At 39.8% G+C, this 263,884-nt stretch overlaps 27 protein-coding genes and 8 long non-coding RNA genes across 46 annotated transcripts; 12 read left to right on the forward strand and 23 right to left on the reverse strand.

Moving 5' to 3' along the window:
• Positions 1–812: 812 nt before the first annotated feature.
• Positions 813–1,303, reverse strand: LOC124191119. Its single transcript, XM_046584132.1, has 2 exons — positions 942–1,303; positions 813–841 (listed from the first exon to the last, which is right to left on the reverse strand). The coding sequence occupies exons 1-2, from the start codon at positions 1,272–1,274 to the stop codon at positions 827–829; spliced, it is 348 nt and encodes a 115-aa protein (XP_046440088.1). The 5' UTR covers positions 1,275–1,303; the 3' UTR covers positions 813–826.
• A 12,298-nt stretch (positions 1,304–13,601) lies between these two features.
• On the reverse strand, positions 13,602–14,390 carry LOC124189853 (serine/arginine-rich splicing factor 4-like). The gene has a single exon (XM_046582331.1). The coding sequence runs from the start codon at positions 14,388–14,390 to the stop codon at positions 13,602–13,604; it is 789 nt and encodes a 262-aa protein (XP_046438287.1).
• A 1,486-nt stretch (positions 14,391–15,876) lies between these two features.
• On the forward strand, positions 15,877–18,769 carry LOC124191358 (trypsin beta-like). Of its 2 annotated transcripts, XM_046584540.1 has the most exons (9): positions 15,877–16,062; positions 16,131–16,293; positions 16,356–16,506; positions 16,571–16,678; positions 16,771–17,458; positions 17,548–17,683; positions 17,914–18,166; positions 18,235–18,352; positions 18,415–18,769. In XM_046584540.1, the coding sequence occupies exons 1-5, from the start codon at positions 16,002–16,004 to the stop codon at positions 17,074–17,076; spliced, it is 789 nt and encodes a 262-aa protein (XP_046440496.1). In that variant the 5' UTR covers positions 15,877–16,001; the 3' UTR covers positions 17,077–17,458; positions 17,548–17,683; positions 17,914–18,166; positions 18,235–18,352; positions 18,415–18,769. The 2 variants fall into 2 exon arrangements, with proteins under 2 accessions (XP_046440496.1, XP_046440497.1); XM_046584541.1 differs by lacking the exons at positions 15,877–16,062; positions 16,131–16,293; positions 16,356–16,506; positions 16,571–16,678 and having other exon boundaries at positions 17,191–17,458; positions 18,409–18,769.
• On the reverse strand, positions 16,768–19,820 carry LOC124191366. Its single transcript, XR_006873390.1, has 3 exons — positions 19,626–19,820; positions 17,900–18,172; positions 16,768–17,072 (listed from the first exon to the last, which is right to left on the reverse strand). It is a non-coding gene; the product is annotated as an uncharacterized LOC124191366 (long non-coding RNA).
• LOC124191357 (trypsin-1-like) lies at positions 18,928–20,311 on the forward strand. The gene is made up of 6 exons (XM_046584539.1): positions 18,928–19,115; positions 19,194–19,347; positions 19,415–19,562; positions 19,646–19,753; positions 19,814–19,928; positions 19,998–20,311. Exons 1-6 carry the CDS (start codon positions 19,064–19,066, stop codon positions 20,207–20,209), a joined length of 789 nt encoding a protein of 262 aa, XP_046440495.1. The 5' UTR covers positions 18,928–19,063; the 3' UTR covers positions 20,210–20,311.
• Positions 20,312–20,761: 450 nt separating this feature from the next.
• On the forward strand, positions 20,762–22,036 carry LOC124191359 (trypsin-1-like). The gene is made up of 6 exons (XM_046584542.1): positions 20,762–20,919; positions 20,982–21,132; positions 21,202–21,349; positions 21,417–21,524; positions 21,588–21,702; positions 21,786–22,036. The coding sequence occupies exons 1-6, from the start codon at positions 20,868–20,870 to the stop codon at positions 21,983–21,985; spliced, it is 774 nt and encodes a 257-aa protein (XP_046440498.1). The 5' UTR covers positions 20,762–20,867; the 3' UTR covers positions 21,986–22,036.
• A 665-nt stretch (positions 22,037–22,701) lies between these two features.
• Positions 22,702–23,971, forward strand: LOC124191361 (trypsin-1-like). The gene is made up of 6 exons (XM_046584543.1): positions 22,702–22,844; positions 22,912–23,062; positions 23,138–23,285; positions 23,351–23,458; positions 23,524–23,644; positions 23,721–23,971. Exons 1-6 carry the CDS (start codon positions 22,793–22,795, stop codon positions 23,909–23,911), a joined length of 771 nt encoding a protein of 256 aa, XP_046440499.1. The 5' UTR covers positions 22,702–22,792; the 3' UTR covers positions 23,912–23,971.
• An 828-nt stretch (positions 23,972–24,799) lies between these two features.
• On the reverse strand, positions 24,800–26,982 carry LOC124191356 (xylose isomerase-like). Its single transcript, XM_046584538.1, has 10 exons — positions 26,832–26,982; positions 26,616–26,765; positions 26,429–26,542; positions 26,204–26,369; positions 26,004–26,141; positions 25,867–25,934; positions 25,592–25,802; positions 25,395–25,515; positions 25,150–25,317; positions 24,800–25,045 (listed from the first exon to the last, which is right to left on the reverse strand). The coding sequence occupies exons 1-10, from the start codon at positions 26,845–26,847 to the stop codon at positions 24,887–24,889; spliced, it is 1,311 nt and encodes a 436-aa protein (XP_046440494.1). The 5' UTR covers positions 26,848–26,982; the 3' UTR covers positions 24,800–24,886.
• A 282-nt stretch (positions 26,983–27,264) lies between these two features.
• LOC124191363 lies at positions 27,265–28,378 on the reverse strand. The gene is made up of 4 exons (XM_046584545.1): positions 27,985–28,378; positions 27,814–27,916; positions 27,607–27,753; positions 27,265–27,545 (listed from the first exon to the last, which is right to left on the reverse strand). The coding sequence occupies exons 1-4, from the start codon at positions 28,291–28,293 to the stop codon at positions 27,412–27,414; spliced, it is 693 nt and encodes a 230-aa protein (XP_046440501.1). The 5' UTR covers positions 28,294–28,378; the 3' UTR covers positions 27,265–27,411.
• A 248-nt stretch (positions 28,379–28,626) lies between these two features.
• On the reverse strand, positions 28,627–29,814 carry LOC124191362. The gene is made up of 4 exons (XM_046584544.1): positions 29,448–29,814; positions 29,276–29,375; positions 29,055–29,201; positions 28,627–28,986 (listed from the first exon to the last, which is right to left on the reverse strand). Exons 1-4 carry the CDS (start codon positions 29,733–29,735, stop codon positions 28,826–28,828), a joined length of 696 nt encoding a protein of 231 aa, XP_046440500.1. The 5' UTR covers positions 29,736–29,814; the 3' UTR covers positions 28,627–28,825.
• A 284-nt stretch (positions 29,815–30,098) lies between these two features.
• Positions 30,099–31,163, forward strand: LOC124191365. The gene is made up of 3 exons (XM_046584548.1): positions 30,099–30,437; positions 30,495–30,628; positions 30,706–31,163. The coding sequence occupies exons 1-3, from the start codon at positions 30,294–30,296 to the stop codon at positions 30,932–30,934; spliced, it is 507 nt and encodes a 168-aa protein (XP_046440504.1). The 5' UTR covers positions 30,099–30,293; the 3' UTR covers positions 30,935–31,163.
• A 641-nt stretch (positions 31,164–31,804) lies between these two features.
• LOC124191364 lies at positions 31,805–32,837 on the forward strand. The gene is made up of 3 exons (XM_046584547.1): positions 31,805–31,988; positions 32,070–32,194; positions 32,270–32,837. The coding sequence occupies exons 1-3, from the start codon at positions 31,836–31,838 to the stop codon at positions 32,613–32,615; spliced, it is 624 nt and encodes a 207-aa protein (XP_046440503.1). The 5' UTR covers positions 31,805–31,835; the 3' UTR covers positions 32,616–32,837.
• Positions 32,838–34,569: 1,732 nt separating this feature from the next.
• LOC124191355 lies at positions 34,570–39,103 on the reverse strand. Its single transcript, XM_046584537.1, has 4 exons — positions 38,664–39,103; positions 37,686–37,882; positions 37,040–37,582; positions 34,570–36,942 (listed from the first exon to the last, which is right to left on the reverse strand). The coding sequence occupies exons 1-4, from the start codon at positions 38,728–38,730 to the stop codon at positions 35,113–35,115; spliced, it is 2,637 nt and encodes an 878-aa protein (XP_046440493.1). The 5' UTR covers positions 38,731–39,103; the 3' UTR covers positions 34,570–35,112.
• Positions 39,104–39,235: 132 nt separating this feature from the next.
• On the reverse strand, positions 39,236–114,415 carry LOC124191354 (Down syndrome cell adhesion molecule-like protein Dscam2). 3 transcript variants are annotated; one of them, XM_046584535.1, is made up of 22 exons: positions 114,243–114,415; positions 54,084–54,171; positions 50,420–50,798; positions 50,211–50,272; positions 50,056–50,136; positions 49,774–49,956; positions 49,090–49,414; positions 46,029–46,248; positions 45,034–45,500; positions 44,650–44,968; positions 44,424–44,580; positions 44,075–44,356; positions 43,897–44,016; positions 43,671–43,835; positions 43,300–43,599; positions 42,860–43,221; positions 42,183–42,780; positions 41,977–42,116; positions 41,749–41,902; positions 40,746–41,675; positions 40,308–40,679; positions 39,236–40,223 (listed from the first exon to the last, which is right to left on the reverse strand). In XM_046584535.1, the coding sequence occupies exons 2-22, from the start codon at positions 54,106–54,108 to the stop codon at positions 39,733–39,735; spliced, it is 6,132 nt and encodes a 2,043-aa protein (XP_046440491.1). In that variant the 5' UTR covers positions 54,109–54,171; positions 114,243–114,415; the 3' UTR covers positions 39,236–39,732. The 3 variants fall into 3 exon arrangements, with proteins under 3 accessions (XP_046440491.1, XP_046440492.1, XP_046440489.1); XM_046584536.1 differs by lacking the exon at positions 114,243–114,415 and adding an exon at positions 55,805–55,977 and having other exon boundaries at positions 44,650–44,965; XM_046584533.1 differs by lacking the exon at positions 114,243–114,415 and adding an exon at positions 55,805–55,963.
• On the forward strand, positions 97,767–98,930 carry LOC124189857. The gene has a single exon (XM_046582336.1). It carries the CDS (start codon positions 97,767–97,769, stop codon positions 98,916–98,918), a length of 1,152 nt encoding a protein of 383 aa, XP_046438292.1. The 3' UTR covers positions 98,919–98,930.
• A 2,965-nt stretch (positions 114,416–117,380) lies between the features above and the next one.
• LOC124190273 lies at positions 117,381–118,213 on the reverse strand. The gene is made up of 2 exons (XR_006872937.1): positions 117,533–118,213; positions 117,381–117,463 (listed from the first exon to the last, which is right to left on the reverse strand). It is a non-coding gene; the product is annotated as an uncharacterized LOC124190273 (long non-coding RNA).
• A 31,852-nt stretch (positions 118,214–150,065) lies between these two features.
• Positions 150,066–151,551, reverse strand: LOC124190011 (myosin-9-like). Of its 2 annotated transcripts, XM_046582524.1 has the most exons (3): positions 151,453–151,551; positions 151,005–151,378; positions 150,066–150,502 (listed from the first exon to the last, which is right to left on the reverse strand). In XM_046582524.1, exons 2-3 carry the CDS (start codon positions 151,371–151,373, stop codon positions 150,131–150,133), a joined length of 741 nt encoding a protein of 246 aa, XP_046438480.1. In that variant the 5' UTR covers positions 151,374–151,378; positions 151,453–151,551; the 3' UTR covers positions 150,066–150,130. The 2 variants fall into 2 exon arrangements, with proteins under 2 accessions (XP_046438480.1, XP_046438481.1); XM_046582525.1 differs by having other exon boundaries at positions 151,005–151,551.
• Positions 151,552–166,598: 15,047 nt separating this feature from the next.
• Positions 166,599–168,299, forward strand: LOC124189722. Its single transcript, XR_006872636.1, has 2 exons — positions 166,599–167,681; positions 167,750–168,299. It is a non-coding gene; the product is annotated as an uncharacterized LOC124189722 (long non-coding RNA).
• A 3,076-nt stretch (positions 168,300–171,375) lies between these two features.
• Positions 171,376–175,993, reverse strand: LOC124190013 (peroxidase-like). The gene is made up of 16 exons (XM_046582526.1): positions 175,854–175,993; positions 175,301–175,775; positions 174,818–175,231; positions 174,448–174,757; positions 174,159–174,379; positions 174,046–174,091; positions 173,839–173,966; positions 173,578–173,771; positions 173,300–173,519; positions 172,883–173,231; positions 172,660–172,816; positions 172,510–172,594; positions 172,361–172,449; positions 172,099–172,297; positions 171,936–172,038; positions 171,376–171,850 (listed from the first exon to the last, which is right to left on the reverse strand). The coding sequence occupies exons 1-16, from the start codon at positions 175,863–175,865 to the stop codon at positions 171,529–171,531; spliced, it is 3,324 nt and encodes a 1,107-aa protein (XP_046438482.1). The 5' UTR covers positions 175,866–175,993; the 3' UTR covers positions 171,376–171,528.
• A 2,296-nt stretch (positions 175,994–178,289) lies between these two features.
• On the reverse strand, positions 178,290–182,631 carry LOC124190014 (peroxidase-like). The gene is made up of 15 exons (XM_046582527.1): positions 182,160–182,631; positions 181,653–182,090; positions 181,280–181,592; positions 180,987–181,207; positions 180,883–180,928; positions 180,670–180,797; positions 180,418–180,611; positions 180,142–180,361; positions 179,725–180,073; positions 179,505–179,661; positions 179,351–179,435; positions 179,199–179,287; positions 178,937–179,135; positions 178,770–178,872; positions 178,290–178,694 (listed from the first exon to the last, which is right to left on the reverse strand). Exons 2-15 carry the CDS (start codon positions 181,864–181,866, stop codon positions 178,373–178,375), a joined length of 2,640 nt encoding a protein of 879 aa, XP_046438483.1. The 5' UTR covers positions 181,867–182,090; positions 182,160–182,631; the 3' UTR covers positions 178,290–178,372.
• Positions 182,632–183,490: 859 nt separating this feature from the next.
• LOC124189827 lies at positions 183,491–184,783 on the forward strand. Its single transcript, XM_046582304.1, has 2 exons — positions 183,491–183,597; positions 183,713–184,783. Exon 2 carries the CDS (start codon positions 183,822–183,824, stop codon positions 184,722–184,724), a length of 903 nt encoding a protein of 300 aa, XP_046438260.1. The 5' UTR covers positions 183,491–183,597; positions 183,713–183,821; the 3' UTR covers positions 184,725–184,783.
• A 2,016-nt stretch (positions 184,784–186,799) lies between these two features.
• Positions 186,800–189,362, reverse strand: LOC124189868. 2 transcript variants are annotated; one of them, XM_046582350.1, is made up of 5 exons: positions 188,360–189,362; positions 187,713–187,846; positions 187,244–187,315; positions 187,082–187,172; positions 186,800–187,022 (listed from the first exon to the last, which is right to left on the reverse strand). In XM_046582350.1, exons 2-5 carry the CDS (start codon positions 187,831–187,833, stop codon positions 186,887–186,889), a joined length of 420 nt encoding a protein of 139 aa, XP_046438306.1. In that variant the 5' UTR covers positions 187,834–187,846; positions 188,360–189,362; the 3' UTR covers positions 186,800–186,886. The 2 variants fall into 2 exon arrangements, with proteins under 2 accessions (XP_046438306.1, XP_046438305.1); XM_046582349.1 differs by having other exon boundaries at positions 187,713–189,362.
• A 1,291-nt stretch (positions 189,363–190,653) lies between these two features.
• Positions 190,654–192,840, reverse strand: LOC124189861 (basement membrane-specific heparan sulfate proteoglycan core protein-like). The gene is made up of 7 exons (XM_046582343.1): positions 192,820–192,840; positions 192,570–192,741; positions 191,718–192,080; positions 191,481–191,643; positions 191,243–191,409; positions 190,999–191,157; positions 190,654–190,787 (listed from the first exon to the last, which is right to left on the reverse strand). Exons 1-7 carry the CDS (start codon positions 192,838–192,840, stop codon positions 190,654–190,656), a joined length of 1,179 nt encoding a protein of 392 aa, XP_046438299.1.
• Positions 192,841–194,146: 1,306 nt separating this feature from the next.
• LOC124190019 lies at positions 194,147–195,571 on the reverse strand. 2 transcript variants are annotated; one of them, XR_006872787.1, is made up of 8 exons: positions 195,501–195,561; positions 195,356–195,419; positions 195,173–195,289; positions 195,046–195,111; positions 194,936–194,983; positions 194,730–194,882; positions 194,512–194,659; positions 194,147–194,452 (listed from the first exon to the last, which is right to left on the reverse strand). It is a non-coding gene; the product is annotated as an uncharacterized LOC124190019 (long non-coding RNA). The 2 variants fall into 2 exon arrangements; XR_006872786.1 differs by having other exon boundaries at positions 195,356–195,571.
• A 4,251-nt stretch (positions 195,572–199,822) lies between these two features.
• Positions 199,823–213,063, reverse strand: LOC124190020. Of its 2 annotated transcripts, XR_006872788.1 has the most exons (6): positions 212,766–213,063; positions 212,276–212,425; positions 211,999–212,207; positions 211,536–211,621; positions 205,094–205,209; positions 199,823–201,527 (listed from the first exon to the last, which is right to left on the reverse strand). It is a non-coding gene; the product is annotated as an uncharacterized LOC124190020 (long non-coding RNA). The 2 variants fall into 2 exon arrangements; XR_006872789.1 differs by lacking the exon at positions 205,094–205,209 and having other exon boundaries at positions 212,766–213,061.
• Positions 213,064–213,210: 147 nt separating this feature from the next.
• LOC124190614 lies at positions 213,211–217,521 on the forward strand. Of its 2 annotated transcripts, none has more exons than XM_046583401.1 (2): positions 213,211–216,057; positions 217,221–217,521. In XM_046583401.1, the coding sequence occupies exons 1-2, from the start codon at positions 213,272–213,274 to the stop codon at positions 217,312–217,314; spliced, it is 2,880 nt and encodes a 959-aa protein (XP_046439357.1). In that variant the 5' UTR covers positions 213,211–213,271; the 3' UTR covers positions 217,315–217,521. The 2 variants fall into 2 exon arrangements, with proteins under 2 accessions (XP_046439357.1, XP_046439358.1); XM_046583402.1 differs by having other exon boundaries at positions 213,239–214,005.
• Positions 217,522–218,152: 631 nt separating this feature from the next.
• LOC124189932 lies at positions 218,153–221,175 on the reverse strand. Its single transcript, XR_006872716.1, has 3 exons — positions 221,040–221,175; positions 218,300–220,662; positions 218,153–218,188 (listed from the first exon to the last, which is right to left on the reverse strand). It is a non-coding gene; the product is annotated as an uncharacterized LOC124189932 (long non-coding RNA).
• A 3,809-nt stretch (positions 221,176–224,984) lies between these two features.
• LOC124189669 lies at positions 224,985–227,941 on the forward strand. 3 transcript variants are annotated; one of them, XM_046582092.1, is made up of 4 exons: positions 224,985–225,760; positions 225,900–225,972; positions 226,643–226,726; positions 226,842–227,941. In XM_046582092.1, the coding sequence occupies exon 4, from the start codon at positions 226,951–226,953 to the stop codon at positions 227,842–227,844; it is 894 nt and encodes a 297-aa protein (XP_046438048.1). In that variant the 5' UTR covers positions 224,985–225,760; positions 225,900–225,972; positions 226,643–226,726; positions 226,842–226,950; the 3' UTR covers positions 227,845–227,941. The 3 variants fall into 3 exon arrangements, with proteins under 3 accessions (XP_046438048.1, XP_046438046.1, XP_046438047.1); XM_046582090.1 differs by having other exon boundaries at positions 226,643–227,941; XM_046582091.1 differs by having other exon boundaries at positions 224,985–225,750; positions 226,643–227,941.
• A 98-nt stretch (positions 227,942–228,039) lies between these two features.
• LOC124189679 lies at positions 228,040–230,810 on the reverse strand. 2 transcript variants are annotated; one of them, XR_006872623.1, is made up of 6 exons: positions 230,656–230,810; positions 229,213–229,325; positions 228,962–229,145; positions 228,689–228,870; positions 228,491–228,613; positions 228,040–228,427 (listed from the first exon to the last, which is right to left on the reverse strand). It is a non-coding gene; the product is annotated as an uncharacterized LOC124189679 (long non-coding RNA). The 2 variants fall into 2 exon arrangements; XR_006872622.1 differs by having other exon boundaries at positions 228,689–228,874.
• LOC124189680 lies at positions 229,764–230,649 on the reverse strand. Its single transcript, XR_006872624.1, has 2 exons — positions 229,915–230,649; positions 229,764–229,846 (listed from the first exon to the last, which is right to left on the reverse strand). It is a non-coding gene; the product is annotated as an uncharacterized LOC124189680 (long non-coding RNA).
• A 251-nt stretch (positions 230,811–231,061) lies between the features above and the next one.
• LOC124189865 (E-selectin-like) lies at positions 231,062–232,261 on the reverse strand. The gene is made up of 3 exons (XM_046582344.1): positions 232,196–232,261; positions 231,715–232,138; positions 231,062–231,666 (listed from the first exon to the last, which is right to left on the reverse strand). The coding sequence occupies exons 1-3, from the start codon at positions 232,259–232,261 to the stop codon at positions 231,062–231,064; spliced, it is 1,095 nt and encodes a 364-aa protein (XP_046438300.1).
• On the reverse strand, positions 231,426–233,365 carry LOC124189675 (sushi, von Willebrand factor type A, EGF and pentraxin domain-containing protein 1-like; the record flags this gene model as incomplete). The annotated part of the gene is made up of 1 exon (XM_046582101.1): positions 231,426–233,365. A coding segment is annotated over one exon (1,047 nt), but the record flags the coding sequence as incomplete, so codon positions are not given.
• On the reverse strand, positions 233,365–233,990 carry LOC124189674 (complement receptor type 2-like). Its single transcript, XM_046582100.1, has 2 exons — positions 233,582–233,990; positions 233,365–233,469 (listed from the first exon to the last, which is right to left on the reverse strand). The coding sequence occupies exons 1-2, from the start codon at positions 233,988–233,990 to the stop codon at positions 233,366–233,368; spliced, it is 513 nt and encodes a 170-aa protein (XP_046438056.1). The 3' UTR covers position 233,365.
• Positions 233,991–250,357: 16,367 nt separating this feature from the next.
• Positions 250,358–251,050, forward strand: LOC124189678. The gene is made up of 3 exons (XM_046582105.1): positions 250,358–250,596; positions 250,696–250,758; positions 250,828–251,050. Exons 1-3 carry the CDS (start codon positions 250,486–250,488, stop codon positions 250,984–250,986), a joined length of 333 nt encoding a protein of 110 aa, XP_046438061.1. The 5' UTR covers positions 250,358–250,485; the 3' UTR covers positions 250,987–251,050.
• Positions 251,051–259,600: 8,550 nt separating this feature from the next.
• Positions 259,601–260,457, reverse strand: LOC124189677. The gene is made up of 3 exons (XM_046582104.1): positions 260,270–260,457; positions 260,113–260,175; positions 259,601–260,049 (listed from the first exon to the last, which is right to left on the reverse strand). Exons 1-3 carry the CDS (start codon positions 260,378–260,380, stop codon positions 259,870–259,872), a joined length of 354 nt encoding a protein of 117 aa, XP_046438060.1. The 5' UTR covers positions 260,381–260,457; the 3' UTR covers positions 259,601–259,869.
• Positions 260,458–263,884: the final 3,427 nt, after the last annotated feature.

The following is a 263,884-nucleotide window of genomic DNA, read 5'->3' on the forward strand; positions in this document are numbered from 1 at the left end:
CGTCCACCAAGTAGATAACCTAAACTCAATCAACTTTAATCTCGCCGCCAAGCCACTCATCCGAAGCCCTTAAGGATTGTCAAACTCTGGCTTCTTGCTCTTCAACACGCTTTACAAAGCCATCACCTATGCTGAAGATGTTTCACTAGTTGGATCCAGCCCACGTAAAATTCAGCCCACTCTGGATGCATTGCTGATAGTGGCCTCAAAACTTGGCATCCGTTTCATCGGAACCAAGTAGGCCTATTCTTTTCTATCTCTTATCAGCGCTGAACCTCTCTTCACACAGTGGCGCTATCCTACTTATGTGTAACTGCTACTCGGGGACAGCTTACTAACCAATTGAATGAAACTACTTTGATATTCTTCTACCTTTTTTTTTACTCGCCTTTCTAATTATATTAGACACCCCTATCCAGTGAATAGCTTACTTAAAATAAACTGAACCACTAACAATTCTTTTCTGCTTTTATTACCCCCACCCCACCCCCTACTAAAAATTTTTGACCCCTTAAAATACGGCATTCATTTCAGGAGTTTCTCTATACTAACCGTAAGGGAGTGAATCCTACTGAAATGGTTCGGCACCTTCGTAGCAGTGGCTACTAGCTGATTACCAACCTACTAAAACATTTTCAACCCACTAAATATCATAAACTTGCTGCTTTTAATTATTTATTTAGGTTGTCACGTATACAAGATAACATTTCAAAGTGCAAGTTTAAAACCAATAGTAAACTGAATATGTGGATAATATCGAAGTATTCAAAAGTTACTTTGCGGATTAGACGACATTGCCATGGTAAAGGGCCATAACTTGGGATGGTTAGTGGAGGATTGTCTGAAAAAAAAATCAATATAAATTGCATTTCTAGATTAGTAATTTATGTATCAATTATGATTGAAAATTAAAGAAATATTACTTAGGCGTTCACCATCACCTTTCGAGTTTTGGCCTGAAGCTTCATCATGTTCGGTTGATGTTGTGATCCCTGATTTATCAACATCCTTTTCTTGGTCAGAGCTTTCTTCTCCTGAAGAATCACAGATTCGTTTTTGGCTGCCTGAGCCTGATGGTGATGCCTCACAAGTGCTGGGCTTGCTTTGTTGTTCAAATGGTACACCAGTTGTAAACAATTTCGCTGTGAAGTGAAAAGTGTGAAAAGGTTGAGAGACACTCGGGTTGGTCTGAGTACTTGTAGCAAATCCTCCTCGTAATGGAATGCTTTCAGTGTCATCCAGAATACTAGAATTGGGTGACATATGACTGTCATCGTAAAGTGGTTGTGAATGCAATTGCTGCGAATCCATACTGGGATAATTCATATCCTGACCTATATTATAGATAATGAAAATTTAGTATGAAATTACTGACAATAGCAATTAAAACTACTTACTTACTAAATATTAGGTGAGCTGGTTTGGAATTGGTCTTCATGTCGTGGCACATGTCGGTGTAAGAGTGACTCTTTCACAGTCATATTCTGATGTTCGGTTTGGGGTCTTATACCAAACTTTGTTCTGTACCTACTAGTGATTCAGTATATTGAGATTGGCCTGAAATGTAAAAAAGCTTTATTAGCTACAATGGAAAATGATTAGTTTTTAACAACTTACTGTCATACATTTACTGCGTCCCATCATCAGCTTCAACTAACTTCAACACCAATTTTGCAATTAAATTTTTGGCCCTGTCTGGAATTACATAGGTTTCTGTCATAAGAAACTCGTCACCGAATCTTCATCGAATATACAGTCATGCGTGAAAGTTTCTTGAACAGGCAAATGGCTCTCTATGTTTTAAGTTTAATTTGACGGAAGGGATACTACGGTGCCTACCGTACCCCCGATATTTTACGCCCTTTTCTCTTTTTCTTTATATTCTTCTCTTCCTTTACCTACGAAAGAAAAAGAGAAAAAGGCGCAAAATACTGGGGGTACGGTAGGCACCGTAGTATCCCTTCCGTCAAATTAAACTTAAAACATAGAGAGCCATTTGCCTGTTCAAGAAACTTTCACGCATGACTGTATATATTTCTACTTGATCAACTCGCAAAACCTCCAGTCCCAGTAAATGAATTTTACTCTCTGACTCAACTTTTTGAAGAAACATATGTTTAACCACCCACAAATCAGGCTCTGTCAATGAGTCTCTACTTGGAATATCTACGATTGCTTTCATTCTCGCACCATTTTCAACATTGTATGAAACATCCATCATGCAAAATTTTACGTATTAGAAACGACAGAGCTGTAGACTTTACATTTTTTTCAAGCATGACAAAATTAAAAAATTAAACAAATTTCAGGCACGGAATTGCGAAGTCACAGCAAATTTTTCGGTCATTCCCTAAACACATTGCAATACATTCAATATAATTATTGCTTATTTTTCATAAAAATTCACTTAATTCATTCAAAACAGAAATTTATGCATATATTTAAATTATTTAAAATGTAATATCAAATTAAACTTCTTATTTATATTTTAAAATAATTGTGTTAAATTGAACTAGGCCTACTTAATGGTAACTCATCCCAGAGATTCTCAGCGTAGACGCCAATGTTTTGTTAAGGACTATGAAAACACTCATCTCCTTTATTTATTGGATTTGTCAAATCGATTAACTGGGGACACATTTGACACTTAACTTCGGTATACATTTAGCAGCCATTTTCGTCTAAACAATAAATCACTAATTGATAGTAGATGAGGTTGCACTATAGCTCACTAATAAAACAAATCAGCGGGTAGCTCGGAGCAAAGTCATGCCATTATGCTAACGAATGCTACTTATTCCTTGTACCCTACTTAAACTGCAATGATGTGAAAACATACTTACAATTTTGTATATGACTAACCCTACAACTGATGACTTTTTTCCGTCAAACTGCTAACCCTTCCTACTGAACTTTCTGAACTAGTGATCAAAGGTACTGAATTTTTCACAGTACTTATAACAAAAGTACTAAATTTTTGTAAACTACTAGCTATAACCTACAGTGATTTTATTATTGATTAGTTTTTAAAATCAAACTACTAACCCTACCTGAACATACTGAATTTTTCAGACTACTAACTAAATCTTTATAAACTGCTGGACCGACCTACTGAACAGAACTATGCCTGCTAACAGTTTCACTATGAATAAAGTAAAAAGTAGGCAAATGAATGGTTAGTTGAGAAATTGTACTTAAGCAAGTACAGTAAAATACTGAATTGCGTTTCAGTACCATAATCGACCATATTGAAGGGTACTGAAACTGTTAGGGGTGTGTAGGTACTGGAAATCGGTAAAATAAGCAGTTTAACGCGGCTGTGCAGTCATAGTGTCTCTTTACGATGCATCGAAGCACGATAGAGCGAGTGCTACCTTAGTGTCCCGATGGGCACCCGACTAATTTTCTGTCCTGATACGATGGTCGCGGACTCAGATATTTCCCAATGGCAGAAGCATGAAGTTTTCCGCGCGCATTTTCTGCCTTCACTTTCGCACCACTTGGCAACTGGACGTGTGCTTCGTGGTTTCGTTAAGGAACTTGAAACCCGATGTGCTTAATTCCTTCTACAAACCTCCCACACAAGGCTCAGACCGCCTTCCTTTTTCATGAGCACACAGCGTGCAAATTTGGAGCGTCTCAGTTAAAGGATGCCGACATTTGGATCGTTTTCAGAGTTATCCAACTTCTTGATAGCCCCAATCTGGTTTTCTAACTTGGCTTGTTCCCGTTGCCGGCAAGCCACTTCAACCACTTACTAGCTCCCGACTACCTTTCTGGGTCCACTCAGAAAAGAAGCCACCTCCAGAGTGGTCACCACGACGCGCTTCTACAAGGTTGGCATCAACACTTTATCGCGAGCAAGAAAAGTAACACGCCAACTGGAAGCCAGGATCGATGTATCCAGCGATGAATCTCAACCTAAAATGACAGACGACGTCTCCTGTGTTTCTGCAAAAGCTGTCAGGGGTCTCCGAACTGTCATCAGGAAGCGCTAGACCATTTCTCTCACCAATGCCCAGAATTAGGGCCGATTGGCAAGAGGACTTATGCTGGACAACTCGAACGACATTGCTAGGCTTACTTCTTGTCACAGCAGCCTCTCCTTTGACGATTGGATCCTTATCCACAAGAGCCGTCTCGGCATTCTACCTCTCTTTGGCACTCCTGGCCTGGCCAATCAAATGCCACAGATACAAAGAGGATGTGGAGACTTCCTCTTACGTCACCAGCCATTATTGCAACAACCTTCCGGCCATCGGCTGCCGGCATGAGTTGGTGCTGGGTGAAATAGTCAAAACCATCACACTATTCGGTCATGAGGCTCGAGTCAACAGAGTTTACGAGAATTCCATCCTCAGGCCGGACATAAGTACCTCTTCTACACCGAATATCATCAATCTCAACATTAACTTCGATGCTCATGAATCACTCCACGCTGGATATGCCAGGAAGATAGAAAAATAAAACTGCCTAGGTGTCTCGCTTATTTTTGTCATCAGAGCACTTGGATTCTGGTTGTCGTCTAACGACGAAGTATGCGTCGCATATGCAGAAGCATACGAGTTCTCTGCACCTCGTGCTTCATATTGCTGGCCACTAGACTATATGAAAAGGCCAGTATGTCCCCCGTTCTAAAGTGAAGGCCAGGAAAGCGTAGCTTTGGCTGTCATCCACCAGGAACGCGAGGGAGAGTAATAAAAAATGGCAACTAGGCAGGGTGGGAAACTGGTCAAAATTACACTTTACTAGATTAGGAATAACTCGGCCAATCTAATCCGGAATGTAAATTCCTTTTGGATTGGTATTGAGGGATGGCCGAGCAAACTTTTGGGAGAATTTTTTTAGTTTTTTTTAAGGTTAGCATTTTTCCAAAAAGCGATACCAAAGACCCCCCAAAATTGTTAAAATTTGAAAAAAACCCAAATTTTAACATTAAATATCTCCCGAAAGGAAAGGAATATTTAAATTCCGCAAAAACAGGTGAATCTGGAGTAGAAATCTGGATATGCCTGAATTATTTCTGATTTTTGGGTCCTATAGCGGAATGGGAAAAAAAGTGGGGCATGGATTTGGTGCGCTTGAGTGGTGGATTGCTTGTTAAATTTATTGGCAAAAGGATTTTTTTTGCGCAACCAGGGAAAAAGTTATAGCGAAATGAAAATCAGATTTTTCATTTTGCCATATTTTAGGATTTTTTCGCGTTTTCATTTTTTTTAAAGATTTTAAAGACTAGTGCTTATTTCTCTATTTATTTTTGAAAAAGGACGTCTTATTCAGTTTTAAACGATCTTTTTAATTTTTTTTGTTTTTTTTTTACAAAATTTTACAAAATTATTTAGTTATTTAATTTTTTAATGTTCAGAGTGTGTCTTACAAAAGTAGACCTGAACAGATTCGCTTCTGGATTTTATTTATTTTTGCACTAAAAAAAGAGGACATTCCATTTGGCGAGAGTTAAATTCTCCATAATGCCGATTTAATTGTTTGAAATCTCCCTATTTTGATGTAAAATATTGGCTACTGCGGCAATTTTCTCTCACCCCTTTACCATGTTTCCCCTTTTTGACCAATGAATCAAGAACGCCTGGGGTAGTCAAAGCCAAAAAGGGGAGACTGTGTAATTGATTTATTATTTACTTACCAAACTTGAACGAAATCCGAGTTTTGGTCGCGCATCGGATTTGTCAAATCCGCGCGGATTTACCCTTTGGGGGAAATAAACTCAAATACGTACCTAAAAAGGTACTTTTTTAAGCCAGCACTTTCGCCAACTTAGAGGGAAGACTTTGCTTAAATTTTAAGGATTTTCAGGTTGGAATTGGACTTTGATGAAAGTTTAAGAAATTTCCTAAGTTTAGTTCAAAAATAGCCTAAGTTTAGTCTAAGTCTAAAACGAAGGAATTCGAACCCCGCTTTGCCTTTTTGCCGAAATGTCATCTTTTGTTACCTGTAAGTGGCTGATGTACGTCTCATTCAAACAAAAACACTTCAAGGTAATAGGTGGAAGCAGTTATGTTGATAGATTTTTTTTCAATGAGCCCATGGAATTAGTTATAGTTGATACGTGATAGTGGATAATCAGAGAGTAGACATCACCTTGCTTTGTCATTGACCTTATAATTCCATTGACAGTCTTTCCAATGCCATTGATAGTATAATTTCATTGGTTTGAATTCTATATTTCTATTCTTTAAATAGTAGTAGGTGGTTGTAGGTAGATAAACAGAGAAAATGGTGTCAAGATTCCAACGTAGACGTAAAAAACAAAATAAAAAGGGGAATAAGACGTGGCTAGACGCAAGCCGTGTAAATTTTTGCAGCTATAATTGCCTTAATAAACAATCTGAATTAAAACAAATTTAATTTTGAACTTACAGGTGTTTATGTCTGAAATAAGCGTTTATAATGCAGCGTTTTAAAGAGTCTGTACGCTGATTGGCCCTTTTGGACACAAAATTGATTTTCAGACCTGGCAACGCAGGATGTTGAACTGCTCCATATGTTGCAATACTGTTTCCCCTCATTTTGCTCTTCCTTTTCTGCCCCCCGCCCTTTCTAATGCCCCCTCTTTGTTCTAGAAATCTCAAGAATCGATCTTGGCTCCGCCGAGGTAGGTCAAATATTTTTGCTCTCTCGCCCTCTCTTGTCAGAAGTCGCCTCGCCCGCATCACGGCAGGTTGCACTGCTCTTTCTCTCAGTTTCTCTATCCCTCTTAATTATTTACTCCTGTTACTACTTATTCAAACTGTATTCTCTCTTCATGACAAGATAGAAACGGAGTCGTTATTTCTCGACATTTTGGTTAACAAATATTTTGATTAACAAATATTATAATCATACAAATTATACAAATGTTAAAAATTACGGGAACATGGAAACATGGACAAATACCTTGGTTTGCAGCGTGGCTGGCACCAAAATTGAAGCCAGCGGAAAGAATGTTGAGATGGGTTTGAATCGTATTCCCCCAGCAATTGGACGATTTCTTGTCCTCAAATTTTTCAGGAAACAAGTACTACGTAGCAAAAGCCAATTTGCTTTGTAATTTGTTTTGTTTCCAATTTATTTTGTAAACCATTAGACTGGCGAGCGGCTGATCTTTATGATCATGCAAACGTACAACATTTTGTCTACCATAACCCTCGCTGTAATACGCAATTCCAAACACAGTTTTTCACACTCGTCTATAAAAAAACATCGCCTCGTCACTCCATTGGCGCCTATGGTTGCTACGGTCGTACGTGGCAATTACCCCAGAAAGAATAAATTTGACACAACCAGATTGTAGTTTCATCGGCTGCTCCTGCACCTCCCCATAAAAAATTATACGCGGAGATTGCCGTTCGCGAACGAAATCGTCAATGTGGATTACTTTCACTAACATCTTTGAGAAATTGCTGGTATAAAAATCTGTTTGGGGAAAAAACTCATTATTAAAAATAATTGAAGTAAAAAATTAAAGATTACAGCGGAAAACAATTCTTTCTGCAATCGAATACAAATTTAACAGAACGTCTTAAAATTGCAGCACTTCAGCTGTCGATGAACTCCTTGAAGACAAGTGCCAAGTGTACGTAAGAGAAAATTAATAATATGAAATGACAGACAGATCTTGTTTAGATTACCACAATTTGTCAGTTGAGCGTTGCCAGGTCGTAAATGGTATTGTAATATAATGATAAGGAATGCAATAGATCATGCCATAATCCGTAAATTATTAACATTTTCCTATTAAATTCTGCCAATTGCTCGCATTGTATTAGTTCTTTTACTAAACTAAATTGCTCTCATATATGAGAGCTTGTTCTACTAGGGTTGTGGGTGACAGACATTGGCTGCAAAGTTAGATGACTAATGTTGTATGCATTTACTGCTTCATCTGCCATTATCAATAGTAGTGTGTGGACGTCACGATTATCTTTTTGCCATTATTATTTGTTTTTAAATTTCAGAATCAATTTTCTTTATTTCATCCATGCTAAGATTTTCTGTATATGAAAACGATGTATACGACCCATCTTCATTCATCTTCATTCGGCATCTAAATAAACAAAAGAATATATAATTCATCATTCAATCGAAAAAGTATTTTCTACTGACCCGCAACAAATCTTGATAGGATGGATGATCCTTTTCCATCTGATCCACATACCGATCCATCATATGAACATCCACATGCTCAGATCTCAATTCTTCATTCATTGAAGTATTGCATGTTGTTGGCATCGTGGATTTACCGACACTTCGAAGAGTGTACCGTGTTTGCTTCGGTAGTGTCTGTGGAGGGTAGCTGGTCGATTCGGCAAAAAAATGGATTTGCCGAATTGGATTTTCCGAATCGACATAATGCCGAAATTGTATTGTCGATTCGGCAAAACTTGCCGAATTCTTCCCTCTTAACCATTTCAGTTGCATGGGACGGATTAATCAAGTTTTGGGACTAGGAGACTAGACTAGGAGAAGTACAAATCGTTAACTTGTACTGTAATTCACGTAACACATACAACACATACAACAATAGATTTTTCGTGTAAATGCCCGTAGTACAACACGTTAATTTTAAGACGTTCCTTGGACTTACAGGTGTGCGGATGATGCTCAATGCCAATTTTTCTCCAGATTGTGAAACGAGGGCTTTGCAGGGATTTCTCTTAGGGCGAAAATTACACCGCCACATGACTGTTCCAGTTTTTCTGACATTCCAAATCCCTAGCCCTCTGTTACTGTCATCTACCAACATTGGTTTGCGACTAATAGAAAAAAAATTGAAGTATATGTTTAAAAAAAATAGCTATTACCACTTTCCTGCTTCAGGCTCAACATGCCATTGTCTTGGGCGACCACCACAATCCTGATTGCTCATCAGTCGCTGGTTAGCGACCTCGAGCAATCGTTAAATTGTTGTACAAGTCCCTCGACCTGGATCTATACGGTGACTTTGAAGCACAAATCATGAATAAACCAAGTAGTCATTTACGTAGAGCGCTAGCCACCGAAGCGCCCATTTTAGTGCGTCGGTAAAAGCGGGTAAAGGTTGACTCCAAATTCCAGTTTCCAGCCGCCAGAATCGCTTCTGTCGGCACCCCAGAATTAGCCGCATTCGAAGCGGAAGCGCCTCTCGTCTAATTGGCCGAATAGATCGACGTGTCAACGCCCGCGTCATTCAAAACAAGCTTGAGCCACCACGCCACTGTTGAGGCCCCTACTGAATTATAAGAAGGTCTTAGCCCGATGAACAGCGATCTTGGCCCGTCTTTTTTACGCCGTTGATCCGCTGCTGAGACGAAGTCCCTCAAAGTTTCGACCGTGCATGCTAGCGAAGTGGGCATTAATTTATCTATGGTAATAACTTGAAGGGAGGAGTTCCGCTGGGATTTTTTAGGTTTCTGAAGAGCAAATCTTGCCTGATTATTTAAGAAAATCACCGAATCTCGGTCGATGCTGGCAAGCTCCGACACCCTACAAAGCGAAGAAAGAGCCAGCAACATGGCTAACTTCATCAAGAGGTTCTTGAAAGTAAAATCACTATTTGGACCTAGGGAAATCAAGAATTCTATTACTGAATCCACCTCCCAGAAACGTGAATATTTAGGGGCGGGGGTTTCCTGTTGTACACCCCTCGCATCAATTTCACTACCAGTGGGTGCTTGCCCAAATCGAAGCCGTCCAACTTGCCCAAAGTTGACGACAGCATAGAGCGATTGACGTTTATCGTTCTGTACGCTTTTCCGGCACTAACCAGCGACGAAAGAAAATCTAGTACCTTCGCTATAGGAGGCGACATGGGATTGGTCTCCTCTCGAACACACCAATCACCCCAATTACTCCACGCGGACTGGTAGGCAGTTGATGTGGTGTTGCGCGACCCTCCCATGAGGAGTTCGACCACTCGGCTCGAAAGGCCGCTGCTTTCGAATTGTCTCCGGACAATCTCCAGGCGACCAACAGGAGCGATTCCGACAGCGGGTGTGGTTGGCCTGCTGGGCCCAGCAACAACTGTTCTCTCGGGAGAACTATGGTCGGCTCGCACGCTAGCTCTAGTAGCAGCGGGAACCAGGTCTGCGCTGGCCAAAAGGGGGTCACCAACGTGAGCTCCGCTCGGTCTCTCAACGCTTTCATCAGACATCTCTGAATCAGGCAAAATGGGGGAAATGCGTAGCCTAATACGCCCGCCCAGCCCAGGCTGAAGGCGTCTACCGCCATTTTGTCCGGTTGCTGGCCCCAACTGACGAACTGGTCCAGCTGTCTGTTCCAGGCCGATGCGAACAAGTCTACCCTTAGGCTCCAACGAGCTCTCAGGTGACTGAAGACGGACGGGTTGAGTTTCCAGTCGCTCGAGTCCTGGCCTGCTCTTGATAGGCGATCGGCAACAACATTTTGCGTCCCCGGCAGATATTCAGCGTTAATTGTGATTGAGCGTCGCTCACACCACGCCGTTATCTCCTGGCTAATCCTACACAGCCTCTGTGACCTGGAGCCTCCCGAATTATTAACATAATGGACTGCCGTTGCGTTATCCATCATGAGCCTCACCGATACCTGAGACGCCATGCTTATAAATGATTTTAATGTGAATAAGGCCGCCATCAGCTCCAGCTCGTTTATAAGGCGCAAACGATCTTGATCCGCCCATGGCCCTTTGGCACTGGCGTCATTCAAGGAGGCGCCCCACCCCGAAAGAGAGGCGTCAGAAAAAAATGATTAAATCGGGATCACACACAGAAAATGGCCTGCCATTGGACTCACGCACGTTGTTTGACCACCAATCCAACTCAGCCCTCGACTCTTCATCCAGCTGGATTTTTGTGGATAAATTTCCACCTGCCCTTGCTGATTGCGTGATGTAAAGCCGCTGGATGTTTCGATAGTGCCCCTGGGCAAACGGAATAGCTTGGATCGCCCAAGCTAAATTCCCTAGAATTTTCGCCACCTCCCTTAATGAGATGTCGATGGTTGAGCGGGCTTTGCGACAAATCTCAATGATTTGCTCTATTTTCTTGGGGAGGAGAGAGACGGATAACTCCTTGGAGTTTTCCAAAAGTCCCAGAAATTCTCTTTCCTGCGCGGCCACGCCCACAGATTTCTCCCAGTTAATCAAAACCCACATTTCTCTAATATTTCTACTACAAGTATGAAATCGCGCTCTGCCCCCTCCTTGGTTTGGTTAAGGATGAGAAAATCATCCAATTAGATTACAATTCGGATCCCTTCCTTCTTAGCGAGGCCACTACGGGTTTAAGGATCTTTGTGAAGGTCCAGGGGGCGGATGATAAACCGAAACAAAGGCACGAAAATTGGAAAAGTGACCCTTCCCACATAAATTGGAAAATTTTCTATCGTCCGAATGGATGGGAATGGTAAGGTAGGCGTCCTGAAGGTCTATTTTCGTAAAATAATCCCCTTTCCTTACCATTCCCTTCATTACGCTGACGCCCTCCATTTTGAAATGTAATTTTTCTACAAACTGATTTAACCCTTTTAAATTAACTATTGGTCTAAAACCAAAAGAACTTTTTGGGATATGTCCTTTAGCTTCTTCGAGCGGGATTCTCTCCACCGCCCCTTTTTCTAGCAACTGTAAGGATTCTGAGATGCGCCTTTCTATTTTTGATCTGGGTCAAAGTTGATCCAAGTGCCTTTCTCTTTTGTGACCTGTTGTGACCTACCAATTTCCCTTTCTCTTGACCTATTATTTCTCACTTTCCCTTTACTTGTTTTTGGTATAAAACCCAACGCAGAGTCTCATTCTTTAGCTCAGTCTTTCTGGCTCATTCTGTAGTTCAAGTTGACTCTGGTTATGTAGACGAGATGAGGCCCCAGTCAGTATACTCTGGGATGCTATTCCTAGTCTATGTAGCTATTGGAAACTTACTATGTTCTATACCTTTTTCTTCATTAAATGTATTGATTATTATTTGTATGTCGGCTTGAAGAGCCTAAGTACCATGTTGGCTGATCAACTTTCATGTAAGAACAATACAAACTAATTACTTTCAACAAAGGATCTTTTAGTTGACGATTGAGTGGAAAAAGCCACACGGCCTATCCGCTTGATTCGTTACACTGGTGGCAGCGATTACCGAACTCAAAGCTACGAGGAGATTGGAGAACCTTGGCCAACCGCCCACCTACGACGAAGGACGGCCATACACTCAACATCTTCAAGCATCACGACCATCCCAGGAAGAACAATCGAAGAGGATCCGCTCAGAACTGACAATTCATTTTAGAGTAGACTGTATGAGTAATATTCCAGTTGAATTAAGAATTAAGAAACGTGAACCAAGTTATTGACTAATATTGACTAATTCAAGAACTATTGATGGGAGCGAGAAAGAAAAAATTCTCGCCAGCCATGATTAAAGAAGACAATTAAATTTTAATGCATAAATGTGTATCTCACTGTCAGTTCTGTGCAGTTTTATGTCTCTTTATAGGTTGCGGGACGCAACCTGTCGGGAGGGTGAGTGATGTAAGGATTCTGAGATGCGCCTTTCTATTTTTGATCTGGGTCAAAGTTGATCCAAGTGCCTTTCTCTTTTGTGACCTGTTGTGACCTACCAATTTCCCTTTCTCTTGACCTATTATTTCTCACTTTCCCTTTACTTGTTTTTGGTATAAAACCCAACGCAGAGTCTCATTCTTTAGCTCAGTCTTTCTGGCTCATTCTGTAGTTCAAGTTGACTCTGGTTATGTAGACGAGATGAGGCCCCAGTCAGTATACTCTGGGATGCTATTCCTAGTCTATGTAGCTATTGGAAACTTACTATGTTCTATACCTTTTTCTTCATTAAATGTATTGATTATTATTTGTATGTCGGCTTGAAGAGCCTAAGTACCATGTTGGCTGATCAACTTTCATGTAAGAACAATACAAACTAATTACTTTCAACAAAGGATCTTTTAGTTGACGATTGAGTGGAAAAAGCCACACGGCCTATCCGCTTGATTCGTTACACAACGAATCGACTTCCGCCTGACAAATCGCTGCTAGTTCTGGGCTAAAGGACATATTCCTCCCCGGGCGATCTTGAAACGGAATCCCGGTAAAAGGAATTCTAACCCCAACTGAAATGGCGTTTAAAATCCAATCATCAGCCGTCAGAGACGGCCAAAAGGACGAAAAATGGCGTACTCTTCCCCCAACCTTAATGTCTACCACAGGTTGGCGCACATACAATGGCGAAGCAAGTAATTTTGGAGAGACTAACCTTGAATTCCTGTTGAACGAGCCTTGCCTGGCACCTCGTTTGTTGAAGCTGCCGTGCAGATTGAAGCCGGAACCGGATCCCGATCTCCCGCCCTTCACGGCACGCGATGCGCCGGCACTCTTGCTGTGTCTACCAGATGTGGAAGCGGACGGTTGTCCTCCTGGGCGTCCCAAGGCCTTCAGTTTCTGGTCATCAGAAGCGTCCTTAACCATGCCTCTGAGAAAGGTACGGCCGAAGAGAAGGGCACACTCCTTTGGCTTGAACCGGGTGGATTCCGCCAACAGCGACTCAAAACGCGGGTCCGTCAGTCGCAAGATGTTTTCTCGCCTCTGGATGGTGATATTATGGGACGCGTTGCCCCAAAGCTGCAAGGCTGATTCGGCCGCGCTAACCATAAGGGGGTCGACCACACCACACGTACAGAAGCGGTTTGGCGATGCCTAAGATCTTGTATTGGTCCGCGGACAGGGACTTCTCTTTCGCCTCCGCTTTGCTGGCATCTCCTCCTCTTACTTCTTTTAGTCTTCGAGCCATGGATGGGTCCAGTTTTGGAACTTGAAGGTCAAAGGAGCTCTTCCCAAAGGTGGGAACAAAATTCTCTCTTAGCTGTTTCGACTCCGTTGGCTTCTGAAGAGTAGTCATCCAGGTCCTGAGCTGTTTCGAGCGAAATTTGTCCAGCTGGAAACTCTTCGGGAGAAGTGGCTCCTGTTCAGTAGGCAGAGGGATATTAACTGCATCATCTGCCTCGTGATCCGACTCGGCATCTCCAGGGGGCTCCGGATCCTCTCGCTGGCCACGACCGCGGATTGTTGAACGGCTTCGAGTACTGTCCGCTGAACGGCTGCGACGGCTAGGGTTGCGACTCGCCGAACGGCTGCGGCTGCGACTCACCGAACGGCTGCGGTTCCGGAAGTGACTGCGGATACTCTCGATGCCTGCTGAATCTCCTCTGCCACGTGTCGGTGAAACGCTGCGCGAGCCGCTACGGCTCCTGCTTCGACTTTGGCGTCTTCCTCGGCGGTCCAAATCACGCTCTTCAGCTCTTCCTCTCTCTTGGGGGTAGCTACGCAGGCTGCGACGACGAAGGGTGGCTGCCTTCGAATCAGAATCAGAATCTGAACTCGAAGAGCTATAGGAAGACGAACTTGACGAACTTGAAGAACTAGACGACGACATGTTGTCACTATGAAAGCTGAAAAAGGTCTGAAGGGGCGTTGGTCCCATATGGCCTGAGGTGGTCTTCCCTTTTTTGTTCTTTTGTTTCTTTGAAAAATCAGCTGATGAATACAAGGTCAACACCGTATAGATCCAGGTCGAGCCACTTGTACAACAATTCAAGGCGGTAGGCACTGGGTCAATAACCACCGGCTGATTACCGCATTATTATTAACCAATCATCCGCAACTTTGAATGTGAATGTTGGATGGGGGGTAGTAGAGTGGGGAGGATGAGGATCGGTGTACACGCCGTTGTATCAATAGCGCATCACATAACCCACACACTTGGGTCTACTTTTCTGCTTGCGGATTGTGATCCCTCGGAAACCCAAATCCAAAACCGATCCGAGGGTAGGACTCCATCCTAGTCTTTGTTGGAAATCCTCTGCGGTGGTTTTTCTCGAAAGGGGAAAACGGTTTTTGAAGGGGTCGGGTTTGGATTTGAAGGGGTGGGGAAACGACTTGAAATGGCCGCTGAAATGTAGGAATTGATTCAAAAGCGGGTTGACTTTGAATCAATTTATACAACGAATGAAAAATATAACCCTGGCAAAATTAATACAACTTATAGTTAAGAATGTTATCAATCGTGTTATGAAGAAAAAAAAATTATTCCAGAAGGTGCGTTGAAAAAAACATTTTTTCCAACACACCCACCAGATCATTCAAATGAGTTTATTCTAGTTAAAATTAATGTTTTTTTAATTTAAAAAAAATTAGCTTTATGTGCATTGCTCTATCAAATAACAATATGTAAAAATTTAAAAAAAAATTGCTATAATGAATAGCCTTCATTTGTAAAAAGAAAAACGCACAAAATTAAAAAAGTTAATGGAAACTGAAAAAACGTTTTTTCAAAATTTCATAACTTTTTCCCTAATTAATTTAAAAAAAAACCTTTGAGCGACCATATCGGATGGTGCTCTTTTACACACACACCAAATTTGAAAAAAATCCGAGAGATCGCGGCGGTGACGATTAGGTGAATACCCTTGGAATGACCTAATGCTGTCTCAGTAAAAAAGAAGAACATTGGAATAAAAACGGATTTACTAACCATAGATGAATTAACCCACGAAAGTTCATCTTACTACCACAAAGGATCGCCTTTGAGGCAAAACGGATTTGTTTTTTAAGTCATGTCAAAGAAATAAGGGCTGCGACGCACAGTTGGAATGATTGAACCAACCATTTTCACACGGTTTACACCTAATTATAGTTGGATGTCCACTAAGGCTGAATTGTAACCAGTTTCATCCAAGCTCTCCTTGTAAAAAAGTGATCCTATACAAACAAATTAAAAAATAGGAATAAAACCAAGACTAATCCGACATTTTCTCATTTGACTTTTAAAAATCCCGCTTGCTTACTCGTGATACATGAGTCCCCCGCTAGATGTAGTCAGCCTGATCGTTATCATCGCTACTATCTCTGAAACAGCCGTAGAGACTGACACCAAATTGCTTGTGGCATAATTTTAAAGTTCAACTAGGACAAATTCAACAGCTTTAATAGATGATAGCTGCTCTGATTCAAACTTGGAGAGTTTGGTTTTAAATCGGCCACCGTCATGAAACTGGGGACTGCCATTTCCATTTTTCTCTGCTGTCTTCTCCATAACGCTTTAGCAGGTACGCAAACATCTCAATTTAAATGTTTTTTTTTTATTTATTTTAATGTTTATTTCGTAATTTTACAGGAGAAAATGTGATAAATGACCAAGAGCGAATTTTAGGAGGAACTAAAGCTAGAGAAGGAGAATTCCCATTTGTCGTTTCCATCACGACAAACGGTGAGCACCTCTGCGCCGGATTCATTTACAATCAGCGATTTATCGTCACGACAGTCACATGCGTCCAAAAGTAAAAAGAAAATCTAAATATTACAATTAATTCCCGGATAAATATTTGTCAATATCCAACAGTTTGTCACCGTCGCAAGTTTCAGTTGTTGTAGGACAATTGTCTCTCATCTCCAGCACCGAGCCGTACGAGCGTCGATATCAAGTCGTCAGCATTATTCCACACGAGAACTATGACGCGAATCTCGGCTTGAATAATCTGGCAGTCATCGAGGTCGGTACATAGAGATCAATCATTATCGCACAGCTGTCAAAATTTCGACTTTTGGTATACACAGACATCTTCGTCAATGGCATTCACTGCGGGCCATGTCGACTTCATCTGCTACAACGAAGATAACACGACTTTTCCAGAAGCTACTGTCATGGGCTGGGGTGCTACTCAGGTATATAATCATGCACAAAGAAAACAAACGGCAGAGTATGTGTGGAATCCTACACAAAGATGGGATTGCTTTCTCTATTCGTTTCTATATAGGAAGGAGGATTGCCTTCGATTGATTTACTGAAAGCCAGCGTTACTATATCGACCGAGTGCGTTATCTACGGTAGCGAAGAGTATCAACCCAACTACATGATCTGCGCAGGTAGTGATACTGCCAGTCCTTGTCACTACGACGAAGGGTCGCCGCTAGTTCAAGACAATATCGTCGTCGGAGTTGCATCGAGAAATACAGGATGCAAAGAGCTATTCTTGCCGACACTTTATACTCGACTGTCCTCTTATTATGCGTGGTTGAACCGGAATGCTGGCCAACAACCGCCAGCTTGCAGTGCAGCCTAAATTTAAAAAAATAATAATAAATAAATAAGACTGTTTTGTAACTATTCAAATGTAAATAAAGCAATATGAATTTAAGTCTACTAGATAAACTGGTTTTACCGAACCCTTAACAGGCTTTTATTGACTTAGATAATATCATAAATTCTTTGACGTCTACAGTACGTATACGAGCAATGGAGGTGAAAATATCAAAAAATAAAAAACAAGTTAAGCAACGGGCACGATAATGGGTTGGACAACGCGATAATCTTGTCGACGGGAACGAATGCTGACTTTTTAAGAAATAAAAAAAACCCGAACGAATTTTTAAGGTCGCTTTGTAACAGCAGTAGAATGAAGTTTGTTATTGTGATAGCCTTCATTTTCATAGGATCAGCCTTGGGTAATAGTTTACGTATAGACATGCTTTAATCAATCGTTAATCTGATTTGACTTTTGATTTGACTGGGGCCTCTACTGCAATAATTGCAGCCATTTACCAAGGCGATGACGCTTTACTTGGGGAATTCCCATACACGGTTTCTCTGACTCACTTTGACGAGCACATCTGCGGCGGATTCGTCTACAGTAACTATTTCGTCCTCACAGCGGCCTCCTGCTTGATCGGGTAACAAAACCAAATTGTTTTTAATTTGTCTAAGACGGTAGGTTTGCTGGACTATTTTTACTTTTTCCCTCTATCGCTTGAAAAAAAAATTCCCTTTTCCCTTAATAATCATAATATGGAGCAAGCAAGATTAGGATTTTATCAGTTGACTTTGAATCATGTCAAACAAAGCAACGGACAACATTATTGGGGAAAATAATTTTATTTCATTTGTACCTGTTAAAAAAAAGGAGATCGGAATGGGATGTAGCGGTGGTCGTCGCCCAATATTCACTAATCCTGCAGGATCCGGAGGAGAACCGCATTCAGGCGCGTACCTTCTACATCAATCCAGAGTACAATGAAACGTACCGCACCAACGATCTAGCGCTCATCAAGTTGAATCAACCAATAACTTACGGGCTCTACGTCAACTTCAGTTATTACGACGAAGTGAATGACACCTATACTTCCGCCGAGGTCATGGGCTGGGGTGCAATTATGGTAAACCTGTCAAATCGAGTTTGCATAACAAAACAAAAAATACACAATCGAATTATTATTATGAGCAGGATGGCGGACCCCCATCTACGAAATTACGAAAAGCCATTGTGAGTCTTCCGGCCGATTGTCAGTCTTACGGAATTGAAGAGTTCGTACTCAACACAATGATCTGCGCTGGCATCCATGGTACACCAACTTTTGCAGTGATCCATTTAGATAATAGAGAGTTTTTATTTTCGGAGATTTAGGACAGGACAGATCGAGTCCGTGCGAATTTGATCAAGGATCGCCTCTGGTTCAGGGTGACTACGTCGTTGGAATTGCATCTAAAAATCGCGGATGCGGCGGAAATTTTGCTCCGACCATCTATACTCGACTGGCCGCTTTTTACCCATGGATATCTAACGTTGCCGGAAAACAACCGATTCCATCATTGATGGATATGGGAGACTATTAAAAAACGATAAGCGTTCCTGTACATTGTAAACATAAAAGCCCCTATATCATACGTATTTGAGTCCCATAACACGCATGAATTTCAATGTTATATTGCAATCGAATGTCTTTTTGGAGGGAGGATTCTAATACACAAAAATGCAAGTCTTTAGCGTATTTTTTTGTATCGATGAAACACCCACCCAAAAAAAAATGTTCCAGGTCATTCCAAACACGAAACCTTATCTGGCGTCAATCAATATCAATTACCCCCCGCCGCTATCAATTTATCCCCGCCAGTGTAGACGACTCTCTTGCACGACGTTATCTCATTTCAAACTGCCCTATGTGAATGTCTTGACAACATCTGACGAGACTGTTTACACGCTGCCGAGATCTAACGTGGCAACAGTGTTTTCGTTCCATTTTAGTCTAAACGAGAGTATCCAACTAATTGACAGGATGAAGTGTCTAACGTTCTTGATTGTCACGGTCATCGCCTTCGCTGCGACAGGTACGTCTATCTGGTATTTAATTTTAAGAAACTCGAATTCGACGTCCCATGTAAGCTAATAGTGTTTATACCCCCCAGGAGTATCGGGTAATGGGCGAATGACTAACGGCGCTCAGGCATCAGCCGGTGATTTCCCGTACATGGTCTCGGTTACAACTGGCGGAGAACACATTTGCGGAGGATTCATCTACAATCGAGATTGGGTCGTAACATCTGCTTCTTGCGTTTACCTGTAAAATTGGATTCGAGCCGGTGAAATGATTAAATAAATAGCCTACAGCGTAAATTATTAATGACAGGTATTTGCCGAGTCAGATACGAATCACTGTGGCACAACTGTCACTAATCAACGAGGATCCTGAAGAGAAAGTCTATCCCATCTACTTAATATCCGTGTTCGAAGGTTACGATTACTCGTCCGGCTTACATGATATCGCTATGCTGCAGGTCTCATATTGTGAAATCATTAACAGATTATATAACGTGAGAAGAATTTTAAAATGTTCTTACTTGATTGGCGTTTCCCTTAGACGTCTTCACCCATCGAATTTAGCACCAACGTCAACTTTATCCCGTACAACGAGGCGACAGAAGCTCCTTCCGACATTGGCACCTTCATTGGATGGGGAGCCACTTTTGTAATTAAAAATAATTAAAATTCATTTTTATTTTTAAAATTAAAATGTTCATAATTACAGGACGGTGGTTTAGCCACCGCCAGGCTGCGCTCCATTCAAGTTTCATTCGGATCAGACTGCAGAGATTACGGCGCGGATCAGTTTTATCCAGCTTACATGATCTGCGCTGGAGGCTGTAAGTTAAAAAAGAAATAAATAAACTTTAATTGTAGCATTAAGTAATGTGATTTTTTGAATAATACAGCCGCAGTAGATACTGGAAGCCCCTGCCAATACGACGAAGGTTCGCCTTTAGTGCAAAACATCAGTGGAACAGTGGGCGTGGTTGGAATCATGTCCAAGAATGCCGGTTGTGGAACCAATTTCCAACCAACCATTTACACCAGAATGTCTCCCTATTATCCTTGGTTCAATAAGCTTGCCGGAGAACAGCCTACATTGAAGAAACTTTATTAACATTTTTTTTTATTCTACGAAGAGTATTGGACCCCTACGACATTTATCAAATAAATACATGCGCTATGACTTATGAATCATCTAATATATAGTACGAAAATGCGTCGTTGAGTTCTTTAATGGTAAAAGCGATATCCTTAAACAATAAACACATAATATTGGATGGCACCTCTTAATTTCTTAACAATTTAATTTGAACTGATATCTAATAAATTGATAAGAATGCATACGGACATGGATTCTGACATTTAAGAACGAATCACCGAAGCTTTGTGGTTTACCGTGTCCACTCGATAAGGCAATCACAATTTATCTACACTTTTGACGTGTTAAAACGCATTCCACAACAGTTGCAATGCTTCGCCTTGCAGAGGATTAAACACATTTTTCTTGATCCAAGGGAAATTTCCAAATGATTTCGTCATCTAACATCAGAGTAAAACCGACATCAAATCCTGATCGTGGAGTCGCATAAATCCAGGTCACGTCATCAACGTTCACGTGCTATCAGTTATTTACTTTCGTATAGCAACGCTATCGCCTATTGGGTTTTTGAATTTCACATCCTAACGGGTCTAAGACAAATCTCTGTGATGTCGGGAACTCAACAAAAGCTCGTCTGCAATTGTTGGCCAGTCAAAGAGAAGCAAGTATCGCAATGAAGCTCACAGCACTATTGACCGCTCTCGCCTTCGTCGCCCTAACCTCAGGTATTTACTAGAGAATCTTATATTTAAGAAATGTGAAACTCTAAATTTACAGTTGTGATTAGGGGCACCAAGTGAAGATCGCATTTACGGTGGTGCTACAACAACAACCGCCATACCTTATTTGGTTTCGATAGTAGTGAATGAACAGCACATCTGCGGCGGATGGATTTACAATAATGACTGGATTGTCACAACTGCCGCTTGCGTTGCCGAGTAACTCACTTTTAAACAAAATAATTTTTGTTATTTACAAAGCCTTTAATGTAATTGTATTTGAAAAAGTTACGAACCCAGTCAGTTGAGTGTCATCGCTGCTCAGGTATCCTTGCTTCAGCCGGACACAGACGAAGTTTCGGTTAATGTTTTCAAGATTTTCCGCTACAGCACCTACGACCCTTTAACTAAGTCGGACGATATCGCTATGCTGCAGGTAAAAAACTTTAATTTTAAATATCAAGTTTAAATTAAAGTTTTCACAATTTTTACCAACGCAATAGCTCGCTACACCTCTGACTTTTGGTGCTAACGTCAATTTTGTTCGTTACGAAGAAGCAGTTGAAGATGGCACCACTGACGCCGTTTTTGCAGGATGGGGTGGCACCTTAGTAGGGCTAATTCATCTAGAAAACAAAACGATTTTAAATGATAATAATTGAACTAATTCTTAGGAAGGCAATCTACCATCTACAAAACTGCGCACCATGACCGTGACTTTTCCTGGTGACTGCTCAACTTATGCGGCTGATGAATACAAGCAAAATTACATGCTGTGCGCTGGCACCGGTAACTGCTGTCTTACTTTGCTTGTTGTTGTTGTTGTTTTTTTTTCAATTAATTGCATTTTTCTTTTTCTTTGTTGACACTAGACACTGACACTGCCTCTCCTTGTGAATACGACGAAGGATCCCCATTGGTTCAAACTATCGATGGTGTAGAATATGCTGTGGGTATCATGTCAAAGAATCTGGGTTGCGGACTTGCCCCCGTGCCATCAACGATCTACACCCGCCTTTCCGCTTACTACGCCTGGTTCAACACGATCGCTGGACTCCAACCCCCACTTTAAACAAAAAACAGATTTTCAGTTAGCATTTTTTTTTTTAATAATTGGAAAAATCAATAAGACGTGCTGTCCATCCCAAAACAAGAAAAATACACACGTAACAAAATCTAAACCAATGTTTTATCGACTGATCAAGTCAAGGGGTTTGTCTTTTAATCCAATCAAAGGGATTCGTGTGAGCTGTTTATAACTAAGGTTGATATATGGGAAGCTTAGGAAGAGTTCATAATGGCACCTAAAGAAAATAGTACCAAGACAAGGTTTAACTTACTTATTGGCTCGGAAACAGTCTTGATGAAAGAACGTTGATAAACACCTAGCCTTAGTTTCACAACTGCTGGTGCTATCAATGCACATAACATCTTGGCTTAATTCTTCATTGTGTAAAAATCGATTCTTCCCAAAATTTCATCACCTGTGGCAATAAAATGAAAACATTATGGATAAGAATCGGATTTTAGTTTTGAACATAACACTACGGAATTTTACAATATTAAATCTAAAAAGAACTTAAGAAAACGGGCAGAATAACAGAAAACGTTTCCACACACTTTCTTTTGAATCATACCCGGAACATAATTAAAGCTACGACGTCGATTGGTAGTTTGAAAGTCGGAAAAATCCAGGTCACGTCATCGTTGAATTATCAGTTGTTTACGTTCAGGCATAGGCTACAAGGTGGTAGGTTCAGGTGATAGCATCAAGATTTAAATCCCATATCTGTTGGCGTCATGAAATCTTGCGTACGCCAAACTCAACAAAAACCCATCGGCAATCGTTGGTCAGTCAAAGTGAAAGAAAAGTACCGCAATGAACCTTACAGCATTATTAACCGCTCTCGCACTCGTCGCCCTAACTTCAGGTATTTACTATTAAATTATAAAATGTTCAAAAAAATGTAAAGGAAAATTTGTGAATTCGAATATTAGGAGCGCCAAGTGAGGACCGCATTTACAATGGGGTTGCATCTACGACAGCTATACCTTATTTAGTATCGATCGTGGCGAATGAACAGCACATTTGCGGCGGGTGGATTTACAACACCAACTGGGTAGTCACGGTTGCGTCTTGCCTGGTCGAGTAAATAATTAAACTGAAAAAAAAAATTGTCATCAACATTTACCTAATACTTTCCATTTTGATTCTTTTGAACAGTTACGAACCTAGTCAGTTGACAGTCATCGTTGCTCAGACGAGCTTGATTCAGCTGGACGCAGATGAAGAATCGATTAATGTTTTCAAGATCATTTCCCATGAGGCATACAACCCAGTAACCAAGTTGAACGATATCGCCATGCTACAGGTAACTGCGTTTTAAAGAATCCCGTTTTTTTTTTCTCTTAGCTTGTTTATCTCACAATCCTACAGTTGGCCAAGCCCATCACTTATGGTGCCAACGTCGGTTACCTTCCCTACGAAGAGGCAGAAGAAGTTGCTGGCATACCTACTACGTTTGCTGGATGGGGTGGTACTTCAGTAAGTAACCTAAAATTAATAATAACAAATCATTTTTAAAATTCTGAATATAACTGGCCTGCTAGGAAGGAAACTTACCATCGACAAAACTTCGCACAATCGCAAGTGTGACCGTTCCTGCTGACTGCACAATTTCGTATCCCGCAGACGAATTTTCTTCGAATTACATGCTGTGCGCTGGCTCCAGTAAGTTTTCCTATTGTTGAATGTTTTGCATTAGAAATTGTAAGTAGTAGTTGCTGATTATTTTTCTTCGTGACAGCCACCGACACTGCATCTCCGTGCCATTTCGACGAGGGATCGCCACTGGTTCAAACAATCGGTGGTGCACAATATGCTGTAGGAATCATGTCCAAGAATAAGGGTTGTAAAGCTGGTGCCGAGCCTACAGTCTACACCCGCCTCACCGCATACTATGCTTGGCTCAAGTCATACGGTGGTAACCAGCAATAATGTGTTTTCAAATGTCTTGCATCAAAATCAATAATAAATACACATAGACATTGTTCAAGATTTCAAAAATTACAGCGCGAAACTAGTTAAAAAAAAGGTTGTAGGTATCAGAAAGAAAAGAGGAGATATATAAAAGGGGATTTCTTTAAAATGTACTCGAGAGTCGAGTTGACTGATGCCCTTTGTGTGGGTTTAAATAATAAACTACAGCCTATTCGCTAACGCATGGTAACCAAACGACTTATTATTGATAATTAGCTGCCCTATTTCATAACAAAAAAGAATGCTTTAACAAAGGGTGTAGGGAACGGTGCTGATTAAATAAATGGTTGATAACAAACAACGATACAATACTGTTGCATACCGTATGTTATCATGTTCCATTACGTCCTTTAATATAGAGATCGCTTGTCAAATTTTAACTCTTTTGCGTTCGAAAATTAAAACATTTCGACGAAGACTTCATCACGAACTCGTTAACGGAACTAACCTCTAGCGCCCATTGAAACTAGAAAAAAAGTACACGCCCACACGAACCGCGCCAAAAGCAATGGGATCCTGTTTCTAACACATGTTGCGTCATAAATTTAGAATGCCGCAATACACACCGCAATCTAGAATATTTGTAAACAGAGATCAAGAGTTTCATCATTTTAGTTACTGATCAACAACCTGTCATTTGGTATTTAACGATTAAGGACGACATGGGCAAAAGTACATATGAAAGAAAACAAAATATTTAAGGGCTTACTAACCAAGTCATCGCAACACGCAACTGATACCTTTTGATTAGGATAAATGTAATTTAAAATCTCAAGAATCACACAATTGGACTAATTCCCTGAGTAGACCTTATCAATGACTAAATTCTACCATTGACAATTTCCGTACTAACTGAACGTTGTCGTTTATTCGACATTTAATAGTTGGACAGGAAAGTGACAGCCGGTCTATCTAAAAATCTAAAAACCTTAATTACAAATAACGATTAAAGATTGCCTCACAATGTTCCTGTTGTCCCGAAATCATTTCCGGTTCTCCGTGCTGATGGATAAACTCCTCACACTCTTCCAAATCAGTCAGTCCATTGGATATTTTAAGGCCAAATCCCGATTCGAAAGAAATGTACCGCGCCTAAAATAATAAAGCGTGTTTTTTTAATAGCTACCGTATCCCCTTCTCGCAAATAGTTTATCAATTGCACGGTATTGAAATTTTCTTGTCCATACAAAGAATACCTTCAAGTGTCTAGCCATAATTCCATCTTCCACGATTTTTGATGCATTACGTAGTCCACGAGCGAACGAATCCATGGCTGCGATGTGAGCTATGAATAAATCTTTAGTATTAGTCGACTCTCGGCGCACTTTGGCATCGAAATTCAATCCTCCAGGCTGAACGCCGCCCTATACATAGTCACAGAGCGAATATCTTAGGCTATTTCTTTGGTGCATTCAATTATGCTGGAGCACAAAAAACAAACCTGTCGAATCACTTGGAGCATCACAGCTGTGCAGGCTCGAATATCCATGGGGAACTGATCCGTATCCCAACCGAGATCCGGTGATCCTGTGTTGGCATCGATGGATCCCAAAATCCCGAACCTTCATTCAAAGATTGAATCACAAAAAAAAAGTTGTTATTCAACACACATTATTGTTTGTTATTAATATTACTTACGCGGAAGCCATAATGACGTCATGCTCGTATCCATGCCCAGCCAGAGTGGTGTGATTGGGTTCAATGTTCAATTTGAAATCATTTTGGAGATTGAACTGACGCAAAAATGACATGACAGTTTGAGCGTCGTAGTCGTACTGATGTCGAGTAGGTTCTTTGGGTTTCGGCTCGATAAGTAGCTGTCCTTCAAAACCAATCTTCTTCTTGTAAACTATCACGGTACAATTTTTCAATTATATGATGCGGAATTTGGACGATCAATAAAAAGAACTTACCTAGTGCCATACGTAGGAAATTTGCCATGTTGGACATTTCTAAGTTTAGATCCGTGTTGAGAAGTGAACTGTTTGATAAATTTCACTTGCACTAAGTAAAATGTTTTATTGTTAGAGGCTGATAATTGATAGATTACCTGTAACCTTCACGGCCACCCCAAAAGACGAAATTCTTGGCGCCCAATTTTTGGCCTATTTCCAAACCTTTCTTGACTTGAGCTGCTGCATATGCGAAAACATGCGCATTAGGGTTGGTAGCCGCTCCGTTGGAATAGCTATTGAAAACAAAGCACGATTAGCTTTTTGATTGACTGATGGTTAAAATAAAATAACATACCGTGGATGAGCAAAGAGGTTGCAGGTATTCCACAATAATTGAACGCCAGTTTGACGCTGTAAATTCAAAGCCAAGTCAGACATCTCATCAAGGTTTCTATTCGTCTCTTCCAGTGTCTGACCCTCAGGTGAAATATCTCGATCGTGGAATGTCCAATATTTGACGCCTATATAGCCATTAAGGAATAGTATTCAAAATGTGAAAATGTATCAAAGCCATTATTACCTAGTTTTGTGAAAAATTCGAATGCTGCTTCTAGACGGCGTTTGTAGTTTTCTATAGTTTCTGTGCCGTCGTCCCAATTTCGCTTAATAGTTGCTTGGCCGAACGGATCAGCTCCTACAACAAAGAATGAGATTAAATGGGCACCATTATTGTTCAGAACAAAAATATCTATTTGAAATTGCTTTACCTGTTCCTCTGAAAGAATGCCAAAAACAGACTGAGAATCGAAGCCATTCTTCCATCGAGCGGCCCAAAATGATTTCAGTTGCATTGTAGAATTTGAAGCACAGCGTTTCATCGACGTCCGCATCCGGATTAAAAACTATTTGAGGGGCATCTGTTATTCAATTTCAATTAATAATTACTGTATAATGGAAAAAATGTAAGAAGCCAATGGAATTACCATTAAAGAAGCTCATTTTGTAAAAAAAAAACAAAGCCTATTGTTACAGACCTAATTAATATGGGTGCGTTGGCCGTCTATCAAGCAACTATTCGAAACTTACTGAATTCCAAACGCTTGTATTTCCTACTTGGCACCGCCCCAGTCCGATGCTTGAATCTTGGTCCTTGAAATTATGATGGGCACGAGCTATCATGATATTAGAAGGTAACTGGAAGCACTAGATGTATATACCTGTAAAAAGAGAATGTTCTGTGTGGAAAATACCAACTGTGCATTTATCTATTTGATAATTCCAAAACCTGTGAAAAATACTGAAATGCTGTAAATACCTATTTGGGGTTTTTTTCATGTCATTTACACTACTCATTTATTGCCTGCTGCCCCGTAACGTAATTAACTGTATATACAGATTATTACTAATGGATTTAAATTTTAGATAGACAATAATTTTATTTAAAACCGAAACAATGTAAGCCACGGGAACTACGGTTTCACAAACTGAAATTTGAAATTAATGTTAATGGAGGGAACAATCATAAGCCTGACCATGGCCTGACAAAGATCTCTGCGAATGGGATTAAGCTTGTCTTTGAGAAATTTCAGGAAGGCAACACAGTAAGTACATCATACCACTTTTTCTGTTTTCTCCAGCAATAAAAGAAAAAAACTTCTCATCTTTAAACAGGACATGAAGGATTTCAAATAGCAATGCTGTAGAAACAACAGATTAATTGATGAGATATACTGAAAAAACATATTTATCTTAATTAACCTTTGGTATTTTTTTTATGGGATGAACTGAGAAAATCCTGGATGAAAAAGATCAGAATCTGGCTGGCAGCTACATCAACTTCAGTGAAGTATCTATGCAATAAAGGTGCCCATCGACGAAAGGTGACAGAACTCAGCAAGGAATATTCTGAAACACAAAAAACTAAAATCAAAACTACTGGTGTTGAAAGCCACAAAAAAGCTGTACCTTTGCTCATCCTGAAGACCTCCGTGCTTATGTCAAAAGAGCTGAGCATCACTGCAGAAACCAAGGCAGGAAGAAGAGAAACCTTGGATTTGGAAACTTCAATCTAAAATTCATTAAATATTTGAGAGAATAAATTTAATAGGGAACAGACTTGAAGAGCATTTCAGATACCTCAATCCATGTGCAGACTGCATCAATCGTTGTTGATTCAGTGGTTTCTTCCATCAAGTAGTAAATCAACTTCTTTCCAAAATGCAGTTGTTCTTCCAGACATTCACTATTAGGTTTCTGGATGGAATCAAATGCTTTACGCAACTCAGACAACATTGCTCGTATCTTCAAAAAACGTTTGTCTTCTTTTATTATAGCTACTACTTCTTCAATCGAGGTCTCCAAGTAATCTTGTCTCTCACACAATTCGGCTAGCATTCCAATCACATTAGCAGCTTCGGCAGCTTGATCAATTTCAGAACAATTCATTATTTTTGTTTGTGTAATCTTATCACGAGGGCACGAGGCAACTGACTGTAGTTAAGAGTTGGGGAAAGTAAAACCGGTGAAGTGAAAAAAAGTGTCTGCTTTAGCGAGATACCCTTGGGCAAAAAACTTGGGGTAAAGGGTAACTTGATTTGATAGGTTTAACCGTTTAAGCGGCAATTCCCGAAAATAGAGTTTCATTCTGGTTTTAACGTGGAAATACAAATACTTGTTTTGTTGGTATTTACTAATGGAAAATGGAGCACCAAATCCCATAATAATATTGAATTTTAGTTTAACTTGAAATTTTAAGCGTGAACAACTTAAAAAGTTGAGTTCGAAAATTAACGTCGAGTAATTTATTAGCGTAGGAAATTAGGTATTCAACTTACATATGAAAGAAATTATTTTTTATGGGGGAGTAGCAGGCTTTTTTAGTTAAATTATTTCAAAAACTGACTTTTAGTTTTAGGAAAACACTTTTGCAATTCAAGTTCGAACAAATTTCGACAAGGAAAGAAATGTACAATGCCTTTTAAACCTCCGGAAATCGCTGTGCGTTGAGAAGTAGACAGAAAACGACGGTATCGGGCATATTGTCAAGCGACTTTGATTTGATCCAATCGTTTCTATCTTCCACATACGATAAAAAGTTTGTGTTCTCATAGAGTACACCTAAGATGTGAAATAGCATCCCTAGAAAATCAAGAACACACAAAATAGTTAGATTAAAAACCACAATTAAACAAGGTAAGTAATTGAACCTCTATGGTATTTCAGAGTAGCAGCGTAATCCTGTGCAACAAAGAGGAGAATCTGACTGGCTTCGACGCTATGGTCAGTGGTGTAGCGATGGAGTATCTGAGCCCAATGACGGAAAACGCTTTCGTTTAGATGGACAAGATTTGATCCTTAAGAGAAATGAAAACAAGTTCATTCAACTGGAAGCTATAATCCAATAACAAACCATGTAAAAATGTATTACCTTTGCAGTTAATGGAGCAGTGGATGACAGCAGAAAATAAGGCTCGTATGAATGGAAACTTGTAGAGCTCACCTCTGGGCACCAACTTAGCATACTCAATCTATTCACACATTTTTTAAAGGAGAAATAATCATGCAAGCACAAGTGTCTAAGTATTTTAAGACGGGCTTACCTCGATCCACTTGCAAATGTCATCGGTCGTTGCTTCCAAATAACTGACTGCTTCCAAATAGTTGACCAAACTCACTTGAAAATTTAAATGTTCTTCCCAGTCTCGTACTGGCCGCTTTTTCATCAAATTGAATGCTTTGCGTAGTTCACACAACTGAAATAGTTGGACCATGAAAGGAAAGAACATGATCCTGCGAAATATTTCTTGTAAGATTTTTGCTTTCTCTTCATTTTTTTCCAACCGATAAGCCACCTCAGACAATCCATCTTTTTTTGTTGGCGATGCCATGACAGAAATTTTTAGACGTGGCAGTTGTTAGGTTACAAGAAAAGCACTCTTGACCGGCACGAGTTCGAAGGACGACTGAAGGTCGCGTTAGTTCAAGGTTTCAATTTTTCAAAGTTTCGAAGTCACCGACGCCTCCGCTTGGTGGCGTTTCGATTCCTTGGGGCAATTGTAATTTACTCATGATTAATGATAAATTTTGATGAAAAAATAGCTATTCTGATTTTATTTTTCAATATTAGTCGAACTTTAATTCAATAAAATTTAATTTTTGTGCGCTATTGCTGAGACGTGTTTCCGTGTGGCGCCAACTGGTCTGATCTGCCGCCATTTTCGATTCTTCCTGCTTCCAGTGAGAAGCATTCATTGACGCCGTCGTCCGTCGAGTCGTTTCGTTTCTCCTATTCTTTGTGATCGACTGTGCATAATTTAAAAACAGGCAACTTCAGTTTTCCAACAAAACATTCCGTGAAGTTTTTAGTGAACTGCAGCAAGAAACTCTTTGATCACTCGGTGGTGCCGTTCGTGTTGATTCAAATTGAAGTATATTTGGCTTCAAATATGGTGGCACTCGTGATTAAAGAACATCCAGTACCGGCATCCAGTACCGAGAAGATCATCCCGTCGTCGTCGGATCGTAAATTTCTCTTCTTTTTGCTGGCGCTAGGCAATTTAACCATGGCGACATTCATTTTTTCTGCACGGGTAAATCAATGTATAGCTTATCATTATTACTTAAATTTTTACTAGCCACGTATTTAGCCCCTATCCAGGAATATGAAATATGTGGTTGATTTGCCGTTTGAGAAGTTCGAGGTCTTAGACCCATACGAATTGCGTTGCGGATTCATGCTGATTATTTTGGCAGTTGTTTTGTGTGCAGAAAACATTGAAAAGTAAGTTATCATTGATTTGATTCATTTATGCACAAACTGTTGATAGACTGAATATTATTCGTTGCACTTTATATTAGAAGGGAAATGGCTCCAGCAATTGCTATGGCACAGACTTTCGTAATTGTGCATGCACTACTTCTCATCCTGTCCTGCTCATTTTCGATTTTGGATGTTCATGGTCGCGAAACAACAAATTCCGATGAGCTTCTCAGCAATCAGTTCACATTTTATGTCGGAATGATTGTTTTTGGAGGGTTAGTCATTGTTTTTCAAGCGATCAGTGCTCTTTTTGTGTACAAGTATTGAGGACCTATTTTCTTTTTTCCAGCTTAATTCTTTACTCTCCCTCCCCCACTCTGATCTTAAAACTTTGGTTTCGCTTCACCTTCCTATTGCCATATTATCCTATCTCTCCCTAGTATCACTTCAAAATTGTTCTGTGATTACTTTCACTGTCGTTTTGAAATTGAATCTTCGTAATACAAAGCAGAATTTGATTAAACGAAAGTCTATATTATTTTTCCTTCTGATTCAAAGTTAGCTCAATTCAGCTCTTTTTAGAATAACCTTGCCATCATGACTTAAACGTAACGAATCGAAACGTGCAGCAAGTACAAAGTTGAAGGACGAGTGAAGGTTGTACTCGAGCGTCTTGAGCCTTGACTTAGTGCTCCTTGTGGTGATTGCCATTTTTACATTATATTTTCCTTGTTAAACCCGTGATACGTTTGCATTCTCGTGAGAAGTAGTAAGATCAGTAAGATAGACGTCAATCAAAATAGCGGACTGTCTTTTGAGTGAAACGTGTTGCCGTGTGGCCGCTGGTGCAATCTTCCGACATTTTCCATTGAGGAGTTTTCATGGACTATTTCGCTATCGTGTCGATTCGTTCCTCCACGTTTTTATATCAGCCGATTGGGTTATTCGACACAAAGCTTTAATTCAATGACGTAATCATCGTTGACCTTGTATTTTAAAATTCGGCGAAACAGTTAACCTCGTTAACCTTGTATACGTTGAAATTCGGAGAAAGATTTATGGGTTTTTTTTCGGCTAACAAAACGTTTTGCGACGTTTTCAGCAAGGTCCAAGATCCATTCGTACCACTATTTTCAGTGTGGTCACAATCTCTTTCATAGTCAGACGTCCAGCTGTTAAAGAGTTGCCAAGAGAGTTGCCCCTTAATTCAAATTCAATTCAAAGTAGAATGCGAGGTAGAATGTTGGTATCTGATATGGAAGCACAACCAGTACTACGGGTTGAACGGAAGAAGGAGACGCCACGATCTGACCATACCAAGCTATTAACTCTTTTTTCGCTGCTCAATGTATTTGTAGGGTTGTACTTTCTTTTTTTCAAGGTAAATTATTCTTATAATCATGTCAACATCGCGCTTGAATTCTTATATTAATCACTGTCACGCCTTGGCTCACTGTTACAGAATGGGTTTAACTTGTTGGTTTTACCTGGTAAAGAGATCACGATCATGGATGTCGTAGATTCGAGCGACCATTTGTGTGGAGTTTTGCTCATTGCCATCGGATTCCTTTGTTGGGCCCAAAGAAAGTAAGTCATCAACTCATCATATCTATATTTGCATTATTATTTCATTTTTCTAATTGCCATTACATATACTTGAAGCTATATAATAGAACCTGTCCAGCAAGGAGTTTTTATTGCTCTGGCAAATGTGGCAGTTGGATTTGCAATATTAGTCGTCTTCATCCATTCGGCGTCCATTGCCACTCATCAGACCTACAAGAATGCCTTTATTTGTCGCGGCGTCTATCAAACTGATGCAACAATCATCTTTGAGGTTGAAGGTTCTAAATATAGTAAGGATGTTTATTGTGGATATCTCAACCAATTGTATTTGTTTGATTCTGTAATGATCGCTTGTGGGCTGGCTGCTGTTGTTTTAGAAGGCATGGCTGCAATGCATCTGTACTATAGCATTGCACTATTCTCCAACCCCTCACGCTCATAATGTTCGTTTCCCTTGTCATCTCTTAATTACGACACGGAAATCTAGATCTACTTTCAAAGTCCCTTTTTTTAAGTAAAATACTTTGGGTGATGAAACACAGTTAACTTGATCTATATTTCAATGGTTTTCTTTTCATCATTTTCTGAATTACACTGGCCTTTTAATAATAAAAACTGATTAAAACCACCACATCAAAAGTCTTACCGGACATCCTTCCGCGTTACTAGTACTTCCGTTTCTTTCATGACTCTTTGTCGGAGCCAACTTTCCTTATCCAGTATGACGTGTCATTGACTAATAATCCCTGTTGTAAAATTTTAATTCCAACAGGATTTTTTAAAAAAGAAAATGCCATCCTTTCCCTTTAAATGCCCGTCACGTTCCTTCCATTTTCTGACTTTCATTATTCCAGCAGCCAGTTGGAAAAGAAAAAAAAGATGATTAGGTAATTTAATGTCGACAGACTTTTCAAATTATTTCGCAAAAAGACAGGCTCTTAATCTCACGTCATTCAAATCTAACCAACATTTCTATCTTAATTAAGTTCCAGGAGAAATTGAGAAATTGAAAATGTATTCCACCTTTTTTTTTAGTTACAAAAGTTCCCTTTCAGGCGTATACCGGCAGGCGCGTATACATTACGCAGTTCAAAAACCTCCATTGAAACGCAAATCGATTCAAACATTGAAAACCTCCGGGTAAAACTTTTGAGCCGACTCTGCTGTGATGTGAATAATAGAGAAAAGTAAAAAATACAAATGATCAAAGTGCTCCTGTACGTACCCTACATATTCTACGGTCACATTTAAGTTTTGTAAAAAAAAGAGCTTTTTACGTGCGGTGAAAGAAACAGCCCCCGCATAATAGAAACGCCATTGAAAATGAATAACAAAAAAAGTAGGCCAATGAGGCCATTGAATTTCTCATAATGGTCAGTTAAATTTCAAAATGTTTTACCAGAGTTAAACGAGTTAAATGGTGGTGGCTACTTATTACCACGGAAACGAAGCCAATCATCTTGTTTTCTTTAAATTGGGTCATTCGTCTACACATTCGTTAGTCTAAACTTTATAGTCAAGTAGAGTTGAATGAGCTTGTTGGTAGAGGGCTAGCTCTCAATTGAAGAGTGTATACATTGTTGATAATAATATCATGTCGTCACGATAATTTGGTCAATTTTCCTGGTTCCAATTCCGCATATGTTTTATACACACACGTCCGACTATAACGGGCGCGAGGGTCTTGAATTAATAACAAGTTATACCGAAGTTATATCGCCCCATCAATCTTAACTCGTATCGTGAATAAATGACAGACATCGCTCATTAGTGAAAGTTGCGTCAATATCTTCCCGGCAATGTGCTGTCATCTAATATTCATCGAGAAAAAAAGAAAGTTCCGCTCTCTCATATACACAAACAGCCATAACTATTGCTGGAGGGGGGCTGGAACTGCTACACTGTCACACATCTCCAGCAGTCGCCCACTCACAGTGTGTGTGTAGGCCGGCATATAACAATAAAGGCGTATAGACAACTAAACTTTATCCATCCGGCATTCACTTTTAATGATGAACACTTTTCTCTCTTATACATGTCTAAGAAATATATTGGACAGCACAAAAACCGGGCGGCCGCTATTCCATCCGGCGGATCGATATAGATCTTACCCTCGTCTCTCCCAACAATCGATGGGCGGAGTGTCGTAAATAATTTTCGAACCCCCCGCCATAAAAAGTAGATAGTATGTACATCCACACACAAGTTGTCAAATGAAAATCAAGAAAATTTGTCTGTATACAAGAGAAATTTCACGTTTATTTTCGTCACGACTTTATGTCGACCGTCACAAACGTTGTGGCGGTCGGGAAACTTTTTTTGTACAACCCCGTCATACACACACACATATGGAAGAAGAAACAACATTTTGTTCAAATAATTTTTTTAAGAAAAAAAAAGAAGGAGGGGGGAAAACGTGAACATGAAACTTTGTTGTCCAATTTTCATCAATGTCTTGCTCTGGCCGGCCCCTGGGCAGCAGCAGCCAAATAAGAAGTTACACGGAATTTATTTTGTTCAAAAACAAAAACAAAAAAAGGAACTTTTTGACGGTTTTTGGTGTGTACGTGTGTGTCCGGAGGGTGTTTTACGTAATATTGATTTCATCACGGGGAAAAAATAAAAATGGTTATTGGCCGCAACGACGAATGTGTCACAACCACGAAAGAAGAAAAACGGAACCGGAATAAGATGAAAAATCAATTTCTCACAAGAAAGAAGAAATATTAAATTGACGATTTTTCACGATCACGCAAGGTGCTTCACAGGGGTGCTATAAGAAATTCACACGTCCACCTTTCCTTTCGCCCCCTCGCCCAGCCCAGTGAAAAGATGACGTCATGTAAAATTCAGTCACAACCATTAAGGGCCATCAATAATAATTCCCCTCGCATCACAAAGGTGGAACGATCAATAAAATAATTCAAACGATGAAATAATCATTCAACAGCTGAGGAGGAGGAGGTGATGGACGTCTTGACTTCCCTCCACTTGCGGACGTGAGAGGAGACGCTGGCCAGTGAAATCATGACGCTGAACCCGAAACTCACCACCAACACCATGACCCACGGGTAGTAATAATCCTGGTAGTAGCTGCTGTTCCTGCTCGTGCACGACTCCTCGTCCAGTAAGGAGCCAAAGAGGCTCTGCTGGGGGCAGTTGATCCGGCCGTCGCAGACGAGACTCTCAGGGATTGACCAGTTACTGTCCGGACACGGGAATAATGACAAGATGCTGCTGCTGCCGTTGGCACCTGCTCCGGCTGCTGCTCCTATTTGTCCCTCATCGACGGCTGAAGATGATTCAGGAGCGCTACTGCTGAAGAGGACGTTCCACTTGAGCAGGAAACGAGCCCTGGGATTATTGGCCGTCTCCAGTTGGACGTGCAGGTAGCGCAGGCCGAATGGACTAATGAACTCGGCGTTCATGGAACAAAATTGGCCCGTCCTGTTGTCCATGGCCACCGCCTGGCGGAGACGTCGTCGCTGCTGCTGCTGGCCATGTTGGTGTTGATGGTGTCGGCTACTGTCGTTTTGACGGCCGTGGTAGCCCAGCGACACGTGACAATTATCGGCCGAATCTCCCAGTTGGTCGGTATTGATTTTCAGGAGGATCCGATCGTTGTCCGGCACCTCAATCAGCCAGGTGCAAGATTGATTACTCCGCCAGGGAAGGAGATGAGTGCTGCTGGCGCTGCTGGGATCGGCCGTCCAGCGGATCATTCCGCCCTGATCGTCCTCGATCGGGTTACCGCATCCGCTGTCCTCGATCCAGCTGTAATCGATCTGGAAGCGGTAAATGTCGGGATCCTTGTACGACTGGTCGTAGATGTGTTTCAAATCCAGCTGGACGTCCAGCCGATTCGAAGCACTCTCCACCACGATCGGCTCCTGGCTGTTGCTGGACTGGCAGAAACAGTGGAGCAGGTCGCGATCGGACACCAGGAGCCAGTCAAAGTCCTGGCGATCCGAATCCATCCTGGAACACTCGTCGTCGTCTCTTCCGGGCTCACACTGGCGGATCGGGTCGAACACCATCTGCCGGATGACGATGCGGATGCGGTAATCGTCACCGCCGTCAGGAGCCTGGAACCGGTAGCGACACTTGAGCTGCCTGTGGCGCATCAGAAGGAGCCGATCGCCGATCAAGTCGATCGTCCCGTTGGAATCCTCCAGGATCCTGTCGCACAAAGTCTCGGCCACCGCCGCAACTTCTTCCGGCAGGAGCATGTAGAACAGACTGAAATCCATCTCCGATCCAGTCATGGATCCTCGCAGACTGGTGAACCTCAACTGGACGCGATCGCGGACCAGGAGCGTCGGAGTGGACGTCTGCAGCTGCTGCTGGCCGGCCGACGACGACGAGTTGGACTCGCAGATGGTCATCTGCTCGGCCGGATCGGACGACGTCCGGTGCAGTTGCAAGCGATGGAAGCAAGTGGCGTTGTTGTGACTGGTCGTCGTCCAGCTGCTGGACAACTTGTTATTGCTTTTCGAATGGATTTCCAGCCAAATGCGGGCGGACGTGAGCGTCCAGGTGCAATCGACGTGGCGAGGGAACCAGTGACGCGGTGACACGACGGATCCCTGCTGATAAAACTGTCCGCCTCCGCCCACGGCCGTGATGGAATGATAACACGGAGAGATGATGCTGTGATGATCCGACCGCTTCCGCCGTTGGTGGCTCACACTCAACCGGAATCCCTGATGGAAGAACCCCGACGGTGAAGTGATCAGTTCCACCATGACTTGACCACTCTGAGCAATGATCTGTAATTATTTCAATATTTAATTCAATTAAATTGAATTTAATTAAGTTTAATTCAATTAAGTTTAATTTTCAAAAATCGATTATTGATTTTTTTACCTTTGGAAAATTTCCGCGCCCGCAAAATTTGGCCACCTGTTGGTACTGCTGGTGTCCGGCTAATTTCTCGTGAATGATCAATCGATCGGCGTGGTGGCTGCAGTGCTGCTGCTGGTGCGGATGATGGAGTCCCAGGTCGTAGCGATCGCCCGGCTGACCGCCCAGGACGACCTGCCAGTCGTCACGGTCGAAAAGGACGCGATAGCGGCAGGTGACGTTGCGCGGATAGGCGCTGACCGGATAGAGCGGCGACGACAATCGGCAAACGTTCGGGCAGTTGCGGATCAGAACGTCGCACTGGTGGCCGCCTCCGCCGTCGGAATCCGGCGTCAGGCTGTTGGCTCTCAGCATCTCCGGGTAGCGCTTCCGCAGCGCTTCCGCCGACAGGACGTCGAAATAGGCGTTAAAGTGGTCCGGCTCCGAAACGGGATGGGCGTAAAGGGTCAAACTCTTGGCCCGGGTCAGATAAGTTTGCGAATCTCCGCTCAGCCGCCCGCAAAAAGTTCCGGAAGAACTTTCCTGATCGTCCATTTCTTCGACAAACTATTACACAACAACAACAACAACATCCGGTCGTCATGTAATCAAAAAAAGTGATGAGGTAATCATTTCGATTGTGCTGCTGGGCAGGATATGAGATCCTTACTTTCAAGTGGCCGGTGGGGCAACTTTGATTGAGGAATGATCGGCCCATTTGGAAGGAGCTGAAGGCGATTTCGATCCACCAGTGCTGCTGCTGGTCGCCACCGCCAGCAGGAGGCCGGTTGGGCAAGCGGAAGAAGCAAGGGCCGGCCCCGAAGCGATGCTGGAAACGCACCCGCGGCCACAGGGTCACGTTGCAACCTGACGTAATCATCATGGCGATGGATAGAGTTATTTTTCGTGAGTATGTCTTACACCTTTTTCTCACGACAACAAAAAAATAAGGATCGCCCGGCGTCCCGTCCACCGAAAATTCGACGTGACGGGTCGTGGGGGCGTTGTTCGGGACGGACAATATTGGACGACGTGTTAAGTGCTTCCAAATGTCGACTGCTGCTGGGGGGGAACATCTTCAAGTTTCTAAAAAGGATCCTGACAATTGAGAGAAAGTGCGGGACGCCCAGTCAAGCCCAGCCCAGCACAAACAACTATATAGCTGGAAGAGAGCTCCTAATCAGTGACAGGCCCTCCAGGGGGGAATGGATCGGTTGAAAAGGGGCGAAACAAAATCCGATTGGGAATATAACAAATTCCAAATGCAATTGGCGGAGCTAAAATAACAACAAACAAGCTGGGAAACTTGCTACTTTTCGAGAAAACATTTAAAGATCTATTAGGATTTGATCAAAGTTATAGACGCTGGGAAGGAAAGAGGGAGAAAATAGCGCCTGGAGCAATTGTCGCCCAAACGACTTGGCCGGATAACTATCTTTTTGTTGTTGTTGTGTTGTCGTGATCCGGCAAAAGCCATAAACAATGGCCATTGGGTGTGATGCCGGGGGCCGATATCATCTCACAGTGACGGGAAAATTTTCTTCTTATACTGTTTTATTTTTATTTCTCTCTCCGCCCAGCATGTACATGTTACATATAAATATAATCTTAAATGTATTAGGATGTTGACAGTAGAAGTAGTAGGTACCTTTGACGTCGTGTAATTGCAGAATGACGTTGATGAGACAGTAGAAATAAAAGAAGACGTGCTCCATTTTTCTTATATTTCCGACCGCCTCCGGCTATCCGTCGGCGAAAGAAATAAAAAAAAAACACAACACAATTCCGGCGACTGACGAAAAAACCGGGGGGAAACTGTGCACGGATGAACTGACGATGTACAACTGAGAATGAACCCCCCAAAAGCGGAATTTTCTTCCCATCTACTTCTCCGCTGCTGCTGGGCGGCGCATGCGCCTTCCGGATTTTTTCCATTTGCCATTCCGTCATCTCTCAACCATTAAAAAAGAAGGGACGACCTTCGTCTTGTGGTCTATCCAAAAGTCTCTCCTTCGATCCATTATGTTTATATTTACGTCCGGCTCCTCGTTTTATGTTAAGAAAGCAGGTCACGTTCTTTTCCAGCGTCAAATCGGTCCCCTATTCAGGAGCTCCGGAATAGAAAGAACAAATTCGACCCGTGTGCTCCTATTGTGTGTGTTGTGTGTGTGCCATGTTTTGTTTTATATCTACGTGATGCCATAGCCAGATGGATTGGTCTAAAATTTATAGACTTTTATGTCTGTGTCTTGTGTGTACATTGAAAAGGAGTGGATGGAGTACGAGTCACGCGCCGGAAGAATATCTCTTTTACGGGGGTTGTTATTTTATAGAGAGAACTGTGCAGGTTCTCCTTTTAAAATATATGTACAGAGAAAGAAAAAACAAAAAAACAATGTACATATACACAAATAACGGGAATAACAGTGTGTGCCGGGTTGGGGTGAAATTCCGTGTGTGCGGATGCGACATTCAAAAAAGCGATCCAATAAATCGCCATAAAAAGAAAAAGAAGAACAAGAAATTCGACATGAAAGGAGATCAGTTTCACTCCTCCCGGAATTGAGAAGGGGAGAGAAAAATTGGTTTTACAATGAACAACACGAGCGTCGGATCAAAAATCCCGGCGGCGGATGGAGAAGAGAAAAACACACACACACGAAATTTGTTTTCTTTTGATGTGTGAGCGGATGAAATCAAAAGTTCTGGTTGACGGATCAAGGATTGTAACTCCAAGATCCATCCGGACGTCTGGCGTTGACGTTGGAGGTGGAACTGCGGCTGTGCTTCCTGACGGCTCGTCCGACGCTGTTCCTTCCGGACGACACAGGTGGATGCTGGTGGACGTGATGGATGGGCGTGTTCTTGGGGTAGATGGTCTCCGCTTCGCCGTAGAGGCAGTCGCCGGCCGGCTCGCACGACGGCCGGTACGGCGGCACCGGCGATCGATTCAGGTGGCGGTAGACGTGGGCCGGATGCGGAGGCGGAGGAGCTTGCGACATGCAAGGCAACGTCGGATGGTGCCCGTACAAAACGCCGTTGACGTCCGCCTCGATGCTGTTGGGCGAGTGGCTGTCATCCGGACGGCCTCTGGACACCACCGACGGGGCCGACATGAGCGACCGGCACGTATCCATCCCGCTGATGGGCTTCAACGTGAACGTGGCGTACGGAGTGATGTCGCCGTCGTCGTCATCATCGTCGTCGTCTATTCCGGGCAAATAAATTTTTAGGCGCCAAAATTCAAAAAAATTTAAATAAAGGCGGGAAAATTCAAATTGACAAAATGTACCGAAATCGATTTGCTTCCGCAAGGAGTAAATGCTTCCGTTGACTCCGTTGGCTCTTGGCAACGACCGGCCGTGCTGCTGCGGCTGGTACTGATGGTTGTTGTCGTCGACCGGCTGGTTGTCCAGCTGCTCGGCCACCGTCCTCAACGAGTACTCGCTCTTGGCCGACATTCCGGCAGCTGCGACGGCCGAGGCCGCGTTGGCCTGATACTCTTTCCGCTTGTGGACGACGTAGGTGATGGCGGCCAGCGAGAAGAGCAGCATCGTCCCCGAAATCGACATGGATGCGATGACAATCAACGATTCGTAACTGATGGACTGGCCGGCAGATGCCAACATCGGCAAGACCTCGAAGGCCGTCCCGTTGTACTCGACTGCGTGTGAAATTGAAACTTTAAAAATCGAATCGATATTTTTTTTTTATCTTTTCTTTGTTTAACCTTTTTTGCCGGACATCCGCCGGACGGTGTAAGAGGCGTGGTGGACTCCGGAGTCGCTAGAGGCCGTCAATTTCAGATGGTACGTTTCGTCCTCGATAAAATCGCTGACTTTCAACATGGGCTGCTCGTCCGGATTGAGATTAGACGCCAGAGTGTTCCAGCTCCCGTGCGAGTGATCCGCCGAAGGACTGGACAACACCGGCCCTTCTTTCTCCACTTGGAAGGAATTGATCCGGCAGCCACCGGTCGGCCAGTGATCCAAATGGAGGAATAGGGTGGCCGGCATAGCGGCAGAGAAACCGAATAGACTCGACAATTCCGGCCAGTTGGCTGGACCCGATCCGCGGGTCATGGCTCTCAGTAAAGGACTTTTCTGGCCCAGGCCGATTTGGTTTCTAGCCTGGACTTGGAGCTCGTACTGGGTGCCGCAAAGGAGTCCGTCCAGCACGGTGCCATCCTCGCTTCCGTCGACGGATTTCTCTTGGACGGCCGAGCCGGAGAATGCCGGCCGATAAAGAACAATGTACTCCAAGACGGCCAAAAGGGTTCCCAACCGGCTGTTGCTGCTGGACGGTTTGTTCCACCACAACCGGATGGAAGAAGTCGACGTCGGAGTCACCGACAATTGAGGGACTTCCGGCGGACGGAGTAGATGCACAGTGAAGACCACAGCGTCCCGTCCGTGTTGGTTGCGGACCGTGCAGGCGTAGTCGCCTTCCGTGTTCCTGTCCACATCCAGCAGCTGGATGGCGCCATCTTTATCCCAGCGGTAATTCAAATGCGGATTGCTGCTGAGCGGCTGGCCGGCAAAGGTCCAACTTTTCTCCACCGGATTTGTTCCAGCCGTGGGACACGGTAAAGTAATTTTGTCCGTCCGATGTTCTTCTTCGATCCAAATCGTCCTGGAGAATTCCAATATCTTGGCGCCATCTGATTGGTTGGGGATTAATTAGTTTATTTTTGGTTTGGCGGGAAATTTGAATTTTTGAATTTAAATTGTTACTTTTAGCCGCCGGAGAAATAGTTAAAGTTCTAGACGGGCGACTTTCTCCAGCTCGACCTTTGGCAGTGACGCTGATCTCGTACGGACGATTCTCCACGAGCTGGCCAATCTGGTGTTCCAAAGCGTTGTCCGATTCGTGATGCATGAACCTTTTCTGTGTTCATCAAAAGTTTTAGACACATTTTCCCAATTTGAAATTCAGAAATTGAATCTCAAATATAATCTCACCACATCCTGAGTGACGGTGTCTTTGATTTGGATCACGTAGTGCGCAATCCGGCCGCTAGGGGGTGTCGAACGACGCCAAGTCACCAGGATCGAAGAGCTGGACAGGCTAACAGCTTTCACTTCATGGACGGCCACAGGAACTTGAAAAAATCAAATAATTTCAAATTAAAACGAACGAAATTCGTTTTCAAATAAATTGTTCTTACCCGTTTCATCCGTTTGGCAGACGACCGGAACACTCAGAGGGCCACTTCCGGCTCGATTGAGTGCCGCTATTTGGATGCTGTAATTCTGGTAGGCCTGCAATCCGTAGAGGACGGAATCCAGGACGTTCGGACCGACCCTCTTCGATTCCGGGCGGAGGAAAGATGAAACCTCGTCGGCTAAAACGATCCGATGCCGGTTGTTGCTGGAAAACACTTTGTAGAAAATCCGGAAGCCCTGCAGGTGGCCGTGGTATTTGGCCACGGTCGGATGGGCCCAGGTCAGCTGGATGGCGTCGGCCGACAGAGTGACGCAATGTAAATTAACCGGAGAGGATGAAGGAGGAGCTTCCGGTGTGGTCAGGGACACCGGCGGATCAGATTCCGGGCCAGCACCCATTCGATTCAAGGCTCGGACGGTCACAGCGTAAACTGTGGCCGGCCGGAGGTCTTCCACCGTCACCTGGACACGACGGACAGGTCTGAAATCCGTCGTCGTGTAGGCCACACTCCGCTGGACGATTTGGCCGTTTCCATTGGTCTCCAGGCAAGTGACGGTGAACGTAACCAAACGGCCGTTCCAAGTTTCTTCACTGGGCGGCTGTCAAAAACGACAAATTAAAAAAATTGATTTAATAATCGAAATCAATTAAAGTTAATTGATTTAGAAAAATAATTACCAGCCAAGAAACGAGTGCTGAGCGGGAAGATTTCGATTCCGCTTGCACGTGCCGCACTGGACCCGAAGGAACTTCTTCGTGAGTTTGGAACTGAAGCGGAGCGGAAGGCGGGCCGATTCCGGCCGAGTTGATGGCATTGACCTGGACCTCGTAGACGGTGAACGGATGGAGATGAGGGAGAGTGACGAGACTCCGCCCCCTGGCCTCGATCGTTTGATTGAACGTCCAGCCGATCGTTCCCGGCCGGGTGAGTTGGACCCGATATTCCAGCAATGGATCGATATCCTCGTCCAGCCACTGCAATTCGGCCGACCGGCTCTGGACGGACGTCAGCTGAAGTTGGCCAGGAGCCCTGGGAAGTTCTTCAATAAAGACAAAACACACAAAGTTGAATTCTGGATGACTGGCAGTTTGCACGACGGCATTGACATTAGATTTACCCTGGACAATCAAGCGGATGTCGGTGGCGTCACTACCGTAAAGATTGGCCGCTTGACAGACGTACATTCCGCCATCATCCGCCTCGACCCGACTGATGTTCAGGTCGAGGAAATCCCGGCCGTCCGACGCCACACTGGAGAGCTGGAAACGATCCATTTGCTGATGGGATTCGATGAGCTGATCGAACCGCTTCCAGTGGACGGTCATGGGCGGATCGCCGGAAGCTTCACACCGGAGAACAGCTTCCGATCCGGTTGGGAAAATGGCGCCACTTGTGTGAATCCGCACTTTGGCAGCCGCTGGATTGCGAATCAAAATTGATGGTAAATGGCGGAAATAGAAATGTGAAAATACACATCCGGCGGATTACCGTTGACGCTGATGCGGATTGTTTTAGACACGGCGTTGCCGATATTGTTGCCGGCCCTGCACTGGAAAAGTCCCTCGTCATTTTTGGCCATCTTGGAAAAACGGATGGATCCATCGGCTAATAATCCGATCTTGCTGGATGAATGGACGGGAATGTTGTTTTCACCTTAAACCAAAAAATTCAAATCAAATCAAAATCTTTTTGGCGGGAATGGATTTCAATTCACCTTCAATCCGGAACCAGCGGACGATGGGCGTCGGCATTCCGTGCACTTGACAGGGGATGGAAGCCGGATAGTTTTCCAGCAGGGCGATATCTTGCGGCTCAACGATCCATTTGGGTGGAACTAATAAATGAATTGAATGAAATTTCCATTTGGGAACAAATTTTTGGGGTAGACGGACCTTGAACGAGAAGAGTGGCGCTGTGACTGGCCGCTTTGGCCAGATTCCGGGCCGTGCAGGTGTAGATGCCACTGTGTTCTCCGCGGAGTTTCTTGAAAATGAGCAAACTGTGGAATTCGCCCGTCTGCATCTCGACGTTGAGATTATTGGCGATGGGCCGCCCATCTTTGGTCCAGCTGACTTTAATAGGCAAATCGCCGGAAGAGATGGAACAAGTCACTTGTGTACGTCCACTGTCCTGAACTTGGATGGGGAAACCAAACGGCTCAATCACCGGAGGCCCTGGAACCATTAAAAGATAATCATGAATTTGGTTTCAAAATGAATAATTAATTAATAAGGTTAATACGGATGATTTCGACGTAAAGGGCTTTCTTGGCCATGGATGAGCCGGAACCTTTGACCAGACAAGTGTACTCTCCATTATCGACACCTTGTTCCATAGTGGAGATCCTTAATGTTCCATTAGTAAACGGCTTGTACTTGGCGTCCGTATCTCTGATCAGCTGGCGGATTAAAACAATTCCGGTGAATTGAAACATTCCAAAGAATAATTAATTAAATTAAAAACTCACCTGACCACCTCTTAGCCACGAAATGGATTGGACAGGATAGCCGGCAAACGGGCAATCAAGGTAATAATCCTGTCCGGCCACCGCCGTCTTGTTACCAGCCCACCGGATGGCCGGAACTCCGTAAACGTTCAATCTGGCGCAGTGCTGCTCTTGAGAAGCCGCTATCGTGTCCAAATGATCCATCTGTCCGGCTCCAAGGGCCGGATAAATAATGGAACAGCAATAAAGTCCGCCGTCCTCCACTTCGGACGAACTAATGTTGAGATAACTCCGGATAATTCCGTTGTTGTCCAGCAGATGCGACGATATCGAAACTCTGCTGAAGTCGAAAAGTTGGTTAAAGATGAAACTCACAAAAGTCGGAATTTCGTTTCTATTTTTTACCGTCCGGATGTGTAGGGAATCGTCAAGGAATCGACAGTCCAGGCGATAGATGGCGGTGAAGGGCTGAAATTGCTGGCCAGAGAGCATTGCAGATAAGCCGGCCGGCCCGGATAGACCATCTGTTCGTTGAAAACATCCGTCAGTCGAGACGGGGCCGTGTCGCGAACAATCAGCTCGGCGCTGGCCTGTACTTGCTGGTAACTGCCGGCCAGGGCTTGGGCGGTGACGGATTGCTGCTGGACCTGCCCACTCGTGTCCACCCGTACGAAGCACTGGTACATTCCGGAATCGGTCACAGCTGCCCGATTCACTCGCAAGACGTTGGCCTGGGGCAGATAAAACCGCCCGCCATCTACTGCGATGTCCAATCCGTTTCGCGTCCAGCGGATGGACGGCGTCGTTAATCCAGGAGATAACAATCCGGACACGTTGCATGTCAGCTCGGCCGGCTGATTGACCCCGACAACCTTTTAGAGAGCGGAGAACAACCCGGATGAGAAGAAAATAAAGAAAAGAAATTTCATTATTCACATAGTGAAATGTTGATGAGCCGGCCCGGAGGGTCCGCTTCCCATCCACTTAAGAATAGAATAGTAAAAAAGGAGGGCAGGGGGAGATGGCCGGCCCTCCAGGAAATAACTGAAGAGATCAAAACACTTGGACAACGTCCCTCGACTTAATTGGAAGAAGCTCCTTTATACAGTGCGGATGGGAAAAAAGAGATTTGATTTTTTTACTCCGAGCTGGATCGATTCCAGGGCTTTCTGTTCGGTCGTCGGGGTGTCTTTGCAATTAGACAATGACTATCTCCTTTTGCCTTCTCTTTATTTGGAGGGTGCCATGAAATGTGAGAATGGAATAAGTCAGCGCTGGATCGTCGTGTGTAGTCTCGACGTGACCAATCGGAAATTCCGGCCAGGAGCGAGATATCAAAGCGCTTTGGATGAGGGGAAAAGAAGAAGAAGAAAAAGGGGAAATTTGTCCTCTCAACTTACTTGACGTTGGGGTTCCAGTCGAGCGCGCAGGGGTCCGTGGACGTTCAACTGGAATTCCGATTCCATCTGGCCTTGACTGTTGGCCGCCTGGCATCGATAGCGGCCGGCATCGTCGCCGGCGGGCTGGCCGATGCGGAACCAGTCGCCCCCCGTCGTTATCCGCCTTCCATCCGTCACCAGAGCCACGGCCGCTCCATTTGAAGGATTCACTTTAAACCACCTATAAAGAAAATCAAATTGAAATGGAAAATGAAATTAAAATATGTCGAGGATCACATCAGACGCCCGAGAGCCAAGGAATAGGAAAAAAGGAAATGGATACCCCCCTCTTTTTGGGGCGGAAGGGAAATGGATCTCTAGCCGGAAAATTCATTATTTCGGAGAGATGATGGCGCAGCAGATGTCAAATTGGAGTGGATCTAACTGGGAATTCACACACACACACACAGCCCTCCTCCCAGCCCGCCCGCCTATTATTACTAGACATACAATAAAGAATGAAATGGGGACACGCAAAATACATACAAGGAGCCGAGAGAGAGAGAGAGAGTGAGACGGAACGACAGCGGCAGCCGCCGCCCGCTTAAATTATCGATCGATCCTGTCAGCAGGAGGAGCTTCTTCTTCCCTTTTTTGCTTGGCTGCTGTCGGCGAGAGTCTAAAGTTTTCGCTCGTCTCTTCTCATCATCATCGCAGAGGAAGAAATAAAAGGAGCCCGCGTCTCTCAGTGTGTGTGTGTGTGGTGGTATTATGTACACCGGCGATGAAGGGGCCCCAGAAGATAAATAAAAATGTCTCCTAAATAATGCCGAGGAATTATGTCAGAAATCCTGACGATGATGAAGAATTGAAGGATTTTCAGACAAAAGTTCCGAGACTCCGGCTCTTTTTATAATTTCCAGGCAAAACAATTGACAGTTGAAAAATTTCCCTGGATTATTATTTAAAAAATAAAATAGGGGCTCCTGAGGTCGCGGGGCGACGATCCAATCACACATACACACACACACGGCTCCTATATTTGTTGAAGAAGTTGTAACCGGGAAAGCGCCAGCACACGTTGGCAATCTTGGCCAATCAAACTCCTTTTTTTTTTCCTTCTTCTTTTATTCTTTTGTATTTGGCTCCTTATCTGCTCCTTACTCTTCCACGAACCCAAAAGTCGCTCCTTTTCTCCCCAGGATCAGGATCCAGTCACACACACACACACACACAAGAAAAATAACACGGTGGCAGACAAAATCTGGCCATCATTTTCTTTCTTTTAACCGGAGAGAGGAGGAGTCACAGGAGCAGCAGCTCCCGGTAAAATATTACATCCGGCACGGATTTGTATCGAATATCTGTTTTCAATAAAAATTTCTTTCTTTCCATCCATCGAGGAGAGATCAAAGGCGCACGGATGGAAATAGGAGCTAGAGAAAGCTCGTCATCACCATGACGACCGCTCCTGTGTATACATTTCAGCCCAGGATGCATGGAGGAGGAGGTTCTTCCATCCCTTTTTTTCTCTCTTTGTGTTGTGTGCTGTGTGCGAGTGTGGCCGTGCCGGAGTTCAATCGATGGATCATTTCCATTTGCTCACACACACACACGCGGACGGACGTGTCTGTGTAACTTGCACACACACACACACACCCGTCCGAGCTGCAATTGACATCATCTATTGACATTGCTCACACGGAAGGAAGAAAAATAAATAATAAAAAGTTCAGCGTGTCTGTGTGTGTGTGTGAAATGGATATTTATACACGCAGTATAGATATGGATATATATAGACCATTCCGGACGGAAAAAAATGATTTAGATTTGCCCATCTTTTTGAGAGTTAGAAGTACCCCGCTGTCGCCATGGCAACACCAGCAAATCTTTCTGTTATAAAATGGAATCAATTATGAAGAGGAGTTGAGAGAGAGAGAAGAATAAATTCCCGAATACAAGTTGCCCGTCTATTGTTGAAAAGGAAGAATGACAACAACAACAACAAAAAGACGGTGCGGAGGGGTTTTCGCCTACGGGCAAATGTTGTTGCGCGTGTAAAAGACTTTTTGGAGGTTCTCTCTCGAGAGAGAGGAGTGCGGAAACAATGGGGGCGGAGAAAGTTGAACAAAAGGTTCCGCCCGGAATAGAATGCGGGGAATATATAGAAAACCTTTCAATACATGTTGGAATCCAGCAGCAGCCGAAGCAGCAGCAGGCCCCCAAATACTAATTTGGTCCCTGGGCAGGGTCGTCTGTTGCTGCTCACTTTTTTTCTCCTTCAAGGAAGGAAAAAGTTTTGAGGGCCAGCAGCAGACAATAAAATAACAAAAAAAGGCCTCCGGAGTTATATCCGGGCCGGAATAAAAAATAAAAAAAAGTTTCTCTTCCTCCCCTAGTTTTTAATCTCCCACGGGCTTGTTTGTGTTATACGTATACGTGAAAAGAAAAAGTTAGTCGAGAGATGAGTGACATTTAATGTGTGCGGTTGCCTGCACACATTAACTTTGATACTCTAATACAAAAGTTATATAATATGTATATGATTCGCAACTTTATTATTATTATTATTATTTGGGGGCCAAAAATTCGAAATGGATAGTTATTGTAGCCCCCGGACTGGCAATCGTTTCCGGTCCGTCACCTCCGGCCGGACGCGCAATGGATACATCTCTCCCTGGATGCGCCCGTAAAGGCTAAAATAGGAGTCGCCCAGGCAGCATATCAAAATCAATCGATGGAATAGAATATACTATAGAAAAAAGAAGAAGAGCGCGTCAACTGTGTGCGGATGGACTCGTTTGTTTGCTGGCTGATGCTGGGCGGGTCGATACTTTTTCGGAGGGGAGGGCTCCTGATTCTATTTGGCTCCTGTCTGCTCTTTTCTCCAGCTCGACTGACTAATCAAAAAGGACAGCACATACAACACACATCCAGCACCTCCTCTCCTCTACCAACGGACGCTCTTATCTCATTGATCCAGCAAAAATGGAAGAGCTCCGGAATTTTCTTTTTTGGCGCGATATTCAAAAAAGAAGAAGAAGAATTGATAAGAATAAAGTCCGTGACCGGATGGAACTACCTGATTTTGGCTGGCGGATAGGCCAGGACGGTGCAGGTCATGTAGACGTCGTCCTGGGCCAGACGGACGTGTCGAATCCTCAGCGAAGTTGTCGACGGCCGGTGGACAAAAGCCACGAGCTGCGGAGCCATTGGCAGTTGCTGAGACTGCTGCTGCTGTTGGTGAGTGAAAACGATGCGGGCCGGAGGGCTGGAATAATTATTGACCGCCTTCTGGGCGAGGTTGAGTCGGTGACGGGCGAAGCAGCGGTACGACATCAGAGTGTCTTCCAGTGTGACGTCAGACACGTGTAAATGTCCGCCAATGACCGCGTACTTGGAACCGGCTGCGCCAAAAAGAACCAAAAAGCACAAAAAAAGCAAATCAATTCCGGATGAAAACATCATCCCTTTAGAAACAAACAGGATGAGAAGGGGTCGGAAGATTATCCGGGTAGTAAAAAGAGGATCATTTCAAAAGAAAATGGCGGACATTTCCAGGTATAAAAAAAGAAATAAAAACAAGGAAAAAAGGAAACGAAAATGAAATTGAGTGCCGGAAGAATTGAGGAGGATCAAACGGGAGCAATGGACAATGATGGGGCCGGCGGGGGGAATTCGTTTTGGGGGTTCCCGTAAGTCCAGCAAGTTCCGCATCCGGAATGAATAATAATAAGGAGCGAACGACGAATAGATGTAAACTTACGCTGGGGGATGCTGTGGGAATCGACCAGGTGTTGGTTGTTGGGACCCGAACTTGCCGTCCAGTGCGTCACTTCGACGGCCCACGCTTGCTCCACGGGCAACATGACCAGGCAGGGGAGGACGGCTGGGTTGCCCGGCAAGGTGTAAGCGTCGCTGGCGTACACCTGCAGGGCTCCAATTACAGCTGCGCGGACAGCAGAGCAGAAACGGACAAATTGAAATTCGACACTTATCACTTACACACAGAGGTCAAATGGATATAAAAGACGGACGTCATTTATACCTGAGCGGATGATGATTGGAGGACTCAGGAGCGCCCCGGTGGCCGTGCTGGCCAGGCACCTGTACTCGGCCGAATGGACATCTTGACAAATTCAAATTCAATTAAAAATTAATTATAAACATCTGTTTTATCTTAAGATGTTTAAATCCGCCTACCTGGCCGGTAGGCATCGCTGCGATAAGCCGGAAAATGTAAAGTCCCGTTGCTCAGAACGTGCCTATTTTTCGGTTTTAATCCGCCGGAAGAAAAAGAAAAATTAAAATTCTTTAGAGCCGGATATAAAGAGAAAATCGATGGTGGCCCTTTTTCTTCTTCTTTGATGGTCAATGGACACTTGCCTGAGGCGGTGGATATATTCAATTACCTGATGCCCGGAATGGAGACGACGGGCTGTCGATTGGCGTCCAGCCAAGTCAAAGCGATTCCGTCCGTCGCCGGTTGACTGCCGCCGCCGCCGCTGCTGCTGTCACTATTATCAGCAACTAGTCCGCCGCCGTCTATCCCCGGCTGCTGATGGATGGCCGGCCTATTATTGGCCGGGCTGAGTGATGACGGACGTCTGATACGGCCGGTTATGTCACCGGTCGACTGCTGCTGCTGCAACGTCCAGTCGCAATCGATGCTCACGGCCGACGAGTTGGTAAACTCGACTATCCGAATTCCGGCGGAGCCACCAGTCACGCTGTCCGCTCTCTCCCATCCAGCGCCCCAGGAGCCGCCGGCGGCGAATGCCAGCAGCAACGCTGTCATATATTACACCCAAAAAAAAAGGAAGAATAGGAGAAGATAAATATCACCAAATACCAACCGCTAAAAAATCAATAACTCCGACAACAGCAGCAGCAGCAGCATCAACAACTACAACAACAAACAACCACCAAATAATTCTTTTTTTTTTCTTTTCTAATTCCATTAAAGAAAATTTCGATGCGCCTCACGTCGTCCGGGTGTCTACAAAGTGTCAGGAGTCGCAAATAATAAAAAAAAGGTTTATCGATCCCTATAAAAGTAATGAGACTAATAAATAATGCACAAATTGCACACTGCGTCATATCTCATATGTAATATAAATAATGATTTGACTGCGTATAATAAAAATAGTGACACTGATAAAACCTGAAGAAATATAATAAATCCCTGGTCCTCAATGCATTGAATAAACCTGTGCGTATAGTTCTGAGTGTTTAAGTTTCCTCCATCACCAACGAGAACCACTAAGGGACTTGTTCACATGGATGATGTTGGACAAGAAACCTCTGAGAAGCCTGAAATGATGCCTTTGTCATTTTCTTCCAAGTTTAAGGCCTCAGCCAAAAAAGAAAGCTATCTCTGTCTATGTTCTGTGTCTCAGCCCCCAGCTTTTAACACTACCAAATAATTCACGTTCAGGTTTACGAAATCAAGACAAATATACCTGCAAAATAGTAAAATAGCAGTTGTGAAGTGCATTTCCTTACAAGTTTTATCGATTATTTCTAGTTTCTCACACTCTCAGAGATACACCAATTAAAGGCGTTTCACTTCCATGTGTCGTTCGCAAAATTGTAGTCTGCAATCTGGGATTTGCATAATTTGCCAGATTGTGAAAATGACTCGAAAGTTTTTTTTATTGAATTTGTTTTTAAAAAACAGAAAAATTCAATCAATATGATTGGTTAAAATAAAAAATAAATCAAATCAAATCAAACTAAATAAATCGAATATAACCAAATGGTAAGATAAAACTGGATACCGGCAAAAGTAGATTTGCAACGGTAATAAATATCACTATTTCACCAAATACCAACCGCTAAGAAAATCAATAACTCCGAAAACAACAACAACCAACAACCACAACCTAAAGAAATGTGTTGTTCTAATTTCATTAAAGAAAATTTCGATGCGCCTCACACCGTCAGGACGTCAGGATGTTACACACAAAGTGGTGGGAGTCACGCAATGAAAAAAATGGCAAAAGGTCTCCGCAAAATATCGATCGGCCATCCGCTGCGCTCGTTTGATTGTTTCGAATGTTGACTGTTGTTGCCGTTGCTGTTGTTGTTGTGATGTTTGTCAATGTTCATTTTGTCTAAGTGCCACACATCAAGGGCGGGACGAGGAGGAGGCCGCCTCTCTCCTCTCTGTATATATAGACATCCGCAGGATATAGGATTCCGCGCGGCGGTAGCTCATTAAGGAGTCGAGCGCAACACACCGTCGTATATTACGCCGGGACGTCTGATTTCGCTTGAAAAGTCGACAACTTTCTTCTTGTATTCAAAACTCAAACTATTACTTTACTAGTCCATTAAGAGAATCATCATCCCTTTGCAAGTCCCTTTGCTGGTGCGGATTGTATATGTCTCAAATTCATTCCGGCGAGGAAGGTTTGACTCCCGACCGATTGACTGTGCCAGAGGCCCCGACCGAATCAAAAAAGAAAAAGAATCGATCGATTTTATTTTTTTTTCTTTCTCTTCTACTCCCGGCCCCCCCTTGAAATGATTGGATGCTGTCAATATTGCCTTTTTCGCCCGAAACCTTCCCCCCCCCCTTTTTCCCCTCCTTCAAACCGTCCCCTCCACACATAAAAGGAGAAACCTCTCCCTTTATATTCTCCCTCTCTATCGCCTCTCTATAAAGTCTCTGACCGCTCAACTGTATGTGCCTCGTCGCTTATATTCGCGATCGTTTTTCCCGCGTCGCTTTTGATTCAAACGTCGTCACCTTTTTGAAATCAAATGGCTTTCCCTTTTATTTTATTAAATAATACCTTTAACTTTGAATCGATCGACAATTGAATCTATGGCCTTATTTGTTATATCATTCGGTTGAAGTTGATTTCGTGGAGTGAACAACAGCACGTTCAATAGATAATGGGCGAGGTACGGAGGTGAGCAGTACGTGCCGACTCGCATTACAGACGACACCCACACTACTAACACACCGGAAGTGAGCTAGATGGAATCAAATATTTAAGAATACAAAAAAGCGACAACATTGAAATTTTACACCGCCGATCCATTCAACTTTCGGGTGATGTGCTGTGCGTGTCTGAGCACTCGAGAATGCCCTTTTGTCACTGCTGCCACCATAGACAGACAGCATCAGTGTGTGCACTTAACCTTTTGTCTGTTATTATTGAGCGGAGTAGACTATACGCAAGAGATTGAATTGAAACGAACAAACTAAACCGGAAGCCCCTTTTTGAAAATTTACAAGAGAAACCCAGCACGTCACATCACACAAACTCCATTTTCTTTCTCTCTATTTAACTCGTCGACTCAGCGCGCAGCCAGAAAATCAAGGTGGCTTGATTAAAAAACACTGTGGACACACTCTCTCTCTCTCTATAGACACACAGCACTCTTTCTTGATGATACCAGCAGCACACCACCCCTGAACTGCAATTATACGGATTCAAATGATTGTTGGACTCTCTCTCCCTCCCGGGGTTCCTTGATAATAATACGTTCTATATTTGTACAGGGTTGGCAATTTCGAATTCCAACATGTCTATACACACAAATATCGATCGATTTGCAGAAGAATCTGCAAAGCCGACAGAAATAAAACAAAAGATGATGAAGAAGAAGTTTTCAAATATTATAATCTGTGGCTTTTTCAGACATTTTTTATTTTTGCCGTGGCTATATGTATAAGCTATACGACCGATAGATCTGATTGAATAATAATGGGCCCGCGAGGGGGCGGCCGGAGCGCGCTTCGCCGGATATGCAATCTGCGACGCCCACCAGATAGAAAGAAGAAGAAGAGATCAAAAGGCCAAGACAGAAGAAGAAGAAGAAGAAGAAGAAGAAAAAAAAACGAAGCAATATGTTAGAAACGACGATAGAAGAAGAAAAAAGCTGAGACAGACCGGAGATGAGTTGCAAACAAGAAAAAAAAGTAGAAGAAGAAGAAATCATTATTTATACGTAATCTACTTCTGATCTCAATCAACTCGCCGTCTCCCAAGCGCTCGCACAGTTATTTTCTATATTACATCTACGTATATAACATTGATTATAATTGATTTGTTAACGAACCAGCGATGACGGCCACCAGTGACATCGAGGCTCCTTGTATTCTCTTCTTCTTTTGCCTTTGAATGGCAATTCGTATATAGTCCTGTAGCTATAGGTTATTCAATGAAACAATAGACAACGTTAGTGTTAATTGCATCAACAAATCAATATTAAAGAAATACGAAAAAGAGTGGCTCATTTTCTCATTGTTTCTTCGCGGGGGATGGGGATGGGTCTGGTGTTGATTGGATAGTTGATTGATTGATTAAACGGACCAGAGGGGGGTGGGGGGCAGCAAGAAGACGGACGAGGTCCCCGCCTGCTGGATTATTAGCGCCGCCTATAGTCCTATACCCTATCTCCACAGCATTTTTATACATCAGCACTATATGTAGCTTAGAAAAGCGGAAGTAATATCGGAGCTGTGAGAAAGATTCTCGCTCCAACGCCTCCCGACGACCGGAACAGACTCTCTCCCGCGTTCGCCCAGCACCATCCCCCTCCAAAAAGGAGCAACGTCCAGGATCAAATAGTTTTTTTTTGCCCAGGAGCGGATGGCAAACAAAAACAAATCGATGTGTGCTGCTGTTGTCTGTAGTGCTGTACACACACAACGGACATTTTCACGCGTCTGGCCATTTGGTCGTCACGCGCAAATTCACGTAGAAGAAGAAGAAGAAGGGGGGGGGCCGAACTCCTGTGAGAACTGGGCCAAATGGGAAACACATTCGATAGAAACTTGGCTTATATCCTCTCTGGCGGAGGAGAAAGAGCTATAGACAAGAAAATAGGAGGAAGGAGAGGCTTTTTGGGTCGACTTCCTTTGATAATCGGACCCGAAATGACGTCCGAGTGTGCACACACTATTTACCCGGGCAGAGAGAGCTAGAGAAAAGTAAAGAATAAAGTAAAGAAGGGCTGGCTATAGTTTCTTCTTTTTCTTCTCTGTCCAGATGTATAAGCTTGTAAGCTGTCAATCAATCAATCAATCAACGGGAGTTACACATTCGGGCAAGGAGCCAGCAGCAGGAGCTGCCTGCAAAGAAAAAAAAGGAGCATTTCACGTTCTAAACGGCCGAGTCCATTTGATCCAATCAAGTCCCATCTATGTTGTGTTGTATAGTAGGCTATATAGGGTGGGGGGGGGGTCTTCCCTTTCAAGCTGCTGGCCTTTATTACGCACTTGGAGTCTAAATGGACGGGCGCATGTGGATAGGACGTGCTGCTCCTTTTCTATCCTCGACTCAAAAGAGTCCCTCAATCTGCAGAAAATAATTCCGTGTTGCAATTATTTTTAAAACCCCCAAAAAATCCTCCCGGGAGAAAACTTTGCCTTTCTGTGAGTTGTCATTCCGGAATTTATTTGAACAAAATACAACAAATAAAAATAAAATGGTGGTGAGAGATATGCATATCCGCAGGATTTATAATGAGATAGAGAATGGGATCCTATATAGCTGTATCATATAGCCAGTTGGCTCTATAATGTAATCAATTGTGAAACTGTCACACAGCACACAGCGCAGCAGCAGCAGCACTGGCTATTATATTAGAGCTCGTTGGTTATTCCATCATGAATCAAAGTGGAGTTCCCTGTCCGGGAATACATCCATCCCACCCTCTCTAATAACCCTGCCCTCCGGGGACACAATCAATCAATTACAAATTGAAATCCTTATTCTCTCTTTCTTTTATTCTATTTCTTTTATTTCTTATTCTGTCTTATATTGTTTGTTTCTTACCTGCGGTTATTAATTCCCGGAGAGATGAACGACCAAATGATTTGCACGCACAACTTCACTCTCTTGTTATTGTTGTATACCCCCCCACTCACGAATCTATAGGACAAACACACACACATATACAACGGCGGGCTGTGCACACGTCGTTGTGCGACGCGATCCCGTCGACGACTGAATCAGGATCTGACCGGCGGCGTCCCTTTTCTATTTTCTCCCGCGCGCTCCCTACTACTTAAAAAAAAAACGACTGCGATGGGACTTAAAGAAGGTGATATACACAGCAGCAGTTGGACCCGGGCGATTGATGCGCATCGTTATATTCCGCCATCCTATATCCTCCTTTCTTTCTATAGGCTACATCCTAGACTGCTGCAGGAGCCCATGCAGCAGCTATATAGCTCCTTATTCCAATTGTTGGTGTGTTGTTGATTTCTCCCCCGGAGCGACTGTGCTACTGCTATACACACTGTAAGGACTTTGCCCGTTTTCCTTTTATCTTCTCACGAAGGCAACGTGAGGAAAAAACATGTCTGCACACATATAAATAAAGAATAATGCGCCGAAACAGCACACAGCAAGGAACAGCTAAATATAAGGAAAAGGACCAAGAAAAAATCCACTAAATGAAACAGCCACCAGGGTCTAATTAAACCTATTGATCCAGGTAGTACATGTAGACTATATAACTATCTATTCCGTCTATTCGTATAATAATAAAAGGAGAGAATAAGATCTATCCAACTGCTGGGGCAACGGCTGCGGTAATAGAATACTGTTTGGAAATATAGTCAAGGAATCTCTTTTAAAAGCGATCGATATGATTTCGCTATTATAGGTCTGTGCGTCACACGCACACTTTATACATGTGCAATATATAGATCTCTAGACGTGTGTGTGTGTATAAAAGGCCAACAAATATATAAGAGATTATTAATGCTGAATATCACCAGTCATCGGAAATGTCCTGTGCAGCACATCAAATGTGTGTGTAGGCCAGCGGGAACGTCCAGGCGGATGAGAGGAGATTCCGGCTATATATATACGTAGACGACTACCCTGTATGAATAATTCAAAAGTCAGTTGTTGTTGTCTAAATGCAGATGGAAATTTTCACAATGTCCCAGGGCCCATTGTATAGTACATATATATGAGATCCGCGCTTTCATATATAAAAGATAAAGGGCCCGGTTGGATGATGCTGGCCTGTGTGATGGACGGACATTCTAATATGCAAGGGCAGTCAGGTTTTTTTTCTCTCGTCTCCTATTGACACGAAAAAGTAAAAGCGAATAAATTGGACGGACAAGGGTGTAAAAAAAGAATAAAAAATAAACCCTTAAAAAAAAAGAGAATCTCTTTTAGATTAATGGAGCCTGAACGTGTATATATGCAGCCGGCCGTTGTGTGTATGTAAACCAAAAAATTCCCGTTCACTTTTTATTCACGCAGCCATCGGAAATCCATAAGTCTCTCTCACTCGTTCGTGACTTGGGGAAAACCGCTTACGTAACCACTCGCGCCCAAACAGCAGCATCTATCCGTCAATATCAAATAAGCCTAAACCCCTAAACCATCTGTGGGGCATCATATAACAACAAGAGTGAAACGATTATTATTCTAAACACCGAAATAACACTTGGACAAATATATAAAAGGCCTACAAAAAAAACCAAACAACAAATTGATTCAATTCACGGAAAACTGTTTTTATTTTCCTTTTTTTTCCCACTCCGCCTATCCGTCGTTGGGCGGCCATTACCGGTGAGAGAGTATATCCACTCGAGTCAAACGCGCATAAAGAGATGCAAATGAGGAGGGAGGGAGGACGCCTAACAATTTGAGAGAGGGTAAATCAACTTTCTTTAAAAAAGGGCGCGCGGTATAGCGAAATATGGTAACCAGGTAAACACTACTATGTAGGCCAGCCTATAGTAGTAGTCCACTACAGGAAAATTGAATTTCGCGGGCTGTGGAATATTATTCGATCGCAACTATATAATAAAAAAAAATAAGAGGAGGGAGATGATTATATACGATGTGCTGCTACTGCAGATAGAGAAAATATGTATTTTGTAGAGTATACTAAGGATAATGATGTGGTGTAGTAGTAGCACTGCTGCGCTATCCCTATTTGTATAGATGGAACAATGGCGTCTACACAGCCCTACGGGACTTTGATAGACATGTGCCGCCCTTTTGTACATATACTCGCGTCTAAATCGCATATATAACACAGCACAAACATTTTTATGATCAACTTTTATATTTTTTTATTTTTAAGGGTTTTTTTTTATATAAAGAAATTGGCATGTTTTGAGATATACACAAACGTCATGGTGATTGATTTTCTTTATCCCTGCACCCCCCGACGGCGGTAATAATATAGTCGTCTATATAGTTCACGGAGATTGGAATCTAAGCGGAACTTCACGGGTTCAACGGGTCGTTTCTGCATCTTTTATAGTCATAGGATCCTGTGATCCTGCTCTTTTTTTATTGCAGGATTGTGGTTGGATTCGCAGAGAAAAATAGGCTGGGAATATACTAGTATATATATGACAATTGAAAAGGACTTCTTATCCCCCTCCCCCACCCTCTATATTGTGAGGGGGTGGAGGGGGTTTAGTCCTCTCCCGAAAGCTCGGCTGTTGTGTGATGGTTATACACAAGAAAATGAGAGAAACAGATGAGATCTTGTATATTATCTCTCAAAAAAAGAAAAGAAATATAGGCAAAAGAAATAAGGAACAAGCTAAAAAGGCCGGATCTCTTTCATCGCTGTCCCGGGATTCCCGCTGACGGGGTTCGTTCAACATACTATCGGGAAAGAGCGCGGAAAAACATACTGAGCTCTAGCTCTTTCCGCAAACAAAAAGATGTTTGGTCTAAATCTGATATGATCATGTCTGTCTAATTCTTTTCGACTATTCGATCGCATCTGGATTGGATTTTGTGTGTGTACAATATAACGTCATCCCTCATCACGGGAATTTTCCTTTTTTATTCTTTTTCTTCTTTTTTTCACGAAAAGCGGCCCCACCCTATCGTGCAATAATAACAAGGAGACCGTGACGTTGTAATCAATCATCTCTCCTCTCTCTCTGCTCAAAAGAAATCTGCGCTAAGATATTTATTTTTCTTTTAAAAAGAAAAAATGACATCCATTCCCGGTCTATTGAATTAATAACAACGTAATATTAGAGTCGTTTCTGATTGGATTAAACGAAATTTTTTTTTCTATCAAAAAAATTAATCCGAGCGAATCCGAGCAAAAATGGTGGCGGTGGTACATAAATGGTAGACGACATGTGTATACCAGCACCGGGGTATCTACACAAAAATACGAAAACAACAAAAGAATAAGAAGAATAGAAAAAAAAAACTTTTATGACACGAAAGAGGAACGGCCAGAGCGCGCTTCGTTCAATCACGTGACCGCAATATCTCCTGGCACGCTCCGTGCAGAGATGGTTGAGGGGGGGGGGAGTGGAAGACGGTCAAGCGGAAGGGACGACACTATAAATATTTTTTTCTTTGAACAATTTTTGTTTTGGTGAAAAGAGGCCGGAACCCCAAAAGAAAAAAAAGAAAGAAAAAGACCAAGCCGAAATAAAAAATAAAGGGAAACTTGGCTCTGTCTTTGATAGAGATTGGATTTATCGTCGAGTAATTGCTGTGTGCAGCTCAACAACTTTGTGTGTCTCTTTTCTTTTTTTCTGGACAACACAAAAACACATCAGCTGTGCTCTTTTTTTGTGTTGGTTCAAGAAAAGGCAACTGACGTATTTATAAGTCACGAGATGATTGGATGATAATATACTAGACTGCAGCAGGAGAAGCCGATCGTTTTAGGCTATATATTTTTGAAATCGCCCCCCCCCCTTTTTCCTGTCTGCAGTGACGCTTTGATTGAACATATATAAAAACGGACTGACTAAATCAAAATCGATAGACTATATAAACCGAAAAAAATCATTTCTTTTTATGACGGCCGTTTTTTTAAGATATTCCTGGCCAAACTGGAAGCTGGAACGACGACGTATGCTATACAGATGGGGGAGGGGAATATTTACGGAACTCGGACTGATTGACATATCAAAGTTATACAACCAGGGAGAGAGAGAAATTTGCATATATACACGCTCAACCTACAGCATGACATATGGCACCCAAGTTTAGATTTATGGGACGCTATTATATTACAGCACAAGCAGGAGCCACATTTATACACATGGGCTCCTTTGCTGGTGTGTGTACAACTTGAACACATTCAGCGACGTGAAAAATGTGTCTTCCGTGTTTGTTGGCGGTGGCGGGCCCGGTGTACAGCAGAGGTGGATTTGCATACTAAACGAGGCAAGGTCGTCCAATGTTAACACAAGCACCCAGGAGAGAAGAAGAATAAAGAGAGTCCCGCGGTGAATCCTATTCCATCGGCCAACGGAAGATGGCATCCGTTATATAGGCCTATAGACTTTTCTTTTTTGTTTTATGACCGACCCAGATTTATCGTCGTGATTTATAATTCCGCCTAATGATTGCGTGACCTTTTCACGCCGACAAGTGGAACAAAAAAGTGCAAAAGCAATTAACGGAGTTTGACTCAAACTCCCGTCAAGTTCCGTATAATTGCAGAAATTGTCGCCAAGTTTGGGCGGCGGCGGCAGCGGCCTTCGCCAAGTTCAAATTGCAATTTTATTGTCCAATTACTTGGGAATTCATTTTGCAGTAAATTTACTTCAGCAGAATCTCGACTTGAACGAAAAGCAATTTGATTTTTACGGCTTCATCTTATTTCCCAAGTTAAAAATCAAACGATTTTTTAAAAACATATGGCATTTTAAAAAAACTATTGAATGGAAAAATAGGAAACCATTTCAAAATGTTTCGGCTATTGCTCACATTTCTCTTGTCGAAATTTCAATCCCAATAAGCCCCTCAACTGTCCAATGCAACGTCCTTTGTAGGGCCTATTTTATTTTTATTCAATTTGCTTGTAGGTAGAAGGTCTAGCTGTAGAATTTAACTGCTGGCTAATTCACTTGTCCCTTGACAAAAATATAAGTTTTGAGATCGTGGTTATTGGCATAAATTACCATTTATTTTAGCAAGAGAATCCAATACATTATTGTGAATTAGAATTAGAATTAACAGTCGAAAATTCGGCACTTGACGAATCCGCAAACGGCGCCGTCGAGTCGAGTGCGGAAGTCAATGTCTTTGGTGTTCTTCATGTAACAAACGCCGTCGGTCCATGTGAAATGGATGCAGTCCGCGTTGGCCAGGCAGACGCTTCCGCATTGCCCCAAGGTGCTGGGCTTCTCCTCGACGTTGTTGCCGTGGAACTCGCAGTTGAGCCAATATTTCACCTGGCCGTCGGAGCTGGAATACATTATGACGTCATCACGATGACTCGGCGGAGCACCCGCTATAACCGCAACCAATAAACAGCCGGCCAGAAATATCTTCATGGCGAAACTATAAAAAAACACACCCCACAAACAAACAAACACAGAATTTAATTAATGAGGATGAACATCAATTATTCACCTGTATAATTCTATGAATGAATATACCCGTGAATGACTCTAGACGAGAGAAACAAACGAAGCAAACGATTATATACGTAGATGGTTCGATCGAGACTACTGAAAAATATACAAGTTATTATAGCCTCCTTTTTTTCCAGACTCGTTTCAAATGGGCCATCGCGTCAATAGGGAAATTGGAACATTCGGTCAGTTGGATGCGCTGGAAGCTTTTCTGAGAAAAAAAAAACCAATCACGTTTGACGCTAGTCTGCTAGTAGAAGAATCACTTGCACTTTGTTATCTCAAATTGCTTCGTTTTTAAAAGGACTTATATTCGTCGTGCTGTTTGATGAGAACGAGTTGTGAAGCAATTCATTATTATTATAGCTATGCGCGTACAGACGACGTTCTAACAATCTTATACGCCGTTGATGTCCAGCAGAACAAGAAGTCGTCAGACGCGTTATTATCAGAACCGGTTTTCTTATTTCGGGAGTGTATATTCAACAACTCTTTCATCACTTGACCCATTGCATTAGACACGCATCAATTATAAGGGCCACGTGCCGTTCATGTCTGCTCACCTCGAAATGTTTTTTGCAGCTCCCCACTTCAAGTTGATGATGTAGAAAAGGTGACGAATAATCGGCAAGTCGTGTAACATTTAATTGTCGACATAACCGTCAACCAGAGAGTTATATTTGATGGGCGCATGTCCGTCTATGACAACTGAATAACAATTTCAGCAAGTTCATCGATTGAAATAATTATAGGCTGACCGATTCCAATTCGAAATATGGATGGTCGAGCAGAAAAAAATGGAGTCGGTAATAGATTGACGTCTGAAAGGACCGTGTTTGACTTTTTCGGGTTTGTTACCAACCTCTTGGAAAAAGTTGGACATTTTGGGCTCGAAACTTTTGTTGGTAAAAAAAATAAAAAAAAATAGAAATGCATCGTTATCAGAAGTTTATAATAAGGTAGACACGTTTACTGGAGATATTTCAGTCGCATAACTATGTAAGGACTAGTCGAAGAATAGAACTTGATGGATGAGCTACTTTCCAGGTGCTTATTTGGGACACATATTTACAGCTATTTCCGCATCGTATAGTTTGATGATATAAAAAGCTTCCTTTATCTAACTAACTGGAGTCGATTCTATGGTAATTTGATGAGATATTGATTTAGAATAATTCTAGTTTGCATGGCATTCGTTTGGATAGGAAAGCGCAAAACTTTAATCGGGTCCATATATTCGAATGGGTTTTTGGTATTCTTGGCATTACATAACGTGAATTCCTCTTCCCAACGGCAATCGTTTTGCGTAAAGATTCAGAAAATATGATGAAAATATAAATAGACAACAAACATACTATTGCGCCATGGAAAATATCAATAGTTTACGAAAGTTTTGCCTGCGAATTCAAAAAGAAAAAATTGACGAAAAACTCGCCAGGTCTATCCGACCGACAGTGCCCTCTAGTAGTCAATTTTTACAACTTTTTAAATTGTCAGTTACCTGCGTTAGCAAGGTACCCGTTACCCGAAGAAATGGTTGCGATTTTTTTTCATGAAAAAAATCAAAATAGCACATAACCTACAAAAGACTTAACAAAAAAATAACATTATATTAATAAATCTACAAATAGCCTTTTCAATAAGGTTTAGTTCAGAATTAAATAGGTAAGAGTGGGGCCAAAAGGCTTGGGGGCAGGTCGCTCTTCTCTAGTTATTTAGCTCTGTATTTAATTTAAAAAATTTAGCTTTTAACCATGTGTGCATCATTATCATGCGCACTTATATTGGAAATTTCAAGAATATATGACTAGCCGTTCTGAAGATAAAAAATACAAACACTTTTTGACTTTTCTGATGTAAGATTTTTCGAAAAGCTTTTTCAGATAATTTCTTTTGGAATAATGATAAAAATATTTAAAATACTAGTGAAATAAAGAATTTTATCCTCTATCGATTATATGTAAAGGCGTAAACAGAAAAATAAATTATAGTGGCTTAAAAGTTAAAATATATTTGTGTGTAGACGACCTTGTTGGCGCTATTTTTGCCTTTCACTGTAGGGCTAGTTGGCTTATGGAAAATTGCCATTGCTGAGAATACCTGAATTTTTGAATTAGCTCAAATTACTTATGGATATTAAAAACTAATAAAGGGAATTATATAAAAACCACACTGAAAAAATAAATTGTTGTTATTATGATTTATTTTATCAAAATCGAGGTTTCAAATCAACCCCCGTATCGGCTGTTCTCCCATTAGAATTACAGAGAAAGGCAACTAGCCCCGTTGTAGGGGCATGTTGTGTCATTTTTAATTTCGGTTTCTAACTTCAATTACGCTGGAATTGTAACTCATAAAATTTTCCAAAAATATTTTCAAGATCAAAGAATTTTTGCTCTTTTTTTAAGACCAAAAGATATCAAAAAGTTATTGATGGAGGGATATGGGAGAGAAAATAAAAAAAATGGTGGCAACCCTTACTACTCTCCCCTACATAGTTCGTGCTTAAACAGCATCAAACTTGGTTTCTGAATTTCGAATTTAAACAAAGTCAACACTCAGAATAATACTGCGACACTGCTTGTATAAAAATAGCAACCGGAATGAAGTTTAGTTATTTGAACCAGAGGTCTTCTTCACAGTCTTGTGGATGCCGTGGTTGACCTGGGCTTCGTCTAGGTTTTGTCGAAGAATTCACCTATTATCCCTCGCTGGTCGACTATTGAGTAGAAATTGTGAGTTTAGTTGACGTCGATAGTCACAGAATTTTCTTCGACTATTACTTGGACATCGCATTTAGGATTAGTGCGCCTTGCTCGACACGGAGGTTTTTTCTCTTCTGACAACTTGCTCACCGATTCGGCTGCTCGTTTTCGATGGGACAAAGCCTTTAATTGGCTGTCATCAAGTCCAGCATCAAGAGAGAGAATCAACTCCGCTTCTGGTATCTTGTCTTCCACCAGTTTGGGAGTACCGATTTTTTCTGGAACTGTCAATTTTGCATTCTCCCATTTTTCTTCACTCGACGATGATTCTTTCTGTCGGCAACTCAAGTTTGTGCAACCAATTCTTCTTTTTCTCCATCCGATTATTGCTGTTCGTTTTTCTTCGGTGTTGAATGTGGTGTTGCAGCAGTCCACACAGCCTCACGAAATTAAATTCTTCATTTAAAGTCTAAATTACAAATAAAACAATTATTAGAAAAATATAATACTTGTTGAAAAAGAAGCCTAAAACACCAAGATCACCAAAACCTAAACTGAGGACACTAAAAAGAAATGTAAAGACATCTATAGGCTATTCATATGTATTGCTTGCTTACCCGGGTAGCATGCTATATTGGCCAATATCCATCCAATGTCCATAAAACTTCTGCATTGGTCGATCCATTTGTCGATATTAAGATTATGAGTATGGAACAGGGATATTTAGTCAATGGTAGGCATTTCAATGTTAAGAACATCAGGCATAATTCCGGCTTGGGACACGTTAGACAAATAAGCGACAATCTATTAACTGATTGCCAATATTTAGCAAATCTCTACAATTTCAAGTTGCTGCTTTTGAATGTCATCAGAATTGGGTCAGCATCCAAATTTCTTTTACAATCAAGTAGTAGAAAGCCGAAGGAAAATTGGTATTGAGCCACACTAAGATTTTATATGTGTCTAAACTGTTCTGCCGCACCAAATATGACAATGAACCAAACTTGAGAAGAAATGAATTTGGTAAACACTTAATGTTACCCAATTAACCTCCGATATTGAACTGACTATCCAAAATCAAAAAAATTACCATCCAAGTCAAACGTTACACAAGGCTGATAAAGATAATGGGTTGTAATAAAACAAATCCCAAATCGGTTTCGCATTGATTACCCAATCTACAAACAATTCTAAAATATTTTAGGGTAACCAACAGTAGAATTCCGAGATTAATTAAGCATTGGATAGAGCTAGAAATTCACATAAAGATTATCATAATGTATTGCATCAACATTGGCACACAAATCCAGTGTCTTCCCATTAATCTCCTACGCCACCTTAAACCATAATTGAATGCCGACCACTAGCACAGGGCCGGCCAAGGCAATCAGAGTGTAAGAACACAAGTTGGAAATTGGATACGTGTTGATTACCTAATCTACAACTAGTTCAAACTGCATACAGGGGAAACCAAATATGGAATTCTGAGGTTAACTTTGCATAGCTTCAAGCTAGGAAAACATTTAAAAAGCATGAAGAACAGTCTTGGCATTGGATAACATATCCAATAAACTTTCAACCTTTGGTACTTACTTATTCAAACTGCAGCCAATTACAAATCTATTTTGGCAAAATATATAGGTAATCAAACTGGGAAATATGTGACACTATAAATTGGGTATCGGCTGTTACATTTAATAATGCAATTTGACAGCACAATGGCAAGGTCAAATACGTACATTTAATAACCAAGTAGGATATTAAATTGAAAGAAACAGCAAGAATAGCATTGGAAATGCATTGCCTGTCCACCATACTACAAACAATCGCATTCGCAGTCTAAACCAAGAGCCAATTAGAAGCGAACAAGGCACCACCATAATGAATGAAGTTGTACACTGCAACATAATTGTAGAATAAAAATTCTAATCATGAAATAGCGCTTTTATTTCCGAAATCGTTGTTTCATAGGCTTAAGTAGGAGTCGTGATGATTCATTTTGGTATCCAAAAAGTATTTTTGTTTTTATTCCATATCGTAAAACCAATATTCAACCAACACTTTACAACCAGTAGTCCAGTTTTAACATTACGTAGTCATAGGGTCAAACTTAGCAATTGGTCCACAAGATTAAAAGTGTTGCATTGGTAAACTTCTGAGCTATAAAAGTTAATTCAATTACGAGATTGGAGAAATGTGTGGTCAAGCTTACGAACCCCACATCGAAAATTCAAGAGTTTCATCGGCTAACCAATATTCTACCAAAACAGCTTTCTCGTGAAAAGTGATCCAAATAACTAGATAACTACTTGACATAGGACCCAGTTTGGGAAATCATACCAAGCAATTACCAGTCTTCTATCCGTAAACCAATATTTGAACAATAAATACTTGTCTTACTTATTTCAATAATAAAATAACAAGACTTAAACAGCATATAACCAAGATTAGGAACCCATTCAAAAAAGGTTAGACTCCACATCTGATTTTACCTACATTACTTCATGACTGAATACCGAGCTGAATAACGTATGTTACCAAACAAAATGGGAAATGTTATGAAAATAAATGTTCCATATGGGCCTTAACCAAATGTATTTCAAACAATGAGAATTGGCTTTAATCTGAAACAGGGCTGAATCATTACATAAAACGATTGTATAATTTTTGATGTAATACAAGTTCTCCATTGTCCTCTATTTCCGGATTTGGCTGGGAAATACACAACTCTCCCAAACGACGCACTTCCTCCTCGGCAACGCATTTCAGAATCTTATTATCATCTTTCAAAATGTATGCAAAAATAAATACATGTCAAAACTGCCTAATTTGTAAATGTGCATACTTCCCATCTGTAACACGCGTCCCGAAGATTACAAGTTTCCAGAACACGTAAACTGTCATCACTACACTGACATTTTTTCTACTCTAAATACAAGATCTACTATATAACCTCCTGGTATTTTCCTTGGCGTGTGTTAGAACATGAAGAAAGTGTCAAGATTCGCAAGGAAACGTGCTGTTGACCGAACTACAAAAGAAGCCAGTTGTCAAACTGTTGTTGAGCAGCCAACACGTTTTCCAGTTACAAGATAATAGCACTAATTTGGGCAATACAGGTCGGGACTTTCAAAACATTACATTGTAAACATTACATCAAAACGTTACATTGTAAACTTTTTAAATTACGTGCACAGAAATGAAGAGGTAGAAAACCCCACTATCGCAGATGATGATGGAGGCCAACTACTGCAGATTAATGTTGGAAACCAGGATGACATAACCAAGTCTCAGTTCTGGTAATATTCTTGAAATTACTGCGTCTTCGGAAACTACCGATAGTGGTGTGAATTGTGCGATCACGTTCATTATATTTCTATTAAAGAGGACGAAAGAACTTGCCTTACTATATTTAAAGAAAAGACTTTCTCTTAGCACCCTTGGAGCTATTGCTAAGTTAATAGCAGCACTGGGTCACAAAGATGCCGATTGACCCAAGCAAGGACTATACTCCAAACAACCAATACTCCAATAAATAGCAAGTCATTCCATCATTTCTCTTTGAAAAAAGGTCTCGTGGCAAAGTTGAAGAAAGGCTTGGTTGACCATAACATATTCATACTATCAAAATCCAAATTAACATTGATGGTACTAGTGACTTCAAAAGAAATTCCGTCGACCTATGGCCAATACTATGTAGCGTATCCAATGCACTCGATTCTTTGCCTTTTCTTCTTCCTTTCCGGCCATTTCTTACTGAGCTGATCCAACTGCAAAGTTAAGTTTTAGAATTTGAAGGCAAAGTTTATGCAGTCGAAATAACTTCTTTCGTCTGTGACGCTCCTGCTAGACAATTTCTAAAGGCCATTACTGGGCATGGGGGCTATGGTGGCTGCGAACGTTGCAGCCAAACTGGTGTATTTGATCTAGTCTATCACTGCCTTACTTTCCCGGAGTTAGTCGATGTTTTTCTTCGAACAGACGTCACTTTCCGCAATCAGGTACACAAGAACCACCACTAAAGAAGTAGTTAACTGCTTCATTTAAAGATCAACATAATATCGAGTTTCCCTTTGGACTACATGCATCTTGTTCTTCTTGGTGTTTTAAAATGGTTGTTGACGATTTGGACAGGATGCTGGGGAAGGAAGCATTTTAAACATCGACTTAGCACACGGGAGAAGTTTCAAGTGGAGCAAAGACTACATGGGATTTGTCTGTCGTATCCAGAAGAATTTCACAGAATTACTACTACACTGAAATATCCCAAACAGCTAAAAGCCAACGAACTGCGTAAAATTCTTCTTTATGTTGGACCAGTAATCTCCAAGGGAATTTTAATAAGAGAAAAGTGCACCCATTTTTTGTATTTACATTGGCAACTCTGCTCTACTATACGTTGTCTAAAACCTAGGGTATAATTCCAAACGTCCTTTTTTACTTGACTTGGACTTGACTTAGGTGGTTTTCCGACTTGACTTGAAAGTTTTTTCAGACTTTCATCCAAGTAGGATTCCGAACACAAAAATCTCAAGTCAAGTTGAAAACTTCTACTTGAAAACGCAAAATTCGAGTCACCAAACTTAGTTAAGTCTCCAAAATCTCAAGGTACCTTCCTAGGTGCCTTGAAACTGACTTACGGGCTTAAGTCCACTAAGTTGCGGTGAAAATTTGCGGTGGCGTTGTGTTTGTTTACACAATGGCCGATTATTGTAATGATGTCATTCTTGAATTCTTACAATATATGAATAATTTAACTAAGGATTTGGAATATTTAACTACGGGAAGTGATAACAATCAAATAGTTCCTAATTGTTTGTCTTATTCTATATTATGAAAAATGGAACATATTTTTATAAGTTGATTGACCTTCACTAGAATACATCATAGGGTTTACCTTATAATAAATATTGTAAGAAATGATCTCCCTATCATAAACTTTGGATTTTCAATGACTTATTGTCCATCTTTTACTAACACAAAAGGCAAAAACAAGCCGAAATTCATTTTCTTTCGATTTCACATTGATTTTATTTTGCAAAACTACGCAACCAAAACTTTTTTAAAATTGTATTTATAATGTTCTTCGCAGTCCTCTGATACCGCCAAACAACTGTGTCACGATATCACACAACTGCAGTTTCTCAACCCTTATCTTTTATATTGGAAAACCACGTTCATTTCCCAAAAACTAAAATAACTTGAAAAACTAATAGAAGGATATATTTAAATTTCCATTTCATATTCCTTTTAACATATAGCCAAAATATTAATATGCTGAAAAGCAGTTATTCCAAGCGCCATTGGTTCAATTGGTTGGCACGCTAATTAGAAATAAAAGTCTGTGTTTGTAAGATTTCCAAGTCCTTTTTACCGGGACTTGAAAAGTTAAAATTCGTCTGCAAAGACGAAAAACATTCTTAGTAAGACCTTCTGCCATTGGCTCTGTTGCCACTTTCAAGTTAAGTAGCGTTCCTAAGCCAAGTAAAAAATCTTAGTTAAGTCTAGTGAAAAAAGTCAGCTTTTTTTGTTCAGAATCACACTTCAACTTGAAAACTAAAGTTTCGAACTTCAACCCAATACTTGACTTAAGTCGTACTTAACTAAGACTGTTTCAAGTCAAGTTCAAGCCAAGTCTTATAAAAAGTTTGGAATTCGACCCCTAGGCTATTGTCCATTGGCTCAAGATTGTTGGCAATATTTTGCTTTTCAATTTGGAGAAATTTATGGCAAGAACAACCTCATTTACAATGTTCATTCACTCATTCATTTAGTTGATGACTGTGAGATCGATGGCTCACTTGATTCTTGCTCTGCTTTTCCATTTGAAACTTTCTTGGGTCAGGTGATGATGGTCGTGAGATCCCCGAACAAAGTGCTCGCACAAATCGCAAAGAGAATATCTGAACTTGAAAAGTATCTGAGATGGAAACACCGATCAAGAATTCTATTCTTAACCATGAGAGTCCAGTTGCTTCGCTGAGAACACTAAAGCATCATGTAAAACCTTGTACAAGGAAAGACTCTTTTTTCCTTTGCGACACTGGAATGGTTGTCATAATTATGAGTTTCTTCAACACTAGAAAATCAAGTCCAAAAACCTAGACATCAGTAAAACGAGGGGCATGAAAGAACAACAGAAATGTGTTCATATCGATGATTTGCTGTTGGTGTCTAAATGCTGGGTGATACCCACTACCCGAGGCTGCTGTATCGTTCCTTTGCTGCACCATATATTACGACAAAGTATGTAACAGATTATTTTACAATTGCTCAAAGATTTGAATATTAACACCCTTCTTAAAGTTTTATTTTTCTAGATGGGACGAAGTGCCGTTTTTAACCAATCTAGATTTTCTTTCGTAACCCAATATTGACGAAATATCAGAAGGTCAACATCACCCCAAGAAAGACGTTTAAACTGTTTCAATACATGGTTGTTCTGCTTAATAACCGTTGTAAAACAATACACTCAGATTGCAGCGGAAAATTCGCTCATTGCCATAGCCAAGAATTGGATTCCGTCATTTGCAATCATAACTACTAATTAATAATAAATAATAACACTTGTATTTCCCCATTTGGATTTCAGAGTTTGGCGTATTGTTGTACTCGTCATTTCATTGATCAGTGTCATACAGAAATGCATTATTATTTGCAGAACGTTGGTTTGCCGATGTAACTTATATTTTGCGGTGTAATTTTCAAGCTGGGTCCTATGCTAAACTAATGTAGGAGTTCAACTACTGCGAATAATTCTCACTCTAATATTGTTACGGGTGAAATTCGGACTCAATTCGGAGTATTCGAATGATTCACAATTTCAGGCGAAGAAAAGACGACTTCCGCCCTTCCGCGTAGACCTTGGCTACAAGGCCTACGCAGAAGTCATTAGTAGAGTAAACGTTAGCAGAGGGGGGGGGGGTATATAAGAGGACAGAACCTATGACCAAATGTCTATCATTCTTATTCTGTAGTTGTCTGAGTTGTATCTTGGAGGTATTATTTGGAGGTCGTAAGCTGTCTTGTTTCTTTGTTCGAGTCATATTTGTGTGTCTTGTCTTTCTGTGTTAGTCTATTTGTATTTGTGTGTCGAAGTCGAAGTGAGTTAATAAAGAGTACCGAGCGAAAAGAGAGTCGCAACAATATGTAATTTTGACAGAATTTTGGCTTCGATTATAATTGTTGCATTGGACTGGCAAGTTTGACCAAATGCGGTACCAAACTCTTCATCATTATATCTGCTTTGGTCTAAGCTGAGAAAATCGGTGTCAGCGAAATGTTGGTTAACCTATCTGACTACTGTGAATAATTCTCACTTTAATATGTAATGTTGGTAGAATTTTGGCTACGATTAGAATTGCTGCATTGGACTGGCAAGTTTGACCAAATGCGGTACCAAACTAATCATCATTATGTCTGCTTTGGTCTAAGCTGAGAAAATCGGTCTCAGCGGAATGTTCGTAATCCAAACATTTTTCAAGCCGTGGCCCCTTTTGCATTTATCTAGATAGATTAACCAATGTGAACCAAACCGAAATGAACATAGACTTGACACATTGGGCAATATTGTGAGCAATATTTTTTCTTTCCCGTGAATCAGACACGTCAGTTTATGTTGATTTCCACCATGGCCCACCAAGCTATCCGATTTCGCAACAATATTGTGTTTTTGATCCAAACCAGTGAAATGGCTAATAGTGCCCCTTCCCCAGAACCAAATTTAGTAAAAAACAGAACCAAAAGGAAACTGCCAAATACTAATTATGCCGAGCCTTCATCATCATCATCGTCAGGCAACAAAGAAGTCTAAGCAAGTAGTGCAAGTTACACCTGAAGCTGCACCACGTATTCCCAAAGGTATATTCAATATGAAATTTTGTTATAGTTTTCTCTCAATACAGTTATCATGTTGCCTTGTGTATTTCAGGAAAGTTAACTCGGAATGAAAAAGTGAAAGAGAGTAACCACAAGGAAAAGAATGATGGCTCTGCAACACAAGCAGGTGATTCTATACGGTATTTGAAGGTTATATGGTGAAATAACATACTGGTTTTTCTTTATTTCAGAAGCTTCAAAAAAACCTAACAACGGCAACATCAAATAAGACTTTAACCAAAGCCCAGAAGTCAAAAGGTACGATATGTAATAATTTGAATTATGAAATTGTAAGTCCAGATTATAAATTTTTATATTTGTGGTATAGTAACTCCAACAGAAAAGCCAGAGTCTGATTCGTCTGAAGCAGAAGACAGTGACAGTTCTGTAACAAGCCCACCCTTCAGTCCGTTTAGAAAGAATGCTGAAAATCTAGATCACAATAGCTCTAAAGAATCTACGCTAGAGGACGAGACGGAAGAAAAGAATTCAAATGGCTGCAATACGCATACAGATGAAACCGGAACTTATCCAGCGCCAGAAGGGGGGGGGGGGTGTTTCACGCCCAAGATGCTGGAGAGACCAGAGAAGATGGAACGGTAACTCCACCGATAGAAGGGAATGTGGCTCACACCCAAGTTGGAGAAACCAGAGAATTTGTGGTGTAAGATGGCGACGTAATACAGGTGTTATTTCTGTAAGCGATGAAGACATATTGGGTAAGGACAATGTCTTTATTGCTACACCCAAGTGACAACTACTAAAGATTTCTTTTGTTTACTATTTTGTTGTTGTAGCAATCCAGCAAGCAGAAAAAGCAATGTAGGTACAGGTTGGCGTTGCAAAAATGCTGATTGAGATCGAAATGGGAATGCAGCAGCTGACTGAATTAATCATGGTGATGAGACCGGAAATCGCTAACAGCCTGCCTACACCAATAAATGGCCCACCATGCCCAACTGACCGTGCTGATGAGTTTCCTGTGACAACTCAGAAGTTGTTCGAGGAACTTAGTTAAGATGAGGCATGATGCAACGCTAATCAGGAAAGCCCTTACCCTGGTGGGGACCAACGAGATCCTAAAGGCTATTGTAAGAAGTGTATTAAAGAACCTTATGTCTAAAGAGCTCAGAATGACGTACTTTGGCCTTAAGGCAACTAAAGGTAAACACGTCTTTACTGATATCAAGATGATTTGCCTCTTTGTTATGGGTAAATTTTTAAAGCAATTCCTTTTTTTTCTACCTGTTTTAATATTTTTTGTTTATTCTTTAATTTAGACATAATTTGGCGTCAGGCCAGCACCACCAGCAAAGAATTGACAAACGACAACATTCTAAAGGAAATGGGACCAGCTGCTTTTGCCATGCAGTGGATGAGGATGGTGGGGTCGCTGATAGGAAGAAACTCACTTCCATTAAGAAAGCTGCCGTAGATAAGTTTTAAAGCAAAAAGAATGGCGTGGAACGGAAGACGAAGAAGTCAACAACGATTAAACTTAAAAAACTCGTAGTTTGGAGTTGTGAGCTCTTTGCTATCACGTTTAATAAACTGCATTGGCAGCTATATCTGTTTTCGTTTCATTAATTTGCCCAATCCCCATTTTTATCTGTTCCAATGCACCGTCTGTTTCTGAAACCTTACGGCAAGCACTATATCTTTTTCATTTGCAAGGGTTTATTCTTTCGGTCTACCGGAGCCCCTTTGCCTCATTACATTGCCGGTTTCGCGGAACCAATATTGCCATGAAGGCACGTTAGCAGCCACAACATCTAAGCGTTCCCTAATTAAATCCATAGTTTGACCGGCTAAAGTAAACGCAACAATGGCTACACGTTCTTGGTCATTTAAATGTTTCCTCCCACGGTCAGCTCGAAACATGTTGAATATTTGAACAATTTACGTATATTTTTTTAAAATATTTGTGCGCTCCCTTACCATTATGTAACCATCCCCCAACCATTATCATTCCCTTACCTATATGTATGGGGAAAATTCCTTGAAATCTGGCGAGATCTAGTCAACTGTCCTGGCCATGGATTCAATGCAGGGGAACTTTTTTATCGTGTGGCGCCGATTCTGCGGATTGGCCTAGAAGTTAACATCAATAGAAAATGGACATCTCAATAGCTGTAGACGAGATTTGAAGCTGATCTTCACGTCGGCTACGATGGACTTGCCCAAATTTCTTCGGCAATGTACTCGATTTCATCATTCCCCGTCCTACTTTTCTCGTGGGTCTCATTTTCAGTAAGAACTGTGCGAGGAATACGTGAGTTCTGCGGTTCAACAGGCCATTCGAGTCCACCTGCAACCAACTTAAGGTTAGCGTTTCTAAAAAATGATGAAATCTAGTCCATAGAATACATTTAATACTCATTTCACTGGCTACAGGAGACATTTTGATCTTCATGACCGGAAAGGAAGACATTGAAGTCACTTGTGAGGTAATACAAGAGCAATTGGAATAAATTGCGACAAATTGACGACGAACCGCCGTTACTGCTGCCCATCCACTCTCAACTTCCGTCCGAATTGCAAGCCCAAATTTTCCAAAAGTCCGCTGGTGGAATCGTCGTGGCTACCAACATCGCCAAGATGTCGCTGAAAGTCTACGGCATCATGTTCGTCATTGACGACGGATTTTGGAGTTCAAAGTGCATCCGCGCATTGGTATTGACGACCTTCAAATTTACTCATCAGTCAAGTTTAGGCAAACCAGTGGGAAGGTCGAGCCGGACGTACCAGCCCTTGCCAATGTTTCAGTCTCTTCACGGAACGGCAGTACAACAATGAAATGATCTTCACAACATTGGCAGAAATCCATTGAACAAATTTTGACAATATCATCCTCCTTCTTAAATCCTTGAGCGTTCAGGACCTCATCCAGTTTCCTTATATGGATCCACCTTCCCAGGTAACAAGCTTAAAATTATTCAGTCAAAGAGAGATATTATATTTTTTTTAATTGTAAAGGAAAACATGTTGAATTCTTTGTTCCAGCTGTCTACTCTGAGCGCTCTCGAAGAAACCGATGCATAATGCCAATGGACTGGCAGATAGTTGAGTTAATATTGGATCCCGCTCTCTCGAAAATGTTGAAAATGTTGATAGTAACTTCCGGAAATTCAAGAATAAGCATCACGTTTTAAATTACTATTTTCTTTTTGTGTTCTCGTAAACGTTTTCAATATAATGACAAAAATGACATAAAACATTTGGTGTTTGGTCCATCGAATATTGGTTGGGTCCATCGTAGAGATCAGCCTCTAATCTTGTCGATGACCATAAACCTAAAATTGAATTCCGTCGACTACGGATATGGAAATGAGTTTATAAGTCGTTGAATTAACTCCAACACGTGTGGCAATGAATTATCGTTGCTATTTTGTAAAACTTTCAATTCATGGTTCAACCACGTCCCAAATCCATAAGCCATTGCGGGATTAAGCCGAAAGAATTCTCGCGACGTTTGCCGATATTTTCCTGTAGTATCAGTAAGTAGACTACCCACAAATCTCTTTGTTAGGCGACGAAAGGTACTCGTACCAGTCAAACGATTTCTCACAGGGTGACGGTCTGCTGGTAGGGGATCAGTTGATTGACCAGTCATAATTGATAAAAAACACTAGCAAAACCACTTGTGTGCTCTCGTTGTTGTTTTACATGTACATTTGGTCAAAGAGATCAGGATCATCATCATTATCATCAATGTTTTGGATTATTTTTTTTTCAGATGAAAAAACATTAGTTGTGATTGACGATTAACATTATACTAAAATGTCTAATTATTAATAATATGTATGTTTCATTTATTTAAGATCCGACGAATGTGGAAGGATGTTTGTTTATCGAACAAACGGAACCAGATTTGATACTAATCATGTGCAAATAAAAGACAGGAGCGTGAGGAAATCTGTGCCGTATGAGCTTGGTTTTCGGCCAGCGGCTCTGGGGACTCCGTCCATATCCGTCGACTACGGATATGGAAATGAGCTATAAGTCGTTGAATTTGCTCCAACACGTGTGGTATTGTAAAACTTTCAATTCACGGTTCATCCACGGCCCAAATCGATAAGTCATTGCGGGATTAAACCTAAAGAATTCTGGTGACGTTTGCCGATATTTTCCTGTAGTATCAGTAAGTGGACGAACCCACAAATCTCTTTGTAAGGCGACGAAAGGTACTTGTACCAGTCAAACGATTTCTCACAGGGCGACGTTCTGCAGGGCGGCCGCCAGCAAACTTCAAGCTCTTTTCAAGAGATATCCCAAGCGAGCTGTCCACAAGGTGCTGAGAGAAACTTCAAAGAGCTACACCGGTTCGTCTGAAAAAGCCACTATTTTCCTCAAGACCACCTATGAGCAGCCCCGACCTCCTCCAGATGACGTCTTGGTAGCTAGAGCGGCGTAGTACGACGAATGCCTATGGAAACCTCCTTCGGACGATGATCTTTCCCTGCTCTCCTTACCACCTTCAAGACAGGAAATTGCCTACAAGCTCAAAAGGGGAAACTGAAGAAAAGCAACCTCACCATCTGTTGGCTGGATTTTGCTAATGCCTTCGGTTTGCTCCCCCACGACTTTCTCCACCAGCTATTCGCGTCCCTCCCGATTCCGACTGAGCTGCGCGACCTTCTCTCTGACATCTACACCGACAGCATCTTCCAGTTTGTGGTTGGCCAAGAACTAATCACCGTTCATCCCACTTCTGGTGTCCGACAAGGTGATGGTCTCAGTTCCATCATCTTCAACCTTGCAGCTGAACCACTCATCCGCTGCGCAAAATCTCCTTCCAACTCTGGCTTTCCCCTTTTCTGCGCCATGCTGAAAGCCACAGCCTATGCAAAGGACGTCTCTCTCATCGGCACTACCCCGGAACAGCTCCAGCCCATTCTTGACGCTATGCTTGTGGTGGCGGCCAATTTGGACTCCGGTTCAACGTTGGGAAATGCTCCTACCTGGCATTATCAAAAGGAAAGGCAACACACTCTACACACCTAACCGCACACGGCACCCCTCTACGTGGACTGGAAGAGGGCGAAACTGAGAGTTATCTTGGTTTCCCTCTTCTTTTTTCTCTCTTCATTTTTCATTTAACTGGGAACTCGTCTCACCTTCCGCCCCGTTTCCGATCTGCCTGACAAGCTAACCAAACTAGCTGACTGTGATCTGGCGCCCTGGCAAAAACTGTAAGTATTCAGAGCCTACTTACTTCTGTCTCTCTCTCATCATCTTGCCACAGGGCGGGTCCTTTGTGGCTTCCTGGGCGAGATGGACGCTCGCTGCTCTGAATTTCTCAGATTTTTTTCCAACATCCCCCACACCGCTCATAACGGATTCTTGTATTCTGACCGTAGGGCCGGCGGCCTGGGCGCCTCTCAACTCAAGAAAGACGCTTACGTATGGATTATTGCCAAGGCCTGAAAACTCCTTGATAGCCGTGATCCTGTCGTTCGCCTCTCCGCGCGCGCCCAATTTGCGGAGAACATCACGAAGGAATTCTCCGGCAAGCCACCTCAACCACTTCCCATCTCCGACTATCTTTCCGGGTCCACGGTGGGTGGTCTCCACGACACCCGCTTTTACAAGGCCGGCTCCAACACCTGGTCGCGGAAAAGAAAGGCGGCACGACGACTGGAAGCCAGGATCGATGTATCCAGCGATGAATCGCAATCAAAAGTGATCGCTGACAACATCTCCTGTGTTTCTGCCAAAGCCGTCAGGGGCCTCCGCACCGTTATTAGGAACCGATGGACCGTCTCCCTCACCAACGCACAGCACCAGGGCCGGGTGGCGAGGGGACTCATACTGGACAATTCAAACGACATCGCCCGGCTCACTTCGTGCCACACCAGCCTCTCCTTTGACGAATGGAGCCTATCCGTAGTAGAAGTAAAGTAACTAGGACCCGTCTCTTTTCCCAACCTCCCTGTCTGGATATGCCGCTGTGACTTTGGGATTCTTTTCTGTCATTGAAAGAAATTGAATTGATAAATCACTCCCCAAGATTATTCCCCCAGGACTACTTCAATTTTTGGTATGATAAGCATCCCAAACAACGTAACAGAAAATTTGAAAAGATTTATTCATCCACTCGATGTGGTTAGTCTAGTCTCCTTGAATTTAGCCAGCCGTCAGTAGAATTTAAAATGTGAAAATCGAGGTGTTATTTATGCAGAAGAAAAACACTATCTCATGTCTTTTTTCAGGAAGGAATTCCGCCCGATCCAGTTAGAGTCGCAGGCTTAGAAGCTATTCCGGCTGCTCCATTGTTCTTGCCTACATCATCTTTGTCCTTGCTCATCATGTGTCCACCACTGCAATAATAAAAAAAGCAAGTAGTTGGAGGAAACCGCAATAACAAAAGCAGCAGCAACTGTTACCTGGCGTATCTTCCAATGTTGAGCAATCATTTCGTCAGCAACCAGTCCTACCAGGTCATTTCATTTTAAAAGATTTTCCAAAGAATTGGACTATGCCCACAGCAACAACCTTCCTGTCCCATTTGCGTTCAACGACCTACCAACAAATCCTATACTTATAACTGCAGTCATGAATTTTTTCTTGCTTGCCTGCTGGAATGGACTAAGGTATGTAAATTTGAAACTTCTTCAATAAAGATTGAAAGATGTAGGAGAGATATTAATTAACATCAAACTATTTATAATAAGCCAGTTTGTCCGTTGTGTGTGGAGCCAATTACCTACATCAAGCACAATTTTTAATCGAATCAGGAATACGATTAAGTCAAATTACCGGTTCCAGAACCAGCTGTTTATAACCCCTTTTAATCGAACACGTTCCAACAAAGGTAGTACATTACTACACTTTATATTTGTACATTTACTAATACTTTTCATACACAGCATAACAGCCGCTTCAGTGTCGAGGCAAAAGGCCACAATCGAGAGACTTACACCTGGGGAGACTTTTGTCGGACCATTTATCAACGGGATTCATGGGTTCAGCCATACATGGGATCAAGAACCGACCCCAGAACTTTTCCAATTAAATCACATGGATGATTCATCGACTTATAACCTAGTAAAACCGTGAGTTGTTAGTCTTACCAGTCAAAAAGGATGATCAGTTGCCAAATTTGTTGGAGAAAATCATGAAAATGATTGCTAAATACGATATGTGTACTTTCTTCATAAGATAGAATTTGGCCTCTGCACTGTTTTATAATTAAATCTTGAGGTTTTTGAACTCCCTTTGTTCGCTTCTTATATCTCTAGCTTGAGCCTGTTCTTCTGATGAGTTTTTCAATGTGTTTAATCATGTATTTTTAGTGCTCTGACTGAAATTCCTCTTTGTTTGTAGGTGTCGTATTCTTTGGATGTGATGGGATTAACCTTGTCTTCTGGACTGTAAAGCAATTTCATCTCAAGGCTTTTGGACATCTTTCATTTTCTGCCTTGAATCTCTACCTTGAGCCCAGCTTCTGGTGAGTGAATCATGGTGATGAACTTTTGTAATTGAATTTTCTCACTGAATTTCCTCATTGAATTTCCTCATTTAAGGTATCAGATTCTTTTTACGCGATGAGAAAGAATTTGGTCTCTGCACTGTTTTGTAATTTAATCTCGAGAACTCCCTTTGTTTGCTGCCTTATATCTCTGGCTTGAGCCTGTTATTCAGATTTCTTGTTCTTTGTGTTTGATCTTCTATTACATTATTAGTGCTCTGACTGAAATTCCTCTTTGTTTGTAGGTGTTGTTTTCTTTGGATATAACTGGATACAACTTGTCTTCTGGACTGTAAAGCAATTTCATCTCAAGGCGTTTGGACATCTTTTATTTGCTGCCTTGAATCTCCAGCTTGAGCCCGGCTTCTGGTGAGCAAAACATGGTGATGAGTTTTTCAACTGAATTTTCAAACTGGATTTCCTCATTGAAGGTATTAGATTCTTTTTACGTGATGAGATAGAATTTGGCCTGTGCACTGTTTCGTATTTTCGTCTCGAGAACTTCCTTTGTTTTCTGTCTTATATCTCTGCTTTGAACCTTTTCTTCTGATGAGTTGTTCATTGTGTTTGATAAATTTTTTTTAGTGCTTTGACTGATATTCCTCTTTTTTTTGTAGGTCTGGCCTGTAGTTAAATTTCATCTCACGGGTTTTGGACTCCTTTCATTTGCTGCCTTGAATCTGTTGTCTTATATCTCTAGCTTGAGCCTGCTCTTCTGGTGAGTAGCTACTGGTGACCTGGTGTTTAGTTATCTTTTTTATGCTCTGACTGAATTTCCTTTTTTCTCTGTAGGTATCAGATTATTTTGACGTGATGAGATATAAATAGGTCTCTGTATTGTTTTTTTATTTCATCTCGTTGGTTTTTGGACACCTTGTATTGATGTTTTGAATCTGAAGCTTGAGTTGGTGAGTGTTTCATTTTTTTATTTTTTCGGTTATTTGCAATTAAAAATTTTATTTGATGTGAATTGATTTTTTTAGCTAAAGCTAACCAAGCTCTGCAAAGAAGTTACAGACAACCAAAAGCTGAAAATGAATTCTGCCATCAATAATGAAGATGCAGATAAAGATCAAAGTAATCCGTCGAAGAAAAGAAAAATTGACTCTTTCCAGCTCGCAATCCAACAGAGAGACTTAACCAAGTTGAAGATTTTGGTCCATGAAGATGTGGATCTGAAAAATATTGGAAACATTTCTCTAAGCAATGGCTTTACTTATCAAGAAATACCGGCGTTGTTTGCTGCTATCATCACTGACCAGCCTGAAATGGTGAAGTTTCTAATCAACTACTTTCCTCACTTGCTTCGGGAAAATAACGAGGAACAAAACAAAGATCAAGTTATTGATGCACACGAGCTCGTCGGATAAGCTTGCATCCTTTTTGGAGATCCCGACGCCTACGAGTATGGAGTGAGCTGCTTGGTAAAAGCCATGACATTTCGTTTCTCTTCAGAAGAAACGTTTATTGGAAAATCTATTCACCGTCAGTCGAAAATTGCAAAGTTACTCTTCAGAAACCAATGTGAAGTACAAAGTCTTGAAGAACTGAATTCGTCATTGTAAAAAAGCGCGAAGCATTTAAAACAGCAAGCATTTTTTAACTCCAGACGGATATTGAAGAAACTTGGACTGCATTGGAACAAATGCATCGTCTTTGGCTTGTTGGAATTCACGACCAAGTAGCCTCAATTAGTTTTTTCGCGCGTTTTCATCTCAGCGTTATTTCTAATCGAGATACTGTATGTCGGTAGTCAAGATTTCCGTGAAGGTATTCGATATGAGACTTGTGGAAACAAGGATCACTTCATTCACGAAAGACATTGATGAATTATATGGAAGAAATTTAGGTGGAGCTATGGCCAACTACTTGGCAGAGACTCAAACGGATGCATTTCTGCAAACCATGGTAGAAAAAGAAGCGGATGGCTTAATGAATTCACTAAATGAATCCGATAACGTTATGGCAAAACAGAAATCCGGTCAGAGTTCTTTCAGTTACTTATCGTTTTGATGTTTTGTTTAGTGATATGCTCATTTTTTGTATTGTTGCGTATAGGCAGAAAGCGATAGTTGAAGTTGAAGCTGAAATAGGCAGCATTTATGCGCAATGTGAACTGATGGTCAGCCAACTTGCCAGATTGAGAGCAGAAAGGGAAATTATGGAACAGCAACAAGCCCTACTATCCCAACCATCACTAAAAGATATACCTAAACAATTTTTTTAAAAGCTTGAAATTAAAACAAAGTGGGTAAGAGGCAAACCATCATGCGTCAAGGTTTTCCAATCTGCTCCACCAAATTGCTGTGAGGTTAGTCGTCCTACCACAAACCGTTAAACAATAATGACCAGAAATTTTTTTAAAACTGTTCTTATTTTAGGTATTTTGTGGAAACTTACCAAATAATGACCAATTCGAAGTCCTATGCTTGAAAAGTACGCCTTTCTATGCTTGAAAATTACAGGTCTGTCAGGAGTCTTCGGCTGATGACCCTAACAGATTCTAATAAAAAATATGCCTTCATTACCTACACTTCCACTGAAGAAGCTCAAGAAGCCGTGGTTAAGGTATTGTTGTAATTGTTTGTTTATTGAGAATGGGTGTATTAATTTGATAAATTTGAATTCTGTTGTTTAGATGAACAATTTGGAAACGAACGGCGGCAGATTACATCTTCGATTTTTTTTCTAATCAGCTTCTAGTTATTGGACTGATCTCTACTAGCAAGAGTGATTTAGAAATAAAGAAATTCGCAAAGCTTGCAGGTATAACGAACACATTCTAATTCCAGTTTTTTTTCCACACGCAAAATATTAAATCATGTATTTAATTTTTATTTTATGTCGTTTATTCTTTAGATTGGCTAGCCCAAACCATCATTTACTCGCTGAGAGATCCTCAGGATCGCCGATTAATGTTTCTTGAGTTTAACTCACATACACTGGCTTTATAGGCTAAGAAAAACCTAAGCACTAATGCCGTCAAGTTCAGCATGGCCGACCCGGCAGATGAGCCTAGCAACGTCACCTTGATCGACCCGGCAGATGAGCCTAGCAACGTAACCGTGACCGACCCGGCAGATGAGCCTAGCAACGTCACCGTGATCGACCCGGCAGATGAGCCCAGTAAGGTCACCGTGACCGACCCGGCAGATGAGCCTAGCAACGTCACCGTGACCAAAGTAAGTTATATAATTTGTTTACTATTTACTAGTGACGAAGACGTATTGGATGCTGAATACGATGAAGCTTGTAAAATTGTTAAAGAGGAAATCAAGACTGCTTTGAAGAAGCACGTAAACCGCGATGACTATTGCAATGTATTGAGTGAGACCATTAAAAAAATGTCGGTGACTCCATAAAAAGAAAAGTAAAGGAAAACACCAACATAGAATTTATGAAAGAAGTATTAGAAGGGAAATTCAGCAGGAATCTGTGACTCTTATAGTTTCTCGAGTTATCCAAACTCGTTATGGGGAAACCAGAAAACGGTCAGAGTTCTTCCGAAAGCATGTCCAAAAGTAAGTTATTTAATTTAGTTAACTATTTATTAGTTCTAATTAAATTAATTCTTATCTAGTTGACGGAGAAGTATTGAATGCCGAATTTGATGAAGTTTACAACATCGCAAAAGAGAAAATACAGACCGGCTTTGATGAAGAACGTAAAGCGAGAGAAAGTTTGGCGTGTGCTTAATAATTCCATTTTTAAAAATGTATGTGACTCGAAGAGCAAAAAGGTGAAGAAGAATATACAAATTAAAGATACATACACTACCTATCTGGTAGTGGTACTTTCTTGATTTCCTTCCCGCCATTCGACCACATTATGGAAAAAACAGGACTGGTAAGAAAAGTGTTACCTAAAATTAGTCATTTCATTTAGTTTACACTAGCTATAATTAATTTTTATCTAGAAAACGAAGAGGAATGTGAAGATGAGTTTTCTGAAATGTATGACACTTTCCGCTCTAGCAATAGATCGTTTGGGGTATCCGATTCTACCGCCACGAGATCCAGTCTTATCTTATCGTCTTAAACTCTGATTTATTATACCCATCTAACCGGTTTTGTTTCATTCTTATTTGTTCTTGCAAATGAGCTCCAATAGCCGCTGCCATAACCGCAACATCTACAAGAAGAGCCGTTTCGCTGCTAACGCTGTACATAATCATACAAATAAAACTATTATAATGGCGATTAATACAGATGATAAGAGCGCTACTACGAGCCCTGCTGAGCCTAGTGTCGTCGGGAAGAACCTTACCACAAAATAAACGAACCCAACAGCCACCTATCAATATTGCAAGGAACTGTGTTGGGCTTTTAGCCCAAATTTGGGGCAAGGAAGGAAGTGAAAGGTGGAAAGAAAGAGACCCCCTCCCCCCAAAATCAAAAATAATGATATGAAGCAAAACAGAGTTCCCTGCAATATTGATAGGTAGCTGTTTGAAAAAAAAACGCTGTTCGGATTTTTTTGCAGGATACTGTTCCATCAACAGATTAGTACACATCTGTGCATCTGTGACCGATAAATCTCGTCTGTGCCATCATCTGGTTGAAGTAGGCACTCCATCACCATAAGCCTTGGTTTAAGGGCCTTGAAGCCTCATTTGCACATTGTTTTAATGGCAACGTTATATATAAAAACTATAAATAAAATTTTGATAAGTTATATAACAACTTGCCGCCCACGGAAGGCGAGGGAATCTCCTGTTGAAAATTGGAAAAATTTCTTTCTCTGGTTGCTCTCATAAGTTGAAGCCATCTCTGCCATAACTTGAGCTCTTAGGAAAGAACTAAAATCAATCCAGTAATTCGAAAACTGCTTAATTATCTAGATCTCTTCTTTAAATATATACCTCAGACGCCCCACAGAAAAGGAGCTCAAGTTCGTCAGATAAAAATAGTTTTAAAGTTTCGTATGGGTAAAACGTATTTGAAACCTGCTTTCAAAGCATGCATAGGCTTTTCCCTCCACCGACCAATATCAAGTAGGAAAACAACTTGATGAAGTAAATAAATTATGAATTTAAATCGTATTAATAACACATCAAGAGACATTCTTACCTCTAAATAGTTATCCAAATTGTGAAGGGAGACGGGTTCTGTCGTTCCGTTGTTTTTTAGTTCTACGACTACCAAACCGGGTATAAGGTAAAATCATGGTCGACTGCCTCAACTACTTCCGTTAAGCCACGTAATATTCTTTCTCGGGTGACCGATGTCACAGTAGAATCATGAGAAAAATGGTCTCTTTCGTTTTAATTTGCAATGCATTAGAATTGCCTTGCCAACTCAGTTTACATTAATCCTCATGCGGGGGAAAGTACCTGGGGCAGCAAAGAAAAGTTGTCGGAGTGTGGACCTTTTTAGCTAAGCCCTTTTCAATCGCAGTGAAAAGAATGCAGTATAAACTCTCTACAACTAACTTGAGGTTAAGGTTTGTGTATAAATAATTGCTGAATTTACTTGGTAAACTTGCAGTTTAACAGAATAGATAAGTGCAATGTATAGCAAAAGTGATATGGGAAAGTGTTGGAGAACCTAGAATTGATGTTTAGCCAGCCTTGATGAATGTCCAATTCCTAAAACAAAATCAACACTAGCAGTAAATTAGCAATGAGAATTCTCATAAAGAAATTGTTGATGGGAGAAGCTGAAATCCCCCAAGGAGAATTGTGTGGTCCTGGGATCGATTTTCGTTGCACCAGAACGTCACGTCTTTGTTTCCACTCTCTACCGACAACTCTCACAGATTTGCAAGTATTTTCTATCGTTGTTAACAAGGTAGAAGAAAACACTTGACTCGAACTTGACTCAGGTGATTTCGAAAGACGTCAGTTCAAGGTCACTGTTTTCGAACTACGCTCCGACTATAACGTGATAGATCGTAACACAGATTCGCAATATTTGCAAGTTCACAAAACCCACATACCAGAAATTCACCTAAAATGTTGCGTAACATTGACTATAGCATTGACTCGCACGCGACTTGAACTTGCCTTGCACCAGTTCCAAGGACGACGTATAGGTGTGCTACCATTTTAAGCGATGTGTTTGGGTCACAAAGCCACCCGGCACGTTTTCTCGAACGCGTAGACGTAGAAGGCTTTTTTCAGCTTTAATTCGGAATTTTTACCAATCGTAAATGACCGATCTCGTGAATGGCGAATTCCACCAAAGGTAAAGAGAAGCCAAACGAACCCGCTCTGAAGTACCAGTCAGCGAGCTAGAAAGCAAGCAAGCTGAAAGCCCGGATGAATTAAAGTGGAACACAAATGAGACAGTCAAGCCAGAGCAACAGCCAAAGCCTTAAAAAACTCCAGTTAACCTAGAGTAGCACCGCACTTGAAAAGAAATGGGCCTCCGAACAAGATAGTCAACGGGAAAAAAAGAAGACTCGGGCAAAAAAACAAACAACACGAACGAACCTTTTTTTAAAGGTTTAGGTCTGTGCCTAAATAGTTGCTGAACTTACTTGGTAAACTTGCAATGTAGCAGAATAGATGAGTGCAGTGTAGCAAAAGTGATGAGGGGAAGTATTGGAGAACCCCGAATTGATGTTTCCCAACCTTGATGAATGTCCAATTCCTGAAAGAAAGTCAACAGTAACAGTAAAGTAGCACTGAGAATTATCAAAAATTAACAGCTGTTGCATTTGATTCATGAAAAGCTAAATTCCTAGGATGAAGCTGTAGATGATAGAACCTGAAATATTCCCAGAAGAAGTTTGTGGTCTTGAAATCAAGTTTCGTTGCACGAGGACGTCACGTATTTTTCCCCTTTCTCCTGACAATTCTTACATATTTCTAGTCTTTGGTTATTTCACGATATGAATATTAACTTAAAATGTTTTTAACAACTTGGCTGGCAAATTTCTTAATTATTTAGATCCCCTTAAAAAATATTTACCTCGGACGCCCCACAGAAAATGAACTCTAGCTCGTCAGAGAAAAAAAATTTAAGTTTCGTATGGGGAACACACTTTCAAAACATGCTTCCAAAGCATGCATAGCGATATTTACTCCACCGACCAATATCCAGTAGGAAAACAACTAGATAAAGTAAAGATATTGTGTAATTTAAATCGTATTAGTGAACAAAATAAGCGGCAATGTTACCTCTAATAGTTACACAAATACGGAGAGAGACTCGTTCTGCCGTTCTGTTGTTTTTCAGTTCAAGGACTAACGAACGGGGCAAGGTAAAATCAAGGTCAAGATCTTCAACTTATTCCCTTAAGCCATGGATTATATCCTCTCTGGGGACTGATGTAAGAGTAGAATCCTGGGCAATAGGTCTCTTTCATTTAAAATATGCAATAAAGAATGGAATGATTTTTCCATGACCGGCTCCAACTACTTTATGTTTCTATAAGAGATATATCGCTCTTTTCCAACTATCCAATGGAAAAACAAAGGGTTTAAAAAGATATCCAACTTAATGAAGAATGACAAAATTTAGCGTTGACCTTACGAAGAATCGTATCAATTATTATTACACACCTGTCTTGAATCCGTAACACATTTGAAGGAAGTAATTTAACTGTGACGGTGTGATCCGGCTGACTTGATATTTGTAGGGAATTGCTAAAAATTGCTATTGTAATAATGCTAATAATAAAAAAGGCCATTTGCACAGTGAACACAAGCAACTGCGGTATCTTCTAGTCTGAAATTTTTCTTCTGCTTGCCATAGTTTCAGATGAAACCTTTGAATTTCTCTGAAAAGTATCGCAAAGAATTCTTTTGTTGGGCCCACCCCATGTCAGTTTTGAAAAGTAAAATAAATCAATTAAATGATCATGACGATTCAGTAGAAAATAACTACTCAATTCATTTTCAAACTTCACTTCTAGAATTGTGTTATTGTTTTTTTACATCCTCTCCAACTCGCGATTCACGGTTATTTGCTTTGTTGGAAGACGGCCAGTATGCCCTGTTATATGAGCGATTCGAACTCCCATTGAATCAGGACCTTGAGTTTTTGCAAAGCACTTTCACTGTCAAAAGTTTTGATGTAAAAAAGAAGCTTTCTAGTCTTCATCGGGAACAGAAATTTGCAAGATTGACCAAATTCAGAGATCCACAATAGAAATTCACCGGTGTTTATAATTCCGATATTCCCTAAATTCACAATAAAAAGCAACATACTGAGTTAGTAATCAAATTGTGATAAAATATTAAGTATATACCTTCAGTTCTTGATTATTTTTTGGGGGAGGTACTGATGAAAAAACTTATCGTATCATTAAGATGGACTAGTAACTATTGATATTAAGAAGCGCTCCTCAATAACGGCTTATCCCATAAAAGACCCGTATCAGGTTCAAGACTTCTAGAGAATAATCCTTTATTGTCCCTAACTCGGGTAGTCGCATTGACAAAAAAGCTTCCAAGTTGAACATACCTAAGAAGTTATCCCCGCTGTGAGGAGTAGAGTGAAAACCAGAAATGATAAACATGTTGGCCGTAGCCCCAAAACCCATCAAAACTCACTAGTCCACATTTCGGCAATTTCCTTTTTGATTATGTTCCCAGAAGGATTCGCGCTTGTCGACGGGATTGTTATTAAATTGTTCTTAACATTTCTTACAAGGTTGTACTTGTATGAAACTATATGCATTCTTTTCCATACTTTATTAACCTGCAATCTATTCACGTCTTAAGAAGAAACCAATTAATATTGATATTTAAATCACCAAAACTTTATCTCTTTCTTACTTGATTGCATTATAGATTCAAAATAGTTAATACATTTTCTGGTGGGCAAAACTGGATTTTCTAAGCAAAGCTAACGCGGTGGATTCTGCCATGGATGTTCACAAAAACCTGTATCCATACCAGGAAATTCCTCCAGTAATGAATTGAAAAGTGAAAGAATATTTGTTCATAATCTTTGTCATCCAAATTATGGTTTTAATAGACCTTGAAAGACAAGCGTACTGTCGGAGTCAGGCGTTACTGTTGGAGTCAAATGATTGACAAACTCAGTATGTGTAGAAATGTCAATTAAGAAAAATTGTAATAATATAAAGAGTTGGTCAATAATGCTGAAGTTCAGCTCTTTTCTGTTTACAGTTTTTCGTCTGCATGATACCGGAAACTTTCCATCGACCACAAACCCATGCGCTAGATACGACAACAGTTGAAAGACATTATAAACCAACCCAAGCTGCTCATTATCTCGTCCGGTCAAGACTGGGATGGGATTCACCAATGCATCTGCTCTGTTAGTCTGGTAATATTTAAAAAAAAACTATTTTGTTGATGTACTTTCAACAAGTGGTTTGAATCGTGGTCAACTTTTGTAAGCTAAACTTGATAAATTGAGCCATAATTATTCTCGATTAATTTATTTTTTCTTGTTATCCAACGCAATCTGTTTAAGTGAGAACATCCATCAAGGACTGCAACTGGAGATCTCACCTAATCAAGTTCAAGAAGTTATTTATTGCGCTCCTCGAGGACTACTTCTCCTGTCAACTGGAAATGGATATGCGTGAACTTAAACCATTTATTCCAAACGCAAAACCCGGCTGCACTTGTGTATGCACTATGAAGAAGATAGCAGGTGGTATCGTATGGAATAGGTATCAGTTGAAATCTTGTGAACTGGAAGTGATCTTGAATTTCGAAGCGGTATTAAAACGTTTACCCTCCACGATTCCCTACATTTTTTTGCAGTAAAGTAACTCAGCAAAATAACTTTTTTTTTCTTGAGTTTTAATTAATGTATTTCTGTAAGATCCTGTTTAAAGCTCGAATTGACCGAGATTTATGTTGGCCTTCTTCAGCTTCGCCTCTTCGATGAAAAATTCTAGTACCGTGTTCTGCTCTTGGATCCCGTGGACCCCAGGACAGAAACCTTCTGTTCCGGAAACATCCATTCCTTGTGGCTTGTAACAATGACGAGAGGCAACAGAACTGGAAAGGTTTTTATAGAGTTTGGAAAGGAGGTATATGGACCGCATGTTTCTCTAGTGGTCAGTGGATCCTTTCTTGTAGACAGGGGTGGTGTGAGCAGATTTCCAACCAGAGAGAACTTAAAGGCGCAGAACTAATTCTTAAAGAATTTTCAACAGACCACCATTATTATAGAGACGAAGGATGTCTTTGTCTGGTTTCAGCTCACTTCTTCGCGTTGATTTTGTGGCGTATACGTTTTTGCTGTCTTTGCTGTGCTCGTTAGGCAACTGACCTGGCAGTGGAGGCTGAGGAACTCCAGTTTTTTGGTTAGTCGCTTGCAAAGGAGGATCTTTCTTTGTTGTGGGTGAGTGAAAATAACGTTATCGACCCAAAATTCCACGCAAATAATGATTTTTTTGTTTTCGACAGCGACAGTTGTATGGTTATCAAAGAAATTACCAAAAAAACTGCCCAAAAAAGTATACTTATATAATTTCAAATTTTTCTTCTCACAAATATTAGGGAGCACTAACATTGTGAATCAGTGTACAAAAGCATATTTTAAAATTTTTAAAAACAAAGGTCATTATTGTCGTGAATTGTGAAAGTGTGGAAAAGTCTATTTTATAAAAAAAAAACACAAGAATATTTTTATATGTTATAGGTTCCACGGTGTAGGAAAAATACAAACTACTACCCAAATGTGTATCCTGAAACATTTATGAACTGCCGTCCTACTAATACGGCTTATCAGCTTGACGCAAGATCTACATGAATATTGAACGCATATTTCCAGAAATCCAGAGTTAAAGGAGCTTTATTTCCTCCAATTGCTTTTTTTTTGCAAATTTCGTATCTGCTGACTTATTCTTTTATGTCGTTTAACATTTTATGCCATTTAAATCTTGTTGAATCTTTGCCGTTGTTTTCTTTCTCCTTATTGTCCTGCATATGGACTGTTATGAAATATCGTCCAAATAAATTTACTTGAAGGGATCCAGGGACCAATATTCTTCCTGAAGATGTAAACTGAGTAGACTATTCTCAATTTCGATGATGGACGATGACAGACATATACAACGTTCTCAACGAAGACAAAGAAGTCATCGAACTTGGAATTGGGATATTGTTAACTTGAATGCAGTGATATTTTTCGCGTTATTGAACAACAAGAAGATCTGAAAATCAGGTTTTTGGGGCAAGTTGGCATTATATTAGACTATTAGACATAATTAATTCTAAATATTCAAATATGTCAATTATTACTTGAAACTTGGAACTTGGAAAAAGTTTCAATTTTTTTTAATGAAATGCTGATTTTTGCCGATTTTTTAAAGAAAAAATGTCGATTAATTTTCGTGGCGCAGGGACGAAATCCTAGCCCGGGGGAAGAAAAGAGGGAAGAGAATAGGATAGAACAAAGGGGTCCGGCAGTTTTCCCTCTTCTCTTCTTCCCTCGGGGCAGGATACACTCCACGGGACGTGAGAAGAGAAATCCAAATTTAATAAAAACATTCAACAGCTTGCGATGCATTCCTTTGAAAAACCAAATGTTAACATCTTGCTTACAAGTGATTTTCTAACGCTGTAGCGATATGAGGAAGTACATCAAAGGGTTGTTTTGGGGGTTGTTTATTTGTTAACATTTGACTTTTCCTTGTTTGATTACAAAGGTTTACTTTCGGCAGCGGCTCTTTAAGGTCTGAATGGTTCAATATCGCTTTAAATGAGAGCTACAAAAAATAACTTCGTTGCAAAAGCTAATAACATGAAATCTTGAATAGCTTTAAATATAAAAAAATATGGACGTTACTATACGCAATAATTAGAAATCTACACTCAATTCACTAAATATTTCAACTTTACACAGAACTTGCCGCCGAGAAACGGCATCTATTTGTCAGGGGGTGATAATCAAGCAGGTCGGAAGGAGAATGTACACCAAATAAACTCTCTGTCTTGTTTTCCACTTTTTAGCAGTTCATGTAGCTATCGAAGCCTAACGCATATCCAACTCTTGAACAAGTAAAAAGGCATCGGATTCACATCAAACAACAGACATGATTTGGCTAAATTCTAAAAACACGATTTTGTGGACATTTTCTTAAGATAAAAATGTTTCCTTTTGAATATCTCCGTCCACAAATACGAGCTTTTATAGAAATTTGAAGAGCAGCATTAATAGGTAAATTAAGTTTACTTGAAAGCTCACAAGAGCCTTAGAGATTAGAAGTCAAAATTTTTTCACATTTGTGCGTCTCTTCGCATTTATTTCGCAATCTTGTTTGGTTTACCGAATAAGCTAGAGAAACTAATTGATTCCAAATTGTAAATGTGCCAGAAATATTTTTTAGATTACATGTTATGCGGGTAATTTTTTGTTGAAACTGTTTCTTATTTCGTATTTGAAACATTAACTGTACGTTGGAGGGCCGTTGTCATGTACAACAGACGGAAAGTGTATTAGAAAGTGTTGATTGAGTTTTATTGGCAAATCAGGGTAGAGCTTTTGGAATAACTTAAAATGCTTCGTGTACACTTTAAAAAATAATTTAACAAACCCTTTGTTAATTTTGTGGCAAAAACGATGGCTGTGATCTCCTGTAATTGTATTAACAACTTCCAGTGGTTATCGGTACCCCTGTCTTCGACTAAATCAGACAACATGTAGGTAAGCTGGTGGAACAAAGACAATCTTTCATTTGTGGTGAGTTTAGGAGATAAAACAATGCCAGGGGATTTAATATCATTAAGCTGACTAGTCGCATTCCCTTTTCTACGTCGAACAGAAAATTTGTTCAACCGCCTTGTGTTAAGCGTTTCGAGCGTTATTTTTTTCTTACCTGTATAAACTCGAAAAGGACACAACTCATAAATGTCCTCTGGAAGAATACGCATTATATCGATAGTTCTACTTTCAGAAGTGTGATAATACTTTGAACGATCAAGCACACCATCTCTTTTTCGGCCTATAACATGCAACACTTAACCTTCTGCTTCCTCCAATTTTCTCAAATCTTTAGCGTGTTCGATTTTCCCACGAGATATACGAAATCATTTTCATTGAAGGTGTGGCAGATACTATCTTTTGGGCAGTAACAATTGAGGACAATAATAATCATGGCTAAAATCATCAACCAAGCCGAAAATTTTGTATTTTTTCGGTGCCGTCTCTCTTCTGGACGGCCATTTGCAATTTTTTTTGTGTGAGCCGTCTCTCAAATTTAGGAGGCCATTTGTAATTTTTTTGGGTGTGTGACGTCTCTCATAAAGACGGCCATTTTTTCAATTTTCTTAAATTATTGCACCGTAACCAGCAACAAACTCTCCTTTCTCTGTCTCTCGCCAATGTTTAAGATGAAAATTGAAAGGAAATCCAAACCTCAACGAAAATAGGCAAGAAGTCTCAGAAAATCAGGAAGGCGCAGCTGCGTCGAGAAGGGATTCTGCCTCCTTGGATGAAGCCACCACCACCACCTAAAATAGGTTAAAAGATTCATTTTTCACATTTTGTGATCACTTGATATTGCCGTGAATTTATTTCTGGTTTATTTTGTTGATGGTATACAATGCCACAATGGGATCGTCATTATATAGGTGATTCATCTCCCCTGTCCCCACTTTGCTAAACTAGGCTCCTAACAAGACCCTCAAAAAGAAATCGCCTATTGAAGAAGTCATAGCAGTATTTAAACAGATTCGCTTTGATGAAGAAAACCACGAGGCAAAACCAAAAGTTAAGTATTGTTACGCAAATCCAGTATTTTACTATTCACAGAAATAGTGTGTTGTCTCATGAGGTTCTAGTCATGGATAATGAGTAATCTCATTTTCAACAAAAGGTCCCTGAATACTTCATATTATCAAGGAAATAATATTTCTTTTATTTAACAGGCTCCCTATTGATTCTGGAAAACTGATGATACTTCTGAAGAAGTTATTGTTTATAGTGTTATAATGAAGTAGTGATTTACTAACACTCTACATCCCAGCACACAGCTTCCACCATCCAATAGAGAGCATGCAAAATACTTTCCAACAGAAGATTGAGGTAAAACTTTGCTGATGTTTCAAATTACTGTTCACTTGCCTAAACAAGTAATAGAAAACAGTTTGTGACTTTGTGATTTGAATAGATGTTCTTGAAATTGAATTGAAAGTTTGCACAATTTCACTCTCTATTAGTTGTATCTTGTTTAATTTATGTTCAATTAATTTTTGCTCAACAGCAAAATTAGCGGTTTTATTTTCCGAAAATTTTGCCCGTCAACCAATTCTTTGAATTTTCTAGATCTCGGAGACCATTAACCGAGCGACCCATTGCAACAGTTCGTCCCGTTTCGACACTCGGATGACTTCACCCGACCAATATATTTCGTTCTTTTCCCTTTCCCGTGACGTCGCACCAGTACGAACTCCAATTCTGGATGACGAATCGCCACGAAAAAACTTGACTCCACACTTGCAAGGCCTTCTTCCAATAACACGGGGATTCCTCAACGCGAAACCATTGAGAGATGCTCTTCGCCCGCGCTACTACAAGGACATACGCTACAGACCAATAGAGTACCCAGACCCTCGACCAGTTCAAGCTCCAATTTGGGTTCCATTGCCGGATCTAACCCCAGCTGAAATAGTGGCACCAGTTCCAGCTCCAAGATAATTTCAGCCAGCTCGTGAGGAGCCAGTGGCAAAAACATCGGCTCCAACTAAGCCGGTAATCGGCCCAGACGACGAAAACGAAATAAAGTGGGAGGTAGCCGGGTCAGCTGCTCCAAGAGCTCGCCTTACCAAGCCAGTCGAGGAGAACGAGCTTAAACTTTGTTGGTCAGAAACCAATTCAATGGACTACTCTTCTCCATCCGAATCTTCCACTGACGAAAACGAAAGAGGATTCACCCACGAATTGGAAAGGAATCCCGCCTTTGCCTGCTGCTACTGTGGTTGGAGTCCTATCGGATGATGATGTGATTGATGTTGATTGAAGAGGAATGTGTCCGGATGAATTGTTTGTGTGACCATTAATGGGTACCACCAGTTTCAGTTAGGATTGTTGTTGCAATGGAGCCGATGGAGGCAACAGCATGACTGGATGCATCGAATCCGATTGCGTCGGAATACTAGTCGTTGGCTGAGTTAAGGTCGGCGCCAAAGGGTGTGGTGCCGGAGCTCCAAGGTTACTGTTAATGCTGGATGCACGGTAATCTCCAAGTTTGCCATGCCAGACGACGGAGTGACATATTTTTGTTGCCGTGGTTCAACTGCTGAAGCTGTGTTAGTAGATTCGCCAGCCATTGGTCGCTATTTTTGCAAAAGGCCTGAATATGGAAAAAATGAGACAGGTTTCTGCGGGGCAGTTACCGAGGACATAGATTGCAAAGATGTCAGTGGGATAGCAAGACTGGAGATACGAATTGAAAAATGAAATCAATGCCATAATTTGCATAATTTTCAAGGCATTTTCTAATTAAGTAAGACATTTTATTTGTTAATTAACGTTTTGCCATGAAAGCCAGTAACTGTATCGTCTCACCAAACTCTCAGGGACCAGATATGTTTGAGATGTATTGTATCAATGTGGACATTAGGATTAACCGATAATCAATATAACCATCTGACGTGACAATTGCTTAAAAATAGATTAGATAAATCTCTTGGGTAATTATGGAGAAGAGAAAACCGCGTTGGACAAGTTTTTGAGAATGAATTATTTAATTCAATTATTGTGTATTTCGGTTTAAATTTCATGTTTAGGAAGAAAAAAACAAGTATGAAAAATGAATGAAATAACGAAGAATGGCAATGAAATAACGAAAAATAACCAGTAAGGGTTACAATTAATAGGCAGTATCAGAAAAAAGGGGGTGAATAAAAAATGAATGAAATAATTACAAATGGGAATCATGGCAATCTAATAAAAAAAAAATTACATCTTTTATCCTTTACTGACCTCTTAGAACAATTGACATATCTAGAACCTCGTGCATAAATTCAAATTTGCACTAGTGAACAACAATTGCAGAAAAAAACGTTATTATTTCCAACGATGTAATTTTTTATGCTCAATTGTTTGTTTCCAGCAATTTAATCCAAAATGCATTGATTTGTTCCAAAGGACAAACCGAGTTCTTGAAGTTTTGATGTGATTAGATTTGTAAATCCAAAACAATCTTTAATCCCACATATGCATGACAGTAATTGACCATTACATACTTGATCACTTTGAATAGCAAGTCCTCGTTTTGGTAAAGCTCCGGAAGATACATTTTTTCGGTTGGCTAAGGATGGCTGAATGACAACACCGGGAGATGCAGAGGCAAGACGAGATCCACCAGTAGTCGAATGAGGAATTACATCCGTTGTAACATGGGAATTGAGGCTTATTTGTTTTGTTGCCTACAAACAAAAATTAATCAGATTTGGAAAATGTTTGAAAACAAATTATTTTAAATACCTCCGGCTTTAAACATGCTCTAATTGCAAGAAGATCTAGGTCTTTGTGATCAAATCGCTGTTCCTCTTCACGGCGCTTCAATTCCTCATTGGCACTTGAAAAAGAGAAATGGTATTGAAAACAAGAAATTGAAAAAAATACATTTTGATATTTTAGAAATATACTTTTGAAAGCATTCCTCTTCGGCTTGAAGGACTTGTATCGCCATCCGGTCAAATTCTTCGTCGGCCAAATTTTGCTCAAGCTCTTCCTGTCTTTGTCGCTCCTGTTCAAGAAGACGATCCTCCTCAGCTCTTAGGCGATCGCTTTCGGAATAGTGTTCCATCTCCTCGAGGGATAAACGTCGTTTTTCGACCAATTCCACTTTGGTTTCCTCTTCAAACGAAATTATTTTACCCGAACTCAACGACGAAGGGACAGAATAACCAGATACACAGCCTGTCTCTGATGGAGTTGTCGCTCCAGACAGAATCGAGTCGACAGAGACTTTTCCTTAACGTTCGAAACTTTCGATACGTTAGAAACGACAGTCAAGTTATTGTTAATGGTGGAAGTGGTAACGGGAGAAAGAAGTTTAACATCCAAAGTATCAACAGACACAAAATCCGACAGCAAAATCATTTCATTTTCGGTGGCAGCCGGAAACGTTTCAACAGCTGTTGAATCGCATTGACATTCACAACAATCTTAGGATATGGCTGGCAATCGGCTGGCCCCAATGCTGTCTTAGAAGAATGGATGGAGACGGAATCTGAAGAAGGCAATTTTTGGTGTGCACCATAAGATTTTACTTCGTGAACAAAAATGACATCATGATCACAATTACCGCACGTGCTGTGTAATCTGAAAGTTAACTCAAATTTGCGTTAATGTTTCCGCAGCTTTCTCGTAAATTTCAGCAACATAGATGATTTGTAAAATAACAGCTCGCCAATTGACGTCCCTGCATTAACTCAGGGCTGGACGATTTGACCGAGCTGCATGGCTTTGGTTTTTTGGACTGTAGAATTAAGTTTGAGAGCGTTTCCTTGGTTTCTCTCCTCATTTAAAAAATCTCGTGCAAGAATCGTTGGTTAGGGCTCAATTTTAAGAATCAATAATTCAAGTTTTATTCGCCAACATTGTACAGAGTATAGTACTCTTCGAATAGTCATAAAAGAGATTTGAATATTTAAAATTATAAGGATAGCACTGCCTGACTAGTCAGAGGTATACTGCGTATCAAATTACATCGTTTTCTTGCCGGATAAAACAATGTTTGTTATCATGTTTTCGTATTTTATTTTTACAGATATGGTAATGATAGGGCATCAGCGTGATTTGCATTTTCGCTACATGGAGGCACGGAAAATATTTTCCCTCGACAAAAAAACAAAAAACTTATTGGTCCTTTCCTTGAGAGTATGGGCAGGCTCATCGCTCATGTTGTGAGTTATAAGAAGAGTATCATATTATAAGAGTATCAAATAACTCTGAACTAATAAATAATATGATTAGATCTATATTACCACTACTGGTATATTACTTTGCCCAGAACATGCTATTAATTTTTTGGCTGGATTTTGGTCGCCTATTAAAGATGAAAAATGAAAAAATCAGATTATTGCCAAAGCAAAGGTAATTTTTGTTACTTTTACTGAAAAAATGTTTACTAATTATTATTTGATTTTGTATTTTTTCAGGAATGTCAAAACAGATTCTTCTGCTAAGCAAAACCTTTACGAAGCTCTTATGTAGTTATCCGAAATAGCAATTGTATAAAAAAACATTGATTCAGCGATTGAAGATTTGAAAAGATGTTTTAAAGTTCTAACAACGATGTGTCCAGCTGAGAGCAGGTTTTTAATTTGAAAACAATTTCGCCAAGCAAAATTTTCAATTCATTTTCAGACGCTCAGGGACAGTCAGGGAGACAGTCAGGGAAAAAAACTAAACCTAAAACTTGCGTCTTACATCACAGCGTTTGACCGTGAGCGTTCTTTGCAGTAACTCATGCACTGTGCTCATGCACTTGAAGAGTTTCTGGACGACGAAGAAGCTGAACTGCCCAAATTGTCGAATTTAAATAGAGCGCTCTACAAGATCAAAGAAGCCACGAGACCAGCTAATCCAGCAGATCTGCATTTCGACATGAAGAGATACGTCCAAGCAATACCGAAACAATTTCTGAGAGGAGACATAAAAGTTAACACAAGAAACACGTTGGCACGTCATTTGATCTTCGCAACCGATAAGCAATTGAAACTCCTGAAAACTTTGAAAAAGTGGTTTGCTGACGGGACTTTTAAATGTACACCTTTCCCTTTTGTACAGCTGTTTAGTATTCATGGTTTCATTGAAAAGAAAGGCTTTAAGAAGCAGGTTCCTTTGTTGTATGTCATTATGTCACGCAGAACGGCTGAAGATTACAGTACCGTGTTTGATCACATCCTTCAGTTGATCGGACATCCGGAAGCAATTGAATTTGTTGCAGACTTCGAGAAAGCAGTTTGGAAGACAGTACGTGCAAAACTTCCTTCGGTGACTATACGCGGATGTGGCTATCACTGGACTCAATCACTCTTTCGTTTCATCCAGCAAAATGGTCTACGACGAGCTTACAGAACCGACCAAGAAGTGAGAAATAAATGTAGGCAGCTGATGTCTCTACATTTGATGCCTCATGAGAAAATTGAAAAAAGATTTAAGTCAATCCAGCGTACGTGCCGAGGAAAAATGAAAAAGTTTTGTAGCTACATTGACCGCAATTGGATTAAGAGTAATACTTGGCCCCCAGTAAACTGGAGCGTGTTTAGACAAGATGACAGGACAAATAACGACGTCGAAGGCTGGCACAACAGAATCAACGAAGGAAAAAACGGCGCTTTCAACTTATTCCATCTCATCGATCAACTCCACTATGAAGCTACTCTAATTAGTCTCCAGGCCAAACTTATGGAACGCGGCGAAAACCTTAGAAGACGAAACAAGGCTTGCCAACAACTACAAGATGATCTTGTTGCTTTATGGGACCAGTACACCAACGATGATCTACCATCTAAGTTATTGCTGGAAAAAGTTGCCACCTTGTACGATATCTACAATAAGGCCGGCAATCATTTTCAAATTGTTGATGATTCTGAAAGCGATGTATCTTCAGATTAGATGTACTTTGAATTTCCGCTTTTTCCTTTTCTTTTTGAGTTAAGATAGATACTCATACTACGATCATTACACATAAATTTTTTATTACGGGCCGGAAAATCAGTTCCTTTCCGGACCATTTACACGCATTACCGGACCATAAAAAGCGGGCCGGAAATGTATGGGCCGGAAAGACGTGGGCCGGAACATCATGCAATCGATTCCGTTAAAAAAAGGATCGCTAACATTGCTGGTCGTCTCCCAACAAAACAAATGACTGCAAATTGCGAGGCGTTTTTGGAAGTAATAAAAGTTACCATTCTACGTAAAGTTCTATGTAGATTTTTATAAAGTTTGATCTCTCCTTCAACCCTTGGCTTTTACATTGGATGCTTGGATAAGAACGATCTGTATTGAATAAGGAGAGTTTACACGTCAACCTTCTATCAGAGAGAGCGCGAAAGAGAGAGAATTACAGAAAGGTAGGGGGATCGTTAGGTCATAGCCTACTACATTTAAGGAAGCCGAAAGGAATGGGATCCCCGCCAAGTAAAAAATTTAAATTGATTTCGATCACCCTTCCTCTTTTTCACCCCAGCTGGGTAAACCCACGGGAGCCATCTAGTGGTCAGAAAAAAAAAATTTAGAAAATGTCTTATATTTTCAAAATATGTTCCTGCTGTGTTTTCGAATCATCTTGTTTGCGGTTTGAGTTGATATATTTCAATATAATGTGTTCAAAATTTACGAATCAGTCATATAAAGTAAAAAAAAAAACATTCCTTGTGCGTTCATTGTGCTATGTGAAGCAACTACCGGCAATTGTATTATACACCATAGAGAAAAGCGCGGCCAATTTTCGTGTATATTATCTCACTAAAAAATAACATTTCAGGTGAAATTGTAGTTGGCTTGATATGTGTATTATTAAAGACTGTGGTATTCAGGAAGAAACTTTTAAGTTTTACGTGTTTAAAAGAAGTTAACTAGTGTTGAATATTAATGTCAAAGAATCATTTTCATTACAGACGGAAATTTCTGCAGTTTTCAACCGGATTCCCCCACCTTTCGGTGGGTGGTAAGTTATAATATAACTTATTGCTATGTACGCGCAATGCGAGTTTCCCCTACCGACCGTTAGATATCACTCCCCTCCCGACCGATGGTCCACTCGACCGGGCTCAGTCTAGTTTACGCCTCATGTAAACGCAGTAGCGTCCTGTGTGCTCGATTTATCAAATATTCTCTCTCGACTATCCGGGAATTGATAAAAATCCGGGTAGCCAGCGCCAAAATTCCGCGTAGTGGATGCATTAACATTTTCTTAAGCTTAAGCAGACACCAAAGCAAGCAGACTACAGTTCTTCGAACTCCAGTTACCATGATACGCCCTTGGTTAGAAAAGTGTCAAAATGACGCATCAAACTCTGCAAAGGGAAATATTACTTCCAGGTTGAAAATGTGGAAGCACCACTAATGAGACCTGATGACTTGAATAAAACAAAACAAACGTTTTTTTTTCTTCTTCTTCTTTCTTTCGCTAATAAACAAAACAATCGTTTGATTTTGTACCAACCTACAACCTACAACAATCCTTTCTGATCTCTGGTGGAAGGAAATCCATTACACTCAACCAGACCCGCTAACTTCCATGACCACTAACTTCCGGACCCGCTAACATGCAAACCAATCTCTCGTCAATTAATTTTATTACCGATTTTTTTTTGTAGGCTTTCTTTGAAATGGAGTCTTCAACACATTCATATGATTCACTGATTGACAATGAAGCCACCACAGATTCCAAAGTGGGTTGGTAAACGCTGCCACATTCTTTGGCAATTTGCTTAACAATCCTATTCATCTCATTTTCAATACTAGTCTTATGTTACACCCGTTGCAACCAATTTTTACCATCATGTTCCACTGCTTTCACTAATGTTGGCCATCTGAATTATTTTTTAAATAGAATAGAAATATAATAAGAAATGAATTGCATGTTAAGTTAAAAATGTAGGCTAACTATTCTAATTTACTGCAGAAAGCTTTTGAGTAAAAAAACAAACATAATGAGCGAGATAATATCCGATATTATAATTTTTTTTTACATAATAGTCCTTTATTCAATTTATGAAAAATATGTTAATTCACATTTCAATTGTTATAAAGATTTAATGAAGATTACTTCACTATAATTAAAGTACATTTGTTTAATTTTGAAATTTCACCATTAAATTTCAACAGATTTGTCCTTGGGAAATGAAGAAATCCAGATTTACCTTTGAACGTACTTCTTTTTCCAAAGAGAATTTTCATTTTTGATGAGTTCATTTAGTCGCGATGAACTTTGGGCAACATTAAAAACGTCATTTATTGACACATCAGTATAAACCAATATATATCTCAAAACCAGTTCTGGGGAAAGCTTCTCAAAAGTCATTTTAAAAAATTTAACGGAACGCAATTTTACAACACGTTTAGTGATTTGTTTGAAAATAATGTAGACTGAATCCCTCTTGCGATTTCAGCTTTGTGGGTTTCAGTTCTGGATTGTGACAACGTTTATTAAACGATAAAACTTTTAAAAAGGTTTTTTGGGTGTCATCAAAACGTTCGGTGGCGCAAAAAATCTACTGTTCAGAAAATTGCAGAAAAACCTGGAAGAAACCAGTTTGTTGTTTTGATATATTTAGTTTCCACGAATAATTCCACTGACGATTGCGCTAATCCTAGGAAATCTGTTAATGAGAGGATTTCTCCGAAATCCATTAAAGAACCATTGCTATCAACGAGCTGTCGACGTCAATTGAATTTCTAGATTCTACAGTTTCTACTCGATCACTACAATAAATCTTAGTTTATTTTAGATATTTTTTAAATGATTATTTTCTTCCTTTTATTTGTAGCAAGATTCAACCCATGTCTGAAAATGGATGAAACAATTGAATAATCTCGATGGACAATATGTCGAACGATCTTTTCTTAGAGGCTCTTCTTTACTGAAAATACTGGAAATTTTGAGGTTTACTTTAAAAATAAGTCCTGGTATAACCGGAAATTTTTAGGTTAACCAATTTGTTAAATTTATTCTAGATGATCCACTCGATCCTCATGAACAGCGATAAATTTGTCTTTTTTACAGAATCAGTACTAAGCACCAGTATTTTATAAATTAAAGGAAACGTGAGGCGCGCGTGAATCAACAGTCATTTGTCAAGCTACTAGTTGGAACGCATGGTGTGAGAATTATCCAATTTCCAGAGAGGTACCTGACAGCTAAATGAAAGTGACTTACGGTGACTTATTCAACTGCCCATTTTTATTCTACGAAAGTGTGACATTATCGATGGCTTTGATAATGAAGTTCTTCTCCAAGCGCTCAAGTACTTCCCAATCCCGCCTCTTCTTCACCAACGAGACCTCGTCGGAAAGCGTTGTCTTCGGCTGAACATGTCAAGGAGGTGGGAAGGCTTCTCACCGAAGGTGGGATCAAGCAGCTCCTCTTCAACGGCTGGGTTGTGTGGGAGTGGAGTCAAGCGATCACCATACATCAGATGAGACGGTGTAAGAGCTTGAGGGTCGTTCAAATCTGACGACACATACGTGATCGGACGATCGTTCAGGATGGCCTCTTTAAAAAAAAAGCTCCATCAAAATTTTTATTTGATTTGTACATTTTTCTTATTCTAGGTTGTTTTTTCTCTCTCTCTCTAGGTTCTTTTGCTGGAGCATGGTAATTGTTACGGTTACTCTCATTTCTATTATGTAAACTAGATGTATATCAACGTAATTATTCAATCATTTCTTTATCTAGATGTGCCGCACCATAGCTTCCCAGAAACAGTGTTGGCTTTTTTTGCCTTCCATGCCATGAATGATAACAGAAGAGGAAGTGAAACATCGCGAAGACTTGCGCCATTTGGATATTTGCAGTGTTGATCCACCTGGGTGTACTACTGATATCGATGACGCTCTCCATTTCAGAGAATTGTCACCGAATCTTTATGAAATTGGAGTTCATATTGCGGATGTTTCACATTTTGTGAGACCAGATACTGCACTTGACAACCTGACTTGACTGCAGTTTCCTACCTTTAAGCCTGGGAAATACTGCCAGGCATCCACAAGTGCTTCAGCCGTATAAAAGTTGAATCCACCAGGATAGGAAAAAAGCCAAGAAAAATGAGTCGAATCTTCCAATAGGGATTTTTGTTTTTCGGATGATGCATCTAAGGAGCAAAGACAAATAACGAATGTTTTCCGGGCTTTAAATTTTGTTTAGTTGTTGTAATCACGATAGACACAAGGCGCATATTTAATGTGATACAGCCATCCAAAGTATAATGATAAACTCGTTCATCTTTTTCCGGTTATTTTTCTATTTCCCTTTTTGTAACTTTTCCCGTCTTGTTCTTTGATTGAGTTTGTTATTGGAAACGAATCGAGATCCATACGGCTCCTTCCAACATCAACCCGTCATTTGCATTTCCCGTTTAGTTTTTCTTTCTTACATCTTTCTCCGGTCGTTTTCTTCGAGTCACTTTCTTTCCTGCTCTACTTCTGGTCATTTTCTTCCAGTCACTCTCTTACATATCCTTCTTCCAATTCCTTTTTACTTTGAATTTTCTTATTATTTTTTTTAATTTATCTTTAATCTTATCTTTTTTTTGCATCACCCGGACTTCTTGGTTAAAAACAAATTTTATTGTTTTAAGAAACCCAGTTTGCTTTTTTTAATTGGAGGTAGTAGGCCTACTTCATGGACCTTTTTGACGTCCGCTTCTGGTATAGAAATCTCTTCTGGTACCAGTGTTTCCTCGTTGTTGCCTTATAATGCCGAGGCTGTTTCTAGTTCGGTAGTTTCGAGTACTTGTAGATGCGGTTGTACATTCGGGTACAAATCTTCATATTCTGGTGGGGGTTCATCACTGTTCTCCGATACATTTGGAATCATAGTTTCATATGACGGCGGATCTTCAAAATTTGATTGGCCAACTTCCTTATCTGCTTCCGGTGCTGCATCTGGTGAATTTTCGTGATGATCCTCTGCTTCCGGATCAGCTTCTTCTTCTTCGTACGCCGCATCTGTTGTTTCTGGTTCTGAGTTATTAGCGTCAATTGGATCATAATCCAGTCCGGGACCCAGGTTATCATTTTATGGTGGAACATGGTCTGGTTCTTCTAATTCTATTACGCTAGCCGGGTTATTAGAGTCAGCATATGGAGCGTCGGCTTATATTTGCGTATCAGATGCAGCAGACGCATCTACAGGAATAAACCAAGAAACGAGCAATTGTCCCGACTCATTTGTTGTGTGATTCTATTGGGTGTTCACATCACCCCATTACTCTCAGGATGATGATATTCGTCGGTATTACGTTGACACCCGAAGTTGTAGTTTAATGCAGAGTACCGGTAGTCGTAGTTATGAACGACCCCGGCTCGTTCACGACCGTTATCATTATCGCGCTCATTACTTTCAGGATAAACTTGATTGATGGTACTATAGCGATTCGAAAACCTTTTTTTCTGGGCCGGATAGCGATAACGTACGGGATAGTTATTTTGATACCCGTCGTACCCGGACAACCAAGTCATGTACTTATTTACTACAAGGTTGTAAATGTACCGTAATAGGCAATACTTCTTCGACCACTCCATCACACGATCACAATTTGTTACTTCAGAAGACTCTTCGTAGACTGACAATGTTTCATACCCATTGGGATGCTTCATTGTCTTCAAGCAAAAGGAAGTTCCCACATATCTTGTGAGGAATCCAAACAGAAACGACTGATAGTTTTTTGGATCAAATTTCCTTGTCATCTACAAAGATTACATAAAAACAAACTAGGATTAATGATTTACAGGACTGATACACGACTGAGATTTCCATTACAAACAATCTGATAAAGCAAGCAGCTTCTTCTCAATCCGACTATATCGATTGTATCCTACATGTCGACCGTCAGAACAAAAAATAAAAATAATTAAGCATTAAGCATTCCTTCCATTTACATGTTTGCATGCTTTTTTTCTTCTTTTATGATTATTTTAAAAAGGGATAAAATAGAAAAGGAGAGAGAAAGGAGTGTAATTTTTAATAGAAAGGTCAAGAAAAGAAAAATAAATTTCCATTAATTCTAACCAAACGAGTTCATACGAGTTTGAGGAAGCCTCTCCCAGCTAGTTGGGCATATATTCTAGCTGATGAGATAAAAGTAGAAAAAATAAGATGAAAGTGTAAAAATTCGTAGGTAGATTTTAAAATAACTGTGAGACCCAATAAAAACGAGATTTACTTTACCTGATCAGCAATACCAGCGGCTACATCTATTCCACCTCTCGACTATCCAGAGATTTATAAAGATCCGTGTCTAGCGCCAAAATTCCGCGTAGTAGATGCACCAACATTTTTTTAAGCTTAAGCAGACAGCAAAGCAAGCAGACTACAGTTCTTCGACCTCCAGTTTATAGACCATTATACGCTTTTGGTTAGAAAAGTGTCACAAAGACATCAACCTCTGCGAAGGTAAATATAACTTCCACGTTGGAAATATGGGAGCACCACTTATGAGACCTGATGACGCGAATAAAACAAAACAAAATATATTTTTCCTTCTACTTTCTTTCGTTAAAAATAAAACAATTGTTTGACGTTTTCCCTTTACAATCATTTCTGATCTCTTTCTCTGGTGGAAGGAAATCCATTACACTCAACTGGGCCCGCTTACTTTGAGTCTATATATTTCTAATAGATCCAAGAAACGCAATCAAAGTTATTTGAGCCACACGTCGTCAAACTGTATCATTTCAGTGTCCGTCATCACACGATAATCCAAATACAAATCCGATAATCTCACTTTAACATTATATCGAGCACGTAAAAAAAACAGGATAATAATTCACAATCAATCCCTTTCTTCTGTATTTCTTAACAACAATTTCAATTTAGACCGCAGGGTAATCAAAATCAAATGAACCGCCAAAAGATCCATCGGTTTAACTCGCATGTGAGCGCGACCTCTATATCGCCAGGTCCAATTGTCTTAGTTATGATGAAAAAGCTAGTTAAAGAAACAACAGACCATAACGTCCTTCTTTTAATAGGCACAAAAACCGCCACCATCGTCGTTCCTTTATTTCCCCAAATTGTCTCGTTGGGTATATTTAAGATTATGACAAGTAAATGAAAAATGTCGGAAAAAGGGAGAGCGATGTCAATACGTCAGAGTTGTGGACCAACAGGTACCCCGGCATATAGATAAACAAGTTAGTTAAACGGAAAAAAATGGAAATAGATTTTAAGTAATTAAATTACCTCGAATATGGTACCAGGTAGCACAGCCCATCTCCTGGAAGTCCATTTGATATCTGAACATCTGATTTCCGTCCATGTCCCAATGGACGTAATCTAGACGTTGCTCTGAGATATCTCTTGGAACGACCATTCATGGATGTCCTATGGACGTAAATCTAAGATGAAAAGGGGATAAGAAACTGCATCATGAAATAACATCCTATGGATATCGTCTGGATATATATTGCGATCACTAATTGTTTTCAGTGTGTAAGCAATCTTGTGCACTATAAAGTATTATATCAAAACTTAATAATTATCCATACAACCAATGTGGCGTGCTGGTATCGCACTCCCTTGCCACCCAAAAAGTCCGGGTTCGTTTCCCGAGAAATGCAAAATTTCTGTATATGAATAATTGCTATGAATGATACCAATATCAATTAATAAAACGAAAGAAACTTGAAAAGAAATATAGTAAATACAAATAAGAAATTAAATAGCACTATGCTTTTGAGAAATTCAAAATTTGTTGTCTTCAGACGTCTAAGTAATGTCCAGTCTACATCCAGTTGGATATCCAAATAGATGTCTCACGGATATCTCATTTTGATGTCATACGTAGCGACATTTGGATTATCGCTGGTTTTCCAAGGGACATAACACTGGACGTCGAGTTCGTCTGTCAATCCATCTCCTGGATATCCAAGGGATATATCTGTGCTACTTGGTTTATTTGCTTCCAATGTGCCACACTATATGTGGAAACTGGAAACCATCCCCAAGATATGGTTTGTTGTTTTTTTGCGGGCGAGATCTTTGAGGTCAGTTAGGTTTGAGAAAGAAATTAACATTTCATTAGAATGGACAAACAACTCTGAGTGTCAATTTACCCTCAGAGGTTTGAAGGCATAATGGATTACGAAAACACCACAATCCTGCGTGCCAGCCTTCTGTGAGAAAATCGTTTCGTGAATTATATCGACTGCTTCGCCGTTTTCGCATTTTGCATCTGGGCCGTAGTATCGGTTAAATTCGCGGAGTGCAAAAGTCAGCAGTCTCCGATCAAAGTAATCAATTCATCAATGAACGTTAGCCTACTCTTACATGAACGTGGGCCTACTATTACACGAACGGTAACTGATGTAAGTTAACAAAACAAAATGGGTATACCTAGCAACAAACCAAGATGCATCGAAGTGGAAGAGTTGGCATAATTTTCAGCTCGTAGAAAATATGCCAAGGGGCGAAAACAGAATAGCTATAGCTTTATTTTAATAGCTTTATTTTCTTCGGCCCGTTTGTCGTTGAGCTTCACGAGGCTAGCACGCAAATCTTCCGATCAAAAAATTTATTGAAGGGTGAATAATTACAAGCATAATCATCCTATACCATGGCATAATTGCTGGGATACTTAGCCGGTTGCCTTTCTATCGCCATCTCGTACTGCCATCTCGTACTGACCACAAGGTGGCCCATGCTCGAGCCGCAGTATATAAGGTCGCCGCGGCCGTACTAAGTTATCAGTCACCGGCTAGGCGCTCTTCAAGGCGGACTTCATCCGGACATCCAGCTCGGCGCTCCCCTTTGGCTCCCTCTAGAATGGAGATTTCTGCCGGCCATCTCGTACCAGCCGGAAATTTCTGCCAGTCATCTCGTACCAGCCGGAAACTTCTGCCAGCCAACTCGTACCAGTCGGAAGATTATGCCAGCCACCTCGTACCAGCCGGTGCTGTTCTCTACCGCCAGATGCCACCTCGTACCACCATCTCGTACTGTACGTACGAGATGGTTGAAAAAATGAGTACGAGAATTTTTGGGTACGAGATGTCCGGAACCCGTGAAATCGGATATCGGCATGACAAGCAATTTCAAGCTTCGGCTGAATTCAAATATCACCGGAAGAGGCCCCCTATCGTATTTCACCGCACCTATCATCACCACTTGTCAAAGCTCCAGTCAAACCAAAATGCTCTGTAAGTTTTTCTTTTTCAAAATAATGTATAAAAAATTTAAATATGAGTGTTTCACTTTAAACTTCCACTGTTATTGGAAAAGAAAATCGAGATTCATAGAATCAAAGACAAAGAATATCAACCTTTAGGGCGCAAAATTTTGAACAACACCCAATGCACTAACTACTACTGATATTACATATCGATCCAGTTTCTCCTACGTTTTTTTCGATGTTTACCGGCAGTTATCATCACGTGCATAAGTGTAGAGAACTGAATTTCGTTATTAGTGTAACTACATGTACGTTTCTTTTCATTAGCCTGAATATTTTACAGAAGCATTTTCGTCAACAGTCTAGTAAGCAGACATTTCTTTATAAGTTGCCAGTTGCCACATTAAATTACGGTGAAGAGCTTAATAAATTGTCTGAGAACCGAAAAAATAATAGGTTGCTTCCTATTATTCACGTTTACTCCCAATTTAACAGCCCTTTACAATCGTGATAAATTAAACTGGAGGGACTTCAGAATTTTAATAATTGGTCTTCATTAAGTGATGTAACGAAAATATTAAAACATTTGGTGGATTGTTGCTGTAAGAAACGACGATTAAGAAGGAAACTTCTGTAAAATCATGGTTTATACTGTAAAAAATAAAGTTCATTAATGGAAAGTGTCAGTATGTGCTGATAACAACAACAAAAATCTATTATTGAGCGAAATGTAAATTAAATGTTAACTGTTTGCAAGCAGTAGCATGCGAAAAGCGCTAGAGGCCAATGCATTTTATTTTAAATTTAACTTCACATAGCAGTCATTCAAACAACACGTACAGTCGTAGCACTACTACTGATTTTACATACCCATTCAGTTTATCCTACCTTTTTTCGTTGTTCAGCGGCAGAAAATGATCTTGGAGTCAAGCGAATTCTAATAACGTTCACAATGTTAAGGCTGCGGAGTGCGGATGGCTGACGACATATCGTGATCACACCTTTTTCTAACAAAGAAAGAGAATTACGTTTAATTGATAAAATTGTTTGTCGATGTGAATATGGAACTCCTTTAACACACTGGAGAGATAATCCGCTATAATACGTACCAATTCCGAATTTCAAAGTAATTCTGACATTCAATGACGATTCTATGCCGAAGACAATAAATTCCTTAACAGAACATCACCTGCATGTGTGAAGAGAACTTACTCTCGTATTAAGTTTAACCACGTTCATAATTCTATTTAACAGGCTTCAACCTTTCTTGGAGCACATTCGCCAAAGGCTGTCTGAACAGTGATACCTTTATATTTTTCACTTGTTGCGACATAGTAACATTGAATTGTGTCAAGAGTGGGACGGAACCAAATTTATAGTAGACTTTTGCTATATAACCTTTGCGTTCCATCTCAACTTGACGGATGCATCTAAATCAACTGGGAATCCAGAATTTAAAAAACCTTTCTTCTTAAAGTGATGTAACAAAAAATAAAAAAAATAAAGCGGATAGATGCTATCAGGAACGACGATAAAGAAGGAAAACATTAAAAGATCACGGCTTTAACAGTAACAAATAAAGTTCATTAAAGGATATTGTCAGTTTTTGCTGATTGCAACAACAAAAATCTATTATTGAGCGAAATGTAAGTGTAGCTTGTCAATCGGATTGCGGAACTCGCACGAGAGTACATACTAGAATATCCGCTATAAAACTTGCCCATACACCCAAATCAGACTCCGAACAGCCCTGATAATCTATTAAAGTAAGCCATAGTCTTGCTAATTTTAAATTTTCGGAAATGATATGTAGTATGGCGTCTATCTAATAATTCTCTCCATTTTAATATCATTTATAATTAGAATTACAATATTAAATAACGTAATCACGCTCCGTAAACAAATTATATTCGTGCTCATTAATAAAATGAACCGATAAATGAACGGAGAGTTTTCAATTACTCTAAACCCTGGTCAAACACATTAGCTGACGGACTAGTAGTGGGCTACTGTACAGCGCTCTATCCGCCGAAGATTTTTTTATTTGAAATATTTTTTATGTTCGGAAGGATTAACAAGGTATTCCGTTTTTAATAGTTGTAATCGAAATATGAGCTGTAATTAAAACAAAGTGTACATCTGTGACGCTCAACTGTAAGAATGAAAATATCAAAATTATGCTATTTATCTAAGGGATGGATTCGGGCGATATTACTATTGTCCTTAAAATGTCCTTCTTCTTTATAATATATTCATATTTATGTAGTTAACAGTTCCTGCACACGTTTGACGATAGGCATAATCTTGTGGTCTCAGAGAAAAAAACCACTGCCGGAATTTGCCTCGTTAGTTTCACATGGTGAGTGTCAGTCAGGGTGAATTGATATAACGCGATGATAATCAAATCACAATCTAGTCAAGAATATAACGTTATTAGACGAATTAAGAGCAACTGTAAAAATACATTGATAAAAAATCGTTTAAATTTCTCCTGATAGCGGATAGAATATTACAGTGCCCAAGTTAGAAAATCAGTTGCACTGAAAGGCAATGTTCACTTGGAAATTTTGTAAAAGTAATAAGTCATCTCAATTTAATTGTAACGTAACAGACGTAACATAACAAAAACGTTTCTATTAGTTAGTACAGGTCTGGTGTAAAGGAAATGCCTAGTCTTGACTGTGTTCGGTAATCAAACTATTAGGCTAGATTGTTTCCAGTATTCACTTCACGCATGTAAATTCTAAATAACGAGGTTTGATCAGCAGCTTACATTTAGTGCGAAATATGATCCATGAGCTTGGACCAAACCCAACATAATACCGAATCAAGAGGACTGGGTGGCGGACCCGTACAAAAAAAACTGCATGAATGCATGAGAAGATGAGAAGAGATCAGAATCAAGAAGAAGGAAATATAGAGGTTGCAAATCCCCCTGCTAGCCCGGAGACGCCTTCAAATGAAGACCTCGACGCTGAACGTGAAAAAACGTTTTGCTTAAACTGTTTTCTTTATATGCGAATGTTTCTTACGATGCCTTTCCTCATATGCTTTTCATGCCATTTATCGAAGAAACATATGTTTAATCGTTTAACAAAATCGAAAAACATTTGAATGTTAACAAAGTTCAAAGCGTTTTGGATAGCGTTATGTTCGCAATAAATTTTTCGTAATTCTTCACATTTTCATTTCATTTTCACATCACGCTGTGAGGCCCACCCTTTTTGTCCGGTTTCTAGTTTCCCTAACTCCTAAAATTGACAAAACATAAAATAACTTTTCCTGCCCAATTTTCAATTTTTCTTTTTTTGCCTAATTTTGATATGAAAAACAGCTTCAAATCAAAATCAGGCAAATGTTTCAAACGGAAAATTGGGTGACACGTCCGCTCCCCGTGGCCGGTGGTGGCCAAATGAGGCAGCGCTGAGAGTTTTCTGGAGCCCTGCCTTGTTTTTGGAGGTGGAAAATTTTGCCTTTGTTCTAGAAGGTGATATTTACCCCTCCTACGAAAATAAAACAAAGGAGAAATCGCGACAACACCGCGGGATGGGACAGAAGAGGGAAAAGGGATAAAATAATAAATTCCATTTTCTATTCGAAATTCATCTCATTAAATAAGTTTCGAAAAATTTGAAAATGGCATATGTTGTAGACCTAACAAAGTTCTTAATTTTACAACTTTTCGCGTCTTTTGGTTCCATATTTATAGACCGGCAAAATATCCGGATTTTCATAAGCTCCTACCGTGTGTTCCTAAACTTTTACATCCATTTATGGATGCCCTGCCCTTAACAATAAAAATCTGAAAAAATTTCAGGAGGTATTCAATTCCCATGGCTACTTTTAAAAAAATTTCGTTGCCTTTCCCCGTCAAAAATGCGATTTTTGGGAACGCCACGAAAATCTCCTTTTACATAAGGTTCTCTCTCGCTTTCCCGAACTTTCGATACCTACTGTATATAATATGTATGTGAAAGCTAGCTCATGTCGAGTAATGATATTGTTCTCATATCGGTGGCCGATATACCGTAGGGGGGGGGGTATCCTGGACAAAATTTGAATTTTATCGATTATTACGAAATTGATAACGATTTGAGAAAAAAATTCTGAAAGAATTTTTTAAAGTTTATTAAAGAAAAGTTTATTCTTTCCCTCATATTCCTTATTTTTCTCAAGGTTCTGAGAAGTCTCCGAGTTATAGAGTTTAGAAAAATCGTAACAAGTTACGAGAAATAAAAAAAGAGGGTAAAACAGGATGGTTTGGGTGATCAATTGGACAACCAAAAAAAAGAACTTATCCTCCAATTTTGATGGTTTTTTGTAAATATTAAAGTAGATAAATATCTGTTATCTTGTTTTGTAAAAAAAATGGTGAATTCTAGTTAACAAGATTCCTTCGGTAATGTCCTTCGGGAATTTTTTTAAACGTTAAAAAGACAGAAAATCAAGCTTAAATAGTAGATTAATGTGAACTATTATCTTTGGAAAAATCCTCAGAGAACCCTTCCCTATACCTTAAAGTTTTCCACTTCAAAATTAGTCGAAATTTGTAATGCCTCTGGTGGCGACAGTGCAAGTGTGTAGTAAAAAGTACAAATTTTGAAGTGGAAAACTTTGAGGTATAGGGAAGGGTTCTATGAATTGGTTTTATTGTTAAGCATTCTTTAAATTCGTAAAGAGTGAAGAATTCTGCATCTTTTGGCACCAAGAAAAAGATTTTAGCTTGATTTTTAGTATTTTTGTATATTTTTGAAAACGCCGTATTTAACACGGCGCATATGAGGGAAAACGGGTGTACCTAATAAAGTGAACGATGCCGTAGCACCCTGGGGATTAATCCTACGACAATTTTGTGTGTGTAAAAAATGTAGATCGTCATTAGATCTACACAGGAAAAAAAAGAACAAAATCTAGCCCAAGCCGTTCGGGTAGTATTTGCACTTTTTCTAAGACACGTAGTGCTATAAGAATGCACTGAAAAATAAAAGGGGTTGTACCTAATAGCTTGGTGGGTACTGTACTATTTCAAATTAATTTAAGGAATAAATTCAAAGGGAATTCTTTAAGGAGAAAAAAGTAAGTTGGGGAAGAAAGAAATTTTCAAGCAGCGAGGGTTGTCAAAAGGTTCAGCTGGCGGAGAAAGAGCTATAGACAAGAAAAGAGGAAGGAGAGGCTTTTTGGGTCGACTTCCTTTGATAATCGGACCCGAAATGACGTCCGAGTGTGCACACACTATTTACCCGGGCAGAGAGAGCTAGAGAAAAGTAAAGAATAAAGTAAAGAAGGGCTGGCTAGCTTCTTCTTTTTCTTCTCTGTCCAGATGTATAAGCTTGTAAGCTGTCAATCAATCAATCAATCAACGGGAGTTACACATTCGGGCAAGTAGCCAGCAGCAGGAGCTGCCTGCAAAGAAAAAAAAGGAGCATTTCACGTTCTAAACGGCCGAGTCCATTTGATCCAATCAAGTCCCATCTATGTTGTGTTGTATAGTAGGCTATAGGGTTGGGGGTCCTCCCTTTCAAGCTGCTGGCCTTTATTACGCACTTGGAGTCTAAATGGACGGGCGCATGTGGATAGGACGTGCTGCTTCTTTTCTATCCTCGACTCAAAAGAGTCCCTCAATCTGCATAAAATATAATTCCGTGTTGCAATTATTTTTAAAACCCCCAAAAAATCCTCCCGGGAGAAAACTTTGCCTTTCTGTGAGTTGTCATTCCGGAATTTATTTGAACAAAATACAAAAAAAAATAAAATGGTGGTGAGAGATATGCATATCCGTAGGATCTATAATGAGATAGAGAATGGGATCCTATATAGCTGTATCATAGCCAGTTGGCTCTATAATGTAATCAATTGTGAAACTGTCACACAGCACACAGCGCAGCAGCAGCAGCACTGGCTATTATATTAGAGCTCGTTGGTTATTCCATCATGAATCAAAGTGGAGTTCCCTGTCCGGGAATACATCCATCCCACCCTCTCTAATAACCCTGCCCTCCGGGGACACAATCAATCAATTACAAATTGAAATCCTTATTCTCTCTTTCTTTTATTCTATTTCTTTTATTTCTTATTCTGTCTTACATTGTTTGTTTCTTACCTGCGGTTTATAATTTCCAGAGAGATGAACGACCAAATGATTTGCACGCACAACTTCACTCTCTTGTTGTTGTTGTATACCCCCCACTCACGAACCATAGGACAAACACACACACATATACAACGGCGGGCTGTGCACACGTCGTTGTGCGACGCGATCCCGTCGACGACTGAATCAGGATCTGACCGGCGGCGTCCCTTTTCTATTTTCTCCCGCGCGCTCCCTACTACTTCAAAAAAACGACTGCGATGGGACTTGAAGAAGGTGATATACACAGCAGCAGTTGGACCCGGGCGATTGATGCGCATCGTTATATTCCGCCATCCTATATCCTCCTTTCTTTCTATAGGCTACATCCTAGACTGCTGCAGGAGCCCATGCAGCAGCTATATAGCTCCTTATTCCAATTGTTGGTGTGTTGTTGATTTCTCCCCCGGAGCGACTGTGCTACTGCTATACACACTGTAAGGACTTTGCCCGTTTTCCTTTTATCTTCTCACGGAGGCAACGTGAGGAAAAAACATGTCTGCACATATAAATAAAGAATAATGCGCCGAAACAGCATGCAGCAAGGAACAGCTAAATATAAGGAAAAGGAACAAGAAAAAATCCACCAAACGAAACAGCCACCAGGGTCTAATTAAACCTATTGATCCAGGTAGTACAGTATGGTCCAAAAAAATCCGAACACCGATTTTATTTTGAAAGCCACCTAGCCACATTACGGGAAACTATGTTTCACTTTTGGTCCTAATTGTGGGGGGCTAGGAACAAAGCGAAAGGTGGGAAGAAGGAAAAAGGAGTAATAGGCTCATTTAGCCACCGGTCATGCCTTTCCCCCCAAAAAATCATGAATGAAACCAGACAGGCTGTCTGGAATTTCCTTTGCGGGTAAAAACGAATAACCGCATTGCAATAGCCTTAGGCCTTAGGCCCTAGGCTCACCGTCAATATTTCGTCAAGTGACAAGAAAAGGAAAAAGCTGTCCAAATCCTGCACCATAAAGCGGGAAAAATTCAAAGTTATAGTAAGGTGGCTTTGAATCACGTTTCATGCAAGTCAATTTTGACCGAATGTCGTGACGTCAATGAAATCATTTCATTGGCGATTAATAATCATTTCCTATTATTTCCCTATCATTTAATTAAACCAGTAATGAAAAACGACAATTTGATCGTCAATTTAACGAGATTCCATTTTTTGGAAATGCCGAGATTTGAACTCTGGATCGGGCAGACCTTCTTTAAATCATTCTGTGTTAGTCTAGTGGATACGGGGGTTTCCTCCTACCCCTAAGGTCCCGAGTTCAAATCTCGGCATTTCCAAAAAATGGAATCTCGTTAAATTGACGATCAAATTGTCGTTTTTCATTACTGGTTTAATTAAATGATAGGGAAATAATAGGAAATGATTATTAATCGCCAATGAAATGATTTCATTGACGTCACGACATTCGGTCAAAATTGACTTGCATGAAACGTGATTCAAAGCCACCTTACTATAACTTTGAATTTTTCCCGCTTTATGGTGCAGGATTTGGACAGCTTTTTCCTTTTCTTGTCACTTGACGAAATATTGACGGTGAGCCTAGGGCCTAAGGCCTAAGGCTATTGCAATGCGGTTATTCGTTTTTACCCGCAAAGGAAATTCCAGACAGCCTGTCTGGTTTCATTCATGATTTTTTGGGGGGAAAGGCATGACCGGTGGCTAAATGAGCCTATTACTCCTTTTTCCTTCTTCCCACCTTTCGCTTTGTTCCTAGCCCCCCACAATTAGGACCAAAAGTGAAACATAGTTTCCCGTAATGTGGCTAGGTGGCTTTCAAAATAAAATCGGTGTTCGGATTTTTTTGGACCATACTGTACATGTAGACTATATAACTATTATCTATTCCGTCTATTCGTATAATAATAAAAGGAGAGAATAAGATCTATCCGCAACTGCTGGGGCAACGGCTGCGGTAATAGAATACTGTTTGGAAATATAGTCAAGGAAAGTCTTTTAAAAGCGATCGATATGATTTCGCTATTATAGGTCTGTGCGTCACACGCACACTTTATACATGTGCAATATAGATCTCTAGACGTGTGTGTGTGTATAAAAGGCCAACAAATATATAAGAGATTATTAATGCTGAATATCACCAGTCATCGGAAATGTCCTGTGCAGCACATCAAATGTGTGGGTAGGCCAGCGGGAACGTCCAGGCGGATGAGAGGAGATTCCGGCTATATATATGCGTAGACGACTACCCTGTATGAATAATTCAAAAGTCAGTTGTTGTTGTCTAAATGCAGATGGAAATTTTCACAATGTCCCAGGGCCCATTGTATAGTAGCCTACATATATATGAGATACGCGCTTTCATATATAAAAGATAAAGGGCTGCCCGGTTGGATGATGCTGCCCTGTGTGATGGACGGACATTCTAATATGCAAGGGCAGTCAGGTTTTTTTTTTCTCTCGTCTCCTATTGACACGAAAGTAAAAGCGAATAAATTGGACGGACAAGGGTGTAAAAAAAGAATAAAAAATAAACCTTTTAAAAAAAAGAGAATCTCTTTTAGATTAATGGAGCCTGAACATGTATATAAGCAGCCGGCCGTTGTGTGTATGTAAACCAAAAAAATCCTGTTCACTTTTTTTTATTCACGCAGCCATCGGAAATCCATAAGTCTCTCTCACTCGTTCGTGACTTGGGGAAAACCGCTTATGTAACCACTCGCGCCCAAACAGCAGCATCTATCCGTCAATATCACACAGCAGCGGTAGAATACTTACCTTAACATACTTTAGTGGGCCAGGATTACTTACAAGACGAAACTACTTACGAGCTTAACATACTTAAATAGTTTTTTCATACTTACATTTTGTAAGTAACGAGTAAGCATGTAAGTATGTGCCTCCAACATACTTACTTGAATAAAAGAAAAGCCTTCTGTAGGAATCGAACACGGGTCTCTCGCATCACAGTCAGATGCTGATCCGCTGTGCCATTCTTGATATGATTTAACTAATTAAATAACCGTTATGAATCAACGGGGGGGGGGGTTTAGGACTTAGAGATTTTTATGTCCAAACATTATATTCAATTTTCTCTCCTAAAGCGGCGAGCATGTGCCCTTATTCATTTTTTTCACAAAAATGATTTACAGGAAAGCTGCTTTAAACTCGGTACTACCAGTTCCTTCAGTAGATATAAATAGGGCAGCAAATTTTTCCTACAATTAATGAAAAAAAAGGAGTTATATTCCTTAAACAAGTAGTTTACATGTATTCTAGAGTTCTACCTGAACGATGGCCATATTTCTTGAATAATGCTCATGGATGGACTGAGAAACAAAGAGCAGGGCCTCGTAGGTCAGGAAATATCTTTGTCGCAACATAAGTAGCAAGCCAGCCTCCCATTCAAATTCACTAAACGCAGCACCATGAGTGAAAAGGAGGGATTCAATTTCACGATGAGCAGCAGGAACCAAATTTTGCTGGCCAAAATGTTGGGGTTGTTGTTCGTGATCAAAATCATGCCTATCTTCAGCTGATGATTGTTCAAGACCAGCCCTGACGCCATCAGTTGTGTTACTACTAGCAATAACAACATCTTCAATGGACGTGGGATCACTAGCCTCGTCGACTAACAAGTTGAATCCAGTAGTCGATATATATAGGCTAAGCTCAATCAAATTTCAAAAGTGAGCAAAAGTACAAGTACAAAGTACAAGTATGTTATTAGCTGTTTAAGTATGTATACGACGAAAATAAGTATGAAAAATAGGTATAAGTATGTTCGTCCAATATACTTACAAATTTACAATACTTACAAATAGTTGAACATACTTACAACTCCCTAAACTACTTGATATTTAAAAAAGATAGTGCTTGCAAGTATGAAAATGAGTTGTAAGTACGTTAAAAAATATTTCAAGTAGGAAATTTTCCAAATTAAGTATGAAAAAAGCCCTACTTGACAAATTCAGTGCTTTTAACCTACTAACATACTGGAAATTAAGTATATTACCGCTGCTGTGCAAATAAGCCTAAACCCCTAAACCATCTGTGGGGCATCATATATAACAACGAGAGTGAAACGATTATTATTATAAACACCGAAATAACACTTGGACAAATATATAAAAGGCCTACCAAAAAAAACAACAAATTGATTCAATTCACGGAAAACTGTTTTTATTATTCCTTTTTTTTCCCTCCGCCCATCCGTCGTTGGGCGGCCATTACCGTTGAGAGAGTATATCCACTCGAGTCAAACGCGCATAAAGAGATGCAAATGAGGAGGGAGGGAGGACGCCTAACAATTTGAGAGAGGGTAAATCAACTTTCTTTAAAAAAGGGCGCGCGGTATAGCGAAATATGGTAACCAGGTAAACACTACTATGTAGGCCAGCCTATAGTAGTAGTACCACTATACAGGAAAATTGAATTTCGCGGGCTGTGGAATATTATTCGATCGCAACTATATAATAAAAAAAAAAATAAGAGGAGGGAGATGATTATATACGATGTGCTGCTACTGCAGAGAGAGAGAATATGTATTTTGTAGAGTATACTCTACGGATAATGATGTGGTGTAGTAGTATAGCACTGCTGCGCTATCCCTATTTGTATAGATGGAACAATGGCGTCTACATAGCCCTACGGGACTTTGATAGACATGTGCCGCCCTTTTGTACATATACTCGCGTCTAAATCGCATATATAACACAGCACAAACATTTTTATGATCAACTTTTTTATTTTTTTATTTTTAAGGGTTTTTTTTATATAAAGGAATTGGAATGTTTGAGATACACAAACGTCATGGTGATTGATTTTTTTCTCCCCCCGACGGCGGTAATAATATAGTCGTCTATAGTTCACGGAGATTGGAATCTAAGCGGAACTTCACGGGTTCAACGAGTCGTTTCTGCATCTTTTATAGTCATAGGATCCTGTGATCCTGCTCTTTTTTTATTGCAGGATTGTGGTTGGATTCGCAGAGAAAAATAGGCTGGGAATATACTAGTATATATATGACAATTGAAAAGGACTTCTTATCCCCCTCCCCCACCCTCTATATTGTGAGGGGGTGGAGGGGTTTAGTCCTCTCCCGAAAGCTCGGCTGTTGTGTGATGGCTATACACAAGAAAATGAGAGAAACAGATGAGATCTTGTATAATATATATCTCTCAAAAAAAGAAAAGAAATACATAGGCAAAAGAAATAAGGAACAAGCTAAAAAGGCCGGATCTCTTTCATCGCTGTCCCGGGATTCCCGCTGACGGGGTTCGTTCAACATACTATCGGGAAAGAGCGCGGAAAAACATACTGAGCTCTAGCTCTTTCCGCAAACAAAAAGATGTTTGGTCTAAATCTGATATGATCATGTCTGTCTAATTCTTTTCGACTATTCGATCGCATCTGGATTGGATTTTGTGTGTGTATCTACAATATAACGTCATCCCTCATCACGGGAATTCTCCTTTTTTATTCTTTTTCTTTTTTTTTTCACGAAAAGCGGCCCCACCCTATCGTGCAATAATAACAAGGAGACCGTGACGTTGTAATCAATCATCTCTCCTCTCTCTCTTCTCAAAAGAAATCTGCGCTAAGATATTTATATTCCTTTTATAAAGAAAAAATGACATCCATTCCCGGTCTATTGAATTAATAACAACGTAATGGATTAGAGTCATTTCTGATTGGATTAAACGAAATCTTTTTTTCTATCAAAAAAATTAATCCGAGCAAAAATGGTGGCGGTGATACATAAATGGTACACGACATGTGTAGGCCCCTATACCAGCACCAGAGTATCTAAACAAAAATACGAAAACAACAAAAGAATAAGAAGAATAGAAAAAAAAACTTTTATGACACGATAGAGGAACGGCCAGGGCGCGCTTCGTTCAATCACGTGACCGCAATATCTCCTGGCACGCTCCGTGCAGAGATGGTGGGGGGGGGGGGAGTGGAAGACGGTCAAGCGGAAGGGACGACACTATATATTTTTTTCTTTGAACAATTTTTGTTTTGGTGAAAAGAGGCCGGAACCCCAAAAGAAATAAGAAAAAGAAAGAAAAAGAAATAGGCCAAGCCGAAATAAAAAAAAAAAGGGAAACTTGGCTCTGTCTTTGATAGAGATTGGATTTATCGTCGAGTAATTGCTGTGTGCAGCTCAACAACTTTGTGTGTCTCTTTTCTTTTTTTTCTGGACAACACAAAAACACATCAGCTGTGCTCTTTTTTGTGTTGGTTCAAGAAAAGGCAACTGACGTATTTATAAGTCACGAGATGATTGGATGATAATATACTAGACTGCAGCAGGAGAAGCCGATCGTTTTATATATTTTTGAAATCGCCCCCCTTTTCTTTCCTGTCTGCAGTGACGCTTTGATTGAACATATATAAAAACGGACTGACTAAATCAAAATCGATAGACTATATAAACCGAAAAAAATCATTTCTTTTTATGACGGCCGTTTTTTTAAGATATTCCTGGCCAAACTGGAAGCTGGAACGACGACGTATGCTATACAGATGGGGGAGGGGAATATTTACGGAACTCGGACTGATTGACATATCAAAGTTATACAACCAGGGAGAGAGAGAAATTTGCATATATACACGCTCAACCTACAGCATGACATATGGCACCCAAGTTTAGATTTATGGGACGCTATTATATTACAGCACAAGCAGGAGCCACATTTATACACATGGGCTCCTTTGCTGGTGTGTGTACAACTTGAACACATTCAGCGACGTGAAAAATGTGTCTTCCGTGTTTGTTGGCGGTGGCGGGCCCGGTGTACAGCAGAGGTGGATTTGCATACTAAACGAGGCAAGGTCGTCCAATGTTAACACAAGCACCCAGGAGAGAAGAAGAATAAAGAGAGTCCCGCGGTGAATCCTATTCCATCGGCCAACGGAAGATGGCATCCGTTATATAGGCCTATAGACTTTTCTTTTTTGTTTTATGACCGACCCAGATTTATCGTCGTGATTTATAATTCCGCCTAATGATTGCGTGACCTTTTCACGCCGACAAGTGGAACAAAAAAGTGCAAAAGCAATTAACGGAGTTTGACTCAAACTCCCGTCAAGTTCCGTATAATTGCAGAAATTGTCGCCAAGTTTGGGCGGCGGCGGCAGCGGCCTTCGCCAAGTTCAAATTGCAATTTTATTGTCCAATTACTTGGGAATTCATTTTGCAGTAAATTTACTTCAGCAGAATCTCGACTTGAACGAAAAGCAATTTGATTTTTACGGCTTCATCTTATTTCCCAAGTTAAAAATCAAACGATTTTTTAAAAACATATGGCATTTTAAAAAAACTATTGAATGGAAAAATAGGAAACCATTTCAAAATGTTTCGGCTATTGCTCACATTTCTCTTGTCGAAATTTCAATCCCGATAAGCCCCTCAACTGTCCAATACAACTTATTCCTTTGTATTGTATTTTAATTCAATTAGCTTGTAGTAGCTGCTGTATATAGAATTTAACTGGCTAATTCATTTGTCCCTTGACAAAAATATAAGTTTTGAGATCGTGGTTATTGGCATAAATTACCATTTATTTTAGCAAGAGAATCCAATACATTATTGTGAATTAGAATTAGAATTAACAGTCGAAAATTCTGCACTTGACGAATCCGCAAACGGCGCCGTCGAGTCGAGTGCGGAAGTCAATGTCTTTGGTGTTCTTCATGTAACAAACGCCGTCGGTCCATGTGAAATGGATGCAGTCCGCGTTGGCCAGACAGACGCTTCCGCATTGCCCCAAGGTGCTGGGCTTCTCCTCGACGTCGTTGCCGTGGAACTCGCAGTTGAGCCAATATTTCACCTGGCCGTTGGAGCTGGAATACATTATGACGTCATCACGATGACTCGGCTGGGCACCCGCTATAACCGCAACCAATAAGCAGCCTGCCAGAAATATCTTCATGCCGAAACTATATAATAACACACCCCACAAACAAACCAACCAACAAACACGGAATTTAATTAGCTAATGAGGATGAACATCAATTATTCACCTGTATAATTCTATGAATGAATATACCCGTGAATGACTCTAGACGAGAGAAACAAACGAAGCAAACGATTATATACGTAGATGGTTTGATCGAGACTACTGCAAAATATACAAGTTATATAGCCTCCTTTTTTTTCCAGACTCGTTTCAAATGGGCCATCGCGTCAATAGGGAAATTGGAACATTCGGTCAGTTGCTTGGATGCGCTGGAAGCTTTTCTGAGAAAAAAAACCAATCACGTTTGACGCTAGTCTGCTAGTAGAAGAATCACTTGCACTTTGTTATCTCAAATTGCTTCGTTTTTAAAAGGACTTATATTCGTCGTGCTGTTTGATGAGAACGAGTTGTGAAGCAATTCATTATTATTATAGCTATGCGCGCACAGACGACGTTCTAACAATCTTATACGCCGTTGATGTCCAGCAGAACAAGAAGTCGCCAGACACGTTATTATCAGAACTGGTTTTCTTATTTCGGCAGTGTACATTGGACAACTCTTTCATCACTTGACCCACTGCATTAGACACGCATCAATTATAAGGGCCACGTGCCGTTCATGTCTGCTCACCTCGAAATGTTTTTTGCAGCTCCCCACTTCAAGTTGATGATGTAGAAAAGGTGACGAATAATCAGCAAATCGTGTAACATTTAATTGTCGACATAACCGTCAACCAGAGAGTTATATTTGCTGGGCGCATGTCCGTCTATGACAACTGAATAACAATTTCAGCAAGTTCATCGATTGAAATAATTATAGGCTGACCGATTCCAATGGGAAATATGGATGGTCGAGCAGAAAAAAATGGAGTCGGTAATAGATTGACGTCTGAAAGGATCGTGTTTGACTTTTTCGGGTTTGTTACCAACCTCTTGGAAAAAGTTGGACATTTTGGGGTCGAAACTTTTGTTGGTAAAAAAAATAAAAAATAAATAGAAATGCATCGTTATCAGAAGTTTATAATAAGGTAGACACGTTTACTGGAGATATTTCAGTCGCATAACTATGTAAGGACTAGTCGAGGAATAGAACTTGATGGATGAGCTACTTTCCAGGTGCTTATTTGGGACACATATTTACAGCTATTTCCTCATCGTATAGTTTGATGATATAAGAAGCTTCCTTTATCTAACTAACTGGAGTCGATACTACGGTAATTTGATGAGATATTGATTTAGAATAATTCTAGTTTGCATGGCATTCGTTTGGATAGGAAAGCGCAAAACTTTAATCGGGTCCATATATTCGAATGGGTTTTTGGTATTCTTGGCATTACATAACGTGAATTCCTCTTCCCAACGGCAATCGTTTTGCGTAAAGATTCAAAAAATATGATGAAAATATAAATAGACAACAAACATACTATTGCGCAATGGAAAATATAAATAATTAACGAAAGTTTTGCCTGCGAATTCAAAAAGAAAAATTGACGAAAAACTCGCCAGGTCTATCCGACCGGCAGTTCCCTCTAGTAGTAAATTTTTAAAACTTTTTCAATTTGTCAGCTATCTCCGTTAGCAAGGTACCCGTTACCCGAAGCAATGTTTGCGATTTTAAGCACATGACCTAATAAAGACTTAAAAACAATTGCATTACATTAAATCTACAAATAGCCTTTTCAATAAGTTTATTTAGTTCAAAATTGAATAGGGAAGAGTGGGGCTAAAAGGCAGGTCCCTCTTCTCAAGTTGTTTTAGCTCTGTATTTAATTAAAAAATTCGAGCTTTTAACCATGTGTGCATTATTATCATGCGCACTTATATTGGAAATTTCAAGAATATATGACTAGCCGTTCTGAAGATAAGAAAAATAAAAACACTTTTTGACTTTTCTGATATAAGATTTTTCGAAAAGCTTTTTCAGATAATTTCTTTTGGAGTCATGATACAAATATTTAAAAATACTAGTGAAATAGAAAATGGTATCCTCTATCGACTATATGTAAGGGCGTAAACAGAAAAATAAATTATAGTGGCTTAAAATATATTTTTGTGTAGACGACCTTGTTGGGGCTATTTTTGCCTTTCACTGTAGGGCTAGTTGGCTTATGGAAAATTGCCATTGCTGAGAATACCTGAATTTTTGAATTAGCTCAAATTACTTATGGATATTAAAAACTAATCAAGGGAATTATATAAAAACCACACTGAAAAAATAAATTGTTGTTATTATGATTTATTTTATCAAAATTGAGGTTTCAAATCAACCCCCGTGTATCGGCTGTTCTCCCATTAGAATTACAGGGAAAGGCAACTAGCCCCGTTATAGGGGCATGTTGTGTCATTTTTTATTTCGGTTTCTAACTTTAATTACGCTGGAATTGTAACTCATAATATTTTCAGAAAATATTTTCAAGATCAAAGAATTTTTGCTCTTTTTTTAAGACCAAAAGATATCAAAAAGTTATTGATGGAGGGAAATGGGAGAGAAAATAAAAAAAATGGTGGCAACCCTTACTACTCTCCCCTACATAGTTCGTGCTTAAACAGCATCAAACTTGGTTTCTGAATTTCGAATTTAAACAAAGTCAACACTCAGAATAATACTGCGACACTGCTTGTATAAAAATAGCAACCGGAATGAAGTTTAGTTATTTTAACCAGAGGTTTTCTTCACAGTCTTGTGGGATGCCGTGGTTGACCTGGGCTTCGTCTAGGTTTTGTCGAAGAATTCACCTATTATCCCTCGCTGGTCGACTATTGAGTAGAAATTGTGAGTTTAGTTGACGTCGATAGTCAGAGAATTTTCTTCGACTATTACTTGGACATGGCATTTAGGATTAGTGCGCCTTGCTCGACACGGATGTTTTTTCTCTTCTGACAACTTGCTTTCGGATCAACCGATTCGGCTGCTCATTTTTGATGGGACGAAACCTTTAATTGGCTGTCATCAAGTCCAGCATCCAGAGAGAGAATCAACTCTGCCTCTGGTATCTTGTCTTCCACCAGTTTGGGAGTACCGATTTTTTCTGGATCCTAAACTGAGGACACTAAAAAGAAATGTAAGAATATCTATAGGCAATTCATATTTATTGCTTGCTAACCCGGGCAGCATGCTATATTGGCCAATATCCATCCAATGTCCATAAAACTTCGTTTTGCATTGGTCGATGCATTTGTCGATATTAAGATTATGAGTATGGAACAGGGATGGTCAATACTCAATGGTAGGCATTTTAATGTTAAGAACATCAGGCTCAATTCCGGCTTGGGACACGTTAGACAAATAAGCGATAATCCATTAACTGATTGCCAATATTAAGCAAATCTCTACAATTTGAAGTTGCTGCTTTTGAATGTCATCAGAATTGGGTCAGCTTCCAGATTTCTTTTACAATCAAGTAGTAGAAAGCCGAAGGAAAATTGGCAATGAGCAACACTGAGATTTTATATCTGTTTCTGAACTGTTCTGCCGCACCAAATATGACAATGAACCAATAAACTTGAGAAGAAATGAATTTGGTAAACACATGATGATACCCAATTCACCTCCGATATTGAACTAGCTATCCAAAATCAATAAATTTACCATCCAAGTCAAACGTTGGACAAGGCTGATAAAGATAATGGGTTGTAATAAAACAAATCCCAAATCGGGTTGGCATTGATTACCCAGTCTACAAAAAATCTTAAAATATTTTATGGTAACCAACAGTAGAATTCCGAGAATTATTAAGCATTGGATACAGCTAGACAATCACATTAAGATTATCATAAGGTATCGCATCGACATTGGCACACAAATCCAGTGTCTTCCCATCAATATCCTGCGCCACCTTAAACCATCATAATTGAATGCCGACCACAGATTTGCTTGGGCCAAAATACAGGGAATTTATTGGGAAACAAATATTCTTACCTCCAACTCGGTATTGGATTTTCAATTTACAACCAGCAGTGCATTTGCATATGAAATTCGATAGAAAAATTCAGATGTTAACTATACGCATACCGAGCTAGGAAATAAAAATATAAACAAGTGTTGTATCAGCATTTAATTGCATTTCCAATGTACTGCCAACAATCATTTTCACAATTGTAACTAATAGTTATGTCAAATGTATGACAAATCAAGGTATCACACCGAAATGAGTCGAAGTCTAACGTTAATTGGAATTGCATGTACTTATAATGACAACACTATACATTTTATAGAATGATAAATGAATGAATTGAGCATATGTCGACCTAATATGTATAATTTCTTCTTTCGATTGTTATCAACATTGGGTCAGCATGAACATTCTCTTAACAATCCCATGGTAGAAAGCCGAAGGTAAATAGATATTGAGCCGCGTTAAGATATTTATATGTGTGTCTAAATTGTTTTGACGCAGCTAATATGACAATGAAACAAGGTTGAGAATATATGAATTAGGTGAACACTGGATATCCAATTCGCCTCCGATATTGAACTGGCCAACCAACATCAATTGGTGATAACCAAGTAAAACGTAGCACCGATCAAGGTAATCAGATTGTAAAAACACAAGTTGGAAATTGGATTCGTTTTAATTACCTAATCTACAACCAGTTCAAAATTCATACAGCGGAAACCAAATACGGAATTCTGAGGTTAACTTTGCATAGCTTCAAGCTAGGAAAACCGTTAAAAAGCATGAAGAACAGTCTCGGCATTGGATAACATATCCAATACACTTTCAACCTTTGTTTCCCACTTATTCACACTGCAGTATAATACCAATTACAAATCTACTTTGGCAAAATTTAGGTAATCAAACTGGGAAATATGTGACACTTTAAATTGGGTATCAGCTGTTGTATTTAATAATGCAATTTGACAGCACAATGGCGAGGTCAAATACGTACATTTAATAACCAAGTAGGAAATTAAATTGAAAGAAACAGAAAGTGTAGCATTGGAAATGCATTATTGCCTGTTCACCATACTATCAACAATAGCATTCGCAGTCTAAACCAAAAGCCAATTAGAAGCGAACAAGGCACCACCGTAATGAATCAAGTTGTACACTGCAACATAACTGTAGAATAAAAATTCTTGAATCACGAAATAGTGCTTTTATTTCCGAAAGAGTTGTTTCATAGGCTTAAGTAGGAGTCGTGATGATTCATTTTGGTATTCAACAAGTATTAAATTTTTGTTGTTATTCCATATCGTAAAACCAATATTCAACCAACACTTTACAACCAGTAGTCAAATTTTAACATTACGTATAGTCATAGGGCCAAACTTAGCAATTGGTCCGCAAGATCAAAAGTCTTGCATTGGCAAACTTTTGAGCTGAAAAAGTTATTCAATTACGAGATTGGAGAAATGTTTGGTCAAGCTTACGAACCCTATATTGAAAATTTAAGAGTTTCATCGACTAACCAATATTCTACCAACACAGCTTTCTTGTGAACAATGATCCAAATAACTAGATTACTACTTAACATAGGACCCAGTTTGGGAAATCATACCAAGCATTTACCAGTCTTCTATCGGTAAACCAATATTTTGCCAATAAAAAACTTGTCTTACTTATTTCAATAATAAAATAAAAAGTCTTAAACAGCATATAACCAAGATTAGGAACTCATTCAAAAAAGGTTAGACTCCACATCTGATTTTACCTACATTACATTTACTTCATGACTGAATACAGAGCTGAATAACGTATGTTACCAAGCTGGGAAATGTTATGAAACTAAATGTTCCATATGGGCCTTAACCAAATGTATTTCAAACAATGAGAATTGGCTTTACTCTGAAACAGGGCTGAATCATTACATAAACCGATTGTATAAGTTTTGATGTAATACAAGTTCTCCATCGCCCTCCATTTCCGGATTTGGCTTGGAAAAACACAACTCTCCCAAACGACGCACTTCCTCCTCGGCAACGAATTTCAGAATCTTCTTATCATCTTTCAAAATGTATGAAAAAATAAATACATGTCAAAACTGCCTAATTTGTAAATGTGCATAGGGGAGACTGGACCCATCTTGGACACGGTACCACGTTAGACAGGGTCAGTAGAAATAGTAAATATGATTTTTAAAATCCAATTTTTCTACAGTTTATTCTTTGTAGTGTAAGCATTAACTGTTATAAGTTTGATGAAAATCTCATGGTTATTTCCTGAGATATTAAAGAAATAAAAAAACACGGGAAAAATGCGCAAATTTTTTTTTCACTTACGATGCAATTGTGCCCAAGTTTCACGGGTTAAGTAAAATCTGCTAACATAATAACATAGGCTAGTCATTTGCCTACAGTATCCACCCAAATTTTTATTTTTAAGTATGATGGTTTAGACGATATAGAGATTTTAGTGGAGGACATTCTCTCGGGGTAATTTGGGACAGGGAAATTGTCCTATCTTAACGAGAGACTTCAGCGCCACCTACATTTTTTCCCTATCTCGCCCCATATAAAATTTGTAATTCTTTCCTTATAAGAAAACTTTTTCAGTTTTAAAGATATCATTTCCAAAATTTCTACTAACTATCTACATTTCCTGATTTTTTCATAATTTTTTATTCATCCTCTCCCTCTTTTAATACCCTGTCTAACATGGTACAGGCTTCTGTCCAATATTACCCCAGCCTGGTAAAAAAACACGAAAAAAGGAAAAAAACGAAAAAGGTACGTAACTGAAAAAAAATCATGGGTGTGCGGAAACTATTTCCGTGTGTTTTTGCCAAAAAAAATTTCTGGTTCGCGTAAGGGGATGGTAGATATGGTGAAAAAAACGGAACTGTCCAATATGGGTCCGGTCTCGCCTACTTCCCATCTGTAACACACGTCCGTAAAGTTTACGAATCCTTTCCGTGTCGCTGTATCCCTTCACCTCGTAAACGAATACTGGGATGAAACCATACATCTTAGGATTGGTTAGCATGGGATAGGGAATTTTGTCAACACCAATACAGCTGTAAGGTGTAGGAACGGGGCTATGTCAGAACACAAGTGCATAACTATCACGATAATAAGTGTCGTCAAGTTTATCGTTGCATTGGTAAACTCGTGTAGAATAGGGTTATTCCATTCTACAAAGCGCCATTTCTATTTCAATTCAGATTTCTAAACGTTTCCTCTGCGACTCCACACTGATATTTTGACTACTCTGAATACAAGATCTACTATATAGCCTCCTGGTATTTTCCTTGGCGTGTGTTTGAACATGAAGAAAGTGTCAAGATTCGCAAGGAAACGTGCTGTTGACCGAGGATTGTCAAAATTGTTGAAAACTACAAAAGAAGCCAGTTGTCAAACTGTTGTTGAGCAGCCGATAAGTTTTCCAGTTACAAGATAATATGCACTAATTTGGACAATACAGGTCGGGACTTTCAAAAAATTACATTGTGTACATTACATCAAAACGTTACATTGTAAACTTTTTAAATTGCGTGCAAAGAAATGAAGAGGTATTGAAAACCCTACTATCGCAGATGATGATGCAGGCCAACTACTGCAGATTAATGTTGGAAACCAGGATGACATAACAAAGTCTCAGTTCTGGTAATATTCTTGAAATTACTGAGCCTTCAGAAACTACCGATAGTGGTGTGAATAGTGCCGATCACGTTCATTATATTTCTAGCAAAGAGGAAATTTTGAAAGAACTTGCCTTATTATATTTAAAGAAAAGACTTTCTCTTAGCACCCTTGGAGCTATTTCTAAGTTAATAGTAGCACTGGGTCACAAAGATACTGATTGACCCAAGCAAGGACTATACTCCAAACAACCAATACTCCAATAAATAGCAAGTCACTCCATCATTTCTCTTTAAAAACAGGTCTCGTGGCAATGTTGAAGAAAGGTTTGGTTGACCATAACATTCTTACTATATCAAAATCCAAATAAATATTGATGGTACTAGTGACTTCAAAAGGAATTCCGTCGACCTATGGCCAATACTATGTCGTCTAACCAATGCACTTGATTCTTTGCCTTTTATGGTAAGCCTTTTTGCTAGTAAAGGAAAACCTTCAAATTTAGAAGAATTTCTACGACCATTTCTTACTGAGCTGATCCAACTGCAAAGTGAAGTTTTAGAATTTGAAGGCAAAGTTATTTATGAAGTCGAAATAACTTTTTTTCGTCTGTGACGCTCCTGCTAGACAATTTCTAAAGACTATTACTAGGCATGGGGGCTATGGTGGCTGCGAACGTTGCAGCAAAACCGGTGTATTTGATCTAGTCTATCACTGCCTTACATTCCCGGAGATAGTCGATATTTTTCTTTGAACAGATGCCAAGGTACTTTTTACGCAATCAGGTACACAAGAACCACCACAAAAGAAGTAGTCAACTGCTTCTTTTAAAGATCAACATAATATCGAGTTTCCCTTTGGTTGCATCTTGTTCTTTTTGGTGTTTCAAAACGGTTGTTGACGATTTGGACAGGATGCTGGAACAAGAAGCATTTTAAACATCGACTTAGCACATGGTAGAAGTTTCAACTGGAGCAATAAAGACTACTTAGGAGTCGTCTGTAGTATCCAGAAGAATTTCACATAATTACTACTACACTGAAATATCCCAAACAGCTAAAAGCCAACGAACTGCGTAAAATTCTTCTTAATGTTGGAACAGTAATCTTCAAGGGAATATTATCAAGAGAAAAGTACACCCTTTTTTTGTATTTACATTTGGCAATTCGTATTCTCTGCTCTACTATACGTTGTCTAAAAACTAAAACCTACTATCCATTGCCTCAAGATGGTTTGCAATATTTTACTTTTCAATTTGGAGAAATTTATGACAAGAACCACCTCATTTATAATGTTCATTCACTCATTCATTTAGTTGATGACTGCGAGATCGATGGCTCACTTGATTCTTGTTCTGCTTTTCCATTTGAAACTTTCTTGGGTCAGGTGAAGATGCTCGTGAGATCCCCGAACAAAGTGCTCGCACAAATCCTTAAGAGAATATCTGAACTTGAAAAGTATCTGAGATGGAAACAACGATCAAGAATTCTATTCTTATCCATGAGAGTCCAGTTGCTTCGCTGAGAACACTCAAGCATCATGTAAAACCTGATACAAAGAAAGAATCTTTTTTCCTTTGCGACACTGGAATGGTTGTCAAAATTATGAGTTTCTTCAATACTAGAGTATCAAGTCCGAAAACCTAGACATCATCAAATCGAGGGGCATGAAAGAGCAACAGAAACGTGTTCATATCGATGATTTGCTGTTGGTGTCTAAATGCTGGGTGATACTTTCTGCACCACATATGACGACGAAGTATGTAACAGATTATTTTGCAATTGCTCCAAGATTTGAATATTAACACCCTTCTTAAAGTTTGATTTTTCTATATGGGACGAAGTGCCGTTTGTAAACCAATCTAGATTTTCTTTCGTAACCCAATATTGACGAAATATCTGTAGGTCGTCATCACCCCAATAAAGACGTTTACACTGTTTCAATACATGTGTGTTCTGCTTGATAACCGTTGTAAAACAATACACTCAGATTGCAGCGAAAAATTCGCTCATTGCCATAGCCAAGAATTGGATTCCATCATTTGCAATCATAACAACTAATAAATAATAAAAAATAACACTTGTATTTCCCCATATGGATTTCAGAGTTTGGCGTAATGTTGTACTCGTCATTTCATTGATCAATGTCATACAGAAATGCAGTATTTTCAGTTTTGTACAAGTTTGTTTACCGATGTAACTTTTATTTTGCGGTGTCATTTTCAAGCTTGAGTCTTATGGTAAACCAATGAAGGAATTCAACTACTGCGAATAATTCTCACTTTAATATGTGATGTTGGCTGAATTTTGGCTACGATTAGAATTGTTGCATTGGACTGGCAAGTTTGACCAAATGCGGTACCAAACTCTTCATCATTATGTCTGTTTTGTTCTAAGCTGAGAAAATCGGTGTCAGCGGAATGTTGGTTAACCTATAAGAAACTTGAAACTTTAATGGTGAACATTTGAAGTTGTCCCTATTCTAAAGTAACCTTGAAATCCTTTTATTAGAAATTATTTGTTGGTCACATTGGTTATCTGCGATGTACAGTACCCAACAAAAAAATTCGAACAGCGATTTTTTTTGTTTTAAGCCACCTAACCATATAGGTAATTCTATACGGGGTTTGAAGGTAATATGGTGAAATAACATACTGTTTTTTTCTTTATTGCAGAAGCTCTAAAAACCTAGTAACAACGGCAACATCAAATAAGACTGTAACCAAAGCCCAGAAGTCAAAAGGTACGGTATGTAGTAATTTGAATTATGAAATTGTAAGTCCAGATTATAATTTTTTATATTTATGGTATAGTAACTCCAAAAGAAAAGCCAGAGTCTGATTCGTCTGAAGCAGATGGCAGTGACAGTTTTGTAACAAGCCTACCCTTCAGTCCGTTTAGAAAGAATGCTGAAAATCTAGATCACAATGGCTCCGAAGAATCTACGCCAGAGGACGAGGCGGAAGAAAGGAATTCAAATGGCTGCAATACGCCTACAGATGAAACGGGAACTCATCCAGCGCCGGAAGGGAGGAGGGGGGGGGGTAGTTTCACGCCCCAGATGAAGAGACCAGAGAAGATGGAACGGTAACTCCACCGATAGAAGGGGGTGTGGCTAACACCCAAGTTGGAGAAACCAGATAATTTGTGGTGTACAACGGCGACGTAATACAGGATGTTATTTCTGTAAGCGATGAAGACATATTGGATAAGGACAATGTCTTTATTTCTACACCTAAGTGACAACTACTAAAGATTTCTTTTGTTTACTATTTTGTTTTTGTGGCAATCCAGCAAGCAGAAAAAGCAATGTTGGTACATGTTGAGGTTGCAAAAATACTTATTGAGATCAAAATGGGAATGCAGCAGTTGACTGAATTGTTCATGGCGATGAGACTTGAAATCGATAACAGCCTGTCTATACCAATAAATGGCCCACCATTCCCAATTGACCGTGCTGATGAGTTGCCTGTGACAACTCAGAAGTTGTTCGAGGAACTTAAAGTTAAGATGAGGCATGATGCAACGCTAAAAATACAAATCAGAAAAGCCCTGACCCTGGTGGGGACCAACAAGACCCTAAAGGCTATTGTCAGAAGTGTATTAAAGTTCTTTATGTCTAAACAGCTCAGAATGACGTACGAAGTAGCTTTCATAAAATTCCGAACGCGATTTTTTTGGCCAAAGCCATCTGTTTGGGGGGGGGGGGAGTTAAGTAGTAGGCCTAAAAAGCTACCGCCAAGAACGGTTCTTTTTCGGGTGATAACCAAGGACGAGCAACTAGCTATTATCTACCAGACGAAAAAGGGAAGGGTTATCAACCCAATCATATCTCGGAATATATTTGAAAAACAGTTCTTACCTTAAAAAAAACACCAAACCGGGATAACAATTCACTATTTGAAAAAAAGGAATGTGCCCATAGCGCTTTTTTTTTAAATTCCCTTTTGAAAAAATGTTATGATACAATAAAAAATAAACACAAAAAAATATAATATAAAAAAATATATCTAAAAAGAAATTTTATTGTATTAGCCAATATCATCGACTATTCGTCCAAGGTCTACCCAGACGTAACCAACAGTTTTAGGATCAATGAAATCAAATAAAATCAGCCCAAACATCCTCCATATCCCCCCAAAGTTGAACAGTATTTGAAACAATACTTGTCGAATGATTCAAATTCCTAACAAACTTATTCCAAATTGACGTCATGGACATTATGTCAAGACTCTTAGGAGGCCAAAGAATAGAAGACGCCCTTTCGAGAAGAGAAAAACTTGGTAGCCACCATAGATCGGTGCGCCGAGTTATTTGAGGCAAAAATGGTTCTTCCGGGGGAAATAACCGAGTCCATGACTGCTAAGTAATTTTCAGTATTAAGATGTCCGCTTTCTATGCGATGTAAACTTCTTGGACAATCAGCAGAAACAGCGCGCGTGCTAAAATAGTTCCCCTGCGCGATCGTTGAGGGCACGTGGAAAATATTTCCCTATCAGCTTTCAATCTGGAAAAGAAAGAAAAGGCGCGCATAAATAAGCGGAAATTTTACACCACTAAATGTTTTCTTACCCAAACCGCTTTTTGTCGACGAATATCGCGTTTCTCCAAAATGAAAAGGACGAACTGCTAAATCCTTTAGCGAAGAGTTCTCTCTGCGTCATTCTAAGTTAATTTTTTGAAAAAAATGATACAGTTTTTTTGGAAACTTTCTGTTTATAAGGGTGGAAGGAAACAATGGCCATTTAAATAGGCGCGTTATGTGCTTTTAGGGATGGGAGAAATCCTTGAATTATTGGTCAAACTGTCTGGGTCTCTTATGCTATAACAAATGATATGAGGAAAGCATATTCTCTCGCAATTAAATTCTTACATTAAATGTTATGGCATCCATGACCAGACAGTTAGACCAGATCTTACCAGATTTCAAGGACTTTTTCCGAAACGTAGAGGTAAGGGTATGATACTATATGGGGAGGGACATAATGGTTAGGGAGCGCAAAAATAAAAGAACAGTATTATTCAAACATTCAAGATGTTTCGAGCAGACCGGGGTAGGAAACATTTAAATTATCAAAAGCGTGCAGCTATCGTTGCGTTCACTGAAGCTGGTCAAACTGTGGCTTTTATTAGTGAACGCTTAGATATTGGGGCTGCTACCGTATCTTTATGGCAACATCGGTTCCGCGAAACCGGCAACATTATGAGGAAACGGAGATCTGGTAGACCGACAAAATTGACCCCTGCAAATTTGAAGGGCGTCTATACCAATGCGCGGATGACTTGAACTCCAGAATCCGTTGTCAATGACAAACATAATGCCGTAGACTTTCAGCGACATCTTGGCGATGTTGGTGGCCACGATGATCCCATCGGAGGACTTTTCGAAAAATTTGGGCTTGCAATTTGGACGGAAGTTGAGAGTGGATGGGCAGCAGTAACGGCGGTGCGTCGTCAATTTGTCGCAATTTATTCCAATCGCTGTTATATTACCTCGCAAATGACTTCTATGTCGTCCTGTCCGGTCATGAAGATCAAAATGTCTCCTGTAGCCAATGAAATGAGCATTAAATGGATTCTATGGACTAGATTTCATCATTTAAAAACGCTAACCTTGAGTTGGTTGCAGGAGGACTCGAATGGCCTGTTGAACCGCAAAATTCACGTATTCCTTGCACAGTTCTTACTGAATATGAGACCCACAAGAAAAGTTGGACGGGGAATGATGAAAACGAGCAAATTACCGAAGAAATCGGCACATTTGGTCTAGTTCATCGTAGCCGACATAACGATCAGCTTCAAATCTCGTCTACAGCTATTGAGATGTCCATTTTCTATTGGTGTAAACTTCTAGGCCAATCCACAGAATCGCCGCCGCACGCTAAAATAGTTCCCCTGCATTGAATTCATGACCCAGACAGTTGAGTAGATCTCGCCAGATTTCAAGGACTTTTCCCCATAAATATAGGTAAGGGAATGATAATGGTTGGGGGGGATGGTGACATAATGGTAAGGGAGCGCAAAAAAAAAGTATATGTAAATTGTTCAAACATTCAACATGTTTCGAGCTGACCGTGGGAGGAAACATTTAAATGACCAAGAACGTGCAGCCACTGCTGTGTTTACTGAAGCCGGTCAAACTATGTGGCTTTTATTAGTGAACGCTTAGATGTTGGGGCTGCTACCATGTCTTTATGGCAACATTGGTTCTGCGAAATCGTCAATGTAATGAGGCAAAGGGGCCCCGTTAGACCAAAAGAATTAACCCCTGCTAATGAAAAAGATATTGTGCTTGACGAAACGGCAAAACCAATAACATCCGCCCAGGAGATAGCCGGTAATTTTTGAAAATTACCTCATTTTTATTTTTTGTTAACATCCTAAATCATTGCTAGATGTAACATAAGACAATGTTGGTCCCCTTACTATCATACGCGTTTAAAAAAAGGAGGCATTCATTCTCGGAGAGCTCCGAGTAAATTATTTCTATCCGTAGCACAAGCAAATTTACGGTTGGAATTTGCACTAACGTTTACCCAAAAACCCGAATAATTTTGGGATTATGTTTTTTTCAGATGAAAAAAAAACATTTGGGTATGATTGACGATTAACATTATACTAAAATGTCTAACTATTAATAATATGTTTCATTAATTTTTTAAAAGATCTGACGAATGTAGAAGGGTGTTTGTTTATCGAACAAACGGAACCCGATTTGATACTAATCATGTGCAAATAAAAGACAGGAGTGTGAGGAAATCTGTGCCCGTATGAGCTTGGTTTTCGGCCAGCGGTTCTGATGACTCTGTTCATATCCGTCGACTACGGATATGATATGGTAAATCTGTGAGAATTGTCAGGAGAAAGGGGAAAAAATATGTGACGTCCTCGTGCAACGAAACTTGATTCCAAGACCACAAACTTCTCCTCGGAATATTTTAGGTTCTCCCATCTACAGCTTCACCATAGGTATTCAGCTTTTCATGAATCAAATGCAAGGGCTGTTACTTTTTGATCATTCTCAGTGCTACTTTACTGTACTGTTGACTTTCTTTAAGGAACTGGACATTCATCAAGGTTGGGTAACATCAATTCGAGATTCTCCAATATTTCCCCTCATCACATTTGCTACAATGCATTCATCTATTCTGCTACACTGCAAGTTTACCAAGTAAGTTCAGCAACTATTTAGACACACACCTAACCCTTTAAAAAAATGGTTTCGTTCGTGTTGTTTTTTTTCCGAGTCTTCTTTTTTTTCCGTTCGGGGGCCCTTTTATTTTCAAGTGCGGTGCTACTCTAGGTTAACTGGAGTTTTTCATGGCTTCGGCTGTTGCTCTGGCTTGACTGTCCCGTTTGTCTTCCACTTTAATTCATCCGGGCTTTCAGCTTCCTTGCTTTCTAGCTCGCTGACTGGTACTGAAGAGCGGCTTTGGTTGGCTTCTTTCGACCTTTCGTGGAATTCACCTTTCGCAAGATAAGTCATCTACGATTGGTTAAAATTCCGAATAAAAGCTGAAACAGCTTTAGTGTCTACGCGTTCGAGAAGAAGTGCCGACAGGCTTTGTGACACAAACACATCGCTTTAAATGGTAGCATACCTATACGTTGTCCTTGGAACTGGTGCGAGGCAAGTTCAAGTCGAGTGCGAGTCAATGTTATCTTACGCAACATTTGAGGTGAATTTCCGTTATGTGGGTTTTTGTAACTTGCAAATATTGCGATTCTGTGTTACGATCGATCATGTTATCGTCAGAGCGTAGTTCGAAACGTCAATCTAACAAGCTGTAAGATATTCTTTGTTATTCTTTATCGGGAGACGTTGACGTTATGACTTATAGACTCGATGAGAATGACGTATGAGGCCAATCCAAACAAACAGCAGCGTCTACAGAAGAATTTTGTCACTCAATTTCATTGTCATGATGTACGACGTAGTCGTTTAATATGCAGATACGAGCAGCTGCATACCTTTACAATTCTACTTTTTTACTGCAATTTCTTCTATATTTGAATATTCTTTCTTTTTGGACACTCTTTATGTATTCCTCCTCTACCGTGAATGACTGGTCTGGACTGGAATTCTTGAGAAGAGGTACGGTAACCAGAGTTTTTGAAACAAAAGATTATTGGTTATTCCCAAATGCGAGCTATCGTCAATGCTGGTCGTTTTCCACAATAATAAGAGGATCTCCGCCCTATCGTGTCAAGGTGAAGTAGGTAGAAATTTGAAATTTAGGCTGCTAATGTACATCTTTGTCATTCTAAAGAAGGCCAGCGTTTGTACCTGCAGTGTTCAGTTTTTTAATTAGAAAGTGATTTTTGACAGGATCGATTAAATAACTATTATTCGTAATATTCCATTCAGTTGAGTTTTTTTTTCGTTTGCCAAACGCCGGTTGCGTAACGTAGATAATTTCTTTGTTTTTATAAATTAGATAAGGTATTTTAACTATTAAGTCTCTTGATAAATTTTATTTATTTTTTCTTTACTTTATGCGCTGATTTATCTTCATGTTATGGGAGTGATTGTCTGCGCAACCGTGTTCGATTGAGTATTAATCGGGATACTGTTTGCGCACGCAATTAACATTAACAGATTCATTTAAGAAGTGAATTTAATTTTCAATCGATTATACTTATGAAGCGAAGTGTAATTTCAAGATTATTTACAATAATCCTTCATTTATTCAGAGATGATTTACTCCAGTATTTTGGTATTAATTAATTTTAAAAAAATTTTGCGATTGTCGTAAAATTAAGAACTCTTGTGATAGCGAAAGTGAATTGGTGTATTTTAAAAAAGAAAAATCCTCGTGCAAGGCAGTCGAGAAAGTCTTTGCTCAAATCACCTGTGGCAATTTCAAGTGATCACCAATAGTGTTCATCTGTCTGAAATGGAAAATTCAACTTCGACGAAACTGATTCTTTTGCTAAATCATTGCCCTACCTCGTGCAAAAAAACAAGTGTTATATGACGCATAGGAGTTCAGCGTGTCAAAGACAACAGCGTCGCATAGATCGTGAATCGTGATGCATTTTTGTCAACTTTCGGATGAAATTCTTTTCATTATTATTGGCGCACATTCGATTTCAAATAACGAGCCGTCGTAATCTACATGAGTGGATTGGAACGAGAGAACTTTTTGGGCAGGGGGCGATACTTTGATACAAATGAACCGTATGGGAAATGTTTTAGTTATATCAGTAGTAGTATGGATAGTTCTCCGTATTTAAGTTGTTGTGTGGAAACTTTTCATTACTCTTTGTTCATATTCTACCCATCATTGACTCAAAGGAAAAAACTTGGTCGATGGCGAGATGTGAAAGATATGCAGCTTAAAGAGTTGCGAAAAATTAAGTTATATCAGATGGCTCCAGCCAAAAATTAAATAGGCACACGATAACAAGATCAGGTAGTGTGGCATCCCGAAAGTAACGCCTGAAATCAATTTCAACGCGTGATGAGCGATGACACCCTGAAATAATGCGAGCAAACTTTTGATAGCTACCGACAGTGTTCCCTTAACTCAAGAACAAAACAGTAACACAGACAGCGTATACTTTATTATTTGTTGGATTCTAGTCATCAATTTTTTCGAAATCATTCCGTCTCCGGTTTTTAGGCGTGTCATTTTCCTCTTTGATTCTGAAGTAACAAATCCGGAAGAACGTGTCCATCCAGGACAAATGATTGATTGTCGCATCACCAAGAAAAACTTCAAAGACTTTTCGGTAGTTGTTACTTCAAAACCTTCCGATTTGATGGAAATAAATGGTGCATGGCGCCCACCAAAGGATGCATTCAACCAGCTGAAGAGGCCATGCTGAAGGCAGAAGAGAATTCCAAAGAGCGCAAGCATCGTCCAAACAACACAGAACGTGTCATTTTTCATCCGGCTTCAAATCCAGTTACTACGGTCTCGGTGCAGCCGCTTCCTATTCTGGTTGTATCGGCTCCTTCGATCGATCCCAGAGCCAACACAACATCGAATACGACCGAAAAAAGGTCACGGAGTCCAACTTGCCGTTCCAGGTCACGCAGTCCGAATCGTGATCGGGACCGCCCGTAGGTCCCGGGATCATGCAACGATCGGATCGAGCAACAGAAGAAACGATCGCAGTCGATCACCGTTACCATCGAGACGTCCGTCTCCTCGTTCCCCTGTCGTGGCTCCCGTTTAAACGCCTATCGTAGCCCCTGCCCCAGCCAATTCCTTCCCTCTCATCCCTCTCGAGGTGTATCAGTGCGCTTATTCCCGAGAACGTCATGAATGCCCGAGGGGCGATCTCTGCCCGTATGACCACGGATACCAACCGCCGGATCTGGGGTTATTGAAGTTGCTGTCGTACATCTCGGGTTCCAATTCTTAAGATATTCTGTGTCAAAGCACGTAAACTGGACGTGAGAAACCAATCAATTCAACTCTCTTCCGGGTTTTCGTTGCGTTTTTATTTCTCATTTTAACTTTAATTGACACGTTCATTTACCTGCCTTATATTTTCCCTTATTGCCATGAACCACGTCAGCAACAAGTGGCTCAAATGCATCAAGGGATTCAAATTTATGGCTTTGTCAACTTTCCAGAATTGAACCGGTTGCTAGGCATTCATATAGGTATTTCCCAGTTTTGTCTGACATCAATATCTTTTTAAGTTTATCTTAATGTTCCATCTTCAAGTACAGGTCTATCACATCAACTAACAAATTTCATTTTTTATTAATTTGCAGGGAAAGATGTCTAGCCCGCAACCCCGGAAGTGGACGTTACTCCGCATCGTCGAGGACGTTGTTGAAAATTTCGCTTGTCTCTCAGAATCAGCTTCTGTCGTGTTTAGCCCGTTTAGCCTGCAAAGGTAGGAAAAGCCAATGTCATATTGTTCGAAAAATTTGTGACCTTGAACCGACGTCCTTCGAATTAAAGTGAGTCAAGATCGAGTCAGTGTTATCTTCTACCTTGCTAACAACGATAGAAAATACTTGCAAATCTGTGAGAGTTGCCGATAGAGAGTGGAAACAACGACGTGACGTCCTCGTGCAACGAAAATCGATCCCATGACCACACAATTCTCCTTGGGGGATTTCAGCTTCTCCTATCTACAGTTGCTTTATGAGAATTATTAGTGCTAATTTACTGCAACTGTTGATTTTGTTTTAGGAATTTGACATTCATAAAGGCTAGCTAAACATCAATTCGACGTTCTTCAAGACTTTCCCACATCACTTTTGCTATACATTTGCACTTATCTATTCTGTTATACTGCAAGTTTACCAAGTAAATTCAGCAACTATTTGGACACAAACCTTAACCTTAAGTTAGTTGTACAAGTTTTGTCTGCATTATTTTCACTGCGAGTGAAAAAGGCTTAGCTCAAAGGGGTCCACACACCGACAACTTTTCTTTGCTGCCCCAGGTACTTTCCCCCACATGAGGATTAATGTAAACTGAGTTGGCAAAGCAATTTTAATGCATTGCACATTTAAACGAAAGAGACCATTTTGCCCATGATTCTACTGTGACATCGGTCACCCGAGAAAGAATATTACGTGGCTTAACGGAAGTAGTTGAGGCAGTCAACCATGATTTTACCTTACCCGGTTTGGAAGTCATAGAACTAAAAAAACTACGGAACGACAGAACCCGTCTCCCTTCACAATTTGGATAACTATTTAGAGGTAAGATTGTCTCTTGTTGTGTTATTAATACGATTTAAATTCATAATTTATTTATTTCATCAATTTGTTTTCCTACTGGATATTGGCCGGTGGAGTGAAAAGCCTATGCATGCTTTGAAAGCAGGTTTTTAATGTGTTTTACCCATACGAAACTTTAAAACTATTTTTATCTGACGAATTTGAGCTCCTTTTCTGTGGGGCGTCTGAGTTAAATATTTGAAGAAGAGATCTAGATAATTAAGAAATATTCGAATTACTAGATGGATTTTAGTTCTTTCCTAAGATTGACAAAGAGTGTGAGATTAAATATTTAGTCGATAGCTGGGACTCGAGTCACTCTCCAAGACCAGCTCAAGTTATGACAGAGATGGTTCCAACTTATGACAGTTACGAGAGAAAGAAATTTCTCCAATTTTCAACAGGAGATTCCCTCGCCTTCCGTGGGCGGTAAGTTGTTATATAACTTATCAAAAATTATATCTATCTCTCTAGTCTTTACAGTAATTCTAGTCATAATTATGTTGTCGTTTTTATTTTGTTATATTTATTTTGTCGTTCGTTATTCTAGTCATTCTATATATCTTTCTATTCTACATTTAGGGATTATCTCCCTGGCAAAAATGTTGATAAGTACCAACTTTTCATCATGGAAACACTAAAACCGGGGGGGGGGGTATACCTCCACGCTGCTCAAGTGGAATTGGACAAACTCATCAAAAAAAACTTGTAGAAAAAAAGTGAGTCTACGTAACCCAAAGGATACCAGCATGCATATACACTGCTAGTGTACCTCCCATATGGATTAAGTATGTTCAAATATTTTTTTTTTATTTATTTTTACATTTTTGGTATTAATGTCTTATTTTTATTTTACAGAATACAACATCACCATCATAGATTCGATAAAGGACTACGCCGTCACAGATGCGTATCTGAAAATGTTTGAAACCCTCTATCGCAGCGGAAAAGTTCCTGGATACATTTTCCGCCAAAAGGAACAACTTCCAGATGCAGCTGAGCAGCTACCTGTCGGTTCTTTCACAGCAACAAATGGTAACATTTTAATTTATTTAATTGATATTAGAAATTGAAAAAAAATTATTTTTTTCATTTTTTTGTAGTTTTATTTATAGTGTTTATATATAACGTTAACATTAAAACAATGTGCAAATTAGGCTTCAAGGTCCATGGTGATGGACCAAGGCTTATGGTGACGGAGCGACTACTTCTACCAGATGATCGCACAGACGAGATTTATCCTTCTGCAAAGACGTGTACTAATCTGTTGATGGAACAGTATCCTGCAAAAAAATCCGAACAGCGATTTTTTTCAAAAAGCCATCTATCAATATTGCGGGGAACTGTGTTTGGCTTCATATCATTATTTTTTATTTTGGAGGGAGGGGGTGTCTTTCTTTCCACCTTTCACTTTCTTCCTTGCCCCAAATTTTGGCTAAAAGCCAAAGACAGTTCCGTGCAATATTGATAGGTGGCTGTTGGGTTCGTTTATTTGGTGGTAGGGTTCTTCCAGGTGACACTAGGCTCGGCAGCGCTCGTTATTTGTATGATTGTCTACAGTATTAGCAGCAAGACAGCTCTTCTTGTAGATGTTGCGGTTGTGGCAGCGGCTATTGGAGCTCATTAGCAAGAACAAATAAGAATGAAAAAAACCGGCTATGAAGTACAATCGCGAATTCGTCAGTTATCGCCCGGCTGAAAAGCGGATGAACGACTGGGAAGGAATTTACAATTTCAATCACGTCAAGAAAGGACTCAAAGTCTAGGCGTCCCGCTGCATGGATTACGGAGTTCCGTTCTGTCAGAGTTCGTTTGACTGCTGAGAAGCTGTTTTACTATTGAGAAACCTTGTAACTAGTACTACTTTCCCCTATAAACAAACCTTAGGCTTAGACTTCCTCCTTTTCATAATTTTTTTTTGATATTTGCAGGTAGTGGACCCGAGATCATACTACGAAACATGCCGATGGGATTTTTGCCAGTGCTCGAAATCGAATCGGGAGGCCTGCGCCTGTTCAACGTATAAATTAAATTAATATATATTTGTATCAAGTTATTTTTTATGGCGTTTGTATTACAAAAATATAAGGTGACTTTTTTAAATATAAACACTTTGAACTGGAACGTAGTTTAAAAAGAGATTTTAGAAAAAAAAACAAAAAAAAATTTGTTTTTTCCTTCCTTTCTGTCAATCCACAACTGAGATGCAGCATGAAACCGTTGGCTGTAAATTAAAGTCTTCTATGTAGTTATGGATATGTGTTTAGTTATTAGTTATGCGTAGTTTTTGGTGAAACTGCAAATACAAAATGTAATTAAATATTCTGTTGCAGTAACTTTTGTTGGTTTAACATTTGTTTTCTTGGTAAAAGGGCTTTTTTTATTGCCTGAGAGTGAAAATTTGGAGGATCTGACACTTTTATGGAAATTTTTCGGTTTTGTGTTTCCTCCAAACACATCATAGATGTCATCTGAAGTGGTTGGTTCTGGATCAAACTTTCTTTTCTTAGACTGGGGAGTTGATGGTGAATTTGCTGAACTACTGGCTTTGTGAGCCTCCTTTCCCGTAGTAGATGAGGTTTATTCCTTTTGTTCTGGTTTACAAGATTTCATTCTGTATGAAATAATTGGCGTAGATGTTGTTAATGTTGATATTGCGTTTAGTTTGGGCATTTGAATAACATACAGAGCAGAACTGTCATTTAGTAGCGGTGACTTTGCAGATTCGCCCATTATCTCCACATTGTCCATAACCTCTACGTCGCACCATCTCCAGCTTTCATCACATACATTCTTATCGAAATTGACATCCTCCATTGATGGCATTTCATTGTCGTACATACATTCTGTGTGTAAATCATTTTCGTCTTCCATAAAAACTCTATCATATAGCAGAATGTAGTTGAGTGTAAAGATTTTACTGTTGTTAGTAAAATGAAAGATTGTAGTGATTACCCGCTGTCTCTGTTTGCGACTTTTGACATGGTTATAGCAGTTTTAAGTTTTTTCTTCAGTTCTAGCATTGAATTTAATAGAAGACCACATGGCTCATTTTTTTGCAATTTAGTTGTAAATGGATAAATGGTATCATTGACATCGGAAATTTTATTGTCAAGCTCCTTCAACAAACTGATTCTTTCCTGTAATCGCAAAGAAATTTGATACATTGTTATTACTGAATTAAGTATCAAAATGAAACAATATACATGATCAGAAGAGGGCAGGCAGCAACAAACAGACTCCAACCAAGTGTAGGTAGAGTCATAGAGATCAATTGTTTTATTATTGTTATTGTAAGATTAATACTTTTAATAAAGGATGTGAACAATACAATTTAGACACGAAACAAGTTATTCAACAAGTGAAGTTATAAAAACAATGTTAATTCAAACAGAACTTCAACGTTTTTGGGAAAAAAGTAAAACTCAATACCTGTGATGACACTGGAGACGAGTAATTTGTATCATCTATGCTATGTGATTTGTTTGCAAAATGCTGTTGTGGCAAAAGACGCTACAAGGAAAAAAATATTAATTTCGATTCTTCTTTGAAACCAAAAAACAGTACGCCACAGAAGTTCTTTTACGAAAGCTGAAATCTATTGCACTCTACGTGAGAATATTTTTCTGTCAAAAATTTTTTTTGCGCATATCTACAACGTTGTCAAATTTGATTCTACATACCCACGGAGGCTTTAATCTTCAATTCATTTAGTAAATTATTTGGTCAACTTATTTGTATTAAATATAATTAGATTATTAAACCTTTCCTTTTACATTAATAGAATTTTCTTGAATCATTGTGTTATTTCATTTTATTAAAAATTGAATTGATTTGCAATTTAGAAAATTAATTTATTTTCTAAATTTACAGAAACGTTAATACAAATGATCTCCCGACAAACCATTACAAATGACTTTGATATGAAATTAAAGTCCATTGAGCTTGGCATCTAGATATTACATCGTTGATGTTGATGGTATTACAGAGGTAGGTTGAGTCGTTGTTGTTTTACGTAACTATTACAATATCGTTGTTGATAAATTAATGGAGAAAAGTTGTGTAAAAAATTGTACGTTACACTTACTAATGCAATATTTAGTGTTATTGGATTAGCTGCTATTATCAGTACTATTCTGGTTGCAGTACAACCTGAATAGTAACCTTCCCTGAGTTCTTTCCAGGATAAAACATCCCAAAGTAAAGATCGCAGCGTTTTTCGATCGATCCAATGTAATAGCCATTTGCACGTATGATGTGTACTTCAAATTGATATTCCGGACTGCTTTGGTTTACATACTTCAACAAAAGCTCCATGTCTTTATTCTTTAAAATTTTAACGCGGTCGTGTCCATCAATATCAATCACTAATTCTCTGTATTCCACTTGTGAAACTGCTTCTGTAATTCTACCGAAAAATTATTTGTTATTTGAAATGAAATAGCAAATATTTATAAAATGTACTGTTTGTTCTGACAAGTTTCATCTAGAAGTTGATTCGATTCTTTTGGATCTTTGGGAAAAAAACGGACCGACGTCGTTTTTTGCTTCATCACTATTTAAAAGATAATTAGTATTTAAAATTTGAAATAGTAATTAAAATGGACATGAGAAAGAGTAAAAGCAAAGTAGCCTACCAGGCAGGATGTGCTGAAGAAGTGTGACATTCTACATCACTACTAGAGTGGAAACGAGAGAAGTGTTCATCTAGCAGTATTTTGCTTCCAAGGTTCCACGAACAATCACAAAGGAAAATTTTTTGAGTGCTATGTTCACGAATCTCATGGGCCGTCCGGTTACCAATCGATGGTATTGTTTTGCTTCAACCAAAAACAGTACAATACACTAATGATTCCAATACCTCTGTTTTCACCGAAGAACATTTGCAGTAATAGCATTAGGAAAATTGGATCTTATTTCAGTTATTTCCTTTTTTAACTGAAATAATTGTTTTTGAAAGACCATTTTTTGTGTCTTATTTGCCAGAACCATTGCGGCAGATTTCAGATAAAACAGCCTTTGGCACTCTGTGAATAACATCTAGTCATAGAATATTTCACAAATGTCATATTACAAACAACTATTTTAACAGAAATTTAAATAAATCTCGGGAGATTTATGTAAATGAATATAGAAAATTTTACCTTCCACTTTTCTAATATATAATCATTCATCTTTTTTGCACGTGACTTTCCACATCATCATCATCATCAACAATCAGCAATAACTCTCTTCGAAAACAACCAATTCCAGTTTCACACGTGTAATCCATTGATTGCATTTGCTGATTTAAAGTGTAAATCTTCAAATATTTTTCACGAACAACACTTTCAAATTGCTGTGATATCTAATTAAAATAACAAACACTTATTTTAATTACAACATACAAATGTTAAAAAGGATTACATACCTCCACATCCAGAATAGTTGTATGGTTGACCTTTAAATCCATTTCAAGAAACTAACTAGAACACAAAGCCAGCACACTTTATTTCACAATAAAAGTTTATCTGACCTCAACTGGTTCTCCACATACGTGTAGTAATTGATCGATAGTTAAAATCGATTACAATTATTCGATAATTAGTCTTACCAAAAAGGTCGTGTCGTATCCACAACTGGTAAAACAGAGAATTGAAAAAGAAGGTTGCTTCGAAGAATTTCAAAAGATTATCAAAGGTAATTAAAAACACAATAGTATTCTTTGTTCATGATGTTAATGACAACGAATTATTATATCAGATAAATTTGCCCACTTGGGTAGTGAACTAAATATTGCAACTAGTCTTAGTTGCAATATTGAAATTTTTTTGGATTACCGTTTGAATGATTTGCCACCTGGTCTAACTTGTTCACGTTGTCTCGAAAAAGTTGATCGCACTCTTAAAAACCAAAACGAAGATTTGTGCGCTTCATGTCATGGCGGTTATCTTTCAACTAACAAATTGAAAATGAAAAAACCCATGAGCGAATTCGTAATGCCATCATCGACTTCGAAAGCTATAAATTTTGTTTTCGCGATTGCTAGACAATCACGAAAACATGTAATTCACAGCAACGTTTACAACGAATTGAAAAACTTTTACACTACCAACAGGTAAATGGCGAAAAAAAATATTAAGACTGCCTTCAGTATTAATATTCAACATTCCTTTCAGGATGATGCCAACTATCGTGACTCACGTACAAGTATCAATGCCGCCAATTGGGTCAAGCGGAAGTGGTCTTGCTAGTTACAAAGACCTCATTCATCCATTAAAAGATGAAAAAAGGTAACTTACATGCCACTTGCTGATATCGTATACCAGTAAAATTGCGTCGTTCGTTCTACGATTGGACTATATCACTTTGGTAGCATCCAAAATGTCATCGATTTCCTGTAAACCATCGAATTTGGTAAATGTAATTTATTAAAAATTACATTTACAGCATTAAAGCTAATTAATTGTCTTCAGATTGAAATGTTGAATGATTTTGAGGATTTGGGAATTCCCAATCAAATGTTCACTTTTTCCTTGTTGGTAACGAGACTGTTGCAGGTGCAATGCACCATAATCCATTTACTCTAAACGGTGCAGATATGCTAAAAATCTTCAATGAGAAGCAGGTATTTCTATAGTAATTAAAATTTTTTTTTAAATTATAATTACAAACAAATTTTGATGATTTTAGAGTTTACCATGGACTGTTGAGCTACGACTAAATTGCTATGCCAGACTGTTTATTAATGGATTGGACGGAGGGAGAAACAATCTTAGCAATGTAAACAAACAATTCACAAAAGAAGAAATAATTGGAATTCAAAACCGTATGGCAATTATTGAAGAAGAAGATAAAGAAGATTAAAACTCTTCTTTCTTTTATGCTTAAAGAAACGTTTTGTCTAAAAGTCGTGTTTTACACAGTTTCCAAAAAGACTAATACATGTTCCCGATATTACTGGGTTTTTCAAAAGATTTTGTCTTCCTTTTTTTTAATCTTTATATTTCAGAATTTTTTTTCCCCTTTACATTCGAAATAATTTTTAATTTAGTGATAAATGTAAATTATAAAGTGATAAATAATTTTAGTTTGAGTTCGTGTAAAGAAGCTTGTGAATCTGCTAGGCGACGACGTAGATCAGCAGTGTTGAACTTATGTCTGTTCACCTCATTCTCCCACGAATTGCAAATTTTTTGCAGTTTTATTTGTCATTCCTCCAGCAACGATATACACGTGTTTCAAGCTCTGCATTGGAAATTGATTTAAAATCCATTAAAAACCAAACCAAATCCAAATAAAACTCTTAGATTTCTACCGTAATTTAAACTGGCATTTGAAAGTGTCGTAACGGTCAACAGAATCCAATATGATCCTATGTTTCCCGTATCCACCAATTAGATAGATGAATTCTTTGTAGACACAAAACGAATGGTGCCGTCTGGATGACAACAACCTGTGAGAGAAAAAAGGTTTTGCAAAAAAATTTAAAAACAAATTAATGACTACAGTCTTACGATGTTTCAATGTTCCAGATGTTTTTGAAACTGTCCCATCGCCAAACGGAATTTTGCCAATTGCTGTAGCCAAACATGTACTCTCCACCAAAGATGAAGACCCTGCCGCACAGAAATCACTCAGATCAATTAATTTACTATTAGATGAAACCTTAGTTATCTTACCTAGTGTGCAGACTTTATAAACGGAAGTTTTGACAAGTTTTTCGTGGATTTTTCAAAGTTTAACTAAACTGTTGAAGCTTTTACTCTTGAAATTATACATCAAATCTTCAAATCGTCCTCACTCAAGACTCGGAATTTAGTGCAAGCGAAGAGCTTGAACACTCTGTCCTCGGGAATGATGTCACTTTGATCGATAATCCAGCGATCGACTATTTCAAGGATCTGAATTTCCACTTTGCAATTGAGGTTGGGATGCTCGAGGAGTTTCAAGAGCAAATCAATGTGTAGTTGACTTAGCAGTTCCCTGCATTCGACGATACTATCAAAGTTGTACAGGAGGTAGTCGAAGGATTGCTTTGTCAGTTCACCAATTATTTTCACAGGTACAGGTACAGGTACTCCGTTGAGGCCGTTAGGCCGTTCTTGAGGCCGTCAGGCCGTTCTTGAGGCCGTTAGGCCGTTCTTGAGGCCGTTAGGCCGTTCTTGAGGCCGTTAGGCCACAATGTGATCATACACATTTATTTGTATTCTCACTTTGTTGTGGGATACGCTTTGCTGTCCTGTATAGCGAGGCGTATCCCATACGCTTTGGTATACAGGACAGCAAAGCGTATCCCACAAATATAAATAAATGTGATATATCATCACATTATCAAACACATGTCAAACACGCTTTCCTATATAAAATGACAGCAAAACGTATCCCACAACAAAGCGTATCCCACAACAAAGCGTATCCCACAGCAAAGCGTATACCACAACAAAGCGTATCCCACAACAAAGCGTATCCCACAACAAAGCGTATCCCACAGCAAAGCGTATCCCACAGAAAAACATGTTGTTAACAAGAATTAAAGAATAAAAGGTGCAATATCTACTAAATGAATAGTTTGAATGAGCCACCTCTGCCCATATTTGAATATACTAAGAAAAACATAAAACAAGATTTTATTAAGTTTTCATACATTTCCTCGAGTGTGGATCAGTTTTGCGTCAGTGTTAGTAGTGCGTGCGAGAAATAATTACTGCCACGTGAAATTCCTATTTTCTCGTGTTTACAACATTGCGTTTGTATTTTCGTTTGTGAATAATGGAAAAGCACTGGAAAAGAATTTGCAATCCTGCAGCAAAACAAGTTGAGAGAAAAACTTCAGTAGCTAGTACCACAGGGCTCGACTTGTTGAATCGAGCATTAGTAAATACAGAAAGTGATAACCAAAGTTCCATGGCTGTTAAATTCGACAAGATATGTAAGTCATTTTCATTCCTCAACAAAATCGTATCGGTGATGGCGAAGACATGTGGAGGCATTTTGTTTCGATTCTTGTCCTTGTACAAATTAATGATCTTCTCCTTGTAGATGGGCAGTTTCTTGTAGGGGTTGACTACCACGCAAAACGGGCCAGAGTATGTCTGTATATAAAAACCAAGAAATTTTAAGATAAATGTGATTAATAATTCGGGTAACAAGTAATATTTCCCAATTAGCTTTATTTTAAAAAAATTTTGTTTTTAGTTTATCTTTGGTAGAAAAATAAAATTTTGGTTTGCCGTGATGATGAATAAAGGTCATGAGATTTTCTCTCTCTGTGATGAAAGCACAACCACTAGAGGTCATTACCACAACAAGAATTGCTCTCATTGATACACAGACACTGACACGAATTCATTTTTTACTCTTCTTTTCTTTTTCATCTTTATTAATTGTTTACATTATTTTACACTTGTTTGTGTGTAGAGTATATTCGATTGTCTCTCCATGCAGAAAAACAAATTTACTTTCAAAGAGAAGTGAATGAATGAAATCTTACAGTGCGTCTAGATTGATTTGTTCTTAAATGTTATATGTACAGAGCTTGAGAATGATATAAAGAGTTAGCAGAACTGATGTGTTTAAATTAATTGGTATGCTTACGTAGATTAGTCCAGAGTGATAGCGTTCCTTGATGTTGTAGAGGATTGAGGCCTCATTCTGGAAAGTCAGCTCGGTCATGTCTTCCACCTTGTTGAATTTGGGTGGATTCATATTTTGCAAACTTTCCATTGGCACATGGCAGCGTTCTCCAGTTTCCATGACTTCCATTTCAAACTCGTCTCCTCTTTCTCCTTTGATTGAAGCTGAGACAAATCCAAAGTGGTCGTGGGGGATCCATATCAGTTTTTTCTGGGCCCACTCAGCTTGGGTGGTTGAGTCAATGGAGTCATTGTGGTCCACCACTAAGTATTTGAAATAGCGATCATTGCGATCAATTCTGGAATCAGCATGGCCATTATAGGTGGCCATTATGTCTGTACAAAAGAAAGAACTTATTTACAATTGAAAACAAATATGATAGAAATTATTTTGTCTGTTAGCAACTAACTTCTGTCTACACTTGGGACAGAGCTGTCAAACAACTAAGAAGTTCACAGCTCACAATTTCTCTTATTTTTATAACAAGGCACTTGAACATCACACACACTCTAAGTCTATGCTGTTGATTGTCTGCTGTGATTTGGGAGCAATATTGCCAAGTCATATGAATGATGTTTGTTCAAGCTCATTCCCGCTCAATTTTTTGTTTCCACTCGTCGGTTACGCCCACTTTTCTATCAGGCAGTGCCCCCACCCCACCCATTCCTCAACAAAATATTACTGTTTATTTAAATAATAAAAAATCGAGGAGAAAATTTTACACGATGCCTTTAAGACACTCCCACAAAACCTAAAAAAAACTTTTTCTTCTTCTTTCGTTGCAACGATAAGGTATAATAAATATCCCAGCAGATCTATAGGCTGGGCGCGAAATAACGGAGGCGAGAGCGGAAAAAAGTCGTGTGCACTCATTTGCCGGCGCCGTTCTATATAACACATCTTTTTCACAAAGCGCCTTTCTAATCTATCCTCACAAATCTTTCGCCCTTCTATCCAACCAAATGCCTTTGATAGAAGTAATATATATGGAAATAGAATTTTCGGCAGGGCGAGGGGGAATCTCATATTATTATTAGTCTATGAACCTCTGCAAACTAACATAAAGTTTTCCTTTTTTTAATGTAAAAAAAAATTGACATCAGCAATGGCGTAAAACCAAATCACTGGATATATGCTGTGCGATGGACAAAGACGAGTAAATCCAATACGTTCATGACTGGCGAGGTTCTTTTTTGTTATAAAATTATCTTGAATAATAATGAGTAAAAACTCCTCTGAACTCTCGGATTAGTATTGACCCGTTAGCCATTATGATTCAATCGTGTTAGAAAAGGGATATTATAAAAATAAAGTCTTTGATGCAGATTCTTTGTAATTGGTTGTGTACTACTTGTCTTGCATTCCGCGCTGCACAATGTGCCCCCTTTCTGTCGGCAACGCACAAAAAATTGGAACTGTCAACAGTTTTTATTTTTCAAGCTAATTTACATCATCAAAGCTAATACATCATTCTCTTTGACAATCATTTATTTTAAATTTATTGTTTCCGACGCTACATCATTACAGCATATATTTCTTATTTTTTTTTTTAATTTTTAAGTGCAAGATGACGATGGAGTTCTGCACCGTTTGCCGAAAAAAAATAGTGGTTACACGGAAGTAACAAATGGCATGATACCGAAAATAAACGTAAATGCCGAAGAACCTGGATTGAATTGTCAGAATCCTGGACATCAAGGATCAGTACACTCCCTCAAAATGGATACACTCGAGTGTGATCCCTGTGAACGCACTGGACCACCTATGACTCAACGTAGAAATCAATGGAATTTGCAACTGAGCCCAATAATTTCAACCAGACCGATTTTCGTAGTGGTTCTCGTCTCACGTTCCTCCAGTGGTCGAGAAATTAAGCAGAAAATATATGACGACATGAGGATATGCGTCAAAGAAAATCAAAGGTAAATTAATTTTCTGTTTTCTTCTTTCGGTTTTTTTGGGTGTGGTCGATTGGCGCCACTTGTCACTATTTCTCGCTATTTGTACAAATTCGTTGCAATTTAATTGATCTATGGCCAACGACACAACAATCTTAGAGACAAATTTTCTGTTTTTGTGTACATGCGGAATTTTTGGGCATTCAACTCCACTTTGCATTGTTGTTGTGGCGTTGATGTTGCTCGTCTTTTTTGTCATTCTTGTCGATCGTTCTTTTTTCGGCCGCTGCTGCCCGGTCCCTACAAAAAAATGACTGCGGTACTGATTTCTCTATTCGTAGATGTCAGGTCTCACTCTCTCTCTCACCCACTGGTTGCTGCTCTTAATCGTCCCTCTTTTCATTTTTCATTCCATCGACCCACCCCTCTGACGAGACTGGCAAAGTGCATAGCTTTACGCATTTCTCACGACATTTCAAACGACATTTACAAGCATTTCCCCCTGGGCGGACGGCGGGGTTGATAGCATTCCGATTTTTTGGGGTCTTCTTATTTTTATTTTCTAAAGAAGGAAGGGGGAAAAGAAGAAAAGGAAAGGACATTCTTACAAACTGGGGATTGATATGAGACTCGGCCTATCAAGGAGGGCGGGCAACACTCGGACGGCCAAAAGTTTGCGCACAAAGTGCTAGATGCAGCCCATAGTAACATCTTGCACCTGCCAAAACACACAACAAGCAGGAAATTATTCATGCCAAAAATTCAATCATTCATTTCCTATTTGTCCAATTTTGGTCCATTTCCCGATTGGGCATCTAGAAAACAATCAAAGAAAAAAAGAATAAGAAAACAAATTGAAAAAATCCCATGGTGGGGGGGGGGAAGAAGAAATTCGCCCAGTATGTGTGGGTCCGTCCGTCTCTCTCTAACTTCGTTGGAGGTTTTCGACTGAATGAGAATGTAGATCACTTGATCCAAATCCATTTCGCTCTCCAAATCGCCCTAGTGGTTGTTGTTCATGTCCTCCTCATCCACGTCCACCTCGTCGTCGCTCGAGGTGGCGGAGAAGAGTCGACGGTACATCAGACCAGCCTGACTCGCATTAGACGGATGGTGGCTAAAGATTTCCAGCAAAATTTGCTTGTCCTCGTCTTCCAGCCCTACTTGCCCGTCGTCAGGTCTGTCGTTGTCGTCTTTGTCGAAATAGCCCGTAATGGTAGGCAGAGCCATAAAAAAATGTAGCGGTTAGACGACAATTCCGGCTAGTGAATGGGCGGATTCGTTTTAAATAAATAGGGGAAAATTATAAAAATTTGCATAATAAAATCTATTCTTTAACCATAGATTTTTAATTTTATCCTATTTATGTTTCCTAGACAAATTTTGGATTTCCTGAAGATGAAAACGGGATTGGATTACGATATTCACATCGTTGCGCAAATAGGCCATAATGGCTCTTCTTTATCCCTACTTGAAGACAGTGACACACATGTGCGCAAGAAACATCATGAAGAACGAATTCCTGCTAGTCACATATCTGACATCTTCTTTTATCATAGAACATCCACGTCTATGTTTGGATATATGACGAATTCGCCCGGTGAGCTTACTGGGAAGGTGGCAAATCTTGTAAATTAAAAATAATAATTTATTTTTGTTTATAACTTTAATTAATGTAATTCTTTAAATAATTACAGTACAGAAATTTCAAGAATTTAGAAAGGGGGGGGGATTATGTCATCATCCGTTGTTTTTATGACAAATGGTGTTTATGTAACGAACAGTGAAGGTGTTGTGCCTAATTTTACATTATTCACGGGTGAAGATTTCATAGAAACAACTAAACCCCTTGTGCGAACTGACTTTGTGGGATTCCGAGATACGACAGAAGCAACAATTGAGGGATAAATTACCGGAATGTCACAAGGTAACTACATTTCCTAAATATTTTCTTAAAAGTTCTCATTTTTTTTAATATTTTATAATTTAGATTCAGGAACAAGACTAATACTAACACATCAAGCAAGGAAAAAGCAAAAGACAACACCTGAAAACTGTTGTCTTTTGCTTTTTCCTAAGAATCAAATTAACTCTGAACTAATAGATAATATGATTAGATCTATATTACCGCTACCGGTATATTATTTTGCCCAGAATATGCTATTAACTTTTTTGCTGGATTTTGGTTGCCTATTAAAGATGAAAAATGAAAAAAATCAAATTATTGCCAAAGCAAAGGTAATTTTTGTTAATTTTACTGAAAAATTGTTTACTAATTATTATTTGATTTTGTATTTTTTCAGGAAAGTCAAAACAGATTCTTCTGCTAAGCAAAACCTTTACGAAGCTCTTATGTAGTTATCCGAAGTAGCAATTGTATAAAAAAACATTGATTCAGCGATTGAAGATTTGAAAAGATGTTTTAAAGTTCTAACGATGTGTCCAGCTGAGAGCAGGTTTTTAATTTGAAAACAATTTCGCCAAGCATAATTTTAAATTCATTTTCAGACGCTCAGGGACAGTCAGGGAGACAGTCAGGGAAAAACTAAACCTAAAACTTGTATCTTACATCACAGCGTTTGACCGTGACCGAATAAATAATTTAAGCTGATTTCGATCACCCTTCCTCTTTTTTTACCCCAGCTGGATAAAACCACGGGAGCCATCTAGTGGTCAGAAAAACAAAAACTTTTTCAAAAATATCTTACATTTTCAAAAAATGTTCCTGTTGTGTTTTCGAATCATCTTTTTTGTGGTTTGAGTTGAAATATATAAATATAATGTGTTCAAAATTTACGAATCAGTCATATAAAGTAAAAAAACAAACATTCCTTGTGCGTTCATTGTGCTATGTGAAGCAACTACCGGCAATTGTATTACTATAACTCACCATAGAGAAAAGCGCGGCCGATTCTTGTGTATATTATCTCACTAAAAAATAACATTTCTGGTGAAATTGTTGTTGGCTTGATAAGTGTATTATTAAAGCCTGTGGTATTCAGGAAGAATTTTTGAAGGGGGAGCCCTCTTCCAAAGGGGAAGGGGGAGGATTTTCCATTTTTGAATTCCCCAAGGGGGCTCCCCCCTCAAAAATGGCCGACCAAAAGGGAGTGAAATAGCTCGGGGGGATGAAAAAACACGCAAAAAACACAAACATTTAGGATTATAAACTTCAATATATCTCACGATTAACAAAAAACACCCTCCCAATTTTTTTATATCTTATGTAAACATATCTATTGTTTCTCGGTAAATTATTCGCTTTTCGTCAAATTTACCGACTGATTTATTATGATTTTTTAAAGTGTAACCATTTTAGATTTTTATTTTTCAAATTGCGGGTGAAAATATTTCTTAAAAATAAAAACAAATGTGTCAGATCGACGTAAAATTTAATTTTACGTCGATTGGTTTAGGTCTCACAACATTCTAATAACAAAATAAGTCGCAATTAAAGAAAAACCGAAAAATGTATTTTTTTTCAGTTCACGGCAAAATAACAAAAAAATAAATTAAAATTTTAATATCTCCTAAACTATTCAAGCGATAATTCTGAAAATTTCAGGATCATTTTTTTTTGCCCATCTTTACCCAACCCCCAAAAATGAATAGAATCCCAATTTTGACGGCGCCATCGATCGGCAGATTTCGCGTGGAATGACCCACTAACTTCCGAACCCGCTAACATTTTTTCTACCTTTAAGCCTGGGAAATACTGCCAGGCATCCACAAGTGCTTCAGCCGTAGAAAAGTTGAATCCACCAGGATAGGAAAAAAGCCAAGAAAAATGAGTCGAATCTTCCAATCGGGATTTTTATTTTTCGGATGATGCATCTAAGGAGCAAAGACGAATAACGAATGTTTTCTGGGCTTAAAATTTTGTTTAGTTGTTGTAATCACGATAGACACAAGGCGCATATTTAATGTGATACAGCCATCCAAAGTAACGATAAACTCGTTCGTCCAGTCGTCCGTCCCGTTTTCCGAAACAAATCGAGATCCATACGGCTTCTTCCAACATCAACACGTCATTTGCTTTTCCCATTTAGTTTTTCTTTCTTACATCTTTTTCCGGTCATTTTCTTCCAGTCACTTTCTTTCCTGCTCTACTTCTGGTCATTTTCTTCCAGTCACTTTCTTACATATCCTTCTTCCAATTCTTTTCCCCCTATTTTCATCCGGTCATTTTTTACTCGAAAAACTTAAACTAAGCCTTCCTTAACTACTCAACAACCACCAACCACCTACACAATTTTTTATCCGGTCATTTTTTACTCGAAAAACTTAAACTGAGCCTTCTTTAACCTTCCGTTCTTTTCTTTTTTTTGCGTTGAATTTTCTTTTTTTTTTTAAATTTATCTTTAATCATATCTTTTTTTGCATCACCCGGTCTTCTTGGTTAAAAACAAATTTTATTGTTTTAAGAAACCCATTTCGCTTTTTTTAATTGGAGGTAGTAGGCCTACTCCATGGACCTATTCGACGTCCGCTTCTGGTATAGAAATCTCTTCTGGTACCAGTGTTTCCTCGTTGTTGCCTTCTAATGCCGAGGCTGTTTCTAGTTCGGTAGTTTCGAGTACTTGTAGATTCGGTTGTACATTCGGGTACAAATCTTCATATTCTGGTGGGGGTTCATCAATGTTCTCCGGCCGATACATTTGGAATCATAGTTTCATAAGACGGCGGATCTTCAAAATTTGATGGACCAATTTCCTTATCTGCTTCCGGTGCTGCATCTGGTGAATTTTCGCGATGGTCCTCTGCTTTCGGATCGGCTTCGTCTTCTTCGTACGCCGCATCTGTTGTTTCTGGTTCTGTGTTATTAGCGTCAATTGGATCATAATCCAGTCCAGGACACAGGTTATCATTTTCTGGTGGAACATGGTCTGGTTCTTCTAATTCTATTACGCTTGCCGGGTTATTAGAGTCAGCATATGGAGCGTCGTCTTATATTTGCGTATCAGATGCGGCAGACGCAGGAATAAACCAAGAAACGGGTCATTGTCCCGATTCATTTGTTGTGTTATTCTATTGTGTGTTACCCCATTACTCTCTGGGTGATGATATTCGTCGGTATTACGTTGAAATCCGTAGTTGTAGTTTAATGCAGAGTACCGGTAGTCGCAGTTATAAACGACCCAACGACCACGACTCGTTCACGGCCGTTATCATCATCGCGCTCATTACTTTCAGCATGAACTTGATTGATGGTAGTATAGCGATTCGAAAACCTTTCTTCCTGGGCCGGATAGCAATAACGTACGGGATAGTTATTTTTATGCCCGTCGTACCCGGACAACCAAGTCATGTACTTATTGACTACAAGGTTTTTGATGTACCGTAATAGGCAATACTTCTTCGACCGCTCCATCACACGATCACAATGTGTTACTTCAGAAGACTCTCCATAGACTGACAATGTGGTTTCATACCCATTGGGATGCTTCATTTTCTTCAAGAAAAAGGAAGTTCCCATATATCTTGTGAGGAATCCAAACAGAAACGACTGATAGTTTTTTGGATCAAATTTCCTTGTCATCTACAAAGATTACATAAAAACAAACTAGGATTAATGATTTACAGGACTGATACACGACTGAGATTTCCATTACAAACAATATGAAAAAGCAAGCAGCTTCTTCTCAATCTTACTATATCGATTCAATCCTACATGTCGACCGTCAGAAGAAAAAATAAAAATAATAAATCATTAAGCATTCTTTCCATTTTTGTTTTACATACGTAGGGGAGACTGGAGTATGCCGGGACACCGGGTCAAGAGGGACAGTAGGGGGGAAAATAGAAGATTTTAATAAAATTCAAAACATTTTTAGTATGTTATTTAGATACATGCCATCTAATTTGTTATGTATCTAAAGCTCATACTAAAAATGTTTTGAATTTTATTAAAATCTTCTATTTTCCCCCTACTGTCCCTCTTGACCCGGTGTCCCGGCACACTCCAGTCTCCCCTATTACGTATTTACATGTTTGCATGCTTTTTTCTTCTTTTATGATTATTTAAAAGGGATGAAAGAGAAAAGGAGAGAGAAAGGAGGTTAATTTTTAATTGGAAGAACAAAGTAAGAAAAATTTCCATTAATTCTTACCAAACGAGTTCGAGCGAGTTTGGGGAAGCCTCTCCCAGCTAGTTGGGCATTATTCTAGCTGATGAGATAAAAGTAAAAAAAAATAAGATGAAAGTGCAAAAATTCGTAGGTAGATTTTAAAATAACTGGGAGACATAATAAAAACGAGATTTACTTTACCTGATCAGCAATACCAGCGGCTACATCTAGTCCACCTCTCGACTATCTGGGGATTAATAAAGATCCGGGTTCAGCGCCAAAATTCCGCGTATTAGATGCACCAACATTTTTTTTAGCTTAAGCAGACACCAAAGCAAGCAGACTACAGTTCTTCGACCTCCAGTTTATAGACCATGATACGCCTTTGGTTAGAAAACTGTCACAAAGACATCAACCTCTGCGAAGGGAAATATAACTTCCACGTTGGAAATATGGGAGCACTACTTATGAGACCTGATGACGCGAATAAAACAAAACAAAACGCATTTTTCCCTTCTTCTTTCTTTCGTTAAAAATAAAACAATTATTTGACGTTTTCCCTTTACAATCATTTCTGATCTCTTTCTCTAGTGGAAGGAAATCCATTACACTCAACTGGGCCCGCTTACTTTGAGTCTATATATTTCTAATAGATCCAAGAAACGCAATCAAAGTTATTTGAGCCACACGACGTCAAACTGTATCATTTCCGTGTCCGTCATCACACGATAATCAAAATAAATAATCTCACTTAAACATTATATTGAGCACGTAAAAAAAAACAGGATAATAATTCACAATTAATCCCTTTCTTCTATATTTCTCAACAACAATTTCAATTTAAACCGCAGGGTAATCAAAATCAAATTAACCGTCAAACGATCCATCGGTTTAACTCGCATGTGAGAGCGAACTCTATATCGCCAGGTCCAATTGTCTTAGTTATGATGGAAAAGCTATTTAAGAAACAAGAGACCATAACGTCCTTCTTTTAATAGGCACAAAAACCACCACCATCGTCGTTCCTTTATTTCCCCAAATTGTCTCGTTGGGTATATTGAAGATTATGACAAGTAAATGAAAAATGTCGGAAAAAGGGAGAGCGATGTCAATACGTCAGAGTTGTGGACCAACAGGTATCCCACCAATATCGGCATATAGATAAACAAGTTAGTTAAACGGAAAAAAATGGAAATAGATTTTAAGTAATTAAATTACCTCGAATATGGTATTTGCTTCCAATGTGCCACACTATATGTGGAAACCATCCCCAAGATATGGTTTTTTGTTTTTTGTGGCGAGATCTTTGAGGTCAGTTAGGTTTGAGAAATAAATTAACATTTCATTATAATGGACAAACAACTCTGAGTGTCAATTTACCCTCAGAGGTTTGAAGGCATAATGGATTACGAAAACACCACAATCCTGCGTGCCAGCCTTCTGTGAGAGAATCGTTTCGTGAATTATATCGACTGCTTCGCCGTTTTCGCATTTTGCATCTGGGCCGTAGTATCGGTTAATTTCGCGGAATACAAAAGTCAGCAGTCTCCGATCAAAGTCATTAATTCATCAATGAACGTTAGCCTACTCTTACATGAACGTGGGCCTACTATTACACGAACGGTAACTGATGTAAGTTCACAAAACAAAGTGGGTGTACCTAGCAACAAACCAAGATGCATCGAAGTGGAAGAGTTGGCATATTTTCTACGAGCTGAAACTTAAACCAAGAGGCGAAAACAGAATAGCTATAGGAGAGGTAGCATTGTCTACTGTTCACTTCTATAGTTTTTCTCTTTGTTGTTCTCGGGAACATGTAAGGAATTATGTAGTTATTCAGGCTGCACGAATGTCTTTGAGCGATTGCCATAAGAGTTTTGATGCCAATAATGATCTTTTTCATTATTTAACTAATTGTTTTTCCATTTTGGGTTGAATAGGTGCAACTTTTTTTCCCATCCCCCTGGCCGATTATTTTGTTTGTGTATTTTCTTCTATTTTGCTCGTTCGTTAAATCGACCTCAATTTACAAACCATTGAATAAATTTTTTTTTAGCTATTTCGTTTGTTAGGAGAGAATTCAATACCAGTTGGCAGGCCTCCACAACCAAAAATGATTGTTTATGGGAAGGAAAAGGAATTTCCCGTGTATTTAGGTATTTAATTAATCTCACCAATGTTTAGTGGTAACGTGTTTTAATTTTGCTTCAATTTTTTTCTATTTTTAGCTATTGAGTCCTTCTACTGTACTTAAATTGGCCACCACAAAAGGGTTTGTCCGGAGCCAAAACGCAGACTCGTGAAAATGCGATGCCATATTTGCAACGGCAAAGGACACAAAAACGCCAATTGCCCATATTTCATCAAGTGGATGTCCGACAACACAAAACTATATTAGGACAATTGTACAGCATCATCTTAAGCATCATTACCTTAGTAAGTACTATTTTTTAAAACTTATTTAAATTCATCACATCATTCCAAATGTACTCCTGGATAAATGAGGTTCTATCCACTATAAAAATCCAAATTTACTCATCTATATGTGAGGTTTTATGCACTCTCCAAAACCCAAATTTACTCCTCAAAAAGTGAGGTTCTATCCACACCCGAAACCCAAATTTACTCCTCTTTATGTGAGGTTCTATCCACTCCCAATTCCCAAATTTACTCCTTTGTAAGTGAATTTTGCACTGTTTAAATTTCTGGTTCTTGGTTGACTCACTTGTATGTCCATTAATTGGCAAAATTAGTTATTAATTATAGAGTTACTTAATTCTGTTCATTTTTATATCAGAATTTGATCACGATTGGTGGTTGAATGGCGTACGAAAAATGATGATTTTTCCAATTACATACAATCCATTACAAAGAAATCGCATTTTTATACTTCCAAGTATTATGGGGGGTTGCTGATCAACGCAGATTGGATTCTCCTCGACCGATACGTTCCGAAGTGGACCAATGAGAAAATTACGGTGATGACACAACCTTTCAGAAAGATTCGCCCAGGCTTTACCTTGCAGAAGACTGGAAAAAAACAGCCAGTAACATGTCTGTTTTTGAAAAAAATAGCGCCCAGGCGAAACTGGAGAAACGTGGTTATCATGATTTAAACCATAATATCAACGCTTGGAATACCTACCTTGGAATGTTCAAAAAGATGTGGGTAATTAAAGACTGGTCACAGTACGCTGTATCGATAACGATAACGGCCCGATGTTTCCGGCAGGCAACAATAACGACTGGTTAGTAGGTTTTTTCTATATTTGGTATCACTGTGACTATAAAATGATATAAATCAAAATAATTTCTTTTTTGGAACATCTATCATCCTTAAAACGGACATTTTCCCCCGTTCTGCATAATGTCGACAAAGTGATACCAGGGGTGAACGCAACTCAATAACTCTTTCTTGAGCAATTACAAGCTAAACGTGTTTTCACAAGAAAGATCGCAACTTCCCAAGCGTAAAATTAAATCACTCTGGAGACATTAAAGATTGGATAGTGTAAGAACGTAACGTAAGAGTTTTTCTAACCTATGCAGTTTTTCCCACTAAGCCTGTTTTTTTCAATATTTTTAAAATAGTGTAACGGATAGATCATTAGCCTTAATCCAATATTGTAGCCTGTAAAGGAAACGATAGCATCCGCTAAAACCCGAGCAATGGGCATAACAGTAGCCTCTCATGTGGATCCGCCCGATCCAGCATAAAAGAGACCGACAAAGAGCTTCTCAGTCAGTATCTGTACTCACTGATCAGTTCCATTAGTAGACAATACACTATTCACACCTATTCACCCTCTTGTTACAATAGCATACCAGCCGATAATCCCCTAGTTTTCCCCATAGGTACCCAATAAATTAATCCTAAAGCTCGACCATGACGACAATTTCTATTATTTTCCGAACTTTGTGAAAAAGGGAGGAAGAGGGAAATTTCTCGAAATCACCAGGAAAATGACGACGACTGGGGGAATTACCCATGAGCTTGGACCCAACCCAATCTAATACCGAATCAAGAAGACTGGGTAGCGGAGCCATACCAAGAAAACTGCATGAATGCATGAGAAGATGAGAAGAGATCAGAATCAAGAAGAAGGAAATATAGAGGTAGCAAATCCCCCTGCTAGCCCGGAGACGCCTTCAAACGAAGACCTCGACGCTGAACGTTAAAAAACGTTTTGCTTAAATTGTTTTCTTTATATGAGAATGTGGCTTTATGCTTTTTATGCCATTTATCGAAGAAACATATGTTTAATCGTTTAACAAAATCGAAAAACATTTGAAGGTTAAGAAAGTTCAAAGCGTCTTGGATAGCGTTATGTTCGCAATAAATTTTTCGTAATTCTTCACATTTTCATTTCATTTTTTACATCACGCTGTGAGGCTCACCCTTTTTTCCGGTTTCTAGTTTCCCTAAAACCTAAAATTGACAAAACATAAAATAACTTTTCTTGCCCAATTTTCAATTTTTCTTTTTTGCCTTATTTTGATATGAAAAGCGGCTTCAAATCAAAATCAGGCAAATGTTTCAAACGGAAAATTGGGTAACACGTCCGCTCCCTGTGGCCGGTGGTGGCAAAATGAGGCAGCGCTGAGATTTTTATGGAGTCCTGCCTTGTTTTTGGAGGTGGAAAATTTTGCCTTTGTTCTAGAAGGCGATATTTACCCATCCTACGAAAATAAAACAAAGGAGAAATCGCGACAACACCGTGGGATGGGACAGAAGAGGGAAAAGGGATAAAATAAGAAATTCCATTTTCTATTCGAAATTCATCTCATTAAATAAGTTTCGAAAAATTTGAAAATGACATATGTTGTATACCTAACAAAGTTCTTTATTTTACAACTTTTTGCGTCGTTCTAAGCCTTTTAGTTCCGTATTTATAGACCGGTAAAGTAGCATATTTTCAAGCTCCTACCGCGTGTTCCTAAATTTTTACATCCATTTATGGATGCCGTGCCCTTAACAATAAAAATCTGAAAAAAAATTCAGGAGGTATTCAATTCCCATGCCAACATGAAGTAAAATGCGGCACCAGAGTAATGGGAAATCCAATTACAGATTAGAGTTATTATTATTAGAATTATTTTTTTCTTGGCTTGCCGATTTTTATTCTAGTTTGTCACTTACTTGGGGTGTCGGTAATCTGCATGACGCATGACGGTATTCTGCATGAATTCATGCATGAATCTGCTTGCATGACAACCGTAATAACAGGATAAACTGCATAACAGTTATTTGCATAACTGACAAAGGCAACGCCAGTTATTAATGTTTTTGTTCTATTTACACAAATTGTCCTGATCAGATTACAATTCGAAATTAAATATAAATATAAGTTATGAACCGGCCTAAAGGGGGGTCGAGCGTAGGGGACTGCGCGCACCCTTGGGAGAGGGGTAAGTGAAAGGGGGGTTTACCTACGGACAAGTCGAAATAAAAATTTGAAAATAATTAAATTTTGAAATTATGAAATTTTATAAAGACAACTGCACCAGTCACTTCTCTATCATGGGGGGGGGGGGGCTTGTTGTGTGACACCTGTGTATTGTTCTGATGCGCAATTCCTGAACGTCCGTAAGAGGCGTAACTCTGGAACGTCAGTAGCTTCAATAATATAAGGTCTTCCTTGTGGCCCATTAGTTAGTTTGGTTACAGTCTGGTATTGAGACTGGGTAGTTCTGTTACAGTCTGGTATTGAGACTGGGTATTCTCTGTTACAGTCTGGTATTGAGACTGGGTATTCTGTGTTACAGTCTGGTATTTAGACTGGGTTTTGGTCTCTCATAAGGGTACGTTTTGTGTCGTCTTATTGTTTAAACTTGTCTTTCTCGTCTTTTGTCCCTGTCTTTTTAAATACAGTTAGTTAAGTTGTGTCGGATAATGGAGCAGTTACACATCCTGCGTTGCGCATTCTCCGCAAATGCGAAAATCTCATTTGTGTCCAAGCTGGTGTGTGTCGCCTACAGCGTCTTATGGGAAAACCAACTTCTTCCCGTTAAAACAGTTGTTTTCTTACCTATAACTTTGATTTCCCCCCTTTTCTTCCTAACAGTGAATACTTTATTCATTTCTCTATTACCTAATTTTTATTTCTATCCCCAATTCCATCTGGTTGATTTTTAATTAATTTTTGTTTGTGACTGGTTTTTTGTTCGTCTCCTGTAGCAGACGTTTCTAGACAGAATCGACCACGCTACGAACAAAATTCTTCTGCTACAAGAGACAAAAAAAAACCAGTCACAAACAGACGGTTCTCGAACAAAGGATAGCAAATACCATACGGTTGGTGTCAAGCGTAATAAAAACTTTAGTTCTGCTATCGGCCGCAGTGGTGCGCATCGGCGTAAACTGCGCACGACTTTTTGGCATGTCTACTACTTTTTCATTGGAATAACATCTATAGGCTCCACCAACCACCAGTCCACCCGCATTAAGTTTTAAGACGTCGAATGGAATTGGAATTTGCGATTGATTGAAAGTAACATCACCCCTCTGTACATAAAAATAAGCAGGAGCTGATTTTATATCTGCGAAGCCAATCCACGTCTGAAAACCTACAAATTCATTATCATTATTCATGATGCAAAAATAAAAATAGCTAATGCGCCGAAAATTGTTTTCAAGTAATGGCGAGCCATGGTCGCGACTCTCGAGTGGTTGAACTCCGAATGGAACTTTTCTCGGTTAATTTAATCAAATGATAGATTAATCGTAGGCGAATGAAATATTGAAGTCTAATCGCAATGTCTCGAAGGCTCGATTAGATAACATAACTTTAGGCAAAGGCTGTTGCTATGTATTACCGAAATGTGTTATACTTATGACGTGAAATGCTGAGCAGTAAAATGTATTTTCGAGGTTATGCTATGAACAATTTAGAATCAAAGTAGATTGCGCTCGAGGGGAATAAAGAATCCTATTGCAGGTAGAGAAATTATAAATAATTGTTTTGAGTATTTTGAATAATTTTTGCTTGGCTGGCTGATTTTATTCTGCTTTGTCACTTTAATGCCGCTAACAGGCGACAAAGGTGTCCTTGGGTAATAGCGCATCGGCACGAGAATCAGATCCAGTGTCTGGGGTACCACGACGAGATAGAGATATTTCAGCGATTTAATCCGCTTTTGTCTATAGTCAACTCCATAGTTACTATCACCTTTGTAATCGCATTCTTCATTAATGAATGGAATCCACGATTTTATTCTTTTGATGAAAGAAATGTTTTGCCGACTTTTTTTTCACCGGTTCTATAATAGTTCTGTAATAGCGCCGCGTTTCCTTGTTTTATTCTTCCGTAAATGCCGAGACATCTCATTGGACAAATGGATAACGTAAAGTGCGCTATATCCATTCCTTCCACAAAATATATAATAATTCACTTCCTTTCAACTTCGACATCTCTATTCAGCATTCACCTTCATTATTTTTAGCTTTTGGCCCACTGCCAATTCAGCTCTGATGTCTGGTATGGCTCGACCACGCAAAACACGATTTTCCTATTTAAGTATTGTGCTGTACAAGTGACTAATATAGTCATCCGGATTAGTCTCCGTTCGAACTCGGCGTTTCCCTCAAATGGACAATAATCGATCTTTTTCTTTGATAGAGCTTGTGAGGAAATACGCCGTGCAGTATCAATCTTATCGAGTATATGTGGACCTTGCTATGTCCACTAAAATTGGTCCATCAGCATGGATTCAAACTGTCAAACGCATTCTCTATTTCCGCGAGAATAATTAGGTCAAGTTGGTTGCCGTATCGATCGTGTGTTCGATCGCACTTCGTTTCCTGTAAACATCAGTAGTAACTAGTTTGAGCCAGAACTTTGCGCACAGAAAATCAACTTGCGTTCACGAAACAGTATATAGTATACTCTGTAACTCGACCCACCCTTACGAAAAAAACAGCTAGTTTTCAGCTTGTCTTAAAAGTTTCATTTTCGATCGCTTAACAAGTTTGCATTCTCACGTCCAACGACCGTTGAAAATTGTAATCTAATTCTTTTAATGCCAGCCGACTTTGAAGTGCAAGCGACACAACTTCCAAGCGATATAATCCTATATAAGTTAATGTTTTGATGACTTTCTAAAATTATGTCCGCATATAGTAGCTCCAGTGAATCATCAGTTTATAATCAGGGAATATGTTTGGGACAAAATTGGACGGCCTTGTCCGCTAAAGCAATCCAAGTTCTCTTTGTATTTTTCGTCAGAACTGCGGGCACGGGAAAGAGAGAGACCTTGTGTATTTCACGTCGAATGAAAAACACAATCAAATCTGGCGTACCTAAATCGTTTCCTATCGGGCGTTCGTATACTATATACCCATTCGGCTTTCTTTCTGGGAAACAAACCGGTTCGACATTTTCTCGTAAACAAAATTGTTATATTGCTGCACATCGCGCAAGGCCATTTCGAAATCTGGAAGCCAGCAACCGTCGTAGTTTGTTTGCCACCTTCAAAATAACTGCTGACATGTCACGTAAGCGCTTCCTGAACCAGCCCAATATAAGCCGACCGTTCGACTTGTTTTTCTTCATTCGATAACAAACATCAACAACACCAACTACAACTCAAGAGTTATTTCACAGTATTACCGACAAACATGACTGGTAAATTACTGATTGTCTTCTGTCTTATGGCGTCGTCAACGCGATCACGTAAGCTCCACTGAGTATATGTGTATACATTTATCCTCAAAATTTATCTAACTTTTATGTGTCAAAAGAACCTATGGGTCCGAGAGTCCTGGGAGATATTCTCGAAATGCAAGTTGCTGCTCCGGCGTCCACAGTCCCGGCAGATACTTACAGATTCGAAATTGTTAGAGAGGAACCAAGAGAGGACCCCATTCAATTCTTAAATATGTGCAACCTTTTCCGAAAGTACTTGTATGTGCCATTTGGAACCACTATTTTTGGCAATCCTTAGAAATCGTTGCGTAAGGACGTTTGTGTAAGATTGAAAGAAAAAAACGACCTCTAGAGAGAGGTTCACACTTTGATGCTTTTTGAACGGAAGTATCTTGATCGGATGTAGCTCCGCATGATGATGCAAAGCCTTATCAGCATCGTCGATATTGGGAAAGGGATCCGATTTTGGTGTTGGAAAACCTTAATTTAACTTGGAGTTTTGTGCAGTTGAATCAATTCCTGTACAAAATGTACCATTTACTCTCATGATACTGTCTTTTGTTGTTCACCGGCTTTCCACTTGTTTTTCTAATTTTTTCTATGTTTGATTTGGAACCGGCGATACCAATAAATGTGTCAAACATATGGTCGTGTTTATGTTTTTAGTCTTTTGAAGGTATACGTACCTTAATGAAGAATATAGGTTGGTAGAACCAACCCGAAATGATAGTATGGATGTTTTATGAGGTTGAAATAAGCGGAAAGTCACGCATCAACTAGCAAACGATCGTTAATTATAAGTTGATTTCTTTACTTTGTATAGTAAAACTTGTTATTGGGCAAACACACTATACGGTGACTATAACATGATTGGGCGAACCGGTTTGTTGATTTTTGTTATAATGCTCACTCTGAAACAGATGTTGATGCAAGCATTATAAGGCTTTAAATCTGTCTTCTGTTTATTATTTAATAAAATCGAAGAATATAGGCATTGCCTATATTCTCCTTACTTGTTTTTTTTCACCTCACATATACCCTACCTACTAAACTACATAAATTGGGCGAACCGGTTTTGCGATTTTTTAATCATGTTCACTCTGAAGTCTGAACCAGCTTATGCCTTTTTAACATCTAATTTCCCCCTCGATTTCCCCGGCGGATTAAATTCAAAACCTACACGTGCTGGCAGCCGACCAGGAATAAATAACAAACAGAAGGTAAACAATATCAATAATGGCGTTTGCACCAAATAAGGAGTACTACCCCTTACGGAAAAATCTCATCAAACTATATGAGAAATCATATGTTTATTAATGACATCAATGATTTTTTAATAATTTTTGATGATCTCATATATTTCTCATTAAATTGATGAGAATTTTCACCCTCATATTTATCATTAAAAGTGTTTAAAATATTTTTGTCTCATTTTATATGAGATATAACCCAATCCGTAGTAAGAAATCAGAAAGAAATCATATAAATTTCATGATTTTACCACAGACTTTTCGCATGAGAAATATGCAAGAAACTGGTGATAAATAACCATAAATATCATGATATTTTCTTAAAATAAATCAGTAATATATCATGTATTCTCAGTTTTTAATCATTAATTTCTATTGGTATTTTGTAATGAGATACTTGTATAAATTCATGTGAAAATCAATAAAATGTCATGATTTTCCCGCAGTTTTTTCGCATAAAAGATCTGCAAAAAATCAGTGATTATTAAGAAGGAATATCATGATATTTTCTTAAAATCAATAAGTAATTTGTCATAAATTCTGAGTTTTTAATCATTAATTTCTATTGGTATTTTGTAATGAGATACTTGTATAAATTCATGTGAAAATCAATAAAATCTCATGATTTTTCCACAGTTTTTTCGCATGAAAAATCTGCAAAAAAACAGTGATTATTAAGCGGGAATATCATGATATATTCTTATAATAAATCAATATTTTATCATATATTCTGAGTTATCAATCATTAATTTCTATTGATGTTTTGTGTTGAGATACTTGTATAAAATCATGTGAAAATCAATTTTACCTATGACATTATAAGATTTTTTTGGTTTTCTTTTATACAGTTTTTTGGCTTAAAAATCACGAAATTTATTATTAAATGTCTATCAGAAATCAGGTAGATTTAGGTGTGAGATCATGATATTTAATTATAATTATTTTGCATATTATCATTTATTAAGAGCTTTTTATCAATCATTTCTCTAATGCTTTATAGTGAGATTTTTCATTAAAATCATGTGAAAATCAGTTCCCACTAAGGAATCAAAAGATTTTTTGGTATTATTTTTACCCAATTTTGGGCTTTAAAATCTTCAAATTCATAACAAAAAGTCAGTAATAATCAGCTACAATTCAACAGATCAGATGTGAAATTATAACTATTTAATCGTCAATATTTTCTTATGTTTTGTAATGATGTGTGAAAAATCAAGGGAAAATTTCTACATATATGACATCAAAATATTTTCTTGTATTCTTTTAATACAATCCTAAAAATATCAGTTAAAATCAGCAAATAAGTATATAGGCCTACCTGGAATGAAATATTCTGACTTTAAATTCTTTTTGGACTTTTACATTTTTTATTTTTTACCTTTCGTAAATATATGGTAGCTATCTAATTCTCACAAAAATTACACGATGTTTTTATAATCACAAGATAGGCTGGGATAACTATTTTTTTTAACGCGCTAAGTAAATTTGAGTGAAAGTTCTATTTTACTCTGGTGTGTTTTTTTGTGTGTGAATTATTCTAAGTCCCGAAATCTGGCTTTTATCTAACTAAACTAACCAATTGATTATATGGTATGTCAAAACGCATCATAGAAATTTTTACTAAGTTTTTTCACGCGCTAAGTAAATTTGAGTGCAATTTCTATTTGACTCTGGTATGTGTTTTTTGTGTAAATTATTCTAAGTCCCATAACCCTGTTGTTATATCACTAAACTAACCAATTTATTAATTTCCACGTTAAAAAGCTTCAATCATAACATCAATTGGTGGTGTAGTGGTTAGCAGATTGGCAAGCCACCCTGGAAGTCGAGGTTCGATTCCTGGTCAGGGCAATTCTTTTTTCAATTTATATAATTAAAATCTCATTTAAAAGCGCTCAAATTCTCATTCAAATTTTAGTGAGAAAATCATTAACATTTTTGTGGAAAAAGAGAAATTAAGCGAGATTACAGTAAACCCTCAGTCAGAAATCATTATATTTACGCGACTAATCATTTATATTTAGATGAGAAATAACATAATTCTCACTTTGTTCACATGAAATTAATGATTAACGGCTGATTTTAAACTTGAAAATGTCCCAAATTCTCATCAAAAGTCATCAAATAAATGATATTTTGCTGTTAATCTCACCAAAATATCACGACAAAATGAATGAGAATTAAGGTTATTCTCATGTATTTCTTTATGAGTTTTAATGAGATTTTTCCGTAAGGGACACTATACATGGCATGGAGTCGGCAAGTGTGTGTTTCCGGGTTCGCGGCTTGTCTGAAAGAGTCCAGTTGTTTATAGTTAACGCCCTCGCTAGACCCTGACTTTTCCAATCAAGCTGTCAATGTAAACAACTGCGCACTTGTGTTTTGTTTGACCGCAAACATAAATAAATTTCATGTAGCCTTCAGACAGTCTGAAAAAAAAAACCTCCGGTGTTTCACACCAACCAATTATCGACAAAAAAAACTGTATTGACTGCCGTATTCACTACTGGCTCATGTTTCCCTCGACATTTTGTATTTTGCTCAATAGACTGCCAGCACGGAAGGCGTGATACAAATCTACCTGCAAGAGGACAGATTTTGGGCAGTCGATTCAAAGTTAAACATTAAAATTTCCATGGAAGTAAGCCGCAAATGGCTCCGTCAAAAGGTGAGCGGCCATACGAGGCTGGAATGTCTTTCAAGAAACAGATGCCCGTCACCGAGTTGTGGGTAAACGCGTTACACTTGCCGTCATTGATGCAGAGTCTGCCGCACTGTTCTCCCGGGATGGTCTTTCGACTCAGATCGTAGCCGGGGAAGTCGCAATTCTGCAGCCATTTGACTCCGCCGTCGCCGGTGTTGTATTCAGGCCAGCGATCTTCCACCCCGAATGGGCGAAGGTTAAGACGAGGGATAGAGGCGGAATCGCAATTCAAAATCGGGTTTCTGATGGAAATCAAACGGGGAATAATTAGTCAATGCGTCATCGTAATTATGGTAATTATAATTTCTACTATGTCGATTTACTTACACGTGAGATGGTGTTTTAAAGATTAGAGGCTGGCTGGATTTCACGTTGCTGTTGTCACAGACGACACGGGCAAAACTGGCGCGTCGGATTTCAGTCAGTTGATCTAAAATTTTGTTGAAAATGAATCAGTCAAATCAGAGTCAAATTTTTTATTGTTTCATACCTTTGGTGAAGCTGCTGGGCTGTCCAGCGAGATCGTAGAAGAAGCGGTCGCCCCGTTTCAGTTTCAGAAACTGGTCCGCTATGATGCACTGAAAAGTGGGTCCTACCAAAGCACCTGGAGCCAATCGCTCTGACATGGCTCCGATGAACAGGTCGATGTCGTCAACCGATTCGTACAATTTCGCAAATCTATCCACAATCTGTTAAGTGTATCATCTCATAACCTTTTGTAAACGTGAATTTAGCGTGAGCTGTAAACGTACCGCAGGGGAAATAAAATTAAGAAGGTCTTTGAATTGGCTAGCAGGTGGCAAGCCACATTGCGTCCGATAGGCGTTATAGCCGGGAATACCTATGCAAAAGTGTTATTAAATTAGTTTGATGGTAAGGCACAGAAAATAGGACGAAATACCGTGATCACGACCGCGTTGAAGGTTGAGTGAAACCAAATCCAAGCCGAAACCCTTGCCTTGCTCTTCAAACAAATGATTTGTCACCTGCGACATATTCGACATAAACATTAACACACCAGCATATATCAAATTGTGATAATCAAATTTACCTCCTGGGTGAAAAAGTTTTCCGCATTTTGACTGGGCTGACTGGCCAATCCAATGAGAAACTTGTCGAGATTGCCCGGCGTGTATATTTCTTGCGTTTTGAAAAAGTGTTGACGTAAAAGGATTTCTCGCTCCTTGGTCCTCCGCTGATTAGTCAAACTGCACAAACGTTCGATTCATCCGGCTGGTAATTAAATAATAATAAAAGAAAAATGATATGCGTACTGATGTTTCCCTTGGATGAGGGTGTGGCCGAACCGGAAAGCGGCTGCAGCAAATTCGTTCAAAATGGACGGATTGAGGTTCTTGTCGTAATCTTGACTGAAACCTTGCTGCAGTGGCAGCAGACCGAGTTCCTGCATTTTCTCTCGACCGATAATGATGGGCAGCCATTCGTTGAAGGTGATGTGCTGCATTTGAGCGGCCAGAATTCGTTTGGCCTCCTGGTAGAGACGCTCGTCGTTCCATCCGGGATTCAATCGGGCCAGTTCAGCCGCCAGTCGGTTGTGTTCACGCAAGAAAATCGTATGGGGCACAGCTAAATTGGGGTGTTCGTTCACTCGAGGTGTATCTCCTGTAGACCGTAACAATGTTTAAAATTTTTTAAATCTGACACGTACATTTTGTCTAAATTTTATTGACCTGTTTTGAAACACTTGACATCGGTGGGCGGATCGATTCCAGACACTGTTTTGGACAAGGTACATACCACCTTAGACTCCTCGTCGGCTGGGAGTAAATCTAATTCATTCCTGGGAGTGACTTTCATGCCGCCTTTTTTAAACGATCGTAATTCCTGCGCAATTTTGTCGTTGAAACCGTAAACGTTCGAGTTGTCCAGAAAGTGCGTCAATTGGTTCATCTATATCCAAGATTGAGGTGATAATTAATTGCCAAATGAATAAGTGTAATCAACTCACCTGTTCGGAGGCCCCGAAGGTGCAATCCAACCTGCGAATCGGTGCCGAACGGACCAATGGCATACAACGTTGGCCAAACTTGGAGAAAAAAGAATCGTTCTCCGGAATTTCAATCGGAAAACACTCGGGATGGATCAGCTCTTTCTCGATAAATTTCCCATCCGGCATACAGCACGGAATAGTGCTTCCATTGGCTTTTTAAAATAAGTGTGAGATTTAAAAAAAGTACTGTAAATGTAAAGAAACTTGCTAGTAGTATACCCATTTGGAATTCGGGAGTTTTCGTGAAATCGTGATCGATAAACTGTCCGTACTGCATGACCCAAGTCGTGTCGGTTTGGCTGGGAGAGTCAATATCGACGGCGACGGTTGTTGACACCAAGCGAGCGCTACAATTCAGCACACGAATCAAATATTTCTCAGTCAATCAATTTCTTAGCGAAACACATCTTGTAAATCTTTGATTACCTGGGAAGTTCGCCACCATTTTTAGCTCGTCTGGGAGTCCGCACACCTATCGAATTTGATTCATTTGAATATAAATATATTTAATTCAAGCATGACAAAATATTTGGGTATACCGTCAGCGTAAGCAGAAGGAAGAGCCCGTTGGAATTGTGTGAGCGATTTTCCCCAGGAAGGTCGCTGGATGTTATTGCACGATCCATCCAGCGTTCTGTAAGGGGAACGGATTGTTTTTTCATCACAAACAGGATCGGCGGTGCACATTCCCGACAAAATCGTGTCCTTTAAGTTGAATTGTTTCATGGTCCCCTGAACATCTTCCGGCTTAATATTAAACCTTTTTCGCACAAAAATTATTTTTGATTACAATGAATATTATAACGAAGGATATACAAAAAAAATTACCTTTTGACAATCTCGGTGACGGTGTAAGCTTCGATCATTGCGTCACGACTCATTTTCTCTGACTCTTCTGTGCTGGTGAAGACCAGTGCGTGCGTAGCGCGAGACGAGCCGGGCAAAACCAAAATTTTTTTCACGAAAAGTTGAGTCTCTATCGTGTCGGTGACCTTCATCTGCAGTTTACCGGCCTCAGCCGCCGAGTTCATAGAGTTGTTAATGCTGTTGTACTGCTGCTGTTGCTTAGGCGAATTAAATTCGAGATTATATTGCTTGGCTTTCTTCTCGTTGTCTTGCAGAGGGGGTGCTCCGTAACCTTTCAAATGAAATCAGAAATTGTAAAAATTCAAGTTATAAAATGTCTAAATTTAAATACTGTTTGCAGGAAGATCTGGACAGCAAGCTCCCGGACCGCCATCGGCTAAGGTGCAGCCCGCGCCGGGAGTGGCCAAAACGAGATCGTACCAGACAGCGCAGTCTTTGACCGGCCGGCATTTCGACTCTAATCCGCCAACTGCCGGACAATAATCAGAATCGAAATCCCTGAAAGGTAGGTAACCACACATGCCACCGTTGATGGGTGTACGAGGAGTATTCAACGAGGACTTTTTTAGGTAACAGGTCCCATCGCTATGGCGGAAGTGGTTGCATTCGGGATTGGCAACGCACAGGCCGCCGCATTGCTCTCCGGTAGCCTCGATTTGCCCGATGTCGTTGCCGTAAAAATCGCAGTTGAGAAGCCACTTGACGCCACCCTCTCCGGAATTCCAAACGTCCCGAGGTGGTGATTCTGGTACATGATGGTAAATTATACTGTAACGATTGATCAATAAAATAAATACAGGAAACGTCAAATTACCGGATTTAAACGGGAGATAGCCGCACACGCCACCTCTGGCGGGGGTACGAAGAGTAGTTAGCGGGAATGTCTTCAAGTAACAGTAGCCATCGTCGGTGTAACGAAAATGGGTGCATTGGTGTTTGACAATACAGAGGCCTCCGCAATTTTCGCTGGAACTCGGTAATCTCTCTAAATCGTTTCCGTAAAAATCGCAATTGAATTGCCATTTGACGTTGCCGTCGCCGGCGGTGTTCCAATTCTGTTTGGCGTTTCTTCCTGAGACTTGACAGCAAATAGCGTCTCCAATCGTCAGATTATCGCAAGCTTGGCCGTCAATCAAGGACGGATTGATTTTGTACAGAGCCTCTAGATTGATTCCGCAAGAGATGGCAATCTCCGAGCAGGTATCCCCAATTTTAATCGTTTGACAATTTCGGTCGGGTTGGGCGTCGGCGCTCAGAAGGAAAAGACATAAGACACTAGTGATGGGCAGCTGTAATTATTGAATAATAATTTTTTTACCGTGGGATTACAGTACGTAAATAGAACAGAAAATTTTAAAGAAACTTACTGTGATTTTCATGGCGCAGAGCTTGTTGGTCGGTCGCTGGAGAGCAAATAGTTTACCCCTCGACAGCAGGAGAGATATAATGCTGCAGCGAAAAGATTCTCACTTGATCTTTTTTAAAATGAAGAAGTGGATCCTTTATTCTCAAGGGAAAAAAAGTTGAGAAGGTCATGTTTTATTGCTGGTCAGTTCCCTTTTCCCTATGTTTTTACCAGTTGAAAATGAGAGACGAAAAAAGTTAAAGTTGTTTTTATGGTCGCGGATTTTCCTCACGGTTGAACTTTCAGGCCAATATTGAAATTACATAACAGTGAGATGTTACCAGAATCTGAGGAAAGCGTTATATGTTCTGTAAGCTTTGACACTGACTTCCGCATTTAAATTTTGAAACATCATACAATTTCTTTCGTTTTGTGGTTGATCCAATGTAATGTTTGTTTGAAGCTATCGATGAATTACCAAAAGTCAGTTAGAAAATTGTTTTTTTTATAATGCTTACGGAATGAAGTTTGAATATCACCGAGGAGGCGAGGTGATGGTACAGTCAACTGTGCTCTTCCTTTTGAAAAGTCTGCCTTTTTATACCAAAGGGAAAATTTATTGTAAACTTCATGCGACTCCATGTAATTCAAAAGTGAGCACATACTAAGATAAATCGCCCTGATTTTTATAGGGATGAGGGAGTGTCATCTGGGATTTTGGATAAAACTCATTGACCAATTGATAAAACGAAAAATATGGCTTGATCCAAACAAAACGCGTTGACCGGTGTTGACACATCTAGCTAGGTACTACCAACATCATGAAATACGTTTACTAATTATTTCATGCGTTCAATTGCTGTTTCGTCAATTGCTCTGGTTTTCCTCCCCTTTAGCGCTTAACTGTTGCAATTCTATCCAGTAGTCTATTAACCATCTTATCTTTGTCCTTTTCCTTTATAGAGAGTTCTTTGTGTTAGATTTGTTGAAAACTTGATATTGCATGCTGACTGGAACTGATGACCGATACTAATAATCAATGCTGACCGTGTGTCACCACCGTGAGGAAATTTAAGAAATAAATAAACGAAAAAAAAAAAATGCACAGCGTCTGACAGCTACTTACGGCATTATCGTATAGCTATAACATTCATTATCCAAAAGGGATAACGGTATAGTTGGTTGTAATTGAAGAAAATAAAGGGCATTAGACAATATACATTACGTCTTATCTCTGAATAGTTTAACTTAAACTTGTAAACTATAAGTTGGATAAAGAAATCACTCTTAACATATGTACGATTTTATACGCATGTATAAATGTAATATTGGATATGAATCAGGATTATCAGCTAAAAGAGTAGAATTAAAGTACGCTACTGACAGTAGCCTACTGTTATTTAATAAAAAGAAATACTATTTGTAGTTAACTAATGTAAATTGAAAAAGTAGGCTACAATAAAAAAAACATTTAAAGTTATTTTCTAGTTATTTTGTCCAAAATAGTTTTTAATTTATGCGATACAGAATGAAACATCGGCAATAATTCAAATAACAATATAAATATTTTTTGAATTAATCTGACACCTAGTACAAGAATTCCCTCCCGAAATATTTCTGGTCTCATCATCAACAGGCGCAACGTAAACATATTGATTCGACTTAAAAAGAGCGAGAATGTATTTTGTTGATAGAGCAAATGGGATCAAGAGTTTGGACGGACGTCACGTGAGAAAAGGAAAGAAATTTAAAGAAAGCTGGAGCACCTCACGAAGATCGAGCGGGATACCCAAAATTATAGCATGAAAGTCTTATGAGATTCACGCTTAACAAGTAAAGAAGGCGTTAATTAAGTTCTTTCCTTTTAGGAAAACTTTTTTTTTCACCTCACATATACCCTACCTGCTAAACTACATATAACTGGGCGAACCAGTTTTGCGATTTTTTAATCATGTTCACTCTGAAGTCTGAACCAGCTTATGCCTTTTTAACATCTAATTTCCCCGGTAGATTAAATTCAAAACCTATACACGACGTGCTTGGCAACCGACCAGGAATAAATAACAAGCAGTAGGTAAACAATACCAGCATCAATAATAGCGTTTGCTCCAAATAAGGAGTTTACTATACATGGCATGGAGTCAGCAAGTGTGTGTTTCCGGGTTCGCGGCTTGTCTGAAAGATCTATAGTTGTTTATAGTTAACGCCGGTTAACCCCTCGCTAGACCCTGACTTTTACAATCAAGCTGACAATGAAAACTGAAACAACTGCGCACTTGTGTTTTGTTTGACCGCAAACATAAATAAATTTCATGTAGCCTTCAGACAGTCTGTAAAAAATAACCCTACGGTGTTTCACACCAAACAATTATCGACAAAAAAAAACTTAATTGACTGCCGTATTCACTACTGGCTCATGTTTTACTCGACATTTTGTATTTTGCTCAATAGACTGCTAGCACGGAAGGCGTGATACAAATCTACCTGCAAGAGTACCAATTTTGGGCAGTCGATTCAAAGTTAAACGAATATAAGAAACAATTAAAATTTCCACGGAAGGAAGCCGCAAATAGCTCCGTCCCAAGGCGAGCGGCCATACGACGCCGGAATGTCTTTCAAGAAACAGATTCCCGTCGCCGAGTTGTGGGTAAACGCGTTACACTTGCCGTCATTGATGCAGAGTCTGCCGCACTGTTCTCCCGGGATGGTCTTTCGACTGAGGTCGTAGCCGGGGAAGTCGCAATTCTGCAGCCATTTGACACCGCCGTCACCGGTGTTGTATTCCGGCCAGCGATCTTCCACCCCGAATGGGCGAAGGTTAAGACGAGGGATAGAGCCGGAATCGCAATTCAAAATCGGGTTTCTGATGTAAATCAAACGGGGAATAATTAGCCAATGCTACATCGTAATTTTTAAATTAATTTGTCGATTTACTTACACGTGAGATGGGGTTTTAAAAATTAGCGGCTGACTGGATTTCACGTTGCTGTTGTCACAGACGAGACGGGCAAAACTAGCACGTCGGATTTCAGTCAGTTGATCTAAAATTTTGTTAAAAAATTAATCGATCAAATCAAAATTTATAAGCTTTAATTGTTTTCATACCTTCGGTGAAACTGCTGGGCTGTCCAGCGAGATCGTAGAAGAAGCGATCGCCCCGTTTGAATTTCAGAAACTGATCGGCTATGATGCACTGAAAAGTGTGTCCCACCAAGGCACCTGGAGCCAATCGCTCTGACATGGCCCCGATGAACAGGTCGATGTCGTCAACCGTGTCGTACAATTTCGCAAATTTATCCACAATCTGTTAAGTATATCATCTCATATAACCTTTGTTAACGTGAATTTAGCGTGAGCTCAAACGTACCGCCGGGGAAATCAAATTAAGAAGGTCGCTGAATTGGCCGGCAGGTGGCAAGCCACATTGGGTCCGATAGGCATTATAGCCGGGAATACCTATCCAAAAGTGTTATTACATTATTAGCTTAATGGAAAGACGTAGTAAATAGAACGAAATACCATGATCACGACCGCGTTGAAGGTTAAGTGAAACCAAATCCAAGCCGAAACCCTTGCCTTGCTCTTCAAACAAATGATTTGTCACCTGTGACATAAACATTAACACCATCAGCATATTAAAATAAAGATATCAAATTCTAATAATCAAATTTACCTCCTGGGTGAAATAATTTTCCGCATTTTGACTGGGCTGACTGGCCAATCCAATGAGAAACTTGTCGAGATTTCCCGGCGTGTATATTTCCTGCATTTTGAAAAAGTGTTGACGTAACAGGATTTCTCGCTCCTTGATCCTCCGCTGATTAGTCAAACTGCACAAACATTCGATTCATCAGACCCATAATTGAATAATTAAGGAAAAATGATATGCGTACTGATGTTTCCCTTGGATGAGGGTGTGGCCGAACCGGAAAGCGGCTGCAGCAAATTCGTTCAAAACGGACGGATTGAGGTTCTTGTCGTAATCTTGACTGGGACCTTGTTGCAGTGGCAGCAGACCGAGTTCCTGCATTTTCACTCGGCCGATAATGATGGGCAGCCATTCGTTGTAGGTGATGTGCTGCATTTGGGCGGCCAGAATTCGTTTGGCCTCCTGGTAGAGACGCTCGTCGTCCCATCCGGGATTCAAACGGGCCAGTTCAGCCGCCAGTCGGTTGTGTTCACGCAAGAAAATTGTATGGGTCACGGCTAAATTGGGGTGCTCGTTCACTCGAGGTGTATCTCCTATAAGGCGCCAAAAAATGTTTAACATTTTTTCTCCGACACGTACATTTTGTCTAAATTTTATTAACCTGTTTTGAAGCACTTGACATCGGTGGGTGGATCGATTCCGGACACTGTTTTGGACAAGGTACACGACACCTTAGACTCCTCGTCGGCTGGGAGTAAATCTAATTCGTCCCTGGGAGTGACTTTCATGCCGCCTTTTTCAAACGTTCGTAATTCCCGCGCTGTTTTGTCGTCGAAACCGTAGACGTTGGATTGGTCCAGAAAGTGCGTGAATTGGTTCATCTACCCAAAATTGAGGTGATAATTAATTGCCAAATGAATAAGTGTAATCAACTCACCTGTTCGGAGGCCCCGAATGTGCAATCCAACCTGCGAATCGGTGCCGAACGGACCAAGGGCATACAACGTTGGCCAAACTTGGAAAAAAAAGAATCGTTCTCCGGAATCTCAATCGGAAAACACTCGGGATGGATCAGCTTTTTCTCAATAAATTTCCCATCCGGCATACAGCACGGAATAGTGCTTCCATTGGCTTTTAAAATAAATATGAGGTTTAGAATAAGTAAATGTAAAGAAACTTGCTATAGTACCCATTTTGAATTCAGGAGTTTTCGTGAAATCGTGATCGATAAACTGTCCGTACTGCATGACCCAAGTCGTGTCGGTTTGGCTGGGAGAGTCAATATCGCGGGCGACGGTTGTCGACACCAATCGAGCGCTACAATTCAGCACATCACGAATCAAATATTTCTCAGTCAGTCAATTTCTCAGCGAATGATAATATCCTGTAAATATTTTATTACCTGGGAAGTTCACCGCCATTTTTAGCTCGTCTGGGAGTCCGCACACCTATTGAATTGGTTCATTTGAATAAATACAATTGGAGCATGACAAAATATTGAAATACCATCAGCGTAAGCAGAAGGGAGAGCTCGTTGGAATTGTGTGAGCGATTTTCCCCAGGAAGGTCGCTGGATGTTGTTGCACGATCCATCCAGCGTTCTGTAAGGGGAACGGATTGTTTTTTCGTCACAAACAGGATCGGCGGTGCACGTTCCCGACAAAATCGTGTCCTTTAAGTTGAATTGTCTCAGGGTCCTCTCAACATCTTCCGGCTTAATGTTAAATCTTTTCCGCACCCACAAATTATTGTTGATTAAAATTAATATCATAACGAAGGATAGACAAACAAAAAATTACCTTTTGACAATCTCAGTGACGGTGTAAGCTTCGATCATTGCGTCACGACTCATTTTCTCTGACTCCGCTGTGCTGGTGAAGACCAGCGCGTGTGTAGCGCGAGACGAGCCGGGCAAAACGAAAATGTTGTGCTCGAAAAGTTGAGTCTCTATCGTGTCGGTGACCTTCATCTCCAGTCGACCGGCCTCAGCCGCCGAGTTCACAGAGAACTTGTCAATATTTCCAGAAATGAACTGTTGTTTAGGCGAATTAAATACGAGATTATATTGCTTGGCTTTTTTCTCGTTTTCTTGCAGAGGAGGTGCTCCGTAACCTTTCAAATAAAATTAGAAATTGTAAAAATTCAAGTTATAAAATGTCTAAATTAAAATACTGTTTGCAGGAAGATCTGGACAGCAAGCTCCCGGACCGCCATCGGCTAAGGCGCAGCCCGCGTCAGGAGTGGCTAAAACGAGATCGTACCATACAGCGCAGTCTTTGACCGGCCGGCATTTCGACTCTAATCCGCCAACTGCCGGACAACTGCTGCTGAAAGAAGAATTTGGAGAAGAGAAGTCAAAATCCCTGGATGGCACGTAACCACACATGCCACCGTTGATGGGTGTACGGGGAGTATTCAACGAGGTCTTTTTTAGGTAACAGTTCCCATCGCTATGGCGGAAGTGGTTGCATTCGGGATTGGCAACGCACAGGCCGCCGCATTGCTCTCCGGTAGCCTCGATTTGCCCGATGTCGTTGCCGTAAAAATCGCAGTTGAGAAGCCACTTGACGCCACCCTCTCCGGAATTCCAAACGTCCCGAGGTGGTGATTCTGGTACATGATGGTAAATTATACTGTAACGATTGATCAATAAAATAAATACAGGAAACGTCAAATTACCGGATTTAAACGGGAGATAGCCGCACACGCCACCTCTGGCGGGGGTACGAAAAGTAGTTAACGGTAATGTCTTCAAGTAACAGTAGCCATCGTCAGTGTAACGAAAATGGGTGCATTTGGGGTTGGCAACACAGAGGCCTCCGCAATTTTCGCCGGAACTCGGCAACCGCTCCAAATCGTTTCCGTAATAATCGCAATTGAATTGCCATTTGACGTTTCCGTCGCCAGTGTTCCAATTCTCTTTGGCGTTTCTTGCTGCTTGACAGCAAATAGCGTCTCCAATCGTAAGATTATCGCAAGCTTGGCCGTCAATCAAGGACGGATTGATTTTGTACAGAGCCTCTAGATCGATTCCGCAAGAGATGGCAATCTCCGAGCAGGTATCCCCACTTTTAATCGCTTGACAATTTCGGTCGGGTTGGGCGTCAGCACTTAGAAGGAAAAGACATAAGACACTAGTGATGGGCAGCTGTAGGGCCTAATTATTAAAAATATAAATATTTTACCGTATGATTACGTAAATAGAACAGAATTTTTAAAATAAACTTACTGTGATTTTCATGACGCAAAGATTGTTGGTCACTGCAGAGCAAATAGGCCTAGTTTACCCCTCGACAGCAGGAGAGATAATGCACTGCGAAAAGGCGAAAAGATTCTCCCTTGATCAGTTTTTGGAAGGAAGAAGTCGATCCTCAATCTCAAGGGCAAACGAATAATCAATTCTTCGAGTCTTTAGTTAACGGTTGACAGTTTTAGAAAGTACCCTAAAATGGACATTGGGGCAAAGGTATTATTTGTTGAGAAGGTCATGTTTTACTGCTGGTCAGCGCCCTTTGCCCTGATTTTGGCCAGTTGAAAATGAGAGCCGAAAAAAGTGAAAGGTGTTTTTATGGTCGCGGGTTTTCCCTACGGTTAAGTCAGGCCAATATTTAAATTACGTAATTAGATGGCGCCAGAATCTGAGGAAAGCGTTGGTTATGTAAAGACTTCCGCCTTTACATTAAAGTTTACTAATTTAATATTTCACCAATTGAACTATTTTTATTGAGTATTATTCGGAAAAACATTTTACATTTGATCAACATGATTACTAATTTGAAATAATTTAAATTTGGTTTTCCCAACAGATTGAACTTTCAGTCGTCAGGCCAGTATTGAAATTACGTAATAGGTATAGATGGCGCCAGAATCTAATGAAAGTGTTATGTAATCATTGACTTCCGGATTTAAATTAAATTTTACTTATTAAATATTTAACTGTTTAAACTATTTTTTTATTGAATAATATTCGGAAAAACATTTTACATTTGATTAACACAATTACTAATTTGAAATCATTTAAATTTTACTTTTAGGACCGTTTAAACTGGGAAAAATGGGGATGCCACTGCTGCTAGTCAGACGAAAGGTTACTTAAAGGAGACCGAAGACTTCTAAAGTAAATCGAATTTCACAGATCAAAACTTGAATTGAGCAACCATGTCTTCCATCAACATGATTATTTCTCTCGTCTCTGTCTCTACTGCTGTCATCTTTGCCGGTCTCTTCGCCAGTTGGTGCGTTCGCACAATACGCACATTGATAAAATCTCCATCCAAATCGGAGCTGAAACTGCAAGGATTACCAGTACAACCGACCCACAAAGATGGCCAACCCGAGTCGATGAGATTCCAACGTCGAATCCAATCCACAATGGCGGCGTTCATAGAAAACGGAATGGACGATGAAGTGGCACCTCTTGTCGTCTCTCGTTTGGAATGGTGCAACCAAATCAACCGCTATCTGGACATGTTGAAGAATACGCCAGAGTCAATCGAGAGTGTGGCGAATGGCATCGAGGTCCTGATGAATTACCACCAACTTCATCGATCGGAAGCGGAACAAGACCTCGTCGATGCCATTTTCAGCAGAGCTTTGAAAAACGGAAGCATTTCTCACCTTTACGCCAAACTGTTGAAGCGACTGAGGAGCGGTGACCAGAAAGGCTGGACACAAAACATCGTCCGTCTCTTGTTCCAACTCGCCGTCGAGGAATTCAACCGGCCGCTTGACAGTGACGATGGAAATGACAAGTCGAGACTCGAAAAATTCAACAACGTCAAACTGATGGCCGCCATTTTGAAGAGAGAAATGCCCGGAGTGCCGGACGGTTGGATCACAGACTGTGCCGAGACTTTAATCTACCGTCTCGAGACCGGAGTCACTGAAGAATCGGTTAAGCAACTCTGCCTCTTCCTGACGACGCTGCTCATCGCTGAACCCGGAGAAAATTGTGATTCGATTACCCCGACCCGACAGAGACAATTGCTGACCTGCTTCGAGGCTCTGGAACGAGCGGCAACTCCACCCAAAGTCCCTCAACAACCGGACGTGAAAATACAGAAATCGAATGCAACGACACAGACGTTGAAACCTGAGAGCGGCGAGAGCGACACGGACACTTCTACGGACGAGTCGGACACGGAAGAATATGAGCCGGGCCCGGATTCAGAGACTAATGGCCTTCTGGAACCTGCTGAAATCCGCACGAACTCGGCTTCTGCCTCTGACAAACGGATGAATTAGAAGAAACTGGATAATGCGTAAACTTAAACTGAGCAAAGTTCTGATCGTACAATTAATTTCTTTTTGTCTTCAATGTAATACGTTTGAAGCTATGGATAAATTACAAAAAGGCTTTTAAAAATTTGTTTTCTGATTAATATTTTCTTACCATCCACCATTTGATTATTATTTTTTAAAAGTTATAAAATCTTCTTATTTTCCCTTTAAAAATTAACAAACAATATGCAGCCGTAAATTTTAGCTAAGCTGAAGCATGATGGGTATGGAGAGATTATCTAATGGCATGGTATTGGTATGGGTAAGGGTATTATCTTATTTGTTAAGTTTGATGGGAATTTTCTAGTAAAATCACTGACCTGAATCAGTTAGACAATTTGTTTAACTCGCATGGCAAGTGAGACGCTTCCTGAATCCTGATTCAGAAAATCCAGAAGTTCTTTATTGGGAGTAATGTGACGAAAGCGGACGAAAGGAAATGAATAAAATTGAGCAACTCATTGCGAAATTATGTGCCTGCTAGTTGCCACGGCAACACGTCGTGAATTTTATTTTGATTGCAATGGCATATTCATTCTCACGGATTAACTTTGAAGGGGGGAAATCCAGTTTGAAAACAAACATGGTTGATGAAGGACGCGGCTGTGATTAGGTAATCTGAAAAGTGAAAACTAAAGTGGAGAAAAAGTTACCAACACTCTGGTTCCGCGTATGGATTCGTGTGCTTTCATACACTATTTTAGATTAAACGTGTTGAAAGAACCCTTAAATAACACGCGACGTAAAACATTTTTGGTTCGAATTACATCCGTCTGAAAGTTTAATCCACGAGTAATAGCGCACGATTGCGATCTCGATAACTGTTTGGGAATTAAAGGAACCACATCGGAGGCGATTAAACAAAGAGGATTAAATAGCTATTAATTTAAAGAGTGGGTGGTAGGAGGGGGTCAATCAAAATAAAGAAGGACGGGTGTCGACTGTTATCCATATTTCTTCCCGGATACGCAAAAAAACTTCATCAAATTTTTTAAATCAAGAAAATCAAAAATTTTGCTATCGGTATTAGGTCAATTTGTGCGATGTGTCAAATGTTTGTTAGTGACACGTAATTTAATCACGTCAGTGTTCACCGGGCACGTCGTTGACAACCTTTCGGTTGCTCAATAATCCCGCGCAACAATCAATAACCCCATTAGTCTGACATCATCGCATACACGGACTGACCCTCTAGTATGACTTTAGATCAAGTACATCTCATCAGGCACTACACCTGACTACCACCTGATTACCAATTGGGATTCTTAGTCTGAGCCTATACCCGCGGACGGGACCTCTGTCTAGAATCGCTAGATTCGCCGATAGTTCGATCACCCAACGGATCGCATTAGAGTGGCGTCAGAGCGGATGTATTAGCGACTAACAATGCTAATACCTAGTCACAATGTGCACCTTCTTTTTAGTATCGCCTTATCCGAAGCACCCACTCTTCCACAATATTTATTAATCTAAAAAAGGTAATCTTTTCAATTTAAGTGGATGATCGCCAAACATGTAATTTGATGTATCGATGACTCCCCAGAATCTGGGGGGTAATAGATTTTACTTTAAAGGTATTGCTGGTATGATATAGAGTAGTAACACAAAGAAATATACTGTTACGTTTTTTATTTACATATAATGAAAATACAATTTTTTTCTTAATTTCCTACATAGAAATTTGTTACTGATTTCCGCTGATTTCTTATTGAATTATTAAAGGAAAATTGCCACATCAACAACAACAAAAAACTGAAGAATGTTTGTCGGCAGATGATGATGTACTACTGTCGGTATCATTGATAAATCAAAACCCTATCAAAACCAAAATTAAGCAGTGTAATATTTTGGGCATCTGTTGTTATTCCTAGAATCAATTGTAAGCAATGATAAATATTTTTTTCTTCTTTGACTGCTGTTAATATGTTGCGGTGTATTACGCGGCATCTCAAGTGAATTTACATTTTATATTCTATTAGAACCCATCCATATGTCACAAGCAACTGAAAGCCAAAACGTTGAAGAGGCGCGTTTAAAAATTTAACGAGGAGAATAGTATATATTATATGCTTTCTTTTAAAAAGTAGTTTCACATTATACGTACATGACACTTATTTGACACGGACTTAAATAAAAAATAATTGACATTTTATACGGATACAGATCGAACCGATTTTTTTCACCTCACAATTTACAATCATATTTGGACCTATATTACACTGTGGCGAATGAAGATTTGCGGTTGGAGCCAACACAGAGAGTCTGCGAAAGAAAATATTGATAAAAGTCTCGATTTCTTAACATATCGTACGTATACATACCCTTGACTTTTACGAATTAGCACAACAGAGAAAATAATTGCGAGCGCTAGAATTGGGAAGACAACGCCACAAACTATCGCAAGAGTCGGATCTATATACGTTATTGATAGTACACTTGTTAAACATTTGTAATCGACTTAAAATGAAGTTAAATATTTTCACCTGATGCCGAGTTACAACTGATCAAGTTTTGGCCAGCTCCAATTTTTGTTGTTCCAGGCGTCATCATGTCATCTGCGCAAAAATATTTTCTATTATTATTGGCTTCATATTAATGCTTATGTGAATGATCATATACGAAACATACTAGCCAATCTCTAACATAGAGTTCTTAGTGAGTAGTAGATAACACCGTTCTTTTTGAGGCCGTTTATATACTTATACGTACAAATAAAGGCGTCTCCTGTTCTGAAGTTGGCAAAGAGCTGCCGAGGATCGATGAAGCCAAAATGGAGGAGGAAAAAGAAGAAGAGGAAAATATTTGGGAAGTATAGAACAAAAGGGTGGAGCTAAGAGAAAAAGGGACAGAAAAAGGCGTTCGTGCTGAGTGAAAAGGAGACAGAAAAAACCAAAATATTCCACACAAAGCACAATAATAAAATTGGTGATTAAAAATGAAATTCGGTCTTACGAATAACGCAGTCGGCTTCGTCAGAGGAGTCGGCGCACTCGGCGACGCCATTGCACCGCTGAGTGCTGGCGTCGATGCAGGAGCCGTCGCCGCAGCGGAAAGAATTGGACCACACGGACATGGCGGGGTCAAGCCTTTTTTTTGTGTCACCAAGAAGTTGAGAAAAAAAAATCGTATAAACACAAACAAAGAATAAGAGAAATGTAGAAACGAATAGGACAATAAAGAACACTTCATGGGTGGAGTTGGATGTTTTAAAAAATGCTTGATTTCTGTGGGGGAGCAGATTTTATAACATTACGTCATTATAACGTTATGTCATTGTCATGACATAACAAAAGACACAAACATTGAAAAGAAGTTAGTCATGATCGTGCTGAGACGCATATGCACAATCATTACACTGTCACCAGAACAGAAACTTCCACCAGCACTGAAACCTCCACCTCTAAATAAATACATTTTGCCTTTTGATTGCGATTGATTAATAACGGCGTTGATTAAAATTAAAAATTGAAATTGAAAAAAAAAACAAAACAACAGATTGATTGAAAACGGCGGCTGGATAACACGAAATAGCTCGTCCGACCGATTAACGGATTTGATGAAATAAAAATACAAAAAAAAGTTTGAAAGAAATAACATACCAAAGACAAAATTTTCCTTTCGCCCTTCGTTTTGGTTAATTAAAACGCTATTAGGCCTCTTCTCATTTCCCCGTTTTTCTTCCTTCCTTTCTTTTTTCTTTCTTCTTTCGAGTTATTATAGAAACCCCGTCAAAACTTCCCGTTGGAGTAGGGCCTAATCAAGAAAAAATTGCTCGTAGCAATTCTTCCGGGTAAAATTGGACAATGAAAGCTGAACAGGTTTTTCCTCGACTTGTTAAAGAAGAATGGTGAAGTGTGCGTGAAAACGAACGGGAGATGAGAGCGCGCAGCAAACCGGAGCTCGGGACGGTCAGAGTCAGACTGATGAGAGAAGATTCAGATGATGGAAGAAAAGGCCGAGCGCAGCAGTGCGAGCCCACACCCAAACCAGCAATCCGCCTTTTGCTTTTCCTGGGCTGCAGCGCATCTCTCCTACAAATATCCCATTCCTTATTCTTTCTCTATATGTATATTATACTACCGTTTATACACAGTCGCTGCTGAAAGTACTACTCCACTACTCCGGCGGGGACTCCTTCACGCGGGATATTCTCTCTCTCTCCCGCTTCCCCTCCAGTTTTTATTCTTCTCTTTCAGCGCTGCCCTTTCGGCTTCTGTTCGGATGATGACTCGGCATTGGAAGCCGCTGTGTTTTCTACGTACGTGACTGCTAGAATTTACTTCATGTCTTTTCCCCACCAGCAGGCACCTACCACCGAGTGGCATCGACCCGCGTTTCTTTTTTTACACCCAAATTAAAAAAAGGAAGGAGAAATAAATGCTGTTTCAGTTGCTGACGAAATTAATGGCTACACGCAATTAGGGAGAACGATGGAAAAGATTTTGTTTGAATGGGATTTAGGTGACGGGTGACGTGCGGGCGGTCGAGCGGCCGTTCTGTCGACTGGTTATTCCATGCTGGGACGCCGGTTCACATCACGGTACTTTTTCCTTTATTCTTTCACGCGCATTCCTCCTTACGTAATTAAGAATTTCCTATCGTGTCAACACATTTCAACTTGCTGACTGTATTACCCTATACGAGGCGTGGCTGATTTTAAATTTTCGAGCTTTTATCCGAAACGGGCTTAAAAAAATTTCACGCAAAATAAGACGAGGGGAATGATGGATGCGAAGAGAAAAATAAAATAAAAATAAAATGATTGGATGTCTACCTGTGACGAGGCAATCAATTTCGTCTTCTCCGTCTAAACAGTCGGCCTGACCGTCGCAGAAAACGGAAAAGGGCAGACACCGGCCATCGCAACTGAACTCGTCCTCTTGGCAACCTTCTCGTGAGCAAAGGGAAGAAGAAAAATGAAGAAAAAATCCAAACGATTTATACAAATGATTCGAGAAAAAAATAAAAATAAAAGAATAATAATCAGCAAATGCCCTGAATCGACCATTAAAGGCTAATCAATCAGCTCACACTGATCATTTATAACTACATAATAAAGGCGAGCAGTATAGAGATAGCGGCGGACATGGTCCGCAATCATGCTGGGAGGAATGGAAGAGTAGCCGAGAGAACCACCTGACGGTGTTTGATTGATGTAAATCAGTCAGTTGGAAAATACAAAACAATCAATGATGGAAGAATTTCGCCATTTACATATTCCGAGGTGCGTCATTTTTTCTCCTCCCCCCCCCTAGCTCAATCGCTTATTCCACGCCCTGTGACAACCGACCTCGAAATTCCAGTTGGAAATAATATTTCAGAAGGAAACTACTGAGAACTATAAGAGGATGTTGAAATTGAATCAATTACCAACGGGTGGCGGCTCTGGGGTCGTCGTTGTAGTTGTTATTGTTGTTGTTGTTGTCGTCGTCGTCGGTGCTGGACGGTTGGTGTTGGTCCACGCAACGGAGCAACCCTCCTCGTCGTCGCCCTCTGGACAGTTGACGATTCCGTCGCACTGATGTTCCTCACAATAAGATAAACCGTTGGGTCCTCGGCATTTGGTTTTGATGTCGCCACGGCAGTCCAGCTCTTCCGGTGCTGAATCAGAATCTCCCGGTTGAGGAAAGTCCGGCACTACCAATAAAACATCATTCACCACCCAATATTATAATATGTCATTGAAATATTTAAAAAACCAAGAAATACAACAAAACAAACTGTGTGGAGAAAAGTGAAAAATTATTAGAGATACCAGGCCATGTAAAGAGCGAAGTTAAGGAGGAGTCGACCTTTGTCTATTTTATCATTTCCCTTTATACGGCGGGTGTCTGTTGTTTATCTTTTTTTATTCCGATTGTGAGGATCGAGATGACAGCTGGATTTGAATTTGCTACATATGGATAAAGACTACAAAAAGCTGCTGCTGCTGCATCAACTCAGGTGTGATCGATTGATTGGAACAACAAACACAAATACCGGACGGGTGGTGGAGGTGTTGTTTTTCTGTGTTAGTAACACAATTAACTAGGCAAACAAATACAACACATAACATAAAACAAAATAACAGAAGAGAGAAGAAAAAAGGAGAGAAATGATGAAGAAATCCTCCTCTTCCCAAAAAAGGCCATTCCAACGCCCACCATTGTTATGGACGCGTGTGTCGGCCGGTCACGAAACAAAAAATTGGAAGGGGAAAAAAAACAGGCATAAGAAAGGTAAGAAATCAAAGACTTACCACGGCATCCTTCCTCATCGGATCCATCTTTGCAGTCGTCGAAGCCATTGCAACGCTGCTCCAATGTGATGCATTGGCCATCCGATTTGCATTGAATCTCACAATCGTCTGGATACTGTACATATGGAGGAGGAGATGAAAGTGGACTAATGGCGGAATCTACAGACGACCATTCCATCCGATCGACAGATCAAATTCAAATCAAATCAAGTGACAAAACGAATACTGCTGCAGATCGATTTACCTTCGACGACTCGGAACGTGAATCCCTCATCAGACTCGACGTAGAATGACCCAATTACGCCGTTTTGCACGGCTGAACGGAGAGTCGACTCGATGACTTTCACATCGTCAAAATCTTGCGATTCGATATCGAAATTGACTTTGGTCAACTGTCGTTGACTTGTCCGTCTTAAAAAGAGAAAATAGTCCTTTAAAAAAATCCCAAATAAAGAAACGTATACGCCAAGTTGAATACTTACTCGAATGTTTGGACATTGGTCGTCTGAGTGCCGGATACGTGCAGGTAAAGATAATCAACGGCAATGTTGAAACGGTTCGCCATTTCACTAAAATCGCTGCTGTCTCGGTCGCCCAGCTTCTCATTGTACGGCTCCTGAACCAGCAACGAGCACCGGTACATCTCTGCAATATCAAATCAAAAATTGGCGCCATTATTTTCAACCCACATTTTCGGGATAATAAATGTTGTATTTTACGTCGTGTGCCCATTCCAGCTCCACCTGGAAAAATAGGTGATGGAAGAATAATTTCTCCGTCTTCTGCTGATCCCGATCCATCGCCCAACATCAAGTCTTCATCATCGTCGTTAATTTTCAACACAGCCGGAACTTTCTTGTGGTTTTTCTTGCTGTGGTTGCTCTTATTGTGATTGTTGTTGTGCTTCTTATGGTTCGGTTCCAGTTGCTTCAAGTTGGCTCTGGCAACAACTTGACTCTTCTTTTGAGCAACCGCCGCTTTGTGGTGATCGTGGTGTTGTTTTGCGTCTTTTTTCTCGTCTGTTTCAACGTGCTGTTGCTTGAAGGAGCCGAAATTGCATTTCCACTCATCCTTGGCACAAGCTGGGTGGCGAATCATTAATCCAGAGAGAAATTAAAAAGAACAAAATCACATTAGCACGAGATCGTGAACTAAGCACCGCTGGCCAAAACTGGATGTAACGCATAGAAAATCCAATTTGGCAGCACTTAGCAAAACTGTTTACAGGGAAAGATGTATAAAATGAAATAAATGTTACCACAAATGATGATTAAAAACAAAACTTTTAGACATTTTCTGTTTTGGCAATAAATTCAATTTTCTTTTGACTGATTGAATGAGGAAAAATTCCGACTGTGGATTCAAAGTGTCAAGGAAAAAGTGCTGAAATGTATGTAGCATCTCTTTCTATATTTACACCGTTGGACTTGTTACGAGAACGCTGGAATGAGTTGGTTAGCGGGGCCGAGGCAGAAAAGCAAATTAAATTTCAGATCCAGAATTTTAGATCAAATTTAAATTGATAAGAAACTGCCGCTCGGGTAAAAATAAGAAAAAGTTTTGTCACTTACGGCATCCGATTTCGTCGCTTCCGTCTTGGCAGTGCTCTCGGCTGTCACAGCGCTGAGTAATGGCGATGCAAGTCTTATCGATCTTGCACTGGAACTCGCCGGCCTGGCACGGTTCAGGTCCTGCAATGTACAACGTTGACGCATTTTCAATTCCGAAGTGAAATTTGAGAGTCTTTCATCGCATGCTGATCCTCGTCGACAACTTTTTGATCTCACACTTAATCACACCCGACTTCACAGACTCTTAAACTCTCTCTCCTCTCCGTTTCATTATTCTGGTGTCCGGCGTCGTATTCTTATTATGTCATTTGAATTTTGGCGCCTCTCACAAACACTCGCCATGCACAAACACATAATACGTGTAAAACACAGCTGCAGCCAGAGTGCATTCTCTTTCAGTAACAATTAAATGTTGATTGGTTGTTGTTGTAAAGGACTGAGGGATAGGCCGGCGTCGTATCAGGACAGCCGACCATAAGCCAAGCCCATCCATATTAGACAGAAAAACGGAAATGCAAAACGGAAATGCGGGGCTCAACATTCGCTGAGCTTTTATAAACTTATTTAAACTCTTGATTTTTTAATGTAATTTTTTAAGTAGCGGGTAACGTACCTGATGTCGGTGGTTGTGGGCAGTTCAACTCGTCGGAGATGTCGGGACAGTCGGCCCATCCGTCGCACTGCCCAGAGGCATCGTCCAGGCAAGTCAATCCGTCACTACATTGAAAGCCTTGGCAAGCGGCCGCTGTTGTCGGTGGTTCTGTAATAAACCAGTTCAGAGTTTTTATTAATTATTAATTAAACGAGTTGTTAATTAATTCAAAACTTTGAGGACACTATACACACACAAACACGACAAGCAAAAAATAAAACAAAATACACGAGTATGCGATTATCATCAGGACATTTTTTCCGGTGCGGATTCATCTGCAATTCCGCATTGTTGTTTTTTTGTTAGCCAAACTATAATGAAACACGTAAAATTAAGACACCACCATAAAGTTATAAATGAGTTGTGTTTGATCGAAATGATCAAAACAGAACGACTGTTTTACTGCGTATATAGTGCGTACATTAGAACAAAAAATTCCTACCCGATTTAAGTGTGGAGAAAACATTTCTGGGAGAAGAGGATGATGATGTATCAATATAAAGAACATTCCGCCCGTATGCTGAACAATCACAATAACATGAAAGGGCCAACACGGCAGTCAACACTTGCACTACCAGCATGACTGCAACTAAACAAAATAACAATGGTTTCCCGCTAACAACTTTGTGTGTCTATAGTGTTCAAGATTAACTGTGGAATGGACTCAAGTTTAGCGACTAAATAATACTCGGCGATGCAGACTGTGAAGAGCGAGAGAATATAGATAAAGAAGTGTGCAACCAGTTCAAAGTTAATATCAAACATAAAAGTTTCGAAAAAAGTTTTTGTACTGGAAAGGAACGTTTTATCTTGGTTGGCTGGGTTTTTTTCTTTGCTGACCGCTACCGCAATTGATTTGACGACGCTAAACGACGCGATAACTATTTGACAAAATTAATTGGAACATAGTCGGCACGGGAGAAAAACTATGCAATTTATTTAGAATAATCCCATTGATCATACTTTTTATTAAATATAGTCCTATACTAGATTCAAAATACTTTCGTTTGACAACATTTTGATTTTGACTTTGAAGGGATTTCCTTGAACGATAGTTTTCCATTTGAGTATCTAGATACTTGCGTGTAACCTGTTGCATCTCAAGAATTTTTTTGCGGATACCGGTAACCGGGCATTGTTCTTCCGTAAGACAGTGCTGAGTTTCAAACGGACCTTGGCGAGTTCTCTCCAGCGTGTCGAGGTAAGCACAGCTGTTTAAAACGGTTTAAAACTAAAATCCCAATAAATGTCTGGGTGGCTTATTCTAATCAAAATCAATCATACACTCACCAATTCCTAAATCATGGACTAAGCTTTGTACATAGAATCCTTTGCAACAAGAAAGTTCAAATGTAAGCTCTTGGGAGGAGCAAACTCAACAACGGTAAAGTCGTAAGAAGTCACCAATCTTGGCTTCGGACCTACCGGAACTCCCTCTCTGAATAAACAATACCATTCAAGAAATACTGCTTCATATTGCCAAGAAATGATAGTTAACAATAATTTACCTGGCTAGGTCAGACAACTAACGTTAATTATTACCATATTCCAGCAACCGGGATCAAACCTATCTTGCTTATCACCATAATAATCAATGCTTGACACACTAACCCACGAATCATCGATGTCGTCAAAGTTTCGCCAAAGGTTACAAACAGGGCCTATGAAATATAATTAGGCAAATTAAACCAAAATTGACAAATCCTGTAATTACTAATATCGGGGTTGCTTTATAGCCACTAGTTGAAGCTGATAATCCGGCCTAAAATAATACAGAATAAAAATTTATTTTCAAAAATTAGGTTGATCATATTAATGTTTTACAAACTACAGAAGTACGCACTATGGGTCTACCAGTCAGATTCAAAAGAGTTCCAAATTCAGGGCTACCTTTATTAAATTTTTAATAAAATTTGCACATATTTTCATTAAAAAGACATATTTGGAATACCTGATTTATCCATTTCAGAATGATCTGCATAGCATCCATCAAGATTAACATAATCACCACCCACCCATTCAGCAAAAGTTTTGGAATCAGTTAAATGAGTGAGAATCCCTGGATATCCTGTAAAACATTTAAGTAAACAAATAAATTCACATACAGAATCAATATGAAGTCATTTCCAACCACCTCGTCAACAAGTAAGAGTTCCATAGTCTTCATACATTCCAAATTTTAAACCTTTAGAATGAATCTTTAAAAAATATATTACTATGGGGGAAAAAAAGATGACGGAATATCAAAAAGTATGAATTTTGATCAAATCAGAAATCACATAGTCAGCAAGTGCTTTGATTCCACTATAGGGAATCTAGTAGCATCAGCTTGGAGTTGCCCGATAATAATCAAGTCTGTGATGATATGCCATCTGGCAACACGGCACCCATCGGCTCTATATATAGGAGAGGACCCCCTCCCTATCTCTCTGTCTCACTCTGACTCCCACTCAGTCTCTGTCTGCTCTCCACAGAGCATTGGTCGTCCCAATATACTGAATCGAGCCGCAATCTCTCTCTCTCTTTATTCGACTTCATCACATGGCGCAGTTGGTGGTCGTTTCAGTAAAGGTACATTTATCGTGCAATTCTTGTGACAATTTATTGGCGTTAATTTTTCGACCAGAGTGTGTGTGAACTGCAGTTTTTGTGTTGTCGCGACAGTTCCATCACGACCGCATGGCTGCGCACGGCACTACCCAGTTGACTAGTGAGTATTGTGTGGCCTAACATTTTTTGCCCGCCATTGTTTCGATTTGATCGGATGAAGACATTCGTGCATCCGTGTTCATCTAAAGCATCTTACATTTAACTGTTAATTGGAGTCGAATTTCTCGCTCACGTTGGTCTGTTTCATGATAGCGATCGTGATTTATTGGCCATTGGGCAGTTTTTTGAACATTTTTTCGCCATGCTTTCGTTGGTTCTTGTCATGGTAGCTATCGTGATTGATGGGCCACTGAGCAGTGCAGTTTGAGTTTTTGTTCCCACGTTACAGTGTTAGTGGCCAGCAACAAGCATCCAATTTGTGTTTCATGTTTCTCTCTTCAAGCTGGAGAACGAGAATAGTGGGCTTGACATTGGCTGGCTTTGGAGCAATTACTACAACATGGCGAATGCGGCTTTTAAGCCGTATGGTAAACCTCCACCTTTTGACTTAGATGAATACAAGGACTCGTTTGAATTATGGCACAAGAAATGGACGATTTTTCTTAGCCTGTCGACGATTGATTCGGCGCTGGACGCAGGTCAGCGGGCCGTATACAAGGCTCACACGCTGCTATCGTGCCTGTCAACCGACACACTCCAAGCGGTTCTATCCATGGGCTTAACCGACACGCAGCTTGACAACCACACGGTCATCATCGACCACCTCCGTACTCGTTGCAATGCCGGCCGCAACCGCCACGTGTGGCGCCAACAGTTCGCGGCAAAGACACAAGGCGTGCAACAATCAGCAGACGATTGGTTGTGTGAGTTGCGGGACTTAGCTCGGAAATGTGAATTCGCGACGGATTGTTGTGCGAATTGTGAAAAAACTCGTATTTTAGGCCAACTTATATTCGGCGTTGAAAGCGATGAAGTGCGAGTGAAACTCCTTGAACAAGGTGCGGCTTTATCGCTGGATCAAGCGCTGACTATTATTCGGACAGCTGAAGCCTCCAACAAGCAATCAAAAAACTTGAAGACCGGAGATGCAGCAGCGATCCAAGGCACTACTTCAAACTACAGGCGATCTAAGCAGATGTCGGACCGACCACCACCTCGTGAAACGGACAAACCGTCCGAAGGTGACAGTGAATTGGACTTCGACAAGTTTACGGGCTGCTGGAACTGTGGCTCAAAATCGCGGTGTAAACCCTTGACGGCCTGCCCGGCCCAAGGTAGAAAGTGTAAACGATGTGGTAAGCCCAATCATTACGCTCAAGTGTGCCGTACTTAAATCTACTACCCCTGAACATCCCCGAACGCGCGTTGAACAGTTTATAGTGCATACAGCGCTATCGATGTGACTCGTTTTTTGCGACGCATCCCCCACGTGACGGACGGATTTGGTTCTCATCGTGCATACAGCACGAACGGTGCGACTCGTTCTCTTCGACGCACCCACACCCTCATCACATGGCGTACATTTAATTGTGCATACAGCATGATTGGTGTGACTCGTTTTTTTCGACACATCTCCCACGTGACAAACAGTTTGTTTTTGTTTTATGTTCGTGCGTACAGCACAACAGGGTGACTCGTGTTTTCATCGACACACCCACCCCGTCACAGTTATTTTTTTGGTCCGTTTGTGCATACAGCACCCCCACCACGTTGCAGTTTACGTGGCGGAAGTTAATTTTTCGTGAGCAGCCTCCCGACGCTTCCATATTTCATCCAGCACTTGGCGCCATCTCGCGTCGAATTTTGAAGTTGGAACCAAACGACGATCCTAACATCGCCTGGCTGTTTTCTCACCATGGACCTTCCCGACCTTGATGACAACAACACCATCATCATTCTTCTCAGTGGACGCGGTAGCAACCGACACAACGACGACGCCGCCCATCGACGCCAAAACTGGCCGCTGGTATTGCAGCTCCAACCATCCGACGTCGGTCAACCACCTCCGCCAACCGGAACATCATTTTTTTTCCCAGCCGAGAAGACACATTGACACCCATCTCATTCGCATGTTTACTTATTCATGGTTATGTGTGTATTGTGTGTTACCAGTTGGTGCATGTTTCTTTAAAATCTTAAAGAGCAAAGTTAACTATGCTGTGTTATCTTTGCTCATTGAAAGGGGCGTGTGATGATATGCCATCTGGCAACACGGCACCCATCGGCTCTATATATAGGAGAGGACCCCCTCCCTATCTCTCTGTCTCACTCTGACTCCCACTCAGTCTCTGTCTGCTCTCCACAGAGCATTGGTCGTCCCAATATACTGAATCGAGCCGCAATCTCTCTCTCTCTTTATTCGACTTCATCACAAAGTCAACAATCATCCAATGAAATTATATTGTAACCAGCACTTAAATATCCTTCAGATACCATAATATCAGCCATCTTCACTAAATGTTCAATGTTGAAACTTGAAATAAATCTTAAAAAACAAAAATACTTGTGTAGACCAAAAAGTAACTGTCTAAAGCAATGCATACCTAAGACAGATTTCAGGATCATTTTTGCAGTCTGAATTACGATGAAAACTTTCCCATGCAAGCAAGCTGATAACATTTGAAATAAAATCCTATAGCTTGTGTAGCTTTAATGCCAACAACTTACCCATCCCATGGGAGGAGTTTGAGCTAATATCCATTTTCAAGTGCATCTCCACAAACCAAAGAGCAGATTATTCCAGCCAAGATGGTTAACTTCATCATAATTATTGCATCAAATTTCTTGATGCTTGCTGTAAATTGTAATTAACAGTAGACTATTCTAAATAATAAAACAGCTCAACTAATCTCAACTGATTAAATCAATATTAAATCAAAGAAGCTTACGAAAGGAAATAGTTTCGAGTATTTTACCATGTTTGACACTTGGAAAAATTGAAACTGTTGGTAGCAGACGACATAGACATCTAGCGGCTTAACATGTTTAAGAGGAACGGGTGGGAGAGCATGGCCTACTCTATGGTTAAGGCCTGTAGACTTGTATCCACTGCCATGAAGGCGAGAGGCGTGGCCAAATTCCCTAGCCCTGTCCCTGTGAGAGCCAATCAGGCGAAAAATGGAGGTTACAACTTCGCCATCTGGTGTTTTAAGATGTAAATTTCGTTGTAAACTAAATAACAAATTGTTAGATGCCACGAAATGCGTTTTTCCTACTAAGTTCAACAGCAGATGTTGAGGAAAACGACTAAATAGGGTAAAAAAGACATTTGCATAATTCCAGCAAAATTTTTCGAATAAATTATTCCGTGAAACACAACCTTTGTTATAAACTGCAAATTAAAAAGTTACCTCCCAACCAAGAATTGAACGCCGTACCATGGTGTGGTGGCTGACTTCGCTATCCATACGGCTACCATTGCTATGAAATACGTTGAAAAATTTATTATATCAAGCTACCTAACCATTCTAACGAGATAGCAGTATTGAACGACAGATGGCGAAGTTGTAACCTCCATTTTTCGTCTGATTGGCTCTTGCCCGGGGAAAGGATAGGGAATTTGGCAGATCCTCTCGCCTTCATGGGGCAGGATTCAAGTTTACAGGCCTTAACCATTAAGTAGGCCATGGGGAGAGTCGACTTAGGCGTCAGTTGGTACACATGTTACATTTGGACTCCGAGTTCGATTCCACATCCGGGCAATACTAATTATTAATGGCTATTTAAAACTATTGATATGTTCTAGTGAACAAGGGGTACCAACTCCTTTCTGAAGAGGCGAGACAATCTTAGGCGGTGATACCGTAAAGGTTTATCTCGCAATACTCGACTTCATTCAACAGTAATAGAAAAGATCCCCACTTTCATGTGGGTAATCCCATCCTCAGGGGTGGGTGTGTAGGCCCGAGTCTGAGAGGAAAAAAGAACTCGATTTAGGATTGAAGCACTTCTATAACTGAAAGTGTGTGAACACTGGGTTGCTTGCAACGAATATAGTTTGAAAAGTGTATTACTCCCTTCCTAAATTGATGTACATCTGTGAAGTGTACCGGCTCAGCTGATGTCAGGGATTGATTGTCAGACTACTGACCCACCTGACCTCGTAGGGTTGTTGAAGTTTAGCATTAGAGATATCAATACTACTAATACTTAGTAAACTTTTGTTTTTCTAAAATTCTAGTAAAATAATAAAATTAAAAAAAAATAATATAGAATTTTTCAGTGATTCTCAGGATCTGATTATCAATGTAGCAAAAAAAATAAAGATGTTGAGAACGAAAAAGATCTTTATAGAGTACTACCAAAAGACAACATGAATGATGGCATTTAATAACCTTGTGATACCTTCCATATGGAGATTCATTTTTTCAAAAGAATCGAAGGTAAGATAAGAGAACCTATTTATGTTTTTTTAAAGAAATTCGAGTAGCACATCGAAGACAAGAAAAGTTACACAGTCTAGTCTAGAAGATTTAATGGAGAAATAATGAGCGCGGTCAATTCTAACTATTTAGACATTTTTCGTTAAGATTAAAGTCGACGATAAAAGCTGGGTTAATAAATCGCACGAGGTCATGTCATGTGGTCTCTTTTAACTACTCGTCGCGTCTTGTACTTCTTTATATGCCATGATTTCTGCTGTGATTTGTTTGCATGTTTTCTGTTCCTGGAAACATAAACGAAAAATGGCAAAATTGCAAACAAACCCCACCAATTTGAATTAGTTCATCTTCTTAAGGAAATAATACTCGCACGTATAAGCTCACTTTCCAGGATGCAATTTCAGAAAAAAAAAAGATAATAATACTACACTGTCAAATACAGCTAAGAATCAGCGTCTATAAGTCGTTACCCATTGAATACAGATTGCTTCGTGTGTGATTTACTGATTTACATTGAGTCTCCTACGTCATGCAGTTTGCAGGTTACAGTTAAATTTTGACGACATCTAAAACAGTTTGAGAGTATGGGTTTTGTACTTAAACCGACTTAAACAGAGGGCTAAAACATTGTATTAAATTTTGCAACAAAACTAAATCGAATGCGGAATTTGTTGTCAAAGCATGCGGAATGCATGGTCATTTACTGGTACTTTCTCATTTTTAGCTAAATTCGTGAACGCATTATCTTGAAATATTTTTGGATATCTGAGGGAGGGGAGGGGAGGGTATAGGCTAGTAAAGATGATTTTCGGAATTCATGTTAAGTAATTCTGATTCACACCGGTTCCTAAAATTATCTAATTTCGGAGTGTTGTGATAGTAAAACGTAAAATTCTTTCATTTTGTTAAGCATGGCTATTAACAAATTCACATTGTGAATCCTCTGATGTGTACCTTGGTTTTGTTGATCCCTCAAATTTTGCAAAATGTTAAGACAGTGTCTCTGAACTTCCCTTCGAGGCTTAGCAAAGCGAACAGATATAAACAGAGAAGTAAAATATAAGAAGCTGAGATTTTCATTGAAAATATCATGAGCTCCTTTAAAATAACAGAAAGGGAAAATCGCAGCGCGGCATCCATAAGTCGGGTTAATAAGAACGACGTCGTTGATGAAACCTGGAACTATCAACGAATTCAGTGTACCACGCCTGCAGTAAAATGGGTTGTCTATGGTCCGGCAATAGTCTCCGTGAATCATGGCAAATCTGTGGTTAGCAAATCCTGGGAGATCAATACTTTCAAACCCTTTTTTATCTGCAAAAATTAAAACCAAAGATAAGTCGATCAAATATGCAACAGCTTGTTATATAGATACATTTTCACTTAATCGTCAATATCACAAAACTGATTGCTCAACTGACTGAATTATTGTTATCGACGCGCTACAGAGTTAGCGGACAACTCTCTTAACAAGTTAACAGGCAAGACTGGTCACAACCGCTCTGCATCTACGGGATTTGTATAGGTATTAACCGTAGAAATTTGGTCTCAAAGTCTAGAAGGAAACTTCCTTCGATTATCGACTAAATATGCCTTTCGATTTCCGCAAACAATGTATGAATTATGATACTGAAATGCCATAATCTTTGATCTTGTTCTTATCTAACAATTAGGATCTTGATCTCTATTAAAGGAGGAGTTTACTTTGATTACAATTTCAAATGAAAACACAGAAAAACAAAAAAAAAGAATGTCTCACATGATGAAAATTGCCTCAAGGAACGAGTCCCGAAATGGCACAGAGTGCGAGAACTGCGAGATCAACGAAACTAGAAAGCCTCTTGGTCTTGGTGCAACGCACAAACTCAGGAATATTCAGTTTGTGATTGGCTACACAGCGGTAGGAACTTTAGACATGCCATTGGCAGTGCCTAGAACATCGACTGATGTTGATTATACAAATGCAAGAGCACACTTGACAAGAAATAAAAAAGAATGTTAAAGAGCAAATATTGCCGCCAGCTACACCAACCAAAAAAGGATCAAAGATACAGCCAACGCCATCCCACAATGGCACAATTGTCACGATAAAAACAAAAATATTGAAACAACGGCCGAGAGAAAACGGATTGGAAAACAATTGCCATTCAACTGTCAATAGTCACTATCGACTTCACGAAAAAACAAAGCAGCACGACAACATTTACCAGAGCCGACATAGATAGCCTAATTCCGCCGACACCTTTTTATTTCGAAGAGAAAAATCTAACAGAAACAAACAGATCAAGGAGAGAACAACAAAAAAGTGGCCAAGGCGCGAATATTTCAGATAAATCGCGGAACCCGTGACAGTTTGGAATGGCTCCCACTGTGACAATTGCGTTGCTCTAAAGAGTATTGACGAGAAAAATGTTGCGCGATTGCAACATCACTTCAAATACCGTTCCACGTATTGCGTCTTTTATCAAGTGATGACAGATGAACAGATCTCGAGAAACGAATCGTGTCAAACGGTAACATTAACAAAACGTACAAGAAAGAACTGTGTACTTCCAGTCGAAACAAGCTCAACACCTGTGCGACTGTGCGAGTTATCAGCAGTAAATCCGCATGAATTCACGTCTCCAGAATCGGAATTATCTGAAAGGATCAGTCACTTATTCGAAAGAGCCGCCAAGTAAAGTGAAGAGCTAACTGGACCAGCTGAGACTGACTGAATCGGGTGAAAGTAGTTTTTAAATCCCCACAGAATGTAAAGCAAAGTGTCACGGAATAACATGAATCGAAATCTATCAAACGAACTAACGATGACTTCCTAATACCAAATTAACTTCGAAGACAAAATTATATTTTTTAAACTTGTAACATAACAAAAACAATAACGGACAATTTTAAATTCCAAAGAACTTTAAGTGGATCTACACAGACCATTTCATTTTTTAAATGTCAATACTTAAAGGTTTTATCTCCAAAACGGATGGCGATAAAACTTCATGTTTTTTTTTCAATTGTAAAATCTAGTCAAGAAGGTGGCAAGATATCTGAACCGGGGAAATTTGGTTTACGTTTGTTTTAAAAAAATAGCAAAAAGAAAAAAGTTTTCGCTTTATGAACGACAGCCTAGAGAGAATTCTCAGTGTAAGCTGAAGGAAGGCCAACTAGCTGTTGCCAATAAAAGTCGTCAAACATTACAAAACAAACACAACGTTTTCTACTTTTCTAAGGAGAATGGCAATCTTAAACATTGCAGCACTTCTCTCCTGGTGGAGACTGTCCTGGAACGATACCAGTAGAAAAACCGTTTGACGCAACAACCGGCAACAACGACTAATCGCAGCCTAGAGGGGATTATAACGCTATAAGGACGATGGAAACTTGGGAATAAAATTTCGGGATTATGGCTATCTTAAGACTTGTCGGCAATTTACATAACTCTTTTCCATTGAGGGAAGAACAATGAAGATGTCATCAACAGATGACCTTCTATCGCAACAATTCAACGCACGGAATGGATATTCACATTTTTTTATTTTAAAATTTCAATTTGGACTTGGTTCATGTTAGACTTGACTAAGAAAGAGGTAATACAATCAAAGTTAAAAGCTCGCGTAAAAGAATTCGAGAAAGAAGTGCTAACAATTTTAGCCAAAAGTAATATCACTCTAGCTTGACTTTAGATCAAGCATCTCTTCAGGTACTGGATTTCTGAAGCGCCTGATTACCAATTGGGAATCTAGGTTCAATGAGAACTCACCAGAGGTCATCACTCGGGAGGCGAGAACACAATGCCTGGATTCACTAGATTTGAGACACCACAGTAGCGCCAGAGCGGGTGTGTGAGCCACTTCTAATGCTCACTGGAAGATTTGAACTCCCATACCCCAAGGCAAGGCACACCTGTTCACAAGTGACGCCTTATCCAACACATCCACTCTTCCACAATAACAGACAGTAAAAATAAAAATGTATTTTTAATTTCAGTGGATGATCGCCATAAATAGAATCTTGTGTATCGATGATTGATCGATACTGGTAAAATTTTAACACACTAAATTTCAATGCGTTTTGGTTTCGTAGTCTAATAAAGTTCTGATAAAACATCACGAAATAAAAAGTGGAATACGCGAGTTATTGAACGAAGTAACGAAGACAAATTCTTGTATTGGGAATTAAGCAAAGAAATGTCGGAGAAACGTGAAATTAGCGTCACCTAATATATACATCACCTAATATCTGTAGTAACCGCAACTAAATATTTCGTTGCGCCAATGCGCTAACTAGCCATTCAACGAAATATTTCGTTGCGCTTACTACAGATATTGACTAGTGCAACGAACAATTTTTTAACACTATAAGACAGCTGATGTATACGTTCGATTCATTTAAAGTCAATTGCTTATTAATTACCAGAAATACGAACTTTCTCTTTTCAGTTTGCGATCTTACCCACACATGTAACATAATAGCAATTAATTTGATCGCCCTTTTGAAAAAACGCTAGAGGTCGCGCCATAGAACGATACGAACAAGAAACGAAGTAACCAAAGCCAGAAGAGCATTTTTGCCCTCCAACAGGACATAACATCTTCCAGCAACAAAAGAAAAATGGGAAAGTAACCGTTTCCTTTTATGTCACACCTTCTTTCCCGTTAGTCCTAAAACATAGGACATAGGCCTACCGAGAAATGAAAAAGTACTAAGATAATGTAAACTGACATTCTCCATGTAGCACATTGGATCATTTCTACACTGAGAACTCAGACTGTGCAAGCTCGGATGACGCATGTGCGACACTTCGTCTTCATGAAAATGCGCCCAACCACAAACGAACAGGAATAATGTCCAAAAAGTGAAAATTGCAACTGTAAATGGTCTCCTACCTTTACGATCAACTCATCAGGATGCAGGAGGATGCATGATGTCGAACAGCCCTTATGCAAACATTCAAAATAGATGTTGAGACACCAATGAAGAAATAGTTTCGCAAGGTGACGAACTGTAAAAAAAATATGTGATTGATTATTATAATTACTGCTTTATAAAGTGAATGCAACATCGACAGATGGCAGTTCTAGAGACCAAAAGTGAAGCCGCTAGAATATCAGAAAAAATAATTTAAAAAAATGTGAGGATATCAAGAAAGAATTCCTTTTCTTAAATAATCCTTAACAAGCCATAAGCAAATCTGTCTGGCATCAAATAAACACAAAGGCAAGAAAAACGCACGGTTATTATTTAAAAAAAAGCGGCTGATTTTGGCGGACAGTTTTATAGGGCCTACTGAAACGGCAACATTCAACTGCAATCGCTATGAAGAGTAGATGACGCTATTGCTGGATATTGCATGATAAAATTATTCAAAAACGGCTGAACAGAGAACTGATCGATAAAATCGAAAAACAAATCGAAGAAAATCGAAGAAAAAAAACTACAAACAAGGAACTTCTTGAAACCGTTCAGCCATCAAACCCAGGTGGACGATGAGAGTATTGGCGAAAGATTATATGTAGAAGACCCTCGTTTGGGTTCGTCAGGAGTTTAAAAAAAAACATTGAACAAAACTTTTCTTTAATTTAGACATCCGTTAGGAGACGAAGAATTTGGCAAAAACTTGAAATAAATTGTCGATCCGAAAAGAGGGGAAAAAATTAAAATAAATGCTCATATGGTAAAACAAGTAATCTTCACCAGATTGACAGCACATCTTTAGGTTATAAACCTATCGAGTGCGTTAAACCAATGTGGGACTCTAGGACAACTGAGGGGGTCCCCTATCGGGGTCTCGTGAATCTAGAACGTATAACGAATTACTTGAATGGCTTGTCGGTTTCGCACCTTGTTCCTTGTTTGCGTCACTTCAGCCTAAGACTAAGACTTTCTCGACCTCTTTACAAGGGAGATAATGGTAATGCCCGGAGGTAGAATCGAACTCGGGGTCGAGTTATTAGTACTGATACTAACTGACGCCTTATCCGACTCGCCCACTCGCACTCCCACAGAAATGTTTAGCCGCTAGATGGCTATGTCGTCTGCTACCAACAGTTTGAAGTGTAAACATGGTTCTATACTACTCGGAACCATATTCTCTTTCGTAAGCTTCAATGATCTTTAAAATAATTAATTTAATCAGTTAATTATTTATAAGTTGCTATTTAATTATTCAGAATATTCCACTGTCATTAACACGTCCATTCACTTTGTCTTCGATGTGCTACTAGAATTTCTTTTTGAAAAAAAAACACAAATAGGTTCTCTTATATGACCTTCGATAAATTTCCAGGCAAATTCTTGTGGCAGTTCCCTAGATTCAGTTCCTAAATTGATCGTCAAGACTACTGACCCACCTGACCTCGTAGGGTTGCTGTAGTTTGACATTAGGATATCAATGCACGATTTAGCGAATACGATGATCTAGTGATTAAGGGATTTGTGTCTTGGACAATACTCCCTACCATTCATGGGGGCGGACCGGCGGAAGGATCTTAAACGGAAATGGTGATACCGTAAAGATTGTTCTTACTGTGCACATGACTTCATTTATCCATTTAACAGTCGTTCATTTGGGTGCAAATCAGTTGAGACGAAAAATTTTAATGGGCGCTTTTTTTTTAATGCCGAAAAATAAACCAAATTTCTCCCTTATTGGAGTAGCTGTCGGTTTCGCACCTCTGTTTCACATCATTTCAGCCTAACTTTAATACATAACGTCGGCATCATATACAGTTCTTTGACTTCCAGAAAGGACGATCGACGATGGCGTTTTAGGGTATCTTTAATCGCATTATTGCTTACTGTATTTGAGTTTGGTGCAGCTTTACCGTCCTGAACTCCGTTCTAAAATTATTACCGAATTGAAGATCAAATAACTAAATTCAATTTATCGAATTTTTTAATTAAAAAAAAAATTAAAATGACATGTTTACTCCTAGCGGCTGTTGGCAGTAACTTTAAGAAAAAAAAAACAACTACAATTAAAAAATAGAACATGTCGGGTTAAAAGGAATTATTTTCTAAAATTGAATAATAATATCTACATATGAAAATCAATTTATAACATGAGGGTGAATTAATGCAATAATGCTTCTCCGCTAGTGCGTAGGCCTAATATTGGTCACAGAATCATCAAGTTTCGGGTGGGGATTCGATGAGCTGCATTTATGTTTTTAAAAATCGTATTATCTAGTCAAGAAAGTCGCAAGACGGGAAGTTCGGTTCAGTTTTGTTTAAAACAAAGAAAATTTCGCCTTGTGAAAGACAGCCTAGAGAGAATTCTCTAATAGAAGTCCAGCTTGGCTGTTGCCAAATATATTCCTAACATACACCCAAAATCTCCAACTTTTCTAAGGAGAATGGCCATCTTTGAATTGCTGAAAACTTTCTGCACTCCTTTCATGGTGAGACTGTCCTGGAACGTTACCAACAGAAAAACCGTCTGGCGGGACAAAACGATAGTGTTGTTCCGTTGTGCTTTTTTGGATTCGTTTTCGTTATCGTTAATCGTTATTTTTTCAATTTTTCATTCGTTGCGTTCTCCGTTTCGTTAATTTAAACGTGTCGCATTTTTCTTTTTTTGCGACCCGTTATCGTTTAAAATACAATTTTTTTTAGAACCTAGTTTTCTCTGAATCAGCATGTATTTCTTAACATAACACGTTTAAGCATTGAAAATTACTGAGTTTTAAAAAGAAACAGTTCGCTGTAAAAACTTAAAGGTAAACTGACAAACTCGTAGACAAAACATATGCCTATTTTATAATAAAAGAGGACGCAAGATGTCTTTATTACAGCTAATAAAAACTTTGGCAGCTAGATTATCCTTGTCAGTACGATTTTTTCTACCAGCACAATGCCAACCAGCAATAGAAAATTCTCTTTCAGATGGGGCAGAAGAAGCTTGAAGAGCTAACAAAGTGAAAGCTAGCTTGGATAAATATGGAAAACGATGGCGTTGATTTTTCCAAAATGTGAGGGAGTCAATTTTTTGGCGGATTCCCTCCACCCATAAAACATGAACCTCCAAATCCATTGTGGTATAATCTAACAGTTCTAACTGTATCTTAGATTTACTTGACCCAGGGTTTCGAAAGTGAGATTCGGGAGTAGCACTCACGGTTTTTGCATATAGTAACTTAAACTCGTGTGAATCTAGATTCCTTGGACCATCAGTCCCCGTTTCTCTCTCTTCCTCTTGAACTTTCTCGTTATCCTCGTAATGACCTGTCTCAAGACCCTATATTTGAAAAGAAAAAAAATTAGTGAGACGGTGAGACCTCATTAAAAACGATATTTAGCCTAATAGCCTACCAAGTCTTCTGCAGTTTTATTTATATTTCGTGTGACGATGTTTTGCACGGCAGCTTCTCCAGAAACAAAAAGTCGATAATTAGGGTCCAACTCAGTTGCAAGGAGATACAGGCAGTCGAAATTGTCCATAGTTTCGTCAATCATGAAATCAAATCGATGATTAAGGTCGTTTTTCATAGCATCGCAAACTCCTGCGAACGACGGGTTTTCATCTGAGAACTGAAGTAAAAATTTGTTAAATACAACGCAAGAAGTTTAATTTGCATAAATATGAAAATTTGTTACCTTTTCTAAATGAAGTCGAAGCTCCTCGATACATGGTACTATTGCCGAAAACGTAACAGTTTTTTCCGCACTGACTAACTGCGTGTATGATGCGAATGGCTCGAGAAGGTTAACAATTTTTTTTAGAGCAGCCCACTCCGTATTTAATAGCCCGTCCATGTCCAGTTCCTCGCAAACAATTGTAACCGAATCTCGAAGCTCAAGTAGACGTTTAAGTAGTAGATAAGTAGAGGACCAGCGAGTTGAAACATCTCCAACAAGTTTTTTTTTTGAAAGCTCGATGAGCCTAGGAGTAGCTTTGGTAGAACAATTGAATTTCTTGACTAATTTCTTCGCACGGGCGATTACTTTTAAGAAGAACGGTATGACTGAAGGATTGTTCAAATGATCCACTCGATACTTGTCGAAAGTTGCCATAACAAGCTGAAGGGAGTGTGATAGGCAGGGAATACGTCTCATACGTTTTGATTTTTTCTGTGCGATCATAATTTGGCTGATGGCATTCTCCATTTGTTTCTCGTGTTCCAGAAACTGTAGAACATCTTCATCGATGTTCAACTTCTCTAAAAGCGCTTCATTAGGGTCGACCGTTTGATCCATAGGGTCCTCACTGATGGCAACAGTTTGGGATTCAGGCAGCAATGGAGTGACTATAATCACTTGATCTTCAAGAAAGTTGTCTTCAAATGATTCGACATCAATGTTTGGCATCAGGGCACAGCTATCGTCAGATTCATCAGAGTCTGAGTTTGAGAAAATACTTTCCTCTTCCTCGCTATCTTCATTATTGGATTCAGTCCTTCCAGTGGCAACGCTATCAATAACTGCTTCGATGTCCTCTTGTGTTGAGACGACCTGGAACGCCTTGACCATGTTGGATCCATTATCGGTTACAATGATTGGGACCTCAAAACCCCATTCGGTAATCACTTTCTTCATCAAATCACCAATTACAGCCCCTGTGTGTGGTGATGGAAAATGGAGCAACTCAAGAACAGCATGTTCGATTTCGTGTTCTGCGTTCACATAGTGAATCGTTGCACCTAAATGTTTAATTAAGAATTACTTCCCTAATCAAATTTCATAAAGCAAATTCGTTTTATTACCTAAGTATGAAGAACTCATCCCAGGTTTCGTCCAAATGTCAGCAGTCATATTAGGCTTTGACACTGCATTCTTAACTTGAGCTTTCACAAACTTTCTGGCCTGTTTGAATAATCTTAAAATGTCCTTGGCCAATGCTTTCCTTCCTGGTATTACATGTTTAGGATCCAGCAGCTCAACATATGCTTTCCAGTCTTTGTTGTCACTAATGGAAGTAGTCATCGAAGTAGTTGCAACAACAAAAGCAAGCTTTTTCCTGAGAAGAAGCTGCTTGGTGTTTTTTCTTGAGTATTTTGCCTTTTTAATTGCAATCTGAAATGAAAAAAGGGAAAGCATTAGAAATTGAGAATAATAAATTGCACGATAAAATTTCAAACCTGAGGAAGTGTTGGTTGCAACAAAGATTTAGCTTTGGCCACGACAAATTTCTTAGAGTTACATGTACTTGATAGTGCTGCATTTTCTTTAGCTTCCAGATATTCCAAGTATTCTTTACTTTTGTGTTTCTTAGTCTTTAAATGGTTTTCGAGATTCGTTGTATTGCAACCCTTTACAGTTGCCGGGCAAGTATTGCATTTGCTGGTATCTTTTGTTTTATCATAGATGAAAAATGAATGTACGATGCTTTTTTTGTTACTGCTATTCAGAAGAGATTGCTCACTCTCTGAATCCAAATCTTCGTCTCTTTCCATTTTATTTAATTCTGCCAAAAAGCGATTTACTGAGCTGGCTTGTGTCGCTTCTGCCACATTTGTTCTGACAATTGCTTCTAATGAAGTAGAAGATAGAAGGCCTGTTAGGCCGAATGATGTAGCGAAAATAATGACCTAATTGGTTAATTCCTCGCTAGGGGATCGCTAAGTCGCTAGTAGGTGGTCATCCCAAAATTGAAAATTCCAAATTTTGAGGGGAAAAAAAGTTCCCCCTGGTGGTCAAAAAATTTGAAATCTCTGCGGTTTTGATACGAAAAATTTAGCAAGAAATTAACGAAAACAACGAAAAAAACAGCCATTTCGTTATCGTTAACGAAAAAAACGAGCATTTTCCAAAAAAGTCGATAACGAGGCTCGTTAATACGTTATTTTCGTTGTCGTTATTTAAACGAGCACAACACTACAAAACGACCAATCGCAGCCTGGAGGGGATTATAAGGACTGTGGAAACTTGGGAATACAATTTTGGGATTATGGCTATCTTAAGAGTTGTCGGCAAGTTACAGCACTCATTTCCTTTAAGCGAAAAACAATGGGGATGTCATCAACAGATGACCTTTTATCGCAACAATTCAACACACGGAATGGATATAGGCTTTTGAAAACACGCAAGACGTTGCGCCATAGAACGACACGTCGAAGAAAAACTAGGAAAAATGGGAAAGTAACCTTTTCTTTTTTGAGGAACAAAAAAGAAACACTTTTGATAGAAGTCACCCCATCTTTCCCGTTAGTCCTACAACGTAGGACTACGAAAATGTAAACCGACACTCTCCTTGTAGAACATTGGATACACTGAGAACTTGGACGGTGCAAGCTCGGATGACGTATGTGCGACACTTCGTCTTCATGAAAATACGCCCAACCCCAAACGAACAGGAATAACGTCCAAAAAAAGGAAAATTCAATCTCCTACCTTTACAATCAACTCATCAGGATGCAGGAGGTGACAATCAAAGCACGAGAAAATTGAGTGGCTCCTTAAGAAGAATCAACGATGGTCTAATTAAAACAGAAGAGGGAAAATTAGCACATTGAAGACTTCAAACGGATACAAAGCAACTTATCAATATCAGTAAAAAAGCTAGATCAAATACCACCAGGGGATATTTTTTCAAATTCGTTCGGCTGATTTTCTTGTTACAAGGTTTTAAACATTATTTTCGTTATACCCCATTTTAAATTTGATTTAATGACAGAGAAAATGTTCAAAAATTAGATATTATTCAGATCGCAAGATCCGCCTTCCATTAATGTTTTTCTTTCGTGATACTTTCTCAATCTGTACGCGCACTAGAATTTAACGAAATAAACTCTGAAAACCGAACGTCTAATTAATTATTTTTCTTAAAAAACTCAATATCTAGTTTAGAGTTTACCTTTTCTGACGGAACTATTTCCGCTGGACTTTACTGACGCCCATGGAAAAAAGATTGAATGACGTGAAAAAGTATGACGTCCTCGTGAATACATCCACACTCACATGGATGTACACGAGGAAAATCTGAAGGGAAATTCATAGGAGGCGTTCATTGAGGATTATCGTTTCAAGTTTCGACGTATTTTCACCAAGCTGCAAGTTGCTGGGCTGGGCAAGTTTGAAACTGATATTACTACAATTACCAAAACCAGCAATAAAATTGAAGTACATCTTACTTTCATTCAGCTCGAAAGATAGCATTGGCAATGTTGATTGACAGGTGTGATGATTGACACTGAGTTTCCAACAGAGTGGTCTTGGAAATGGAGGCTGTATTTTGCTACCACAAAAATCATGTCATCGAGTTGGCTCTCAAATGATTACACCTAGGAAAAAAAAGCCTTTGTTAAAATTGTCATTCAGATTAAAACTGTTCTGCCTATTTTATTTAAGTAATGGAGACATAGGGGTCTAATATTCAACTCTTAACTGAGTTACAAGAATTATTTAAGAGTACTTCTATGCCATCATCACATTCTTTGGTTCTCGACAAGTACTTTGTTTTAACTTTCAACAAACTGAAACAGTGCTGATGTAAATCACCTTTTCTTACTTTGAAACTTTTCTTTGCCTACATTTGGAATTCTTTCTTAATATCGATAATAACATTGTAATATAAAGATCCGTGCACGTACAAAAACGATAATAGTTTCTTTAGAAATTCACCTGAATACGCTGAAGATAAGAGAAGTGCCATTCTACTATGTAGGAATCTATTTCACAAGCAAGAATGAAGCAGAGACCTACTTGGTATTTTCGTCCAGATTACTATTATCTGGACTGTTTCTTTATCTTATTAGAAACTGCTTTTCATAAACTCGCGAGTCGGATGTAGCACGAGCATTCAAAGAAACCATGATGCAAACAGAGTCTGTGATGCAAACGAAAGAAATAAAATAGAGGGGAAAAAAAAAGTAAAAAACAGAAACGACGTCTGCAGGAGACGTGCAAAAACATAAAACAAAAGAAGGACGTGTTCCGTTCACGATGTCAAATTCTGAATTGTCGGTAAATTCGTTCGACATTGACTGTGTGCGACCTCTATATTTAGCTGCTTCTCAGCAAACAAAAAAGAACAACAAAACGGGGGATAGGTGAGAGATGGCGCTCAGGTGGGCGGATCTCCCCCTTAGACACGTCAGATCTCTTTTCGCTCTCGTTGTGCAAACATCATGTCGGATCCTGATCAGTCAAGCGACTCTAGCTCAAGTTCTAGTAGTTCAGGCTCCGATTCATCAAGAGGGGGAGGCGTAAAGAAATTTCGTCTCTCAAGTGAAAAGTCAGCTACCTTAGCCGGCTGGGTTGTATCGGGTTTAGATGACACTCGAGCGAAAAGTGCTAGAGAGGCCTTTAGACCCAAGCTAAAGAAGAACGCCGACCTGCTGATCAACCCCAATCTAGATGAGGCTTTCTACATCCGGCTGAAGGCAGTTAAGTCATCTTCGGCAGCTAAGGCCAACATCGACCCAATCGAGAAGATCTACAGAAACCAAACCTTCAAGATCCTTGACTTAGTCAAGCCCATCATGTTTCTGGCGAGTCGAATCAAGAAAAAGAAGAAATCCCGAGCCGACGCCAAGGCGGTTAAGACGGCTCTGAAGCTCTGGGCGGTGGTGTACCACGACATCACGAACGCGCGACGCCGCAACATTCTGGCCCAAATCTACCCACAGAATATCGGGCTACTGGACGACAAGGCTATCCTACCAACCGGCGGAGAACATCTCTTCGGTCCGAAGTTTACCCAGGCCCTGGTCGAGCAGGTGAAGACACTGAACGCTCTTGAAACCGCGGGAGCCCCTCGCGCGTCTGGATCCAGCGGCGGTCATGGTCAACGCCAATCGGGTCGCAGTTTCAGCAATCCACCGGCATCTTCAGGCGGTCGCTATTCAAATCCCGGATCCCGGTATGTCCAAACTATTCTTGCCTTTCACGATTCTTTTGGGGGTCGCATAGCGCGTTTTGCGTCTGAATGGTCAAAACTTACTCTCGACCCGTGGATTTTATCGACGGTGTCTCAAGGTTTACAACTAGACTTTATTTCTGAGCCCGTCCAATTTTTTATTCCACCAAACGCCTGCATGGACACGCATCAATACGATTGCTGCAAGCAGGAAGTGAATTCACTCATAGAAAAAGGAGCGATTGTTAGGGCCCGTGATCAAGGTTTCATCTCCAGCATTTTTCTAATTCCGAAAAGAACAGGAGGTTATAGGCCCATCATTAACCTGAAAGCACTTAATCGTTTTCTGTCTTATCAAAAATTCAAGATGGAGGGCATTTCATCAGTGAGACATACGATTCGGGAAGGGGATTGGCTGACCAAGTTGGACTTGAAAGATGCATATTTGACGGTCCCTATTTTTGAAGGCCATCGGAAATTCCTTCAGTTTAAATGGGAGGGCGTTTTATTCGAATTCGTGTCCCTCCCCTTCGGTTTAAGCTCCGCGCCATGGGCGTTTACCAAGCTTTTAAGGGTAGTGGTAGCCTTCCTGCGGAAGAACGGCCTCCGTCTCGTGATCTACCTGGATGATATTCTAATCGCGGCTAGCTCCCAGTCGGAAGCCAAGGTCGCTGTGAAAAGAGTAAGATCGCTGCTAGAGTCCCTAGGCTTTGTGATTAGTGACGAAAAATCATCGGAAGAGCCCTCTCAGAAATTAGAATACATAGGCCTGTTCATCGACTCAGTCAAAATGAAACTAATCTTGCCGGACAGGAAGAGACTTGACATTTTTCGCCTTTGTAAATCTGCGCTGAAGGAACCTCAAATTTCCCAAATCGATCTGGAAAAGATTATCGGAAATTTGAATTGGGCAGCAGCAGCCGTTAACTTTGCCCCAGCCCATTTTCGCGGTCTTCAGATCCTCCTGAACTCCCGGCCAGAGGGCCGTCTGATTAGGTCAAGTGAATCCTTTACCCTGTCAAAAGAGGCGCGTAAAGACCTACTTTGGTGGCTTTCAGAGGCAGATTTTTTATCTGGCCGACCGCTCATTTTTCCGGCGCCGGATCTGTCCATCGCGTCGGATGCATCCTTATCAGGATGGGGGGCAGTATGCAAAGATTTGAGAACGGGGGGGCCATGGACAAAGGACGAAAGCAAGGAACACATCAATTTTTTAGAGCTCCTGGCAGCACTCAAGGCCCTTCAATGCTTTACAGCAACGGCCCACGACACCACAATCGAATTAAGGATGGATAACACCTCAGCTGTCAGCTACGTGAACAGAATGGGGGGTTGTAAATCAGCGAACCTTTGCAGTATCGCATTGGAAATTTCGAAATGGTGCGAGTGCCGTAACTTGTCTCTTTGTGCCGTATTTGTGCCCGGCGTAACAAATATTCTGGCCGACGCAGAATCTCGGAGGCCTCTGTCGTCGGGGGACTGGAAACTGGACCCGCAATCGTTCAAAACAATTCAGGCAATTTGGGAAGTAGAAGTGGATCTCTTCGCGAGCTCATGGAACGCTCAGTTACCGATTTTTGTCAGCCGGTTTCCGCAACCGGGAGCCTGGAAAACAGACGCTCTGTCGCTGAGCTGGAAGGCTCTCGCGGGATATTGTTTCCCCCCCTTCAACTTGATTCCCTTCTGTCTGACGAAGGTTCGGCAAGAACAAGCCGAGATTGTACTAGTGACACCCTACTGGCCCAGCCAATGCTGGTTCCCGTCCTTGATGGAACTAGCAACGGACATCCCGCTCCTTCTCTTCCCATCCAAGTCGTTGCTGACGTCCCCGTTGGGGGAGGGTCATCCATTGACGAAAGACGAGTCCATCCGTCTAATCGCCTGGCGGCTCTCCGGAGTTGTCTGGAAGAGCGAGGCTTTCCGGAAAAAGTTATCGAGCTCATATTGGGAGCAACTCGTTCAAATACACACTCTGCATACCAGTCCGCTTGGGTCGCTTGGAGCAGTTGGTGTAGTCAACGGAACCACAATCCCCTGTCGTCTGGCGTCAAGGAGGTATTAAATTTCCTTTCGGATTATTTTCATTCCGGTAAAAGCTACAGCACGGTAAATGTAGCCCGTTCAATGCTCTCATCCACCCTAAGCTTATCGTCAGAGAATCTAGAGGTCGGAAGGAACCCCCTGGTCGTTAACCTTATGAAAGGAGTTTATAATGAAAAGCCACCTGAGCCCAGATATACGAATACATGGGACCCTTCTGTAGTATTGACACACTTAGACGTATCCGCAAGCGCCCAGGACAGCCTCTCAATCTTGCAGCTAGCCCGCAAGACGACCACTCTTCTTGCCCTCACCTCGCTTTCAAGATGCGCCGATCTAGCTGCCATCCAGCTCCATTCCATCAGCTTCTCGGAAGGAGGAGTAAAGTTCGTTTTGAGCCGCCCAAGGAAAGCCCAACATTCCGGCCCGCTTCACGTGCTGTCAGTCGGAGCTTGGCACCAGAAACCCGCCATTTGCCCAGTGGCCTGCATGCGGAACTATATGGACCGCACGGCTCCGCTTAGGAACGACTCAAATAGCGAGTCACTCTTCATCGGTTCAAACAAGCCCCATAAACCCGTATCAAGCTCGACGATTGGACGCTGGATCAAGGAGCAACTCAAAGAAGCAAGTATCGATACGTAAGTTTTTTCGGCCCATTCAGCAAGAGGAGCAGCCGCTTCTAAGGCGATGAATAGAGGCGTTCCAATCCAATCGATCCTGAATTTAGGCCACTGGAGCCGGGAATCTACCTTTGCTAGGTTCTATAAAAGAACCGTGCCAGAAAATACCGATTTGGTGGGCGCATCCATCTTACGCAGCCCAGAAGTTTCCAGCGAGCGTCAAATTCAACTCTCCGACTAGTAGTAGCCGTTGACCAGAGGGTATCTTGCTTTTAAGACACAGTCAATGTCGAACGAATTTACCGACAATTGGTAAATTGTTCGAGCGAGCTTTAGCTCGCGATGAACAATTGGGATTGTTGGGGGAATGGAGTGAAGACATTGACTGTCTTCTAACCACCCATCCCGCCCACGTCATTCCCGTTTTTCATTATTATTTTTATCTTATATTTAATACCGAGCTATTTCTAACTATTTAAATACTTAACTCGAATTAGGTGCATCCATTGATTGTCGACGGCCCACTAATTCTCCTTCATTTTATCTTTTTACTAGATACAACAACGGTGGCCAAAGATCAAATCACGGCCGCGGCGCAGCCAATCCCGCCAATAAAGGCGACGAGAACAACAACAACAACAGAAAATAGACTATTTGAACCGTGGATCGCTTTAAACTCTTTCCGTTAAGCCAGACCCACAGTTATTATATGCTTCCAATGCTGACGTGTCTAAGGGGGAGATCCGCCCACCTGAGCGCCATCTCTCACCTATCCCCCGTTTTGTTGTTCTTTTTTGTTTGCTGAGAAGCAGCTAAATATAGAGGTCGCACACAGTCAATGTCTTCACTCCATTCCCCCAACAATCCCAATTGTTCATCGCGAGCTAAAGCTCGCTCGAACAATTTACCAATTCTCCCTAGCTTTTGTACTTTTTAAATTTTCTTTTACTCTTTTAGCTCAATTTTATAACGTTTGCAGAAATTATAACCTAGATTGAAATAATAAAAATGTATTTCAATCACTACCATTAACCTACATAATTATTTTATACAGTTATAGCGGGAAGAAGACACTGTGGAGGGAGGGGGAATAGAACCCGGAAACCACCAGAGGACATCTTATCAACACTAGGCGCCATAACCATTAAACCATGGTCGCACAATCTGTTTCATAGAAATTCTCACGAAAATGCTTACTGTTTCATATTGCTTTTAATTTTCAACATTACTATTCAAATCCATAATAAAATGTAGTTTAAGCATTTAGTTAACAATTTTACCACTAGATGTAGCATTTTTGCCTCAGTTGAACACACCCAAAAACGGAAAAACTTTTTCGACATTTTTTTTTAAACGGACAAACCCAGACCCAGTAAGTATGGGTAGGGAAATAGTGAAATAGTTAGTTTATACTAAAAAAATGAAAAAAAAATGAGAATTAATGAAAATTTTTGATTCGTAAGGAAAGCTTTTCGTTTACATATTTTCAGCGCAGATGGGTGAGGCGGATTCGGCCGTCATATCTGAAAGAGTGGGCCATTAAATAAAGTAAATAGTAAAATTAATGATCAAATGAAAATTTTCGATTACAATGCGTAAGCAATGAAAATTTTAAGGTTATATTAGCTGATCACCGGAACGCTGTCCAGTTTCCAGATTGACTTGGGTAGGGGCTTCCGCTTCCCATGTTGAATGGCCTAATTTGGTTTTGAAGGATATTCGCTCGTGGAAAACGCGGCTGAGCAGTGAAGGTTTTCTTGGCCGGTTCCCTAAATGGTGGGCGTGAAGGATCCTGGGCGCGATGTGTGAGTTGATGCGCCAATTCTTCCAAGAGAACCGAAGTCTTCCCCAGCAGAATGATTGACTCGATGATCCAAGATTTAAGCTCGGCATCACTTCATCGAATTCCAAATCTTAAAAAATTAAAAAGTAACAACATAAGGAAATCAGAACTGAATTTTCAAAAAAGTTTCGATTGGTACGTTTGAACCAACCAATTTTAATGGAAAAACACGAGAGAATTTTCCTGGCGCATGTCAATTTTTTCAACCGGATTGACTGGGGGCGATCTAGGACTACTCTAATAAGGAAGGATCGCAATAAAAATGTCTCCAACTACTTTCTGCCGACTCGTTCGATATTAATACGAGAAATGCTGTGACTTCCGTTTATTGAGAACAGAAAATGAGAAAAGCTATATTGCTGCAAAATAAGATAGATGACTTGATTGTGATTGGGAACTCAATTAGATCATCTTTCAATTTTTAGATCATCTAATTTAGATGAACTAATAATCGCCTCATTTCGTTCCCATGTGATGAAAAATGAAAACTAACCAAAACCATACACATTATCACATACACCCAGACACCTATAATGGTTACCGTCGTATGACAGTTGAGAGAAATTCACAGCACTTTGAAGGAGAACTTTTCTTACTTGCTCTTACACGATATTGGGAGGGCTATTCCTCTCAGCATGATTAACTCAGTCTCACACACTGAACAATTATTACTTTCCAGTAAAAATATGGTAAATTATTGGTGAATTTATTCCTCTACGCTTAATAATTTTTCCTCAATTGGTTGAAAATGATGGCGAAACCAAAGTAAAAGAAAAACGCAGCCCTTATTATAATAGGATTCAGATAGCAGCTCCGAAGGTACCTGAAACGAATTCGTGTGAAAAATTTAATCAATCGTATTGATCTAATATGTTTAGTAATTCGATTTACCATTGAATTAATTAATAAAAATAGTAATTTTAACAGCTCAGTCTCGGGAGAGTCGCGATCCGTCGTCCGGACAACTTCATGTCGTCTCCACACATTCCCAGCAGGTAACTAGTACCACCGGATTACATTAAAGTATTTTGTCGTTGAGCTACGAGACCGTATACGTAATTCGTTTTTCAGGGGTTTTGTTGGTGTTCAAAAATCATGTCGGAAATGTCAAAATGAAGACAAGAAGAATTCAAGGAATCATTTTGGGACACAATTAGAGAATATTCGCTAAGGTTAATTATTACCATATTCACAATGAGATCAGGATCATTCCAATGGCCAGGGGTAGCAACATTGAGGCAATTGTTGATCAAGATTCGACTTACAAATTGGATTTCAGCGTCAGGGAATATCGGCAAAACTTGGAGATGACGCAGAGCAAAAAGATTCTGACTCTAGGGCCATGCGACAGCATTAATATTCCGGATGTGAGGGAATTTCGCCGCGAACTACTCCACCTGGTGGAAGAGTTGTCGAACAACAACTGACACTCGCGAGATTGAAACGGCCGATAATTCCGGATTCTCCAAAGTGATTCGAGGTAATCGCGAGTGGCCGTCATTTATTGCCCGGTTCACCCGTGGCCCTGGACCCGTTCGTATCCAACAGAAGTGCTTCTTTTTGACCCGATTTTGGTGGAGTTGATCCTATTCGATCGTGACATCGAAAAGATACGCGAGAATTACGATCGCACCTATCCGGACTTGATGGTGGACGCTTATGTCGAACTCTAATCACTGGAACATCTTTTACGAAAACCTGAAAATCCGCTGGATCCGTCACGGTCGACAGTTCCGCATCAATGAACACCTCGGAACTCTTTCTCTGAAGCACGAAGTTCACCGCCTGATACAAAAAGAAAATCTTCTAAAAATAAAATTTTGTGCTGATTGATCAAAATTTAATTCTGATAATAAACATTTCATTAAAAAAAAAGAATAACCCGTTTTTATTTCTGTAGCATACGACTACCTCGTGTTTGTTGTTCTAACAAATAACCAGGAAGTGCCAGTGCAGGACTGCAGGTCCCTCTTAGTCATGAAATTTTGAAATTTAGTCAAGAATTTTTCACCAGACAGGATAAAAGGGTTGTCCTCGTGAATACCCCCACACTCGCAGGGTGTACACGAGGACATTTAAAGATAGGGGAACTGGGGAGGAATACGTTACTCATCGGCCGACATTGGAGATTTCTCTAATCAGGATGATGTTTATCTAAATGATAAATAAAAAATTGGGATACGAAAAATATTTGTAGGAACAAACAAGCAAGGAGAAGTTGAAAATGAGACAGTGGGTAAACTCAAATTGTTAATAAACAGGAGAATCAAGGTTTCCACATCTTCATTTGTGCAAGGCATGCATATTTTGAATAATTAAAATATCTAGCATATTGTGGGAATAAAAGAAATAACACAAATCATATAATCCTAGCAATGATACTGAAATTGTTGCTAATGACAGGTAAATATAACACCAGCACAACCAAAACTGGCATATCTTGTGGATATGATATAACGATGCTCAGGCCTCAGATCTTCACAAGGGAAAAGGTAACATCATTCTATTTGTATTCTTCGTTTCATATTTACCTGCTGAACTGCATGCTGTGTGTATCAAGCGATTTTATAAAAAGTTGCGACCAGAGTTGACACATGCAATATTTTTTGTTTTACCTTTACTTTTTGTTCGTGCAGCCAAGTATGTTTCCAAAAACGCTATCGTTCCGTTTTCTTTAGAATTCGTCTCTTTTTTCGAAACTTTGACACAAAGTGAAAGCAGACGACACTAATATTCTATTCTAATTAGCCGTTCTTAAGAATCGATAGAAAAATCGAGCATCCCCGCTAAAAAAACGATCAAACGTTAAATCCAATGAAGGACTCTTTTGCTAAAAGGATCAAAAACAACTTATGCTAAAGAGAAGGTGTAAAGGCAGGACAAATAATAAATTTCGATTCAAAAATTTACTTAATTCAGCCTGTGGGGAAAAACCGAGACCATAAAAACACTTTCACTCGCTTTCACTTTATTCGTCTCTCATTTTCAACTGAGCTGGCAAAATAAACCAGAGGGCAAATGGCATTGAGTCCATTGACGGGCAATCAATCGGGCCGGCAATAAGACGTATAACCTTCTCAACAAATAATTAACACATTTTGCTCCGTAGTCTATTTGAGGGTATATACTTTCTAAAACTGTTTAAAAAACCACGAGTAAAAAAAGCAATAAACAATTAAGTTCCGATGAAAGTAAACTTCCTCGTGAATCGTTTTTTTAAATTATTTAACGCATGATTTGATTTTACTCAATTTCCATTTTACTGCTTCGAGAACATGAAAGGTTTTGAGAGGGCTTTGACTTTCGGCAATATTTTCACACAGGATGAATACCACAATTTTTTGGGTCAGTTCACCCGAAATTTAATCGACATTATAGTACTCCTGCAATCCAACCACTCTGCTGAATGAATAAAGGAATAAAGTTATACAGAATCGCGGGGTGTCAAATGCGCTTAGGTCCTAACAATTGTCACTCTAAGGGGGCTGGTGGACACGACAGGACCGGACAGGACTGATTGATAAAATCAAATGATCATATGCTGGTATTCAAATTTTATGAATTTAAATTTTCAAACTTTCTGAGAAATGAGAAATCATAATTCTGGTGAAAAGAAATATCAAATTTACTGGATCTTATAAATAATTTAAGAATTGTAATATTTTTTTCCCCTCTTTAAGTGGAGTCCAAAATGAATCAATGAAAAATCAATAATAATTAAAATTAAATTTGATTGTATTGTTCCGAAAGTATTACACAGATATCGCATCAATTTCAAATTACATCGTATTACATCAAATCACATCTTCACTCTTCAGCTTCACAATCTCATATTCAGTTGACGAGTGGATTTTCGAGGCCTTCAGTCGTATAGTTAACTTAATCGAAGGCTGGGCTGCAGGTGTTGTAAGGACTGATGAGGTAGTAGATGTCCAATTCGCCTCTTTCTTGATAGTTGGTGCTTTCGATTTTATGGCCTTGGCGATTTCAGCCGCTACTGCCGCCTTCGACTCGGTCTTCAGGACTATTCTATTAGGAAGCTTATTCTTCTGGACCTTTGACTTGGTTGGTGTCGTACGTTCTTTTTTCAGTGACTTGATGTCAGTCATCATTTGGTCCTTGAGAAACGGCTTCTTTTTCTTTCCTTTCGGCACAAGGTGCATTCGACTGATCGATGGCATCACCAGGTCAACAACGGGAGTTGTGCTGCATCGCATGAACAGCGATGGCGGTGCAACAGCGGTGACAACTTTATTTTCTCTCCGTTTGTATGATCGGATCCTCTCTGGCCTGGTCGGATTTCTTGTTATAAACTTTTCAATGTCATAGATCGCGTGGGCAGGGACATAGTACGGTGTGCGCAACGGCTTCAACAGTGTGTTCGCGGGCAGTGTTGGTTTAGCCAATGTGACCGGTCTCCGATTGTCGATTTTGGATTTGACAAAAGGAAATTCTTTTTTAGCTCCAGGCAGTTTTCGAATTGGTTGAGTATTCATTTCTGACTTGGAGTTCGTATTCGTAGGTTAATACAGAACGTATAATTTGTATAGGAGCGGAACACTCCCTACTTATAACCTCGCTATCCCGAAATTGTTCAGCAAAGCCCTGTCGCCACTGATTTTGCTACTTTTTTAAATTAATTGTTTAACGAAAATTGTTTTAAATCAGATAATATCAACACTTACTATTTTAGCAATAATGTTCATTCATATTTAAAAGCATTAATCTATTTCAACTTAATCTTTATCTAAAATTAGTTTTCGTTGTTTCGGCGATGCAAGAAGTCCTGTACTGTGGTCACTCTAAAGATTGCCGCAAAAATAAGTGGCGCCAGGTGTTTGCTGTGGCACTCTTGGGATAGCTGATAGATAAGTATGGGCAATCCTCCTATTCCATTTCCAATTTATACGTTCTGCATAAACTTTCACCGTAAATACTGAAGGTGAAATAATTAATTATTTTTCGTCGGTGTTTTATTTAACAACCGGCCGTTACAATGCAGAAGCTAGAACCTGACAACGAGGAAACGGAAACGAAATGAGAAACTGGCTCGTCGCAGTCAGAGTCCCCCACAGTCTCGGACACGGACAAATATGAGTCCGGGCACGGATTCACAGATCGACCCGGAACCTGCTGAGAAATAGGAGATCTAACAGCCAAATTAGATCTTTCATTTTAAAGGTAAATCAGAAAAAAACCACACTCTTTTTTTTTTTTCGTTGATTTAATTTCAATATAATATGTTTGAAGCTGTTTCGATGAATTACAAAAAATCAGTTTTAAAAAATGTTTTTCTTAATAAAATTTTTTTACCATCCATCGATGTTTTTATAACTTAAAAAAATTATAAAATCTTCCTATTTTCTCTTTTGAAATTAACAAACAGTATATAGCCGTACATTTGAGCTAAGCTTGGAGCTTAGCCGAAGCATGATGGGTATGGAGAGATTATCGAATGGTATGGTTTTGGTATGGGTAAGGGTATTATCTGATTTGTTACAGCATGATGGAAATTTTTTAGTAGAATCATTGACCTGAATCAGTTAAACAATTTGTTTAACTGGTATTGCAAGTGAGACGCGTGTCGACTGTTCTCGATCTTTCTTCCCGGAAGCTGAGATAGTCAGATACCTCTTAACCCGCTCTTAACATCGATGAAGGATGTCGAGGAAAAGAAAAAAGTCACCAATTTATAGGAACTTGTATTTATAGAATAATTGTGGCCGAAAAAAAAATTACCGTAAAATTACCATACCTACACGAAAAGTAGAGAAAAAAATCCCACAAAGAAATGTCTGCTTCATCAAATTTATTAAATCAAGAAAATCAAAAATGTTTCTATCGGTATTAGGTCAATTTGTGCGATGACTTGAATGTTCTTTAGTGCCACGTAATCGAATCACGTCACTGTTCACCGGGCACGCCGTTGACACAACCATTGGGTTGCTCAATAATCCCGCGCAACTGAGCCCATTCGCATCTTTTCTGCCCATTCGGCATAGTCTGACATCATCGCATACACGGACTGACCCTCTAGTATGACTTTAGATCATAACATCATCCGGCATTACACCTTCAGCAGCTGATTTCCAATTGGGATTCTAGTATGAACCTAACCCGCGGACGGGACTTCTGTTTTGAACCGCTAGATTCGCCGATAGATCGATCAACCAACGGATCGAATTACAGTGGCGCCAGAGCGGGGGTGTGATCAACTAACGTTGCTCACTAGGGGGTTCGAACCCTGGTATTGATAGGTGCAACTGTTCCTAAGTGACGCCTTATCCAATACATCCACTGTTCCACAATTGTAATAATTTAAAAAAAGGTAATGTTTTTAATTTTAGTAGATGATTGCCAAACATGTAATCTATTGAATTTATTAAAATTTGAAAAAATTCAATTTTTCGTATAGTGGCAACAGTGCCACTGCAACTTGTCATGTTTCATTTTCATTTCAAAACAAACAAATAACTTCGTCTGCAGCAACACCTCAAATAAAAAATAAAGAATCGAACGTTTCGTTGGTTTCGTTTAGGAAGTAGTAATTTAGTATAAAGATTTCACTTTTATCAGAAAGACAGTAGTTGAAAAAAGATGAGTAACAATGGAGTTAATCTTATCAAAGAATTAAAAACTTGTATCAAACTAAAGCTAAAAAATATTGTTTTAGGCCTGCAACAAGCCACAATAGCCCATTCTTCATTCTTCTCCAGGCGGGGAAGAAGTAAAATTTATCCCCAAGTGTCTAACAGGGAATAACCATACCATGGCAATTGTTTTGAAAAAAATTTGGATTTAAAATGTTAGTTACTTAAAAGCCATGTAAGGAAGTGTGAGTGATACTTGGGCTTGACCTTGAATCGATGTAGTAAATTTCAACAGTTTCAGAATTATTTCTTTACCTTATTATTTTATCACATCTCGTTTTTGGCATTGGGGAGGCCCAAAAGACAGGAATAGTGTAAAAAATAAGTAAGATAAGTAGCAAGAATGGCCGGCTTGAGAGAAAAAAACGTTCATTTGTGGAGGCAATTACATTGTAGGCTACTGCAACCGAAACTGTAAGAGTAGAATTTATAGAATGAAATTTGGGATCGCTAGTCGCTACCTCCATCAAGTTCAGGCGAGTTCAGGCATGGTCAAGGTCAGTAATATTTTGTCACGGTGTTTGCTATTGGATGACACCGTGCAAAGAGCTTACCTTCATATTCAGTTCACGTTCGTCCCGTCCAATCGTCAGTAAATATGCGTAAATATGGAAATTTCAACCTAGCATAAGAATTAATTTCATTGACCCATAAAATTCTTATTACCACGTTTAATTATGTGTCATTTCTACTGTTCCGACATTTCTAATTTTTTTTCATTTATTTCCTTGTCCAAAACAGATTAACCCTTAACGTCTCCCTGCGTCTCCTTTGCGGCCTGATCAAAGAAGAGAAAGCTGATGGCGAAACAGACGTATGTATGCTATCATTTCGTGCCCTACAATCATAAGTTTTTGTTGCACACAACTGCAAACTGGATAACGACTTTATGCCCAATCTCCGGTAGTGAATTCAAGAAATTCCTGATTGTCAGTAGTCTCTGCTGTTTGACCAGTGACGCGCGTATCATTTAGACTTAAAAAATGTGATAGGCTATAATTTTTCGATAATGACGATGGCAATAGATTCATTTAATGGGGAAAGAAAAGGTTGCTGGGCTTGACTTGACAACAGCTGAGCATTTTCAACGGACACCTTTTTGTTTAAGAGCCAATTTTTTTTTAACGTAGACTGTGACCGAACATGAATTCAGGATTAAATCTTTTTGTTTCCAATGACACATTATGTTCTGTTGAGATGAGAAGCTAAGTTATTAGATATGTTGGTTATGTAAGTTAGTTATGTAAGCTTTGACATTTTTCAGTCGTCAGACCAATATTGAAATTACGCAATAGGTATAGATGGCGCCAGAATCTAAGAAAAGTGTTATGTAATCATTGACACTGACTTCCGCATTTAAATTAAATTTACTTATTTAATATTAAACTGTTAAAACTATTTTTTTATTGAATAATATTCGGAAAAATATTTTACATTTGATTAACATGATTACTAATTTGAAATCATTTAAATTTTACTTGTAGGGCCGTTTAAACTAGGAAAAATGAGGATGCCACTGCTGCTAGTCAGACCAAAGGTTACTTATAGGGGACCGAATTTTTTCTAAAGTAAATCGAATTTCAGAGATCAAAACTTGAATTCAGCAACCATGTCTTCCACCAACATGATTATTTCTCTCGTCTCTGTCTCTACTGCTGTCATCTTCGCGGGTCTCTTCGCCAGTTGGTGCGTTCGCACAATACGCACATTGATAAAATCTCCATCCAAATCGGAGCTGAAACTGCAAGGATTACCAGTACAACCGACCCGCCAAGATGGCCAACCCGAGTCGATGAGATTCCAACGTCGAATCCAATCCACAATGGCGGCGTTCATAGAAAACGGAATGGACGATGAATTGGCACCTCTTGTCGTCTCTCGTTTGGAATGGTGCAACCAAATCAACCGCTACCTGGACATGTTGAAGAATACGCCAGAGTCAATCGAGAGTGTGGCGAATGGCATCGAAGTCCTGATGAATTACCACCAACTTCATCGATCGGAAGCGGAACAAGACCTCGTCGATGCCATTTTCAGCAGAGCTTTGAAAAACGGAAGCATTTCTCACCTTTACGCCAAACTGTTGAAGCGACTTAGGAGCGGCGACCAGCAGAAAGGCTGGACACAAAACATCGTCCGTCTCTTGTTCCAACTCGCCGTCGAGGAATTCAACCGGCCGCTTGACAGTGACGACGAAAATGGCAAGTCGAGACTCGAAAAATTCAACAACGTCAAACTGATGGCCGCCATTTTCAAGAGAGAAATGCCCGGAGTGCCGGACGGTTGGATCACAGACTGTGCCGAGACTTTAATCTACCGTCTCGAGACCGGAGTCACTGAAGAATCGGTTAAGCAACTCTGCCTCTTCCTGACGACGCTGCTCATCGCTGAACCCGGAGAAAATTGTGATTCGATTACCCCGACCCGACAGAGACAATTGCTGACCTGCTTCGAGGCTCTGGAACGAGCGGCAACTCCACCCAAAGTCCCTCAACAACCGGACGTGAAAATACAGAAATCAGATGCAACGACACAGACGTTGAAACCTGAGAGCAACACGGACACTTCTACGGACGAGTCGGACACGGATTCAGAGACTAATGGCCTGGAACCTGCTGAAATCCGCACGAACTCGGCTTCTGCCTCTGACAACCGGATGAATAAGAAGAAACCGGATAATGCGTAAACCATAACTGAGAGCAAAGTTCTGATCGTACAATTAATTTCTTTTTGTCTTCAATGTAATACGTTTGAAGCTATCGATGAAATACAAAAAGTCTTTTAAAAATTAGTTTTTTCTTCTTTTTTTCAACATTTCACCGTAAATAATAAAGGTGCATTACATAATTATTTGTCAGTAACAACACATTTTTACAGTAACAACCCATGTATTTTTCCTTCACGAAACAACAAACATTTGTTGACATTTAACTAGACCAAACAAACAAACAAAAAAAACAACTTGTTGAGAAATTATTCTACACGATTAATTAGTAATAGCGTGCAATTGTGAACTAAATAAACAAAGATTTACTAATTTGAAAAAAAAATGCCATCTTTCAGTTGCTGTGGGTACGCGATTTAAATACCGTGTTGACAACGGTCCCCGCTGTATCCAGGCTGACAAGTACATTTACGATTGTTGGAATTGCAGGAGCCTCCATTTAGACAAACCGTATCGCATTGAGATTCGCAAACCGGAGGCTGACCTGTCCATTGGCCGTCTGCCTGGCAAACTAATATGGCACTACTTCCCTTTAGATGGCGACCTGCATAATCAACGGCAATCGCATATGTATTACTCAAATAAATATTTTTAAGGGCAAGTTTACCATGTTTGCAGCTAACAAGAAGTCGATCCTCGAAGTGGTACTGTCCACTTCCAGCATCAGCCTCTCCACTGATGACGACCACAGAAGCTGTTCCTTTAGCAACTGGATGACTGCAGTGCACTCCTAAATGAATCAAGTGGCCCAGTTTAATCATCTATGATGGCCTTTATTTAAACAGAAGATTAGAAATGTTTTTACTCTTGCATAGCCCTTGACAGTGGACCACTGTTGATTGTGCAAACACTGAAGCGTCATGTCACCGACCGGTGTGAACCCTTCCTGGCAGCGAAGAATCAATTGCGTTCCGGTGTTTATTGGCTTTCCGGATGCCGGAGCTATCGTGTGGGGAACGGTTGGAGGAGGCGCGAAGCAAGTCAGAGCTGGCTGATGGAAATTTGCACATTTAGGATTTAGCAAAGCCAGTCCGCAAACGGAAAGTATTTGAATCATTTATTCGGGGTGACGCTATACCTTCACACTGAGGCGACACGGTCGACCAAGTATTCCATCCGCCAGGCAGGTGGAATCGTCTGCGCCGATTAACCGATAGCCGGTGCTACAAGCGTAGCGAACCCCGTCGCCAATTCGCCATATTGCCGGCCAGTTCCCATCACAAATCCTTGCAATGGCGCTTGAGGTTCATTGCACCATACTCCTATAATTTTTATTTGGTTTTATTATTTCATAATTAGGGTCAATTTTGTAATCAGACTTGATAATACTTTGACATTGTGGTCCTCGATCGCTCCATGTTCCTTGGTCCGTGCAAGTCCGTTGACCCGGGCCAAAAAGTTGATATACACGATTGCACGTGTAGTGAGCCGTAGAATGATAACTGGAAATCAAACCAAACATTAATGACATCAATCTAAATGAATTCCTTGAGAAATAAAGTTACACAGCAGCGGTAGAATACTTACCTTAACATACTTTAGTGGGCCAGGATTACTTACAAGACGAAACTACTTACGAGCTTAACATACTTAAATAGTTTTTTCATACTTACATTTTGTAAGTAACGAGTAAGCATGTAAGTATGTGCCTCCAACATACTTACTTGAATAAAAGAAAAGCCTTCTGTAGGAATCGAACACGGGTCTCTCGCATCACAGTCAGATGCTGATCCGCTGTGCCATTCTTGATATGATTTAACTAATTAAATAACCGTTATGAATCAACGGGGGGGTTTAGGACTTAGAGATTTTTATGTCCAAACATTATATTCAATTTTCTCTCCTAAAGCGGCGAGCATGTGCCCTTATTCATTTTTTTCACAAAAATGATTTACAGGAAAGCTGCTTTAAACTCGGTACTACCAGTTCCTTCAGTAGATATAAATAGGGCAGCAAATTTTTCCTACAATTAATGAAAAAAAGGAGTTATATTCCTTAAACAAGTGGTTTACATGTATTCTAGAGTTCTACCTGAACGATGGCCATATTTCTTGAATAATGCTCATGGATGGACTGAGAAACAAAGAGCAGGGCCTCGTAGGTCAGGAAATATCTTTGTCGCAACATAAGTAGCAAGCCAGCCTCCCATTCAAATTCACTAAACGCAGCACCATGAGTGAAAAGGAGGGATTCAATTTCACGATGAGCAGCAGGAACCAAATTTTGCTGGCCAAAATGTTGGGGTTGTTGTTCGTGATCAAAATCATGCCTATCTTCAGCTGATGATTGTTCAAGACCAGCCCTGACGCCATCAGTTGTGTTACTACTAGCAATAACAACATCTTCAATGGACGTGGGATCACTAGCCTCGTCGACTAACAAGTTGAATCCAGTAGTCGATATATATAGGCTAAGCTCAATCAAATTTCAAAAGTGAGCAAAAGTACAAGTACAAAGTACAAGTATGTTATTAGCTGTTTAAGTATGTATACGACGAAAATAAGTATGAAAAATAGGTATAAGTATGTTCGTCCAATATACTTACAAATTTACAATACTTACAAATAGTTGAACATACTTACAACTCCCTAAACTACTTGATATTTAAAACAGATAGTGCTTGCAAGTATGAAAATGAGTTGTAAGTACGTTAAAAAATATTTCAAGTAGGAAATTTTCCAAATTAAGTATGAAAAAAGCCCTACTTGACAAATTCAGTACTTTTAACCTACTAACATACTGGAAATTAAGTATGTTACCGCTGCTGTGTACCCCACGGCCAGCTGTTGATTATTGAGCTCTTGATTGTCCGAAATCCAATTGGTCAACTGGACAGTTCCATGTTCCGGATCTCTCAAAGGCGGACAAGTAATCAGCTGGCAACTAGGCGGGCGATCGCTCCACGATTTGTCCGTCAGACACGTTACAGTGGCCGAACCGACCAGGTTGCAAAACCCGGTTTGCATTCGAAACGAATGGTGGAGCCCGGAACGAAACCACCTACTGTCCAGGATCCATGTTCCAGGGCTTCCGGTACTGCACAAACGACCGGATCACAGGCAGGATCTTCTCCCGACCACCGACCGTTACTCAAACATGTTCTAGATTCGACTCCTAAACATAAGAAAATTGAAACAAAGTCAAATTTGCAACAGCTTAAAATTTAAAATAATTAATTTCATTTCATTTGCGTACCAGAAAGGCGATGTCCGGTCTGACAGGAGTAGGAAATCGTATCACCGACTCCTGTGCCGCGGACGACGGCAAATCCATTGTCGATATTCGGAGGATCGCCGCACGAACGAGTCGCACAGACGGGCATTGCTGGATGCGACCAAGTGCCGTCCGGCCTGCAAGTGATTTGCTCCTCCCCATTCAGTTGATATCCTTCCTGGCAGCTGAAAGTAATCCGGCTGTCCAGAATTGAGCTCGTTCCGCTGACAGTTCCATGTTTCGGCACCTGGACATCTGGGCAGCGAATGGGTTGACAAACTGGAATCTTCTGCTCGTCCCATTGTCCATCATCGGCGCAGGTTAGTGCAGACATTTGGGGGTCTTCCAGCACATAGCCCAGCCGGCAACTGAACTGGATCGTCTCGCCAAACCCGTACGAACTTTTCAGCGGTTGCTTGAATTTGAAATCACCGATGACTGCTTTCCCAGTTGACAGTTGTTTCGGAAGAGAACACAGCTGAGCTTCACATTCCGCTTTTCCTTTCCAAATGCCGGCCGGACCACAAGTCAAATTGGATCCGAGTAATCGAAAGCCGGGATCGCAACGGACTATCGCCGTGATGATATCCGGTCAAATGACTTTCGATTGGATTTGACTATTCGGTGGGATCGGCGGAGACTCGTACGGCCACGGAACACAAGCCGGAAACGGATGATTCCAGTCGCCCGTCGACGTGCATTCGGCCAACGCGCTGCCCACCAAATCGTATTCGTCTTGACAGGAGAATTTCAATGCCATTGGGCGCTGTTGGCGGCCCGTCTTCTGTCCATCCGACGGCGGATAGACGGGCGTGATGATTCCGTCTTCCAGTATGTCGACAGACAGACAAATGGCTCGGACGCACGTCGGTATCTGATCTTCCCAATCTCCCGAAAAAGTGCACGCCACCCGGTCTTCGCCCGTCATGCGGAATCCGAAATCGCATTCGTATTTGACGGAATCCAAATTTGAATATTCCTTTTTCCCGTTTCCGTCCAGTTTGCCGGTCTTGACGACGGGCGGTTGAGGGCACCGAATCAGCTGACACGTGGGCGTTTCCGAGACATTTCATTTGCCCGTCTCCAGACATTTGGCCACCTTGGGGTTGTCGTCGGTCAGCTGGTAGCCTTTTTTGCATCCGTAGTGGATGATTTGACCAACCATGGCCGCTTCCTCCGTTTCGTTGACGTTGGTCACTTCATTCTGAACGGGACGAGATGTTTACCCATTCTGAGGGATGACGGCCGGCGGGCAGGAGACTCTGGAACAGACGGGCGGTTTGGAAGACCAAGAGCCGTCGGCCAAGCAGCGCCTCTCCACGACGCCGGAATCGTTGTCGGATTTGACAATTACGTAACCTCTTCGGCAGGTGTAAACCAAAATGTCGCCGTAGGTAGGTAGGTAGACTTCCGGATCTAATCGAACATCCGCTTGTTTGAGTGAAACAACGAAGTTGGCAACGAGGCCCGGATTGGGACACTCCACCGGGCGACAGGTGGGCATTATTCCGCTCCAATTTTCGTCATCTTCGCAGGACAAACGTTCCGGGCCGTCTAATTCGTATCCCGGATGGAAAACGAATTGAACGACTGAACCGTAAATGTTCTCCTCGGCCCACGTGACAGTCCCGTGCTCCATGGTGCTGGGCAGACGCTCGCAAAATATCTGATGGCACGACGGCTCTTGGTCCGTCCAATCGCCGGATGGCAAAGAGGATTGTTCCCGCGCTCCGACTAATTTGTATCCTTCCTCGCAGTCGTAGAGAATGACAGATCCGGTGCCGAGACTGGTGGCCGATCCGCCCACTTCGAATCCCATGTATCCGTGCTCAATGATGTCCGGGATGGAACACGTTCGAGGAACGCATTTGGGCTTGGCTCCGCCGATCCATTCGCCATCGCTTCCGCACGTCCTCTGCTGCGATCCGCTCAGCACGAATCCTTGGTCGCAGCGGAAGAGCGCCTTCAATCCGAAATTGGTGGACGTGAAAGTGACGGACCCGTTGGCGGGAGTTTCCGGCTCGCTGCACACGTCTTCCTGGCACCGGAACGGCTCGTTGGAATTGGATTCCGCGTCGCTAACGCTCCAGGTCCCGTCCGAATTGCAGACCAAAGTTGCCGGCCCCGAAGTGGCGCCGGCCTGGAAGCCCGTGTCGCATTCGTAGGTTACCAGTTGGCCCGTTTCGAAACCTTCGACAACAATTGTCCCGTGATCCGGGTTGTCCAATGCCGGACACGTGATTCCGGAAATCGATGCCAGAGTCCGGCATTAAGGTAGACCCTGGGGCATCCAGCCGACTGTTCCAGCACATCTTCGTCGTGTTCCACCCTCCAGCAGGAAGCCCTCGTTACACGAGTAAACCACTTCAGCACCTGTCGATTAATCGATTCAATTCAAATTTTAAAAAATAAGGAATGAATTCTTATTTGTCTACTCTGATTGGACTTTTAAAATATTCACAGACTGGATGGACACTGTTCTTGCCCGTGTAGAAAACGGTTTGGGCGTTGACCATTTCACCGTCAACAGCTGACGTGTAGACCCAGGCGCCATTGTCGATCGCATCCGGCGGAGGACACTCTTCCGGCAAGCATTCGGGAATGTTGCCCGACCAGGAGCCATCTTCCAGGCAAACTAGGAGGTCGGATGACGTGCTGTGGAATCCATCTTGGCAAGCGAAATTCAGCTCCTCTCCGGCGACGAACGGTTCGGCGGCCGATTGGGTCCCGTTGCAAACGAGCGGGGCTTCGGCGCAAGCGACGGGCAGACACTGAGGGGCGACACCCCATCGATTATCGGCTCCGCATTCGATCCAGCTGCTGGCGCCCATCAGTTTGAAGCCGGAATAACACGTAACCGGGGCTTTGCTTCCGAAAGTCTTTCTCTTCCGCATAGACTCCGCCGTTGTCGACGGTCGGCGGGGAGCCGCAGTCGACTGGCATGCAGACGGGCAGGGTGGCTTGTTTGTTGCGATCCAGCCAAGTGCCACTCTCCGTGCATTCGAGCTCGGCCGGACCGAAATGCTCGAATCCAGACTGACAGACGTAAGAGGCCACCGATCGGACACGGTCGTTATCTGGGCGAGAGAGCTGGACAGTGGCGTGATCAATTTCCGGAGGCGTTCCGCACTGGATGGGCACTCATTTGGAAATTTGGCCGATCCAGAATCCTTCGTGACTGCACTGGACCTTGGCCGAAGATTCCAGCTGGTAACCAAAGAGACAAGTGAACGTCAAGATGGAGCCGGGCACAAGAAAGTAGGGCAGATCTTCCGGCCACTCTGTTGGTGACGATGCCGTGCTCGACGTAAGGTGGGCGTGTGCACGCCAGAGGCTGGCAAACCGGAAGAACGTCGTCCCATTGCCCTTCGTCTTGGCAGGTCAAGGAATACGTTCCATCCAGCCGGAAGCCGGTCGAACACGGAAAAGTAATAAGGTCGCCAACGGCGTAAAATTCCTGCGACACGGGCGGCTCAATCTGGGAGCCGTTGACGGGCGGAATCGGTGGCTCACAAGTGACCGGAACGCATTCAGGCGGATAGCCGCTCCATTGGCCGTTTCCTCGCAAGTGCGTAATCCGTCGCCGGACAGGCGGAAGCCTCTCGTGCAGTTGTAGGAGACGGTGTTGTCGTAGACGAAATTGGTTCTGTTCACCAATCAGTTGAGAATGTATCCGGGAAATCCGCAACTGACCCGTTGGCATTCCGGATCGGGACCGGACCATCCGCCGTAGACGAGACAAGATCGACGAGACGACGGAGTCGAGAGGAGGCCCAGTTCGCATTCATAGACGGCCTCGTTGCCTTCGACTTTGACTCCGCCGTGTTGCGGCGGAATTGGATCGGAGCATCCGCGGCAAAAAATCGACTCCTCCACTCGAATTCCGCGGCGCAGTCCGTGCTTGAAATCGGCCCAGGTGATGAGGTTGCCACGATATTGGCTGCTGGACTCGCTGTCCAGCTGGTGGCAGGAGAGGGTCAGGCCGGCGATTTGTTGGTCGTCCAGGACGGAATCCCACAGTTTGACTCCGTACAGCTGGCCGACGAAGGATTCGGCATTGCTGAACCCTCCGGCGCGGACGTCCTGCTCCTGGCCGAGGATGACGGTCCCGTTGGGATGGATCGACGAATTGCTGGCCAATCCGAATCCCTTGTCTTTGAGCTCTCCGTCCGAGTAGATGCGCCACTGTCCGTCCGGTGAATTCCACGTGGCGCAAATCAGGTGCCAACGCCCGTCGTTGGCCGTCACGTCCGTCACCACTTTGGCGTCGTTGACGTAGAGAACGAAGCCGGAACAGTCCGTCAAGGTCAGCGAATTGGCTTCGTCGTCGGTGGCGTAAGAGAAGACGGCGCCGTAGTTCTGCTGGTCCGTCGTCTTGATCCAGGCGCACATGGTCATCTGTCTGAGCGGCCTGGCGTTCGTCCGAAGTCCGCCCTCCCAGACGGCGTAGTCCAGTTGGCCGGCGCTGGTGAATTCTAAACTGAAATCGGAATTGACGGCCGTGTCGCAAGTCGATCTGACCACTCCAGGCGGGCACAAACAAGCAAAGGATCCCAGTCGGTTGACGCAGGTGCTTCCGGCTGCGCACGGTTCCGGCAGGCATTCGTCAACGTCGTTCTAGCAAAGTGGGCCGTCGTAGTTGACCGTTGAGCGGCTGGTAGAATCCGACCGGACAGGAGAAACAGGGGGCCAATCCCGTCTCGGAAACCAGTCCTCGTGGACAGACGGACTTGCAGTCGTCCAGACGACGGGCGCCTCGGCGCCATGTGGTCGAACCCGACGGGCAAGGAAGGCAGTTTCGCTGCGAGGACTCGGTCTGGTACGTTCCTTGCGGGCAAGTGCTGCACCGTTCCAGTCCGGTTGTAGATTAACTTCCAGCCAAACATTGAGCTGAGCATTCAAAAAAGAATTATCATTTTGCTGATTGATTTCATGGCGGCAAGGATGATTTCTTGGTCGTCAAATTTTCTGGATGCACTTTGCTTGAAGAAATTAAAGTTAAAAACACTTCTGAATGTGAAAAACATTCAACAATTTCAATTTTGAAACATTGGTTGTTATTTGTCGTCAAATAATGTCAGTGTTGTTCCTCCAAGAAAATCAAAACGTTTAAAATTACAAACAGCAAAGTAAAACTATTGAATTTACTTACATAAACTATTAAACTTAATGCTGTAGCATGAAACAATTCAATAAGACTTACAGGAATATATGAAATTTAAAGTTTACCACTTTCTACTATCAACGTGATTGTTTTTCACATTGACATGGTTGCCTATTTTTCTGCAGGAACAACACTGGAACGATTTCCTAACAAACAACTCATGTTGGATTCACAAAAACTTAGTTTATCAAATGATTTCCATTAACTTTTATCTCTAAAAGCATAGAGAAAATAGGAAATTTTGTGTTTTCCGAGATGTCTTTGCTATGGTGAAATCTATTGCAACGAAATATTTCGTTGCGCTAACTAGCCATTTTGGCTATTGCAACGAAATCTTTCGTTGCACCACGATGATATGATGATCCCATGACCACCTGTCCCCAGAGAATATGGTTTCGAGAAGTTTAAAAGTTTGTTTGTTGTTGTTTGACACTTTAAACTGTTTGTAGCAGACGACATAGCCATCTAGCGGATTAACATTGCCATAGGGGAACGGGTGGGGTAGTCGGATAAGGCGTCAGTTAGTAGTACTAATGTACTAACAACTTGACCCCGAGTTCGATTCCACATCCGGGTACATCCATAAAAAAAAGAAAAACAATTAAAAGAGTCTTTGACCGTAGCGTAATTGCTGCAGTATGGGGTCAGTCTCAAGACGATACCTGTGCGCTTCAGGTGAGATTTGACTGCAGCATGCTCTACTCAGGATTTCAAGGGGAATTCTGGGCTGCAATGGGTCCTTAAGTGTAAATTGCCCAAATGACGGTCTGCGATTGCTCACGCAGACGGTCCCACCCCCCACTGACGGGGAAGCGAGTGGCGGAAAAAAACCGAGCCAAGGCGAATCTATATAAGATAGAAAAGCAAGCTTATCAGCTCGCCGCGAAGGGATGGTTGCCACCCGTTTCGGCCCTTTTTTTGGCACTTTGAATTTTGGTGGTTTCGGCACCAATTTTTTCCGTTTCGGCACTGCGATTGTATTTTTCGGCACCGCCACCAGAGGTGGTCCTAAGTATTGGTATTTCGATGCATGTTTTCTTAGCCTTTTTTGTCCGTTTCGGCACTATTATTGTCTGTTTCGGCACCGTCCCCAAAATTCGTAAACAATAAATTCCACTAGGTGTCGTGTTATAATATATTGTGAAATTTTGCCCACTTTGTTCTTAGACGCTTTATTATCAAGTGCTATATACATTTCTCAGATGTTAGATTATCCATATATAATAAAAGAACAAGCTTATTGGGGGAGGGGCTTATTCATGTGTCAACAATGTGTCAACACAGGCTCCTCCCCCAATAGTCGTAAGCCAGTTGAAAACTGTCTTAAATGACAAATTCAGGGCCTATTGTTAAGTCGGACATATTCACAATTCAAAATTTCCTACACAGACTTTTTGGTCTTAAAACAGGATTTTTCTGTCACAATTTAATATCCTTGCAAGTTATTTACGTTTAGTTTGCTCAACTCATATGTTCCTATTTTTACAAATAAAGTTCAATAATTGAAAAAAAAACCATCTTTTAGTCAAATAACTACAAAACATATATGCAAATATGGTTGTTGCGTCTAGGTTGGGTCATCAATTATTGCGTCATCACGGCGATGCTATGGACATCTGATGGTGATTTATTTGACCTAAGGTGTAAAATTTGTAGTCGCAACCGCCAGATGTCACTAGTCGTGAAGCAATTATTTTAGCAGTTTTTCATTTATTACAAGAGAACTAATTAAGTAAATGCAATTATTTTTGTTCTGGTCGCACCGCATATTTTTTGTTTAATTTTTAAGACCAAAAAGTCTTAAATCTGTCGTAAAACGCACGAGCTATGGAGCGTTACATACAGACAGACATACAAAGTGACATGGCTTTTTTTTTCTGCGTATGCGATTATTAGCTTCGCCCTTCGGGCTCGCAATAATAAAACAACAAGCTTTTGGGGGAGGAGCCTGTGTCTGTGTCAACACAGGCTCCTCCCCCAAAATGGAACATGCCCAAAAAAGTCACCACCAGATGTCTAAAGCATCGCCGTGATGACGAAATCTTCAAGTAAGTTACTGGACAGATTTTAAGCGATAAAATCTTTAACGGGCAGATGATTAAGCTACAGAAAAGCGAATAGTAAAACAGTCCGACTTTATGCTAGACCAAAGTTCCCCGGATTTGAACGGGGCTCAGGTTACTCGTTTGAGCAAATAAAAATGAATAAAATTCGCCGGACGGTGTACAGACTGCACGGGCAATTGACCTTCTGACCAATTGACCTGCACGGCAATTGACCCCTCGGGCAGACTGCACGGCATTGACCTTCTTAAGGATGAACAGTCGCGCGTAGTCCTAGCATTACGTGGTATCCATTGAAAGAAATCGTCTTACCAAGTTTGTTGTCGCAAAGTTTCAACGCTGAACTACCGATATCTGTCGTCGTAGCTAGGTGAACCACTCCGCCAATTAAACTTGCCACCGACCTTCCGCCTTTCCAAGCCTAATTCACGAAAATAATTCACGAAAATGCCGAGGTTGCCGATGAGGCCGTTGAAGCCGTTGCGCACACCGTACTATGTCCCTGCCCACGCGATCTATGACATTGAAAAGTTTATAACAAGAAATACGACCAGGCCAGAGAGGATCAGATCATACAAACGGAGAGAAAATAAAGTTGTCACCGCTGTTGCACCGCCATCGCTGTACATGCGATGCAGCACAACTCCCGTTGTTGACCTGGTGATGCCATCGATCAGTCGAATGAACATAGTGCCGAAAGGAAAGAAAAAAAACCGTTTCTCAAGGACCAAATGATGACTGACATCAAGTCACTGAAAAAAGAACGTACGACACCAACCAAGTCAAAGGTCCAGAAGAAAAAGCTTCCTAGAGTAGTCCTGAAGCACGAGTCGAAGGTGGCAGTAGCGGCTGAAATCGCCAAGGCCATGAAATCGAAAGCGCCAACTATTAAGAAAGAGGCGAATTGGAGTCCTACCTCATCAGTCCTTACAACACCTGCAGCGCAGCCTTCGATTAAGTTAACTTTACGACTGAAGGCAAGGGCATCTCCCTCGAAGATCTATTCGTCAACTGAATATGAGATTGTGAAGCTGAAGAGTGAAGATGTAATTTGATGTAATAAGATGTAATTTGAAATTGATGCGATATCTGTGTAATACTTTCGGGACAATATAATCAACATTTTATTTTAATTATTATTGATTTTTCATTGATTGATTTGGACTCCATTTAAAGAGGGCAGAAGAAACAGTCAGGGGGGGAAGAAACAATTCTTAAATTATTTTTCAGATCCAGTAAATTTGATATTTCTTTTCACCATTAATGGTGAAAATATTGAGAATTATGATTTTTCATAAAGTTATTAGTTTGAATTCCAGCATAGGATCATTTGATCGCATTTGATTTGATTATCCAGTTTTGTCGTGTCCACCATGCAGCACCAGCCCCCTTAGAGTGCCAATAATTGTTGACCTAAGCGCATTTGACACCCACTCCCCGAGATTCCGTTTAACTTTAGGGGGAGAGGGGGGCTAGTTGGCAGGGTCACTTTTTGTGAATTTATTTGAATTTTTTTACCACACATTTTGCAAATTGAATGAATGAATCAGATAAAGATTTCTATTCTCTATGAATTGATTGTATTTGTTTACAATGTTCATTTACACGAAATTGTGAAATTGAGAAAAACTGCAAAAAAAGTCTGCCAACTTGCCCCTTCTACGGGTAAGTTGGCAGCTGACGATTCTCCATTGCCCCAAAATTTCTAGGTCGAATTTTGAAAACTTGCAACTCAGCATCTCGTGAGAAATCTGTATGCCAACATGCCCCTAAAAATTTCTGCCAACTAACCTTACAGGGTGCTTTTCGAACAAAAAAATTGATAACTAAATAACTTTTTAATATAGAAATGTCGGGTTTCTTTTAAAAATAAGACAAACATTAATTCTTTTTTCCTTGGGTTTTCTGACACTCTTAGAGTTTTATACTATGAGAAAAATAAAAAGTGCTGAGAGGCCCCAAAAAATTTTTTGCCGTTTTTTTTTCTTTTTGCTATAACTCCTGTTGGGGAAGTCGTATACTTTTGAAGTTTTGTATGAGCAATCTGGGTGTTGTCTTTCATATTTGGTGTAAAAGGCTTGATTTGTTTTGGTCTGTAAGGGGTCTAACTAGTTAAATGCAAACTTACCCCACCTGCCAACTAGCCCCTCTCTCCCTATTTATTCAGCAGAGTGGTTGGATTGCAGGAGTACTATAATGTTATCCCATGGGATAACCCGGGATAACCATGAAGAGATAAGATATTTCAGCGATCTAATCCGCTCTTGTCTAGTCAATTCAAAAGTTACCATCACCTTTATAATCGCATTTTTCATTAATGAATGGAATGCACGATTTTATTCTTTTGATGGAAGGAAATTTTTTTACCCGTTTTTTTTTCATCGGTTCTATAAGTGCTATAATAGCGCCGCGTTTCCTTGTTTTGTTCTTCCGTAAACGCTGAGACATCTCATTGCGGACTAATGGATAACGTCAAGTATGCCCGCTATCCATATGTTCCTTCCCCAATATTGATTGCGAGCCGGAAGGGCGAAGCTAATTGCGAGCCCGAAGGGCGAAGCTAATAATCGCATACGCAGAAAAATAAAAACCATGTCACTTTGTCTGTCTGTCTGTATGTAACGCTCCATAGCTCGGGTATTTCACGACAGATTTCAGACTTTTTGGTCTTAAAAATTACACAAAAAATATGCGGTGCGACCAGAAAAAAAATAATTTCATTTGCTTAATTAGTTCTCCCGTAATTAATGAAAAACTGATAAAATAATGGTTTTACGACTAGTGACATCTGGCGGTGGCGACTACAACTTGTTTACTTTAGGTCAAAATAAATCACCACCAGATGTCCATAGCATCGCCGTGATGACGCAATCTGTAATGTCCCAACCATGACGCAACAATCAGAATTGCATTTAAGTTTGCAGTTATTAAACTAAAGAGTGGTTATTTTTAAATTTCAAAATCACTGAACTTTATGTGTAAAAATAGGAAAATATGAGATGAGCAAACTAAACGTAATTAACTTGCAAGGATATTGAACTGTGACAGAAAAATCCCGTTTTAAGACAACAAAGTTTGTGAAGAAAAGTGTGAATAACAGATTCACAACAGATTTCGGACTTTTTGGTCTTAGAAATTACACAAAAAATATGCGGTGCTGCCAGAACAAAAATAATTTTATTAACTTTGATAATGGATCGAATTAGAAGACAAAAAATAGATTGTTGGTTATAGCGCTGGCATGATAATGAAGAGGGCCATGGTTCAAGTCTCATAATAGATTTACTTTTTTTAGAATAAAAATATTGTTTTGACCCATGCCCTTTGTTAACCATTACTCAGACAAATCAAAATTTCGCGATAGAAGTTTTTTCCAGAAAATTTCAGAGAAAAAACATAGAATTTACAGAAAAATTCTGAAAAATTAGGAAGGCATTAAGCAAAAAGTCCGACTTAATAATAGGCCCTGAATTTTTCATTTAAGACAGTTTTCAACTGGCTTACTTTATCCCTTCGTGGCGAGCTGATAAGCTTGCTTTTCTATCTTAATCGCATACGCAGAAAAAAAAGCCATGTCACTTTGTCTGTGTGTATGTAACGCTCCATAGCTCGTGTGTTTTACGACAGATTTCGGACTTTTTGGTCTTAAAAAAAAAAAAAATGCGGTGTGACCAGAACAAAAATAATTCCATTTAGTTAATTAGTTTTCCCGTAATTAACGAAAAACTGTTAAAATAATTGTTTTACGACTAGTGGCATCTGGCGGTTGCGACTACAACTTTTTCATTCTAAGATTTTAAAAAATCACCATCAGATATCTATAGCATTGCCGTGATGACGCAATCTTTGATGTCCCAACCATGACGCAACAACCAGATTTGCATTTATGTTTTACAGTTATTTGACTAAAAGTTGGTTATTTTTAAATTCAATTATTGAACTTTGTGTGTAAAAATTGGAAAATGTGAGTTGAGCAAACTAAACGTAAATAACTTGCAAGGATATTGAACTGTGACAGAAAAATCCAATTTTAAGACCAAAAAGTCTGTGAAGAAAAGTGTGAATTTTGAATAAGTCCGACTTAACAATAGGCCCTAAATTTGTCATTTAAGACAGTTTTCAACTGGCTTAGGACTATCCCTTCGCGGCGAGCTGATAAGCTTGCTTTTCTATCTTATGTAATTCACTTCCGTTCAACTTCGACATCTCTATTCAGCATTCACCTTCATTATTTTTAGCTTTTGGCCCACTGATAATTCAGCTCTGATGTCTGGCATATCTCGATCACGCCAAAAACGATATTCCTATTTAAGTATTGTGCTGTACGAGTGACTAATAGTCATCCGGATCAGTCTCCATTCGAACTCGGCGTTACCCTCAAATGGGCAATGGATCTTTTTCTTTTATAGAGCGAGGTTCCGATAGGAAATACTATAGATTTCCATAACCGACCCGAAATTGTAGTATGTAAAGCTTTATGAGATTGAAGTTAGGAGAGTCACGTATATCAACTAGCCAATTATGTCGTTAATTATGTTAATTTCATTACTTTGTAGTAACACTTTTTATTGGGCTTACACACGCTTACACACTAAATTACATGATTTGGGCGAACCGGTTTAGCGATTTTTTAAAATCATGTTCAGCACACAGACTTCAAGTCTTATAATGCTTGCATCAGCAGCTGGTTCAGTCCAACATACGGTCATGATTTGAGTCCTTTTGAAGAAATAACTTATAATGAAAAATCTAGTCTGTTGCAATAGTCAATTCGGTAACTGAAGCCCACCCAGAATTATAGTGTGTAAGTCTTGTGAGATTGAAGTGAGGAAGAGTCAGCACGCTTAACAAGTAAAGCTGTAAAAATCAAGTAAGTTCTTTCTTTTTTCTTGTTCTTTTTTACCTTACATGCAGTAGGCCCTACCTACTAAACTACATGATTAGGTGAACTGGTTTGGCGATTTTTTAATCATATTCATTTTTTTTCGTTGAATCATTTAATAGTTATGTGATGAAATACCAACATAAAAAAATGCCGAAAAACAAAAAATTTAGGGTTAAACGGAACAGAGCAAGGAGTAAAATGGAACATCGTTTTTCTCTGCAACGGCTTAATTATATTAATGGTGAAAAGGAAATTCATTTTCCTTTCAGAAGTGCTATATTTTTATTTATTTTATAGAGAAGAAGTGGAGATACTATCAAAACAGTTTTTTCGATCATTTTTACTTTGTTTTTCTTTCCAGGGGGCGTTTTTCTGGAAATAACGTTGATCTGGCAATACCTGTTTTACCCCGTTTTCCATGTCCCGTTTAACCCGAACCCAAACAACATGAAATAAACTACATTATAGCTTACTTAGGAACACATTTTTTTATAAAATATTAATATCATCTTAAAATAGACAAAAAACCCTATCAAACAGCTATCTGGGTTTTATAAAAATATTGAAAAAGTATTACGGAAATGAAAAACTAAACGTAAAAAAAAAATTTCCGATTCCAATTTTGTTGTTTTTCCCATAAAACTCGACAAATGAATCATAATTTCAATAAAAAAAGTTGATAAGATAAATAAAACATCCTTTAACATAAGCTGTATACATTTCATAATTTTTAGACAAATAATGCATATAAAAATTGCCCTATACATTTTACATTTAGCACCATGTCCCACATAGCCCCGGTCTCCCCTACCATATACAGACTATTACATTATATGTCCTTTCTCGATTTTCGCTAAACCTTGGACTTATTATTAACATTTTTGGGTGTAAAACTGTAAAATTTTCAGTTTTAATGCACAGAACAGTATTTAAAAATCAATAATACTTAGTTGAACAACGAGTCACTACTCATAGATTTTTGGCCTTCTCCAGACATTTCACCCCGTTTTTCGATCTTAGCTTAATTAGCAGAGATATTCACGATTGAAAATCTTAAAAAAATACGCTATTTCTAACGATTTTGATTTCCTCCGACTTCATCCTGCTAACAATCTAGCGGCCGATATTTAAAAGGCTTGGGAAAATTCTTCAACTGGCTATTTCGAATTTAAATTGAAACAACTCTAAATTAAATTAAACAATTTTAAATTCTAAAATTCTTCTCTCGGCTAATTGAAATTCCGACAATTCTGTTTTTATTTTAAAAGCTAAAATATTTGCTTATATCACAGACACACAAATATCTGTCATAAAAAGGTTGGTCAACCGAATTAGTAGTCGTTGTAGTGGCCATGACTTTAGATTTGTGTGGCGAAGATGACTGGTTCAAGTCCGCCTCCCACCAACATCGTTTATCGTGAACATCGGCGTGAATGGGTTAGGGTATTTGTAGCCTAGGTTCGGTACTGACGAAATATTGTGATGAAAAAATTTTCAATAAAAAACACGACACTGTCGCACAACAATCAATTTCAATTGATAATGGATGGGATTAAAATGCTAATAATCGCATACGCAGAAAAATAAAAACCATGTCACTTTGTCTGTCTGTCTGTATGTAACGCTCCATAGCTCGGGTATTTCACGACAGATTTCAGACTTTTTGGTCTTAAAAATTACACAAAAAATATGCGGTGCGACCAGAAAAAAAATAATTTCATTTGCTTAATTAGTTCTCCCGTAATTAATGAAAAACTGATAAAATAATGGTTTTACGACTAGTGACATCTGGCGGTGGCGACTACAACTTGTTTACTTTAGGTCAAAATAAATCACCACCAGATGTTCATAGCATCGCCGTGATGACGCAATCTGTAATGTCCCAACCATGACGCAACAATCAGAATTGCATTTAAGTTTGCAGTTATTAAACTAAAGAGTGGTTATTTTTAAATTTCAAAATCACTGAACTTTATGTGTAAAAATAGGAAAATATGAGATGAGCAAACTAAACGTAATTAACTTGCAAGGATATTGAACTGTGACAGAAAAATCCCGTTTTAAGACAACAAAGTTTGTGAAGAAAAGTGTGAATAACAGATTCACAACAGATTTCGGACTTTTTGGTCTTAGAAATTACACAAAAAATATGCGGTGCTGCCAGAACAAAAATAATTTTATTAACTTTGATAATGGATCGAATTAGAAGACAAAAAATAGATTGTTGGTTATAGCGCTGGCATGATAATGAAGAGGGCCATGGTTCAAGTCTCATAATAGATTTACTTTTTTTAGAATAAAAATATTGTTTTGACCCATGCCCTTTGTTAACCATTACTCAGACAAATCAAAATTTCGCGATAGAAGTTTTTTCCAGAAAATTTCAGAGAAAAAACATAGAATTTACAGAAAAATTCTGAAAAATTAGGAAGGCATTAAGCAAAAAGTCCGACTTAATAATAGGCCCTGAATTTTTCATTTAAGACAGTTTTCAACTGGCTTACTTTATCCCTTCGTGGCGAGCTGATAAGCTTGCTTTTCTATCTTAATCGCATACGCAGAAAAAAAAGCCATGTCACTTTGTCTGTGTGTATGTAACGCTCCATAGCTCGTGTGTTTTACGACAGATTTCGGACTTTTTGGTCTTAAAAAAAAAAAAATGCGGTGTGACCAGAACAAAAATAATTCCATTTAGTTAATTAGTTTTCCCGTAATTAACGAAAAACTGTTAAAATAATTGTTTTACGACTAGTGGCATCTGGCGGTTGCGACTACAACTTTTTCATTCTAAGATTTTAAAAAATCACCATCAGATATCTATAGCATTGCCGTGATGACGCAATCTTTGATGTCCCAACCATGACGCAACAACCAGATTTGCATTTATGTTTTACAGTTATTTGACTAAAAGATGGTTATTTTTAAATTCAATTATTGAACTTTGTGTGTAAAAATTGGAAAATGTGAGTTGAGCAAACTAAACGTAAATAACTTGCAAGGATATTGAACTGTGACAGAAAAATCCAATTTTAAGACCAAAAAGTCTGTGAAGAAAAGTGTGAATTTTGAATAAGTCCGACTTAACAATAGGCCCTAAATTTGTCATTTAAGACAGTTTTCAACTGGCTTAGGACTATCCCTTCGCGGCGAGCTGATAAGCTTGCTTTTCTATCTTATGTAATTCACTTCCGTTCAACTTCGACATCTCTATTCAGCATTCACCTTCATTATTTTTAGCTTTTGGCCCACTGATAATTCAGCTCTGATGTCTGGCATATCTCGATCACGCCAAAAACGATATTCCTATTTAAGTATTGTGCTGTACGAGTGACTAATAGTCATCCGGATCAGTCTCCATTCGAACTCGGCGTTACCCTCAAATGGGCAATGGATCTTTTTCTTTTATAGAGCGAGGTTCCGATAGGAAATACTATAGATTTCCATAACCGACCCGAAATTGTAGTATGTAAAGCTTTATGAGATTGAAGTTAGGAGAGTCACGTATATCAACTAGCCAATTATGTCGTTAATTATGTTAATTTCATTACTTTGTAGTAACACTTTTTATTGGGCTTACACACGCTTACACACTAAATTACATGATTTGGGCGAACCGGTTTAGCGATTTTTTAAAATCATGTTCAGCACACAGACTTCAAGTCTTATAATGCTTGCATCAGCAGCTGGTTCAGTCCAACATACGGTCATGATTTGAGTCCTTTTGAAGAAATAACTTATAATGAAAAATCTAGTCTGTTGCAATAGTCAATTCGGTAACTGAAGCCCACCCAGAATTATAGTGTGTAAGTCTTGTGAGATTGAAGTGAGGAAGAGTCAGCACGCTTAACAAGTAAAGCTGTAAAAATCAAGTAAGTTCTTTCTTTTTTCTTGTTCTTTTTTACCTCACATGCAGTAGGCCCTACCTACTAAACTACATGATTAGGTGAACTGGTTTGGCGATTTTTTAATCATATTCATTTTTTTTCGTTGAATCATTTAATAGTTATGTGATGAAATACCAACATAAAAAAATGCCGAAAAACAAAAAATTTAGGGTTAAACGGAACAGAGCAAGGAGTAAAATGGAACATCGTTTTTCTCTGCAACGGCTTAATTATATTAATGGTGAAAAGGAAATTCATTTTCCTTTCAGAAGTGCTATATTTTTATTTATTTTATAGAGAAGAAGTGGAGATACTATCAAAACAGTTTTTTCGATCATTTTTACTTTGTTTTTCTTTCCAGGGGGCGTTTTTCTGGAAATAACGTTGATCTGGCAATACCTGTTTTACCCCGTTTTCCATGTCCCGTTTAACCCGAACCCAAACAACATGAAATAAACTACATTATAGCTTACTTAGGAACACATTTTTTTATAAAATATTAATATCATCTTAAAATAGACAAAAAACCCTATCAAACAGCTATCTGGGTTTTATAAAAATATTGAAAAAGTATTACGGAAATGAAAAACTAAACGTAAAAAAAAAATTTCCGATTCCAATTTTGTTGTTTTTCCCATAAAACTCGACAAATGAATCATAATTTCAATAAAAAAAGTTGATAAGATAAATAAAACATCCTTTAACATAAGCTGTATACATTTCATAATTTTTAGACAAATAATGCATATAAAAATTGCCCTATACATTTTACATTTAGCACCATGTCCCACATAGCCCCGGTCTCCCCTACCATATACAGACTATTACATTATATGTCCTTTCTCGATTTTCGCTAAACCTTGGACTTATTATTAACATTTTTGGGTGTAAAACTGTAAAATTTTCAGTTTTAATGCACAGAACAGTATTTAAAAATCAATAATACTTAGTTGAACAACGAGTCACTACTCATAGATTTTTGGCCTTCTCCAGACATTTCACCCCGTTTTTCGATCTTAGCTTAATTAGCAGAGATATTCACGATTGAAAATCTTAAAAAAATACGCTATTTCTAACGATTTTGATTTCCTCCGACTTCATCCTGCTAACAATCTAGCGGCCGATATTTAAAAGGCTTGGGAAAATTCTTCAACTGGCTATTTCGAATTTAAATTGAAACAACTCTAAATTAAATTAAACAATTTTAAATTCTAAAATTCTTCTCTCGGCTAATTGAAATTCCGACAATTCTGTTTTTATTTTAAAAGCTAAAATATTTGCTTATATCACAGACACACAAATATCTGTCATAAAAATTCTAATAAAACTGTAATATAATCCCTCTTCCTTGCCCTTGGAAAAAGGGTGAATAAGCGAAGATGAGTTGAACGATGTGCAGAGTATGCTGTACGTCACAATGTATCCAGATGTATATGATTCACTCCTGTCAAAACAAGTTACGCATTCAAAAGCTGTTAAATGGCTATGGAATAAACTGAGTCAGATATAGGGGAGACTGGAGTATGCCGGGACACCGGGTCAAGAGGGACAGTGAGGGGAAAAATCGAAAATAAAAATTAATTTGAAATTTTTTTTAGTGTAACATGTAAAAACATGTTATCTAATCGGGGTTGAAGTTTGGTGAGATTTTGTCAATAACTGTGGGAGTTATTGACAAAATAAAAAAAACGGCTTTTTGATGTAAAAATTTTTCGCCGCCATAAAAGGTATTACGGAAAAAATACAAAACAAATACATAATATATTTATATGGGAAGAAACTTTGTTCATTTCTTTATCGTTTAAGAAAAAAATTGGAATTTTAGGCCCATTATTTTAGGAAATATGGACATTTAAAAAAAAAGAGAGATTACCGGGAATTTGGGACAGAAAATTTTACTGCAGTTGAGATAGGCAGGGAGCTCCGCCCTCAAATCGGGCGTAGCTAAGCTATTTTTTTTTCATAAAATGTAAATCTCAATTTACACGATAATTCATCAATTTTTTTTTACAAAAATTGATATAGGGAAACACGATTTCAATTTTTTATTTTTATTTTTAACAAATTTTAAGGCTTATAAATGAAATGTCCCACCCCACCCACCCTAGTGTCCTCATTTACCCCCCAAAATAGGCACCCCCCACAAATTTTTGAAAACTTTAGCCGTTTCCTACCGGTAAACGGTTTACTCTAAAATTAAATAAAAAAATGGGGGGTACCTCTACATGTTAAATATATAAAAATGTAAAAAAAATGAAATAGAGTGATTATATTGGGAGATATGGGGGGAAAACGAAAACTGTCTCGGATTACTCCAGTCTCCCCTAAAGCAAATGTTTGTGACTGCTTTTTTCACTTTCACGCACGCTCCCTTAATCGAAATTTGAAGTCAGAATAAGCCTTATATCAACATACGCATGTGTATTCAACTGCAAACGAATTTTTATTTTCACGCCCGCTTCTATGCGGCTGAACCACCAAATAAGAATGAAAATTACAACTCTAGGACACATTTTTTCGCTAAATCAAAATTTGAAGTCAGAACAAGCCTAATAGAAAAAGATAAGTTAGATTGAGTGACCCCTAACTAAGACAAAGGTTTGTCTGAAAATGTGGAGGATAGGTTGGCCTGCAGCCTCAAGGAAATAAAATACCAAATACAACTAAATGCTATGCACATGTTTTCAATAGTCACACTGTGATGGAGCTGGGATCGGGTGCTTATAGGGCCATTTCCCTTAAGGGCCCGTTTTCGAATTTTCCAAATAAGTTATCCCACATAATTACTAGCTTAGCTGCGACTACCACGAACAAATAACAAAAAACAAACATTTATTTTTGTAGCTTCTCAAACAAATGCATTTCTATGCACTTGCTTATGCAGTACCTACTTATACTGTGTTGGATTATTAACAAATAGTAATGTTCTGCACATTTTATCGGTGATCCCAGCCCAGCGATCAATTAAGGGCAAAGTTTGAAATTGCTTTACATACACATTAAAATTAGTGAAATTTTGCTTATACTAATTTTAGAACGCTCTCATACTTTTCCCGCTCAACAGTTTCGTGGAAAAAAGGGGGCGCGATCAAAAGCAAAGCTTTGAGCATGAGCTATGCTCGTCTCTGTTTACATGAGACACACATGTTCTAATTATCGCAATTAACCGATAAATCGATACGCAATAATAATAATTCAATGAACTATTGTTGCGAGCGCTATGAAAACGCATTCATACTTACGAAAAACACTGTCATTACCGAAACCCTGCAATGCAGGAGTAAATAGACGAGCCCTTTAAATAGCTCGGTACAGAAACCAACAAATCAGTCTTTCTAGAGAATCAATTGGTATAGTACAATAAGCATATCAATACTGCAACTATAATTTAACATGACTCCATTCCCAGCTATTATTTTGAGTTTGTTCATTTGCGTGTTATCACTTTATTTAACTACTGGCTTTCCCGTTGACGATCTACTGGAACAGCAAAGACATGAAAATGTAAGTAAAGTAATCAAGTGTTCAATGGTTTATTTCTTACTATAAAATAGCCAAAATTGACACCGGGTTTTATAAATAATTGTTTTATTTTGACCATAGATGGAACTTAGAGAACTTTTAGTATCTACAGAGAATCGGATAGAAGCGTTGCAGCAAAAAAATGCATGTCTACTTTAAATATTTATGTTCTTATGTATATCGGTTTGTTTTAATGCTGTTAATAATTTACAGGTTATTTTGAAAGACCTGGTTATCAAAAAGGAAATTGAAGTACTCAGACAGTTTGAAAGAGCATCAACTACACCGAGGCCCAGGTCTGATGCTTCTACTACCGTCAGGCTCCTTGGCGACGTAGTCCCTATGAGTCTTCCTGCGGTCAATCACGACTAAAAAATCAAAAATATTATTTATATAGTAAATTTGGTGGAAATACAATCGAATCATAGATTCAGGACATTTTGTTTTCAAATTTCTTTTTTTCTCAAAGGTTTGAAATTTTGTGTTGTAAGTGCACACAAACTGTTTTTCTTTGTCCAATAGTGTTTTTCCCTGTCGGGAGTTTCATATAGAAATTTTTTTTTTACACAGTCAACTCAAAGATCATGTGCAGTATACCCATTACCCCCTTAAACTATAGATGCCTTTTAGAAAAACCTTCGGGTTTAAGTTTGCAAATAAAAAATTAGTTACAGTTGTGCATCCATTTTAGCTTTAAAATGTTTGTTGTCATTGTTTGAGATTTTTTGTTTCGTCATTGTTTTTTGTAATGGATAGTAGGTAAGCTGCTACATGGAAATACTATGGTTTTAATCTCATGTATAACATCATCATCATAAATCGATTTTTTAAAAATATTTGTGTGTAGGAAAATTTCTGGAATTAGTGAAAGTTGAAAAATCGGTGATGTTAATTGTTCGCGACCAAAAGAAGATTGGGCAAAATATTTTTGGGTGGAACAGAAAATAAAGCAAAAATCTAATTATATTGACAAATTATATTAGTTAAAAATTTATTTTTTCAATTACGAAAATTAATAATTCAAATTAGTATATTGACACATTTCAAAAATGTTCTGGCAGATATCCAGCATAACAGGTTTTCTCCGATCGAAAACAAAAAATTCAGGGTTGTAAAACCCCATTTTTAATATAGGGTGTGTGCAAATGAACGGGAGTGCCTGAAAAAAAGCGTTCAAAATTTTGATTATTACGTGGCTGACTAAGTCCAATGTCAAGCCCGACAGAACGGGGGTCGAGCGATGAAAACTGCGCGCACCAATGGGAGAAAGGTCAGTGAAGGGAGGTTTACCTGAGCCAAATAATACGAGAAGAAAGGTTTTGAAGTCTACCTAGGAAGCTAAATCTTAAGAGGCTAGAGGCCCTACAGGAACTTAAAACCTTCCATATATTTATAAGAATGAATATTACCCTGAGGGATAATTTTTAAATAATTTCCTTATTAAAAAACCTATAAATCATTGATTCGACATTATTGTATTTGGCAGTGATTTTCATTACTTAAGAAATGTTGCATTCTGAAACATATTTCGCCACTAATAATAATTTATTAATTGTTCACTAGTCAAAATGATTACGTGTGTAAAATATAGTTTTTTTCAGATTGCGTTGTATTATTTTCCTAATCTACTTTTTTTCATGTAATTTCGCAACGTTTTTCACATTAGGCACATCAAAGTAGATGTCACGTCTGTTGATCGAAGAAAATAAATTTCAACACATAACTCTGCTTTCTGCTATAAGCCCATTACTGTCGTAAAATTTAACCATGAGTAACCAAAAATGAAAAAAAGCCGTGAAAGAAAGCGTCGATAAAGTTACCAAAATATCTCTTGGCTCAGGACGTGTTTGTCCAAGTAGCATAGAAAAAGAATCTAGAACAGTAACTTCATTGAGACAATCAACTTGAAACAGGTAAAGTAAGTGTTTTGACGATGAAGAATATTTACAAAAGTTAATCGAATAAACCTGTCCTTCCCAAATGTAGTATTTTGATGGGGATGAGTGCATTATGAGACTAGCTACCATTAAATGTGAAATCTGCTTTATGTGACCGTGCGAACTCGGGGGTTGTACTTCTACGTGTTCACATTTCGTTAAATAGTAGTTGGGAACACTTGTACTGTTGGTGTTTAATTACTATACCGATTCATTCTCTAGAACGACTGATTTGTTGGTTTCTTTAGAGCTATTTAAAGGGCTTAAAGGGCTCTAGCTGCAAGTGGCTCAAAGCTGCAGTCTTTCGATAATTATCAGTCATTTCCTAAGTATTTCTGCTGAACTGCAACAATAGTTCATTGAATTATTATTATCATGCATCGATTTAACGATGATTTCCAATAAGAAGAACATTTGTCGTGTTTGCGTAAAGCAATTGAAAATTCTTCCTAAATATTGATCATTGGGTTGGGGTCGCTGACACATGTTGCAACACAAAAAATATGTTCATAATTTAATACAGTATAAGTAGGTGACGCATAAACAAGTGCATAGACACGCGTTAGTTTGAGTAACGGCGAAAAGAAATGTTTGTTTTGTGTCATTTGGTTGTGGCAGTTGCAGCTGAGCTAACAATAATACGAGAAAAATTATATGGCAAATTGGAACGCGGATCGATACTAATGAGAAAGGGCAATGTACAACCAAATAATTAAATCGATAGTATCACAATAGAAAGGTTGAATGGGACACTTTCATATTCGAGACCTTTACATAGTGACCGTCAATTAAAGAGAACTGAGACTCAATTACTCTTATCGTAACATTAGTATTTCTCATTCCAAAAATTGCTCCATTTTCCGCCATTTATTTGTATCTCTTTAATACATATGGTTTGTTTAAACACATTGATTCTTTGACGCCTGCCATTGGCGGCGGCTAAATAATTCACGAAGCAAATAATATTTTCCTGTTATCGCCTGTATTGTTTTAACCAACTCACGGTATTCAGACCCTTGGAGTTGGCTCCTGTCTACTAGATCTGGCCGCCTCCCGTCTGTTGCGGTCCGTTCTGGTGGGAATCTGGCATCCTGTTGGACCTGTAGCCCCACATGCTCAATCTGTTATCTTTCGCGTTTCTTCGTGTGGTACCCAAACAAACCGGTCAAGATACGAGATGTATTTGATGCTGCAGCGTGTTTTCAGTTTCTCTGTCACAATGACCTTCTGCCGAGAGGACCACTATGTATTCCAAAGCTGGATAGGGTACAACCAATTTCACGTCGCACTCTCAGACAAAATCACCGCCTTCTATCATTCTGTTGACGTCGCACAGCAGCACCAATCGCTTCAACGTTTTGTTTATCGAGAGTTCGGTAGCAAAGGACAAATTAAAACACAAAAATTCACTACAGTGATCTTCGGCGACGTTTGTTCATTGCCTGCTGCCGTGTAGGGGAGAACGGGGCAGTTAGGGTAGTGTGTATGTTGGCACTATCGATATTGAGATATGTTTTAATGAAATCTATGTTTCGGAAAAATTCATGCTTATGCAACCCGGGAATCTCAATTCTTTAAAAAAAATCATTAAAAAAGTCCAAAGGGTTTCGTAATAAATGAAACAATAATTTTGGCGCCTTAAAATCGTGTCAACAGCTTTGACAGATTTTTTCAATTTACGGGTTTCAGAAATAGAATAACATTTTCAAAAAACAATATTCTTTAAGGAAATTCTTTTCTTTTTCAATCACATATTTAAGTTTATTATTACTCCTTAGAGGAGTGACTGAAAAATTAATTTGATTAACGACACCTATTTTTGAGGCAAACTGGCCTGGCAACGGGGGGGGGGGCAGATTGCCGGTAAAAAATCTCTGTCGTCTAACGTCAAAATGGTGAGTCTCCAAAATCTGTCAATTTTTGTTAAATGTAACATGGTTAGGCATTATAAGATAGAAAAGCAAGCTTATCAGCTCGCCGCGAAGGGATATTCGTAAGCCAGTTGAAAACTGTCTTAAATGAAAAATTCAGGGCCTATTGTTAAGTCGGACTTTTGCTAAATGCCTTCCTAATTTTTCAGAATTTTTCTATAAATTCGATGTTTTTTCTATGAAATTTTGTGAAAAAAAATTCTATCGCGAAATTTTGATTTGGGTGAGTCATGGTTAACAAAGGGCATGGGTCAAAACAATATTTTTATTCTAAAAAAATTAAATCTATATGTGACTTGAACCATACCTTCATCATCATGCCAGCGCTATAACCAATAATCTATTTATTGCATTTTAATTCCAGCCATTATCAAATGAAATTGATTGTTGTGCGACAGTGTCGTGTTTTTTATTGAAAAATTTTTCATCACGATATTTCGTCAGTTCCGAACCTAGACTACACCCTAACCCATTCACGCCGATGTTCACGATAAATGATGTTGGTGGGAGACGGACTGGAACCAGTAATCTTCGCCACATAAATCTAAAGTCATAGCCACTACAACGACAACTAATTCGGTTGACCAACCTTTTTGCAAGTTCAAAATGGTTTCCGGCGATATATATTTGCAGGATAGAGGGTTGTCACGCATAGCCTACGGCGGTAAATTTGCACGACAGAGGTGCACTTTTATGAAATTAAAGATTGCGTAATAACGGCGATGCTATGGACATCTGGTGGTGATTTATTTTGACCTAAAGTAAAAAGTGGTAGTCACAACCACCAGATGTCACAGGTGGTTATGCAATTATTTTAACAGTTTTTCATTAATTACGGGAGAACTAATTAAGTAAATTAAATTATTTTTGTTCTGGTCGCGCCGTATATTTTTTGTCTAATTTTTAAGACCAAAAAGTCCGAAATCTATCGTGAAACACCAGAGCTATGGAGCGTTACATACAGACACACATACAGACAAAGTGTCATGGGTTAGTTTTATTTCTGCGTATGCGATTATTAGCTTCGCCCTTCGGGCTCGCAATTAGAAAAACTGAACGTTGTATGTATCCAGATGTTTAAATTTTGAAAGCTGTCAAGAAAGTTGTTGCTGAGAAGAAAAAAAATATGTAATGTTTCCAAATAAACCTCCATCCCAAAAAGATTTCTACTGAGATATGTTAAAAATATCTTGGCTGCTGGAATTCAAGATGAGGCTGAAGCAACTACAATCATTGGGGGTTACCAAAAAGCTCATAAGGTAAATCCACTTTTGCGCCATAAGACAACACGGCCGGCGTCGGAGTGATCCGATACTTAGTGCGCCACTTTTCTAGGCATAAAAAATAGGGGAAAAAATCTGAAAAAAATTCAGACAATAGAAAAAACGTAAAATGATTTAAATCCCAAGTTTGGTGAATTTATGTCATTTTTTCGATTTTTGCCACCCGAAAAACCCATATGAAAAATACACGCCGCCTTATGGAACGGCGCGGGGTGATCCCATACTTATGGAGGGGACTGTATATATTTTCTCAATGGTGCCCCTCTCGGTTCTGTTGGATCAGCCAACAAGTCTGGCTGTATGTCAGACCAAGATTTCGTTTTGTTCATGAAACACTTCATATACAGCACGTTTGGCTTTCGAAAGAGAACGAAGTTCTTTTATTACCCGATAACCAGTGCAGTGTCTGCGTGTGAATTGTTGATTATGGCTCATGCAAATTGTGTTTACTTAGAGTAGGCGGTTTTGTGTGTTGAGTATTCATAGCTGTCTTGATTAATGGCCATTTTTGTTTGTCATTTTTACATTCGTCATGTATCGTCAATATTTCTAAAAAGAATAAAGATATTTGAATCGTAACGTTATTTATTCTTTTACGAGTAACCTGAGCCACGGTCAAATCCGGGGAACTTTGGTCTAGCGTAAAGTCGGACTCTTTTGCTATTCGCTTTTCTGTAGCTTAATCATCTGCCCGTAATAGATTTTATCGTGGGAAATCTGCCCAGTACCTTACTTGAAGATTTCGTTATCACGGCGATGCTATAGACATCTGGTGGTGATGCTGGTTGTTGCGTCATCAAAGATTGCGTCATCACGGCGACGACATCTGGTGGTGATTTGTTTGGTCATGTTTGGGCATGTTCCATATTGGGGGAGGAGCCTGTGTTGACACATTATCCGTGACAGACACAGGCTCCTCCCCCAAAAAGCTTATTCTTTTATTATATATGGATTTATTACAGTCCCCTCCATAAGTATGGGATCACCCCGCGCCGTTCCATAAGGCGGCGTGTATTTTTCATATGGGTTTTTCGGGTGGCAAAAATCGAAAAATGACATAAATTCACCAAACTTGGGATTTATGTCATTTTACGTTTTTTCTATTGTCTGAATTTTTTTCAGATTTTTTCCCCTATTTTTTATGCCTAGAAAAGTGGCGCACAAAGTATCGGATCACTCCGACGCCGGCCGTGTTGTCTTATGGCGCAAATGGGCTTTTCATACTGCTTTTTATATATTTAATTTTTAAGAAGGAATTTTTATATTCAAACCCTTTTTACATTTCCCTTTTATAAATTAACTGTAAGATTTCCATTATGATCGGAACCATTTCCGAATTTTCCCAGATTTATTAATTTCCCCAGTTGCTAAAATAAGAGACTACAGAAGAGTTCATTTAGGGTTTGCAACCTCTATCGCCTGCCGTAGGTCGGAAAATTAGTGTCGTTTCTATACGGCTTAAGTAAAAAAGGAAGCAGAGCGCCAGTGGTGTATAGAAACGACACTAATTTTCCGGCCTACGCCAGCTGATAGAGGTTGTAAACCGTAAATGAAGTCTTCTGCAGTCTCTTATTTCAGAAACTCGGGAAACGAATAAATCTGGGAAAATTCGAAAATAATTCATATCATCATGAAAAACTGACAGTAAATTTATGAAAGGGTACGAGTAACCTGAGCCCCGTTCAAATCCGGGGAACTTTTGTCTAGCGTAAATTCGAACTCTTTTGCTATTCGATTTTCTGTAGCTTAATCATCTGCCCGTAATAGATTTAAGCATGGGAAATCTGCCCAGTACTTTACTTTAAGATTATCACGGCGATGCTATAGACATCTGGTGGTGATGCTGCATCATCAAAGATTGCGTCATCACGGCAACGACATCTGGTGGTGATTTGTTTGGGCATGTTTGGGCATGTTCCATTTTGGGGGAGGAGCCTGTGTTGACACAGACACAGGCTCCTCCCCCAAAATGTCCGTGACAGACACAGGCTCCTCCCACAAAAGCTTGTTGTTTTATTATATATGGACGAGTAACCTGAGCCCCGTTCAAATCCGGGGAATTTTGGTCTAGCGTAAAGTCGGACTGTTTTGCTATTCGCTTTTCTGTAGCACGATCTGCCCGTTAAAGATTTTTTCGTGAGAAATCTGCCCAGTACCTTACTTGCAGATTGCGTCATAACAGCGATGCTATAGACATCTGGTGGTGATGCTGGTTGTTGCGTCATCAAAGATTGCGTCATCACGGCGACGACATCTGGTGGTGTTGGGCATGTTTGGGCATGTTCCATTTTGGGGGAGGAGCCTGTGTTGACACATTATCCGTGACAGACACAGGCTCCTCCCCCAAAAAGCTTGTTCTTTTATTATATATGGATAGTATACACGGTTTGAAAATAAAAATTCCTTCTACAAAATTAATTATATAAAAAGCAATATGAAAAGCCCATTTGCGCCATAAGACAACACGGCCGGCGTCGGAGTGATCCGATACTTTGTGCGCCACTTTTCTAGGCATAAAAAATAGGGGAAAAAATCTGAAAAAAATTCAGACAATAGAAAAAACGTAAAATGACTTAAATCCCAAGTTTGGTGAATTTATGTCATTTTTTCGATTTTTGCCACCCGAAAAACCCATATGAAAAATACACGCCGCCTTATGGAACGGCGCGGGGTGATCCCATACTTATGGAGAGGACTGTATATATTTTCTCAATGGTGCCCGTCTCGGTTCTGTTGGATCAGCCAACAAGTCTGGCTGGATGTCAGACCAAGATTTCGTTTTGTTCATGAAACACTTCATATACAGCACGTTTGGCTTTCGAAAGAGAACGAAGTTCTTTTATTACCCGATAACCAGTGCAGTGTCTGCGTGTGAATTGTTGATTATGGCTCATGCAAATTGTGTTTACTTAGAGTAGGCGGTTTTGTGTGTTGAGTATTCATAGCTGTCTTGATTAATGGCCATTTTTGTTTGTCATTTTTACATTCGTCATGTATCGTCAATATTTCTAAAAAGAATAAAGATATTTGAATCGTAACGTTATTTATTCTTTTACGAGTAACCTGAGCCACGGTCAAATCCGGGGAACTTTGGTCTAGCGTAAAGTCGGACTCTTTTGCTATTCGCTTTTCTGTAGCTTAATCATCTGCCCGTAATAGATTTTATCGTGGGAAATCTGCCCAGTACCTTACTTGAAGATTTCGTCATCACGGCGATGCTATAGACATCTGGTGGTGATGCTGGTTGTTGCGTCATCAAAGATTGCGTCATCACGGCGACGACATCTGGCGGTGATTTGTTTGGTCATGTTTGGGCATGTTCCATATTGGGGGAGGAGCCTGTGTTGACACATTATCCGTGACAGACACAGGCTCCTCCCCCAAAAAGCTTATTCTTTTATTATATATGGATTCTTATTTTTATTTAAATGGTATAGCATAAAGAAAAAAAATGGTCACATAGCCCCGGTCTCCCCTACCACGTAATATCTCAAGCTATTGTCTAGCTGTTAACTACCCCTAGTTAGCAAAAAAAAAGAATCTGTCAAAAATTGTATCGCTAACAACACACAATTTTTATAATGTCATGTCTCTAAACGGTGATTTCTATGTCTATAACAAATATACGTTAACAGTAGTGTACTTGGTTGTTCCTTTACCTTGTTCCTCCATGCTGAATATCATATTTTAAGAGTTCAATAAGCTATAAAATCAGACTTCTCAAGACAAAAAATAGCGTTAAAATGTGTAGAATTGAACGATAAACTAAAATAACTCTGGTCTCCCCTACGTCACTCAGCCATAATCCATTCAAAAGCTTTATCCCAGAAAATGATAACTTATTAGTGTGTTTATTTAATGGGTCGGGGAGGGGGGGGGGTTACTGCACATGTTCTTTGACTGGACTGTACAAAAAACATTTTTTACATCAAACGTTCAAAAGGAAAAACCTTGGACAAAAATAAACAAAATTTTATGTGTATACTTAAAAAAATTTCAAACCTTATAGGTCAAAGAAAAATTTGAATCAAAAAGAATTATCGCGAAGTTATGCGTTGATTGTTTTATCACCGAATTTACTTTTTAAATAAAATGTTGAATTTTTCAGTCGCGTTTGATCTCAGGACGACTCGTAGGCAATACGTCACCAAGAAGTCTAACGGTAGTTGCTGCACCAGCCAGCGGTTTCGCTGTTGTTGATACTTGTCGTAATAATTCATTTAAAAATGGAAATTTCCTGCGTGCTTCAATTTCCATTTTGATAACCAGGTTTTCCAAAATGCCCTGTCAATTATTAACAGTATTAATACAAATAGTTTAGAACATACCGATTTAAAATTGACATACATTTTTTTGCTGCAACGCTTCCATTCGACGTTCTGTGGATACCAAAAGTTCTCTAAGTTCAATCTAATGTCAAAATAAAACAATAATTGATAAAAACTTCTAAATGGTGATTTTCTAGTAAGCAAAAAATATTAAACACTGTGATAAATTTCCTTACATTTTTATACATTTGCTGTTCCAGTAGATCTTCAACGGAAAAGCCAGAAATCGAATAAACTGATAACGCCCAAACAAACAAGCTCAAGTGGATAGCGGAGAATCGAAGCATGTTAGATTATTGTAGTAGTGTAGGAACGCTTTTTGTACGGATTGATTCGCTAGAAAGGCAATGGACTGTCTGGATGGTTTCCGTACAGAGCTATTTAAAGGTATCGTCTATTTACTCCTGTATCGCAGTGTTTCGATAATTAGAACAGTTATATCTCAAGTTTTTCTGCTTTTTCACAGCCGCTTTGCAACAACAGTCTCTTGAATTATTATTATGGTGTATCGAGATACCGATGAAATGCGATAATTAGAACATTTATGTCTCGCATAAAGCACACTTTGCCCTAAATTGATCGCTGGGTTGGGGTCGTTGACACATGTTGCCGAACATGTATCACTATCACTCACTACTGCATTAGCAAGTTCATATAAATGTGGTTGTTTGAGTAGCTGCAAAAATAAATGTTTGTTTTGTGTCATTTGTTTGTGGCACAGCTTGGCTAGCGAGAAAAGTGATAAATTATCGATTATCAAAATCGATCGCGTATTTATACTAATGGAAAGGTCAATGTACACATAAATAATGATATCAATAGTATCTCGATAGAAAGGTTGATTGGACGATTTGATACTTTTATAAAGCCCTTAAAATTCGTGGGGATTTGGGCTATGCAACAACTCTGCACGAGGGGTTATGAGGGGAACAAACAGTTAAAATAAAAAAATCGATTTTTAGTTTAAGATTTAAATAGGTTTCTGTTCATGCAAAAATCTGGACTTTTAATATATTTCTTAGCTAGCGCAGCTCTTTATTTTATACTTATAGGCTGCCAAAATAGCCCTTTTTCATAAGGTTCGATTAAACTAAAGACGCGAAGCGCCATAAGACGCCGTGTTAAAAGCGGCCGAAATTGTTACAGTAGAAAAAATTGCTAGAGCAAGTGGCAGCAGCTTGGCTCTCGCGGACGCGAAATGATGTGCGTCGCGCCGTCATTCTCTCACGACGGTGGCGTGAGAAAAAAACTTGCTTCTTCTAAGTCATCGACCCTCCCTTGATATTATATCTCTGGTGACATCTACACACAAAAGGCAGCGAACGTAGGACACGGGGGATTGGGAAACTAGTGTAAGAAACTGTCGAGATTAGGACGGTGATGTGAAAATGAGCTTCGACCCTGCGTCGTTCGATCAGACAATTTTATGACGTATTTTGTGACGCATGAAAATATGGGTACGGCGTTGAGACCAACAGTCCCTTTCGAAAGTTTTCTATGCTTTTTTAGAGATGCTTGCGTAGTGGCAAACTTCAAGCAGAACAAGAAATAGTTGTATCGAGAAGAGTAAATTCTAGCTACCAACAACTTCCTGTGGCATGACAATTGAAAAAAAACCCTACTAACACGGCACATCCACTTAATGTAAGATGTAAGTAAATATGGGATTAATATGTCCAGGTCATAATTGGGGGGGGGGCGTTAGTATAGCGTAGGTATATATTTATTCGGATCTAGGATGGAATCAAATAAAGAATTTTCATCGTAGATCGTACCAGCCTTCATTAATGTACTGATTGTACGTCAAAGTAATGTACCCAGAGGTATGATTTTTTTGTGATACCATTTGGTACATACATAGAATTTGCATTACAGTATAAACATATTAGGTACACCATGGACTTAATGCTAAAAAATATATTGATTTCCATTACTAAAAAACATTTCATGGCCAAGGATCATAAGAACAGTTTGTCAAGTGGTGAGAGAGGTGAGCTACAGAATTGAAGATCAGTAGTTCGATCCGGGGGTGAAACCGGAGATGGATGCAATTTAAGGAGTCTGTGTACACGCAAACTGGTATATCCAAGGGACATACAGATGGTACGTGCGGGGAATGGTAAAATTTGGAAAAACATGAAGCAATCCTTGGATATGCTGTTTCTATCTCTCTTATCCTTGGGAGTACACTGCAGTCATATCCAAGGTACATCGCTGTGTTAGTAGGGAAGTGCAACTGGTTTTTCAGGCCAAAAAGCAAAAAAAAAAAAAAAAAAACAACGCCTTGATAAAGGTGATTCCTTACCCAAAAAGCTTGCGTTTAATAAATTTGTTCTGACCAATAGATTCCCAAAAAATATATTGTAAGGATTGGCTGTCAGCGCTCTAGTTATCAGCAAAATAGTTCATTCTCCTCGTTTGTTTATTTCTCTCTCGCTGACATCGATACAAGTCATTCCCCTCTTCTGTTTTATGCTAACCTTGACTCTACTGTCAATGACCGCGCTTGACCCTGTTTGGACTGATATAAAACCCGTCGCAAAATGTCAATCTTCAGCTCAGTCCTTCTGGCTCACCCGTCGTAGGATGTCACATTCTGTCGGGTTATTGCTTCTTCTTTTTCCGTTGTAGTTATGTTTTTGTATTTTCCCGCCTCATGCTAGAGAAGTCTCGCGCTTCGCATGTAGGACCGTAAAGCCATGGATGTTTCTACAATAAATTCTTTATTCCGTCTATCACCGTGTTGGAGTGAGTGACTTTTCAGTTCTCACAATATTTCTATCAGATAAATTCAGCGTTTTTGCTTGCATTGACATTGTTAGTCATAGAGGCATTGTTCAAGTAAGGGGAGATTGGAGTAAAACGGGACGGTTTTCGTTTGCCCCCTATATCTCCCCAACTAATCATTTAATTTCTTAAAAAAAAATTTTATGTATTCCCTATTGTAATGTACCCCCCATATTTTTTGTATAATTTTATAATAAACCATTTCCCCATAAAAGACCTTTAAAGTTTACTCAGATTTATGGGAGGAGCCTATTTTTGGGGGTAAGTGAGGACACTGGGGTGGGTGGTGAGGGACGTCCTCCATTTTCGCCTTAAAATTCATTAATAAAATTTCAAAAAATTTCAAAAGTGTTCCACTGCATAGACTCTTTGAGTTTATAAATGTTTCAATTTGATTATTTTGTTAATGAACCTTTTTTCTTATATAAACAAAATTCCTTATGGAGCAGTAGGACATCCTGCGTTGCTAGGGTCAGGAAATCGAGCCTCTTAAAAATGCTGTACGTTGATTGGTCCGTAACTGTCCCAAATTAGCCAAAAACAGCTGTCCCGATTTCCCGGTTTAGACACTTTTTTTAAAAAGTTAATACTGTCTAAACTAATTGATCTAAAATTCTAATTTTTGTTTCTAACGATCAAGAAATGATTCAGCTTCATTTCCATACTACATTTACATGCCATTATCGTTTATTTGTTTCTATAAACATAAAATGGCAGAGACACAAATTTCTTTAAAAAAACCGTTTTTTTTAGTTTTGTCAATAACTCATGCAATTATTGACAAAACTCAACCAAATTTCATGCCAAAGTATATTATACGTATTTAAATAACATACTAGAAAATTTTTAAATTTTATGAACATCTACTATTTTCCCCCCCACTGTCCCTTTTGACCCGGTGTCCCGGTATACTCCAGTCTCCCCTACCTCCCAAAAACTTCCTCACTCTCGTTATGCCCAATCCAAGTGTCACCGACCAATGCTATCACTTTCTCGTTTGTTTT

The sequence above is a fragment of the Daphnia pulex genome, chromosome 3 (genome assembly GCF_021134715.1).
Source record: "Daphnia pulex isolate KAP4 chromosome 3, ASM2113471v1".
NCBI classification, from domain to species: Eukaryota; Metazoa; Arthropoda; class Branchiopoda; order Diplostraca; family Daphniidae; genus Daphnia; species Daphnia pulex.

What these genes read in the sequence shown, in the direction of transcription:
- LOC124191119 (XM_046584132.1), bottom strand. Translation starts at nt 1,274, where the DNA reads ATGACAGTCATATGTCACCCAATTCTAGTATTCTGGATGACACTGAAA.
- LOC124189853 (XM_046582331.1), bottom strand. Translation starts at nt 14,390, where the DNA reads ATGTCGTCGTCTAGTTCTTCAAGTTCGTCAAGTTCGTCTTCCTATAGC.
- LOC124191358 (XM_046584540.1), top strand. Translation starts at nt 16,002, where the DNA reads ATGAAACTGGGGACTGCCATTTCCATTTTTCTCTGCTGTCTTCTCCAT. An exon ending in ACAGTCACATGCGTCCAAAA is followed by an intron (nt 16,294 to 16,355) that starts GTAAAAAGAAAA and finishes AATATCCAACAG; the next exon opens with TTTGTCACCGTCGCAAGTTT. An exon ending in ATAATCTGGCAGTCATCGAG is followed by an intron (nt 16,507 to 16,570) that starts GTCGGTACATAG and finishes TGGTATACACAG; the next exon opens with ACATCTTCGTCAATGGCATT.
- LOC124191357 (XM_046584539.1), top strand. Translation starts at nt 19,064, where the DNA reads ATGAAGTGTCTAACGTTCTTGATTGTCACGGTCATCGCCTTCGCTGCG. An exon ending in ATGATATCGCTATGCTGCAG is followed by an intron (nt 19,563 to 19,645) that starts GTCTCATATTGT and finishes CGTTTCCCTTAG; the next exon opens with ACGTCTTCACCCATCGAATT. An exon ending in TTGGATGGGGAGCCACTTTT is followed by an intron (nt 19,754 to 19,813) that starts GTAATTAAAAAT and finishes TCATAATTACAG; the next exon opens with GACGGTGGTTTAGCCACCGC.
- LOC124191359 (XM_046584542.1), top strand. Translation starts at nt 20,868, where the DNA reads ATGAAGCTCACAGCACTATTGACCGCTCTCGCCTTCGTCGCCCTAACC. An exon ending in CTTCGTCGCCCTAACCTCAG is followed by an intron (nt 20,920 to 20,981) that starts GTATTTACTAGA and finishes AGTTGTGATTAG; the next exon opens with GGGCACCAAGTGAAGATCGC. An exon ending in ACTGCCGCTTGCGTTGCCGA is followed by an intron (nt 21,133 to 21,201) that starts GTAACTCACTTT and finishes TATTTGAAAAAG; the next exon opens with TTACGAACCCAGTCAGTTGA.
- LOC124191361 (XM_046584543.1), top strand. Translation starts at nt 22,793, where the DNA reads ATGAACCTTACAGCATTATTAACCGCTCTCGCACTCGTCGCCCTAACT. An exon ending in ACGATATCGCCATGCTACAG is followed by an intron (nt 23,286 to 23,350) that starts GTAACTGCGTTT and finishes ACAATCCTACAG; the next exon opens with TTGGCCAAGCCCATCACTTA. An exon ending in CTGGATGGGGTGGTACTTCA is followed by an intron (nt 23,459 to 23,523) that starts GTAAGTAACCTA and finishes CTGGCCTGCTAG; the next exon opens with GAAGGAAACTTACCATCGAC.
- LOC124191356 (XM_046584538.1), bottom strand. An exon ending in CGAATTTTTCACAAAACTAG is followed by an intron (nt 26,370 to 26,428) that starts GTAATAATGGCT and finishes ATGGCTATATAG; the next exon opens with GCGTCAAATATTGGACATTC. An exon ending in TGCTCCAAGTGATTCGACAG is followed by an intron (nt 25,318 to 25,394) that starts GTTTGTTTTTTG and finishes GACTATGTATAG; the next exon opens with GGCGGCGTTCAGCCTGGAGG.
- LOC124191363 (XM_046584545.1), bottom strand. Translation starts at nt 28,293, where the DNA reads ATGAATTGTTCTGAAATTGATCAAGCTGCCGAAGCTGCTAATGTGATT. An exon ending in GGTCTTCAGGATGAGCAAAG is followed by an intron (nt 27,754 to 27,813) that starts GTACAGCTTTTT and finishes TTTGTGTTTCAG; the next exon opens with AATATTCCTTGCTGAGTTCT. An exon ending in CCATAAAAAAAATACCAAAG is followed by an intron (nt 27,546 to 27,606) that starts GTTAATTAAGAT and finishes TTGTTTCTACAG; the next exon opens with CATTGCTATTTGAAATCCTT.
- LOC124191362 (XM_046584544.1), bottom strand. Translation starts at nt 29,735, where the DNA reads ATGGCATCGCCAACAAAAAAAGATGGATTGTCTGAGGTGGCTTATCGG. An exon ending in ACATTTGCAAGTGGATCGAG is followed by an intron (nt 29,376 to 29,447) that starts GTAAGCCCGTCT and finishes ATGTGTGAATAG; the next exon opens with ATTGAGTATGCTAAGTTGGT. An exon ending in CTGCTCCATTAACTGCAAAG is followed by an intron (nt 29,202 to 29,275) that starts GTAATACATTTT and finishes ATTTCTCTTAAG; the next exon opens with GATCAAATCTTGTCCATCTA.
- LOC124191365 (XM_046584548.1), top strand. Translation starts at nt 30,294, where the DNA reads ATGGTGGCACTCGTGATTAAAGAACATCCAGTACCGGCATCCAGTACC. An exon ending in CATTCATTTTTTCTGCACGG is followed by an intron (nt 30,438 to 30,494) that starts GTAAATCAATGT and finishes CCACGTATTTAG; the next exon opens with CCCCTATCCAGGAATATGAA. An exon ending in TGTGCAGAAAACATTGAAAA is followed by an intron (nt 30,629 to 30,705) that starts GTAAGTTATCAT and finishes ACTTTATATTAG; the next exon opens with AAGGGAAATGGCTCCAGCAA.
- LOC124191364 (XM_046584547.1), top strand. Translation starts at nt 31,836, where the DNA reads ATGCGAGGTAGAATGTTGGTATCTGATATGGAAGCACAACCAGTACTA. An exon ending in TGTACTTTCTTTTTTTCAAG is followed by an intron (nt 31,989 to 32,069) that starts GTAAATTATTCT and finishes TCACTGTTACAG; the next exon opens with AATGGGTTTAACTTGTTGGT. An exon ending in CTTTGTTGGGCCCAAAGAAA is followed by an intron (nt 32,195 to 32,269) that starts GTAAGTCATCAA and finishes ATATACTTGAAG; the next exon opens with CTATATAATAGAACCTGTCC.
- LOC124191355 (XM_046584537.1), bottom strand. Translation starts at nt 38,730, where the DNA reads ATGGAGCACGTCTTCTTTTATTTCTACTGTCTCATCAACGTCATTCTG. An exon ending in GCAATTACACGACGTCAAAG is followed by an intron (nt 37,883 to 38,663) that starts GTACCTACTACT and finishes TGATTACGTCAG; the next exon opens with GTTGCAACGTGACCCTGTGG. An exon ending in GCCCCACCGGCCACTTGAAA is followed by an intron (nt 37,583 to 37,685) that starts GTAAGGATCTCA and finishes GTTGTGTAATAG; the next exon opens with TTTGTCGAAGAAATGGACGA.
- LOC124191354 (XM_046584535.1), bottom strand. Translation starts at nt 54,108, where the DNA reads ATGTCACTGGTGGCCGTCATCGCTG. An exon ending in TATTTCTCCGGCGGCTAAAA is followed by an intron (nt 41,676 to 41,748) that starts GTAACAATTTAA and finishes CCAACCAATCAG; the next exon opens with ATGGCGCCAAGATATTGGAA. An exon ending in GCGGATGTCCGGCAAAAAAG is followed by an intron (nt 40,680 to 40,745) that starts GTTAAACAAAGA and finishes TTTCACACGCAG; the next exon opens with TCGAGTACAACGGGACGGCC.
- LOC124189857 (XM_046582336.1), top strand. Translation starts at nt 97,767, where the DNA reads ATGCACTGTGCTCATGCACTTGAAGAGTTTCTGGACGACGAAGAAGCT.
- LOC124190011 (XM_046582524.1), bottom strand. Translation starts at nt 151,373, where the DNA reads ATGGCCACCTATAATGGCCATGCTGATTCCAGAATTGATCGCAATGAT. An exon ending in ATCACTCTGGACTAATCTAC is followed by an intron (nt 150,503 to 151,004) that starts GTAAGCATACCA and finishes TTTTATATACAG; the next exon opens with ACATACTCTGGCCCGTTTTG.
- LOC124190013 (XM_046582526.1), bottom strand. An exon ending in AATGGTGGCGAACTTCCCAG is followed by an intron (nt 173,967 to 174,045) that starts GTAATCAAAGAT and finishes GCTGAATTGTAG; the next exon opens with CGCTCGCTTGGTGTCAACAA. An exon ending in CTCATCCAAGGGAAACATCA is followed by an intron (nt 172,817 to 172,882) that starts GTACGCATATCA and finishes ACGTTTGTGCAG; the next exon opens with TTTGACTAATCAGCGGAGGA.
- LOC124190014 (XM_046582527.1), bottom strand. Translation starts at nt 181,866, where the DNA reads ATGTGTGGTTACGTGCCATCCAGGGATTTTGACTTCTCTTCTCCAAAT. An exon ending in TCCAGATCTTCCTGCAAACA is followed by an intron (nt 181,593 to 181,652) that starts GTATTTTAATTT and finishes TTTATTTGAAAG; the next exon opens with GTTACGGAGCACCTCCTCTG. An exon ending in TCAACGCGGTCGTGATCATG is followed by an intron (nt 179,288 to 179,350) that starts GTATTTCGTTCT and finishes ACTTTTGGATAG; the next exon opens with GTATTCCCGGCTATAATGCC.
- LOC124189827 (XM_046582304.1), top strand. Translation starts at nt 183,822, where the DNA reads ATGAGATTCCAACGTCGAATCCAATCCACAATGGCGGCGTTCATAGAA.
- LOC124189868 (XM_046582350.1), bottom strand. Translation starts at nt 187,833, where the DNA reads ATGTCCGTGTGGTCCAATTCTTTCCGCTGCGGCGACGGCTCCTGCATC. An exon ending in CAGTTGTAACTCGGCATCAG is followed by an intron (nt 187,173 to 187,243) that starts GTGAAAATATTT and finishes TAACGTATATAG; the next exon opens with ATCCGACTCTTGCGATAGTT. An exon ending in CTAATTCGTAAAAGTCAAGG is followed by an intron (nt 187,023 to 187,081) that starts GTATGTATACGT and finishes TTTCTTTCGCAG; the next exon opens with ACTCTCTGTGTTGGCTCCAA.
- LOC124189861 (XM_046582343.1), bottom strand. Translation starts at nt 192,840, where the DNA reads ATGAAACGGAGAGGAGAGAGA. An exon ending in AAGCGACGAAATCGGATGCC is followed by an intron (nt 192,081 to 192,569) that starts GTAAGTGACAAA and finishes TTCGCCACCCAG; the next exon opens with CTTGTGCCAAGGATGAGTGG. An exon ending in CGATGAGGAAGGATGCCGTG is followed by an intron (nt 190,788 to 190,998) that starts GTAAGTCTTTGA and finishes TTGTTTGCCTAG; the next exon opens with TTAATTGTGTTACTAACACA.
- LOC124190614 (XM_046583401.1), top strand. Translation starts at nt 213,272, where the DNA reads ATGTCGGATCCTGATCAGTCAAGCGACTCTAGCTCAAGTTCTAGTAGT. An exon ending in TGTCGTCTGGCGTCAAGGAG is followed by an intron (nt 216,058 to 217,220) that starts GTATTAAATTTC and finishes TCTTTTTACTAG; the next exon opens with ATACAACAACGGTGGCCAAA.
- LOC124189669 (XM_046582090.1), top strand. Translation starts at nt 226,768, where the DNA reads ATGTCTTCCACCAACATGATTATTTCTCTCGTCTCTGTCTCTACTGCT.
- LOC124189865 (XM_046582344.1), bottom strand. Translation starts at nt 232,261, where the DNA reads ATGGTTGGTCAAATCATCCACTACGGATGCAAAAAAGGCTACCAGCTG. An exon ending in TGACCGACGACAACCCCAAG is followed by an intron (nt 232,139 to 232,195) that starts GTGGCCAAATGT and finishes CCCACGTGTCAG; the next exon opens with CTGATTCGGTGCCCTCAACC. An exon ending in TCCGCCGATCCCACCGAATA is followed by an intron (nt 231,667 to 231,714) that starts GTCAAATCCAAT and finishes TCACGGCGATAG; the next exon opens with TCCGTTGCGATCCCGGCTTT.
- LOC124189674 (XM_046582100.1), bottom strand. Translation starts at nt 233,990, where the DNA reads ATGCGGAAGAGAAAGACTTTCGGAAGCAAAGCCCCGGTTACGTGTTAT. An exon ending in CCAAACCGTTTTCTACACGG is followed by an intron (nt 233,470 to 233,581) that starts GCAAGAACAGTG and finishes ATTAATCGACAG; the next exon opens with GTGCTGAAGTGGTTTACTCG.
- LOC124189678 (XM_046582105.1), top strand. Translation starts at nt 250,486, where the DNA reads ATGACTCCATTCCCAGCTATTATTTTGAGTTTGTTCATTTGCGTGTTA. An exon ending in AACAGCAAAGACATGAAAAT is followed by an intron (nt 250,597 to 250,695) that starts GTAAGTAAAGTA and finishes TTTTGACCATAG; the next exon opens with ATGGAACTTAGAGAACTTTT. An exon ending in AAGCGTTGCAGCAAAAAAAT is followed by an intron (nt 250,759 to 250,827) that starts GCATGTCTACTT and finishes AATAATTTACAG; the next exon opens with GTTATTTTGAAAGACCTGGT.
- LOC124189677 (XM_046582104.1), bottom strand. Translation starts at nt 260,380, where the DNA reads ATGCTTCGATTCTCCGCTATCCACTTGAGCTTGTTTGTTTGGGCGTTA. An exon ending in AACAGCAAATGTATAAAAAT is followed by an intron (nt 260,176 to 260,269) that starts GTAAGGAAATTT and finishes TTTTGACATTAG; the next exon opens with ATTGAACTTAGAGAACTTTT. An exon ending in AAGCGTTGCAGCAAAAAAAT is followed by an intron (nt 260,050 to 260,112) that starts GTATGTCAATTT and finishes AATAATTGACAG; the next exon opens with GGCATTTTGGAAAACCTGGT.